The sequence below is a fragment of the Peromyscus maniculatus genome, chromosome 3, assembly GCF_049852395.1.
Source record: "Peromyscus maniculatus bairdii isolate BWxNUB_F1_BW_parent chromosome 3, HU_Pman_BW_mat_3.1, whole genome shotgun sequence".
Taxonomy (NCBI): domain Eukaryota; kingdom Metazoa; phylum Chordata; class Mammalia; order Rodentia; family Cricetidae; genus Peromyscus; species Peromyscus maniculatus.
Window position 1 is genome coordinate 123,595,097 of NC_134854.1, and position 269,907 is coordinate 123,865,003.

Below are 269,907 nucleotides of genomic sequence, written 5' to 3' on the forward strand. Positions count from 1 at the left end.
TGTTCACACTCTTACCCTGAGACACCCCTGGATTTTCCTACTAGCTCAGAAAGGCTTGTACCATGAGGCCCTTGGGAGCACAAGCTCACATAAGAAATGGTAGATTCATGTTTCCTGGCTTAGACTCACTCTGGGGCATCCATTAGTGAAATGCTTGCAGTTTTTTGGTTGAGAGCGCAGGACGAATGCATGGAAGTTGACTGTTCACATGCTTTACTACCTGTCCCCTGAGTCGGAGCTGCTAAGAGATGTGGGGCCAGGTGCTGAGTTCTGAATTCTCGCTTGGTTATGAATGAGCTACCTTGTATCTCTCAGCTTCCTATTTCCTTCTGATTGACACTGTCATGCCTTTTATATTTTAGCTGAGTTGTTACCTTAGATTAGAGAAACTTCAGACTGCAGTGCAGGTTAGGTCTGAGCACAATGCACAGTTGGAAACCTAGGATGGTAACTTTAAGGTGTTTTTCCTAAGTGTGCAGGCTAAATCCTACATGTGGAGGTACTCTATGAACCCCGATGAGAGGCGCCCCTATTTGCCTTCGACATGTTGTGATACCTTAGGTTCCATCCTAAGCACCCTCTTTGGTCATGTGCCATGCAGTCAGCTCATGCCTTGAATGAGAGAAAAGCTATTTTCTAAATAACAGTCACTTATATGCTCTTCTGTGCTTTATAGTGATTTGCAATTTATCAGACAGGTGTTTGTGTTCTGTGAAATATTTACTAGAAGATGGGAGGTCAGAGTGCTGGGGCCGCAAAGCAGCTTGGGAACTGCGGATGGCACACCATTGAAAACTAAACTTGGGGACTGTTGGGACTTTATGGCCTAACAGTGCACTTCGCAAAACTTGATTCACCTTACAGAGCTGATTAGAATGATGCAGCAGATGCAATTATCTTAGCAATGCCTGGTTCGAGAAGAGGTAGCAACCAGATATTTCACTGGTGAGAAATCATTATCTCTGTGTTTTTTTTTTTTTTTTTTTTTTTTTTTTTTTTTTTTTTTGGTTTTTCGAGACAGGGTTTCTCTGTGTAGCTTTGCGCCTTTCCTGGGACTCACTTGGTAGCCCAGGCTGGCCTCGAACTCACAGAGATCCGCCTGGCTCTGCCTCCCGAGTGCTGGGATTAAAGGCGTGCGCCACCACCGCCCGGCTTATCTCTGTGTTTTATTTTCATTAAATTATTTTATTACAAGTGTATTGTGGGATATTTGTACACTGTGTGAAGATGTATTGCTGTGATGGGTATAATAAAAAGCTGAATGGCCAATAGCTAGGCAGGAGGCCTAGGTGTGATTTCCAGGGAGAGAAAGGAAGAGGAAGAGGACTCCAGGTACACAGGAGACACCAATGAGATACAGAACAAGCTGGAGGTACAGAATGAAAGGAAGGTCAAAACCCATGTGGTAGAATGTAGATTAAAAAATTATTAGTTAATTTAAGATATAAGACCTAGTTAGGAACAAGCCTAAGCTATAGTCAAGCTTTCATAATTAATAATAAATCTCCATGTCATTATTTGGGAGCTGGCTGGTGGGACAGAGAAAGACTGGTTACACAAGTGTAACTCATAATTAGTCTTAAGATCCCAGCCCCAAAGGAGGGATTTGGGCTCAAAAGGAGTCTGTGTGAGGAAACTGTTGTCTGAGATGCCTAAAACACCTTGCCATTTCAATCAACATTTTAATTAAATCAGTGAGTAAACCAGATGGCTGGTGTGATGGCAAATAAAAATGATGCCCTTCCTAATCTTATCTTTATTTTCATTTTTCAGTGGGCATTATAGCTGAAATTGATATAAACACGGTAATTAGGGAACCCTGGCAACAAGTTACTCAAGACCTTGACAGTCACAGAAACCTAAAAGAAACCTGTTTCCAAGCCCAGCTACTTTAGTGACCTCTGCTAAAGCTGTGAAACTATTGCCTGGTAGACAGATACATCCCAGAGATGGAAAGCTGGACAAGATGTTTGCTATAATGGGCAGAGAGTAGTGTTTGTCCTTGTAAACACAATCCTGGCCAAGACGCTTGCCCACAAGCTTTCCTATTTGTAGGATACTGGGCACGGTGGAAGCGTCCTGGGAGGCAGGCTGTCAAAGCCCAGGAGTATATGGTATATTTGATTCCCTACAACTTGCCACCAGACCTTACTTATTCATCTGTCACTGGGCTCTAGGCTGGATGAAGGGATCAGGTAGTTTGAAGGACTTAAGAAGCAGCAGGTGATGCCCCAGGCAGGGGTCAGGAATTAACACTGCAAAATAAGCACCCATGTCAACACATATCAAATAGAAAATAATAATTTATTTTAACTTCATTTTACTTGATGTTTGTAACTAATCATGATTCTGTGAACTTGCTTGGTTAAGTCTGTCCCTTCCAATCTACAAAGCAAAGGTCTACAACGATGAGCACTTAAAACTCCACAAACCGGCTCCATCCACAACTTCCCTGTACATGCAAATTCTTCCAACAGGCGGCAATATTGGCAAACATGCTTTAAGCGTCCATACAGCTGCAGGAAATTTTGCTTTCTGTTAAAACCTTGACACTCTCCTTTGGGAACCTTAACCAGAAAAATGTTAAAGATGGATATCCTGACTGGAAACATTGTTAGTTTGGGTGTAGGTGTGTGTGAAATCACCGAGCAGACTTGGGCGGGTTTGCATTGAAACCACAACTGATATAAGATGTATGAGTGAATGGTGACTCGTATGAAACACCTTTCAGCGAAGTGACATTACAAAATAGGGTCCCATTAAAAATACATACTGGCAGTTGCACTTTGTGTCTTAGGCAGAAAAAAAGCGTGTTTAACCTTCTTTTATATGAATATAGTTTAAACAAATTATTCTGTGAAAGTATGCTTAATAAAAGATCTTTTGGAAATTTAAACACTTTATGAAAAAGGTTAACAAGTAAAAAATTACCATTGCTATTTGAAAAAAAGCTGCTTGTTAATATTGCCTTCTAAGAGAGTAAGGGTGTATTTTTCCCTTCACTGAAAACAGAGCCAGGACACCCAAAGTTGTAGGAGTGGCAAATTTAGACTATCAACATGATGGCCGGGCTTATATATACAAAAACTTGCCGCATTGAACGAGGCAAGGATGTCTACCCCAACGGTAGCGGTCTCTCGTCTGTACACAGTGAGAGTTACACAGTAGTCACCGACAGGAAGGAATTGTATACCCTAGTGCCGTCTGGCGATTTTGTGCCGTGGGTTAAGAGTTCTTGGATGGTCATCCAATTGTCAAAGATCTTTTTGTTCCTCTTCTTCATCATCTTTTTGTGGCTCAGTTCCAGGATGTTCATCTCCTTCCTGTCGTCGGCCGCCTGCTGTTCCTTCAGACAATCCAGCCTGCTCTGCATCATAAACTCGCGCCTCCGCCTCTGCTCCTTGGCCTTCACCAGATGCTGTTTGCGCTCCTCCTTGCTCCAGTAGCGCCCCATCTTCATCTCACTCATGGCGTCATCATCGGTGGTCAGGCCGCTGCGTTCCTCCCGGATCTTCAGCGCACGCTCCCGCAGCAGCCGGTCACGCACCGGCCTTTTGGTAATGTAGCGTGTCCCGTCGCTGCGGATCTTCACTTTCCACTCCATCCTGGGTTCGGCCGAGTTAGAGGAGTTCAAGTCCTTGCACATGCTCACCAGGCTCATCTGGCTTTGCGCATACTCCACGGCTGACTTCTGCTGGATCAGGTGCATGTAGCTCTGGTAGTGCTGCGCGTGCGCTGGGATGTGCGCGTGCTTGTACGGGGAGTGGTGGTATGAGGGCAGGTAGGCGCTGCCCAGCTTTGGGCTGGCGGTGGGGCTCCTGCTGCCATCGCTAACTCGGCGCTCTTTGCTCTCCAAGGCCTGGCTGGGGTCCAGCTCTTTGGCGCTAGGGCTGTAGTTTGGGGTGCTTACTTCAGGGTCCTCAGTGATGGCGAGCAGATTCTTGGGGGATGGCCTGTAAGCTTCGATGCTGGCCGCGGCCCCTTCGCTACTTCCCTCAGCCACCCTCCGCAAGGAGTTGTCTGGGGAGATCTCCAGGGTGAGTGGGGTACTCCGGCAGCTCTCCCCGGTGTTGTAGGCGCTCGAGCTATCCTTGTCTGACTTCTCGGGCAGCTCAGTGATGTCCGAGAGCTCATGGCGGCGCACGTCCACGCTGGTGTTGTAGTTGCGGAAGCCACTGTGGTGCAGCATCCAGGACTCGCGGTACTGCTCCTTCAGCTGCTGCATCTTGTGCGCACGCACGATGCTCAGGCACTCCAGCTCGATGCTGCGCAGCTCCTCGTTGAGGAGCTCCAGCTCCTTGTCCACACTCTCTGGGTCGCTCTTGGCAGCCGTGTCCACCGGGCTGCTGGGGTAGTACAGGCTGTAGGGGTTGCTGCTCTGCACCTGGCACTTGAGCTCCAGCAGCTCGCGAAAACGCTCACACTCATCTACTGGGATGCCCAGGTAGTCCACGTCGGTACAGTCCGCAGAGATGAAGGATTCATTGCTGAAAGGCAGGTCGCCACTGCCTAGGGTGTCCTGGCTACAGGTCAGCTTCCTCTGGCCCGCCAGCGGGTTGGAGGACGCCGTGGCGTCTTCACCGTTGTTCTCCTGTTCGGAGCTCTCGTCGTTGCGGGTGCTCTCATCCGTCCGACCCACGCCGCTGTCTTTCTCGTGCTGGTTGGATAAGATGGTGGCGGTGTCTGTGGTTCCACCATCTTCCTCATGCTTCTTCTACATCAGAGAAAAATGACAAGAACAACCGGTTCATGGTGACGGGACTCTGGGGAAGGGGGGCAGGTACCCAGTGTGACCTTTATGTGCGGGACAGGAGTTTTGGGTTGAGTTCTAATTTCCCAAGGCTGACCGGCAGCATTTGAATGACCCAGGGCCCAGGAAGTGGCCAGCCCTAACTCTGTGCATCTGGGCAGGTGCTTAATTCTCATTTTTTCAGTCTATATACCAGGGAAGATAGTATCAGTTATCCCGATAACTAACTGGTAAAGGAACCGGTACACAGGAAGAATTCATAAGCACTCGTAAGAGACTCAACAAGCGGGTAATTAGGACTCTGACAGTGAGTGGCATGGGAGGGAGCTGCAGGGCTCGGAACAGCTCAGGTTAATCACAGAATTGCTTTACTTTCAAAGGCATGACTTAATTTTCTCTGATCTCAGTAAACACTGATGCATATGCTTTCCTGGCGAACACCAGGCTAGTGGTATCAATGTCTCTGCTTTGGTTTTTTTTTCAACCATATGAATGCATCATAATCTAGATGAGGTGGTATGTGCCTATAATCCCAGCACTTGGGAACTTGACTGATAGGAGTTTGGAACTCACTATGTAAATAAAGGATGTGGTAATTTCCGGGGAAGAGCTTGGCGAGGGAACCCATCAGCTTGCACCCCTCCCATGCTCAAGCAGAAAAGCTCTTAGGCAGGGGTTTGTTGATGGCCTTTACCATCGTGGAGGGTGCGAGCGCTCCTCAGTGGCGGTGGTGTGGGACTACCCTGGCTTTTACCTGTTGGAGCACACTGGCTGTGAACTGCATGGCCTGGTGATGCTGCTCCTCAAGCATGTCCATGTGTAAGTCATCCAGAAAGTCATTCCTGTCGTCATCCATCCAGCCCTCGTCCAGCTAGGAGAAGAATGGCCAACACACACACCAGAGGCTTTAGTATCAGCTTGAACTTAGAATCACCATAGAGACACATCGATGGCATAGAGTGGGTATGTCCAGAGAGGGTTAGCTGGAGACGGAGGAGCCCCTCTGAACTTGGGCAGTGGTCATGGAACAGAAGAAATCAAGCTAAGCACCAGATTCATCTCTCTCCTTCATGACTGCACACCTTGCAGATAGCCGCTTCATACCCCGCTTTCCTCTCCCTGCCGTTCCGGACCATACCCTCAAACTGAGTCAAAATAAGCCCCTCTTTCCTGATGTTGCTTTGGGCGGGCATTTTGTCACAGCAAGGAGAAAAGTAGCTCATTTAACAGGCCATAGAAAAGCTTTCTTTCAAGGAGGGACATTACGTTCAGAAACAGGAACTGCAGGGCTCTCTCCGGAATAGTCACCAAAATGTAGGTACTCTAGAGCAGTGGTCCTCAGCCTTCCTAGTGCTGCGACCCTTTAGTATAGGTCCTCACATTGTGATGACCCCCCAACCATAAAATGATGTCATTGCTACTTCATAGCTGTAATTTTATTACTGTCATGAATCATAATGTAAATATCTGTTAAGTAACTCCCAAAGGGGTCATGACCCACAGGTTGAGAACCTCTGCTCTATAGGCTGGAAAAATTACCCCCCCTATGAGACCGAAGAGACCCCCAACCCTACTCCACACTGGAGAAGCTTCTAATACTTCCTCCCCTGCTTTGCTACTTTTTTTTTTTTTTCAAATCTAGACTCACTGGTTAATGCTGTTAGTTACTATTTGAAAGACTCAACTCCTTTCGTTTTGATCCCCAGCCCCCCCCCCCCCCTGCAATGTGCTAATCAGTGGGCCTTAGCTCCAGGCTGGAAGGGGCATCTGTAAATCCTGCTATGAGTCCTTCATTAGTCAGACTGATGGGGCCTGGCCAGGTGGTTAAACCTTTGAATGGATCCCACATCACAAAACAGGTTCAACTGCCTTCCAGGCAGCGAGCACCTTTAAGCTCAGATGCGACACTCTGACATTGTTCTGCAAGGTTGGAGAGTCTGGTTTTGACTACAGAAACCCTACCTATTTAATCCCCCGGACATTGACTTACCTGGAGTTCAGGCCTTGCAATCAGCAACGAAAAGTTCTTGTTTTCTTCACTGGTTAGAAGAGCCACTGCCTCTTCACGGTTCTGCACTTCTATCCCATTAATCTAAAAGCACAAGGACAGGTGGGGACAGGTAGACGGGGACATGACTGGATGGAGCGGCAGCCTCTTGTCTTGCTTCAGAACTGCAGTCGCCACCGCTCACAGTCATGACATGGAAATTCCATTCAGCTTTCAAAAAGTGCTGATTTTAGGAAAGAAAGCCTTGCTTAGCCGGCGGCAGCCATGATGTGGAGGACCCAGATGATCCAGAAAACCCCTGCTGCTCAGGACACATCTGAGCCCTGGAATCTCATATTTGGGCAGGAGGATAAGTAAGAAACATAAAACAGATGTTTCCTATATATAACAGGGGAGAAAGTAACAGGATGGCTGCTGGGATCATGAGGAGTGGAGCCAGGAAGGGCGTGTATACGTGGACTGCGCATGCCCAGTTTAACAGGCTGGCTAGAGAGTCAAGTGGGAATGACTCCCTCACCTTTACTGCGCATGCGTAGTTTAACAGGCTGGCTAGAGAGTCAAGTGGGAACGACTCTCTCACCTACACTGCGCATGCCCAGTTTAACAGGCTGGCTAGAGTCAAGTGGGAATGACTCCCTCACCTTTACTGCGCATGTGTAGTTTAACAGGCTGGCTAGAGAGTCAAGTGGGAACGACTCTCTCACCTTCACACTGACAACCCTCCGGCCGGCTGTCTGCCTGCGTGTCTCAGCAACTTTTGAGTTCTGCAAATTTTAGTTCCCGGGCTGATATTCCTCCAGGGATACCACGGCAGTCCCACTGACCTGGAAACTGAGCCCTTCATCTGACTTTGCCACTTTCTGTCAAAGAACCAAGAGGTGGCAAAGCGGAGACACTACTGGTTGTCATCCAATCTGTTTATACAGTGATGACAGGGATGTCTGCAACCCAGGCAAGGCTCTCTCTGGGGCACCCTTACTTCTTCCTGTTTTCAACTAGAGAAAACTGTAGCAACAAAAGTTAAGTATGCTAAGGATTAGGGCCCTTGGTGTGAAGGTCTGGGTCTCTTTCCTAGGGAAACTCAGCTACCAAGGCTCTGGATAGAGGCTGGAGAAATAGAATACAGAGTGGTTGTATGTACAACCAAAACTGCACATAGTGGCATATGAAATGAGAAAAGTAAACTGGTAGACTAGAAACATGAAGATAAAAATGAGAAGAGATAGAAAGGCAAGCCTGTGGGACACAAGAAAGCCAAGGCTCTCTGACCCTACACACAAGTACAGGGCCAGAGATGTATCTCAGAGGATAGAATGTTTGCTTGGCATGAATGAAGCCCTGTGCTCCATCCTCAGCACCACATTAAACCAGGTGTGCAAGAGGCAGAGGCAGGAGCATCAGAAGTTTGGGTCATCTTTATGTAGTAAGTTTGATACCAACAAGGTACACTAACACCCCCCCCCCCTTAAAAAAAGATTATAGCTGAAAGAAAGAAGTAAGCAGTCTTACTTTGCCTGCATGGAATAACAGGATTCAAGGTAGATGTTACCCTTAGAACTGAGTTCACAGGACAGGTAAACAGTGAATTCTGAAATTTTATACTTCTCAGAGGTATTTGTGCCCAAATATGGGACAGCTGGGTCTGTTCTCATTTCGCCCTTTGCACGTGATTGGCTAATTAGTCTTATTCACAAACCACACAGGGGTGGACTGCACAGCTGAATTTCTGATTCCTGACCTTAAATCTCTCCTGCATTGACAACCTCACTTACTCCTGGAACTCATTTGTTTGCTGAAGATATGCATCCTGGGTAAGGGAACCTACCTGGATGATGCGGTCTCCTTCACGGATGCGTCCATCCTTGGCTGCAATGCTGTTAGGGTCGATCTGAAACGCACAGCGGACACCTCAGCACAAACACAGGCACTTTCCAAAGGCCATCTTTAACATACCGCCACACCCACCCCTGCCTCTCTGTGCTGCACAGGTTTACACACAGGACTTAGCATCGTGCACAGGGAGAAACGGACTGATCTGTTCCATGCCCTTCCCGGGGCCTCTCAGAACCCTGCCTGGCAGTGCTGTGACCAAGGACTGGGTTCAGAGCTGCAGAGCTGAGCTGCTGAAGAGGCAGAGGGGCCTCTCACTGGACACAGAGTCATCAGAAGCAGGCCAGTGACATGGAGTAGGTGAAGGGCCCCCCGCAGGTGTCCTGTCTGGCAGACCGACTTTGGTGGGTTTACACCAGCCCTTGGTGGTTAAATTTTTGGAAGAGAGCTTTAAAAGTGAAATGTATAATTGGGGCGAGTGAGACTGAGGCTGGCAGGGGTGCCCTACACATGCTGATGTGACATGCGAAGCCTGGTAGGTGGTGCTTATCCAGTGAGTTAACTGTGAAGTCTATAGCAGATACAGCTCTTGGCTCAGCCCAGAGAGGCAGAGTTGATGTCTTCAGGAAATTGGGTTTCTGCAGTTATAAGGAAGGATGCACGCATAGGAAAGTATTCACATCGAAATCTATTCCTCTACTCTGTCTCTTCTAGAAAGATCATTGCATCCTTTATCTATGTACTTTGATAAGTCCACATTAAGTTATGTTGGATGTATATGAACTCAACTGTGTATACTATGACAGGGAGGCAGGAGAGAGACTTTAAAATATATAAGCCATTCTGTCTACCATTGCACTTGAGTTGGGAAATGTGAGGCTGCTCTTCCCTCGGGGGTGAGCACACAGACCATGTAAACGACTCCATTTTATGGTTGGTTTGCGGCTTCTCAAGGGTAATTTTGCCTTATGTACCGACATTAGAACTTAACCTCTGTGTAAGATGTGACTCCACGGAGCGCGATGAAAGGGGCATGTGTTCTGTATCTTCCCAAAGATATTCTTGAGGAGCTAGGTCTAGGGCGTATGAACAAATGCAAAGAAAAACAAAGGCCCAGCCCTTCTGGCTCCAAGAGGCTAATTTTCCAACCTTAGCTTTCATACCTCACTTATGTAAATCCCTATGTCATCTTCGTCATCTGTCCGGTAGCACACGGTGAGGCCCAGCTTGTCCTGGCTGTTCATCCTGTAGAGGCCCACTTCCTAGACAAAGAAAACCTCCTCTGTGAGACTCCAGCAGGCTAGGAGCATGTCAAATGCTTTGAAAATATTTGGTTTAAATGATGGACTGGATTTCTTTGCATTCAACTGTGTAGAGCCAGTTAACTTACTGAACAAAAAGTGATTATGGACATGGGATCAATGCCCTGGGCATTTCTGACCTCTCAGTCAATATAAAGTCATTTTGAAAATAGTTATTTTATTGATCCTCCCCAAGAAAAATTACCCATATTTCAGTCAGCGTCAAGACCTCAGGGGTAGGGCTTTTAAAAAGCATTCTTTCAATGTCTGCCACAAACAATAATATTTCCACACCCTGAACGCTCCAGCCACCTCGGTACAAATGTTTCCAGCATGTTGGGTTAGATTATCTCACGCTGCGCCCCTTAATATGCACAGGCGTAGAAGTTTCAAACAGATTACGCATAAATTGATCCAAGAAAGGAGAGTAAGGTGATAGTGTGCAATTAATGCCTTCTATAACAGCTGTGATATTTACAGTCGAAAATTAGTTTCAGCCACTGTTACTGCAAATTAAATAAGATAAAAAGCAAACTGAACCCAAGGCTGGGACACACGATGACAGGCGATGTTATTGTTTGTGCCAATTAGTCTGCACTTCGGAAAGAAGTCAGAGCTCTGAAGTCTTGGGAGCTCCGGGAGGACCCTTCAGGTTCTCTGCTGGTGTTTACAAGCCTACTCACCCTGCCGTTCCCTCTGCCAGTGACTCGTGGGCTTTGCGCAGCTGTAAGCTGCGGGTCAGTTTGAGGGACCACCTGCTAATAAGTTGTCCAGCTGACTCTTCGGTCTGATTTTTTTTTTTTTTTTTATGGTTTTTGCTGGATAACCAGGAGGGTGGGATGGGCTCTGAGATGAGGTCTTCAGGCTACTCTGTCAGAGCCACTTCCAAGTGGCATCTCTAGAGGCCTTTCCTGGGATGTCGGGAAGGGCACAGCAGTCTTTGTGGAGACAGCTTTTCCTCATGAAAGACAGGGTGCCCAACACCACTGATAACTTTCAAAGCAGAAGAACAGGAGGTGTAAAGGCTCTGGACCAGTGTGGTCAAAGCCTTGTAAATGGGAAAGAAAGAAGGAAGGTGGATGTGGACATGGGCCTAGGCCAGAACAGGTGGCACTCTATAGGCCAGGGCAAGGGAGCTTGGCTTTAGGTTTAGGTGGGCACTGCCCTGCTCCGATGGACTTTTCACTGGCTGACCTGTCCCATATAAAATGATTACAAAGGCAGGCATATATGCAAATCCCCAGTCTGACTTCATCTAGAAGCTTTACCACGGGCTTGTTGATTTGCCTGGGCCTTTGTTTGCTCACTAGCACATGCAGGGCAGGGAGGTGAGGCACACAGTGCTCCCAGCCCTGTGTGGCAGTTTAATAATCGTGTTTGGGTCACAACAAGGAACCAGTGGTTACAACAAGCTGTTTGTGCAGAGCGCCTCTCCTTAATAAGATGCTGTTAGTTTATTTTCTGATCACTGATATGTTAATTAATTCAGTGACTTCCTAATGATAGCTCTTACAATATGGTAAATTCTCATTAAATGAAACTCTTAATTTCTGATGCTTTAGTTGCATTAGATGGAAATTTCCTTCCTTGTTTGTGAGTGTGCTAGTCAGGCTGGATTTAAGGGGTGTATTTAATCACGAGGGTAATCTCCAGATCCTTTGGCATAACAAGTTTTCACCCCACAAATACAAGTGGCACGTTCTATATTTCAAACACCTCTCAGGCACCCCCATTGGGTTGTATTGTGACTAAGACTTTGCCACAGGGATCCTTTCTTGGGCCTTCCCGAGTGGGCACTCTGAATCAATGAAATTTCATGATTAGTGGCTCAGGTGTCCCCCCCCCCCCCCCGACAGGTCCCGATCCAATGCTACCACTGAGCCTTGGGCTCTTATTTGCAGGACCCATTTGGTCTTGGAAGAGGTTGACCAGAAAGCAAGACCATAGGGAAGACTGGAGACAGACAGAGAGACAGACAGACAGACACACATACACACATACACACACACACACACACACACACACACACACACACATACACACACAGAACCAGTGTGGAAATTCCACTTCCAGTAGGATTCAATGTGAGGGAATGGGTTGTCTGTGTGGGTTCCAAGAGGACAGTCTCTTAAACTAGTGGAGACGCTGCAGCCCCAGTGTGCCTTACACCCCTTGAACTATATGCTTCATGGTCACAATGAAGAATTCAAAGAAGTTAAGGGAAGTGTGTAGAAAGTTCTAGGACATTTCCTGATAACCAAAGGCACGGCAGTTTAACAAAAGTGGTGCATGTCAGCTGTCTGTAGGGCCAGTTAAATACTCCTGTACCGGTCAGTCACAGACCCACATCCAGGCTGTCACAGACCCACAGTGAGGCAGTCACAGACCTACATCCAGGCAGTCACAGACCCACAGCAGGCAGCCACAGACCCACATCCAGGCAGTCATAGATCCACATCCAGGCAGTCACAGACCCACATCCAGGCAGCCACAGACCCACATCTAGGCAGTCACAGATCCACATCCAGGCCGTCACAGATCCACATCTAGGCAGCCACAGACCCACAGCCAGGCAGTCACAGACACACAGCTAGACAGCCAAGCTTGTTCTTGGGGTCTTCTATCACAGTCAGGCATGACTCTGACACACGCTATGAGTGGCATTTGAGATCAGGAAGATGTTTGGAAGTCATATCATAGAAAGGAACTATGTAGTGGATTAGGGATTTCTGGGTAGAAAAAAAGGACTCATAAGAAAGGGGATAGCTGGTCCTCTACTACACTGAAAAGGATTAGCTTTATCTATCCTGGTACCCTAATGCAAGTCTTTAGCACATGATTTTGATAATACCTACCCTGAAAAGCACCTCTTTACTTTTAGGCCAATGCTTTAACTGACAAAATTAGAGAAACATTAAGCTAAAAGATTTTAGTTCATATTACTGTTGGTCTGATTTTGTTCTTTCTTGTCCTTATCAATTTTATTCTAAACCTTTTATAAGCAGGGGGAGATTTTTAGCACAAATTTTCAGGCTGGAATTGAAAATACTAAAGAGACAGCTCAGTGGGTAAAGCATTTGCTATGGAAGAATGAGGACCTGAGTTTAGATCCTTAGCAGCCATATAAAAGCTGAGTGTGTGGTTGGGTGTTTTTTTGACCATAGTACTGGGCTGACAGATATAGGAAGACCTGGAAGCTTGCTGGCCAGCTAGTCTAGCTGAAAGAGTGACCTGCTTTAAAAAAAAAGGTAATTATAGAGAAAAGAAAACACTGGAAGCTGACCTCTGACCTCTACCCATGAGTGCACATACACATACTCAGAAAATATCCTGAAGAAATTTACAGTATTTTCCAAATCAAGGATCACTCATGCATGTGCATGCAAAACTCTTGATGTGTTGCCATTAACTGGACTTTCAGTGAGCAAGTTGGGGTTGGCTATACCTTCCCTAAAATGCAGCAACATCTCCAAGTTCTTGAGTTGAACCCCGACATAATGTGGCCACATGGAAGACCTCACATCTGACCTTATGGGTTTGCTCATAATTAAAATAGAAGTGGGTTAAAAATATTGTCCTAAAATTACCTTTGGACTATATATATGTGGCATCTATGAAACATAAATGAACTTTATGTTTAGACCTGCTTCCTAGGTAAACCTCATTGTTTACATGCAAATATTTCAAAATCTGAACACTGCTTGTCCCAAGCATCTGGGATACAGGGTGCTCAACCTGAAAAAGATGCTACAATAGCTGCTGTTTCATAATTTGCATGGTAGAGAATAAGGTTCTCTTACTATAGTCGCTCCCAGTTAGGGCTATTTTTAGAACACATGGTCTCTCACAACAGCAGACTGAGGTAGAGATTAACACTGTGCTTAGCCTTTGAGCCTTGCTACCAATTCTCCCAGGACAGATTTTCATGGAGACAGTCCCATTCTCAGTTTGGCTGGATATCACTGAAATGCTGTGGAGGCCAGACTCCATTCTTTCAGATGGGTATGTGGTCCACCTGGCTCCAGCATGAGACACAGATCCTCAGCCAGGGGACGGCAGGGGAGGCACCTGCTCTAAATACTTGCCTTGATGTCAAAGTTCTCTCTTCCATACCCACTTGAGTTGCCTTTGAAACAAAACCTTACAACTTGATCATTAAGTACAAGAATGGCAGCAGCATTCCTGTTGATGGATGGTACTGTGGGAGCAATTTTACATCTTGCTCTAAAATAATTCGGGGTAGGAGGTAAGCCAGTGCTGGCAACATACATGGCAGGTAACAAGCAAGAGCATCTGGGATTTAGGAATATGCTTGGCCTTAGTGTTAACTATCATGGCTTGGGCTATATTAGGTCTTTGCTTTATCTGGACATTCTTAGAAACTCTAGCCACAAGTCTCTGATAAAATTACCTTCTAGAAGGCACAGGACACTGCTTAACCTCAATTACTGTTTCTCAAGGATGGATCTCCAGCCCAGAGAAGAGTCTGTGGCTAAGCCAGAGTGACCTTAACAGGTTTTTGATGATCTTGAGAGAAGGAAGGATAAGATTCCTGCTGTCTTTGTATCTGCATATGTTTTACCTTGACTTGATGATGACAGGGAGATGTTCATAGCTAACTAATGAATTATACAACATCAGCAGCATCCAGCCTCGCCATGGAGGCATGGTATGTTCTCAACAAAATTGAATGAGCTTGAGATTTTAAGGCAGAAGAAAGATCTAATGAAAACTTAAGCTTGGCTCGGCCACCAACCAATGTGCCAAGTTCTCTTGAACCAACTTCAGCCACTTTTCTTAAATGAGACTTGGTGAAAGCAAAATTTCCTCCAAGTTACTGGGCAATTGGTCAGTTTTCAACATTGATTTTTGCTTCTGAGGCAGCCTAGCTGAAGGCATAGAGGGTATCAATACATAGCTGTTGCGATGATGGAGATAGGATTTCAAAGACGACCACTAATCAAACAGGTATGAATAATGCATCAGCATTAGCTGGATTACACCAGTCCCATCTATGGTATCCTGTTGCTTACTGGTCTAGATGGACTATTTGATAAAAATGAGTGGCTGAGTCTGACATTTCAGATGAAACGTACATGGTATTCCAATTAGCGGTATTAAGAGGGCTGCACCACCCTCATGATTCAAGGTCTTTGTTTCAGCCTCAGTGAATTAAACTGGAAGATACCCTAAACCTAACTCAAATGGTTTATTCCTCTCTGAGAAGCTCAGTCACTCCTTCATAATTCCTCACTTTCCTGGACCAAGATGGCTGCCAGGTATCAAAACTGTTCCTATATGTATTCACGCTGTGTCATGGGACGCAGTGATGTCTCTAATAAGATTACAGTTTTACTTAAGACCTCATATCAAAATATTTATTTCTCCCTTCAATAAATATTTAGGTGCCAAAATATTACATAGACTCTTCCAGACACTGTCTGGGAGTGAGCACTGAAAGAGTCAGCTCTCGCATGGAGCTTATACTCTAGCGGGGTCATCAGACAAGAAGATGATGGTGCTGTTGGACCATAGTATAGTCCAGAAACCTTCTCTCAGAGGTGTGCTGCTAGGTAAGACTAAACTCTATCTGTCAAGGTCCTGGTTTTAGGTGGATATACATACAAAGAAAGAAACTTGAAGATCCTTATGATACTTGGAAAGTCAAGAGGAGGCCGACTCAACCAGAACAGGGCATGCCAGGTTCCTCAAATGAGCTCTCACCTTTCTGTCTGTCTGTCTTTCTTTCTCTTTTACTATTTTATTTTATTTTATTTTATTTTATTTTATTTTATTTTTGTTTTGAGACAGGGTTTCTCTGTGTAGTTTTGGTGCCTGTCCTGGATCTCACTCTGTAGACCAGGCTGGCCTCGAACTCACAGAGATCCTCCTGGCTCTGCCTTCTGAGTGCTGGGATTACAGGCGTGTGCCACTGCTGCCCAGTGAGGGATCACCTTTTGCTTCACAGCTTTAATGAGAAATTTCCAGATTGGTTACAGTCTCCCATGGTACCTCCAGGACCATCCCAATTCTCATCTGGTCTACTTCTGTTATTCTGAGAAATCAGAATCATTCAGACATATTTCCTTCCAATCCCCCACCCCCAATCCCGTCAAAACTGTAGCTGGCCTTTCCTTGCTGGTCTCCTAAGGATATCATCAAAACAAAACAGGTGACAGCAGCTTCCCAGGCTGGGTAGCACGCCACTGCAGAATCACGGGGGAAATTAAAACAATAGAGTACGGGGAAAAAAGCTTCATCAGACATCTATCTTCTTTTTTAATTGCCTGCAGGAAGACCTGGAGCAGGTGTTCAGTACCTGAAAATTCAGGGGTAATTATTCGGTTGCTCAGCTCTGGGGTATACTTGGGAATAAGCCCTTTAACGCTAAGCAATTTCACAATAACAGGGATTTGACACTTACCTAAATATGATCATTTTGTGTACTTTAAAAGGAAGAACATCTGTTTTCCCCTCTGCATTGGCTTTGATAACATCCCAACACACTCGTATATATTTTCCTCACACATAACAGGCATAGATCGGTTGTTCTTTTTTATCTCATTCAACTTGGGTGATCGGCATTACACTGAGAATGTGCTTTCTACTTGAAGACAAACCTGATCTCTCTGAAATCAGATCCAACATCTGGAACAAGACAGGTGGGGACCTAGCAGAGACACTGGCAGCGGGTCTAAGAAATCCTTTGAGGAGCAGAGATGGCATTTGTGTATCCTCTGAAAACGAGGTCTGCTGTAGTCAAGTCAGATCTTAGCAGGGGCTTGTGAAATGACCCCCTTAAATGGACAAGTAAACTTGTCTTGGTACCCCTCTACAGACGTACCCTGGCCACAGACTAGAGGTCTAGCCATTGATCTCAACTGGACATGCCCTACAGTGAACCTCAGTAAGACCCTGAATGCTTCCACCTCTCTCACGCGGCTGGCTGCTGTAAGAGAACACCGGGGGCTAGGGACTTGATTCAGAACAGAGGTCTTTTTCTTGTACCTTATGGTTTGGGAGGTACAAAAGCATGCTGCTGGCATCTGCTTGGCTCTATCACAGCATAGCAGAGGGCACCATGGCAGAATCGTGTTTGAAAGGGAGAGAACGTATGATAGAGTAGGAAGCGAGAGGCCGAGTCTAGGGGTGACTCTACTTTGTAACAATCCTCTCCCATCAAAACGGATGCATCTCATGAGGCTGTCTTTAATCCCTTTAAGGGCAAAGCCCCTCATGACCTAAATTACCACCCACTAGGCCCAGGCCCTTAAAGGTTTACCTAATTCTTCACACAGTCATTCTGGAGACCAAGCCTCCAGCACAGAGACTCCCTACCCAGGCCTGGCCCTGTGGCTTCCCCTTCGCTGCTGCTGTCATTATTTCATGAATTAAGTCAGCTGCTTTCTTAAAAGTGAGAGGTACACTATGAGACAGTGCTTAAGTGATGAAACTTACCATGAGCAAAAGACCACAGCCTTCTCACCCGCTGTGGGCCTGCAGGACTGAGTGGTCACCACCACTCAAAGGAACTACAGATGGGCATGTCTATTTGCTGGCTTTTCAGGAAATACTAAGCTAAAAGTTCAAGGGTCCTGATGGTCTACAGGCTCCTTCAGCCAAGCAGAATGATGACTTCTTGATGGTGTATTTCTAAGTGGCAAATGGTAGACTACATATAACAAGATGCTCAGTAAAACCCAAGAAGAGACTTCAAAATGAGCATGATGGAAAACTCTCCTAGCGTCAAAATACCAAGCTTGCTGGACTCTGAGAGCTAGCCAGGTTGCTTAGCTGATAAAGGTGCTTGCCATGCAAGCCTGTTAGCCTGAATTTGATTCTCCAACCACATAAAGACAGGAGAGAAATGATTCCATGGAGTTGTCCTCTGGCTTCTACATGTATGGTGTGGTACATGCACATCCACATATATTACACACACACACACACACACACACACACACACACACACACACACACACGTTAATAATAAGAATCAAAGAAAGCAAAGAGTGATAAATACATGCATGCTAGTACCCAAAAAATCTATAAAACCAAGAGGAAGCAGGGCTGCTAGTCTTTGGTTCATACTCTGAACAGTGAGTTTCTAGGGCACTCAAGAGGCTCTCAGGCTGTCAATATTGAGAAAGTTGTATATTTTAGTTAGAAAAAGTCAGTCTGGGGCAGGTTTACACTGTTGATATTTACCCAGTCTTCTGAGAAAAGACAAAGAGAGCCACAGTGAATGTGGGCTGCTAGTGCTTGGAAGGCACCCATGGTAAACACAAGGGTTTGATAACATTGTCTTTCTTATATTTATTTGGCACATTGAATTATATTAACTTTTATCTGTGACAGTTGATGTTGACTTTCTGCTTGAGGCAGTGGTATAGGAACTACCTTAGTTTAACTGAATTGAAGAGAAATTAAAAGAAAATTACAGTTCTGGTGATAACTATCAATGGGCACATATCGTAAGGTACAGTGGTTCAAACTGAGCAGGTACTGTGGTGTTTCAGTGAACTGTGACCATTAAACCAAGTGCAAGATCTTACAGGCAAGACTGTGTTTCTGGGAGAGCTTATTGCTTCTATCTGCTCCTTAGAGGGACAAAAGATGCCCACTTAACCAAACACCCCAAGCCACAACATCTACGCTACTTCATAAATCTAGCTTCTGAGAAGCTCGGCAGCCTGTAGAAGACTTCTCCTTGTTACTGTTATAATGCCCATCACACAGCAGTGTCATTCCATGGATAATGGACTCTTCTGAGAGGACACTGTTTCTTCTACAGTACCTAGAGAACTCCAGACTGAAGAGTAAATGCTAACAGGTCCACTGTTCACCAAAGAGGTCTGCAGGATCTGTGTGCCCTCTTCTCCCCTAGTATATTGTCCATGCTAATCCAACACTCAAGGTCTTAATATCCTTTATGAAATCTTTTTAGTTTTGTCCATCTTGGCATTCCCTTAGAGCATTTGATCACTGAGCCCTCTCTTGGAAGAAGATGTATTCAAGTGTCCTGAAAGAGCCATTGGCTGCTTCAAGTTGTAAAATGCCAACTCATGTCTTTAGGGACAAATACTAAGATGTGCTCATACCCAGCTGTCAGTGAGCAACCTTTTCGTTGGCTGATTCTATTCTTTTGTTGACCTTCACCCTGTTCTGCAGTGAGAATCAGGTAGCTCTCAAAGATGTAAGAAGGATGCAGATATTTTAGGCTATCAAGCTGCTTCTACTGTGAAAAGAGCCACCACTGCCAAACAGTACCTGTTGTTCAGCAAGGCGGCATGCATTACATAGCAGAGGGCCAGGAGAGTAGATAAAATGTCAAGGGATGGATTTCCTTGGGCTGACTTTCACATAGGGCCAAAATGCTTACCTGACAGTATCGAGTGCTATCTTGACCCTGCTTTACAAAATTAGTTTTCATATAAACTCTGAAGTTTTTTTTTTTTTTTTTAAACACATTGAAATTTGACACAATGCTTTCTCAAAAGTGTTAAGGACCACATGATAGAATTTAATGTTATTTTTATTTTTATTTTCCATTCTTCCTAAAGGGAAAGCAAGAAGTGGAACTCGGTTGGATACTTGGTGTCTGCTAAGTATTTTAAAACTCAACATAGGGCAATGTGACATTGTATGACATCTAGACTCTTTGGCCACTATAATACTTGGCGGAGAGCTGTGGATTTTTATGACATTGTCAAAAGGACTTTAGGAAATGTAAAGTAATTGCATATGGGAATAGCTCCTTTTTGTTAAAAAAAAAAAAAGGAGTGGGCTACATTCAGTCATCCTATTTATCACCCTATTGTTGAGTATTGTCTTTGAGGGAAAAGTGGTGATCCAACAACAATGGCCTGATCATCCAAAGGGCGCAGTAGTGGCAGGCATACCTTGGCTGTAACCAACACCTCTTTAATTGAACTGAACACTCATTCAACAACAGGAAAATTGTGCCTGGCACTGGAAACCTCGATAATTACTCAGTGCTAGTGGAGTTATAGATTTTGAGGAGAACCTACAATTGCCATGTTACTCAACCAGTATAATCCCTCACTATATTCTAAATGTTTGTTCTTATACCCACAGATAAGGAATAAGTGTAGTCCTTATTCCTAATCAAGGAAACTTCGCTTTGCAATAGACAGAGCCCACTACAGTAACCTGTAACTAATGAAAATGCAAAATTCTATAGCCTAGTCCCAATGGATGCATTTACAATACAATTCCTGCACCTAACACTAAAGGATTATTGTGGGAGAGGGGATGGAAAGAGTGTAAGAGCCAGAGGAACAGGGGGTTGGCGGTGAGACTGAGTTTCCTAGCAATTTCCGAGTTCACCCCATAGAGTCTCATCAATCTGACTGCCAGAAAAGGAACTGAACAAGGACAACAACAATAGATGTGCTAAGTGGATGGAGGGAGGAACACGAGGCTTCAGCCCTACATGAGAACTACAGGCAAGTAAGGAATGTAGAGAGTGGAGAAATAGCCTTCCCCAGCGAAGAGTGTACTGATTGGTTATCCAGTCCCAAGGGCCAGCTTTGAAAACACACCTACAAGTAACATTATGCAGCTCAAGCAGGCTGTCTTTATGTATTTAGGGATAATACAGATTCATACAAACATGGAACAACAATGACAAAAGGAGGCCATTTGAAAGAGAGTAAGGAGAAGTAGGAAAGGGAAGGGAAGATGATGTGATTATATTAAAATCTCAAAAAGTGAAAGAAATTTAAAAAGTGGTGATCATGTGAACAATGGTAAGGTAAGGAGGCTTATGATATTTCCAGCGTGTGCAGATTGCATGTATATTTGTGTGTGCACATGTGGGGCCATATATATCACATACCTTCTGTTGGTTTCCACTTTATATTTTGAGAAAGAGTTTCTTTGCTGAACCCTGAGCTCATTGATTCAGCTAAGCTGCCTGGAAGGTGAGCCTCCAGGATCTACATGTCCCTGCTCCTTCCAGTTTTGAGGCTGTAGCCACATGTCACCATACCTGGCCTTTATGTAAGTGCTGGGGATCCAAACTCAAGTACACGTACTTATACAGTAGCAAGCACTTTACCACTGAGCCACCTTTCTAGTCCCTAGGACCTCCTTTTGACAGTCTGATTTGGGGCCGTGACTGTTAGACCCTGTCTTGAATTAATGGAAGGAAGAAGAAGCTGAGCTGTGCCTTTCAAGGGGGGATTACTAAGAGGTTCGGATTTTGATAATTTCATTATCATCCATAAACCACATTTGCACTTGTAGAGAGCTCTAGCATTTTATGAGCTCAAAGGAGACTCCCTAAGAACAGGAAGCAGCTGTAGTTCCTACCTCTAGCTCCAGCTCTTCCCTGTCCATGTCCTGATGGATGTCCCCCATGTAGTCATTCGGATCATAGTATTCATGGGATGAGGGGTGCCTGCAGAGAGACAGAAGGTTGTCAAGACCCTGGTCCTTGGATAATTATCTGTTGTCTTGTCCCCAGCCATTATCAGTACACGATCCCTTCCAGATTCCTTTTCTCTTCAGATATGGCTCTTAACACCTCCATCCCAGTGTGGCTACCTCTGTGCTAATTTGAAACCGTATGTAAGCTCATACTGTTGCCTCCATCAGATCCTCAAAAGTACTGGAAACTCAAGACAAAAGAACCAAGGAACCCACTACTTTAGTGAAGCTTAACTTCCTCTGGAAAGTGCGAAGGTGCAGGTTAAGGATGGTGTAGACCTTGTTTCCAAAGTCTTTCCCCTAGCCTAGCATCTTGGATTCATCCTGAGTACTTGCAACTGGTCTCTAGACAGGAGACAGGTTCATGTTCATTGCTACTGTATCTCACTGTGTACTTTTAATCTTGATGGCAAAAGCTCAAATGTGAGCAACACCCAGATGTGTGCTGGTCTCTGAGACCAATTTCAAGTGCTCAGCCATTTGCTGGGATAGTGCATTTTCATTTTTTTTTTTTTTTTTTTGCATTGGTCCTCCAGTGAGAAATGTATTTGCCACCACAGCTGTCTGCACGTGTGTGTGTGTGTGTGTGTGTGTGTGTGTGTGTGTGTGTGTGTGTGTGAGATGTACCCCTCTTGCAGACGTTTGTACTCATGGGTACTTGAGTAAGTGTATGTATACATCTCTTCTATCTGAAAGCCAAGAACACACATGTTTTTAGGGCAACACATGTAAAACACAATATGAGCCTGGCATCTCCTGGAAATGGTGTTAATGGAACCTCCAGGAACAACAGCAATGGGAATTAAAACACATTTGGCCAGTGGCTCTGGAGGAGCTTTGAATTGCACACTGGCTGCAGATAAAAAGCTCCTGCCTCCAATTGCCCTTGGCTGCAGCCCCAAAGCTCCACATTCTTACAGGTCAGGTAGCAATCCAGGGGGCTCTGGCAGTCCCTCCCAGCCATTTAGTTCTGAAACAATGGATGAGACGTGGGTGGAAGGGCAGGCCTTGTCTCCAGACCAATCAGGCAAATATATACTGGCTGCACTTACAGGGCTTTTAGACCTGAGGATCCTTTGGAAGTCCTGGGCTTTTGGTCATCAACTCAATACCCCCTGCTCAAACCCAACATGCAGTCTTGCTGTTGCTTGACCTCTGGACTTGGTGACATTTCTCAAGTTCCCTCAAGGGGATAAGTCATGTCATGTTAGCTAGACTTAAGAGGAAATTAGGGGTTTGGCTTCTAAAAAGCCTGTCACTCTGACACTTCAACATCTGAGAGTCACACATGGCCTTAAAGGGCTTGCTCATCAATAACACAAGCAGGTCTGGTCTGTAGTGTTGAGTAACTGGTTTTAAGGCCATGCCCAGGGAAAGGGCCAGATGCTTCCCAGGAGCAGCTGGGGCACTGCAGTGTCATGGCTGTGAGGTGAGATCAGATAGCCCTGCCTTCCCACCAGTGCCATTGCCTTATGCTGAGAAAAACCCCGGTCTATTGCGCCCAGTCTCCATAGGGAGTGCTGAGCAGAACCCCAGTCTACAGGGCCCAATTTCTATAGGAAGTGCTGAGCAGAACCTCAGTCTACAGGGCCCAATCTCTATAGGGAGTGCTGAGCAGGACCTCAGTCTACAGCACCCAGTCTCCATAGGGAGTGCTAAGCAGGTCCTTAGTCTACAGCATTCAGTCTCCATAGGGAGTGCTGAGCTGGTCCACAGTCCACAGCATTCATTCTCTATAGGTGAACCAGGGAGTGCTGAGCTGGTCCACAGTCTACAGCATTCATTCTCTATAGGTGAACCAGGGAGTGCTGAGCAGGTCCTTAGACTACAGCACCCAGTCTCTCTAGCAGTGGTTCTCAACCTGTGAGTTGTGACCCCTTTGGGGGTTACATATCAGATATCCTGCAATCAGATATTTATATTATGAACCATAACAGTAGAAAAATTATAGTTATAAGTATCAGTGAGATAATTATATGGTGGTGGGGTTCACCACAACATAAGGAATTGTATTAACAGGGTCACAACATTAGGAAGGTTGAGAACCAATATTCTGTAGGTAAATAAGGGAGCACAGAGCAGGTCCTCAGTCTAGAGTGCCCATTCTTTACAGGCAAATAAGGGAGGTGACAGTTCTTTGCAAGCTTGCAGACTGTGTGAATGGTGAGTGTTACATGAAGGTCCTGTCTTCTCCCTTTTCATGCTGTCAGCTGCACCAGAATCCACTCTTGTCAACTGGGGAATTAGCCCCGGTTGCAGATGACAGCTAACCACTAAACCCATGAGATGAAAGGCAAGTCTTTGTCCGGGATTTGACAGAACCACAGGAGATGTGTGGGTATTCCAGCTACTGGATGACTAATAGAAATCCAACAGGTATGGCTCAGAGGCTTCTCTGCAAGAGCAGAAAATGCCTTTGAAATAATGCATCCCAGCAATTACCTGAACCCAGATGGAGCCGAGATGGGAAAAGACAGGGCTACCTTGTGTCAGCAAAAGAATCCGTGCCCTCAGATTGCACGGTTACATGGGAAAAAGCTAAATTTAGCTGGGCATCTTTAAGCCAGTGGTGTTGGTAGCTTTCTCATTCTTGACTTGTTCCCAAATTAACAGTCACTGCCACCACTTAATTGAAGGCTTACCAGATGACTGGCTACATATTATTTTCATTTACTCCTTCAACAGTCCTATGAGACAGGTATGACTTGCATCTGTATCTTAATACAGCATAGAGACAAAATAGGCTGAGGGTAATAAAGCAAAATGACCCTGGCTCCACAGTAGAAATTAGTTCGGGCATCATGTCTATGAGATATGAATTCTCTGAACTGCTTCATGCTTTCTGTAGAAGATAGAGTTATGAAGAAAGACATTACTGAGGTCTATTTGATCACAGCTACTATGCAATTGGTATATGGCAGTGATTATTTATATGGGGTAGGTCTGGGTTTAGTGCATGGATGCAGGTTTGAAATGAGACCCAAGGAAGCAGAGTGCATAACCTCTAGGGTACTTTCTACACTCAACAGCTTACTTTGTTGTCTATTTAAAACGACTATCAGCATTCCCTCCAGTGGTAACTAGAAAATCTTTAAATTACCCTTTGCAGTGATTAAATTTTATTCCGACACAACTTTTACAACAGTTGTAAGTAATTTTGTTCTTAGAATATAATTTGAATAACTCTGCTCCAGGGTTATAATAAAGTCATTAATATGTCAGAGCAGTTTTGAGCAGGACTCGATTTATTGCCTCTATAAACAATAAAGTTAAACACAGGCAACTTGGAGGAAAATTATAAGATGCATTCATTTCTTTCTCTTCATGGTAAGGAAGAAGCCAGTTTTCCCAGAGTCCTTTGTCATATGTAGCAAGTTAGCAAGTTATGGCCAAGATACTTACTCTTCAGGCAGCAGGTAAGGATCCAACACAGGTGGGCTGGGAGAAGACATCTTGGTCAGGGCCATGATGTGCTCGAAGGTGATGTCGGTTTGGGTGCCTGTGTCTACCAGCTGTGACTCTGAGGCAGGAGTGAACATTTTGGTTCGAGGTGTCCTCCTCAACACTTGTACCACGATGGGCTCCTTGGCTGTCTTGAAAGCCTCCACAGCCTGGTCATGAGTTGCTCGGGATAAGTCTTTGCCGTTGACCTATTAAGACACATTTAGAATGGGAAGATTATCAGAAAGCAAAAACTGGAGAGGTCTTTTAGTGTCTTGAGGGCTTCTAGGTGTAAACGGCCAAGTGGAAGGAGAATGCTGGGGGTGCCTGGAAACTTCTCCAAAGAGTAGCTAGTGGGGAAAGAGGCTAGAGCAGAGGTGTACAGATCTGGCATTGAATTATAACGCACACAGCAAGGATGCCTTGGCCTCTAACCAGAGCAACTTTAATGCAATTTCATCACTTGCTAATCTTCCCCATGGAAGAAAAGAGCAGCCTGGGGCTCCAAGCCTTCATCAGGGAAAGATAACTTAACTAGAAATTAATTATGTTGTGTTGTTTTCATGCGTGTAGTCTTTCCAGTTTGTGTCAAGGCTTCATTTCCCTTAAAAAGTCCACAGCAGATATCAAGCAGATAGCATGTGCAGGCTGGATATGCTATACACGAGGAAAGAGTTCCAGGGACCACGTGCTGGGCAGGTAACAGCTCGCTGACATTTCCGTTGCTCCACTTTTCAACTTGCACAACATGTTGCTGCTCCTGTAGCCCGTTTCTCTTTACCGAATGCCCGCTGTCAGCTCATTGTTCTAGGGAGCTGAAAGGGTAAAGCTGTGTTTATCCCCCCCCCCCCCCCAGCTGCAGCCGCCAGGATGCCACATGTGAAACCAAGGGCAATTCCCAGCTGAGTTAGGACACAGGGTCCAAGGCTTTCCCAGTGGTACTATCAATACTAACTCCACACAGCTAACACAAGATGAAACCTTGAGAGACCCTGCCTCAAGGGAATAAATGACAGAAAGTGACAGAACAATACAGCTGATGTCCTCCCCTGGCTGGAGCACACCCCTCCTGGGATATACCCAGCCATATGCTAATTTTGAATGGGACCTGCACAATAGATGATGTCTGTGCACTACACAGTTACATATGAACACCAGACCATTTACCAGAGGGAGTGAACACGGGGTTTTCTTAACACAGCAACACTACAGCTTATAAAAGAATGAAGGAATAGGAAGAGGGGGAACTTAGACGGCAGGAGTCTCCCAGTTGTATTTAGAAGGAATTCTTAACAGGAGTCAGTCTCTCTCTCTCTCTCTCTCTCTCTCTCTCTCTCTCTCTCTCCCCACCCTCCCTCACACATACTTAGATCTTAGGACTAATGCAGCAGGCAGACTGGCCATCCATTCACCCCTTATTCTGTGTTTTTCTGCTAAGGGGATTCACATTGGTCTCCCTTCCCATCTGATCAGGGGTCTTGCCATCACAGGGGGAGCCGGGCTGTGTGTCCTGACTGATTGGCCACAGCCCACCATAGTGGTTTTGTGCCTTCAGTCTAATGATGGAAAGGCCTGAGGCTGAGAGGAGGAATCTGGTAGGAAGCTTGAGGTTAGTTTATTTTTTTAAATAGATGTGAAATGGGGACAGCCATTCCTGGATTCTAGGAAAGCCATTCTGCATGTGGTGGCCTCCTAGGACCATATGGAGAACTAACTGGTGAAGCCAACTTAATATATGGACCATGGTGGAGAGGAAAAATGGCGGACAATTATCTTTTCTGTTCATGTATTCCCTAAATTTTAAGCTCTTTGATTTTCATCTTAAATTCCCATAGTCCAAAACGTAACAGGTGTAATATGCATGGAACTACTATAAAAGTAGACATCTGCATTTTCCCAATGCTTCCTTAGAATGCTCTTCTATCTGTGTAGAAAGCATTTGTGGACATGTGTCCTTGAGGGCTGCATCTTCATCAGCTTATTTCTATGGAACAATGGTGAGAAGGCTTTACTTACATAAATTCCATAAACCTGTGCTAGAACCACCACATGAACATTTACACGACACCCAAAAAGGGATGCGTGAAGGACCTGCACAGATCAGTCTGAACTAGGAGCTCTCCCACAGCTTGATGGACCCAATGACTAAAAGCCCATTGGGTGGGGGTAGGGGTCTTCTGAATTGAACTGTGGGGCACCCGTCACATCTCTTCTACTCAGCTGTGGGGAAAGAGAGTGGTCCAGAACTGTGTCTGAGAAATGTATGTCCTTCTGTGAGACATGAGAATGTCACTACCACTTAAGGCTGGCTTTCACCGAAGGGGACTTCTGACACCCGTGCCTAAGGGTGCAGTAGTCTAATGCCATGTGTTTTCCCACCAAACACAGTTCAAGTTCATGACTGCAAAAGCCCAGTGATTTCCTCTCTTACATCTAGGGACTGGGTGACCAGAGATAGAACTGTGGGGTCAGGCCAGAGGTGGCATCCTGGCTGAGAGTGTGGGGTCTATTTCCTCATTGAAGGAAGATTTAATTATAGTGTGACGCTTCTTTGGATTATTATGAAGTTTAAGATAATATATGTAATGGTGTAACATGCTGATGTAAACATGTGTTAAGACCCCAGTGCTGAAGGTCAGCCTACACCACAATAGTTCCTTTCCCAGGAGAAAACAATCCACAAACCACATTTAGCAAGCTCCAGCCTGGTGAGATTGCCTGGAGAGGGATTTGTTTACTGAAAGGCTTCCAGCTTCCTGCCCGTCTTGTGTTCCTAAACTAACAATATATGCATAAATCTTTTTAAGCTTCAGCTTGGGATTCTCGGGGTGAGGAGTGGGGGCTGCAACAGATAAATTTCAGAGGACTTGACCCCTGCCACACAAGCTTCTTGACAAGGTATTTTCAGGATCATTACATTGCTTTAAAAGACGATGAGACAAGGCGGGAGTTTACTATCCTAGACGATCCATTTTTGCAGCCAAATTTGTTTTGAATTACCTCGTGCACATAACACTTATTACACTGTCATCTTGCAATCACATCACTGAGAGACTTAGCGAAGTGATGACTCTGGAGCATGCTGGCAGCCAACCGAGAATGACAACCTTTATTCTTGGGATTAGCATGGCATCTACATTACACACAACGGTGCTGATGATGGCTGCGATTAGGGACGGGACGCACACCCAGTGACGTTTGGCCCAGTCAAATTAAATATCATTAACTCGCCCAATTGAGCAGATTGCCTTTAAAACACTTTATGCAGCTCTAAAACCAAGTAAATGGAATGTTTTGGAACAAGAAATGCTGATTGCAAAGTTTATCTTTATTATAAATTAAATGCCTAAGTTATTCACCTAAGGCTCTGGTTTGTCCCCCCCCCCCCCCCCAGGGAATGAGGTACAATTATGGAAAAAATCCAATCACTGAGTCTCGGGGCAAACAGCACCAGGGAAAATATGACGTGACACTAAGGAACCTTAAAGAGGTCCTTTAACATAAGGTCTTCTGTGACAAGAGATAGTTAATGCTGAGAGCATAGACGGATTCCTTCCTGGCTCCAAGGAAGGCTGGATAAAGCTACTGCTCTTATAAAGAGGTACTTGTGGCTGTCATTTCTATAGTTGCTCATGACGACAGTACAAAATTGGTGGATAGCCCATCTGGGGCTGAAGTCCACTGACAACCCATCTATCTTCAGTCATCTGCTCAATCAGCTAGTATTGGCTGGGACTGTTTGTCTCTTGGCTGGCTGAATGCCACCGCAAGTGTTTCTTAGGGAGCATAAAACAACAGTACACGGGAGCTACTTCAGAAATGGCCAGAAGAGTGCACGGCAGATGGCATTTCACTAAGACAATTCAGGAACGGTTTGATTTGGCTCTGGAGACCATATGTCCCAGAGACTTAGGACAATTGCTTCCCCAGCACACAGGACTGTCACAAGAAATACCACTGCCTGCTGCTGTCACACGGTGTTATCTCAAAATCCAGGAGTGCGCCAGAGTGATGGCTCAGCACCTAAAAGTGCTAAGTGTGCGAGTCACATGACCCAAGTTTGATCCCCGGTACCCATGTTAAAAAAAAAGAGAGAAACCCCAAAGCCACATGTGGTGCCATGCATCTGTCATCCAGGGACTCCCGTGGTCAGATGGGAGGTAGAGACAAGAGAATTGCTCGCCGGGAGAATACAGCACAGCATCAGCAGCAAGGAGACCCTGCTTCAACCAGGTGGAAGGTGACGACGACGACGACGACGACGACGACGACGACGACCCACCCTGAGCATTATCCTCGGACCCCCACACCGGCGCCACGGCAAGCATGGGCCTGCATCACCACCCAGACAAAGCGAATCAATAAAGTTAGAGACAAAACCCAGGCACCGACACAGCTTTCAACATTTTCCACAACTGAAATGTAACCCAAACAAGAGACACGTCTTACCCTCTGGAACTTAGAAACTACCTTTCCACGGGGAGCCACTGGGTTTCTTGGGATAAAGCCTATCACGATCACCTCCATTTCTATGACACATGGAAATGACCCCAGTGTAAAATGCTAATGTAGTTTTAAAGCCGAACTGCTATAAATTGTGCCCCTGGCTAAAACCCAACTTTTATAGGGATCATTTAATTAAATACAGGGGCACTGATTCTATTTTATAAAATATCATACCTCTGTTTTCAAACTAATTAAAACTTGGATTCCACTGAATTAAGAGGTGATGATAAACTCCACGGTGAGAAAGGGAAAGGTTTCAAGACCTGGCTTAGGCTGGATTAAAGTTTTTTTTTTTTAAATTCAGGAAACTTCTGTGTGTCTTAATTTATTTCAAATTTATGATCTGCTCCAGGGCTGAAGGAGGGGAAGGCGACATCTCTAAAATGTAGGCGTTATGGCAGTTAAGAAAAAATATGAGCCTTGATGAACAAATGGTGTTTAAAGATCATGCTGCTGTGAACAGCACTACCCGTCAAAGACACACACACACACACACACACACACACACACACACACACACACACACATACACACACACCTAGATTACAGTTACGTAGATCTGGGTTCCTATACAGTAACAACTTGAACTTGCATGGTTAGTTCAGACTGTAACAGGCACCTCAGAGAGTGTCCTTAGGAGTTTCTAAACTTGTCTTAGTAGTTTCCTCACCTGCAAAATCCACCCCTGCCACCCCGTTCTTTTCCAGTGTCCTCCACCAATGAATTTGTGGCCTGGCTAACCTTTTTCTTCTGTGATATTGGGGGATCAACCTCGGGGTAGTGTACTTGATCAGCTTAGTAAGTGCTCTGTCATTCAGCTCTTTTCCTAGTGGATATTTCCTTCTAAAGAGTCTTCCTGGTGCCTAACTTATCTACTGAGCATTTTAATCATTTACGTTTTTCCTAAATAAGAATATATATATCTGATGTCTAGCCACTGAATCATAAGTTGATGTATTTTAAAGTAATAGATACTAAAAGTCACACAGATACACACTCAAATATGTCTTACATATTTAAAAATGCTTCCTTCTCTAGTGACAGTCCTATTTTGATCTGCATCTCACTCCTCTCTTTAGCATCTAGCCGTGATATCATTACCACAAAATCTCATTTTAAATATGGCCTTTACATGTCCATTAAAGTCAGCATGTCTGAAGAGTGCTCAAAATGCACATGGTTTCATACTATTGATAGGTGATATTGAAAGCAGCTGAGCAACATCTGCTCGGACTTCTAGTGCTGGACACTTGGAACAAGGTGTGCCCACAGGCCCATCTCCCTCCAGTCTGTGTCGACACTCCAGTGACTGCTCTGGCATAAGGCACACGAATGCCCAGTGATCCCAATGGGATCGTGGCTTCATATGATCAAGACAGCTTCACAGTACTCTCTGCTTTGGGGCTAAGACGGTGCTGCAGAAAGGAACTGGCATATTGAAAAAGAATAAGGAGGCTCTGGCCAAGCTCGCCTCCTGTCCCTGGGTTCTGAACTGTCGGTGACAAGGCGGGGTCATTCAGGTGAAGAAAGCCAGCTCTCCACATACCCCCAATGGAAGTAAAGACACCAGATCCTCTGCTCTGCAGGACAACTGCCTCGGGGTGGAGGCTGAGCAGTCAGCGGTGTGCTTGGCAAGGAGGTGAGTCAGGTAATGGCCAGAGGCTGTCATCACCAGCAGGACAGCACAGAAGGGCTGGCAAGGGTCACACTTGGGGCCAAGTTCAAGACAGACACTGATGAGCTTCAAAAGCATTTCTGAGGCGCTAACAAAAAAATAAAACAACCAAAACAAAACAACCAAACCAAACAATCCAAGGCCCTATACGTGCTACTCAAGGGCCCTGCCACCTCTCTAGTTTTGGGGTTTTTGAGAAAGTCTTGCCACATTGCCTCAGATGGCCCTGAATTCTTGATCATCCAGACACAGTCTTCCAAGAGCTGAGATTAGCTGAGCTTTGCTATTTTGAAAGTCAGTATTATTGGCTTTCCATCTAACTGGGAAAGCACATGTGGGCACACTGAGGGAGGAGAGGCTGATGGGGTCATGCAAGCATCGTATCTGAAGCTCATAGCAACAATGTCATCCTGTCATTTTTTTTCATCTTTCTGGTGTAAACGTCTGCTGCTTTCAGAAATAGCTTACATAAACTTTTAGTTCATTAGGTGGTTTCCTCAGGAGCTGCCTAAAAGACAAAGTCTACCCCAAAGCCTCTAAAAATCAGTCCCCCCTCACACACACACAGGCACACAGACAGACACACACACTGATAGATTTCTCCATCCACAGAACTGTTGACGTGAGAAATTTTAAATAATGTTAAAAAGAGCAATGAGTAGTATTTTACATTTATGTCACCACAATGATTTAAGTGTCAGGGACGATCCTCATGGATCCTCAGGAAGATACATAAAAGCCAGAGTATCACTGGACTAAAGCCAATGTCAAGTTCACACTTTGGGCTGTGGCCTGAGTGCTTGGTTAGAAGTCAGTAGCACTTAAGTCATCTTGAGCAGGGTATTCAAATCACGGCGTCTTAGTTTACTTATCTGTGAAGTGGGTCAATGGCAGAGCCCAGCGAACTAGGGTGTTGATAGAATTAACTAGACTCTGCAGAGAAGCTGCTAAAGGTCCATGACCTGGATCATAGCAAGTGCTCTGTGAATGTTAATTATTGTCTTCAATGACTTGAAAAATTGACAGAGGGAACCCTCCATGTGCTGATGAAGCAGTGACAAAGGCCCAGCCACCCGGGAGTTATTAGTAGACAGGACTGGACATTCCACCTGGCAAATGTGAGGAAAAGTCAAATTCCCAACAAATCACCCAAGAAGTCCCAGGAAATCCATGTTTCTGGGTCCTGGGATCCACCTGAGGTCTGACATTCTGAACCCCATCTCCTTGATGCACACAGAACTAAATGCTTTACACATATGATCTGATCAGCTACTTTTCTCATTGCTGTCTTCAAAACACCCACAAAAAGTAACTGAAGAGAAAAAAGGCTTCTTGTGACTCAGCCTGAGGTACAGTCCCCAGGGCAGGGACCATATATCAGGAGCTGTGGTGGCAGGAGGCTTCTTACTCACATCTGGGAGGGTCAGGAAGCACTGACTGGGTAACATCATTGCTCAGACAGCTTTTCCCCTTTCCCCTTTTTATTTAGTTCAATACCCAAGTCCAGAGATAGTGCTACCCACATCCAAGGTGGACTTTCCTCCATCACTTCGTTTCCTCTGGACAAACTCTTATTCATATACCCAAGCATGTACTCCCCTAATACTCTAGGTGTTTCTTAAAGTAAGGAAGTTGACAGTCAAGATGACCATCACGGTCATGTCTTCACAGTAAGGCCCACCAAAAAGGAGGTAGTATTAACAACCTTTGCATCTTGGATGAGGAAGTAAAAGCCCGGGTAGCTAAGTAATTCCTATATGGTAGGGTGCTCATGGATGTTGATATTTGATGTGCACCAGACATGTTGTAACCCCTGAGCCACATGGCTGGTAGGCTGCCCTGAGAGGTTCAGGTGTTGAGCCAAAGGTATGAGGTGTAGGGAAAGGCACCCTCATCAGCAATGTGGAGAGGAGAGGTTTACTCTAGATAAAAAGCCAAACTACCAGCACCACCACCACCACCACCACCACCAACAAAGGGTGCTTGGGTAAAGAGCAAAGACTCTTGCAAAGGACAGTGCTTGTTTGTATGTGTCCTGGTGCAGATGCCTGGGCTGAGCCATGGGATCCAGTGGGCCCAGTTTAATGACCCTTCCCAGGAGTCATTTTCATAATGGCACCATGTTTAATCAGCAGCAGTTCTGGATATCCACTCCTACCCCAGCCCCTCCTGCTCAATGGCAGAGAAGCTGAAAGCAAAGGGAATTCTGACACTGCCTGTCAATGCATTTCTTACTGAGCTGTCACATCAGATCTCGATGTGCATGTGCCCTACAAACACCCTCCAGGTGTTTTATGAGCTCTTCGGATGGCACACCAATTAAAATGGTGCAGTTAGGACAAAAGTGATGTCAGTCATCTGTTAAAACAGGGGGAAAAAAGGACCAACATCACACGTTTAGAAGTCCTTCAATCCTACAGAGAGGCAGGGCCATAAAGCAAATGTTAAAAACTGTTTAAAAGGATAATGAAATTGCCTAACTCTCTTTACATAATGTAAAGGTCAGTGACATACTAGTGGACGCCAGGAAAAATGAAAGCTAACGAAGATCCACTGTAAACCGATTTCCTAGCTCTTGTGGATTTGTTTCTCAAAATTTTAGGGTAACCCAGACAACCAGTGATTTGGTATTTTTTTTATTCTTCCTTTGTTTTTCTTCCAAAGAAACAGAATTATGACATGTAGCACTTGGTTCAAAGCTAATTTTGGCTTTGCGTAGCCAAATGGCACATCTCATGAGGCAAAACATCCATTGGGAGGACTGTGGTAGATCCTCCCAGAAAGTGCTGTTATATTAAACACACTTTTGCAGTGCACACCCACTGACGCTGTACCCCAGATCAGCAGACAGCCTGATGCCAGCCTAGAGGTAGACTGCCGGGAGTGGAGGGGATAGGTTTTCTCCCTTCTCTTTTTAAGAGTTGTTATCTTGTCCTTCCAACAACATTCGAAATAGATTATAATACTTAGGAATTACGGTAAGAATTTTAAATGTTCTTTGGACCAAACAAAGGTACCTACTGACAGCCATCCACCTTTTGTTTCTCCGAGTTAATGATGGTGTTCAGCACTTCTGAGCATCTTCTATGCACCACCCACTATGCATAGTATTCTACACGCAGTGGCTCATTCATTTAGTTAATAACCCGTGATACTATGACCCCAAAGGCAAGCAAAACCAGAAGTGGGAGTTGCCCCTAGGGACTTCATAGTCTGGTGAAGAAGATAGACTCTAATGATTCCACTGTGGAGGGGCGAGAGGAGCAAGTGCCAGGCAGAGGGAGCTTCCATGAGCAAGAGATGCTGAGCACAAATAGGACAAGGAGGAGAGCTGTAAGGAGGAAGAGAATACTTCAGATCGGGGTACAGTCACCTTCAAAAGTCCTGTGGCAAGACACAGCACGCTTATGAGGAGAACCTTGGGCATAGAAGGATTGGGACGGTGAAGTGAGGGCTGTTATGTACTGAGATTGAAAACACATTAGGACCCTTAGAAAGAACACATGAAATGGCTTTTTAAAAACTAGTTTTTACAGTGTATATTGAAAGTATATAATGTTTATATAGATGCATATATATATATATAAAATGAAGCAATTACTATAATCATATCAACTTGTCTAGCACCTCATCTATTTACTACTCTTTTTTCCTATCTTTTAATTAACTATATTTAATATCATACCATATGTATATTATGTACTATATGTATAATATTATAATATATGTGAATTTGCCACGAAAGTGGAGTTTAGAAGTTTTGACTATGACTTCTCTTGCAGCATTCTCAATGGGCACTCACAGTTCAAAACAATGTCACATTATGATTTCCACAAAAAAATGTTATTTATTTTATTTTATTTTATTTTTTCCTCTCCCATCACCCTTTGCCAAGCAGAAAACTACAGGTCTGGAGTCTGCAGGTAGGAGGTCACCCCTGTTACACAGGCTTTCTTAGAACAGTGGCTCTTCAGTCACACCAGTGGGGTCACTGTGGAGAGCAGTGTTGTGTGTGGGGAAGGGACACCAAATTAAAGCATAAAACTTTGGTTTCTCCCAAACGCTGCTCAAATTCTGTATGTTTTAATTGCAATTTCTGTTCAGCTTGGTAGGAAAATTTAGGCTGGAGAGGGAAATATTTCCTTCTATTCCCTTGTGTGTAAATCATTTCTAATTTTTTGATCAGTTCTTTGAGAATTTTGTATAATGTGTTTTGATCAAATATACTCCCCTCCCCCAACTCCTCTAAGATCCGCTTACACTTCCATACCAACTTTGTGTCCTGTTTTGATTTTCTTTTTGTTTTTAAGATCTATTCAAACATGATAGCACATGCCTGTAATCCCAGTACATGGGAGGAAAGGCAGGAGAATGAGGAGCTGAAGGCTAGTTTCAACTATCTAGTGAGTCTGAGGCCAGCTCTGGCTCTGTGGAACCCTGTCTCATGAACCAAACAACAGCAATAACAAACAAAACAAAACACCAACTTATCCTGACTCCAGCAAACCAAACCCCAAACCTTTAATCTCGCAGCTCCAATATCATTTACATATAATCATTACCAATAATATCATTACAATATCATTACCAATAAATAATACATATAATACATTGCAGGGCTTGCATGAGCACTAACCTGATGTGTGCTTACTGAACCTCCAAAATATTCATCGTTCGTTGAGCCCTTCCCTTCAAACAGAGACAACTTTTATTACTAGAATGTATAAATCCTAAGTTGTCTCCACTGAAATATGCAGGTACTGAATGGCCACCATGAGAAATTAATGCAGAGTTCTGGGAAATATTGGCTGTGCATGAGGAACCAGTGAAAGTGAGTGGGGATGACTGACTTTGGAGATGGCTATGGGGGAAGATTTAGAACCACCATGAATCAAAAACAAAGTTAAGTTTGTACTTCTTTCTCGGAGATTTATAAATGCGCTTGACAAATGGAACAGAAAGAGTGATGGTGACAATTCTCGGGTATTTGTCACCTGTAAAGTAGGGAATAACTTGACCCGCCTTCTCAGCTCTGCAGTTGCTGAAGGGCTTTAAAGAACGGGCGCATTATAATAATTGATTCTTGCTTTTTTGTGATTAGATCCTGAAAACGAGAATGGTAAAATAATTCCATATTTTAGCAGCAGAGACCATCAGGGATGCAGGAGTGGTGACATGTTTGTTGACCGAGGCAGAAATTAGAAAAAGAAATGGCTCCTTGTGGAGAGTGGAAACTGGTTGAAAAGCACTCTGAGATCCATGAGGTGTGTGCCAGGTGCTTAAGTGCCAGGAACCTATCCTGACAGTTACCAACACAGCACACAGCCATAGAAAGAAACCTCAGAGCCTTCCTGGGCTCTGAAGAGTGCTTTTGTGTGTGTTTGTGCAGGTGTGTGTGTGTGAGCGAGAGAGAGGGGGGGCGGTCAGAGGTTGTCCTTTCCAACTTGTTTCCTGAGACGGGGTCTCTCACTGAATCTACAGTTCAGTAATTCAGCTAGGCTGGCTGGCCGGTGAGAGTACTAAGGATCCAAGTGCCTTGGCCTCCCCAGGGCTTGGATTATAGACACTGGTCCTCTGACTTACTCTTTTACATAGGTGCCTGTGATCTGAACTCTAGTACTCATACTTGGATAGAAAGCACTTTAACCACTGAGCCATCCCACCACCAGCCATTCTTTATTATGTCAGGAGCCTTGTTAGCCTGGTACCCAAGGCCTCTTGCATTGTTTCTGATTACCTCAACGGACTGCCTGAACATTAGCCATCTTCTTAGACACAATTCCACACCTCCTGCCCTAACCATCCTGCTATATCCTAGAAACGGGATATAGACCCCAAGTCCTTTCCCTCCCAAGGGATACTCAGTTAAACCCTCTTGTCCCCGTTTTGGTTATGTGGTGACATTGAATCTGGGTGGTGGGTCCTCTGTGAACCCCCTGACTACCAGGTCCAGCAGCAGTCATAGAGAGAAGCATCCTAACAGAGGTCACTAGAAGAGGGTCTCTATTAATTTTTATTGACACAGGGTCTTATTTAGCTCAGGGTGACCTCCAATTGATTATGCAGCTAAGGCTGGCCTTGAACTCTGATCCTCCTGGCTCTAGGTCCTAAGGGATTATAGGCATGTGCCACCACACCTGATTTATTTAGTGCTGAGGGTCAAACCCAGGGCTTTGTGCACACCAGGAAAGCACTATACTAACTGAGCTGTGCCTATAGCCTGAAAGTCTGCTGAGATGATGAAATAACCTTGGGAATGCTCTAGCAGAGTTCTCACTAGGGTAACCTTAGGGGTTAGCCTGGCTCAATCCAGCAACCTCTCATTTACTGTTGAATTGTTTTAATCATGAACCCCAAAGGACTGCTATTTTGAAAGGAGGCAGAATACAAGTGTTCATGGGGATGTAGGAATTAGCGTTGTGGACACAATCTCTCCAAGAGAGAAAAACCTGCAGCATTTCTAAGATGATTTATTAGACAATGGTAGAATTTGCTAGAAATCTACCAGGAGGAAATCATCTGGGAAGGAGTTAATGAACCAAACAAAACACTTGATAATGCAATTAGAATACTAGGAAACGGAGGGCTTTTCCAGAGAGAGGGGAGAGATGGGCGAGTCGGGTGAGAACTTGGAGGCTGAGGTTGGAAAAAGAAATGTAACTAACTGTTTACAGAGTATAGCCATCTGAGGGTAGGAGGAGGAGATGGGGCTGATGATCCAGTATAGTGAGCCAGGGTGCCCAGCTGGGTGGAGACAGACTCTCAGCTGCCCTTCAGCTGAGTGCTGTGTGGCTTTGAGCAAAGCAAGGAGATTGCTAGCGGCAAAAACCTGGATTCCCATCACAGGGAATGGTGGAGACAGCCATGGGAGGATGTACACATTGCTCTAGTTGCTTTAGGCAACAGCAAATTTCCGCCTGCTTTTGTTTGGGTCTGGGATTTTGTTTTTCTTTAACTCTCTTCTTAGAGGAGTCTGAAACCAACAGTATAAAGCTCTCTAAGCTTGGCTCTGACCTCATTTCCATCCAACCTCACAGATGACCTCACGGCCAAGCTTGGTATCATGGCTTAATGTGCAAAGGGGAAATTTCTGGCCATGTCCTTGTCCTGGGCACTGCAATGTAGACTGTATGATGTAGGCTATCTTTGATTTATGTGAATGTGTATCTCTAAATAAATATGCATGTTAGGTCTATGACTGCAAGCCCCATTTCCCCTATATTTGTTCTTTGGCACGATGGGGATGTGTTTAATATTTTTATTGCTTTTCCCAAACATTCCTTCATTTAAACATACATTGTGGTCACACAGTGCTGTCTATTTTCCTAAGGATTTGCATAGGCGCTCACTGGAGTGGAGCGGAATCCCTCTCCTTCTTCAGTGAGATTGTCCTAGGAAACAAGACCTTCCCTGGATTGGAGCCAGCATGTGAGATGTGCACACGAGAAAGCCTTATTGAGACACTTGCCCTTGAAGAGCACAAGTGTCTCCTGTCCTGGAGCCTTGGCCAGGCCGACAGCTCCATGTTTCCAGCCACAGTGCCTGGGTCTCAGGACCTTTGGTGCTCCTAGCCCTTGTCATGGGCCATCACTGTTCTGGGAGAACTTGATGGATGTCTCTCCTCCCCTGGGTGGAAAGCCCTGGGTGAAGATGGTGACCTTGAGAGTTTGACATTGTGCCCAGGGACTGTCTCTACCTGGTAGAATGGAAGCGTTCAACAAATAGCTTGAAGAAATGCCAAAATCGGAACATTTTTCTCCTAGTGAACTATGCATTTCAAAGAAGTCTTGCTCTTACATATCTCCCCTAAAGCCTGTTCTCCATTGTTCCTTTCAAAGAAATGACTTAGCACCAATGATACCCGATGATGTCCAAGGAAGTCGGCCTTTCCAGATGTACATCCATCATTATACCTGTCTCCATGGGTACCTGTAACCCCCAACTTTGGAAGCTTGGCTGTTCTCACTCTCTCTAGTGCTGCTTTCTCTTTTGGTCCCCAGAATGTCGACGACTTATCTGACATGTCTTAGAGTCCCCAGACAGCACAGACTTGAACGCTCCCTGCACCCTGTAGAAGAGCTTTCACTTAGACTTTGAAGGAAGACTAAGGTACACAGAGGCCCAGGCACCTTCCCACAACTACTCAATGACGGAGCCACAAGGAGACCCCAGATCTCCTAACAAAGTCGACACAGAGAGAAAGGGCACCTCCTGATGTAGCCCATGACACCGGGGCTCTCCGTGTCTCCCTCAGCTGTGTCTGGGCGAATGCAGTAGGCCTTCATCAAACAGTTTTTCGGGACAACCTGGTGATTCTAGACTTGGACCATGTGCAGTAGAATCCCTCTCCTTCTTCAGCAACATCCAGACTCCCACGGGAGTAAGGCAGCACCCCAGCAGCCCACTTCACCTGCAAAGCTGCAGATCACTTCCGTCCTATGGAAGGAAACGGCACTATTTCCTGTGCTCATGCTGCGGGGCAGCTGTAGAAGAACCACACACAGCCGAGGCATTTATACCGGCCTAACATCTCCTCGCTGACCTCATCGCTCTCTAGAATGCAGATCACCCGGGGACATGGACTGTCCTCCCCATCGTATGGTGTGATGCCAGGCAGGAGGGATTTATTTATGTGTACTGGAGGAACCCAGGTCCCTGTCACTGAGTCAGACAGTCCTGTGTCATGATCCTGCCTCTGTTACCCCCTGGCTGGGTGACCCCCAGCAAGTCAGCCATTCTGTAACCCCAGCTATTTCATCGTTAAAATGGAGATAACAAGAGTGCCTGTACATGGAGGGTACAGTAAGGGTGACATGAGAGGCCTGTCATAAAGTATGTACATGACCGCCATCTTCCACAGTAGTGCATCATGAAGATGATGACAACCAAAGATCTTGTGCTGGGTCCTCACTGGCCATTCAAGGATGAATCAATACAGCACCGAACCTCCCTCCGGTTTTCTCAACTATGGTTAGACAGGGAGTCAGGTTGGTTCTGAAATCTCCAGCTGGTTGGGAAGAGGCTCAACTTTTTGTGCTCATCTTTCATGGGTGATTTCCCCCCTCCTTTTTGTCCTGGTGAACAGGCCCTTCCTCTCAGGCCCCAGGTCCTTCAATGAGATGTTTTAGTTTATCTATATAGCTAGGGGGAAGCGAGGCAGACACCCAGGACAACACAGACTTTAAACACCTAGCCCAACACTATAAACGTTAGATGTACAAACTTTCCAGGGAGAGAAAGAAAAAAATGGGGCGGGGGGGCGGATACCAGGTCCAGGGAAAACAGAAGATATCCCTTGTCAGCAACACATGGCCTTGGCCTATATATGGAGAGCATGGTAGCTGGTGTCTAAGATGCAGAGACCATGCATGGCAAGTTATACCCGACAGTCATTTCATAACTAGCTAAGGAGGAATGCAATGCAGGTTACGACGGTACGGTGACGATGGATGGGGAGTGTTGATGTGCTTTCCTACCTCTTGTTGTTGAAAATATTGCTACAAAGGAGAGCAACTTCCCTCCACCTTTCTGTGATGCCTCAAATAGAAAACAGCTGTTTGATAAAGCAAATTGGCTTGTAATCTTCCGAGTTTCCTTTTATTAAGATGCATGCCACTTCTAATGTAATATGCCTTGGCACTGTGGGTGGGTGGGGGAATAAATGGTTGCCACGTATGGCAAAACAGGAGCGTGTCTGTCAGGGTAAACTGCTTAACACACTCGGAGAAGAACTGTGATTCCCCCAGATGTCTCTCAAATTAACTCTGCTCCCATTGGTAGGAGGTTGTGCATAGGAAATCTTGCCCGTGTTATTCAGGTCATGTGTTGCTGCTTTTCACAAAAGAGACATGTTTGGTCCTTCATATTTCTTTAGCTAGAAGCATGCAAAATTCAGGAAAAGTGTGTATAAAAAGACGAGTTTTAACTGGAGTCTGACAGATGCCTTCTTTCTTTTGCAACAAATGCTATAGCATGGGAGAGAAATTTTACTGCTGAACACTTCATGTTAAGAAAAATTAAAGCACCATTTTATACCTCTCTCTCTCTCCCTTTCTCTTTCTTTTGCAATTGTGGGGATTCGAACTTAGAGTCTTGTGCATGCACTTTACTATTGAGCTATATCATTAGCCGAACATCTATATACATGCATGTGTATATGGATGCATACATGTGCTTGTGCTTATGTGTGTAAGGCGCATTTGTATTTGCACGTGTGTGGAGACTAGAGGTTAACACCAGGTGTCTTCCTTGATCACAGTCCACTCTATATCTACTGGGGCTGAGTCTCTCCCTAAACTAGAGCTCGAGCTAGCCAGAGTGCTACAGGAATCCTTTGTTTCTACCCCACACCCCTGAGTACCGGGATTACAGATGGGCTGCCATCCAATGTTTTATTACTTTTCAAAAACAATTTTTACATTTTTTTAATTGTGTATGTGAATCCTATGTGTGGCAGTGGCAGGGAGGGGGCATGTATGTGCCACGTCACATGTGGGAAGGTCAGAGGACAACTTGTGGAGTCATTTCTCGCCTTCTGCCCTTCTGTGGGTTCTGGACCTTGATGAACTCAGGTCATCAGGTTTGTGTGGTAGGTGCTTTACCTGTTGAACCATCTTGGGAGGACATTTTATACTTTTTAAAAGATCTCATCTCCCTCTATTCCTATTTATGATTTAGATCCCTTCAGAATTTGGAGTAAGAAGAGATTTAAATATACATGTTCTTGGATCTCTGTATTATTATTATTATTATTATTATTTTATTAAGAGATTTTCTATTTATTTTACATACCAACCACGGATTCCCCTGTCCTCCCTCCTCCCACCCCCAGCCGTCCCCTCAACCCACCCCCCATTCCCACCTCCTCCAAGGCAAGGTCTCCCATGGGGAGTCAGCAGAACCTGGTACACGCAGGTGAGGCAGGTCCAAATCCCTCCTCCCTGCACCAAGGCTGCGCAGAGTGTCCCACCATAGGCACTAGGCTCCAAAACGCTGGCTCATGCACTAGGGATGGGTCCCATTCCCACTGCCTGGGGGCCCCCCTAAACATTGGATCTCTTCTTAATACTTGTATTGAGTAAATGCAAAGACTTCCAAGGTAATAGATACATAAAGAATGATACAAGGATACCCATTTGAACTCACTACCCCTTGAGAAAAACACTAACAACACACTGCCAGCTCGATTGACAAGGTGAGCATCACATGTTCACAGATGAGCAAAATTCCAGGCAAACAAAGTGGCCTTGGGGAAGGACTTGTTGTTCCAGCCATCAAGAGTTACTGTATAACTACAGTGCCACGCAATAGCCATTGAATTGCACTGGTCAAAAGAACAGAATAGTAAAGCCAGGAAGAGGTTCAAATACACGGAGAAATGGCATTTCCTCTTCATGGGTGAAGAGTTGGATTTTTATTGAAGGGCTACTAGAAAATTCATGTGTGAAAAAAATGAAGTTGGACTCCAACATTGTATCATACACAAAAAACCAGAGGAAGACAAGACTGATGTAAATCTGTACATAAACTCATAAAATATGCATGGAAGAGAATAAAGGAGGCTATCTTTATGGCTTTGAGGTAGAAAACGCACTTCTTAACAGACACAAAATGCAAACCACAATAAAAAAGATGTATTTGGTTCCCTGAAAGATGTCAGAAAGACACACAGACTTCTGCAAGTATGGAAGAGACTTTCCAATACTTCGATTTAATGAGTTGGTACACAGGCTATACCTTTAAAAATCCTGAAAGCTAAGAGAAAAAGATGGAAAACTCAACAGAGAAATAGAAACTTCAGCAGGCATTTCACACACAGAAAGGAAACTCAAAAACAGAACATATACATAGCACATCCAATCTGGAGCCTTATTAAAAATCATGCTGAAGTGACAAAATGGCCATATACCTCTCCATAGTCACTTGAAGAGTTAAGAAGTCCAGCGACACCAAGTGTTGGCAACAACGTCTCTCATGACCCAACTTCCCAATCCAGAGGAGACTTCTTTTGAGACCCCCTACTAGACACTTGAAACCACAAAACTAGACAGGCTGTATTTTTTCCCACATATGATCATATTTATGGCAATGCTGAATTTATAAGTCAGACCCAATAAAGAATTAACAACTAATGAAATCCCACATACTGTACTGAACTCATACATGTGTGGCCTACTGGAAACTCTTGCTGGACTATATTCACTTTTCCCTTGGTGATGATGTGAGTGACCTTCCCCATGGGGGACAGAGCTGTAGATGACAATATCATCCCTCAGAAGAAGTATCCCTGAGCTATGATAAGGACAGTTGTAGGTATATCTTCCCAAAGTGAATGTATGAATAAGGAAGGCCTGACATAGGTAATAAATACTCTCCCTTCAATGCTTTCCTCCTATACCTATACCGTCAATTTGCCAGATTTTGGATCACCATGGAAACACACCTCTGAGTGTGTGTATGAGGGTGTTCCCAGGAGGCTTAACTAAGCAGTAAAGCCCCTTCCTGGATATGTGGGTGGCACCACCCTACAGACTGGAGTCCCGGTCTGCATGGGAAGAAGAAAGAGAGCTGGATTCATATCTTTTTGATTCTTGGCTATAGATGTGTGTCAGCTGCCTCCTGGTCTAGCTGCCATGTTTTCCTACCATGATGGACTGTACCCCCAAACAGTGAGCCCTAACAAGCTCTTCTCCCCTAGATAGTTTTGCTGAGGTATATCACAGAAAGGGGAAAAGTAGTAAAATTGGTCGATGATTTTTTCTTCTTCTTTTTGTGGTATTGGGAATAGAACCTTGGGCTGCACACATGCTAGGGAAGTTTCTCTGCCCCAAGCTACAACCCAGCCCCAGCCAATGATGTTTGATTGGCAGATCCAGTGAGAATGTAACCTGAAATGCCTCCCCTAGAAGTGGAGTCAGCTACTGTGTATCGCCATTCTGGTCATAGCTGCAGGGCTTATAACCAGAAGGATGCCCCTACCCACACTTACTCCTCCCTAGACTCCTGAAAATGAAGATTCACAGGAGTAGCAGTGTCCGTCTTAAAAATAATTCTGTGCTGGCAGGAGAAGTCTGCCTATCACCATCCACATTGATGGGAATTAATTACATTACTGTCCTAATTACTGTTCGGAGGGGAGTGTCTGCACAGGCAGGAGGAAGTGTGGGTTTAGTGGGAGGGAGGATGCTGTTACAGAGGGGGATGCTGTGAAGAAGGCAAATGGCGGCATTGTGGCTGCACACAGGCTAAGTACCGTTAACTTTTACAAACAAAACTTTAGTGACCTTCTATTTTGCATGTGTGAACTGGACATTATTGGATAGTTTACTTAAAAAATGTTATTGACTCTACAGCTGTTGGTCTACAGTTTATGTGTTCCCACTACTTTGGTTTGGCTGTCTCTGTAGGTTTTCCCATCATGATCTTGATGCCCCTTGCTCATAGAATCCCTCTTCTCTCTCTTCAACTGGACTCCTAGAGCTTGGCCTGGTGCTTGGCTGTGGATCTCTGCATCTGCTTCTATCAGTTACTGGATGAAGACTCTATGATGCCAGTTAGGGTACTCACTGATCTGATTACTGTGGAGTCTCCATGGGACTGGACTAGGCCCTCTGCAAAAGCGAGACAGTTGTGTAACTTGATCTGCTTAAAGGGCCCCCTGGCAGTAGGATCAGGATCCATCCCTGGTGCATGAGCTGGCTTTTTGGAGCCCACTACCTATGGTGGGACACCTCACCTTGATGCAGGGGGAGGGACTTGGATCTGCCTCTACTGAATGTACCTTGCCTTTTTGGAGGAGGGAGTGGGGAGTGGGTTGTGGGGGGTGGGGAGAGAAGGCAGGAAGGGCGGGAGGAGGGAGGAGAGGGAGATCTGTGATTGGTATGTAAAATGAATAAAAGAATTCCTTAGTTAAAAAAATGTTATTGAGCAAGGCTTTGGGGATATGATGGCCCATGGATAAGTCAGTCAAGTGTTTGCCTGGTATGTGTGAGGCCTTGAGTGAAATTCTGAAAAACAACAGGTTCCTAAGCAAAATCACTTTTTAAAGCCAACAGATGGTTAAACTTTCCGTCTGCAGCTAAGTGTTTGCAATGTGACTTCTGTGCTGCCTACGCATCTAACAAGGACTTCCGCAAACCTGCCAGAAAGCGTTAGTCCAGTTTCTTCCAGCTTTAACTGAGAAGCGAGACCACTGTGAACATGCACCGTGGTTCCTGAGGGCTCATGGGACATGGATTGGTGGCCCCAGCCCCAGACATGCTGACTTGGTAGGTCTCAGGGGAGGGTCCTGCTGCTCCAGGACCACCTTTGACAACTAGTGATGAAAGGAGACACATAGAGAGACCCCACTGTCAGATAAACTGTCTTCCATTTTTACTCTTAACACAAGAGTCGTGTGCAAAGACAATTGCACATTTCTGCCAACAATTTCCCTTCATTCCTTCCCTATCTCAGCTTACTCTTTATTGTGAACGTATGTGTATAATCATAGACATTTGAAAAGTATTTCTCTGCTAGGCAGGTGACCAGAGAGGGCAAAGGGACCCTTTCTCTGGAGTTTACCAATGGACTCATAACTCACTGTGCCCTTGTGTGCCCTTGGTGGCTTGAGGAAAAGTGGGTCATTCTGAGTAGGACAAATTCACTCCCGACATTTGTCAGGCAGAACTTGACGGTCAACAGCTCAGCCCTACTACATTTCACCAACATCATGACACCTGTCACATAAATGACGGTGTGTCTGTTAGGAGTCAGCTTTCCAGCCTTAGAGACCCGAGCTGTTCTCCTGCTTGACCCCACAGTGGTCAAAGAACACGAAGCATGAACACAGGTGTGTGCCATGACTCGGAGCAGCTGTGGGCATTCTTTCCCGTATCCCTGGCCTCTGCCATTTAACTATGACCCCTCCTGCATTATTAATGAGCACAATAAGGTTCATTTATTAAACCTGCCTTTCTTTTCACATTATGTTTCTCCTTCTTACCCACCCTGGCAAGTGGGTTGGTGACAGGGACCCAGAGCAAAGGGCTGTTGTCTCCCCTATAACACCTGCCTCTTGGGAATATGCAGCTTTTTAGAGGCACATGGGCTCATCTGTCATTGCTAAAACCCATCTCAGACCAAAGTGGGACCCATTCAATACGTTTCTCATTCAGAATTTGGTAAAGAGGTCGTGGTGGTTATTGGGTTACATGGCAGGACTGGGCACCCCAGAGAATAATGCAAAGCATCTCAGGGGGTTGACATTTTTCTGGGGGGTGGGTAGGAGGCAGGGCTGGAGACAGGTGATAAGGAAGCTGTGGAAAGTACTAGAAGCAAGCTATACAGTGATTAATGGGACGGGGAGAGGACTTTTTTGGTCAGAGAAGGTCTGTGAAGGGAAAACCTACTCCACAGTGTTGAGAGGGAGGGAAGAAGGTAGGTATGGGCACTGAAAGGGGACCCCAGGACCAGGGCAGGTGAACATAGATGGAAGCTTATGGAGATATTAGAAGGGGCACAGGGACACACAGTTCTGAAGGCCACCATTAAGCAGTTCCCTTTATTGGAGAACTTTGATTTTTATGGAGTCAATGAGCACAGACTGAGAGGAAGATCCTTGGCACATGGTTGGTTGGTTGATTGAGCCCTAGGGCTGAGTGAACAAAAAAACAAATGCTGTGCAGCCCCCTCCATACTCCATTCTCGCTGCCTGGGTCCAATCACAGCCATTGTGTTGGGCATCTCGTTCTCTTTCTAGATGCCTATTTACTTACTATACCCATTTCTTTTCTTGTTCTTATTCCTCAAGAACACCAAAGACTCCACTGTGCTCAGGTGAAAATGTCTGCAGAATACTGAGACTTCCTAAACCCACAGTGTAGTGGGAAAGGCAACATTAATATGATAACATGGGAACGAAGCAGAGAGAGATGGGCGAGATGGCGGAGGGCAGGGCACGGCAGGCACACTCTGTAAGAATACATTAGTGTTACATGGCGTTGTAGGAAGGCTCAATATCAGGACACCAAAGTGCTTGGAAGCACAGCGGCATGCTTTGTGGGGACACCGTGGTAGTGTATGGCACGCTGGGAACTCTCAGTGTAGGGATATACTGGCATTGAAGAGTGGAAACCTTCTATGTAGAGATACAGTAGTAGGCAGGGCATGGTGGGAAAGATCCACACAGGGATTCAGCAGTGGGCAGGGCATGGGGGAAAGGTTTCCTGTGGAGATAGAGTAATAGACAGGGCATGGTAGAAAGGCTGTATGTAGGGATCCAACAGTGGGCGGAGCGTGGGGGAAAGGGTACAGTAGTAGGTGGGGCATGGTGGGAAGTCTCCATGTAAGAATGCAGCAATGGCTGGCATGTGGTGGGAATGCTCCATGCAGGGATGCAGCAGTGGGAAGGGCATGGTAGAAAGGCTCCATGCAGGGATGCAGCAGTGGGCAGGGCATGGTAGAAAGGCTCCATGCAGGGATGCAGCAGTGGGAAGGGCATGGTGGGAAGACTCCATGCAGGGATGCAGCAGTGGGCAGGGCATGGTGGAAAGGCTCCATGCAGGGATGCAGCAGTGGGCAGAGCATGATAGAAAGGCTCCATGCAGGGATGCAGCAGTGGGCAGGGCATGGTGGAAAGGCTCCATGCAGGGATGCAGCAGTGGGAAGGGCATGATGGGAAGACTCCATGTAGGCATACAGGCCCTGGTTCCACCTCAGGCCATTCTGTTTTCATTTCTTAACATTAAAGCAATTTGTGGTCCATTGTTTACCAATGAGAAAATAACATATAGTGACAGATACATACACACCTTTAAATAGTGACTCTCATGGCCATAAATAGTTCCATGCTCATGGGGGGGTCTCAATTTACTTACGTGGAAAGAGATAAGCTAATTAAAAAAAATTTGCATTTGCAGAAGGGGTCTCACCAGTTACACAGGCTAGCCTTGAACTCACTCTGGCGCCCAAGTAGTCCTAAACTTGTGATCCTCTTGCCTCTGCCTTCTCCAGCAGCTGGGATGGCAGGCCTGCTGCTAAGCCTGGGTAAGCTTTCTGTTTTCAGACCTGTTTCACCCAAATTGAATTCAGAGGGATAAACAGCATCAAAAACAGTGCTTTTAGCATTGACAGGCTGCTTAAGCAAACACACTCCTATTTGCAGGAAATCTTGGCCTGGTTCAGCACTGCTGTGTGGAGGTCAAGTTTATGTTCATCCAATTAACTGCCACTGACTCCGTCCATACTTAATCATACCACGGCCTGGCTGATTCACGGCAGACTCACAGTTGCTCTACAGCAGTAAACTCATCTAATTGAGTATTGCACGCAGCTAATTAAATATGAAAACAGGATTGTGTGCAGTCAGGTTTCCAGCCTGCCTCATAAACTTGCCGATTCTAATTTGTATTTACCAGAGAAATCTGGGCTTTTCTAGCCTACTAGTTAATAGGTTGATAGGGAGAGGGTCACAAACAAGGGCAGCTGTTGTATTTTGGGTGAAGTATGTGCTTTTAAAAAACCAGCAACTCTATAGGAGAAGGCACAACTTTAATCTTATTGCCGAGGGGCAAAAGGACCAGGGCTTTTTAAAGATGATCCATTCTGGGAAGTGTCTGGGAAGTTAGGGGGAACTTTGGCTACTTTTGAGGTCATTTCTCTTTCCCCACCACACACCCTCCTCATGGCTTCAGAGTGTCTTTCCATGAAGTGACAGGCTGCAGGGCGATCTGCTTTGATAGCACAGGCTCTTCACCCACACAAAGACAGCAATCTCAACATTCTCTCTCTCTGTTGTGTGTATGTGAATGTGTGTCCGTGTGAATGTGTGTCCCTGTGTAGATGCAGCCCGGAGGTCAACTTTTAGCACCATTCCTTAGGCGCTATCGACTTTGTTTTCTGACACAAGGTGAATCTCTGGGATCTGGGTTTGTGGGCTGGTCCTGTCTCTGCATGCTCGGCTCTGAGATTACAAGCCAGCATGACCAGGCCTGGCTGCCGTACGTGCTGGGGACCAAACTCAGGTCCTCACGCTGGCACTGAGGGGCTTTCCTAGGCCAGCTCCCTAGCCCAGGCGAACTCTCTGTCATGTTGCTCATGGATTCACTGGCGGTGCTGAAAAGGATTTGTACAAAGAAAAGTTCTCAGACCTGAGAATCGCGGTGCCGATGTGACACCCAACCCCACTTACAATCCCTTTGCATGTCAATTGCTTCATCTTTGATTGGGGATAATAATATCACCTCTCTTCAAGCTGGTGTGCGAATTTGATGGGAAAACAGATGATTGGCATTTAGCATATTGCCAATACATACTACGCACCCTACAGGTAATGTAGATGTTTGTAAGAGTGTTTTCCTTGTCATTTTAAACACTGGCATGCAGATCTTAGAGCGGTGGGAGAGTACAATTTCTAGGTGGACGCAGAATTTCCTATCAGAGTTATTTCCTTGTCTCATCAAACTAGCAAAGACCACTCCCACTGCTCAGACTCTGCAGGGACTTTAGAACTGACACTGCCTCTGAGCGCCTGTGTCCCCTTCCCCGGATGGCCACAGGAAGACCTGTAAAATACCCAGACTGCCATTCCACTCCTCCTTCTGTGCCTACCCTGCCCTGGAATCACAGGTGTCCAGCTAAAAGAGTCACAGACCTTGCCATGCCTAATTTCCTTCCTTCCCACCCAGCACTCGGCACCCATCCCCAGCCCCAGAACCAAGAGGCTAAACCTAAGACTCTCCGTGCTGTCCAATTTCCCAGAGCAGAAGACTGCACCCTTGAACACCTTCAAATACCTTTCTTTTCTGCTTCTCTCTCTTTCACTCCAATTAGGGTCAAAGTTATCCGATAGGCGCATGCTTTCTGCTGCTAACTTAAATGCCACATTTTCAGCAGACGCAGATTCTATGCTGAAGCCCCCACTAGAATACTGCAGATCCAAAAGCCCAAGGAACTGCCGCACTCAACTGATCTGACAAGCCCCAGGGCAGGAGGAGGCTTGCCTTGTCTCCTTAGAAGCATTCAAGTGTTCCCCAAGATCTCAGCACATCCTTGAATGCATGGTGCCAACCGCTGATGTGTCTGGATTCTTTGTGTTGCCCTTTAACAAGCAGGCAAGTTGGTGAGTTGTTGTTTTTCTAATGTGATTAAAGGTACAATAAGGTATGTGTGCAACTAGAGGCAAAGCCATTGTTCTGCACCATTAAGCTCACAGCAGCCCCCCAAAGAAACTGTAGGCAGCTTGCCAATGGCCCTAATGAAGAGCATCTCTTTGAATTATCTCTGGATGAGGGAAGGATCAAGCCAGAGCCCTAGAATATTTGATCCTCTTTGTGCTGCTGTTATGAAGGCTTACTGAAGCCAGACACACCGGACTTTCTGGAACTGTAATTTATGGAAACCTTAATTTCACTGTTCTAATAAGGTTTTGCATAATAAGGGCGAGGAAGCAATTATTAATTCCTGCAAGTGTTTTGTGAATTCCTCTATGCTATGGTTCAGGACGCCCAAAGAATAGGAGGAAGGAGGGATTTTACTTAGCTGGCACAAGGGTCGTCGGTCTGAAAAGTAGTTTGGGCTTCCCGAAAATAAATCTGCATGGCTCCCTAAACTGCTGACAACATGTATTTCAGATGGAAGTCATTTATCAGCAACTCACTGAACGAAGCTTCATACAGAAATAGTTCCACAAAAAATTCACCCAGTAAAAACCAAACAGAGTCCAGATTCCTTCTTTTGGGATTGTTGTTGAGTCTTAAGAGCACAAATAATATAGCCGAATAAAACAATAAGTTGACATAGATTTACTGTAGATATCATAGAGTTGAATTTTGGAAGGTGCCACTATTACAGATGTATCTGAAACTCACCTGAAAGAATGCTGTTGATAAAAACCAAACCAAGCATGGAGTTTTGCAAACTACCATTTAACTCACTCCTTTTGCAGCAGCCTTGCTTAGGTGATGGGGTCTCATACTCTGCTCAGCTCACTTCTAAATGTTTGGCTCAGAAAGAGAGCCTCCAGATCATCAGACAAACTGAGGATTAGGACGGAACACGTGATGACATGAGGGATGGGGGCCAGATCATCAGCAGTGGCAGCACCACTGCCCAAGACCTCCCACACATCCCTGGACTGCTGGGAAGAGGATGTGTGTCCCATTAAGTCCTGAGCATGGAGTTGGAAGCCAGGCATATTTCTAAGACTTAAGAGGCCTCTTTTTAGCAGGTGGGACAGTTCCAAACTTCAGAATGTTTTATATGTCTCACTGCAGAAAGTTGACAGACAGACAGACACACCTTTTCTTCCCCTGGGGTCATCATAGTATCATTAGGTTTTGTTCACAGAAGTAGCAAGCACATTCAGCTGTCTGGCTGGGACCACCCGCCCTCTGGTGGCTTATGTAAAAATGACACATACCTAACAATCAAATTCTTTTTAAAGTCAAGCCTGGCTCTTAAAAAAAATGTATTAATTTGCCATTTATTGTTATAAACCAAGAAGCACACACCCATTTTCTTGCTCACCATACTGTTATTTTACCATGCTGATTAAAAAAAAAAACTTACAAGACTGTGATTTTCTGTTTACTGATATTTTTTAAAAAAGAGTCAGAATGATTCAGGAGGAAAATCCTTAACTGCCAAGTTAGGTTACCAAGAACCATGTCAAAGCTCCTTGCTCAAGATGGGGCTGAATATTTAAAAAGAAAGCACTCAGCACAGATGAAGATAAGCTAGCTGGGTTGTACGGAAAATACCCCCTTACATCTCAACTGCAATTTCATGTTCTGACGTAGAAGCCATGACAAGTCACCTGCTGTGGGTGACGGTCTGTAAGACAAAGTCACTTGCTTCAGAAGTTGCCATCATTTGTATCGGACGGACGTGGCAAGGGCGAGGCATAGAGGTGAGCACCACATGTCCCGTTACAAGAAGCCACTGAAAGGAGGGCTCAACAGAGGACTTTGCCCCGCTAAAGCAGCAGCTTAAAACTGTTTGTAAACAGACACAAAACGCTGCAAGCATCCATCATTGCCCCCTGTCTTCCCCGACTTGTTCAAAGGCGGCGTGACCACTCTTTGACCCTTCCTGTCTGCCGCCGCCGCTCAGCAGAGCACTTAGTTGTCATGGAGCTCTGTGACACAACTGCTTCCAACACACTGCGAGACTATCAACAGCTATCCAGACTCTCAAAAGCAAGCACCGGAAAGCTGCTAGGAAGCACACTGCTTAAGGGAGTTAACAGAACATCACCGCCGCCGCCGCAGAAGTGGACAAGGCTGGCTGAGGCAGGACACACACACACACACACACACACACACACACACACACACACACACAGAAATCCCTGCCCTGGGAGGGATGCTGCCAGGTGGAGGACCGCAGAATAACCTGCCGTGCAGTTACCTGGCAAACTTCATAGAGTAATTTGTACTGCTCCTCTTGCTTCTGCGCGCTGCACAAGCTGCATCCCATGTTTGGAGGAATGTCAAAGAAAGCCGTCGGGACCGCCAGTGCCTGGGAAGCCGCTCCCTCAGCATGCAGGCATTGGAGGGCTCTCTGAGAGCCTCAGGTGAGTCAGGCAGCTGCAAAGCCTCATGCAGGCATGGCTCTCTGAGGCTGCAAAACAACTCTCTGCTTCCTCCACGCTTCCTTTCCTTCCCTCACAGCATGCACGCACACGCGCGCGGGCACACACACACACACACACACACACACACACACACACACACACAGAGGCAGACACACACATACACACACACACACCCTGCTCCCTCCTCCGAGTGACTCTGGCAGCTGGATTGTGGTCCAATGCACACGCTATATATACTGCTGCTCATGCATATTAATCAGCTCTCATTGACTATTCATAACAGACAATGATACAGAAGCTATAATTGCCAACTATGACAGTTGAAATTTCTCTAATTAACAAGCAAGTGCTCCAGTGGTAGGGAATAATAAAAAGACACTAACAATTTTGCAAGCCATTTTCTGGCAGTTACAAATAAACATGACTACATTTTTTTTTTTTTCCAGCAGGGGTCTCTTAGGATAATCCCTAATGCATTTCAGCTAAGTAGAAATTCATTTTTAAATATATCATAAAATTTCTGATGATATAAAATGTATTTAATGCTGCAGATAATGACGGCACATAAACAGATTTTATGGAAAGGACATGTTTTGAATAATATTCCAATAATGTTTAGCACTGTACAAAGTTGTAGGAAAGAAATGTTCCACCTATGAATAAAATATACAAATCTAAATTGCAAGCTAGATCCGTGAGTATGTAAAGTAGTAGGCGGGGTAAGGAGAGAGGCTGCCCTACAGGCGAGCAGGCAGATATTATTACCAACATACCTTGCCAATCCCAAAGGCAGAAACTTATTTGTCAAAGTGACCTGGAAGCGACAGAAGCAGCCCGCCTCGTGCCATCTTCTCAGCTCTGCAGAGGTCACAGATAATGGGGAGATGACACTTCAGAGACAAATGTCACCGGCTGCTACCTACCACCTATGCTCTGGTACCTCACGGCTGCCCAGGGGTAGGTAGCTGTGCCTTGTGTTGTGTGTCAAGGAAGCAGGAAGAGGCAATGGTAAAGACGGGAAGGTGAGCGTGGACAGCACCGGGGAGGTTCTGTCTTAAGACAACGTTTCTTGCTTCTTCATTCGGTTCCTGTCCCACTGAACAAGTGTCCTGGCTTTTAAAACTACTTAAAAAAACAAAAACAAAAACAAAACAAAACAATAAAAAAAAAAATCCCTGCTGGCCCTACTGCCCGAATGGGACACATTGGTGTTTTCTTCCTCACCTAAAATGGCAATGCTGAAAATTCCCATCACTGCTCCCAGAGCCATCACCACCCCCTTCCTTAGATAAAGGGTGAACTGTCTGAGAAAGACTCCCACACCCCCTGTCAAGAGGCGTCTTGGGAGCGCAAGAATAATGCCTCCTTTTTCTGGGAGCCGAGACACACCTGAGATGTGAGTAAACCTGTGCCAGTTAACTCCTACTTAGGCAGGTGGCCAACAGGTGGGTAGGGTCCCGTTTCTCAGACAGAAAATAAGGTCCTGCCTCTTGACTGGGCCAGCACACAGCTCTGATGGGTGGAGGAGGGGGATGGCCACTTCCATTTTGGGTCCTTATCTGTTGTGTCTGCCTCAGCTGGTATAGGCATATAGACTGAACTGGAGGGTGGGTCTGGGCAGGAGCCTTGGTTGTCCACTGTGGAGGATTCTGGGAAGGGTCTTATCTAGCTATCAGCTCCTGGAGCCTCAGTCTCCTCATTTGTCATCGTGGCCATGCTGTCTTACAGCACACTGTAGCCAAGAACTGGGAGAAGATAAGCTCCTCGAGACACAGAGCAGAGGTTGTGCTTAGCCACGCCCTTGTCCTTCCCCTACATCCATCAGTAAGTCTGGCCTGCTCAACCACCAACTGCACTGGCCTAAAAGCCTCCCAGTGGCTTCTAATCATATTGGGATGGAAGCACAAAGTTTACCTCAGGGACCCAGAAAGCCTGGCAAAATTGGGTCCTCGCCAATCACTTAGTCAGCATTCTCCTTCTTCCCCCTAGCTCTGGTTCTCAGCACACTCCAGACCAATCACACTCTTCCTCATGGACATCCAAAACTGCTCTACCCCTCCATTTCTTACCAACCTTTTACCCCAGTCTACAGGGTAACCTTCTTGAGGACAGCCTGTGCTAGGCTACCTGCAGGCGTCTCCTACAGGCATCTGCTTTCCAGTGTGCTCCTCACTGTGCCTCCTTACCACACTCCTCTCCTCAGGATGCCGATAACTACTGCTCCCCTGCTCTGTGGTGTGTGTGTGTGTGTGTGTGTGTGTGTGTGTGTGTGTGTGTGTACGCGCGTGTGCGTGCAAGTGCGTATGTGAGTGCATGCATGTGAATGCGCACGTGTGCACTTCTAGAGACCAGAGGTGGGTATCCAGCATCTTCCTCTACCACTTCCTATCTTAATATTTAAGATAGGGCCTCTTAGCCTGAACCCGGAGTTTGCTGTTTTGACTGAGATAGCTGCTAGCAAGCCTCAGTGATCCTCCTGTCTTTGGTACCTGCTGCTACTTCAAGCACCGAGGGTTACAGTAATACGCAGCCACATCATGTGGATGCTGGGAAATGCCACTGGGTGGTCTACCACTAACAGAATGCCAGTCCAAGAGAGAAAGCATACTTTGGCATTTTCGGGCAAATGCTTTTGGCCTTGCAGATGCTGAGAAGCAAGCATCCAGGGCCCGAGTGGGTGCCCAGGCCACACTCTGAAAACCCCTGTCTCAGCGGAATATTTCCATGAGCTGGATGTCGCACATCTCCTTGCCTGACAGTGGGGAGGGGACAGAGAGGACACCAGACCAGACTCTATTCTCAGTTGTGTTCCCATTCTTGGTATTAAACATCACATAGAATTATTATTGCAAAACCTTTCACGTACCCAGAGTGCCTCAAACAAAACTAACAAAGTGAACATTGGCCCTTCAACTCGGCCAATCGTCTAGCACAAGTACAATGCGAGTATCATTTTCAAAATCTTGTTTGCGCTGAGCCTGTCAGAATCATGGTCTCCCTGAGAAAGGTCCACCTATGTGATGGAACACACCAAAGCATTGGGCCACACTGACCCCAGCGGCAGTGTGAGGACACACACTGTGAGAGACTGCAAGGCAAAAATGAAAAGCGGCATGTTGCACAAAGACACACATTGTCCGGAGAAGGTATTCAACGTGTTTTCCCAAGTTTGTGACCATATTATCTGAAAAAACGCTAACAAGCTCGCCAGAGGACCAGGCACTTTTCTCAGCTACCCTGTACCATCCCACACCTGCCTCTTTCCACCTTCATGGAAACTGAAAAAATAAAGTGCAAAGAAGGGTCAGCAGAGTGCTCAATGAGACAGAGAAGCCCATCTGAAAGCCCTGAAGAGGCCCAGGGCATGTCTTTAGTAATTGGTCTCTGAACATCCATAGTTGGTTGGGGATTGTGCTGGTTGGTTCTTATGTCAGCTTCACACAAGCCAGAGTTACTTGGGAGGACTTCAATTGAGAAAATGCCCCTCACCCCACCCCGGCCACCAGACTGGCCTGTGGGTAAGCCAATGGAGCATTTGCTTGATAGGTGATTGATATGAGAGGACCTAGCCCACTGTGGGCGGTGACACTCCTAGGCGGGTAGTCCTGGGAGCCAGAAGAAAGCAGGCAGAGAAAGCCAATAAGCATCATTCCTCTTTGGCCGCTGATTCAGTTCCTTGCCTCAAAGTTCCTGCCTTGACTTCCCTGGATGATGGACTCCAAGCTATGGGATGAACTCCCCAGGTTGCTTTTGGTCATGGTGTTTCGTCATAGCAGTAAAAACTCTAACTAAGACAGGAGTGCTATGCAGGGTCAGCAGGGGTGGATGTGAACTTATCTGCACACAACTGCTGAGTAAGCTCTCTAAAGTGAGCGCATTGTTTTCCACACACAAACTGTGTTATCTGGTCTGATACCGGAAATAGGACCTTCATACATTCTCTGGTATATAAGAAATGCAGGTCTCATCAAACTACAGAAAAAAATTCCCTATGGACTTCCTAGAAGACTGTAAAAATAGACATGGGATGACAGGGGCCATGAGGCAGAAAAATGCCATGTAGAACAGTTGTATCGGTGATGATGGGACAGAGTTGTCTTACCCCAAATCTCCCAGCTACTCGGGCTGATCTTACTGCTTTGGCCCTTCCTCGGATTATTTTCAACTTCCTTTCAGCTCACACTTGTTAACTCATCTTCCTCATGGCCCCAATCATCCTTCAGTTCTTACTATTATACATCACAGTTAGAGTATTTATTATGCATGCACATGTGCACATGAACATCCTTCTGGGAGTTCACCATAGCACAAAGTGCGAACTCTCCAACAAAGGGCCAACCATTCTATTTGTCCTCCTTTTCTCCATCTGCTGGAGATATGCACAATGGCGTCTCATAGCATTTAACCCAGTTAGGTGCTGCACTCTCTGCCTGGAGCAGCCAACTTCATGTCCATCAGTATGTCCCTTGACCTCACCTCCCTTGTCTCAGCACCATCCTACAGGCAATGATGAACTTTCTATGTAACTCCCAGGAGGAGCTAGCCCATGTCTGCATCACTCTCCTCTTCCTCTAACCCATGTCTCCATCACTCTCCTCTTCCTCTAACCCATGTCTCCATCACTCTTCCCTTCCTCTATCCCGTGTCTCCATCACTCTCCTCTTCCTCTACCCCATGTCTCCATCACTCTCCTCTTCCTCTAACCCATGTCTCCATCACTCTTCCCTTCCTCTAGCCCGTGTCTCCATCACTCTCCTCTCCCTCTAGCCCATGTCTGCATCACTCTCCTCTTCCTCTAAACTGTGTCTCCATCACTCTCCTCTTCCTCTAGCCCATGTCTCCATCACTCTCCTCTTCCTCTAGCCTGTGTTTGTATCTAAGTCCCAAACTCTTGTCTTGGCCAGGGATTTAGAGTCATGCTCTAAGGAAATGGTTTAGTGACTTCTAGTTAACCCCCAACCAGGCAAGGTAAGGTTTTGACAGCTTTCCTGAACCACAGTTAGTGAGTTGCCCTGGGCTTGATGAGAAGCAGGAAGTTGTTTGAAAAGCAAGGATAGAAAGACAGCATGCCATTTTAGCTGAGGAGAACACATCTTCAAAGACAACAGCAAACACAAAGGAGATGACCTAAGACATGGAAGAGTAGCTGTGAGTGTGGTTTTATTTCTGAGAAGCTCTGTTGTTTAGAACATCAGCTCAGGCTCTCACATCTCATTCTGAACAATGAAAAGATATTTTTTCCTCTCCAAATTGATTGGGGGGCTGCTGTCTCAAGGGCATCTGCCTGGGGATCTAGGAGTCTCATAGAATACTCTGGCTGCTAGAGATTGATGGCTTCTTGTTTGCGCTTGAAGCTCTTAGAGATGCTGTGCCCTGCAAGGAGGTTGGGTAAGGGAAGAGGCAAGCAGACTGATGAGTATATCCTGCAGCTGCCTTCAAATGTCATGCAGACAGATGAGCATCTGTCTCTAAGACCTGCCTAGTGGACCACAAAGAGGCTGCTGGACAAGAATGCAATAAAGACCAGCAATGGGGAGAATGCATCTGCTATGTCCATGAAAGTGAAGGAAAAGATCCCTGTCTTCAGCTTCAACAGGAGGAACAAGTTTCCTGATGATCTTGAGCTATGAGGTCACTCCTATGAGATGTCTGGTCTTTGGATGGCCACAAAACATTGTGATTGTGCCTGGACCTCTCCCTGTCTCTATTTTCCCTAGCTGAATTGGAATTCCTGAGAATGGATTCCCCTAAATGTCTGAAGCGATTCTTTGCCCCAGAAGACCCCCATAAAGCATGTGGGAAGAACAAGTCTGAGTTCCTACAAGGGCATCATGTGGGCTGTGGTGTGGGCATCTGCATAGGGCAGGGAAGTATGCTGAGATGACTCAGCTCAGACTACAGAACAACTTGCAGAAGGGTAGGGTGAGCTCATTTGGGAACTGGGTTTATCTACCTTATGACAGGGTGACCACCTGCTCCAGAGTTGTAGGGGAGGACTTGTCAAAGAACAAAAGCCTGCCAGAGTTCTTAGAACATATTCTGCAAGTGGCCAATGAAGCAAGGGAAAAAAATGACAATGTGGAAGGATAGAAGAACCCTTCTAGCACACTCTAATTAGGGGTCAGCAACCTCTTCCCATAAGGGTAGACCAAAGAGAAAATAAATACCTTTTGTGGGACGAGAAGCAAAATTAAGATGATCACATTGTCTGGCATATTATAACAACCCCCCCCCCAAACAGAATGCATCCACTATTTGTAGACCCTACCAAGATGAGCTGTGTTCTGGATTTAGTTTCTGGACCATAACTGCCCAATAAGGGCATCTGAGTTTGAGCAAAAGTCCTTTGATATTAATGAGAGAATGAGCGAGTGACCCTCACCATTCCACCCAGCCAATCCTGTTTAATGGGAACTGTGGCTGAAGGAGTCAAAGCACTGTGCCCAAGAACACTCAGCATGCACCTGGCAGCAATGAGATCAGACTTTGGACTGCTTACCCCTCAGGCAGGTAAGACCTTGCCTGTCCATTAGGAATGCTGATGTATGCACCAGGCTTTACAGACTACCTTCTTGTTGGGAAAGGGCTGGGTCTGGTAAAGAAAACAGCTCAAGAAACACAATGTCCTCACAGAATGATCCCAGGCAACACATGTGTTGTGTGAGGATCTAGCTGGCCAACAGGACCAGGCATGAATGGCCAGCACTATGCGATGTCGAGTCTCATTCTGGACAATTCTCCTTCTTCACATGTACAGCCACCAAACAGCTGGGTCCACAGGAGTCTCTGTTAAGTATGGGAGCTAGGAAGTGTCTCAGATCTGCCTCTGGTCTCCGGGCTTAGGGAGCATGATGGATGTGTAACAGGTTTCATTAAGAGGCTCTGGGACCCTCTGCCCAGGCTCCTAGCCCATCTTGCCAGTGATCACAGACCTGAGAGAAACTTGTATATGTGCTCCAGGCCCTGGATATGAGGTTCCACTGGGCAGTAAAGTCCAGGTTAGGGAAGAAAGGAGACGTGAATCATGGGGACAGAGGAGTGATGGGAAGTAGAGGTCAATAGTGGTGGGGACTCAGACAAGATTCAACACCTTAGGGTCTAGAGGACTTAAGACCGGCTTAGTTATGAGTGTAGAGGGCTGGCCGGAGGACGGAGGAAGGCAAGTGTCAGGGTGATCAGAGCACAAGAGAGGGAAAGGGGAGACACTCTAGGGGCACATGAACATCACTGGTGTGTGGTGGAGATTCACAGAGTAACAAGCTTGTGAAGAATGCCCAGAAGACAACCAAAAGCTACAAAACCATGGGAGGCAGGAGAGCAGATGTGACCTCATCTCATTATTTTAAAAATTAAGTTAGGGGTTTCAAACTGGATGCTGCTTTCAAACAGTGGCAGCCTCTTCAATTTTTTTTTAATTAAATGGTAATTCAGAAAATCAGAAACAATTAAATATCAACAGCTGCAATCTAAAATATGGGTTAAAAAATCTTTTGTTAAGTTCCTCTGCTCTGGTACATGGGACCTTGTGTCCCCATGTGACAAAACTGAGTAGTAGCAGGGCAAAGCTGTTCCCTAGAAACAGGGTGTGTGGTCTTGACTTCTCGGCTCAGCTGCTCCTAGGTCCTGTGGCCTTATGGAAACTACAGAGAGCCAAGGTGCCAGGTTTATGCAAGGTTGGTTATATATTATGATATAAACATAAAACCTCTGTCTGAGGCCACAGGTGGCAGGTAGAGCCCACGAAAGGGAGGCTCCTGTGTCTCCTGGGAGTTCCTTCCGAGACAGTGTGAGAACTTCACTGTTCCCAGCCTCACTCCATCACAGCCTAGGGCTGCAGAGAGTAAGTACCGGTGCTGTCTGTTCATGGATAGACGTCAAAGCCTTCTCTCATCCTTCGTCCCTTCGCTCACGGTCGTTACTCATCACCCACTGCGAACCAGACACCACTGTTTACTGACTAACATGGCATGCACAATCCCCGTCCTCATGCTGCAGCCCACTGTATCTCACGTGTGGTTTCTGTGGGGCCCCAGCTGCTCTGCCTGAGACTGCGGATGCTCTCCCAGTTGTCACACTCCTTCCATTGGTCCTCAGCTTAGATGACACGTCCACAGTGTCCTGCCCCGTGAGGTCTTCCCATTTCTCCTGCTGTGACTTCCAACTTTGGGGAACTGCTAGGATCGTTCATCAAAGCCTCTGCTACCATTTATGTAATCATTCCCTTTAAATTTGCTCACTTGGTTTTACTTATGTGTGTTTGTGAAGTAAGATCTATTCTCTTCAATGTACAAAAATAATCACTTGCAATGTGTGAAAATGCTATAGAGCGACTGTATGGATTTAAAAATAAGAAGACTCATGCTATACCACCTAATACTGACAGCCTGCTGAGTTTCAGGGGTAGGAGGAGTTCCTACTTGGTACTCAATTCCAGCTTCACTGTGACTCTCCCCACACTGTCTCACCAGCTCGGTAGGTTTGGCTTCCAGAACTTCCTGTGTTCTGGTCTGTTTCCTGAAGGATGTCTGGACTCTTTCACTTTACCACCCATTTGTGGACTGGCTATCATCCCTTGCCTTTGCACACTGCAGTCCGAACTCCATCCTTCAGCTCCCACATGCATATTAAAGCCAACACCAGCTTCAGCATCAACATTGGTCTGAAGCTCCACAGCATCTGCCTCCATCTGCATTCTGCCACCTTCTTGAGGCATGGCCTTCTATAGTCCTGACCATTTACTTCAAAGAGACACAGGTTACGCTAAGGCTTTGGGATAGAATGGCATCCAGGACCAGTCAGGGACCAACAAGAGAAAGAACATTCTGATGGAGATGGTGCTGGAGCCTCCAGGCATGGGGTGTAGGTAAGGAAGTCCTCAAAGAACTGCGCACTTGAAGGATAAAGAATGAGACGGAAGTGATGCTTGAGAAAGAGCCTAGAGTTGTTTCTGCTAGAGTGAAGGTGCCTCAAGAAGGTTGAAGAAACTGAAAGGGTTGGGATGTGGAGATGGCTCAATCAACCAAAGCTCGGCTGTGTGAGTACGAGAACCTGACTTTGATCCCTAGAACATGTGTGGAAAAGCCCGGCATGGTGGCAAGTTATTGTGATCCCCGTGCCAGTGAGGTAAAGCCAGGAAGATTGCTGAGGCTCACTGGACAGTCAGCCTGGCCAAACTGGGAAGAGCCAAGCTAGTGAAAGGCTCAGTCTCAAAACATTGTCACCACCACAACATACGGCTAGTGTCTTGAGGAATGAAACCCAAGGTTGCTCTCTGGTATCACATCCATATGTACACACGTACAAACACACGAACATACACACACACACACACACACACACACACACACACACACACACAGGCATGTAAGTGCACACAGACACAGAGTGAGAAAGTGGCATGAAGCTAGAGGCAGAGAGAGCTTAAATCTTCATTTCAAACTGGGCATCCCACTGGCAAATAGCTTTGTATTTTCTTCAGAGGCTCTCAGATGGGACCAGAGCTCCAGTGGACAGTTTGTCAGCTTTCCTCTTTTCCTTTTGGCCAGATTCTGGAATTCAGGACATGTCCCCATAGTACTGTCCTTTCTAAGAGCTTGGAATTGAGTCACGGGCTGCTTGGCTGGGAGGTTTTGAAGAAGCTGGATGATGGGGAAGCGTGTGTTGGCGGGGTGACTTGGGCATTAGAAGCTGGCTCAGTAGTTTAAGACAGCTCTTCTCAGGAGATAAACAAGGGGCACGAAAGACACTTGGGGGAAGAAGATATTGCCAACTGAGGCTTCATAACTCACCCGTACCTATGAGGTTCAAGTGCCATCGAGTCTGAAATTACTTACGACGCTTCTACCCTGGATTTACTTTCTATATAAAACAGCACTTCGCAGAGTAAGTTAGTAAATGCCATCATGACCAATGGTTTGTTTTGAGAGGGAGATGCTGCCAACAAATGGCCATACTAATTTTTAAACCTTCTCTGGGAAAATATAACAATTTAGTATATTTGTGAGCCGGATAAGAACTAGTGACATTTGTACTTAATCTTAAAAACTGATATATGTGTGTCCAAACACTAATAAAAGTTTTCTATACTATAAATGGGGAGAAGCCGGACACTAGATCACAGGCAACACACATACTTAGGATTCTGGTCTTATGGCCAGAGCCTAGAGGCAGGGAAAATGGAAGTGATTTAGAACAGTCTCTGGTAAGATACGTTTGATATTAGTGGGCTTGCTGAAGCGAAACAGTAATACCAGAGAGATACAGAGGTGTGAGAGCCATTACAGTGCGTTCAGATGTTGGGAGGCCTTGATGCTGACATCCTTCAGGGAAGCTGCCTGTGCCCACAGACAGTGGTGCACCGGGCATTATCAACTAGAAAGCTGATGAGTGGGTTCTATGAAACCACAGTTTAGTTTTTGGAAGGAAGGGAAGAACATTAAGACCCCATTTTACCATCTTCCTTTCATGGTAGGGGAGACCTGTGAGGACAATGATTTCCGCCTGACTTTTTTCTGTGTCCCGCTATGACCTACCTTGGGGTGAGCCATGTTATTATAGGAAATGGGACAAATTGATAGGTAAGTGGGCACTGAGTACTTCTTGGGCAAGCCATACCACGGTCCCAACTCAAACCACCTCATCCACTAATTATTACTGATGCTTTGTGCTCTCTAGAGCAGTAAGACACCATCATTTGGATACCACGGACTAGCATAACTAAAGAGGAAATGTGCTGAGGATGAAGAATGTATCTACCAGCACAGTGTCTTATAAGCATCATAGAAGGCTTCACTTGGCAGTGCCTTTCTTGGAAGAAAAAAAACAAATCCCAAAAACTCAACCAACTCCAAAGACATACTCAACCTAAGTTAAGGTTTTTTAAAAGAGTATAAATAACTGCATATTAAATTCTCAGTACCTCTTCCTATCCACGGCAGGTGTAGAAAGCAACACGACCCAGTAGTGTTGAGCAGAGGGAGGAACAGAATGCTATTGGACATGGGAAATTCCCCGCCTGACGAAGGAGGGGTGGGGATGCTCATGAAGAAAGGAGCCTCTTCTGCCACATACTGAGGCGCGCTGTTCTCATGCCCATGCTTTAAGTGTCCCCCATCTTGCAGTGTCCCAGACCCACCCTCTCCCACATTTCTTCCCTACTTGCATCTGCTATGTGGTGAGAGCAAGCAGAGTGGCAGGAGTCTTGACTGATTCTGAGTGGCATGGGCTTCATCTCTTTCGTGCCAACCTCCTGAAATGCAGCAAGCTTTCTGCCATCCGTGTATTAGTATCTGTCCCTCAGCTCCTGCCCTGCCCTGTGTTGCCATTCTAGGTGGGGAACAACCTCTCAGGCTCTTCTTAATCCCACATTCTTGCACTGGGCTCCTTCCTCCATGCTGCTCACCCAGGATATTAGTTCTGTTTTCGATCGCTGTGGCCAAATACCTGATACAACCTAAGGGAGGGAGGGCCTCTGTAGTTCATAGTCTGAGGGGACCGCCCCTCATGGCTGCAGGAGCAAGAGATAGCTAGCTAGTCAGGAAGCAGAAGGAGATGAGTGATGGCGCTCAGCTTGTTTACTCTTTTTCATTCCGTTCAGGATCCCAGTCCATAGGAGGTGCTGCCCCAGTTCCACCTCAATGAGCACAATCTAGACAGTTCCTCGAAGACATGCCCGGGGGTTTCTTCTTTCACACGATTCTAGATGCCTTCAAGTTCTTAGTATTTGCCATTACACTCAGCCACACGGGAAGGCGGGCTCCCTTCTATGCCCATGACCTCAGGCTTTCCATATTAACAGACAGGCACTCCTGGGCCACCATCCATCCTGAGGAGACTGTTGACTATGTTTCTCGTTGTCTGTCTCTCTCCTCAAGCCCAAAGCTGTTCCCTAGATATCTTCCAGATTCACATCTGCAGTGGCTCACCTCTTCCCCCAGCCCTCCCCTCACACTTCTCTACAGCCTACGCATGCTTGCACTTTCACTCAAAGAATCACTGAGTTGCTGTCCGAGATGGTTAGGGTCCTGTAGGATGAGGTCACCTCACTACTTTGTGGCAGCATTGAGATGTGTCCTTAGCCGCCTCCATCTAAACACCACTACCAGCTCTGGTTCCCGTCAGCTGCAGATCTTCACTCTAGCCCCTCTAACGATATAGATTCCTGTTAGATCTCAGCAGATCACCATATGCCCTTCTGACCACATGCGCCGGCTCCCCTCTTCCGTCTAAATAATGGGGTACCTCTCAGAAATCAGCACCTTTCCTCTCCACAGCATAACACCTAGCACACATGTCATCTTGCCCCCTCTCTCATCTCTGTGCTCTGTCCTGGAGAGGATAGCAATTGGAACTGTCTGGTGCCATCTAAAGACACCTGTCATCACCCGACAAGCAAGGTCTAGCAAGGCCGGGCACCTGGGATCTGGAACCAGGGTGTTTCCTCGTAAATCCTACCCCAGAGTCTTCAGCACAGTCTGTCTCTCTCTCATTTACCATTTCATCTAGCCACACAGAACCGCGAAGAAGTGCTTGTATTCAATTATTTAGCAGAGTGCCTGGCTCCCAGCACCAGCGGCAGATTTCAGAGTTCCTTCTTTCTTTTCAAACTTGTCCATTTTTCCATGCCCACTAGGGGTGACACATGCAATATTTAGCTCTTTCGCTTGAGAATCTCAGGGTCTTAGCAAGCCCATAGACACACAAACGAACTGTCTGATCAAGCTTTCAGTGTGCCATGGCTGATGCATGGAGAACGGAATGGACAGACAAGACCTAGGAGTTAATTACACTTGGTTTATCAGAGAATATATCATTTGAAATACTAAATGCCAATCTACATCTTATTTTCCCTTGAGGAAACTTAGCTTCCATAGGAGCCATGTAAAGATTCCCAAGAGGGAAATATCATGGCCAGAAATAATTAGGAGTGATGTTTGTGGGTACAGTGATGGATAAGGAACATGGGACAATATAATTGGTGGCCATCCTGTGAAGGTATTCACAAGATTCTCACCTCAAGCCAGAGGAGCCATGGGGACACCTGACATGACATGTCTACACCTGTGGTACCTTCATAGTGAACAGCCATCACCATGGCTACCGCAACCCCGTTTCCAATGCTAGAAGAGACCTTCACATTCATCTTGTGAAGTGGTACAGCTGGATGAGCAGGGCTGATCTCTACGGGCCTTTGAACTTCTGATTCTCCTATGCTTCTTTGAGTTTCGTTTTCAGCCTCGTCTTTGCAGAAGTAGGGGAGGAGATCACAGATAATTAAAGCTGAAAATATTCTCATTTCGTGGTGGGGCTAACAAGTGAAACTGCGGGTAATGATGTAATCCAACTTGTCAAAAAGGAAAATGAGACGAGGAGACAGAATGCAGGACAGAGCCTGGGGACCTGGTGCGCCATGTCATCTTCTAATTAACTAACTGATCCTTTAAACTGTCAAACTCGGCGAGACACTCTATGGCCTGGTGTCTGATTAATATTCATACTTAGGCATAGGATGCTCTGATTTAGGTCCCACTGGTTGTAGTTAAACATCAGTCCTTAAAAAAAAGAGAGAAAGAAAAACCTGCCTGGCAAGCTTAAGTGCCCAGGTTTTACATTCATAGGGAAATGAGGGGAGGCCACCCTGAAGTCCCCAATCCACAGCGAGAACAAATCCCCACAGACGCATATTGATTTGTGAGTCATGATGAGGATTTGTATATTGAAAAAATAATTATTTAGCTTCTTTCTTCTGGCAGCCACCTTGTGCCTTATTGTTAAATAAGTGAACAGCACCTGTAAAATTACATAGCATGTGGTGATAAAATCAAGTTTGTGATTTCAAACAAAATAACTTAGTATGTAACTTAATCAAAGCAGGCTAGAATTGATCATTTAGTTGAATGTCACTAGCGGTAACTTCAACTTTTTGTTCCTGTAACATGAGCTACAAAGGGATACTAATACAGACTTTTACTGACATGCACAAGATGTTTGAATCCAGGGCATAAGGTGTGCCTATAGCTTCTAAAAGAGTGCCAAAACAGGAACTTCAGGAGGGATTTTCCTTTTCTGACTTTACTCTTTATTTATTAAAGACTTTACAAAGAAGAAAACAAGTCAATTGAGTGCTATTGCATTCACTTTTAGGAAACATTTCCTAAATTATTTTGAATTAAACAGATACGATAGAAGGCTCACAGTGTAAATCATTCCACAGTGCTCCAGGACTACCCTGGCCATCCACCAGCCCCATCAACTCTTCCATCCTGTTTCCTACAGAGCTTATTCAACAGTCTCAGCCTATTGTTCCATTGCTGTCAGACTATTTCAACATATAGTAAAAAATGGGTAACACTGCTAGTGAACACACAGACTGGGATTGCAAACCACTGACACACCAAATACAAATGGTATGGCCTTGCCAGATTCAGGGTGTTCACCGTAACCCACAGACACTGGACCCTGGTGTATAATAAGAAATATTAATAAGCTCCAGTTCATTTTCTTCCATGGAATATGGCACATACACATAAGGCAAAAATCTGTGTGTGAAAGAGCTATCCAGTTCTAACACACACACACACACACACACACACACACACACACACACACACACACAGCTATACAATGCAGAGAGGAGGGGGTTCCAGACCGAACAGACACGCATCACCAGGCTGCTTCAACTCCAAGTGCAAATTCCTCCAGGCCTTTCTGGATGTCTGCTAACTAGTACAGGAAGAGGAGGAAAATCATCCAACAACACCATGATGGCCGCTCTGGGTCACGCCCACCTGCAAAAGCCCAGCTGTGACAGGCTGTTCAGGAAAGATTGGCAAGTGTCTGAATTCATTCGACTCTCTTTAGGAGACCACCTTGAGGATCAGAAAGCATCTCCCTGGCCGTCAGTTATCTATGGGATTTCAAGGATTTCTTGCACTTTTATAAAAAAAGTAAAATTAAAAAGCTGACACATTCCAAATTTTACACATGCCCACCTCCACTCAGGGTGGAGCCCTCAGGGGACCTACCGTCGTCACTGCTGGTCCAGACCTGTGAATTCCCTATCATGAGGATTCCACCACCAAGGCAGGGACATCTCACTTCAGAAGGCAGTGTAAGCACCCTGCCTGCCAGATGACACCCTGGGCTGTGTTCCTCCGAGCTGCGAATACCTCTCGAGGTGGGGAGCAGGCTCCTGGGACACCGAAACTGGCTCAGCTCCACAGGCAATAAAGTAATTAATGGTGTCTTTCAGGGCAAGCGCAGTAAAAAATAATTGCTCTCCAATTTTTCACTGCTAATGAATGATTGGTACAGTCAATATTTGTGTTGTTGGGAGTGGATGTGTGGATAGATGTGTGAGTGGGATGGAGAGGGAAGTCTTAGGGATGCAAATGCTCAAACCAGTCTATCAGTCCCATGAGTGATTCTGAACTGTAGACCATAAACACCAGAAAACACATGACATGGATGAGAGCTGATTAATCCAACTGAGGCCAAGGCCTGCCACTTAGGACACAGTGCAAAGATACTTTGAAGAGGGTCACTAAAGAGAATAAATAAGTGGGATTAAAACACAACACAACACAACACCACAACAAACCCGCCAAAGCTACGTTGGTTTCAGAGAGCGGCTGGGTTACCAACTACCTGTCCAGCACCGCTGCCCACTTGTGTCAAAACACAGTTTCCTCCCATTTGTTAAAGGAACCGTGGCTTTGCCGACGCCAGGTGACTCCACCCATTGTAATCACTGCATGTTCTATATGAGGTCATCAGCTTTCTCTCTATTGAATCTCACAGACACTGAAACTTCCCAACACACAGAGCTCTATAAACAACGGACTGTAAGATAAACATGCGCGAGCTGCTTGTTGGGAAGTGGCTTTATTGAGAAGCAGGGATCCTGCACTGTGCTCAATACAGAAAGGATGCTGTGAGGACCAAACTGAATTAGATCTATACCAGGGCACATAGGAAGTGATCTGTTGGATTTGGGGCTGCCCTCTAGTGGGTTTGGTGCAGCCATGGACATATGTATCTCAGGCCAGAGTGATGTTCTTGACCCCTATGGAAGAGGAAAAATGGCTTGCTGCCTACAGAATAAAACAAAATCCCTGGTCTTCAACTATCACCCCAAATTTTGGTTAAATCTAGGTTAGTGGTGGCAAAATGATTCCATGGCTCTTGGTGTATACCAATCTGTGGATGCACAAGTTCCTTACATAAACTATCTAGCAATTGCCTATAATATCCTCTGCATATCCCCCTGAACACTCTGATTACTTACACACCAAACTGAAATGCTATGCAAATAGTTGTTACAAAGTGCTGTTCATGGAGTAACAAGCAAAAATCTGTAAATGTTTTATACAGATCCGTGTGTGTGTGTGTGTGTGTGTGTGTGTGTGTGTGTGTTTTACTGGAGGTCAAATCAAGGGCTTTGCATACTCTAAGTAAGCATTCTACCACTGAGCTAGACCTCTACCCAGGGAAACATCTGTGTGTGCAAATTCATGTGTGTGAGTATGGACCTGTGCATGCCATGACATGTGTTCATAGGTCAGAGGACAATCTTGGGTACCAATCTTCACCTTCTGCCTTGTCTGAGGCTGGATCTCCTTGGTTTACTGCTGTTTAATCCCTGCTAGCTGACTGGTAAACTTCTGGGGGTTTTCTTGTTTCCACTTCCCATCTTGGTGTAAGAACATTGGAATTAGAGATGTATGTGCAACTGTCCTGCATTTACTCTGGTTCAAGGATTGGAACTTAGGTTCCGGGTTTCTCTGTGTAGCTTTGTGCCTTTCCTGGAACTCACTTTGTAGACCAGGCTGGCCTCGAACTCACAAAAATCCACCTGCCTCTGCCTCCTGAGTGCTGGGATTAAAGGCGTGCGCCATCAGCACCTGAAAGAACTTAGGTTCTTATGCTTGTGTGGCAAATACTCTCTCTACTGAGTTGTTCTCTCAGCTCTGGATTTAGGTTTTTTTTTTTTTTATTGTTGTTGTTTTTTGTACTATCTGTGATTGGCTAACTGCATGAATAGCTACAGAAAGTCCATACACTGAGGCAGAATAAGAGCTATCCAATTGAAAACAAAGAAAGACACCATCAATATGCTAGGTTAGTAATGCTATTTACAGCCAAGGTGGGGTGAGGACAGGGTTTTGAACTTGAGAAAAACTGACTGCCACCAATGTGAAGATCATCTTGATGTTTCCTCCTGGGAACTGCATATTCGCTGCTATACAGAGTTCTCTAAAACTAGTGTGGCAGTGTATATTTTAACCGTGCAAATATATCTATTTCAATTTGCTTTTCCTGCAACTCCACTAAAGGTAAGAGATTATGATGGAAACTCTATGCTCACCAAATAACACTATGTATAGCCAAGTTGCATCTGTGGGAACAGGCTTCTAGAATCATTCAACTGGTGCTCTTAGTCATAAACTGATTTAATACTTAAATTTCCAACACATATACCTCCCTTTCTCTCTCTACAGGGCACTCCATTTTACTTGTTTCCAAATTTTAAGCAACCCTGGTGTGGTCCCCAAACAATACTCATCCATCACTAAGTGGATATGGATGAGTAATTTGTATTTTATAAGATATTCACGAGGGAAGGGCTTGCGCCAAGCTTTCAAAGGAAATTCTTTAACTGGCCACAGCTCTGTTGTTTTAAAAGTCATCTGCAGTTGTCCTTAAGTTGTTCTTCTGCATAATTTATTGGGCAGCTGTCAAATATGTGTGTCCCCCTGTCTCATAACTGACATTTGTACGGTGATAAATGACATAGGAAATGGGCTATGAACAAACTGACACTGGGCCATTGAATAAATGAAAGAAGAGGAGGACAAGGATGAGAGATGATGGCAGGGAGAAAGCAAGAGCTTTCTTTCTTTCTTTTTTCCCAGCAGGCATACTCACCAGTGAGCCACTGTGTATAGAAATGGACTTACTTCACAGAATGGCTTGCTTTGCCATATGGCACTATGGTCTTTCTTTCTAAACAACAATGATTGCATCCTGCTTTAAAGATGTATGACATTTACATATAATTTTTATACAACCCAAGATTTTATAACACCAAGCATATTGATATTGTAATGCAAAACACAGCTTGAAGACCCCTCTTAGATTTCCCTGAAGAGAATGCCTCATTCCTGTAAGTGGGGCCAAATAATGCAACTCTGAGGATCCCCTATGCAGACAATTGATCTCCATGTAAAGGCGTGCAGCATCGTTTCTAAACTAACATGCTCATTCTGTTTGATCTCATTCCATTTCCTGCATTGTACTCAGTGCCTCTTATCCCTGTCCAACATCAACAGGTCATTCAGAGAGGGGTCAGTGTCAGCCAATATAAATAACCATTATAAAACCTCTAGCATGCTTTAAATCAACAAGCAAAGTGGCCTATGCTGTTTAAAGTAGAAATTCCAAATATTTTCATGGCAGAGGGTAGGCAAGGCCTATGAAAAGCACAATAAAAAAAAATTAAAAATCAAAGTTGAATAACCCAGTCAGGGTGAACCATTCCAGCACATAATTCCCTATTTTAAAACCAGCTTGCAAACAAATGTTCATGTAGCCCTTCCTTCCCCTTCTGGAGAAGATAGCCAGCTTCGGTTTGAGGACCACAGGCGCCCATGTTTCACAAGAGTTTCACACACATGGCTGACATTACCACCATGTTCATAAACCCAGGGAGGCTCAGCCAAGACGAAAACAGAGAACTGGAAGAAACTCAGAGTATGAGGAGGAAGTGACAGGTCTCCTCCTGCCTCTTTCTTTCCCTCTCCAAAGCCTGTGGAAAGAGGGAGACAGTATACTGACAAGCATCTCCAAAGAATGGTCTGTTGGAGGAAATCATAGGAACAGCCCAAGACTTACTGATATCTATCGTGAGAAGAATACATGAAGCCCACCCTGATTCCACATTTCCCTCTTTCTCTTTTTTTCCCCCTGTCTTACCTTGGTTGTTACTAAATTCAATCTGAGTGAGCTGAGAAGACTGTGAGCCAGGTAGAGCAGTTTCTACAAACGCTAAGGGTGACACAACCTTGCAGGACAAGAATAATAGTGACCATAACCCAGACGAAGCACTACCTTTACCATTATAGAAAGATGGCCGAACAACCCGCCTGCTACCCAAAAGGAGTTGGCTGGGTGTGGTGGCACACATCTTCAATGCCAGAACTTGGGAGGGAGAGGCAAGTGGATCTCTATGAGTTCAAGGCCAGCTTTGTCTGCAGAGCAAGTTCCAGGACAGTCAGGGCTATATACTGAGAGCCTGTCAGGAACAAAAAGGAGGCTCTAGAACAAGCCTGGAAAGCAACCAGTTATCTTACAGATAAACAAAGACGATTGTTTTAATAATCATAAGTAAATGAATCCATAACATCCAGGTATGTCTAGCCTGAGGCCTGGATTGTTTAAAGCCAAGGTTAGCAATGAATGTAACCCAATGTAAGTTGGAAACTGACTTAAAACTCTCTCTCTCTCTCTCTCTCTCTCTCTCTCTCTCTCTCTCTCTCTCTCTCTCTCTGTTTGTGTGTTTATGTGTACTGATTTTATGACTTAATTGCACAATTCTCAAGCATGAACTCTATAGGGAACAATTTCACGTTGCAATGTCAAAGGGTTAGACATGCTTGAAAGAGGATATTTATTCAAATTTAATTTCTGAATATTGGGATCCTAGCCAAGTTTAAGTCTCTTTAAATGTTCTTACCTGTCACTATTTTGGTCTGACTGACTTATTCTTAGGACATGTGTCTTGATCATCTATCCTCTTCCTTCACTGCTTTCTCCTGCCATCTTCTCTAGCTCTGCCCACCCTCGTTTGAGCTATTTGCTCAGAAATGCACAAATATTTTCTGGCGAACTGAACATATATCTTTGGGAGCCTTGTCCAAGCTTGCATGGTAAGTTTAGTTTTTATTATTAGATTATTAGGGAAAGAGTTGCTTTTCACATGGTAAAAAAAAAAAAAAAATCACAAGTATTGGCCCATGACAGCTTTTCCATCCTGGTGATCTGTGCTGATTTTCTCCAAGCATGGTCCTCTGAGTTAACTTCCCTTACTCTTTTCAATGACTCCACAGGATAGGAACACTCTGGTCTGTGCTATTATTCCCATGTGTAGACAGAAAGATGAGGAAATGACTCACGATCACGTAGAGCTAGAACTAGAAGTAACTTCAGCTAACCCAACTGTGATTCTTAATGCTTACACGAGAGGCTGGCCTTTAAGAAACGGCCACTCCATAACGCCCACGATTGCGGAGGGCTACATCAGATGCAGGAAGTCACAGGGCTAACCCACCTGCCACCTACAGAAATCTATTTTTGCCTATTGAAGCTCTCAGGATCCAGGTATATAGATTTCTATTTTCTTCACTTATACAGTATATATTTTGCTTTAAATATGAGCCCCCCCCCACACGTACAATGTTATGCCACGGTAGTAGATCTATCAGTTTAAACAATGATAGACCATCTTTCTCTAGCATCAAGCAAATAAAACAAAACGAACAGTGAGCTTTCTTTGTTCTATTGCCTGCTTGTTTTGTCTCAGGCAGCCCAGGAGGGTTTTGAACTCACTGTGTAGCTGAGGCAACTCCTGATTCTCCTGCCTCCATCTCCCAAGTGTTAGTGTGTGCTGCCACACCCTGTTAAGTTTCTTGAACTTAGATTCAGACTAGGCAAAATGTACACTTTTTTTTCACTAGCCCAACTGTCCTCATCTGACCCCCTGCTAATTTTCCTGATGCTGTTTGACCAGAACATACTGATTTAGATAATTCCATGTCCACAAACAAAAAATAATCAATGACATCAGCATAGTTATGGGAATTAGACTTATTAATTAATTACAAAGCCAGTAGAGGGAGCACAAACCCTGCATAAATAATAACCACTTCTGAGTGTCTTTCAGAACAGCGGTTATGGAGATGAGAGAAATATACTTGAAGATTAAATGAGGAGCTTCAGAAGATGGTCCAAGCTTTCTGGGGACAGGGTGAGGCAAAAACCAAACACACTGTCCATCTAGTCTCAGGTGTAAACACTGGCTTCTTGTGCATCTATGACAATGAAATACGGTGTGAGCTTGTGTGCGTGCTCTGTTGTTTCTCGGTGGTACCCTCCCCCCGGTGCAGTTATTATGGTCAGATGGTGAGACCTGCAGAGTTGGCAGACACTTTCTTATTCACCCCACATCAGCATGGTTTTCAACTTGCTTGTTCCAGACAAAAACTCAAGTATTAGTGAGCCAGCTTTCTTTTAAGAGACAATCAAGATTTGGTTGTGGTTGAAAAGAGTGGGCAGAAGTAAAACTAGCTAGCAGCTGTTGGTACAAAGAAAGAAAAATGAAATCATTCTTTGAAAACAAAAAACAAGAACCTGTATCTAGTAGGGGGATGAGAAAGGCTAAGTGGATGAAGATGATTGAAATACATTATGTACATGTATGGAAATGTCAGAATGAAACCCCTTATTATGTGTAATTAAGAAAAACTAATCTGCCCTAAGTACTGTTAACGTTGAAATAAATGGTCATTATTTACTAATTTGAGCCAGATGCTATTCACAATCTTTATGGCTGATAAGATTTATGTAACCCATCAAAATAACACTGTATAAACAGAAGTTGAGATGAGGGACATTTGTGCATAGGTTGGGTAGGGCCTAAACACTCACAAGTAGGCCAACTGCTTACAATATAGTTATAGTCATATTAAACACACTAGTATCACCTCATATGACATAACATTTAGCCAAAGAAATAAATATTGTAAATAACTTGATTTCTGTGTTACACATTTGTTTTCTTGTCTTCCTATACCTCATTTGAATAAAGCAGAATGTAAATCAAGTTACATAATGTATATCTTCATTTAAAGCATGTGTATTTTGCTACTATTTTTCTATTCAAGATTAATGGTGGCTGGGGAGATGCCTTGTGTTGGGAAATAGTTGGGAAAGTTTGCTGTGGGATGTTCTGTATGGCAAATGTGTTGCTCTGATTGGTCAATAAATAAAATACTGATTGGCCAGTGGCTAGGCAGGAAGTATAGGCGGGACTAACAGAAAGGAGAAAAGAAAGAACAGGAAGGCAGAAGGAGCACATAAAGATGCCAGTAAGCCATGAGCCACATGGCAAGGTATAGATTTATGGAAATGGGTTAATTTAAGATATAAGAACAGTTAGTAAGAAGCCTGCCATGGCCATACAGTTTGTAAGCAATATAAGTCTCTATGTTTACTTGGTTGGGTCTGAGCGGCTGTGGGACTGGCGGGAGAGAGAGATTTGTCCTGACTGTGGGCCAGGCAAGAAAACTCTAGCTACAAAAGTTCTTGCTTTTCAAGTACAAGGACCCGAGCTCAAACCTCAGAATCCACATAACAAAAGCCAGGTGTGCTGTTGTGTGCTTGTAATCCCAGCGTTGGGCATGTGGGCACAAGAGGCTCCTTGGAGCTTACTGGCCAGCCAGCCTAGCTTACTTAAGTCTAGGTCAATGAGAGACTCTGTTTCAAAATAGAATATGAATAGGGACTGAGAAATATATTGGTGATTGTTCTCTGGCCTTAAGGTGCATGCATACCAGAGTACACCCACACACACCTGCAAGACACACACACCTGCAAGACAGACAGACAGACAGACAGACAGACAGACAGACACACACACACACACACACACACACATTAAGGAGGAATGTATTTCCACTCTGGCTCACATTTAAGGGAATTATCAGGGACTTGGAACAGAAAAATGGCACCAGTGAACAAAAGTCTTGGGGAAGAGTGGCCCCACCAGACATCTGTCAGGTTTTAGAGTGAACTAGTTTAAGAACAGAGAAAATGTTGGGTTTCACATGGTTACAGAGCCTGCTGTATAGGTGTGCCTGTGGACTCACTCTCACGTTATTATCCACACTGAGATCTTGGCCTGTGGTGCTAGTCCACTGTTTGACATTCTAGGGATATCACTATGGTCTGAATGTTTGGGTTCTCACAAACAAGTATATTTAAATATAATAATCAATGTGATGGAGTTAGGAGGTGGTACCTTTGGGATGGGGTCAGTCCCCTAGTAGAAGACTAGAGAGCTCTCTTCTGCCTTCCTCTAGACCAGGAGGCATCGAAAAGGCATCAGCTATGAAGCATGAGACAGGCCCACACCAGATCCCTTACCTGCACCTCCAGCCTGAGAGGTAAATTCCTGATTTTCACAAGTTAGCATGCTGTTCTATGACTGAATGCCCAGAAGATGGAGGGGCAGGGTCAGCCTGGGAACCAGAGAGGTGTATTCGATTCAGGACTTAGGGTCTGGTTATCAGTGGGGGAAGGTGGTCTGCTCTTAATTTTTACTCTTTATTCCCTTGAAAGACTCTGAATATGGTGGGTTCTCTAAATGTGGCCCTTAACAGTGGCCTTCAGCTCGCACTGGCTTTTCTTTCTTCCTCAATATGCTCAGCAAATTGCAAGTACCACAGGCATCCTCATGCCTAGAATCTGCTCTGATACCTAGCAGGCACCTGTGCTTCAAGCAACTAACCACTCCCAAAGCTAATGCTATCAGCTGTCTTTCAGAATGGTTTCTTCCACTGCTTGGAAATACAACAGAAACAACAAAAAACAAAACACCCAGAGTTTACTTGCTTTCTGAGAATAAGTGCTATTATACCCAAGGACCGATGCTTTTAAATCATTTAATCTATACTTAAAGAAAAATGTCCCCAAACTTTTATGGTGAACTAGTGTTTCTTGCACACCTACTATGTGCTAGGGATGATCACAGAAGCAACTACATGATAATAGATCCCAAGCCACATTATGAGTTTAGCATCCTTTAAAATTCTTTCTTGACAGAATGCAAATCTGGGACTCAAAGCAGTTAGGTAACTTGCCAAGGTTATTCAGCTGTCACATGTCTGTCCATGGGAGCCCACACATGCCTTTTTGCTAAAGCTCATTGCATATCCATTTTCAAATGACAAGTGCATGACAAATTTCATGGAAGAAGGTAGAATCCATTATCGTTAGAGGTCTCTCTCACATACACATTGTGTGGGTTGTTTTTGTTCTTATTTAAGTAAAGCTTGTTGATGGTGAGAATTAACAACAAGGAAAGAGTCCTGCCCTTATAAAACTTATCAGGAAGGGTGAGAGAATGATAGCTGGCCAAATGATTCGGAGTGCCTGCATGAGAATCCTGTCCTGACAGGTCCCTGCCAGGCTGGTCTGCGAGCCATCCAGCCCCCCTCATCCATCCGAGTTCAAGACCAGGATCGACTGTACAGCACTCTGCAGCTATGCATCCTGATTGATCTTGACCATTGGTTGGAAACCAGAGGCATCTCAGGATGTAAGAAAAATGTACATTCTTCCCAGAAAGCACAGTAGGTTTCCAGCAAGTGTAGCCCGCCTATTTTATTTAATAAGAAATTGATCAACAAATGAATGGTGCCTGTTTCCATCTGGTAAGGAACTTAACAGAGGCTCTTTGTGGATTAGGTAGGAATACAAGCGCTCATTTCTCTTCGACTATCATTCATTGTAACGAGTGACAGTTGGTTTCAGAATCAACAGACCAGTTAGTGGGCCTCATCTAACTGTGTCAGGAAATGGCTGGAAATCTAAATCCTGTCATTTACTTCAGTGAAAACAGCCATGCTTGAAAGAGCTAACCATTAGTCAGGCCTATGTTCCATATATATGTTTTTATTTTTAGCATATCACAGCCACGCACTGTCAATTTTGTAGATAATTCAGGAAGCTACTTAAACTTAAGGACAGGTAACGTGAGCTTAGAAACCGCTGAAATCCTAACAGGAATCACTTGGACACTTCTCCCATTTAATTAAATAGACACCAGGGAGATCTGTGCCAGTAGAGACATCTCATGAATATATTAGGTGCTGATCAGCACAAATGTGTTTATATTAAAAATGGCTCGTTGGCTTCAGTTGTCTGTTTAGAGATACCAGTTCCCTACCCGGATCTGCTGATCACAAAGTTCTCATGATAATCTGGACATAAACACACGTAACTTTTCATGTAGGCTATTTTCTCTCTTAAAGCAAGACCTAGAGAGGATATTAAAGCATTTGGATAGTTCTAAGGACAGCAGATGTACCATGCCACAGATGTGTCACACACACGAAGAAAGATGTACATGTTGCAGCTACTGCCAAGCCATTCACAGCTTGAAGAGCCCAAAGGACACAGGTTCAGCTATGGGTCGGCCAGAGAAAGGGTCATGATTCACTGTGGCAGGGCCAGTGCTTGGACACAGTCTTTAATTGCCTGGTTGTCATCTCCCAGATACTCCAGGGTGACATTGGGCCTAGAGTAATGAAGAAAATAAATACACAGAGTCTCATATGTTCTGCTATTTTCAAATACTCTACTTATTTGCTCAATATTCATTAAGGAGAGGGAAAATTAGAGTTCATCATTTATTTTTTTTTTTACATCAGTACCATACATCATTTTTGTCTGAGCATAAATTGGCATATTATGCTCTTCCAGTTACCCAAACAGCAAGATGTTGCATGGCCCAGGTTGAAATGAAACTGTTCTTTATGCTCACATTGATGATTGTTAAGGCTTGCAATTGAAAGGCATGGATAATCGGCTCAGAGTCATGTGAATGGAATGGCACACTAGAGATACAGAATTGTATTGTTACTAAAGAATTATGGAGTTTGCGAGTCTGAAAATGAGCTCTTGAAGCTATCTAAGGTCAAGATGTTTTCTTCACTTTTGTGTGAGGTCGCAAGAAGTAAGTCTGCACATTTCCAATTGGGCATAATGGCAGGTCAAGAAAAATGAAAGCCCTTGACTGGGTTTTTCATTCCTCTCTGTATGTTGTACAGGGTGTCCCTGGTCCCGCCCCTCCACAGTTCACAGCAGTTCAATGCTGCAGTCACTGATTAAGTGGTCACCAATAGTATCAAGTATGCATGCTGCTGAGCCCACTGCACGTGGTATCTCATCTACTCTTCCCAACAGCCTTCAGCTATAGTGGTACTGGCTAGACTTTCACAAATGACAAGAGGGGGACCCTTAGGCTCAGTCAAGATTCACTGTGGGTCAGCTCTGGTTCCAAGCTTGTGCTTGGGACAAAATAATAGGAATTACTTACAATATAGTTTCTCTACTCCTTTTCTGAGTAGTTAACGTGGGGATCATGACTGCTAGAAAGGAAGACAAAAGAGGAAGACAAGGAAGGTTGGCGTATGGGTTGCAAAAAGGGGTGGTTGTGTTATTGGTGAGGGGATGACAGAATTCCTGCCCTCAGGGACCTCACTACCTGGCTATCTCCTACAGGCTCAACCTTATTCTGTGAGACCTGGAGAGGAAAGGGCTGGGAAAGCACAAAGTGGAGAGCTCAGATGGGTAAGAGGAAGAGGCCGAGTATCTAGACACAGAGAGCGGGAGCCGCTTGCTTAGTCTTTCTCTTAAGTCGGTTGCTTCCAAGGTGACCCAAGACACCATTATCACCAGGGGCCACTTGCAGATGTGCCATGCACATGTATAGATGTTCCTCCTGATCACCCACAGTCCTCATTATTTGTGAACTTCATAGACACACACATCTGCTACACGGCATTTTCCTACCTCAGCAAAGCCTTTCTAAGCTTTATCTTCTTAAATCTGGATTTCTGATTCTATTTTGTCAAGTTCTGAACATGATTGATCGTATTTATTTGAGTATTGGCTGTTGAACTGTGTCTGGGCAAACTAACTGTTACATATGAGTCTAAAGTCCACAGGAAGCAGGTATGATCTGCCCCCTAAAAGGTGAAATAGGTTTAATATTTACCACTTGACCTCAAGAGACCAGCCTGATATGGTATGGCCATGGTATGGCCTCACTAGATGTCTGATGGAGAATAAAATGGATCTGCTCAGTGCCCTTTAGCGCTGTCTGCATTTTGAACCCCACCCTCCTCTTTCTGGGCTTCCCTTGGCTTAAGCATCTTTCTTAGCTAAACTGCCTTCCCGTGGCACAGTAGGAGAGGGTGTGGCGTGAGCACTGAGACTCACTTGTCTCTGTGTTGCAGGGTTTGCAGGGGGCTTTTGGAAAAATAAAACCCCAAATGAAAAAGCAAAATAAGCTGCCCCTTCTATATTTCATAAAGAAAACTTCGGATGGGCCAGGAATCGAAGAACAAGACCCTGAGGTCTGTGCAATCACAAAGCTAACCTGGTCTGAGCAGGACAATCTTCTGGGAGTCACAATTATTGTTGTACATTATTTGTGTTTAGTGCCAGAGAAACGATTTTCTTTTTGCAATAACTCTGCCTCAATAAAATTAAGAACTTGGGGGAGGCTCCAAATACCTCTCAAAGGACCTAGCTTAAAAAAATTTATTGGTTCTGCTGCCAGAGGGACTTATGGTTGCTTTCTTAATAGGTATGGTCAGATATACCATAAGTTTCTTTGGTCACTAGGTAGATTCATTTATCTGTCTTTTGAAATACTCACTGAAGGTTTTAAGCAAAATAAGGCCCTGAAATTGATTAAATCTTCCATAGAGAGACGAATCACCGAGTGGCTTCAGAATATATCTCCAAAACAAGAAGGCCTTGGAATAAAAACAGACACTGAAGACTGTATTTTCCTGATTGTCAGTCAAGCTAATTATGCTTTACTCAAAAGCTTTGTTTATCAGCGAGGAAAGAAAAGGCAATTGAGGGCTCTGTCCTCGAACAGCCTGATGCTTGGGAATATAGCACAGTTTATTCACAGCAGGAGACTGCCGTAATTGGCAGCTCCGCTTTCCCTGCTACAGGGTTAATTCTCTAGTGGAGGAAACACAATGTTAACAGGATTTTACAAATCTGACACATGGCATCGTGTGTGAAATGGCCGACGAAAGTTCCTCCTCCTTCCCCAGCAAACAGTTACCCCCGGGTAGGGCCAATGAGATCTGCAGAAAGACAGCGGCCCCTGGAGCTCTAGGGAGACCGTCAATCTGGGATCATAACAAGCATGCACTCACTAAGAGAAGGGGGCGTGACACCCCAGGTGGATGTGTCTCTGAGAGCCAGTGATGACGTGACAGCCGGGACCTCACCTAGATTACCAAGCGTCATCAGCGTTGGTTGATCATGCCTATGAGATGCCACTGAGGACGGAGGCACAGGAGAGAAGTCTGAGTGGGTCCATGGCATTTGGGGTGGGGTGGGGTGGGTCCCTAGAATGGGTGTGACTTGGAGTTACAGAAACACACGTGGCCCATCAAAAAGTTCTGGGCTTATCTCTTTCTCCTTCCTAAGCACACAGAAACTCTAGAATGCAATGTGAGGAAGAGTCGAATTGCTTTGGTGTGAATTCCAGAAGGGCTGCTTCATCGCAATTCTTCATTCAAAACTGTATATCCCAGCAAGGGTTCTGGATTCTGTTTTAACTCACAAAGGGACACAAGGAACACAAGCATATTCTGGTACATAAAATGCTAGGCAGGAATGCATGCACAGTTTTCAGGAAAACTGTCCCTCCTCTTGAGCATATTAAGTGATGCATCATTTCATTCTTCCTCAGAAGGCCATGTGGGTAGCTTCTAAAAGGGGGCAAAAATGGGTCCCCAGGAATGCATCCTGGATTCGCTGCTAAGATACCCAGAGTTTATTGCCTCCAGTCACCAGTCACGGGCTGTTAGCAGACTTGGCTGGTTGGTGTTCCGCCTGACCCTAGCAGCAGAGATGAGGCACGAAGCAGAGTCACATTAGAGCCTCAGATCTCAAGAGCATCACACGGAGGGATTAATGAGGAGCTTCCAAGCACCGGGTATGGGCAATAAAGGTGCGGAATCAGGTGAAGTCCTGATTTTCATGGGGAATTAAACCACTCCTTGATGCCACGTGGTGACGGTTAACTGGCAGCGCACTGGACTCTGCCTACGTGAAGAGAGGGGTAAGATTGTAGAGTGTGCTTCGGTCTTTTCTCTCTTTCTCCCCACACCTCACAGGCGTGCTCGCGCCTCCAAGAACAATTGGTGTTTCTTTACTTAATATTATTTTGTTGGTTTGCTATTCCCTGTGTTTTCTCTCCTGCCCCATGTTCTTTCTTCAGGAAATCTCCCCAAACCAGGCTGTTTTTAAGAAGGGAAGGGAGAAGCCTTTGCTTTCTCCAATGCCTTGCCACCCTCACATTAGAGAAGGGTCAGCTGGGCGCTTCAATAGCTCGTGCACCTTGCTAACATCCGTTACTCAAAGGGGGAGACAAACAGCAGCCCGTGCCACACAGAACCCAGCTAGCATTTACTGATCAGTTGTTTCCATTGTGGTTACTTCCAGGATTCTTCCCTCTAGTAACTGCTTTTCTACGTCACTGAAAATACCCATGCTAAGCGAAATAAGCCAACCACAAAATAAACACTGTCTAACTCCACTTCCGCTTACAGGAGATATCGGCAGTCAAGTTCATGGACACAGGAAGTGTCACCAGTGCTGGGTGAGGGGGTTCTCGGGAGCTGTTATTTATTGGGTGTGAAGTCAGTTCTATTTTCTTCGTGATGAAAACATCTTGGGGTTTGGTGGCACAATGATGGGAAGGTGTGTAAGATGGGTAATTTTGTGTGTGTCTTACTAAAATAAAGTGGGTTTGGCGGGGAGCAGATGAAAAAAAAACAAAATGAAGCTATGGCTAGGGACACAGGAAAGAGACACGTAAACTGCCAGCCCCGAGGATCGAGGAGGATGAGGCACGAAGTAAGGACAGCTCGCAGGATCCAGACAAAACAAGCAGGTGCTTTCCTAGAGAAAGAATGCAGCTCTGCCATCACACCTTTTGGCTAACACAGTACACCTTGACTTCAGGCTTCCAGAACTAGTGTTAAGGATTTATGCTGTTTAACGCACCTTCCACACTCTCCCGAATACAGTCACTCCATGCTCCCCGCCTTTAAGTCAATCACCACTAATTCGGGAATCGTCTATGAAGATACCATGGGGACAGCAAGGAGACACCCCAATATTTGACAAAATTCCCCACCCTGGATTAATAGGTAAAATCAAGACCTTGGACAGAGATTGCTAAGATGCACTTACACTGCTTCCCATCAACTCAACTGTAGGTAAATGCTCCTCAAGAACCATCCCCCCACAAATCTCCCACTGTGTTGACTGAGGCAGATGCATAGTCCATGCTAAGTTGAAAATTTGCAGTCAGCAACGCTGGCTCTACCACTTACCGGCTGAACAAAATTTGACTTGCCACCTAATCTCGTAGCCTTGGCTGCTGCATTTTTGAAACGGGATAGTTAGTATTTCCACCAAACGAGCTGGGAAGGTGGCTCAGTTGGTAAAGGGCTTGCTAAGCAAGCATGGGGGCCTGAGTTTGATGCCCAGCATGCAAGAAAAAAGCCAGGTGTCGGGATAAGTGCTTGGAATCCCAGTGCTGGGGAGATGGAGACAGACAGATGTCTGGAGTTTGCTGGCCAGCCAACCTAGTCCAATCAGAGAACCCCAGGTCCCAGTGAATGACCCTATCTCAAAAAACAAAAAACAAAAAAAAACAAAAACGAAGTGGTCAGCCAGATGTGGTGGCCCATGCCTTTAATCCCAGCTCTTGGGATACAGAGGCAAGTGGATATCTGAGTTTGAAAGCAACCTGGTCTATATAGGGAGTTCCACTATCCAGGGCTGCATATGAGACCTTGTCTGAAAACCAAAACAAAACCTCCAATTCACCACCCAAACCAACGTGGGAAGCTCCTGAGGAACAACACCTAAGTTTTACCTCAGGTCTCCAAAAGTATACATGTGAATGCACACCCTCGCATACATTGTATCTGCTATGAATACTTACACACACACACACACACACACATACACACACACACACACACACACACACACACACACACACACACGAGCTGTTACAACAAAAAGATGTGTATCAGCTCTTGACTCAGAATTGGCATTTGGCATGTATTCAAGCAATACTGGCTTCTAATGTGATTACAGTTATTTTTATTGTCAGTCTATGAAATATAAGTTTTCTTTCTCTTAAGAACAGGTTCAGAGGTTGGGACATGGTGGTACTTGCCAAAAATTCTAGCACTGGGGAGATGGAGTTAGGAGGATCAGTTCAAGGCTATCCTCAGCTACATATTGAGTTTAAAGTCAGCACAGGCTACTGGAGACCTTGTCTCAAAAATAGATTCAGTACACAATATGAATGAGCTCTGAGCACCCTTGGCCATCAGCCTTCTGATATTCTGAAGCATCATGGGAGTCATGATTGGTGATCTTCCATCAAGCCAGGTAGACACACTCTAGAACATGACTGTGTTTCTTAATCAGCCAAACGAAACCCACCACTTCTCTGTGTACTGTGCATGTAGGGCCAGCCCAAGAACTCTGCCACTTCATGCTGAAAGGCCAGCCCGAGTGCCAGGTCTCTCCCCAGCTGTCACTGCTGAGCAACACAATTCCCTGGAGGGATGTATTCATCAAATCCTTATTGACTGATGCTGCAGGGTTTTCTTTTCTTTCAAAATATTAAAAATATTACCTCTGTTTTAAATACTTTTCTTGACAGAATGGAAATAAATCACCCAATTACTTTTACACGGTGGTCATTTATGATTGGATGCAATGACAGAAGGAGGGCCCTTATGGAAATACCTTGCTACCATGCTGCGAGGAGCCTCGCCTTCCAGACTGTTAGCGTGCTGCCTCAGATACGCCTGTGTTGCTATACCATGTGTGGGAGCACATTTGAAAGTATCCCTGGGCTCTGTTCAGATGCCACTACTCTCCCACACCCATGTTGTGACAACCAAACACATCTTCAGATATTGTCACTCATCCCTGGAGGCAAAACTCCCTCCAGTTGATTACTACTGTATAGGGCATGGTATCAGCTCTGTGGCCGCTAACTATGGCTGTTGGCTAAAAAAATAATTAAAATATTGAACATAGGAAGATTCACAGTTATGACCAACAGTTGTGAATAATTTAAAAGAAGCATTTTTTAGATTTAAACCATGCCCCTCAATCAATACATAGAAATTAGATGTAATGATAAATGAAATTGCTTTGTAAACTGTCTAGTGTTAATGAGTATTAGACCAGTGTACTCAGGGAGTATATGCAGGACAGACTGTTGGAGGAACTAACTGTTTATTAAGCCTGTGTTATATGCTAAATGTTTTCTTCCTACAGGCTCATATGAACTGCAGACTCTGTTTTGACAGAGGAGCAACAGAAGGTCAGGAAAGCCAAGTGGGATGAGCAAGGTCACTTGGCTACTAAGAGGTGGTGGCAGGATCTGAATCTAAGACTCTAACTTATCAAGCCTCCCATCCACAGGCAGCCATATGCTACAGCTGCCATTAGTGGTCTGGCAGGAGACACACATAAGAGCTTTGACAAGCCCATCCCACATGTATCTCACATGTATCACAAGCCAGACAGGTCCAGTGTGTAAACCAGAGCATGGAGATGATGCTGTTTGAATGTCTAACTCAAGCCTAATTTCAGGACCTGAAGACCTGGAGCAGTGGTCCAAGCCAAGCAGCTATAAGCTAACATCTTTGGATCTCGTGTCAGTATTCGCTTTTCTTCCTTTTCCCCTTTAACATCAATGATGATTTTTGGAGAATCACACCGATCCACATAAAAAAAAAAAAAAAAAAGGAAAGAAAAACAAAAAGAAAAAAGAACTCAGATTCTACTTAGCAATTTTTAAACTGAGTGTCTATCACACATTAAAATGTGTTGCCCTTACTCCAAAGACATGTGTGAATCCAAACTACCACAATGTGACCTTATTTGGAAGTCAGGTCTTTTCAGAGATAATCAGGTAAAAATGAGGCTATCAGTATGTGTTCTAATCCAATGTGACTGGTGTCCTGACACTGAAAGAGAACATTTCCATATGGAGAAAGACACACAGGGAAGGTGAGGGAAGAGTGGCGGAAGACAGTGCGCAGAGCGGCCTGGAGTGAGGCACGCCAAATCTGCAAGAAAGCACCCAGAAACTGGGAGTGATCACGGGAAGATTCTCCTATAGGTTTCAGGGAGAACACGGCTCTGCCAATACCTTCATTTTGGATTTTTAGTCTTCAGAATTTCGATACACTAAAGTTCCGTCATCCTAGCTGTCCAGCTGATGGTAGCTTATTACCAGAGACAGAAAACTCTATATACCAAATGTATAGAGGTTTCCAAAGTGTGACAGTTGTTCTTCCAGCCAGGATTTGGCCTCCAAGTTAACCTCAATCAACCCCCATCTACAAATATTAAATGGAAAATCCTGAAAATAAGTAATTCATGTTTTAAGATACGTGGCATCCTGAGTAGCATGATCAGATCTTACATCATTCTACTCTCTTCCACTACAGATGTTAGCTGTCTTCTTTGTCCAGTGTATCCACCCTGTATACACTACCTGCTCTTCAGTCACTTATCTATCTAAATTATCACACTACTGGGAACAGATTACTGGAGTGTTGTTATTCAAGGAGCACTCTTTTACTTCATAATGACCTTGAAACACAAGAGCCATGAGGACAGCAATCTGTGGTGCTAAACAGAAGCTATAAGGTGATGTCTTTAAGAGCTGAGGTAAAACCATGGCAAGAAAAAAAAGGATGCTGAGGTGTCTGAGGTCTAAGGTCAGAATGACTTCTGTCTCCTGGGTATTCAAGGTCTATACACATCTGAAATTTCTTTGTGTGAAGGAAGATAAAGAAATTCGTGTTTTTTCTTCCTCTACTATCATACCTCAAAAGGAGAGTCATGGCCACAGTGTATATGACCAGTGCTTTCTTGGGATTGAAAAGGCAGGGTTGGGGCTGCAGCTCAATGGTAGAGAACTTTCTCTAGCATGTGTGAGAACTAGGTTCAATGGCCAGTGTTGTGAAATAATAAAAGATGGAAAGGCATTAAGATTGCTTAGGCATGATAATATAAGAAAATAATGTATATACACATATATTTGCACTTATAGGCATGCTTATCTATGAAGGGTTTGATAATAGCTGTAATTTCAGGCAGCCATCAGTGTTCTTTCTAGGAAGCAGTTCCTAGGATAAGAGCGATGATTGCACTTGTAGTTTTATGAGTATGAAGCACACTGAGTATTCTGAGGGGGCTTCTCAATGAGCTGTGCCTGCCATATGCAAGACTTGGCAAAGTGCCATGGCGCCCGGGTCCCTTGCCCATGCCAACTGGCAGCTGGGCCCCACTCAGTCTTCCCCACAGCTTGCCCTCTAGAAGAGCTTCTGTCTGCCCCCATCTTCTCCTGCCTCCATGACCTCTTCTGTCCACATCCCTCCTATCTTTACTAGCTCCCGGGCCAAAAGAACCCATGTGCCGCCATTCCTAGGGCTAGAACATTTGCTGATTATTCTGAGGGATGTGTGACAACCACAGGCTGCTTTAATAATTCAGACATGTGAGAGCCACATAAATAGATTCAGAAAAACAGAAGACTCTACTGAATGGGTTGCGTATGCAGTAACAATCCTGTTTACATTTGGTTGCAAAGTGGGTCAAGACAGGGAGCGATGATTTAGTGATATTGGGGGGAGGGGTGAAAAAGTTGTTTCGTTTTGTTTCAAAAAACTTTCAAACTGTATAATGGAATACTGATTTACTAGTCCTTAAAATATTACCATGAAGAGACATTTCCATGAGAAGTTAAAAAGTTTCCATCTGGAATAACTCGGGCAGTGCAGAACACCGCACATGGCTCCACTGCTGAGCGAGGTGGCTGCTGCTACTTAATTATTTCAATCCTGGCTTTGTTAGAGCTGCCAGCCTGGGATTTGTTTATAGGTGTCCTTTCCTTCCAATCTGCCCGCAGGGGCTCACCCATGTCATTTGTCAGGGGCTAAATAGCCCGAGGCCACGAGTAGACATTTACTTACAGAATCTTCAGACTCCTTTAAATAGGCCTTTGGGGTTTTGACACTGACCATTCTGCAGTGATCAGCTCCGGGGACACTTTGCTGGGTGTTGCTTTTAATTGACTAACCTCCATGTCGCTGTTCCAAACCCCCGTAACCCACATGTGCCCTCGGTCTAAAGCTTCTAATGACCTTTCCCTGGCCCTCAACACATATGGCTGAGACAATGCAAACATCATTTGCAAGATGAGTCAATTCAATAACCCAATTACAGCTGTACCAAAGCACCATTGATCAAACTCGGGCCACAGCACTTTGTCTCTCTTAGCGCTCTGTTTTTCCATGGCCGGGCATTTGGGGGAAAGTTGCTAATCAATTTAGGAATGATTAAATTGAAATTTGTAACACTTTCCATTATTAAACCTTCAATCTTCATTACTGCAACTTAATGATTACATCATGGCCGAGAAAAACAAATTATGGGGGTAGCTGGTATCATTCAGAATGCTGGAGTAGCGAGGATGTTGTCATAAATACCAGAAGTTTATATGTGTGGGCGTATAAATGATTATTTGACATGTACAGAGGAACACCAAATTGCCATTTTCCTGCCCAATAAACATGTGCATTAAAATTTGACATGTATGTTGACCTTGACTTCATTTTTGCCTTTTTTATACAGACAGTGTTGGAGAACTGAGAAGGGATGAGGGGACCTGGGGACCTCTCGGAATTGAGAGAAGACGTGGATATGTGCATGGGGATCTTATTTCTAAAAGATGTTTGGTCTAGAAATCCCATGAGACCCTGAACGAAGGCTGGGTGTTGCAGACAACAGAGTGTTTTACATCTTCCCTGTTAACTCTTTCCAGCTGTCATTGGATTCTTTTTCTCAAATTCCAATATTAACCCTCTGATTTGAAATCTAATTTCTTGACAGTTTTTGCTGTTGTTGTTTTTACTTTGTTGCTGCTTTATCGGCAAGCCCCTGACTTTATGCAATTCTCCATGCATCCTGTAGTTAACTGTGCCCTCAATATTCTGTGCCCTGGCAGTGATGGGCACAGCTCCCTACCTATCTTCAGGCAATCAATATTCTGGTAGGTCTAAGCATGCCAGCTGTAGGCGACAGTGCCATTCAAGGCAATGGGCAAATACATGGTAGCAGAGAAAAAAAAATAGGACATGAAACTTGTATGACCATTTGAATGCTTTGGGATTCACAGGTAGATGATGAGACAAGTGATAAAATTATAGCGGTCGACTATAATTCCTTTCATTACACTTTAGTCGGAGCCTTAGAAAGTTTTCTGTTTCTCTTGTTTTACAGGTAAAGAGACAGAGGCTGCTAGTTTGGGTGGCTAAAGTCTTGTGATGAACAGATATAGAGAGCTACACGACAGCCTCTTGTTAGCAGCCTTGGGAATGAATCTAAAGGCAGATCCCTCTGTCCTGGCCAAACTGCAGGTGATGGCTGCCTGAACCAGTGCCTTCAACATGGCCTCAATGGGGGCCATGCAACAGAATCACTCAGAGCTGTGCCAATCCCGATTCCTGACATTTAGCAACTGCAAGATGCAATAAATGGCAGTTGTTTGAAGCCACTAGGGGCTGCGACAGCTTATTATGCAGCAACAGATAAGTAATATAATGGTCACACATCTCCCAAAGGCTAAACCCGGAACTTAGCCCTAAATCTAGCTGATTACGGGGCCCACATTCATGTTCACAAAGCTACCCGGCTCGCCCGGTGTTGTTAAGCCACCCCTTTCTTCACCTCTGTGAGGGCAAGCCCAGTTTAATCCTGCTCCCACTACCACCCTACTAGGGACTTTCAGAACTAGCTATGGTCTTTACCAGCTTGTCAGTCACCGAAGTAAAGGTCAGGGGTAAGGCAGCTTATCATTCACAGATGGGAGGAATCCCAGCATGTAGCAGGTGTGCCGCCTTCTTGCCTTGATCACGTTAGGAGGGCTATATTACACAGGCTACCTCTCTACAGCAAACAGCTCCAATAAGCAAATATAATCACATCCCCTCATTAACTTATTTATTAAAAAAGGCAGAGCAGATTCAGCTCACCAAATACCATCTTCTACCAAGAGGTTCACACATTAGAGCAAATTCACTGAATGATAAGATCATCTCATGTATTCTGTCTTCATTTAAAACCTGTTAAAACACTGCCTAATGTCCCAATGTCCTCGAAATCCTAACTTCAGTTAGACCACAAGCCCAGAGCAAAAGGTGCTGCTGTTGTGGTGACAGTGTGAATTTTTAATCCCAGAGACTAGCTAGGCACTAAACAAAAGAGGATCAGCAGGAGCCCCCATCCATTTCAGACCGAGAAAGGTCCCTCTGGCCAAGTGAAGGGGGGAAAATGAGCCGTGAGGTATTAAGAAAGAAGCAAGCTGTGAAATGAACCACGGAGGGGATGGTGTGGTTCATGACCCTGCCGCCTCATCATGCAGCCCTTCAGCCACGGGGCTGCTAATGAAGGGTGATGCCTGGAAATTAACGGAGTGATGTGGGCTGTGAGGGCCAGGAGAGGAGCAGGACGCTTCCCCTACGTCCTCTGGGATCAGATTCGGGCAGATTAGGTACCCAAACTTTGGTAAGGTGATATTTTATCATTGCAAGCCATCAAGTACCCAAGCATCTTCTGTTTGAAAAACAAAGCAAGCGATATCCCAGAAGGAACAGAGATTCCCAAAGGAGAAAGAAAATAGAGAACGTTATCTGGGTCTTCTGTGAGCCTCACCCACGAGAAAAGAAGAAAGCGAGGTGCCACATGCCCATGCTGTCCTAGTCTCTGAGGCTGTGATGAAGTGAGGGTCTCAAAGTTCCTCTTTTCCAAGGGGACGAAGTGGAAGTCCCCCAGCCAGGGCTCTCACCCTCCCAATGGCCTTCCCAAAGCCTCACAAATAGATGTTCATGGCAAACGCAAAACACCAAGCGTGCTTACTGATGAAAGGGGGTTTGCTCTGTCTGAATTGAGACCTGAAACCTTTCTCCTTTCATGTTCGCTGTCATTTTTCTCCTACAAATGAAATGAGTAATTCCCCCTTGTGGCAGTCCATTTCAAATTCACAGGGTCCCCCTCCACCTCTGAACCTATTAGATTTTGTTGCATAAAACCCATCTCAAAATAAACCTCTCAAAGTTGTAAATTAAAAAATAAACATTCTTGAGAAAATGTCAAAGGCAGGCCTGAGAGAAAGGCCAAAAAATCCATTTAGGGGAATATCACAGTGAATCCATCCCCAGAAAATTGGGGGGAAATGCTCAGTCTGATGACTGAATATAAATTCACTGCCTTCAGCCAGTCTGTAATGAAATGAACCGTTAGCTAGGGGTTACTATATACTTTTAAAACTGACTATAAGATGAGCAGCATCCACAGTGGAAGGAGATCAAACAACATGGACCAGAATATTAAAATATAAGCCAGGGTGAGCAAGTAGCACAGGGGCAAATACATCCGTGTGCACATCTCTGGTGCAGATGACAAGTCGCAGAGAGCATCCGTCAGAACAGCAGGGCGGGGCTGCTTCAACTGTAAGATGGCGCACACACAGACCGCTGAGACGAACAGGCTTTCTGCAGGTATCTGACTCCAGGGAAGTTTTCCGAAGGTCTCATCAGTTCCCGACCTTCACGGGTTGGTATGTGATTCTTCGGAGTGTAGTGCACAAATGTGACTCCAGTAGTCAGCCTCCACGTAGGCTTCTGGTGACTCCTGACGCCTAGTGTTCACATCTGTGCACATTTGGTTGTCTCCCCCACTGTATCTCAAAGTTGCTCTGCATGAATGACGAAGGGTGGCAGGTGTGTTGGTCTTCAGCTTCTAATATTAGGTCAGAAAAGATATGGTGGCTCTATGTTCTGTCTCCCTTCCTCCATTCCTCTCCTTTATTCTTATCGTTTGATACGGAGGAGAGCAGAGGGCATCCCAGGCAGTCCCTGGGAGACATCCATGTGATGAAGAACTGAGGCCGTGACAACCCTGTGAGGAAGCCATCATTTATGGATACCGACCCTTTAGATGACTCAAGTCCCAGGTCTACAGCAAGGTTCCTTGAACTTAACAACCCACCTAAACTTCTCCTAGGTTCCTAACCCTCAGGAACTGTGGGGGATAGATGGCATTTGTTTCTTAAAGCATTACATTTGGGGGGTAATTTGTTACACAGCAATAGATGACTATCAGAACTACTGTTGACAGCACATATTGCATTGAGAGAATGAAATGGACAGCCTGTGAAATGCTGTTCATGAAGTTACTTAATAATGCATCAGAGTCGATCATGCAGGAGTCATTATTATTCCTAGACACACCTCACGAGGTCGTAAAGAGAACTGAGGGGCATGCTTGGCATTCAGAACACTATTTGGCACACAGTAAGAAGCACTTATTGATGTTAGTTATACCCAATGGACAGAGGAGGAAACCAACCTTCAGGTAGTTTCACTGGGTCTGCCTACACAGCTAGGAAGCAACAAATCCAGATGCCCCTTTTCCCTTAGGCCTCTAAACTTAAAGGAAAACACCATCTCTGATAATGGCACCTTAAGAAAGCAAGCATCCATCCAACAAGCAAAGACAAACAACCAGATGGACCACACCCTCCATTCATCACATTGAAGTCTTCAGCCAACAGTATTCCTGATCTCCATTAACAGTCCCTCACATTCAAAAAGAGGGGAAGCAAGGACTCACTAGCAAAACAAGTCCATAACCATGAAGCTTTTTATTTGGTAGAGAAATTTATTGAATTTATTGAATGTTTGGAGATGGAATCCTACATCAGAAGATGAAAGATCACTGCTCCGGCCAAATCTCAAACCTTCAGAGAAACTGTGATTGACAGCCTGTATTCCTGGGTTCAGGGGAGTGGCAGAATTTGAAGCAGTCAAAAGAAAGGTCCAGATCTCCATCCCCATTCTAGTTTTTCCTTAGAAACTCTACAAGATCAACAGGAATAAGACATATTAAGAGCACACTTGAGCAAGTCTTTAAGGTCAACACAGCTTTGACTCTCAGAGCAGAAATTTAGGTTCCATATAACCTGCTGCTGAAAGAGTATCTCCTCTCCACTGGGGCTTGCTGATCTGGAGCGTTTGTGGGGAAAAGTTCAGAGGTTGGACAAGGTTGGTAGAAGGAGGCCACTGCTGGCAGGTCCTTGGGGATACCTTAACCCTGCCCTTTTCTTCTACATTCCAGACATCTCTGTTCATTTCATGGACACAGCTCAGAGAAGGTTCTGGCTTTCTCTGATCTCATCTCATTGAGATGCTATCATTTTTATCAGAATAACCCAGCAACTTCAAATCAAACAGTTAAACCCCTTCTGCTCTGTTTCTAAGCATTTTTCAGTTGTAAAGGATCCATTGGACGGGTCACTCTCTTTGCCAGCATAATCTTTCCTGGGTGTTCCCTTTTACTGTCCCCCAATCACTCACCATATTCAATAACACCAAGAAAGCCTGGGGAAGGAGTAGCCCCCTTTCTACTGTGGGCAGGCACCTGCTGGAACTAGTCAAACCCATAACTGACATGTGCACTCTACCTGAAATGTGTGAGGCCACCTATGAGTACCTGGAGACTGTCACTGTGATGAGAACTGGGACTAATGGGGTCAAACCTCTCTTTGTTACTGTAGATTCCACTTCCACCCACTACTCAAAGAAACCCTGTGTCCTCTGTCCTGTCTTGCCTTGAGCAAAGCTCCTGGAAGGAATGTAGAGGCAGCTCAGCTCCATCTTCACAAACATGGGAGCCCTGTAGTGCATGCAATTTAAAAAAGAAAAACAGTGGCTGTCATCCTCATGAGGCTAGAGGTAGTAGGGGAAGAGGAAGGCCAAGATGGCAGGTGGGGTTGGGAAAGATAATTAGGTTAGGTGCAAGGAACAGCATAGTGCATTGGAATATAATTTTAATACAGACACAGGCACCAGGTGTTCCAATAAACCCCTTTGTTTGTAATGCAATTTTATTGGCAGCAATCCAATTATGGAGAAGTTCAAACCACCATCCTTGGGGTGAGACCCAAGGCTAGGGGCTAACTATTAATAACTGTATTAATACTCCTCCTCACCAGGTGACTGCCTGTTAAACAAAGCCATGGTCCCCAAACAACTGGGGCTTGAGGCAATCTTGGCTGATGCTCCCGCTATTAAAATTCTGACCCACGGACTATCACGTCTGCACCTGGGGTGGCCCCCTTGCGATCTGGTATGCGATCTCACCTGACCTTCTGACTCTGTTGAAATAGAGCTAGCCCCGTATCCAGAAAGTTGGCTCATGTCTTTGGCATTCTGAACATAAGCATTTATATGCTTTGGAGAGCTCCCTAGGTGCTGTCTAGTTGTCTTCAAGCCCATGCTGTCCACACATATCCCATCCTTCCTGGACATGCTGTCTAGTCAATATTTGTTATGGCCCTCATAGGCTCATGTGTTGGAGAATTGTGAAACTTCAGGAGATGGGACTGGGTTGGTGGAAGGAGGTCACGGTGGGTCGTTCCTTGAAGGTATCTTGTCCCTAGCCCCTTTCTGTCATGTTCTCTGCGTTCCGCTCACCACAGAGACCCTTCTCTGGCATGATGTCTCACTTTCACGATGCCTGCTGTAATGGCCAACCTCATTGAGAAGGAAGGCTGAGAGTTCTCCCACTCTCCCAACATGTGTTATAGCACCGGCCTGGCAGCCTAGTTTGACCCCTGGAATCCAGGTAAAAGTAGAAGGAGATAATCAAATCCATAAACTGTCTGCCTGCCCCCCAACACACACACACACACACATACACACACACACACACACACACACACACACACACACACACACACACACACACAGAGGGACTGGAGATTTTTCTTTAATTGCAGTCACATTCCAAGGTATGACATCAATTCACAGAAGTCTTTTCCTTTTACTGTAAAAAAACAAGGAATGGAGAAAACACAATTGATTAAACATAGCAAGGTGAGGCTACAGGGTTCTGTTTTCTTCAGGACAAACTGCTGGGTACACAGATGCACATTCAGTCATCAGTCTTCTACTTCTATTCCTTATCTTTGGAAAAAAATGGGAGAAGTATTCAAATATTATGAACAAGTTGCTCATAGAACTTAGAGGGTACGACTCAAAAAGCGTCTCGGTCAGGTTAGAGAGATGGCTTAGCAGGCAGAGGCTTGCTGCTAAACCTGATGAACCAAGTTCGATCCCGGGACCCATATGTTAGACTCCCTCAGGTTGTCCTCTGACTTCCACATAGGTGCCATAGTAAGTATGTGCCTATGCACACATACACATCAGCACACACAAAACAAATGAATTTTGTTTTTTAAGTCTCAGATAAGTGCTCTTCTCATTCTGCAAAGCTGATAAATAGTTTTCAACACCAAAGGCCCCTCTGACTGACTGCACTTGGTGCTTGGACTGACACACCGAGAGGAGAGGACTCCGCATGCACGGGTTAGTTGTGTCTGACGTGGGTACAGAAGGAGGAGATGGGAGCGCTGGCTGCTCCCTATCAAGCCCATGTTTTACATTAATGGGTCATGCCTATTTGACTGCATTAATTTCATAGTTTATCAGAAGAGCACTTTTATTAATATCATTACAAGGTTGCTACAGTTCAGTAAGGGAAAACAGATTTGATGTGTTCCACAGGACTCCAGAACTCTGCACTCATCCACAGAGTGAACTCTGGGAGGAGAAGCAACCACTAACAACAAACCCACTGGAGAGTCTGAACACGTCTTCATTCTGTTAAAAAGGTAAGAGACTTACCACACTTCACCATCACTCACTTAGGCTATTTCAGAATAGAAAAAACACTTTCATGCCTAATATCTTAAAACACAAATTTATAATTTTTTAAAACATCTGATAAGTTTTCAACTTCATTTTAAAAAAAACCCACGAAACATTATTTGCACCAAAGATAATTCAATACCTATGAGATGTACTAAGAGAAAGCTCTCTTCGATTTTTAGATTCTGCTGGGTCAGTGAAATTAAATATCTAAATCCATACACCTTGGGGTAGGACTGGTCTAGACCATGCTTCAACAGTAAGAGTGAAGGACTGAGTTTGCTGCAGACAGTATACACACTGAATAGCTCAGAGTCATGAACTCTAAGTTTCTGAGGTCACTCCATCTTTCAGCAGGACGGATTCGGGAGCCACTGCACCTGCCCTGGCTCAATCCAGAATGAGTACGGCTTTCCAGTTTTCATCATTACACACAAACAGCTTTCCTTTGGACACCTTAGGGCTTAGGGGACTGCTCTTGTTGGCACTTATTCTACAGTAAATTAAACTCTAGTGCATTAGAGAGCAGAAGAGAACAAACATGCATGCCCCACCATGCTTTAACCTCATACTCTATAGAGTAGAAGATGACACTTCTCCGTGCTTTAGAGGAGGTTGATTAAGGAAGGAAAGATGATTGTGATTCTCACAGAAATAGCTTGAACCCCAGTGACTTCTTGGGACACTCAGAGGAGAGAAAAGCACCAGGAAAAAAAAAACCCCACAAGGATGAAGGGAAGAGCTTTATTTTGAAGATATCTGTGAGATGTAACAGACATGGGCTTTCATGAACTGATCTGTCCCTGTGATGGCTAGTTTTATGTCAACTTGACACAAATTAGAGTCATCTGAAAGGCTGAAACCTCAACTGAGAAAATGCCTCCATAAGATCCACTTGTAGGGCATTTTCTTAATTAGTGATTGATGGGGGAGGGCCCAGCCGATTGTGGGTGGTGCCATCCCTGGGCTGGTGGTCCTGGGTTCTATAAGAAAGCAGGCTGAACAAATCATGAGGAACAAGCCAGTAAGCAGCCCCCCTCCATGACCTCTGCATCAGCTCCTTCCTCCAGATTTCTACTCTGTTTCAGTTCCTGTCCTAGCTTCTTTTAGTGAAGGAACTACAATGTGGAAGTGTAAACTAAATAAACCCTTTCCTCCCCAACTTGCTTTTGGTTATGGTGTTTCATCACAGCAGTAGTAACCCTAACTAGGACAGTCCCCATCTGGGGCAGTCCACATAATGAAGAGATGTTTTAAGGTGAAAACGGATTTCAGTCCGGTGTAAATTCAAGCAGAGGGATGTTACAATATAGTACTGTTGACCATCCCAGGAAAGAAGGGTGCCCCAAGCCCCCAAATTCTGCAGTGTTTACAAAGGGAACAGACTCATTTTGTGTTCCCCAGAGGCCACTGTGAAAGCTCTCTTAAGCGCCCCACCCCGCTCTCTTGTCTGGGGAAAGTGGCTGCCATGCAATCAAGTACCTACCTACTTATTAAAGGGAGTGGAGACACCCAACAGGCACATGTGCCACAAAGTAAAGCAAGTAATCTGGCTGATCACATGACTCATAGCACAGACCTCACAGAGGAATAGTCTGGGAGGATTTAGGAGACAGCAGAGTCATAATTCTGTCTACGGTCCCTTTGGGGACTGCACACACTTGAAAAGAGGGTTGATGGGTGAGACAGTGGTTAATCTCATTGTCAACGTGACCCAGGAGAAGGCCTCTGGATGTGTCAGTAAGGGTGGGTCTGGATGGTTTAACTGACCAGGAAAGACAAGACCCACCTTGAATGTGAGTGGCACTATTCCACAGGCTGGGTGCCAGACTGAACACTCACGTCCATCTCTCTCTACTTCCTGACCTGATGAGATATGACCAGATGCCTCACACCCTGCTTCCTTCAAACTGTGAGCGAAAACCAACCCTTCCTTCTGTAAGTTGCTTTTCTCATGTATTTTATCACAGCGATCAAAGTAGCTACTGTAGTGGGAAAGCGGCCGCTAACCGTATCAGTGACCTAGTCATGACCCACATAAGCCTCAGCGCTAGCAGCAAACTCTCTGCTTCCGTCTGATTTGTTTTCTAGGGAAAGACAGAAAGTCAATGAGCGCAGTCCCTTTTCTGGAAACAAAAAGTACAACCTGACTGGTGTAAGGAGAGGTCAGGAAGGGTGTCTCCAGTGGAGGAGAGCAAGACTCTGGACATACCCTGCTGCATTTGGGAGTCAGTGCGGATGCCTCATAAAGTTTGGGCTGCACAGAGTAGGCAAGGGTGGAAAATAGAGATGGGGGAGGCTCTGGAGGGACTCGGAAGTTGTGCCAAGTAACCAACTGTATTCTCCAGTGGGACTTAAGAACTTCTCAGAAGGAAGAGACAGAAAATTGGAGATTTAGGGAAATCATAATGCTTGAGATTATTTCAAAGAAAAGACTGGAGGTAGGAGAAAACGGAAGGAAGGACTGGAATCGGGAGGAAGGAAGGAAGGAAGGAAGGAAGGAAGGAAGGAAGGAAGGAAGGAAGGAAGAGAGGAAGGAAGGAAGGAAGGAAGAGAGGAAGGAAGGAAGAGAGGAAGGAAGGAAGAGAGGAAGGAAGGAAGGAAGAGAGGAAGGAAGGAAGAGAGGAAGGAAGGAAGGAAGGGAGGAAGAGAGGAAGGAAGGAAGGAAGGGAGGAAGAGAGGAAGGAAGGAAGGAGAGGAAGGAAGGAAGGAAGGAAGGAAGGAAGGAAGGAAGGAAGGAAGGAAGGAAGGAAGGAAGGAAGAGAGTCAGAAAGGAAGTATAATAGTCCTGGCAAAAGCTAAGGCAATAGGAAATAGGAAGCAAACAGGGTGAGAGAGAAACAGAATCTAGAACATCTCTAAGATGTACTGTGTTCTGTAAGACTAGGGAGGTAGAGGAACTGGAGAAAGGCAGCAGGGAGCAGCGGAGTCTGTATTTACCCCGCTTGGCTTTGAGGTGTGGCGACTTGGCTTCAGAGACGGGTCAGACACAGGCAGAACTTTGGATTTGGGCTCTGGAGCAGGCTATGGTGACCTGGCAGCTACAAATACCATGAGATGACCTGAACACGCAGGGGAGTAATGAGGTCAGGGCTTGCTGTCCAGGGAAGTGAGAAGCTGCTCAGATGCCCTAGAGGACACAGGGTGCTTGCTGGACATGACCGTAGAAGGTCCGACACACATGTCCTTAACCAAAAGAGCTTCCGAGATGCTGGGGGAGGAAGGTGGACTCTAGCACAGAAAGACAGGCAAGCAGGAGTCAGCGGCTTTATTCAGCTTTGCTCTACTGCAGGACAGCAGAGCAGTCCTACCTGGCAGGGAATAAAAGGCCCTGGGAAGATGCAAAGTACAGAGCCTCACTGCTCAGAGTACAGTCTAGTTTTGCATATGCCGCACACCTGAGCTTGTCACAAATTCAGAACCTCAAAGCCCTCCACAGAAATGAACCTAACTTGTCTCTTCACAGCGAGTCTGTCTCATGTGTTCAGGTCCAAGAACTGGGTGCTGCTGGCTTCTTTGTGAGTACAGAGAATGGTCCTGGAAATCGGGAGAGCCAATGATCTCCCAGAGGAAGGGACGTGAGATTAGAGTGAGCTGAACATGAGAATGACATGACATGAAGTCAGAAGAAGCACAGATTCCAGCTCTTCTTCCTCTTCCCCAAAGAAGCCCTGAAAACAGCCTGCCTGTTGGACTTAGTCCTCTATAAAACAGAGAATGAGGACACCTGCCTCAAGACTGCCCCAAGCATGGAATGAGACTTGATAGGCTTTTGGGAGCCTGAGAAAGGACATCCATGCATCCACACATACCCACTTGATAACGTTATCCTTTAATATTTCAATAGCATTCCTTTCACAATCAGGTAGTTCACTCCGACTCCCTTAACTTCTTTGCAGAATGGCATCCTTACAGAATCCAAGCCAATGACGGAAGAATATTTCAGTAGTTCAGACACCACTCCTCAACCCAGGGTGTTCCTGGTTGAAGGAGTTCTCCTACATTATCTGGCTACTAGAAACATCTAGTAGCACAGGTTGTGGTGGTACATTCTGGAAGAGTATGCTAAGAGGCAGAGAGGCAGGGGGAATTGGGATGGAACTGACCCGGAAGCCTCGCCCTGTGGACTAGCCCTCATACTATCAGAAGGTGCTATGCAAGCCACCAAGGAGGAAAACAACCACCATTCCTACCCAGCTATCAAGCCTAAGAATTACAATGAAGTTCAGCCTGGCAAGATATCCCCAAGAGTGCCACAATGCAACAGTGGCACTTATAACTTGGGGTCATCAAGAGTTGTCTAATTGGACTTAAGGGCTGATCAATAGGAAGGGATTCGTGTCTGCTACTATACACCTAGGTTGGAGGAGGAGCTACTGCTGCCACTTTCCTAAGCCAGAACACTTTCGAACTGCAGTCTAAACACTTACTCTTATACCCACAGACAAATGTAGCTCCCGAGTCTCATCAGAGAAGCTTCTTTTTACAGGGGATGTGGATTACCATGGAAACCCACACTGCTCAAAAGCAGAGAACAACTGACCATAAGGTGCCCAACCCCCCAGCTGACACATCTGTAACACAACCCCTACAGCTGACACATCTGTAACACAACCCCTATACCTAAGGCTCAGAGACCACCAAGGACGAAGGGGAAGAAAGATTCCAAGAGCTGGAGGACCAGGACACCTGCTTCCAGGCAGTGTCTTCTATATGGGACAGGGAAGCTGCTCCCATGAGCCTCAGCAACACGACTGCCTAAACAAGACCTGCATGATGACAATGCCAGTTGACATTCCAGTGTGTATGTGGGAAACATCCTAAGGTCTGACCCCCTAGATGAAGAGCTATAGGCCATCAATGGCTGCTGAGAGACATCAGTCTTCCCCAGAGATTTTCCCCGTGATAGGTTATCCAACCTTAAGTGGTCAGCCTTAAATGCATGTGCATGTGAACAACACAAAATGGATTAAGCAGATGTGTGCATGTGCACACCCATGCATTTATGTGTATAAATGCATGAATTAAGCTCTAACCTGAAGACAGTATTACTGCTTTAATCTCCTATCAAGATCCAAAATATGATCTTTGCCAACACCAATACCCTGGTAGTAGAAAATAATCATTTTAAACTGTAAGATGATGAAAATGTTTATTTTTATTTTTTTTTAAAGCTGGACAGAAATGTATGTAGGGTACAAAACATGACAAATTAAGTCAACTGGATTACAGTGGCCAATGTGAATCAGCTGTTTTATCTCCGTGTCAATGTCGAGCAAAGAATTAGGAAAAACACACAAGCAAGGCAAACATAATGGAAACACATAACAGCAACCAAGAGGCCGTCCGCAAAACATCTATGTCAAGTAATTAACCATGTGTCTGGCAATGAATGCACGTGACTTGCTGCTTTCAATTTCTTTAAGCGAATTTTCAACCTATTAGCTATGCCCCTGCCAGCACACAGCACGGGAGGTGGCCGAGAAGCGCTTGTGCAGAAAACCTTCATCTTCATCGGAGGAGGTTAAGTGGATGAAGCTGGCGGAAGGCTGGCCGAGAGCACCCTGCGAGGGCTGACGCAGTGGTGGAAGAAGTTACCAATAATAGGTGCATGACCACAGTGGGGCCTGGGAGACATGAGTGGCTGGCTTTTAGGTCAGCGGCTCAAACCGCACTCTGATGGGCAATAACGGCAAGCTCTATGGCCTGTACAAGCCCGTGATGGGAGGGCTGGGATTCCCATCCAGGCACAAGTGGACTGCTGGGACTTGACATGAGTGAGCGCCTGAGGCACACAGACCAGAGAGGCAGGAGAAAGAAAGAAGGGGAAAAAAGCACTCTACCGACCAAGACAGCTTTTAGAAAAATCTCAAAACAGCCCCATTAAACCAACCAACAGAAACAAAAATGCTGCTTAAAGGTTACTGAGTTTCTGTTTGGGGCAGTGTGAGAGAGTATGGAGAGAAAAGATTGTTGCCGCACAACACCGAGAAGTGATGAAGGCCACAGAAGTGTGCACAGAAAGATGGCCAAGGTGGTTGAGTCTTACCTATATTTTACCACTACTTTTTAACAATAAAAGCAACACCATGCATTTAACTCTTTGGGTAAGTAAAAGTTTCTAAAATGCAGCATTGGGTAAGCTGAGTGGCAGAGCTGGGATATATTTTGATCACAAAGCTTCCAGTAACAGATTGGAATGGGCAACTTAGCAACATGTAACATCACCATCAGACACGCTGAAATGTGCTGATTTAATTCATGTTGGGAAGACTACTTATGTTGAAGAGGTTGGAAAGATATGAAGGAATCCGACTAATAAATAGTCTTAAACCTATGGTCTAATATAAACCAAATCTCTATTTACTCCAAAGCTGTTGCCCAATGTGTATTTAATGAAAAAAATTTTCCCAACAAATGGGCTGGAACATATAAGCACTCAAAACTTCCCATCTACATGGAACTCAAATAGATTTTCGTAGTGAATGTAATGAAATCCAATTTTATTAATTGTTTTTTGGACAGGGTGTCCTACGTGTCAACTTGCTGATGTGTAAATGCACAGAGGTGTTTTCTAAACAATAGTATCATGTTCTTAAATTTAAGGCACCTTCTCTTGTAAAGAAATGGAATTGATTTTAAATAGTGTTGAATTCAGTCTGATTATGGGGTCATGGTCTTTAAGAGAAAACAAATGATTCTTTTGCTACGGGAGGAAAAAGCTATCCATAAAGTAAGAACCTAAAAATTACAATGGAGCTGGGGAAACTGCTCTGTAATGCTGCCCAGGCAGCACCACTCTCCACGTTCTGAGAGATGCCCTCATCAGTCCATTTCAGTACATAGGATGAAGATGTAACAATTACTGGATCCCAGTTAATTACTTTGGGGACTTCTCTGGCCATTTCAGAGTCCCATTCTCATGTGACACTCAACTTCCTTCTCTGTTTGAAATCGTTTTTGTTTGTTCTCTTGCAAATCCAGGACAGAGATATCCCATTAAACAGTCAAAGCACCCACAATTACGACTTTCTCCAAGCATCTTCAAATCAGCTTGTGTGCAGGCTGAGTAATTTCCACGCCTCTCTTTGGGGCAAGTGCAGGCCCTCAGCAGAGCCCACGTGATCTGCCCATTTTCTCACCCCGTGCCCAGACTGGGACCTTTCCCTTCTCATTACCCAAAGCATTCACCTTTCGAGCTGCTTCACACCAGAGCAAGGCTCCCAGCACTACGCCCTGGTGGGAACCCTAGAAACTGCTCTCTTATCTCACGGCAGCACTAGGCAAAGAGCTGTACCATGTACCTGCTGTGGGCTGACTTTCTCCAATTTCAGATAAGCACTTTCTTGTGAGGTTGCGATGGAGACGTGGGGTTTTTCTATTTCAAGAAGGTAAATGGAAGGCACAGAGCATGCTCAGATTTTCAGATTACCTCCTAACAGATGAGCCAGCACCGGTCCCCTATCTATCCAATGAAACCCCCTTTAGAAGGAAGAACTAAATGAACTCAACTCTAAATGTTTCTGCTAGAGATTTCCTTGGGATGGGAAGCTGTGCTTCTCAGGAGCAAATTAACTTGAAGTGGGAAGGGTAGACCGACAGCGGGACCACTTAGGGAAACTGATGATGAAAACTGCTCTTTTTGTGAGTGTAGTTCCAGTGGATTCGGCCACCGTGGCGGGGACAGTCTGGGTGAGAAGCACAGCTCACATTTAACAGAGCGCTAAAACCTACTCCTGACTCCCAGTTCTTCCCGGACCTCTCACTCTATCCCATTCTCTCCCAGATGCCTCTTCTCTATTATTGACCAGAAGCAACTCCTCCTTCTGGTCTCTCCACGAGCCAAGCTCTTACCCACATCACGGCTGTCACGGCTGCTGTTCCCGCTGGCTGCCTGGGACAACCTTCCCAATTCTTCCCCTGGCTAACACTCCTGAGCTTAGATCTTGCCTTAAATGACATATCCAGGAGGCTGCCTGCTTGCCCACCAGCTATAAAGGTCTCTCGGTTTTTTAAATCTTTTTTTTTTTTTTTGTCCAAACTTTCTTACTACTTATCTTAGCCCTAACTAGTAGAAATTGTATTCATTGGACTTGGAGTGGATAGCTCTGCTGGTACATTTTTTCCTCTCTAACCAACAGAGCTGGCTTCTTATACTTGAAGAGACCCTGTGTGCGGATTCAATGCTGTAAAGTAACTTCCTTGAAACTCTTCGAATTTTATCTGCACATGCATGGTTTGTAAGGGAAATTCATTGACTCTACGAAGCATGCAATAGACAGTGGCTACACGGTCTTGGGTAGGTCCCTCTGGGTTTTGCCTGGCCTCTTCTTCCTGCTTCTGTGGCTTATCTACAGCATTGGTGGGGCCTGAGCACGGAAATGGTTGGGGTCAGATGTTTGTACTTGTGGCACATTGGGGTGGGGCAAGCGGTGTCACTGTGAGCCTCCCACCCCTTGGCACATGGTCGGAGCAGTTGTGAGGATCAATCACACACTGTGGACCACAGCCAAGAGCCCATGGTTTGGGGAGATAACCCTGCTAGACTTGCCCAGTCTCTACCAAGGGGGCAGGCACCAACAGGACAGAGCAGCAGGTAGGCTGGTGCAGGGAGGGGCCCCTGACACATGCCCAGTTCATTCCTATCTCCCTGCCCAAGGAAGCAGGATACCAAATAGCAAAACCATGACAAGCAGATAGACCAGGGAAGCAAAGAGAAAGCTTTAGATTTTATTACCTTTCATAACTCCCACCCACCCTGCTTTTTGAAACAGTGGAGCATCTTGTTTTTACTTCATGCTGAGGCTTGCAAATAGTATGGCTGGTCCCTAGTGACTCCTGTATGGCGAGCAACGAGCAGTGTTGATACTCAAACTCTGTGAATAAGGGTCACTTACCCTACCCCACTGTCCTGTGAGAAACAGGTCAAAGCAGTTAGGGAGACTTAGGAGATACTCAACAGAAGACAAAATGAAAAGGAGGCTGCTCTTAGCATGGCCTAAAGCCAGGTCCCAACCTTCTCCATGTGCCCAGCACAAGAGCTGGCTCAGAATTGATCTCCAGCCCACACATGTGATTACAGAATGATAATCCAATTTCATGAACAGTTTGTGGAAACAGGTGTGTCCCTTATGATCACAACCCTGCAATGTAGATGTACAGACTCACTGAAGAAAAATAAAATCCTTTGATGAATTCGTTTTAATTGGTGCTGTCTGCCCTACTGAACTGTACTCTCTAGGTTTCCAAGACTGTGATTAAACAGCATGATCAATAGCAACTTGGGAGGAAAGAGTTTATTTGGCTCACACGTCCCGATCACAGTCCGTCACTGGGGGAAGGCAAAGCCGGAACTGGAGCAGAGGCCACGGAGGAGTGCTGCTCACAGGCACTCTCAACCAGCTTTCTAACACAACCCAGCACAACCTGCCCAGGGCTCTCACTGCCCCTGTGGGCTGGGTTCTCCCCTATCAATCATTAATCTAGAAAATGCCCCACAGTCTTGCTTACAGGCCAGTCTGGTGGAGGCAATTCCTCAATTCAGATTCTCTCTTCCCAGATATATGGGGGCTTGTGTCAAGTCAACAATGACAAACTAGTGAATGAACTCCACAGACATTTCTCTCTTAACTCACTGCCTCCTTATGCCAAGGCACAGCACCAGCCCCTCCCAGGCTGCCCCCCCTCTCCTGCAATTTCTCAGGGAATCGGCTTTCAAGGGCCCCAGGTACAATACTTTTCAAAGGCTGAAGTGATACCGTCCACTCTCTCTGTCCCAGAGGCTGACTCCCAGGCCGCACATGTGAACCTCACACTCCACCAGCCCACTGCTGTTCCACGGACGGCTCTTGTGTGTGTGTCAATCAACAGGTGGTGGGTGGGTTTAGAGCTGGGTGCTCCTGGGCTGGGGCAGGAAAGGGTTCTGCCCTCTCTTAGTCCCTCTGTTTGGGTAGGAACACTCCTGGTTTCTTTCTACATCAGCACCTACCCAGCAGCCAAAGTGGGCAAATCCTTCTCCTTGTCTGAGCATACAAAGGGTTTTTCTTCAACAATTCTCCAGTTGTACATTCTACTGTGAGCAAGTCAACAAGGAAGGCCTGAGGGTATGGGCTTTGCTTTACTGCTGAATTAGCCTGCCAGCCATCAGAGGGAGAAAGCCTAGTCTCTGAAGCTACAGTCACACTGAAGTGACCTTTCCAACAAAGACCTGGTTCTTGGCAGCTCAGTAACCCCAGACCCTCGTGCCTGCCTTCTGGAGTAAGGAATGCAGGCCAGGCTACTGCTCCCCAAACCCCAGAACTTCAAAGGAATCGGCCCAGTTTGATGCCAAAGAAAACAGCATTCAAGGGCTCCCTGGCTAGAAGTAAGCCCAGGCACCGCAGCCCTTCAGTGCACACAGCCTCTCTTTCCTGCCCCTCACATGCATGCTGAAATGACATCAGGAGCCAGTATGAACCTGCCAGGCAAACACTCCAGGGTCAGGGTCAGTTCAGCTCTCTCCAGGAAAGCTCAGGGATGTGGCTGTGATTCCCAGCTGCCCCATTTCCTCAGTTCACAAGTGTGGCCCTCCGGCCTCCTGGCACACAGCAGCAAGAACTCCTGCACCACTCAGCCTTCCGCTCATGTTACAAACTCATGTTTTACATCATGATTCTCTCTGGGGTACTTAGGAGGAATTCGTGCGGCCCATGCCATTTGCAACTGTGAGAACTGAACTCAGATTAGCCCATAAAGTACTCAGTGGTTCACGGGGGGGGGGGGGGGGGAATTTTCCCACTCTCCCTACAGCACATATGTCCAGGAGGGGAGTCTTGGTGTCTAGATGCTTTCTGCTGCACTACTAGGTTCTAGGTGGGTTCTACGGACAACAGGTTTGCTTTCTACGTCCCATTCAACAGGACATAAAATCACGCTGCCAGCCGGGGGGCCACACTCCAGCTCCGGGAGAGATTTTAAACTGTGAGTACAACATCATGGGAGGTAAGAACTGACTCAGGTCAAGAAGCCTCATGGTCACTGGGAAGAATACAGTACCCCCACGAAGCAGGTGCCTCATCAGACCAGAGACCCAGAATTCCAGGCACAATTGCTCAGGATGCTTTGTGCTCCAACAGCAAACCAGGAACTTCTCCATCTAATCTGTCCCTCTCCAGACCCCTTCTCCCAAAAGAGAACCATACAAAATAGTAAAAAGAGCCAGCATGCTGATTCTGAGAACTGGGGTGACTATTCCGTCTTTACCCCTAAAGTCAAGTCCTCTCCCAGCTTTTACCAGCCCCCCACCCTACCTACCGGTTCCAAGGGACTTGTAGAATTTCTAAATTTCTTGGTAACACAAAATAAGTAGGATACTAAAACAGAAACATTCAGATTTTGGTCTTCTTTTGCAAACACAGATGCACAATGGCTGTCTGCTCATCACTACAGCAGCTAGCTGTGAGTCCAGGCTTATGTACTTTCCCCACATTGTCACAATCTTCCCACCATGCTCATACTTGGGATTGGCCTCTGCGATTTTAAGAAGCATTTGAGCTTATGACTTTGGTTCCACACCTGTCCTGGAAAATATGGACTCGGCAGATTACCCAAAGCTATGTGAGGGATTTTCATCCAATGCCTGCATGCACAGAGCTGCCGTCAGTGACCTAGGGCTGCAGAGGCATTTAAGTTAAATCCTCCTCTTTGTAGAATCTTGGAGGGAGGCAGATGGAGGAGAGGCCTACTTAGGAGGAGAGGCAGTGGAGAATGCAGTGTGGTCCTGATGCTTTGATGCCCGAGCAGTCGAGCCTACTTGGCCTCCCAGAGTCCTGAAGGATGAGGATGTACAGGGTAAACTGTAAGGTTTTCAACTCTCTTTTCCTCTTAAACTGTGCAGACTTATTTCTCATGGGAAGCATGACACAGAATGAAATCTGACAGAGTGGGAGGAGAGTGGCCAGACTTCCATTTCTTTAGCCCTAGAGGGCTCCCAAGGGAACACTAGGCTCTCTGAAGTTCAGGCTGAGCATTCCGAGACCCAGGGAAGGCTGAGCTCTCTCCATACGCTACCTTGTTTCTGAAAGCTTCATGAAAGGGGGATGGCGTGCCATGGTTATAAAGAGAATTTCTTGGTGCCACACTGAAGAAAGTAACTGGGCAGAGAGTGATAACACTCATGGCCTTATTATACACGGGGCATGTGATCCCTAAACAGTAATGTGGGGTGAAGTAGTCGCTCTAAGTGTGGGTGAGCTAGCGCTCTAGCAGATGAGGAGGAACAGGGGGATGTGTCAGTTCACTCGTTCATGAACACACATACACTTGAGGAGGTGACATGCTGTGGAAGTCAGGTTGTTGACAAGTCCTTATGCTATGGCTGGAAAACCTCTCATTTCTGTCTGCCCCAGAGTCAGTCAAGCCGATAGCTCCTCACTTCATTTTCCCTGGGCACCTATCCTTTCGTCCTCTCTCCACACGGTTTAGCTGAACCTGAGTCCATTCATTGGTATTAACTTTAATGATAAGCTTCTAGCTCATCACCAGAGGCCTGGCCAGTCAGATTGTCACAGACCTTTGGTGTAGTGACTGGTTTGTAGGAATGGCACATGACCTAAACTGAAGCACTGGGTGTCCTCTGTAAGAGAGCTGTTTGAATTCACCAGTGAGGTTGCTGAGCCGACAGGATCGATCATGAAGGTGTCAGAGGTCACTTTTTGTGGTTTATGGGAAGAAGTGTCCCCATATCCTGAAGCCACCAGAGTTCACCACACTTAAGGCATGCAAAGAGACCAGTGTCTAGTGACAAGATCTTTGTAACACAAAATAAGTAGGATACTAAAACAGAAACATTCAGATTTTGGTCTTCTTTTGCAAACACAGATGCACAATGGCTGTCTAGACCTAGCTGAACCTAAAGATACCTTGGATCGTTACATGGCGAAAGTCAGTGACTAGGGTTGTGACATACATTTCAGACCAACCTATTCTTTTGTCACTGGCCACCTCTATATTCACACTATGTTTATTACTACAAACCACAAAGATTAAAATCAGAGAACTAAAAGGCCAAAGGCTGCTTCATTATCTCTGTGTTAGTTGCTGTAGATCTTTAACCTCATTCATTAGAAAAGTAATTTTGGCCAGATGTTCACATCTAGCCATTCCTTGAAATAACACTTTTTCCTTGGTTGTCTGAAGCTCAAAGCAGAACAGGCCTGGTGAATTTATACCCTGCTGCTCCCCGGAAGGTGTAAGATCTATGTCTGTCTCATGAAAGGTCATTTGCTGTCAGCCAAAACGCCATAAAGGAACTCAAATATCTCATACAGCATTTATGAAGGGAAATGTCTAAACCCTTACCAAAAAAAAAAAAAAATGGCTTCAGGATGCTTCACATGGATTGTTTCTATTGAAATATATTTAATGTATATTAATTACATTTTGTGTATGCTCTAAATTTATTATATTAAAGAGATGTTGATTAGGATCTAATGCTTTCTTTTGTTTCCTTAAGGGGCTTAATTTACTACACAGTTTATATCTACTCATGGTCTTCTCTTCGGCATTATTTTAGAAGATACTTAGATTGTCCCATTTACTTATTTAGTTCTGTGCTCACTCCCCTCGCAAAAGACAGCATCCAAAGAGCACATGAGCACATGCATGCACACACACTCACACAAGCATGCACACATACACACACACATACACACATATACACAAATATAGGCACACACATGTACACATAAAAATTCATACATATGAGTCAAGTACTTCTCATGGACTGGTTTTATATTAAAAATGTATTTATAGTTTGTGTGTGTGTGTGTATAACTGAGTATACATGTGAGCTACCATGCTCAAGTTTCACTTTTTATGTATATAAAACACAATAAATAAACATAAACAATTGCACAAGCAAGGTGACAATAAACTTCTGTGCTCTCCAGCCAACATAAGAATGTCCTCTGAACTACTGGTGCCTGCTGAAGGGTCCAGCCAAACTTTTCCACATGCCTTCACAGGGGGACTTGCTATTCTGACCTTACTTTCACCTTTTTAAAAAAAAAAACCCTAAATATTATTATAAAATTTTCTAGTACACATGAAGTTACAGAGAATGGTGCAATGTACTCTGCCTGTGCCCATCTCATTATTCTGTCATCCTGCCTTGTCTGCCCCTGACCTTGACCCCATTTCTTTTTATTTCTTGGAGTATTTTAAGGCAAGTACCAGAGGCCTTTGGTTTCGAGCAGAAATCCTTCCCACCATGTCTCTGGGTATGGGAGAATAAGATAAATAAATAACCACTAAGACATTGTTACACAACAGGATTCCTAACTCCTTAGTTTCACCCAATGCCTGCCCATGCTCAGACCTCCTCAAAGAATGCAAATGCTCCCCGTGGTCAGTCAAAAGGCGAGGTAAACAAGTCAGGATACAAACTAGTAAACAAACCCAACATGGTATTAGTCTAAAAAAGATTTTACTTAAAGCTTTCCCAAAGAGCCAATCTTCTCCTCAAATAACATGCAACAGTGAAGTTTTACTATGTAATCAATAGCTGGCCGAACGTTGCCAGCTCTACTACTCAAAGAAGTCCGCAGGGGACACAGCCCTCTGCACCGCACCTGCAGCCACCCTAGCGCACAGCCAAATCATTAAGGAACGGGGACGGCAATTGGTAGGATTTACAAATCCCCAAGAGTATGGACGCGGTCAACAGATGAACTAAATGACATGCCTGTAGTGTTACCGACGTGACTAATAGACACTCTGGGCCTTATTTTCCAAGCTTAAAAATAATTGGGTAAATACTCCACAGTAGCTGGGTTTGGGGCTTGTTTATTTTGCTTTCTTTGAGAAAGCATATGATTAATTTAAACACAGCCATTCAGGGACATTTGCTTCCTTGTTCCATTTGCTTTGTGGACCAAGGAAAGAAAATACCAGTGTTTGCGGAGCTCAGGCACATGTGCATTTGACAGGCAGATTGTTGGGTTAAAGCAGGGACAAAAGGCTTCTGTGGGGGCTGGCTCTCCTTTCCTGGGCAGATTTATCAAGAGTGAGGGAAAATAGGGAAATTCATCTTTGAGTCACATAATCAAAATCTTTTTTTTTTTTTTTTGTAACTTCTAGTACTTTGTTTAGAAAAGCAAGCTCCTCATTATGGTTGAAAGTATAGATGTGCCTTGACTTAAAAAAAAAAAAAAAAAGCAAACCCCAAAACAAAATATGAAAGGCCCCCAAATGAAAGGACGGGAACAGGGAAGATGGCTCAGTAGGGAAAGTGCTCGCTGGATCCCCAGCAGCCCCATGAAAGCTAGGCACAGGGGTGCGTGACTGAGACCCCACTGCTGTGGGCCCAAAGACAAACATCCCAGGCATGGCTGGCCAGCCAGTCCAGGTGAAATGGCGGACTCTGGGTTCCGTGGGAGACCCTCTCTCAAAAAACAGAGGGGAAGCAAGATAGTCAGTGACAACCTCCGGCCTCCATGTGCTCACTGGGCGAGTGCCTCTGCACACACATGTGCATACGTCACACCTACCCATCCCATGAACCGTGCGCACACAGTCTAATGATGATTATTGATATCATAAAAAATTATTTGGGTGGTTGGAAGTGTAGCTCAATGGTCAAGCCCACGCTGAGCATGTGAGGTATGCTGGGTTCAATCCCCAGCACTCACAAATAATAAACAAACAAACAAATAAATAATAAAATTATTATGGAAAATTTCAACATACAAAGTAGTGAATAAAACAACAAAATCCCATGTACCCATCACCTATCCCAAAATATTTTTTAATTCTTTGCTAATCTTTTTCAAGTATACCTTAATTTTATAGAGATGATACCATAGAGGAATCTGTTGGCCTCTGTGAATATCTTTACAAATGTAAGAAGGCCAGCAAACTCCTAGAGTGGACACTGCTGAATGTCTCACACATTGCTGAGTGCAGTGTGGAGCCACACCCTCAACATCCCTGCCCATCACGGTGGCTCACATCTGCCAGCACTTGGAAGTCTGAAGGAGGAAAATCAGGAGTTTTAGGCCAGCCTAAGCTGTATAACAAGGTTGAGTCCAGCCTGGGACATATGAACCTCTGGCTAAAACAAATAAACAACAACAACCCAAACACACACACACACACACACACACACACACAACCACAAACACGTATGCATGCATGCACATATGCACGCACGCACGTACACTATAAAGAACTTTTTTTCTTCATTCTTCCACAAGGAAAAAGGAATTTTGGTATGATGGCCTGAATATGGCGAGAAACCAACTTAGTTGACACCTGAGCCTGTGGAAGTCCTCATCCCTTCTTCTCATGATGATCTTCCATTTCTGAAGCTTGCCTCAGAGAAAGGAAGAGCACCCAGATCGAGGCAGTCTGCCTCTGTCACACACTGACACAGAAATCACGTTTCAGGCATGTTCCCACATGTGGTGAGTCACGGAGGCTCATCCCCAGTGGTCAAGGCCTGCTACATCCAACTCTCTTCCCTGGTCCTCTCATACCACTGTTTGTTTAAGGTCCTTCCAGGAGGGGCCCCATGCATATCCCAAGAACCCAGAAAAGAGCCTCCCTCCACACAAGGAGGGGTGTTTATCAGTCCCTCTCGTGAGAACAGGCGTTATGGTGGTACCCAAACTCCCACTGTCTCTCATCAGCCCCAAACAACTACAAACTGCCAATGCTGCTTTCACTCCAGAACGAACACATACAACTCGGCATCTCCAAAACAGAACAGCAAATGTAAGCTCGCCCAACTGGTTCATCTGAAACAGAGAATATATGCCATTAATTTTCACTATAATCTAACGCCATCTTTGGCACCAAGCAATCCACTGATGATCTTCCTTTTCAGCACCTACAGGTAGGGCTCAGCAGTAGTTGTATGAGTCACTGCTTCGCCTTGCTGCTGTTTTCTGAGGTAAGACTGGAGAGGAACATCTCAGTGTGAGCAGAAGCCACACTGTTAACTTTACGAGATGAAACTAGGGGATTCCCAGGGCCAGGGACACCACATGAAGGAGGTCAGTGACCACGAGCCCTGTTCTTAGGCTTAGTGGGACTGTAGTTGAGGGCCTGGGATCCCTTAGCAACTGGCCAACAGCATGGTTCCTCCTGGCCTTCATTCAACAAACACCAGCCACTGTTCTCAGTGTGGGTACAAAGATACATCATAGAACAAGACCAACTAATCTTGGCCTCACTGACTTTGGTTTTAGCTCTCCACAGAGTGATGAAGGATTACCCATGGCCTAGTCTCGGATCTTCAATACTCAGTCTGGTTCCCGATGATACTGGGAACTCACATGGCCACCAGCTACTGTTTTCACACACAGAGGATGAACCATGGCTACTCAGCTCTGATCTGCGGTAATTCATCTCTCTGTGAGTCCTAATACCAACTCATCATCAGAAACACTCCAGAACTCCTATCACCCTTAGCACAAACCTCCGAGGTGAGTTCTCTCAGTACAAAAACTGTACAAGTTGCTGATGTTCCAGGAAGATCCTTATTCTAAAATTATCCCACTCATTCCCTAGATGGTAAGAAACTGATGTGACACCCAAATAGATTCTTTTAAAATGTTCAAAGCCCGGAGTTGGGGTGAGGTCCTGCTACTCACTGGCTGTGTCTACCTGGAAAGTTACCACATCTCTCCCGTGAAAGCCATTTCCTGGGCTTTCAATGACATTCTCTGCCTTGTGTGGTTGTGATGGATGTTAATACACACACACTCTGTGCCTAGACCAGGGCGGGCTATCCAGGAAGCATAATGGCTGATGGCTGACCCTGCTGCCATGGCTGTCATCCAGAACAAGAGCTTTCTGTTATTACTTGGAAAACCCAATCATCAAAGGAAGGGGGGGGGGGTCACAAGGACATCAGGGGAAGCTCTTATCTTAAAAAACCATCACGGCTGTTATTAAGATTGAACTTGGCCTTCCCTGCTTCCTTCTGATTATCACTTCCTACCGCCTTTCCTCGTGAGATGTGCCACGCTCCACTCTGGGCTCTGAAGTTAATTGTTGAATTAACCATGAAAGCTTTGGGATATGCCAGTGCCCTGACCCAAGTAACCCCCTTAAAACACAGCCCCGCCACTGACACACACAGCCCTGGCCTTGAAGCGCAGCTCGGGCCTTAAAACACAGCCCCATCTTGCTGCAGCCAACGGAGTGGCTCCTTGTCGCAGACTGGATGAAGAGCAAAATCCTGGTTCTTTCACGGGACATCTTTCTAGCTTGGCCACCTTCCAATTGCAACCTCTACCCAGGTCAGCCCTCTTAAAACACCTACAAATACTACACAGGCAATTTCCACATTTGTCCAAGCCTTCTAAAGGAACCTCTTTCTCTGAACTCCCTCTTCTAAAGCGTTCATTTCTGCTTAAAGTCTCAGCCACCACTGCTGTCTGTGTGAACCGACTCAGTGATGATCCTGCCAATTCTGAACTGGAGCATATTTTTTTTCCTTGTTTATTCTAAGCAGATCTTGACTTATCAATGCAAATCTGGCTTCTTATGACATACCTTTTAGTTCTCAAAATCAAGCCGGGGACTATAGATTCTTCTGGTAAGCCACTTTCTCTTCTTCTTTTTCCTTACCAAAGTCCAGCTAGACAATCCAGACATATCTAAACTCTTCCAAACTCCAAGGACAAGTTATCGTTATAAGCTCCTGCTACGATTTGGCTATGTTTCCATGAACCTAATTAGAGCTGTAAAATATAAACATCCAACTACAGCTGCCTTGGTTTGCTGTGGGGCTATTAATAACACAACCAACTTCTGCACTGGATGTCCATTTCCAATGGAAACCATGCCAACTCTGCCTGAGCTGGTCGGCATTCACCCAAGTTTTTATCCTGTCAAGTGGGACACACATGAGCTTCAATGTGATGCCCTCCACTCAGGAGCCCATCTACTTTGTATAAACCCATTCTTGTTGCATGTTCAAAGGTCCTGGAGAAGCTTTTCCCTGACCTGGGCACATTATCTTGCCTCCAACTTTCCTAACATCTCTGTGGTGGCTGCTACATTACTCTCCTTGGTCACTGTAGCTAATTGGGATCTTTAGAAGTTCTAGGAACTCTGATGGACACAAAGTGCAGATGTTCAAGTCTTTATACAAAATTGTACAGTATTTGAATGTAACCTATGTGCATCTTACAGTGCACTTTAAAACAATTCCTGGATACTTTAAGTGCTTGATAAAAATATAAATATTATGTCAATAGTTGCAATGTTGAAGGAATAATGCCAAGACACATGTCAGTATATTAGCAATATAGACTCAGCTAGTGTGTATTGTGTATGCGTGTGAATTCTTTCAAACTGTAGGTTGGCTGAATCCACGAACGCAGAACCTGTAGACAGGAAGGGACAAATGTACTCCAATCCCTCCCTGAATTTTCAGCCTTTTCCTTTTTCTAATCTAAGACTGACTCAGTACACATATGTGCCTACAATGTAAAAAGCATGAACAATATCAGAAAGTGAGGTGGATATGATACTGTGCTCTCAAGGGGACTAGCTCAGCGGCGGAGTACTTGCCAAGCACGCACAAGAACATGGGTGAGATTCCCAGTGCTATCACAACGACGACAACAACAACAACAACAACAACGAATCAAAACAAAACTCTCTACCATGGATGGGAAAGAACGCTATAATAAGTTTGGCCCTCTGTCTCCCCCTGTGGTATGAATATGGCTGGTGATAACTGCCATCTAAATGTTACCACCTGCCCCCTGACGATGATGCCCCTTCAGCTGTCTCTGCCAGGCAGACGACCTGAGGCATTTTCCTGAGAGCCGTGTTATTTAGAAGAGACACACACTGTGGCAAGCAATAAGAGAAGGCGCAGCACTCAGGCACACACAAGAGTCCTGAGTCAGCCGGTGCACAGAGGACCAACGATGAAGATGCTTGTGACTTGAGACCTTTCTCTGGGGTAATCATTATGTTTCCAGCCAAAATTACAGTGTGGCTGCAGCCAGAATGACACGTTTTCATAGTAAAAGAAGGCTCCATAATGATGTCCTTTAGTGTCTAAATATATGGCTTCGCTTCGGGAGGGAGTTATCTCAGGGGCCTGTCCAGTGACACTTTGTTCTCTGTAAATTAAAGCTAGAAACAACTGAAATTCCCTTTGATATTCATTACCTCGACTTAAAACTCATCTTCCTGAAGTTTGACTGTGAAGCTCTCCCTCTTTGTCCCTCTCTATCTCTGTTTCTGTCTCTCTTCTCTGTGTGTGCGCGCGTGCGTGCGTGCGTGCGTGCGTGCGCGCGCGCGTGTGTGTGTGTGTGTGTGTGTGTGTGTGTGTGTGTATGCGCGTGTGCGCACGCTAGGCTAGAGGAGGCTGTGGGGTGCCATGCTTTAACACTCTGCCTTACTCTTTTGAGGCAGTGTTGCTGGTGCTGGCCTGGTTGCCAGCAAGTTCCAGCCATCATTCTGTCATAATTCTGGAGTTACAGGCAAGCATATTCACCCGCCGCCCCCAGGTTCTGGGGATTTGAATCATGTCCCCATGCTTGTATGACAAGCACTCTTACCTGCTGAGCTATCTCTCCGTAGCCAGCTCCAGAACTTTCTGAGAGATCAGGCAGAGTTCCTAAGTGATATGTTTTACGTCCTGGTCTTTGTGTCAGGAAATCAGGGAAGGGCCAGAAGTGACACACTTTAGCTACATGACCACAGAACAGGCAGCTTGGTCAAGGGCCATAATCAGCCTCTCAGGCCAGGAATCCTTCAAGATCCACACTGCCTTACAGCCCACTTTACGGGGAAAGGAATTGTGAAAACATATGGTATCGCAGCGCCACCTTCTGGTACAACTGTGCCAATATTTTTGATCTCAGAGGACGTGGATTTCAACTCGGGGAAAACAGGAGGAAGAAGGGATTCTTCACACAGACAAATGAGAAGTGAGGCTGCTTTTCTTCATTTCTAGGACTAGGTAGGTAACGATACCTCTTCAGTCAAAAAATGTTGCACGAACAGTTGGTAGTTTCATTGTTTTAAACAGAGCAATTTTATCTGCATGCTTTAGTGATTTTTAAAGTTTAACCATCAATGACTAACAATCACCATGAAGAACACTGCTCACCAAAGAATTCCAAAAGAAACCAACTGCTCTTAAACACTTAGGTGTCCTTTATAAGCAAAATCTAGACTTGATTTAATGGCACCTTTTAGATTTTTTTTTCCTATTTGGTGTCATCTTTACAAGCAAACACGTAAGTGGTCCTGTGTTTACCCGAAGCATCCCCCCAAAAAGCTCAGAAGTTTGGTGGGAGTGGCGTTTACAAGTGATGGGGAGAGAGTGCTAGCCACGTGAGAAAACATAACCAAAGTCTAGCATTACACACACATAATTCTTTATTTCTAAAACCTTAAGGAAGAATGATTTTATTCTTTAAACAACAGGTTTCCAAAGAATCAAGGTTTCTTCATTTTAAATCAATTTTTAGCTATAATGCTTTATTCAAAATATTCCTATTGATATCCATGCAGTCTCAGTTGGTGAACAATAAAAATCCCCCCACTTTTTTTTTTTGCTTAGTGTGGTAGTTTATTATTATTATTATAATAGAGAACATCACCTCAGGTTTTGTGCCCCCACTTTGCAAAGTGTTAAATGACAGAATACAAGCACATTTCCAAAAATACAACACAGAGTTTAGTGTGTCTGAAGTCAGCTGTCTTGGACCACTACTGACATGTCTTGAGAAACTTGGTAAAAGCTTTGAACTTCTTTGGGACAGAAAAGCATCTCAGATTGAAGTGAAACCCCTACAATTAGGGCTTTTATCTCAACTTTATCCAAAGACCGGGTTCTGCACTCCAACACATAGGCAGGAGGGAGCTGGGAGAGAACATGAACAGATGTGCTTTTGTATTGTGTACACAGCACCTGTCTCTGAGACATAACCCAGGGAGGTAGAAATCCCAACCATGTGACTTCTTTTCCAGAGCAGAGGTGAGGATGGAGAAGGCTGGTTTTAGGCATGTGTGAGATGGGCAGCTTTTCATGCCTTTACCTTTTTCATACATGGAAACGAGTATGTTTATGTGTGTCCATGTCTCATGGGTGCACCATTTTTCTCCGCACCATACTTTCATCTGACCCTCCATAACAATGTTCTCAACCTTCCTAATGCTATGGCCCTTTAATACATTTCTTCATGCTGTGGTGACTCCCTCACTCATAAAATTATTTCCATTGCTACTTCATAACTAATTTTGCTACTGTCACCAATTACAATGTAATGATCTGTATTTTCTGATGGTCTTAGATGACCCCTGTGAAAAGGTCATTCAACCCCTAAAGGGGTCATGACCCACAGGTTGAGAACTACTGCTCTATGAAAAAAATGCACTGATAGTACAGAACACAGGGTTTGTTAGCAACTGTGTGGTGCATGGGGCAAAGGCACTCACATGAAATTTACATGTGATTTCATTAGTTGATAATGGGTCGTTAATTGAACAGCTTAGGAAAGGAATCACATTTTCTTGGACACATAAAGGCTCCATTCAGGAAGAAGAGATTTGTTTTTGCTCGGCCCTTCTCAGCTAGCAGAACCACCTGTGCAAACACAGGGGCTTCAGCCTGATGACAAGTGGTGTTTTATGGTACCAGGAAGATTTCCATCTCCATGACAACCTTTCTGGTTCCAAACAGTGACTGTTATGTTTCTGGAGTCGACATCTCCAACAAGGCAGCAGCCGGGATTAGGGCCTGCCATGCACCTCGGCAGTCATTCCTGGACAACCATTATTATTAACAGGCGCTTATTTGCCAAGTGGCTGCTGGGCAGCAGCTACTGATCTGACATGTTCTGCCGCGACTCAGACTTCTGGGTGATGATGCATTTTCTAGAAGTGAAGTAAGGCTTTGTTTGATTCAACAACTTCCTGCACCACCCACTTTTCTCATCTCCAAAGTGTACCACATGGGCAGAGGGGTGGGAGGGGTGATTGCCGGGGATGGAGCCGTGGCTACGGCCTGGCATATACCAGGCAAGCCTCCACCAATGAGCAACACAGTCTCAGGCTTTTTTTTTTTTTTTTTTCTCAAGACAGGATTTCTCTGCGTAGCCTTGGCTGTCCTGGAACTTTCTCTGTAGACCAGGTTGGCCTGGAACTCAAAGATCTGCTTGCCTCTATCTCCAGAGTGCTGGGATTAAAGGCGTGCGCCGCTACCACCCGGCTGCCATCTTCTTTTTATGTCAAGCTCTGATGCCCATCTAAGTCACTAGATTTTACATGAAAATCACAACTTGTAGCCACTTCAGTTAAGTAGGTGCAGGTAATGTACTTTATAATATTAATTAATACAACTCATTGATATAGGGCTTGGCTCCACGAAAGGCCTCCTGGAAAACTCCCTCAAAATAAGTTTGAAGAATCACAGCAATCATATTCTTAAGTGAATAGGATTGTGATAGGGAAAATAGTTTTCACTGCAATGGCCCCTGGCTCTTTGCAAATGATATTTCATCAAGGTTTTGATTTATGGCCAAATCCCATCTGCCCTCTAAGACAGCGTGACACCTGAGGCTGCGGCTCAGAATTTAAGAGTATGAGATTGCTGAGCTGAAGGCAAAGATTTTGTTCTTTTAATTAAGAAATAAGTTATCGTTCTATACACGCATGCCACTTTATGTAGCTGGCTTCCATGAATGATATCAAAGGCGCCCCTCTGACAGAACACTTCAAACACACTCCAAGTCTTTTGGACTCACAGCCTTTGTTACAGGGTCCAGGGTGTAGGTAGGGCTGTGTTCACAACTCAAAGTCACAAGCCTCGATCACAATAATTTCCTTACCATATTAAGTTTCTTGCTATTTTTTAAGAACACTGGACCACAATAGGTAAGCTAGAAATAACAAAAAGTACCTCCTTCCTAATAAAAAATTATGGAACACCAGTGAATTAAACTACGGAAGAAAATCTGACAAACCAGGAGATCCATGAGGTCCTAAATCAGGACTGCCCAACTGCCCAACTGTACACCTTGTGAAAAATACTCTGATAAACTTATCAAATCATACCACTGAATAACTTTATTTTTTATTAAGAAAATTTTGTCATTCATTTTACACAAAGATCCCCTCTTCCCTCCTCCCACCCCCAGCCTCCCCTCACAACCCTCCCACTCCCCCCCCCCACCACCACAAGAAGGTAAGGCCTCCCATGGAGAGGCACATCCACCACCGGATAACTTAATAAAAGTTTTTGATGCATATTGGTATTGGAGGGCCTTAGTTTTTAAGTTATTAAAGGTTGTAAGTGATTTCTATCTCATTTTGCAAAGTTGAGCATATTAACAGTATGAGGTAAAATGAACTGCATTCCAACATTTGAGGCAACAGAAGAAGCTGCAGTGGATTAGGACACCACTGATTCGCAGCTGACTCTCCAACCCGATCTCTCCCTGATGAATGATCAGCTTTCAGCTTGGTTCCAGTCGCTTAACACCCTCTCAGCACCTTCAAACCATCTGACCTTCTAGCTGGTAAATACGCTCATTTATATGTGACCCACATTCACCCCAAGACCACCTCAACTGACATGGCCATAGACTATGGGCTTGTGGTGCCAGCAGGTAGGGAATAGAAGTGGAATGTGATGGCATCCCTTGTGGTTCCCATTCAGGAGAAGGTACCCATTGAGATAACACATTCAAGGTGCCTTTGGGACAATTATAAAGCCAAACAGCCACACAGGCAGAGCATAGCATTTATAAAGAGCACTGCATGTCCCCAGGCTCCAGACACCCACAACTCTAAGATCAAGGGGTGGGTGGGTACTAGCTGTGGTGAAGGTCTTCCCCGTGTCTGCACATGTTTGGATGGAAAGGGAGCCAGCCCTATGCTCTCCGAAGTTAGCTTGTTTCCTTCCCTACTCTTTTCCTTCCTTGTGTAGCCCAGGTTGGCCTTCAACTCTCTATATAGCTGATGATGACCTTGAACTTATGACCCTCCTGCGTCCATCTCTGGAGTGCTGAGGTTACAGGCATACTCTACCATGCTTTACACTGTGCTAGGGATTGGCGCTAGGGCTTTGCTAAACAAGCACTCTATCAACCGAGCTATAGCCACAGGCAGGAGAAGCTCTGTGGATGATGGAGAAGCCCTCACGGGCTAATTACTTCTTACAGGTCCCAAACTCTTAACACAACGACCTTGACAAGATTTGAATTTTAGAGGCAATGCACGAAAGCCAACTGCAAAGGCAGTGTGCAGGGTACCTCTAGGTTCCAGGCTAATAGAGCCAAACTTATCATGCATACCTCTGATGTACAGGCCAAGGGACAGGAAATGTCAACTGTTATCTGATCATGTAATTTATGATTTTCCTTCCTCCTACCTCAGAAAAAGTATACACTGAGAATAAATGTCTATAGCAAAAGTGAAAGGGGTGATATCCAACATGAAAACCAGCTTTTCTAAATACTTTTCAAAAACTAAACAAGAGGACGTCACCAGCCCACTCACAGGACTAACATGTTCCAGCAGAGAAGAAATGCAACTGGTTACTGCTAAATGGAACAACAGCTGAATTCACTAGGCTATCAACAACCAGTAATTAAATAGGGACACCTCTTCCCCTTAACAATACGGCAGAGGTTAAAAGTAAAAGTGCCCCTGAGCCCATGAAAAAGTCCAGCTCCAGATGTTATCAACAGGAGCATGGAGGGCATTACTCTTCTGGGGGTGATATCATATTAATGGCATAAGGACTCTGATTATTTCCTTAAAACACTTTGTTTAAGGAAGATGCCCAACACGGAAGAAAAGGCTTACCTGATCTTCAGGGCTGCTCTGTTTCTCACAGTCATGACTACAATAGCAACAGGTAAGGAATCTTCAGTGGGGGCACATGAATACTTTGTAGCCATTAAAAACTCACTAACCCAAACCCAACTGGGACAAAAGATACGGTTCCTAGTTTATGGTATGCTGCTAAGCAAACACAGGCTACAAGTAGGGCTGTTCTAGTCTGCAAGATGTATGTAAGCATCCATTTTCGTCCTCACCATTTAACACATGCACCCTGTAACACACAATAAGACAAACACTGAAGTAACTTTTCCTTCTGCCTCGTGAGATGTTTCTCACGGTGAGGTTTTGATGTTTTTTTAAAAAAATGAACTGCACTGTGTCAGTAACTTGGGGAAGTTGCAGAGTTTTACCATGACAGATCTAATTAGAATCAGCTGGAGGACACGTCACTGCTGGCAGCTGGACACTTGGCGAAGAAGAGATGGGCTGATATGAAGCCCAAGTCAATCTCTAAGCGCTCATGGCGAGGAAGGCTGCTTTGAGACATTCCAAGTCAGACTCTGCAACTGAGACATGGTCCCTGACCTGCCCCTCACCTTCTAATGTAAAATCTCCATCGGCACAGGCTGGACACCCCTGCTGAGCTGTAGTGCCAGCCCCATAACCCATTCACCACGTTGCTGTGAGTTAGAAACAAGGCACTGGCCCAAGTAATTTCCTGGGAAGGCATCCCTCACTCTGATCCCGGGCTGGGCACATTAAGCCAATCTTGCATCAGTCTTCAAAAATCTGGGGATGTGGCTTAGTTGTAGTCCATTTGCCTAGCATAGTCTAAATTCTATTCCCAGCACTACATCAATGAGCATGGTCATACATGCCTGTAATCCCAGCACTCAGAATGTGGAGAAGGGAGGTTATCTATCCTTGGCTGTAAAGTGAGTTCAAGACCAGTCTGGGCTATAGGAGACCCAAAACAACAACAACAACAAAAAATCTGGTGACAGGAATGAATGGGTTAAAAAAATAAAGGCAAGTGAAACTGCACAAAAAAGCTGGCTCACGCGTTTCCACACGTATGCTGTCACATGACAGCTAGTTCCACCCTGTCTTGAGCGAGGCAATAGGCTGATGTACTTCAGTTGGGATGAGCCAGGCCATTCGCTAGCATGGGCCAGAGCGGCCACTAGAGGGCGATCTAGGAATGGGCGGTTTTTCCATCCTGAGATGAGCCAAGAAACCACCAGTTCCCAAACTTGTCACTTAGAGGTATTAGTGCCCACACAGGCACTTCTTTAATTTGAATTATGATGAAAAAATACTTTTACCTTTTTAACGTCTCTGGAAATGCAATCAGAAAGGGCTTCCTGTTACACACTGGTAAACTGGGAAGACATGGCAGTTAAAACCGAGAAGTTGGAAAAGTATTTTTTCTATCCTGTCTTACTCCCCTAGTCAGAACCAAGGCCCCTTCTTCCAAAGCAGGGGTGGACCAGCAGGGGTGGGTCGGGGCGGGTGGGGAGGGGAAGAAAGGAAAATAAATGAGAATGAGAAGCTTGTGTCCCTTTGAGGTTTTTATTTACATATTATGTCTGTGGTTTTAAACGGACCTAAAAGAAGTCATCATCCCCCCTCCTTCCCCCCTCTAACTTCCCCCTTCCCGGCCCCCACTGCCCTGTCTCACTTGTTATCTGGAAGCTTTTTGTGGCTATTAGCCCCTGACTGCCCAGTGGGGGCCTCGCTATGGGGGCGTAGCTCTCAGAAGCTGCCTGTCCCAAAGCCTTTATGAAAGGAGGACAGCTATAAATAATAATTTTTAAAACGGCACAGGCTTACTCGGTTGTTTACATTTCTCTTGTGTTTGACTTTTCCTTTCTTCTTTTCCAAGCCCCATAGAGGAAGCGGCTTTCCTTCCTGATCACACCGGAAATCAAGCACCCTAGGCTTGGTGTGACCTCAGAACGGCACAATTCCTGAGCATCTTCTAGGTGACAGGCACCAGCAAGGTGCTAGGGGACATTCCACAGGCCACAGACTCACGTGATCACAGCCTTGGTGAGGTCAAGGAGTGGTCCTCTGCTTTCCTTAGGCTTTTGAATGCCTCCACTGTTTGTGAATGAAGCTCATTGCTGTGGATGATTGATTGATAAATAAAACACTGATTGGCCAGTAGCCAGGCAGGAAGTATAGGTGGGACCAGCAGAGAGGAGAATTGGGGGAACAGGAAGGCAGAGGGAAAGAGATGCCAGCCTGCTGTCCAGGGAGCATCATGTAAAGGCAGCAGGTAAATCCACGGAACACATGGCGACATATAGATTAACAGAAACGGGCTGAGTATAAGAGTAAGAGCTAGACAATGGTAGGCCTGACCTAATGGCCGAACAGTTTAAATAATACAAGTGTCTGTATGTTTATTTTATAAGGGGGCTACAGGACTGCCAGGGCTTGGCGGGGCCCGGAGAGAAAAACTCTTGATGTCATACTGCCCATCTCAATTTCCTCAACAGCTGGAGAGCTGGTGGAGGCTTTTGGGTCTTGTGGTGTCACGGCTCAGGACAGGCCTGACTGCAACACTTACTCACTGAAAAGCCTTGCTGGTAGTTGAAAGGACACAAGCATGTCCTCCAAGAGATGAGTCACACAGAGACTTCCTTTTACAATGGGGATGCTGGCATCGATGCCCTCAAATGGCAGAGTGCCCTTTAGGAGCAATTCTAAGCCGTCTCATTCGGCTCTGCTTGGACAATCAATTCTTGCCAAAAGACACCTGAATAAATACCAAGCAGCCACTTCCGGTTGGTTCTGCCTTCTGGCGTGGGGCTGTACTCGGTGGTATGAAAACCATGGCAAATGTTTCCACCTGGAGACACAAGGTCCAGGGCCCCCTCCCACCCTTTCCTTGAGAGCCACGGATGCAAATGTTTTGACAACAGCAGATTATCTTGAAAGGAGTGGCAACTACCAGAGCCATTTGCTTCTTCTGCGGTGACTGATTCATTTGTTGGGCCCCGGGGGTGGGGCCGGGGAAAAGCGGGCCTCCGACAAATGTTTCCTCTCAAAGGCAAGTATTTAGATAATGGGGAGAATTGCCCCCACGGGTTTGCAACCCGCTTGGTGAGCTTCTTGGCTTAAGGTTCCATTTGACCCGGATGTCTTCCACGTCTCCTGCTGCCCACTAGCCAGGAATCAAGTATGGCTGTAGTGAATGCAGTTCTCAAGAATGGAAGACAAATGTCCTACACGCTAGTGTTTACACTCTGGTTTTACCCAGGGCCCAAGCACATCTGTCACTGTCCACCTGAGAAGAAACACCTTAGTGCCATAAGAAAAAATGTGTGAGGCGGTCAGCACCGCTTGGCAAAGCCAGCAGGCGTGGAGGCAAACTCAATACCCAGCAACAAGCCAGTGGGTAGTGTTGGGTGACCACAAAGGTGCCCAAGCCAGGGAGGTAGCTGGGAGATCACGTGTGTGCACCCCACACAGACAGAAAGAACACATGTCAAATGCACAGTGGGGACTGACCTCTGTGGTGGGGAGGAGTCTGGAGTGCCGGGATGGTGGGTTGTGGAAAGATGTCTCAAGTTCTACACACGGCACAATTCTAACAACAACAACAAAAAATGTAAACACACTTTCACCGTTCATCTTTCAACGAATGGAGGGAAAGAAGCCAAACACCGAAGATGGGTCAGCAAAGGTTACCAGCCATGTTAACAATCCCAGTGACTTGATTTTTCCCATTTGCTTTTCTCAGTTAAAAACCACCCTTTTCTCCCAACAGAAAAAAAAAAAAAAATGAATAAGCCAGCGCTTAGCCTTGTGTGCCCTCCCAGACTCTGCATTGAGGAGAATGAAGTCTCTGAAGGAACCTCAGCCAACACAAAAAATAAAAATAAAAAAAGGGCCCACACAGGAAGCAGGGACAGCCCTGCCCCCTCAGTTCCATCTTGTCTGTGTTAGAATACCTATGACCAATGAAGTCCAGTATTCTCAGCCAGAGGACCGGAAGCAACCCCATGCTGGGCTGCAGGTGGGCAAATCCTGCTGCACTCTCACTTGCTCCCTGGCACTGGGGACACAAACATTTCCCATAGTCCTGATTCACAGCAGCACTCCCACCCCGCTGAAACCCCATCCCCGGGGCAGCTGGCTGCAGGGCAGCTCAGGGAATGGAAACAGAGCACAGCCCTATTTCTCACTGCCCTGAAGTTCCATCCACAGCACCAGCAGACAAAGCAGGGCATGTTGGAAAAAAAAAAAAAAACAGCTCGCTGGCCAATGGAAAAAGAATCCACGTATTTGGACCAAAGCTCGTTGGGCGCATCTAAAACAGATACTTCATTGTGCTCAGTTTAAATGGAGCCCTTCGGAAGAAGGGCCTTGTGGGGGCTGACAGTTAAATCACAACGGCCCATATTGACATGGATGGCTTCCAAACGTCTGGGTGAATACATAATATTTCCATTTCACAGGAACCAAGGACATAACAAGGCAGGAGCCAACGAGGCCAGAATGGAAACCCCTCGTTAACAGGACTGTGTTCAAGACCAGAGCTATAGCCTTGCAGAAGTTCACGCTCAGCTTCTGCTCATGGTTTTTCTTTCTTTCTTTTTTAATTAAGTACACATTTAACAGATTAGACTATAGCTGCCACGCATGGCTAAGGAAAGCTTTGTGTGTATGAGTGTGTGTGCGTCTGCATGCATGCAGGGTACAGAAACGGCATGCACATATGCACTTGTGGAGGCCAGAGGCCAACCAAGGAGGCTTTTTCCTCAGAAGCCATCCACCTTGTCTGTTGGTTTCCCCAGATATATGCCTCACTGTCCTGGAACTAGCCAATTCAGCTAGGCAGGCTGGCCAGGAAGTCCTAGGGATCCACTTATTTTTGCCTCCCCAGGTCTGGGATTAAAAGTATGCCCCCACCATATCTGGCTTTTGTTTGTTTGTTTGTTTTGTTTTTTGTTTTTTAAATGTATGTTCTAAGAGTCAAACTCATGATCTCATGCTCACACTGTAAGCACTCTGACTGAGCCATCTCCCCAGCTCTCAGGAAGCCTTCCTATGTGCTGAACCCCCAGTGCTGCTGGGAGTGGGGTCCACTGTGCAGGCATTCACAGGGAAGCAGTGGGACTCGGGGCTTCTTAGGAAAAGGCAGGGTCCCACCAACCCCTGGAAGCAGAGACTCATTCCAAGTTCAGACAGGAAACACCTGGGCCTCCACCCCCACTCGGAACACACTTTACATTTCAAAACAGATGATTCGGAATTGTTCATAAATATTTGTCTTGCTTCAATAAAACACTTTGCGGCCAGTTTCATAAACCCTTGCTCAGAAGGCTAAAGCATACACACTACGAGTGGGCCGCATTCTTTCAACATTGCATATATTTGTGTGGACAATATCCTGGGGATAGAAAGCCTACAGGCAGGCATTTAACAGTGTCATAAGGGAATTTCAGTGCAGCTTTTTTTTTTTTCAGGGGTACACAACTCTCTCTGCATCTATAAATAAAGCTCAAATCAAGCCCCACTTTGTTTTCATGCAGGGAAAAACAGAATGGAAAAATACATTCAACTCAAGTTGTCCTAACGCTCCTATTATAGTAAATAAGAGGCAGAAACACGATCTTGGAGGCTTAGCAAAGCTTTACTGTATTGATTACCAAAACCCAGCTACAGGCTAGAGCCATACTAAAGGCTACATGGCAGAGCCATACTGGCGGCCTCAGAGCCAACACGCCCTGTACTTCAACATGTTGAACCCTTTACAATGTTTTCAAAGCTGTTTTAAACTCTAAAAATGAAAATGTGCTCTGTCTCCATGCTGAAAATTCAATTTTGAAGAGCCATTTTTAACCTAGTAGTCTCCAAATTGTCTGCCAGGCTATGGATGTGGGGTGCATTGCTGTAGTTTAATGGATACAGTGATAACTGCATACATGGAAACATCTTACACATCCAGGGCATCTACAACAGATGCCTCGCTGTGCTCACTTTAAATAAAGAAAGGGGGAAAAGAGCATTTGTGGGTGGAGTGGTGGGAAAACGAAGGGTCTAGAAAGCTGTGTCTAAAAAGTACCCAGGACCAGTATCTCAGCTCTCAGAAGGTTCCTGGCAGAGCCTTCACCCAGCAGGCCTGCCTGTAGGGGGTCCTGTCTTTACCTTAACCACCTTTTGGAGGCAGGAAGAAAATGGAGTGGCCAGGAGTTTCCGAGAATTAAATATGAAAGAGTTCCATGAGCCAGTAAGCCTCTAAACACAACCCCAAAGTGGTCTCCAGTGAGCTGTCCCCTCTCTTCCTCCCTCCATCCCTTTCCCCGCCTCAACAGCTCTAATTAAAAATTCTTCAATTGACCATAAACTGCTTAACTCTGGTGCAACTGAGAATTATCAGTGCACTGCCCCATTAATGACGATTAGGCTTGGTGGTGATAAGACCCTGCTTAGGAGCTCTTCAGAACCATAAAAGGTGGTCGTTAGAGGTAATGATAAGCCAGTTCTGAGCAGGCAGCAGCCGCCCAGCCTAGGTTAAGGATTAACATGCTGGACTCTGGCCAGTTGAGAAGTTGTTTAACTATGGAAGCAAACCTGTGAACGTTCACATGCCTATAACTGCCTCTGCTGTTTCCTCGGTTAGGTTTCCAGCACCTGCATCCTGAACTAATGGGAAGCTTGTGTGGTTCTGGAGGAGTCGTCAATCTTTCCTGACACCGTTGACCCCATTAAACTAGTGTGGACCAGAGATGAGTGACGGTATTGATATGGATGGCCGTAAGACTGATAATGATAAGGAATGACGGGCTGTTTGGAAGAATCCCATTTGTTTCTATACACATACCCTCTATGACCTTCTAGTTAGTGCCTTCATTGATAGGCCTCGAGGATGTTTAATGGCCAGACTGTTACTGGCAAACACTAGAGAGAGCCATTTGGGGCATTTAATCTGGTTTTTGGGACAGTGCATTTGAAGAGGGTGATTAGTCCTGCAGATGTGCAGTCACCTTTGGGTGGATAAGCCAGACAAACAATGGCTGCTTAGAAGGACTTGTGTTGTCTTCGGGATTAGAGGATGCTGCTTTGATCATGGCAAAAGGGAGATTTTTTTTCTTTTTAAAGACTGAAAAGCTGGGTCTCCAGGGTAGAAGGTCTGGGGTCTGTTGTTCTGCTAAGTTTAAGTTGGGACTGACACTATAAAGGTCTGGGAGGGTGATCCTCAATTAGTCTCTTTCACTGGCTCAGGCTAGAGAAACTGGAACATGAGGTGTATAATCTGTTATGTGTGAGGTAATGAAGAATTTTTTTTTTTAAATCAAGATTTGGGGTTTTAGGAAGTTAATACCAAAAGGGTAGAATTGGAGGACAGGTTGGAGAAGAATGGTCTTTTCCAGGCAAATTCTGGGCTCTTGATTTGAACTACGAGGGCCAGGAATATAGATGAGGAAGCAAGGTGAACTATTACACAGGGTGTGACCAGTGGAAGCTATGTCTAAACCCAGTCAACCTGACTGCAAAGCAACAGGTCCCTAAACTATATTCCCTGAGAGGATTACCCTCAAATCTCACTAGAAGTCTACACCGGTAGCTTGAGAGTTTTCTCTCTGGGTCCTGCCAATCCACAGCAGTCCCTTAGCCCACTTATAAAATAAACATACAGAGGCTTATATTATTTAAACTGTTTGGCCATTAGCTCAGGCCTATCATTGTCTAGCTCTTTTTCTTATATTTAGCCCATTACTCTTAATCTATACTTTGCCACATGGCTCGTGGCTTACTGGTACCTTACATCTTTCTTGTCCTGGCGGTGGCTGCAGTCTATATCCCTGTCTTTCTTTTTCCTCAATTCTCCTCTCTGTTAGTCCCACCTATACTTCCTGCCTGGCTACTGGCCAATCAGTGTTTTATTTATTAACCAATCAGAGCAACACATTTGCCATACAGAACATCCCACAGCATACACCACAGGAATTCCAGGATGGGAAGCCCAGGTATCCCCTTCTGACAGGTTAGCCAAGAGAATTAATCCTGAGGAAACACCTAGAAAGAAATGTACTTCCCCTAGTACTCGGAAACTTGCAATAAAGGGGCTGGGGGTGGGGTGGGTTCAGTTGGTAAAGCGTGACAGGATGTAAATGCAATGCTGGGGAGGCAGATCCAGGCAGATCCATGGGCTTCACTGGCCTGCCCATCTAACTGAATCAGTGAGCTCCAGATCCCAGCGAGTGACAATGTCTCCAAACACAAGGCAGATGATTCCTAATGGACAGCATCCAAGGTTGTGCTCTGACTTCTGTATGTGCACACACGTATAAGCACACCAGCACACACACACAGATGCCAAAGACAAAATTGGTAAGAAGGAAATGACCTCACAGATCTCACTCCACCCTGGCTTCAAGTGGGACTCGACCCGAGACTTTTAACAGATGTATTTCCATTCAGAGGCAGAGCCCAGGAGTTGGTCACAGTTCACACTGGAGAGAGACTTGCAGCCACCAATGGGCAACTTCTTATTTTTCCAACTCAGAAGCACAGCTCGGCACAACTGCGTTGTCCAGAACAGATCAGGTTACATGTGGTTACCTTATATGACAGCACATTCACACAGATTTCAAATGCATTTGATTTTTTAACGACTATAACACACAAGGAAATAACTTAAATGACATAAGTCCAGGCCTATGCACAGCCCTAAAACAACACCCGCCTAACTAACACTGTGAATGGGGACTGTGCGCTTCTGGATGAAGGCAAGTGCTAGTACTCATGGCTGGATGAGACAACTTACAAACCCTTGCCACAAAGCCTGAAGTTCTGTCCAACTGAGCGCTGACAGATCTACCTCATTTTCTTTAGTGGACCTTCCCATTTCATGGATAGGTTGTCATTTTTTTCAGATTATTTTATTTTATGTGTATGTGTCTAGCCTAAATGTATGTAAGTGTACCATGTTCATATGGTGACCACAAAGGACATGAGAGGGTACCCAGATCTCCTGGAACCATAATTATGAATCACCACATAGGTGCTGGAAACTGAACTCTGGTCCTCTGCAAGAGCAACAAGTGCTCTTAACTGCTGATCCATTTTTCCTGCCCTAAGTTGTCATTCACTTAACATTTTGATTGTTTTTAAGCAGAGCTATATTGTCATAGTAGTGTTTTATTTCACAGCATAATGCTACAAGCAATGTGTGTGTGTGTGTGTGTGTGTGTGTGTGTGTGTGTGTGTGTGTATGTGTACACATCTTGGCATACCCTTTCATGATTATATGCATAATGTAGATTACACAATTTATGACCCAAACAGGATGTGCATTTTAGTATCTATGGGTATTGCCAAAGGCTGCTCCAGTTTAAACTCCAACCAATGATTTACAAGCGTGCATGTACTGATGCATTCATCAATGCTTCCTAGTATCAGACAAATGCATCTCTGTCAAACTCATTTGCTCTGCACTTTATTGATGAGGCCGAGCACTTTTCACAAGTTTATTGATCACATTTTTGGCTTATGTTCCTACTGGGCAGTTTGTCTTTTTATTTGACATGCAGAAACATGTTAAGGAAACAGAAAACCAACCCTCCCTCTGTCCTTGCCAGTTTGTTTTAATTTTTATTATATTTTTTGGCCATATGTTAGTTTTATGCTTTAGGTAGTCAAATGATCAATCTTTACCTTTATGGCTCTGGGTAGGCAGGATGAAAAATAGATAGAAGTTCAGGCCTATAAATAGGTACCCACAAGAAGTATGGAACTGACTCTGGCCAGAATTACACTCAGCTCTGACATCTAAAACAAACACTCCAGAAAAGGTCTACACTTGTTACAGGACAGAGTGTTCTGGATACCTGCCCAAACCTTCCAGAGCTGCCTGCTTCAGATCCATTTATGGTCTTGATCTGGTGCAGGCTGTGCTCATTTGTCTATGGATTTAAGCGCAGAGGTTTCCTACAGTCCACAGAAAAAGCTATGCACAATGGCAAAGCAAGTTCAGGCTGCTAGGCTGGGCTGTTCCCATAGCTGTGCTGGGGTTTCGGAGACGTCATTAATTCTGGCCCATCAGGTCCCATGGTCACAGAAGGATGGAGGTGGAGGCTCCAAACAACTGGGGACAGGGGTGTGTGGGCATACACATACATGGCAAGTGTGACATAGTGGGAAGACATCAGGGTCAATTCTGGTTCTTCCATTTCCTGCCTCTGTGACTGGCTAATTAAGCTCACATCTCTGATTCTCAATGCCTGTACCTGGCAAATGAAGAGGACAATTCTTTTATCTTTCAGGTTTATGAAAGTGATAACAAAGTAGTAACTATTGCCTTAGATTAGGTGCTTGGCCTATAGTCTATGTTTCCTAAGTGGCACTTGTCATTACTTCATTAGATAACTCATATGTGGGGCTAAATCTAGGGAAAGCTATGATATAATTCCAAACAGCTCAATGTCTCTCTTTAGTTTATAATCTGCCTTATGAATGATTTCTCAAACAGGTCTCCCTACAATCAAGTCACAACTCAGCCACAACATGCTAATTTACTAATACCCTCAACATGCTAATTTACTAATACCCTCAACATCTATAACTTATTTACAAAAGAATAGACATTAGATAATAACGGTCTTCAAATTTAAAGTCACAGACAGCTTTAAGCCTGCAAGGATGCTGAGAAGCTTTCAATAGGCTGGATGGTTGTGACGTATCTCAGGGATTCTCCTAAAGCAAGAAGGTACTTGTGGAGTCTTAAACCACGGCAGTTAAAACGTTCAGTGTATTATTTAATTGAGTCCATAGCTGTAATTTACACATCTGCTATGAAAACAGCTTCAGATTTCACAAGCACAATGATGTAGATGAGTTCCTGCAATACATTTCACTCAAAATAATTATGTAACAAAATGAGATAAGACAAAATCAGCTGACCTCACACATATAGCTAAGGTAAGGCTCTCTGATATAAAATGCCACATAAAGTGAACATGAGCAGAAGTCTTTCTGGGCAAAGCAAACAATAACAATAACAACAAGAAAGGCAAAAGATACAGCATTTCCTCAAAAACAAAAGTGAAATGACCACATGCTCCAGCAACTCTATTTCGAGAGATGTACCTCCTCCTAAACTGCAAGTAGGGTCTCGAAGAAATATTTGCACACCCACATTCTGAGCGTCATTATTCAAAATTGCCAAAAGATGGAAGCAATCCAAACATTCATCAGTTAATGAGCAGATGAAATATGATACATCACATGCAGAGTAGAACTGGGGCTTCAAGAGGAAGGAGATACTAACATGCATCATGAGACGGCTGAACACAGAGGGTGTTATGCTAAGTGCAGCAAAGCAGTCACAAAGGGACAAATACTTTGATTCTGATGAAGTTCAGATCACAGTCACAGTGAAAGAAAGAATGGCCATTTGGCATGGCAAGGTCATGAGATGAACAGGAACTGACACTTGATGGATATAGGCTCAGTTTGAGAAGATACATACTACAAAAATGCATGATGGCCATGGTGGCACAATGGTATCAGTGCCCCTAATGGCCCTAAGTTGGACACTGAAAATGGCTAATGGGGGCCTTGGGAGATGGCCCAGTGGTTAAGAGCTCTTTCTGTTCTTGCATAAGACCCGAGCTGGGTTCTCAACACCTACACAGGGTATCTTATAACCACTTGTAATTCTTGTTCTTGGGTCTGACACTCTTTTCTGGTCTCTGTAGGCACCTCATGTGCACATACACCACCCCCAATACACATAACTAAAAATAAAATAAATCTTTTGAAAATGGCATGGATGGTAAATTTTATGTTGTACATATTTAACATAGTTTAAAACAACCTGAAGAGGAAAAGCAGGAAAGGAAATAGGTATGCCTTTTGCAACAGTCCATTCAGGCTATTGTAACAACAACAAAAAGCACTTCTCATTATTCTGTAAGCTGACAAGTCCAAGATCAAGTCACCAGCAGATGCTGGGTCTTGTGAAGGACTGCTTCCAGGTGTATGAAGGTGCCCTCACATGAGGGAGCCACAGGGCAGTTTTCTGGACCTCTTTCATAGCACCCTTATAGCATCACCAACCCACAAAGGTTCCATTTGCTAATTAGCATGAGGACATTGTCAGCTTTTAGTATAGGAGATTGTATAAATGCACACAGACCACAGCCTCTGTGTGATCACTGCCCCCACAGTACACAGGTGGCATACTTATAACCAATCAGATTACCTTGCAAAGTAGGAGCAGGGGGATGACCACAGAGAACAGAATGAGAACTGTGCCAGCAGCTAAAAGCTGATCTAATGGAAAGCAAGCAGCCAACATGGTGTCTCGTGGTGTCCCAAGCATTCACACTAGGGAGGCTGAGGCAGGAGGATCCCAGTTACAGACCAGTGTAAGCTATTTGGTGAGATCCTATTTCAGAATAAAACAAAACCATGCATGATGATAATAACAAAAACAAAGGAGAGCTGGAGTGTCCTGCAGAATACACCTTGAATGGGACAATGAACTTCCCTCTCTACCTGCAGTAAGTCTGGGACCATTTTACCAGGGCAACACTGAGGACAAGTACCCCAACCTCACTTTCCTCTCACTCTCCTCTTCTGCAGGGTTCTCTCTGGTCATACCTGCCTGGAAGCCAGGGGACATTGAACTGGAGATGGGCACTATGGGCAGGAAGTAAGTGGGAAAGAAGGGCAAGCAGTCAGGAGTAGCATCAGCATTCAGGCAGATAGACAAGTGCCATCATGGCAAGGAAAATACTGAATGAAACACAGCAAGCTGTAGAATGGGGTTCCCGCACAAGGCCATGCTCGGCAAGAGAAGGGGAAGTCCATCATAAGGACACTTCCTCCTGGGAAATGCAGAATGGAATCTAAGAGGGATATATACCAAACTGGAAAGAGTGTTGACTTGTGGAGCCAAGAAGAGGGGAGATCAAAAGGGGATTGAGTGTGAGCTTTTTCTTCCTTAGAAGCATGCTCAATGTGTTCCAGGTATAGTCCCACATAGACCGTAAGAGAAGGACCATATGGAAGAATTACCACAAAGTGGTGATACCTTCAGGAGCCTGAGTCTAGGTTTGTCCCAGGGACAGCAGTTAGAGACTTCGGGAATCAAACTAGGGAGTCTTTGGCACGAGAGAGTCAAGAGCTTAACTCAAGGGAGATGTAGAAGGCTCCAGAGATCCACTGTCAACATATTTTCTCCCTCAGGAGACTCCAACTTGGCAGGTGTGGCCACAGCTCTAACATCCTGTTTTCAGCCCTGCTCAGCCATGGATGAGACTGTTTCCTTCTGAATAAGGCTGGAGCCAGAGCCAGCCCCTCCATCCCCATTAATTCTTATTTTTAAGAAGCTGAGATCAGCTGACAAAAGCTTTGCCAAGCTTCAGAGGATTAAAATGTGCGCTTGGGAGGGGTGGGCGGTCAGATGGCGCCAGATGAAAAAGACACTGGGTTCACTCGCTGCTCTGTGGTCTCTGAGTCGCCTCCAACACAGCGGAGTGGAACCAAGACCTCCATCCTATGACCTAAAAACAAGCCAGTTTCTACAAAAAACACTCAGCCCTGCGGAAGACACTAGTCGGGAGAGGCACATGTTCTGGTGAGACTAACGTCTTTCATGCTGTGAGGACACTGTCTAGTAGTCTACCCTGTCACTATTGTACTACCTCATTGGACACTCTCTAAGAACAAGGGTGACCTCACCCATCTATCAGTCCTACCACCCGAGCCGGGGCTGTCACTCAGGAGCAGCATCTCACAGGTTTGATAAATAAATTGCTTCCAAGTAAGGGCAGTTTGAAGCGCTGGTTAAACACACCTTTCTATATTCACTTAGATGTTTAAGACTTCCTCGCAGAGGGCAGGGATGACATGCTATACCAGCAAGTCAAATCTGGCCTGCGGGCTATTTTTATGGGGCTTGGGAGCTTTTAAATGACAGAAATAATCCTACTTTGTGATGTGTGAAATTCTATGAAATTCAAATTTCTGTTTTCCAGAAATAAAGTTTTGATTGGAACACAGCCACGCCTACTTGTTTTCCATTTTGTCAAGGGCTTGTTGTTTTCCTGCTCCACTGGGAAAGCCCAGAAGCTGTGATGGATGTGTAATAATCCACCCGACCCAAAATGTCCATTCTCTGACTATTTGAAGGCACTTACTGACCCCCAGTAGAGAGCAAGAGCAAATGAGAACTACGTAAGGTATGCATCCAACCATCCTCTCTTATGTAGAGTCATTTTGGATCTAACTTTACACTTTCCCCTCACTGATACATCACGGTGGTATAACAGTATGCTCTAAGGTTAAATGAGTACAGGGGCCATTCAGAAATGTTCAGATTTATTACCACTCTGTGACCATGCCCAGTGGGCTATCTGCTTCCTCGGCCTTAGTTTCTGCAGCAGCAACACAGGCACTGCGGAAGGACCTATTCTCAGACAGTTGTGAGAATTAGATGGTTCAGTGAAATCTGACCTCTTTTGGTTTTTGAGATCTATTTTTTTTTTTAAATTCAGGTTGTTTGCCTAGTTTTACATTTAGTCCTGCTGTTGGGTGAATGGATTTTCCCTTCTCAGGATAGCGTTACTTGGTGGTGGTTGGTAGCCCTTCCTTAGTTATAACCAGTGGAATAAAAAAAAAAAATGTGTGAATACATCATGTCTATCTCCTACTATATCTGCCCAGTCAGCACAGAGGTGTAACACGGTATCTCAAGCCAAATGGCTGATGTTAGACTCTGAAATTTTTCCTCTTAATGTGGTATCCGTTATCTAGCAAGCATTTGATAGAAATGTATTAACTGTCATCTCATAATGTTGTTGTGAAGGGTGACACCACCCTAAGGAAGACATGCTCTTTGGAAATTTACATCAGAAATCAATTACTTCTATAAGGCTATAGCTTTTATATTTAATGAAATAACTTAAAAAATACTCTAGGACTGAAGTGTTAACTGTGAATTTACTCACACCTCAATGACACCTGTCCAGATGAAAGTTAGATCTTGGGAAACCACAAGACATTCTAGCCAATGTGATATGACAAGAATAAATAGGTAGACATATTTGATGAGAAAGAACTTTTCTTATTTAGGTGACATGAGAGGCTACCCCTCAAAAACTGCTAAGAAAAAAAATACCAGAAAAGCTATTTTAAAAGTTATCAGTTACAATAGCTGTTCATATATGTTCATGTATGTATTCATACACACACACACACACACACACACACAGCATCAAATAGCAAATAAAATGTGTAGCAATTCTTTGCCAGGAGAAAAAGCCTACAGTCTTTCATGGAGGAACATGGGGAATGTGATGAAGGAAAATGGATAACACTTCAAATAACTAAAAACTAGGAGTGCAAAAACAGAGCAGTGGTGAAAGGTCCAGAACGCAATATGGTGACCTAGTAGGGATGGAAAGGCTTCAAACAGATCTCAGGCACAGCACAGCACAGCAGGCGACGAGAATCCTCCTCACTCGGGCACTGCTGGGGAATGCTTTCTGGAAGCTGTCTCCATTTAGGAGCAAACATATTCAGCTGGCAGAAAGGAAGCAGAAAGCTTTTGGGAAAGCAACAGGAAATGAAGGGGAGGGGGAATGATGCATTTGCTGAGACCTGGGAAAGGGTCCAGAGTGCGCTTGTAAAAGGAGTTGGGAGTCTGGGAGCCAATTTCCCAAATTTACAATTTGGCTATGGATGCTTTCAATACCGTGAACTAATTCTCGTTTGCCAACAGCAGAGGGTTTCCTTGCTCTTCCTGGGACTGTGCCTGTCACCAGACACTTGTTTTCTGGGTGTATGAGAAACATTTGGATTCAAAGATCTGACTTTTACTTTAATATATTTATTATCTTGCAAAAAGGAAGACGTGACATGATAGCATTATCTTCTTAATGCAGTTAAAGTTAAAAATGTACCAAAGAACAGTGGAGGCTGAAAGTCTACCTGGCAGAACTCAAAGAAAAAGATAGTCTATGTAGCAAATACACAACTCCGTTCCCCTAAAAGAGATTTAAAAAAAAAAAAGACATTTACGAAAACTGCAATAATAGAAATTATCTCCAGCATTCTGTAGGAAATCACAGGGAGATTTTGAGTTTCTTCTGATGAACAAATTAGCCCCGAAGAACAGATAGAGTTTAGAAAAAGCAATGACCATGGAGGGCAGCTCTGATCCCTATGGCCATCACTCTAGGATGGCCATGCCATGAGCCAGTAGCCAGGTGCACCTCTGAGGCTCAGAAAGCCTCTGTATTAAAATGAAAGAGGACTGGGTCTTCTCATGATGCTTTGATGTGAGATCAGCCATTTCGAATAAAGGGGATTTTTTCCCCCCTAGACAGGGTTACAAAGCAGAAATCTATATTTAGAAGGATATGTTTACACTGGCAAGCTCCCATTTAATTAATTTCCATTTATGAAGGAATAGCAGAGGTTGGTGACATTGTTAACCAGGCATGCAAATTAAAAGGGAACATAATCCTAGTGGACATTTTGGGAAAATGGCTAACGTGTCTCTGGAGGTGAAATGTACCACAGACAGGCAAGAGTTGTTTCTTTAACAATAGAATAGTATTAAATAGTATTAAATGGGTAGCATTATTTCTAAAAGTATAATTTCTAAAAAATTAAATATATTAAAAAATATTGCCTCAGGCTGGGAAGATACTTCAGTTGGTAAAGTATTTGCCATGTAGAACTTGCATCTGATCCCTAGAATCCATGCAAACACCAGAAACAAAACAAAACAAGCAACAAACATAATAACCAAACAGGCATGGTAGCCATATTTGTAATCCTAGGGCGGGAGAGGTGGAAACAGGCAGATCCCTAGGACTCTAGCTAGCTAGTGTAGCCAAATCAGGAAGCTCCAGGGCCCAGTGAGAGAATAAAAACAAAGAGTCTCATGAAGGACACCCATGGATGTCCTTTAGCCTATGTATACATGCATGTGTACCTATACAGTTAAGTTTTCATGTATACACACACACACACACACACACACACACACACACACACACACACACACACACACACACACAGCCTCCTACCCTAGAATCTAAAGTCATGGCTAAGAACAATCAGAAAGCTTTTTGGTGGTCTTGTTTTGCTACAAACAGCAAAATAAATTATCATTCATTAACCTTGCCCAGAACAGCACGGGTCAGCATCTGTAACATCGAGGTTCTTTTGAGGGCCTCTTTGCTCAGAATTATGAGCCCGTTCTGTCTTTTGATTTTAAGTTTATAAAGGCAGAGGAACACCATGTTTTATGGATGCACGTCAAGTTTGAAAGAAGCAAACCTCATAAAGGACGACTCGGGGAATATTTGGAGGCACAACTTCAAAAACCCGCTTCCTTCTGTTTTCCCACATTGGCGAGCAGGGAGAGGATTTGTGAAACGCGGCCTGTTATGGGCATTGAAAAGGCTGGCTCTCTTTCATGTTTATAAATTTGAACATATGTAATAAAATGGAGAACATACTAAGTCCGCCAGGCAGCTGTGGATTTCTTTTTAGACAGATTATGGATATTTTTAAGCTTAGAAGTTCCTTTATCCATACCCTTGTTCACTGGTGACGGGGAGCTATCCAGAGGCCCTGGGGTCGGGATTTGCTGGTTTCCTGGCTTACACATGCCGTCTCCTTATTGCAGAAGGGTGCACCCTACATGGCGCATGGCTGAATTTTCTAGATCTCATACCCTTGGAGAGCCTCTCTCTTCCGGATTCAGCAGCCTCCACGTCTCTGCGCATCTCTCTTGATGGGTCCCTTTTCTTCCTGGCACCGGCTTTACACTTGCGGCACTTATCTTTGCCCTCACTGGGCCTGGAGCTTCCCGATGGCAGAACACAGAGATCATGACACCATGGTGAAAACACAGGCATTAGAGATGGATGGCTAGCTTCCAGTCCTGACTTCCCTACACACTAGCTGTGCAACCTCAGCATGCTGCTGAACCTCTCTGGGCAGGGTTTTCTTATTTTTTTATTTTATTTTTTTTGCCATCTTCATTGGAAGCAAATAATACCTGCATTATGTTCTCTTCTCAAAATTAAGTGTGATGCTGTAAGCAAATCACCGAGTATGACCCCTAAACAATAAGCAGGCCATAAATAAGTTCAACTATTGCTCACCACTGTGACGTTCAACGAATACTTGTGAAGTCAACTTGAATATGATCACATCAGAGTATTTCATGGGCATGCCTATGGACACACAGAGATTACCAAAGCCTTCCTCAGTGTCTCACCGGCAACTGGAGACTTCCATGCCTACGTCTCAGCCCTACCAGCCTAAACTGGGAAGGTTGTTTCCCTTATGTGAGTGAGACTTTTGTCTTCATTAACCTGGCCAGGGGCAGAGGCAGTGGGAAACAGTGCACAGACTATGAAAAGCAAATCTGTGCTCACAAAATGATGTTTACACAATAAAGAGCTGAGGATGGCGTGCACACACACTTCCCAAACTCTAAGCCTCCTTCTTTCCCTTCCCTGAAACAAGGGCCCGGGCACAATGTGACTTGCTGCAAATCACTGTAATAAAAGAGGAGATGGAGGGGACCTCAGGGCTGGGTCTAAAAACTCAACTCACATATTCAGGGAAAGCAGGTCTCCCTACTCAGCCTTTGACTCCCTCGAAGACAAGCCAGTGTGTGGCTTTTTATACTACAGGCAACACTATCAGGGATCTCATCCAGTCTGTACAGACAGTTCAGAAAGGGCACCTTTGCTAGCAGAGCTCAGGGTAGCTTGAGCACAGAGGTCCCTGAACTTGCAATAGATAGTATGTTGGGTAATTCTTCCTAAGGGCTTTTGAAATCTCTTGTGGCAAAATAGAAGACTCAAAGATTTCATCGGTACTGGACCTGAATGCCAGGCTGGCTTTTCAATCTCTAAACTGAGGACATGCACACAGAAAAAATCCTACACACTGTGAGCTGGTCTTAGAAATCTCAAGTCCATGAATAAAGCTGCCCTGGGGAAAGTGGCTGTGTCTTTGGGCTCTTTGGAATGGTCTAAGTAATTATGAGAAGAATGTACCACTCTCATTAGCAGACAGACAGCCTTTTCCAGAACTGCAGTCACTGGAGCTCAGCATTGTTACAAAGACAAGAGGGACCCTAAATCACCACTTTACATGTCATGGCCCAGACCACCCAGAAAGACCTCTTGACCTAAAAACCAACCGAAGAAAATAAACTCCGATTTAATCAGAATGGGAAACAAACAAACAAAAATGAGGAAGAACTCTTCTGATGAACAGATGTGGAAGGTTCCATTCATGAGATCTCTTCCTGCCCTACAGCAAAATCCCATCGGTCCATGTGCACACACAACAAATCCAGACAAATCACTCCTGTCAAGATCAAGGGCCAAGTGCAGAGAGATCTGAGGTCAAGAACTGTTCAGCACAGACAAGGAGAGGAAAGGCATGCTCTCCTTCCTCCTGATGTGGCTGCCTTGGAAGCTTTTAGATCTGCCTCAGAAACCTGCACCATGAGCAACAGGTCCTAAAAGGCTGCTCTTCAATATTCTGAAAGTCCTGCCTGCTTCATGCAGCATCACAGGAAGCTAAACTCCCCAGTGTCCCTTCTAAAGGCTGAAGTTGACCACTATGGAAAGAAACCTTTCTGTGGGATAATGACCAACAGGACAGGTACTAAGCCAAACAAAGCTCTTTAGGGCTAAGGAAACTAGGAACTAAACAAATGTGCTCTAAACAAATTTTCAGCAGCCTAATGTTGCAAAACAACAACAAACAAACAAAAAACAACTGTGGCCCGTTTTCACTCAAGGAAGAATAGAGATTCCTCAGGAAACTGTCAAAATAAACAAATGACCCCACAGGGTGACACTTTCATGTAATTCCAGCATTTGGAATATGGCCATAGGAGGATCAGAAGACTTAGGCATTCCTCAGCTACACAGTAAGTTCAAGGATAGCCTGGGCTACAAAGGAAGACTAAACAAATGACTTAGGCATTGGAAGAGGCTTTACACATGACTCTGAGGTCATGAAGGTGATTTCAAATTCAGCACATGTAAAGAGTTGCAAGCATTGCTCGCTCTATGTGTGGCTGCACCCTTGGTCAGATTCACAGCATAACAGGGCCAGTTAGGGAAGATGAAAAAGCCAAGCCAGGTAATAGGATGGGCCTGCTTCACAGGCTGTACAAACAGCGCAGCCTGAAGGAGTGAGGGCCTGCTGGGGGAGGTTACATTCTTTGAACAGAATCTGGCATGGTGGGGATGTGACACTATGTTTAAGTGTCAATTGGGACTAGGAGGGAAGGGAATGACTTCAAGACAAGCAGGTACAGTTAACAGGGCCTTGCTTTAAAACGGGTAACCTCAGGACAGTTCAACATGCTGCTTAATTTACCTCATTTGTTTTTTTTTTTTAAATATTCCATGGCTTGGGTTGTGGAGAACGAATTCAGAACTGGGACCCACATGTGCAAATAAAAATGAAGTCCCTCTCTGGGTAGAATACTAGTCACTGACTTGATGTTCAAGTTAGATTTCATTCACTATGCTTCTGAGCATAGAACTAAGAAATCCTGAGGGCTGAGAGATCTATCTTCCATTCCTTAACTGCAAAACAGAAGCTATGTAGGTGTCCGAGCGCTCCACTCTGCCACCAGCACACCTCCCTGTGGGTTTAAGGCAGGGAGACACAGCTTGGAACTAGCCTGGAAAAGGCCTCCTTGTAAGCAGAGACGCAAACAAATGGCCTGAGGTTTGCTTGGCTCCTCCAATCTAGGTCCTCTGTCCCAGGGATACACTGACAATATTTGTTGGACCTCTAGGTCCTCCTGCCTCGCCCAACATGGCCCAGATAATTCTTTCCAAGGCAATCCAGGAAATATGCCTTTCCGCCTTCTCAGAGTCAAAGGACACCGAGGGATGGGGACAAGGGAAAGAAAGATGCAGAATTAGTGAGCACTTGTCCTTAAAGGTATGGTAAGGGGCAAGACAGAAAGTAAAAGAACTTTCTTCCAAATGCCTAGGTCCATCTACATCATCTTAACTGACTTACTGATTAGTTCTTTCTGAAAAAAAAAAGGGGGGGGGAGAGAGAGAGAGAGAGAGAGAGAGAGAGAGAGAGAGAGAGAGAGAGAGAGAGAGAGAGGAGAAGGGAGGAAGGAAGAAAGAAAACGTGGGTGGGAGAACAAAAAGAAAAAGAAAATCCGCATCCATGAGGCCAGCGTTCTCTTTTCTTGGGAAACACAAGCTCTTTTGGAGTGACACAAGCCAGATGACTTGCTCTTCTGTCCCAGAGCCGATATCCTCACGTACCCAGTTCTATGAATGTTCAGTCCCATATATGCAATGCGGTAGAGCTTGCACACCCTCCAGCACCCTTCAGTACATCAGCTCTTGATGACTTCCGTTACCTAACACAACGGGGAGGCTGCACTAATTGTTATTACACCTAACTGTGTAATACATGTGAGTAACAACAGAACATTTTGTGTTTGAGTATCTTCGATCAGCGGTCGGTTGAATCTGTGGAAATGGAACCATGGAAACACAAAGGGAAGAAGGAAGTTTGTGCTAAAACTACCAGAGTGGTCCATTAGCTGGGCAAAGACCACAAAAACAAACACCAACAATCAGAAACTAGAGACTTGCGAACGCCAAAGTGCAACTGACTGGAGAACTCCTTCGGCAGAGCAGGGCAGGCACTGTGCTTTCTGGAGAGCCACTGTGATGGACAGATATTTAAATTACACCCACTACATGTTCTTCGAGAGAACAGGGAAGTGTAAGGCAGCTTATGATGAGTTGAATAAAACTGTTAAAAGTTCAGTGCGTCATAAGGAGTTTCAATTACTCTCCCTTACCAATCAAGACTGGGATTACTAACCTCATTCAAGACCATCAGTGAGTCTGTTTGTATGTGACAGATTTTCTTTTCTCTTTTTTGCACCTGCCCTTGAGAGGAGACAGACATGGGAATGAAGAATGTCCATCAGACTGTGTTGAGAGTGAATTCTATCACTCTACCAATGTACCAAATTTGGTACAAATGTACCAGACTGAGTGAGTCACTTAATGTCTCTGGACCTTCAATGCCACTCAGCACCTCCCTCTTCGAATTGCTGAGAAAGTGAAGGTGCAAGCATTAATGCACAGCAGCCCTCAGCATGAAGCCTAGAACCTAGAAACAATATATAGGTTAGCTATCACATCACGGCCCTTGCTATGGCTAGTGCAACTTTTCCTCTTCTCAATTCTCCCCCTATGCCACAATTCCTTAAGCTGCCAATGACTTCACCAAAGCCCAAGGCAGAACCACAGGACACCAATTTTCTTTTCACTCCAAAAGGCTTGGCCTTATGTGTTCTGCTGAGCAGAAATTTCTCTCAGCCCCAAGTTAACACTGGCATGCTGGAACAATGACCACAAAGATGTCTAGAGGTCTGGCTCTTTTACTGAGCACAGTATAGACACTTTTTATAACTTAACACTCTGGCAATAAAAATTAAGTGGTTACATAAGACCACTATCAAATGACAAAACCATGATTATGTATTTGTTCACTACCAAAACCTTCAGAGGAACAGACATTGGCTGTGAACTAGCATTGAACACACATAGCCTCAACATCCATGACACATATTCAAGTTTTTATTAAAACCAAGCAAAACATGATGTCTTGAGAATTAAAAAAAACAAAAAAACAACAAAAAAAAAAAAACCAAAACCACAAAAAACTCAAAGTAACCATTAAAGAGACCTTGTAAAAAAAATCTTGAATCACCTGGTTAAACGAAATCTGGGTTAAATATAAGAACCAAACAGCCTATAAAATTGTAAATGTCACTCAGAGCTAAACATATCCTCTTAAATTGCAGTGCGAACAATACAGATCAAATGTTATTTTTTACCCCCTTCTTTAAGTGAATTTAAACCAGAAGACATGGAGACATGTCCTAGGGAGGAAAACTAAGGAACTCTTTGGCGTGCAGTCACTGAATATGTACCTTGAAAATGTATCCCAAGTCTTGAATTTGGGGAAGAAAGCCGCTGAAGCCGTGTGTCGGTGATAGGTCACTTTGTTGTGACAAGTATAACAGGTTTTGATAAAGATCAGACAGAGGTAAACAGAAAGCCTGCCTACGCAAAGGGAACACCACTTTAATCGCCCAGCTTTATTAAGGGCACCGATTCTGTTCCAAGAGGTGTTTGGTAACAAACTACCATGCTTGTTTGGTGCACTTGAATTCTGTCTTTCCTCCTGGCTACCCCACAGTCACTCATCTGCCTCACTGTGTTGATGGCACTGCTTTAATTTCCCCCGTTCACAATCACAGCCATTTACATGTTTGCCCATGCTAGCCATGGAGGTGACTAGTCTATGGTCGGACTGGGCAGCTGGTTACAGAGGCTCATCTTCTTCCTGACCGACCCACTGTCCCAACACCCTCCCCCCAAATGACTTCCAATTAGTTGCTGCCATGGCTGCTATCTCCCCTCAGGTAGGCGATTGCTCAGTACTCAGAGGTGTTCAGGGATCTTCCTTCCTAGGTTAGAGCCACATACATCTATCTCAAAGCTTGTTTGTAGACTTCCGGAGTACCAATCCCACACATGGAAAATCTGCTCCAAGTCCAGCCCAGTGTCTAGATGGAGTAGTGCCAATACTTCAGGCACTCAAAGGGTACAAGCAGGTACATCAGTAGGAAAAAGAGCCCAGTGTGTTCTTCTCTATGTAAGGGAAGCTGCCAGCTCCTGCTGACTGCTGGCCCTGTGGGAAAGGAGGGGGAGGCAGTGGGCTGCCAGACTCTCAATTTTCAAATAAAGCCAGAAACCCAGACTTTCCTGTAAAAATCTGATTCTTAAATTCTGGCAACAAATTCTGAACAGTTTTTGAAACACGGTGTTGGTTTGCCTAAACACTTCTACTGGCCACATGCAGCCTCCAGGCTGCCAGCTGTGGAGGTGGCACCCCCAGAGGTCAGGAAACACGAAGAGCAACCGGGCATGCAACAGACGTGCAAAGGAACAACCAATAACGCTGCCGGGCACCGTGTGTGCTCATTGCTTTGCACACATAATCTTGGCTTTGATCCTCATTACACACTCTGGCAGGGATATAGCTGCTCCCATCGAACCACTGAAGAGAGTACTCAGAGACAACCTTGCCTAAGTTTTCCAGGCAGACTTGGATTTGGGTCAGCCTAGCTTTCAACTCTATCTGCTTTCCATTAAGTCCCATGGCGTGCATCTTGTCACAACAACAACAACAAAAAGCTTAAGAAACCTCAAAGAAAGGGCCTATGGTTTGATTGTGAAATGTCCCCCATAGGCTCACATGTTTGAAACACCTGGTCCTTAGCTAGTGGCGTCATCTTGTAGGGATAGGGTACCCGGAGTGGAAGAAGTGTGTCACTGGAGGGGTGGGTCTTGAGATTTTTCCAGTCTGGCCTCACTTCCTGCCTGTCTCCTACTTGCTGACAGCAAGGACACTTTGACAAACACCTCAGCCTTCTGCAGCTACAGTTTCCTTTCTGGGATGGAGTATATGCTTTCTTAAACTATGAGCCAAAATGCACGGTATTTTAAAATTTGTTTTTCTCTGGTATTTTACCACAGAAAAGGCAAAACTACCTAACTGGACTAGCTGAAACAGTACCACGCACCTCCAGGTTATCTGGTGGGGTATGTACTATGCTACCCACTGTTATGGGGGGCAGTGGGCCCACGCAGGAGTCTAAGCATGTTCAACCACACTTTGAATGTATGACCTTCAGTGGGGTGACTGCTGGCTGGTAGGCCATTGGCTCAAGCAATCTCAACATCAGGCTGTTTAGTTCATTTGCGAGTAAAATTGCTTTTAAAAGTAAGAATTCAAGAAATCAAAACGGGCCACTCTTTTGAGAAGCTTTTAACTCCGTGATCTTTATGTCTATAGGTTTCCCATGTAACCGGCTGATTCTAATCTGATTATTTCAACATCAAAGAGAAAAAGAGGGGTCAACAGCAAATGGGTCAGAAACCAAGCACTTTACAAAAGAGGTCTCACAATTTCATCTAGCAGTTCTCCTTAATTAAATTAACTTAATCTAGTTTCCATATTCCTTGATTTTTTTTTTCAAAAATGAAAAAAAAAAGCAACTGGAATCCAGGAGTGTGCAGGCTGTAATTATAGCTTGCTTTCGTTTCACAGGACAATACAGCCACTGTGAAGGGTGCGACACCCCCCACCTCCCACCCCCCTCATCCAAACTCCCACCTCCAACCTCCTGCTCTGACCATTTCAAAAACAAGCTCTTATTATATACAGGACCTGCAGAATTTTCAAAGCTTCCAATCATCCACCAAACCATTCCTTATTTCCAGGTCCAAATGTAGCAAAAAATGATGATGAAACATCTATGTGTGACATATTATAATTTGAAGATTTACATGGGGCTGCATTCATGGCCATGTACTTTATGAAGCAAAAGTGCTTGTGAGAGACCCGCTCCCATATTTGTGTCCAGGGAACTCTTGAGGAGGGAGAAATGAGAACTATTTAGATAGAAAGAGATACCTAGACGATGGGAAGAAAGACAGAAACACGGGATAGTTGGGAGAACCTGGGTCAATACCTAATGGCCCAGAACTTTATTCAAAAGGGCATTTTATAACAGTGCCAAGGGGTGAGGCAAAAGCCCGCTCCCTTGCTAGATACAACCAAGTGTAGACCCTTCCAAACACCGGGTGGTACCCAGGCCTGTGGTCCAATCATCCTCCTACGCAGCCCTGCTGGTAAAGCAAGCTCAGATCTCACTAGGAAACTGCTGTGGGCTCCAAAGGTGTTCACTGGGATGACATAGACCACACACCAGGCAGGACATCTGACCAATGTCTATAGTTACCACTATTATTTTGGGGACCTCATCTGCTGTGTCTGTGCCAGGAAAAGCTTATAAATGTGTAACACATAAGAGAAACCAACCAGGAGAAAGGCAAAGATACAGCTATACGAGCTACCATCTGGTGTCTCAGTCTCTGCCTTCTGTTCCATTAACCTTGAATAGCCTTTGAAAAACATTTCCCTGCCTTCTCCTGTCTGACACAGGTAGGTCATCTTTCATCAAGGCTTCCCTGACCCCTGTCCCAAACAGCACACAGCTCCACACACCTTACCCCGCTCACCTTTGTTTTTATCAGACCGTTTAGCTAAGCCTCACTGACATCGCATGTTTTCTCATCTATGCCACAGTGAAATGGCATTCCTACCAGCATAATGCCTTTATATCTTGTGTTCATTTCTAAGGCACTGGTATGTAAAATTGAAACAAGATTTTTTTCTTCTGTTAGCTTTGCTGAGACAGGTCTTATTGGGTAGCTCTTGTTGGCTTAGAGCACACTATGTAGACCAGAACTTGTGATCTTCTTGCCTCTGCTCCCCGAGTGCTGAGACTATGAGTGTGGCGTATATCAGTCAGCTCACATTCATGGAATAAACTAATATGCGAGGGAGAGAATGGCAGATTGTCAATGATCTCCTCCGTGCACTACAGTATAGCTGCTTCCAAAGCAGGGCTGCTGTTCACTGCCTCCCCTGAAGCTCCCTTGTACTGACTGACAGGTAGTGATGTGACCAGATCAGTGGGCAAATGAAGGGCATTCTTTAGTTTATTCTAAGATTCTTTAACTGCACTGGCAAGAACACACTATTCATTCACGCTTAATCAAGTTTCCAGTGGAAAAACAACAGACCCAGTGGAATACTAGTCAGCTTTAAAAAGGTGGGCAGAAAGTATGTCATTTATGAATACTTGAATAAATGAAATAAACTGTATTTCACATAAACCTGGAATCTAATAAAGTAGAAATCATGGAAGTAGATCAATGAATACCAGGGGCTAGAGAGAGATGGGGGAGGAGTCAAAGTTCAGTCAGAGAGAAGAATAATTATAATAATAATTAAGAGAATGTGTTCAAATGTCTCACCATAAAAAACAGGTAAAGATAGTCACTAATATGTTAGCTGGATATAATCGTGCCACACTGTATACATATGCCAAAAAGTCTCCTACCATAGTCTGTAATGTATCAATTATTAACTGTCAATATCTGTATTTTTAAAGATTGTAATAGAAGTCACATCCTGGGTTTTGGTGGGTGTATGACACCCCCACTTTTTTTGGAGGCAAATTCTGGAGCTAATTAGATCTTTTAAATGTTGATTTTATTATTTTAACTCTGCAGAGATTAATGGAAGGAGCAGGCTCATCCCACCCTCCCAGAAGGAATGTTCGTGGGAAGAAATATGTCTATGGGAATAGGGAAGCACGGGAAATGACATGCTTCCTCCACTAGCTCCTGCTGAAGACCATGCCCCTGACCCCAAGGGTTCATGGTCACCTGTGTAGCAATGAGCATCATTCAACTATGCTCGTCGCTCTACCATTTGTGTACAATGGCTCGCCTCAGGCTCCAATGGCCAACACAAATGGTTTCTAGTTCACTAAGCCAAGCCCAGAGAAAATTGGTCCTGCCTAGCCACGTACTCAGAGAACATCCATTTCTCCTTCAAGAGGGCAGTACCTCCCTAGCCTGATGATGTCAGCCTGGAGAGGTACTCACTGATAAAATGCACCTGGGGGAAGCTGTGTTCCACTGAGAAGGCTAAGGACCAGCACCTCTACGCTCCCTTTCTTTCCCTTGAGACAGCACTGGCTCAGCTTCTTTGGCCTGGACCTGGAGGCTGATGACACAGGCCAGACCTGCTGCTGACTCCAGAAACAGAACATGAGCAGGAAATAGAGCACCCTTGCTCACTGCCACAGAAGAACTTCCGGTAAGCAGACTGATAAGCGGCTACTGCGGTGATCATTTCCCCATGTTCCAGTCTGTTATCAAGACATGCAAATCAGGCCTTGGCCAGGCCTTAAGAGGCATTTACTTGCTCTACACCTGGAGGGAGACTAGATGAACATCAACCATTGGAGTGCCCAGCCAAGCAAAGGCCAAAGCATTTCACCTAAGTCATGCACTACCCAGCCTCTCCACTCCCAAAGCTCAAACGTCTAAACCGAAAGCCAGGACCCAGGAAGAACAAACCCAGACACTCTCATCATCCACAGGGCTGGCTTTCCAGGAGAGAGCAGCTTGTGAAAGTTTCACTTGATAATTCACATGGAGGGAGCGCACAGTGAAAACAAGTTCCACTTAGCCCCATAATTAGCATAATTGCCTGCTTGTACCCAGACTCCCTGGACTGGTACTCCCTTGCACTCTGTCCTTTCACACAGTGCAGACCTGGCATGTCATGGACACCTGGAAGGTGATTCCAGAGGAGCAGTTACTGTGCACCCACATGTGGAAGACGGTGCTCACCTAAGCCCCGCTGACTCCAGCAATGCCCTGAAGACAGCCAGCCTGCCATTTAACTGCAGGCTGAGGGAGAGTTTACAAGGATATGAATCGAGAGTTACTCCTTAATTATATATTTGAAATTCTGATCTAAAAGAAATCTATGATATGATCTAGACAAATCCCCATAACTCACTCTCTCTCTCTCTCTCTCTCTCTCTCTCTCTCTCTCTCTCTCTCTCTCTCTCTCAAAGTGACTGAGATAAAATAACAACAGAGGTCCTAAAGAGTATAATTAATATCTTTTTTTGGAGGGGAGGCACAACTTTTGCTCCTGGCAATAATCACTAATGTCCATGCTAGCACACTCCAGAGTGAGCCATCTGTGGCAGAGCGTAGCATCTGGTGACTGCCAGGCAACAACTGTGCATCCCAGAGGCATTAAACCTTCATTAACTGAAACCAGTTAATAAAGTACCAAGAACACACACTCTGATGCCAGAGCTCATCCTGCGTGCCTCTAGTCCTTGCATCTTGCCTGCAAATGAGTAGGTAGGATGGAAATGTGGGAATGGGCACACACTGGACTCCCCAGTGGTGAACCCTGAGGAAATTCATGGTCTGACTAGACAGCCCAGCATCCTTTCTCCCAGGATCCACACCTGAAGATGTGGCTTTGCCGGCACAACAGGTGTGCAAGTCATTCCAGACTATCTGCTGTGCCTACTGCACACATACACAGAGGCTCATGGGAGAGCGCTGCCTGGCCCAGAGACTTCCAGCTGCTTCTAATCCTGAACATGGAGAACTTATTTTAAGAGACAAAGGCTTCTTTAAACCAATATCCATAATTTACAGACTGGAAGGAGGGCCCTGTGTCTAGAATGCCGCACATGTTCCTCAGCTGTCCCCATCCTTAAATCACCCATGGTGGCAGGTCCTTACATAAAGGGAATATGTTTTCTATACTCAAACCTACTGTCTCAGAGATGAGATAGGAAGCAATGGACTCCAAGACAAGTATGGCCGAATGACTCAACTTCTATGAGGAAGGTATGGGTGGTAGAGGTAGGGTGGATGCTCTTGAAGACTGTTTGCTAGAAGTCTCTCCTTACATGGCTAGAGTCATATTCAATGCATGCTATACAGGGCCAACCTCTTGTTGGTGCTCAAACTGATACTGTGACCCAAAGTCCCAGCTCATGTTACCCCCTGCCCAGTCTTCAGCAGAGCAGTGGAGGAGTGGACCATCACTGTTCACTGCTGTGGCTCTGAGCTCTACTGACCTTGTACTGCTTTGCAGGTACCTAGAGTGATACAGGTATACATGTATGTAGAAGTGATGTGCATTGCTTCCAAGCCAAGCCTGGAATTCACCCCTGTCCCACTCTAGCTATATCCTCACTTTCTATCTAAACAGAGAGATACAGAAGACTCAGGCAGGCTGGGGCCGCAAGATGGGAGAATTATGTTTCAGAATTGTTGCAAAGTTCAGAATCCCCATTTCCTACTGCACTGCAGTTGGCCCCCATCTTGAACAAATAATGAGCATCTGCAGTGTTAAGCTACTGAAGGTTTGGGCTGATTTTGTCACGGCTTCCACTGGTGATGCTTAGCTGGTATATTTGGAAATGTGTTGATACTTGGCAACAAGAAATTCCAGGCATTGACCCCAACTACCCTTGACCTAGAGAGTATTTTGGAATAGTAGACAGTACTAGCTGATGGAAAAATCACTGAGACCCAACCATTAGCTTCTGCAGAATTTGAGGGGTGAGAGTCACCATCAGTACCCAGTTTGCTGCTCTGAAGGGGGTTTGTGGATCAGAATGATTCCTGAGGTTCCATCCAGTCTCAAGTGGGCTTAGGCATGAATCCCTAGAGTGCATTTCCATAGCAAACACAGTCATGTCCACTTGCCCCAGGCCTAGACCACTTCTCCAGTGGTCTCAGACACCCAGAGATGTGTCCAGATTTAATTTTCCACCTTCATTTTGTACTTCAGACTTAGAGGAGTCTTGCATCTGTGTTCCAGCAGCCACAAAAAGGCCTTCTCTAATTGCTTCTCAATGCAAAGCAGAGACTTCTCATTTTCTCACACAACACACACGCTCTCCACATATTCAAGTACAACATGGTCGTCTTGTTTTCTATGAATACTGTCCTCCCCCAACCCAACCCCTGCATTGGCAAAGAGGAGCCTTTCAAATCAATCTAATACTCTGAAGAGGCAATGGAGTGGTTGCTTTTTTTTTTTTTTCTGGTTGGAAAAATGAGCTTAGCCAGAGCACCGGGGACTCCAATTACACGTATTTACCTACGTGCTTTTATAGTATACATAATTCACAAATTGCAGGCCGCCTTTTATGCTGCACACTATGCATTTTAAAAATGTATTTATGATGTCAAGCTATTTCATCTGTGGTTTCTTGAAGTGACTCCTCACTCGGAGCGTTTCCTGGCCTTTTCTTCTGTAAAGCAATGAGCTAACCTTCAAGTACTTCTGAGTTTTGCAGGCCTCATTTTGCATCCATTTTTTTTTCCTCTCCTGCATAGAACATTTGATTTTTCATCTGGTTTTCATTTCACACGATGATGTAGGTAAAGGCAGACTCTAGGCCTGGTAATTATGCCCTCATGGCAGCTCCACTGATGCACATGAGATGTCTGCTAATTACAATGAAAGGCTGGCTCCCTGCCTCAGAAAGTGGCTGGGTTTTCGAAGGTGTCTCTGGTGTCTTAATCTGGTTGCTTACAAAAGAGGAATAGTAACCAAAGCACTCTGTTGTATCGAAGTATATCCTTAAAGAAATGTTAACTTTATAAAACCTTCCTAGAGGCTTTGACAAAAGTATACAGCACTACTTCCCATGTGGGGAGGCAGCATAAAACCTGTCCCCACTCTTCAAGACGGACAACAGACGTGGGTCAGCCTCACCAACTTCCCCTTTATTTAAATGTCAGGCAACGTAATGATTCCTCACACTATAAGGGTTGGCTCACTGGCATCCTTAAAAACAGATTTCATGGCATAAGTCACTCTCGACTGTCTTGGTTTTGAACCACTAAACATGCTGGAGGAAGTCATGCCCACTTCGAAGGCATTTCTACTCAAGGGAAGTTTCAGATGCTTACAGAAACCACCAGACATAATCTGTGGAAACAAGGTCACAGTGGGATGAAAATGGCCACCCATGCTTTTGCTGGCCTCTCAGAAAGAGGAGTCTGCTTCCTCACTGAAGTCTGGCTTAGCCTCATAACTAACAGGACCATCAGAACCCTGGAGACGCATCGAGTAGCCTCTCTCTCACCTTTCAATGAGGCTTCAAGTGGCTTCTAGCCTTCCCTCTCGTTGCTCTGCAGCTGTCCCATCAAGACACTTGTGTGAGCCTCTTGGAGCAGAAAGGACCCCAGAGAAGGACTGGCCTGACACCTAGCACAGATGGCTGGACATGGGGCGAGGCCATCTGGGTCAAAGCATCTATACCAGCTGTAACGTGAATGGGCCCAAACAAGACAGCAGAAGCTAGCATAGCTAATTTCCATATTCACAAAATCCCTTATGCTGTTATTGCTGTGTGTGGCATATGTACTCACCTGTGTGGGTGCATATAAATATGTGAGCTAGACAGAGGCCAGAAGTTGACATCCAGAGGCTTCCTCTATCTTCTTCCTTTTTTTTTTCCCTTTTGAGACAGTCTCAAGTTGGATCTAGAGATTGCTGATTGGCTAGACAAGCTAGCCAATGAGCTCTGTGGAACCCACCTGCCTCTATATACCCAATATGGGGGCTACAAGTGCATGTTGCTTGTGTCTGGCTTTTACATGGGATCTGAACTCGGGGCTTTCTGCTGGCAGAGTAAGCACTTCCCCAGTCCTTGGTGTAAGTTTTAAGTAACAAATCTGTGGCTGGTTTGTTACATAGCAAACTGGACAGCTGAAATAAGATAGAAAAAAAAAAGACTGACACAGAACTATTTCTAATGTGAATTTCTACACCATCCCAAGTGTCAGGTGCCACTGAAAACAAGCCTTCAGAGGATTAATTTTCAAAGCAAACCGATGAGTCGTTATGAGGAGCACACATGCACTCACAGGATGAGCAGAAAAAGGACATTGGAATGCTATGTGAGTGAGGATTTATGGCTGTGGAGAAAATTCAGCAATACATTCCACTTCAGAAGTCCTGTGCTACTACTAAGCACTTAGGCAGAAGTGAGCCCAGCAGGCTTTGAAAACCTGTTGGCTGAAAAAAGGAAGCTGTCCTGAGATGATGAAGATGCTGGGGTTAAATATGCATGGGGAGTTTCCATAAAACTGGTCATGAAATACAGCTTTTAAAAGACAAGTGTTTCTACTTTAGTCTGTTCTGTATGGGATCTGTCTGAAATCGGTATCCACCACACGGGTTGGCTCCCTCTAAAACAAAACTAAGGCCCCCAAACTTGTTTCTGTATCTTCTCCTGTGAGGAATGATGTGATTATCCTACAGAATGGAACCTAGTATTCTAGAAAACAATAAAGCAATGTAGCATAATAAAGGATTGAGAACTGTAGTTGGCATGAAGTTACTCTTATAGAGATATAAGGACTTATATTTATTTTCCAGAAACCATTTCAGCTAGTTAAATTACTTCCTGAGCAATGTCTATTTATCCAGTTCTTAAAATACCTTATTGTTTGAAGTAATCAAGGGATCAAACAGTCTAACATATAGTAAAACTCTTTGAGAAGCAAAGATGTTTGGAGAATTTGCTGAGACTTTTTAATTCCATTTACAGAGATTAGCAAGTAATTTGGGTTGAATGTTGGCAAAAAAAAAATTTTGCTTCATTTGATGAAAATATGTTCTCGATGCCTTTCCAGTAATCCAAGTATGACTCAGTTGTAAAATGTGTGTGTGTGTGTGTGTGTGTGTGTGTGTGTGTGTACACATATTTCAAACCCCGACTTGAAAAACCTTGTTCTATCAAAATGACACATGTCTGTGGTGGTATTCTAATTGTACTGAAATGTGATTTTGACTGTATGTTAATAAATAAAGTTGCCCGGGGGTCAGAGCTATTAGAGCTATAGACAGAGTGTGGCGGTGGTGGCACACGCCTTTAATCCCATAGATCTCTGTGTGTTCAGGGATACAGCCAGCATTGGAGACATATACCTTTAAGACCTAGGGGGCTGTACATTCAGACAGTGATGAGGCAGTCATGTGTTTGGGTTTACAACCAATGAGAAGGCAGAACAACATACTATAAAAAAAACGAACAGACAGGATATAGCTCTCTTTCGGGAAGCTGGGACACCACAGGCGGAAGGGTGAGATTTTAGCTCTGAGCTCTGACCTCTCGGCTTTCTCTTTTACATTGTTTCTGTGTTTCTTATTTAATAAGACGGTTGGTTACATCAACACATGTCCATTACAGAAAGTATCAACATTTCAAGACTGAAGACAATCTAATCTCCCTTAATCTTACCTTTCAGATAAGTTCAACATAGCTCACATTCATTAAGCACACAATATAAGTCACTGGCCTAAATTCTTCATGTGTATTAATCCATTTCATCTACCTAAGCCCGTGAGTTATACACCATGGTTACCTCATTTACAAATGAGGAAACTTACTCATGGGTTACCATGGTTACATCACCTGTCAGCCACAAAGGGAAGAGGTGGAATTTCTGGCCTAGAACTAACAAGCACAAGGGCTGAGCCATTATATTTGAAACTGGTACTTACCTGCATCCTGATGCTTCTTTCCAGGCATTTGTCTGCTATATGTAGTTGTCCCCCCCCACACACACACACCAGGGGTGGTGGTGCTGGGACCTGAGCTTAGGCCCTCATACACGCCAGGTAAACACTGCACCACAGTGCATTATTTTTTTTTCTTTTGAGAACTCCATAAACTTACAGCAGTCTCGTCTTTGTCAAAGCCTTCTTACCTATCTTCTAATCCACACTATTTCTTCCATGTGGTGACAGCCATTCCAGGCACACTGTGACCTAACTCAGTGTGCCACACAGGTCACTGTGCCCTGAGTACACTGGAGTGTCATCGGATTTTCATCTGCCACTCCCTGATACCACTTTGGGTTTGGACAATGCTAGAAACACTCAGGTGCCTGGTAAGCTGAAAGACAGTATCCCAGCAATTATTTTTTTTTTTTAAATTCTGCAAAGCTAGGCGCTAAAAGAAGCTTCAGCCTTCCATGTGCTGGGGTTATAGGTGTGAGCCCCACACCCAGCGCTTTAAATCTTAACTGGCATTTCTAACAGATAAATGGATACTTCTAGGTTTTTAAATTCCTTTTAGGTTTTTGTATCTCCCACACTCCATTTTTAAGAAAAATCTTGCTATGCAGCTGGCACTGACAGGTGCCAGAGACATGCCTCATAAAACTAGACCAACTGCTTGACTCAAAAAACGAAACACAATGCAGAGAATGGGCTCAGAAAACTTAATCCTGGGGGCCACAACACAGGCTATCTGGTTCTCCGGCAGACAAGTGAAACTGACCAGAGACGAACAGGTATACTAAAAAGAGAGAAAGTGTTTACCTGCTTAACTCAGACTCTGCACCTTTTATCTGTTACTATCAAAAAAAGAACATGATCATTAAAAATTGGACACTGGGAAAATGCTAGAAGTCAAATACTTTGGTTTGGGGGAGGAGTTACAGTGCAGTGCACTACAGACCAGGCTGTGTGTGAAATCCTGTAGGAAAAAGGAGCCCCACACAGCCTGCAAGCCAAAATCACCACAGCTTTACCTCCACCCCCAAATGCAAGCACAGACACACATCAACAGAAACAACAACATCGCCAGCAGTAATCTGCAGCAGGAGACATTTTTCAGCTTCCACCTAGACCACCTTGCTCACTTCACAGCACCGAACAGAAATACCCAGCATCCCTGCTGCCCTTTCTTAAGCCTTACTGGGTCAAACACTGACTGTCTCCTGGCAGATCTGGAGGAGATGAGAAAAGTCTCATGAGAGTAAGGTAGCTAGCTGCCTATGCACCTGCTCTGTCTCCCAAGTCTTAAGGGATCCTTTTCTTAACACTTCAAGAGGTCATAGCAGTAGGAAAGGATCACTCCAGGGTAAGAGGGTTATAGAAACCCTTTGGGGAAGCGGGGACCACACTGTGAGAAATCCTACCAGCTGTTGCCTTAAAGGGCATGGAAAGCAAGTCCTAATAAAAAGTCTTATATCTTGTATCAGCTATGTAAGTAAAATGCCAAGTGGACAAAGGACAGATGATTCTGACATCTGTCAGATGAGCGTTTATTAAACACTTAATCACATACTGGATACAAAGAAGACAATACATCAGCCTGACCCTGGAGAACGGCTAACAGTGGCCATTCAGACCCACGAGAGAAAGGAGATTTCACAGGGGACACTCCTGCAGTTCTGGTCTTTGAGACAATGTCAAATCTAAACTGCCTGAAATGCACTGGTGAAAATCCCTACATCCTCAGACTGCCGGACTAGAGGAATATTCTAACAAGAATGCTTTCAGTGTGTGGCTTTTACATGGCTGAGCTTCTTTTATACAATAACAGAAGGACTGTTCAGTGGAAAATGAACAGGGCTGGAGTGGAAACTGTGAATCCTTCAAACTAGGCTGACTATGGTTTGAATGGATGCCTAGTCTCTGTGTGTGGAACCTTTAACAGGAGGGGCCAAGTGGGTAGAAGTTAAGGGGTGAAGAGTACTGAGAACCCAGTGTGTATATATTCTCTGTCTCTGTCTCTGTCTCTCTCAAGACAATAGACTAAGCAGCTATGGACTAAAGTCTTTCTTAGAAACTGTAAGTCAAAATAACACTCTTTTCAAAGTTGGTGATCTCAGGCATTTTGTTACAGTGTCACAAAGCTAACTGACAAGAAGTTGACAAGAGCCCAGTTCACCATCTATCTGAGTCAGCTCCTTTGCCTAGAACAAAGGCATGATCTGGAATCAATTTCAGGGGGGTGAGGGGCAGAGCAGAACTTAATTTTTTTGGCACTGTTCCTGCAGCACCCAAGTAAGGTCTAGCACCAACGAACCCTGACTATCTGTTGAATAAGTGAGCACACAATGGTTACAGCACTGGGAAAAATTCACCAGATGATAGTTAGTTCTGTTTCCCTGCCTGTGGGAGTCCCTTGGGAGACCCAGAGGAGGCTGGATGATGTGGCCAGCACTTCATTAGCTGTACAGTGGTGTTACTCTGCAGTAGTGGCCAAGTGCAGGCAACACCTAAGGACGAAATCTGACCACCACTATATGCAGTGATAATCACTTCCAATAGCGTGCAAGCTCCAGGAAAGAATGGTTTGTGGTTTGTTGTGTGTGTGTGTGTGTGTGTGTGTGTGTGTGAGAGAGAGAGAGAGAGAGAGAGAGAGAGAGAGAGAGAGAGAGAGAGAGAGAGAGAAGGGAGAGAGGGAGGAAGAGAGAGAACTGCATGTGTATATGCACATGAGTGTGCAGGTACTTACACCTGTGAGTGCATATGCAGAGGCTGAGAGTATGTGGGATATCTCCCTCTATTGGTCTCCTATCTCACAAAAACACTTGCTTCCCCATGTTGAGAAATAATCACAACCCAGTAAACATCACTTAGGTAGACATTTTTCTGTAATGTTTTCATCTGGCCATGGAATTTCAAGTTAAATTTCACAGTTCAAGGATTCCTGAGATGAAATTCAGACTGCTTCCTATCTCTTTTTAAAAATGTTTTGATTTATTATTTTAAAATTTCATACATGTATATATTGTATTCCAATTATGTCCATCCCTACTCCCTCTTCCAATTCTACCCCCCAAACCTCTACCTGAACATGCCTCCCACCCAACCACCCAATTTCATGCCCTCTTTCCTTTTTTAATTTTAATAATCCAGAGTCCAATTAGTACTGACTGTATATGCAAGGGTATGGGGCCATCTGTTGGGGCACAAGCAACCTACTGGTGACCACACCTCTCAAGAGAGATAAGTGACACTCTTCTCAGCAACCATCAACTGCCAACATCGCCTCAGCTAGGAGTGCGGCCTCAGGAGCCCCTCCATAATACATTTTAAATGGATTAATTTTGGGCAGGCAACCACTGCTGCTGTGAGCCCAAAACACTTTATAGTTAATATGAATCATTTCCAAAGTCTATGGAGAATGATTCTCTCGCTGACACAAACAGACAAAGCATATACATGTAATATCTGAGTATAATGTCTTCATTTGGGGGCTCTATCCAATTTTCTATTCTGGAACATGAATATATGTTGAGGGTTGTTTATATGTTTATGAGTGAGTGGGTCTATTTTTAATCTCATAATATGGATGAACATGAAATAAAGACTCTGGAAAGAGAGTGGGTTCAACAGTTGGAAGAAGGTTCTAGAACTGGCTTCTCTCCCCATGGATGCTTACATATTTCCACACGGCCATGTTTTGGCCCAAGGAAGTTTGTTAACATCCTGGATGAAGGAGCAAGCCAGTACATGCAAACATTGGGGAAGAATATCTTTCACTCTGCTTAAGACAAATAGCTAGGTGAGGAATACAAACCTCTCAGTGGATTTCCACAACTCATCATCCCAAAGTACAGAATACCCCACAGCTTCTCTTTGAGTTGGCTGGGAGCAGGCTGACTCATTTCATTTCAGTGGTTTTACAGAGTAAAAATGCTGGAGTCTTACTGGCAGCAGGTAGATTTTTCCTGAAAGCTCATAAGCCATTTTCTGCTGAAGAAACTAAATACTCAGAAATGTCTTTAAATCATATTAATGCCAAACGCAACACCCTGCAGTCTAGCTTGTAGTTGTTGGTACCTCTGACATTGTCCCATCAAACAGACAGAAGCCAGGATAGAGAGAGGACTTTTTCAGTCAAGTGCTTGCTGCACAAGCATAAAGATGCAAGTTCAATCCCCCGAACCTGCATAAAAAGACAGGTGTGGTCTCAGAGGGAAGGTGGGGACAAGAAGATCCCCAGAGCTTGCTGGCCAGTCAACCCAGTCAAACTGGTGAGTTCCTGGTTTAAAAAAAAAAAGAACCAATCTGTCTGAAAACAAATAAAGGAACAAACAAGCAAACCCACAGGGTAGATGGCTCCTGAAATACATCTGAAGTTGACCTCTGGCCTCCACAGATACATGCACACTTGATAGGCACATACAGCAAAGAAAGCTCCCAGGCAGAAGCTGTGCCCCGTAGTCTTGGAGACCTGGGACTGTGACAAGGCAGCACAGCTCTAAAATCCTCTTCACTAACCTTCTGGTCCGTGTATTGCCATCTGACTATGTGTGTGTGTGTGTGTGTGTGTGTGTGTGTGTGTGTGTGTGTGTGTGTGTGTTGGGGCCAGAGTCCTCATATGGTATCTTCTTCATGAAATTCACCATTTTATTTTCTGAAATAGGGTCTCTTACTGAACCAAGAACTTGAAGACTTAGCTAGACTGGCTGGCCAGGGAGCCCCTGGGGTCCTCCTGTGTCCACATCCACAGCTGAGATTACAAGTTCATGTCAAGGCAGCTGGCTTTTATACATTGCTTTGGGGAGGCGAATGTTGAACTCAGCTCCTTTTGCTTGCAGAGAGAGCACGTGATGGTCTGAGCCATCCCTCCACGCCACCCCACCCCACCCCCGGTGCGGATTTTAGGCTTTGTGTATACTTCCGGCACCATAGCATCTCCTCCACTTTTGCTAAAGCTGTGAGTCCGCCACGGAATCTCAGCAGAGGTGGGCTGCATCAGCGCCAGAGTCAATCGAGGCTTGATTCTATTTACTCTTGGCAACTCCCCACTTCCTGGTTCTGAGAGGAAAGGGGGAGGGTGGTTAACAGTCTCATAAAAAGGCTCCAAAGGCTTCTTGGACACCAAAGAACTCTTACAAAACTACATTTTGATGAGCTACATGTAAATGAATCAGAAACATATGGCTCTCATTTCCGTCGTAACACGCCAGGGTTTCGGAGGGAAGAGGTGGAAGAGGGCTCACGGTGAGGAAGCCACATTCTTGGGAAAAGGTTAAGAAAGGGGGTTCAAGACCTAAATGAAGGCGACGCGATGACACCGCCATCGTCTTCTGTGGTCCCTCGGCCCACGCCAGCCAACCCGAGGCACCAGGAAGATCACAAAAGCACGGCATTCCCGAGTTGACAGGGCACTTGAGGACCAGCTTTCTCTGGTGACCTGTGGGTACTTGAAACCTTTCTGTAGCTGTCCCTCAAATAGCAGATAACGTGCTGGCTGGTGGCCACCATGAAGCAGAACACCCAAAAGCTCCATGGTGTCAAGATCTCAGTAAATTGATAAAGGTGGCATCACTGAGAAAGGTACAGTGAGCAAGTGGGCCACAGTGAAGGAGCTTCTGAGCACCCATGGATCTGAGGCTCAAGGAGTGGTCTAGCCTGGAGCCATGATGTCCCACGGAAGTTCAGCATCACTCAGATGCCCGGGGTGTGAGCTGGGCAGCAAGTAGGACAGGTAGACACACCGGGACCTTTCCCTCTGCTTCCTCACACAAGCATTTTATTTTATTAAGCTAATGAAGTTTAGTGGAGGCAATAAAGAAACTCAGAGCAGGTGAGGTTTCTGGAGAGAGCCCACATGACAGGCTCAGTCATTCAACACCCGTTGTTTAAAAATAAAGTTAACCAGACCATTTTAATTTTACATGTCAGAAAGCCAGTGTGTCCACACCAAGAGATTCTTCCCTAAAGAAGAAAAAGATAAAAATGTATATTTAAAAAGGAAAACAAACAAACAAACAAACCAGTGAAACATATAGGAGTAAGGAAGAGATAAGGAAAAAATGGAAGGCAGCAAGTGAGTACTGCAGAGGCCAACAGTCCAGAGAATACATAAGAAACAACTCCAAAAGGGCTGGAGAGAGAGAAAACGGTGTGGGAAGTGGTACCCACCCCATGGGAAGTAGAGAGCTGGCTGTCACAGAACATCACACATCACAACAAACTTGTTCTTTCTGATAACCCAAATGCCTGGTGGCACGTCTCCACACGCCTTGGAATGCAGCCACAATCACTTTCTGTTGATAATGTTAGGCATAATTATACAGAAGTTGCACTCCAACACTGCCTTCCTTAGAGCTGAAGCCACAGTGTGATTTCTGCATGGCTGCAGAATAAGGCGAGCTCTGTTCACCAAGCCCAGGAATTGCTAACACAACAATGGAGAATGGAAAGGCAGCACAGACGTCAGTTTTCATGATTGCCACTAATTAGGGGTCTGTTGAACGCACAGAATAGGGTCCTTTTTCCCCTATTGATGAGCAAAGGGCACTTGACCGAGAGAAGAGCCACAGTAGGAAGGAAGGGAAGAGTGAGGGGGCCAAGCTGCACTGTCTGTGTGGGCTTGGGTTCAAAGGTCAGTCCTGCAAGGTCTCCGGATGCAGAACAGCACACAAACACATTCATGTGCCCATCAGTCAGGGGAGAAGAAAAACACAGTTGTGCAGCAGCTTTACACCTGGTACCTAGTAAAGACGGAGTCCTTAGAACTCTAGACACTGGGCTGTGGTCTGTTCACTTAAAGTTTGAGGGAAGTTTTTGAAAGGGAGATGGCAGTCACGGTCCAGGTAACGGACACAGGGAAATGTATGTAGGGGTGCTATTTAAATACAAGATGGATACATCTCCATACAGTCTGTATAGTCTGCAGATCAAACGCCCTCTTAGAGGGCTCAGGTACTATATCTGAGTTAGCTTGCACTTCTGACCATACTGCAAGCTGACTCGGGGTGTCCGGTCTTTGGACACTGTGGCATCTTGTCATATATGCAAAGTTTGTATTTGAGGACGGAGTTACAAAAAAAAACAAAAAACAAAAACAAAAACAAAAACAAAAAACAAAAACCTCGTAATGTTGTAATGCGCTGGCTGCATTTATGGTGACAGTGTGACCACATGCTGACCACTCCTGGGAGCTCTGGGTGTACTGTCATTCATTTCTACCCAGGCTGTGCCTCAGCAAAACCAGGCAGCCCCAAAAGAATTTCTCGGTCTTTGAAATAATTCTATTGACTCTTGAGGCATAGGCTGTTGAAGAATAACCTTTTGGGGGCTTTGGCTAAGACCGAGTACAAGCAATAGCTGAGCCCCATCTGCCTCTAGCCAGTTCTTTTCAGACTCAGGCCTCAGCCAGTTGATGATACTCATTTATGGAGAAAAAAAGGATCATCCAACTTATATATGAACACAGAAGCAAGAACTTTTAGTATTTGTACATAAGGCAGGCTTTTTTTTTAGGTTTGTTATTTATTTTTTTAATCTTGATGAACATTTTGTCTGCATGTCTTCTGTGTACCATGTGCCTACAGTGACCAGAAGAGGGCATAGGATTCACTTGGGAATGGAGTAACAGGTGGCTGTGAACCACCATAGGGGTGCTGGGAATCAAACCCGGGTCCTCTGGAAGACCAGCCAGTGTTCCAGCCACTACGCCACCTCTCCAGCCCCATTGGGCAGCTGTTTTTTGTTTGTCTTTTCCCAAAGAATCATGGGTATGTATGTGGGTTGGCACTGCCTCCTTTTCTTTTTCTTATTATAAAATCAGGCACAGAGCCGGGCGGTGGTGGTGCACACCTTTAATCCCAGCACTTGGGAGGCAGAGGCAGGCAGATCTTTGTGAGTTTGAGGCCAGCCTGGTCTACAGAATGAGATTCAGGAAAGGTGCAAAACTACACAGAGAAACCCTGTCTCGGAAAACAAAGACAACAACAACAAAAAATCAGGCACAGCTTCTGGAAAGTTCTTTACAGATCAGTGGGGACCTGATAGGAACACAGAGTCCCGGCTGTGCAGGCTACGCACACATGGAAGCAGGAATCTCAGGATGCAGCCCCATGACCTATGTTAGGGGATTGTGATGGAACTCAAGTTGGAGAGTGACATCACTAGGTCACCTCTCTCCAACCAGCCTGCCTGTGACAAACAGGCACCATGCTTTGAGACCACTGAGTTCTTCGTCCCATTGTAAGTCAATGAAGGGAGCAGCCTTTGCCTGTGGGAACCAGGCTTCTGTCTTTAAAGGTTTCTCAGCTCATTTTCCTGCCACAGCAGAACTGGAAGCTACAGTTGTGAGTAGGTAGGCTTGCTCTGCTCCCCGGCTGTAACTATCTCCAAGCAGGAGATCTCAAAGTAAATGAATTGCCTATGTCCTGTGGCTTCTGCCTAAGGATGACCTGGTTAGATTTGTGGACTATAAAGAAAAGCAAATGCCAGTAATAACCAGACACAGGGAGCAAGGGCTGAGGAAGATCAGGGAGAAGAGAAGGGGGAGGGGGGAAGTGGGGGAGAAGGGAAGAAGGGGGCAGAAGCAAAGAAGGGGGTAGAAGGGAAGGGGGAGGAGAGGGGGAGGGGAGGGAGAGGGGTGGAAGTGGGGGTCAGGAACATTCCCTTCCAGCTTTGGGTCAGCCTCCCAAATCTGTGAGCTTGCTGGGAAGAGGGTCAGTGGGTGACTGCTCTCAATGTCACTGCCTTACAGATGTTTATAATTAGCAGAAAGAAAGGAGTTTAAGTTGAACAGAAACGAGCTTTGGGTACTTTTAAGCAACTAAGAAAGTGCACAGAACTGTAACGTCCCACACCGAGATTCAACTGCAACCATACCACAGGATACAGGTAGCCCGTTAGACATCCTGGTACGTTTGGGGTTCCAGCTGGCTACTGCTTGGCTGGCTCGGGCGCCGGAGGCTGGACAGGTGATCATGCTACCTTCCTGCCCACCATTCATCCACACGGTAAGTGCCACGCCCAGCAATGTAAGTCAAAGTGTGTGAGCGGAACAGCCACACAGAGGAAGGCAGTGCCCTCTTCCACTCTGCAAACGGAACACCTGCCTCACTTCCGGTTCACTGCAGGTTTCCTAAGAGCTTCCTGTATGCATCACTGTACAAACGTTCTTTATTAGCTAAGTTTGTTGCTATGACCAAAAGACCTTCGTAAGAGAGGAGAGTTTCAATTCATGATTTCAGAAGGAGAGTGCAAGCGAAGGTGTGGTGATAAGTGAGTGGCTTCCATCTCTAGTGACAGGGGCAGGAGGCTACTGTCCTCACACTGTGACCAAGCAGGACTCAGAGAACTTGACTGGGACTGAACCCAGGCTGCAACCTACAACCCCTCCCAGTGCCCCCACAGTGGCCCCCACAACAATGCCAGCTGGAACTCAAGCATTCAAACACATAAGCTAGGGGTGAGGTTAATCAGATGCAAATCCTAGCAGGTTCTTTCCCTTATTTCTTAACATCACGCTTCATCATCGGGGCCATCAATTCCGTATCGATTATTCCAGTCCAACAAATACATTCTTTGCTTTGCTTGTCATAACCCTCAACCATTAAAATTTAAATTCCTTCAGGTCAAAGGCTGTGTTTGTTTTGAACTAAAATGTCCCTAACTTTAACATCAGCTCACCATAGCCCAAAAGCCCTTGCCAATGGGTCCTTTGCTCTCCAGTCCCCGAGTATCCATCTCTAAGCCGTTGCTGCTCCTAGCAAAGTTGCCCATTGTGAGGCTCACTCTGATCACATTAACTCCTTCTAATGCAATGAGTGTTTATCTTCATTTTAAATTTGTAGTTCACAAGGAAGAGAAGCAATACAACTCTTGACAGGGCCAGGCTCAAGTTGGATCTATGGAGTCTGGAGTCTTATTCTCGTCTGCTCCCTGGTTATCTTTGTACCCTTAAGAAGGCTGCTTTGACTCTTTAAAGCCTCAGTTTTTGCATCTGTCAAATGGAACAGTGATATGACCTACTTTGGGGTTATCCTAGGGGATGAAAGAATATTGTCTCCTGCACACATATGAAAATTTCCCTTGATTCCAGAAACCATTTAAAAAGCACCAACATAAAAAAGTCAATCCTCAACTCCAAAGCAGTCTACACGTCTGGATGAAGGGAGACAAAGGGATCAGATAAATCCAGAAAGGGCCAGCTGTCTTTATAGGATTTAGTGCCAAAAAACAAAACAAAACGACAACAAAAAAACCAACCAACCAACAAAACAAATAAACAAACAAACAAAAAACAAACAGCCCCATCAGCACTTCCTCGCTGTCTATGAGGACAGCGCTAGCTGGCCAGTGCTTTTCCAGCTCCATTGGAAACCTACATAATTCTTTTCCCACTTCTAACACCAGAAGCCCACTGGAAAAGCCTGAACTCTCCGTCCTCCTGCTGTGAGACTAATCTTGACCAGGTAGTGATCGTATCTAGGGAACGGATTCACAAGATTATTTCATTTATTCCTCACGATCCGATAAAACTGGGATATTTTCTTCCCTGGGAAAAATATGAAATATAAATAGCAGATCCTCATGTTACACATGAGATCTGTGCTAATAGGTATCCCTAACAGCTTTCAATGGCATGGCTCCATCAAACTAATTTGATTCTCAAGGAAGCAGGAGAAAGAACACGTACATCACGAATGATTAGACATCACTGTTTGTGTTAGTGAGCTCTAACTGAATCTGTCCAAATGCCTGTTTACAGATAATTTGCCCAAAGAAAATAGGTACCTTTGCATGGAAAAGCACGATAAATAAACTGTTTAGAATTTGAAGAGATTTGGGAAACAGCCCTTCATAGTGAAGGCCAGCGTTCCTTGCAGGATAAACAGCACAGTTGAGAGTTTCCAGGATGACTTGGGAATTCTGGTCCTATCAAGACCTACCACAATCACAGAGAGATAAACAAGCCTTACTATGGGTATGTCACTGTGGTCTGGTTCTGTCCTGCACAGAATAACATCAGTTGGCTATGGCTGTGGCCTGGTTTCCTCCTGATCTTGCTCCATTACTTGAGAAACTCTCACATGAAATAGACTAAGGACAGGCTAAGACAAACAAAACAGCAGTTCAGACATAATTGCCATCATTCACAGTTATCACCTTCATCCCCCCCATGACTCTTATTCCTATCCCATAGCTGAGGAAACTCAAGGTCAGTAAAATGAAACCACCCAGACCCTGATGACATGTCCTGTTCCTCAGCATTCACTTGGGTTATCCCAGAGCACATGAGAGAAACACCCACACTTGTTGAAGTAGATGCTTGGGGGAGGAGCAGAAAGGTCCTCTGGAGCTCTGACTTAGGACTCCTGGGGTGTGGAGAGGGGATGTCACATGATGGGCAATGCTTAAATATGGATGCATATACATGTCAAGAGTTCATTGTAACCAGAGCCACTCAAGGCAACAAGAGTGAGGAGGATTAGGGTGGGAGATAAGCAGTCTCCAGCGGCATACATACATCTCACTGGATACTGGAGAAGCCAATGGATCCTGGAAATGTGGTCACTGTAGGTACTGATCTTATGACTGAATGGTATAAGTAGCTTTAAGAGTCAACAACAGGTTGGAGAGTAGCCACCACTCAGGGCAGAAGAAGGAACCGGAAAAAAGTAACGAGGATTATTCCATTTATACTTATATAGTTCTATACAGAGTCAAATTCTAACTGTGCAACTCAATAGCTGTTATATTGCCTCACTCACAGAACCTCACTGTGGCTCATGTTACTTAAAGATAAAGCTGCATCTGAGAATTGCTGTGGACACGGACACACACACACACACACACACACACACACACACACACACACACCCCTATGTCGAGCAAGCAGTCATTGCTTTGAAAGTGTCTGTCTACTGTTGTCATCATCACTGTTCATGGTTTGTAGAATTGTATGAAGCAGTGAAAAAAATTACAGCAAACCACAGTCTACCCCCACCGGGGAAATGGCTAACATTTATAACATGGAAGATCATATAGCACTTTTAAAACTGGGGTAGTTTTAGTTATTTTGTCACGGCCTGGATGTGATGGGAGTGTACCTTTGAGAAGTTCATGTGTTGAAAACTCAGTCCCTAGGGTGGTTTGAGGTGGTGAAGCTCTGAGGACATTGGGCCTAATGGGAAGTAATTGGTTTGGGGGACTACACTAAAAAGAATGAAAAGGTTCTTGTAACACCCCTGAGTTTGTTCTGGTAAGACCAGGCTGTTACAAAATACAAACCCGGCTTTCACTGCACCCTGCCTTCCTATCTCTCCACGCAAGTACTTCTTGCATTTGTGTTCACTGGTATGCCTTGGTGTGAGGTAGCTATGCCGGCCCCTTGCCAGATGAGGGCCGTGCTGTTTAGATATTCTGTTTCCCAAACTGTGAGCCTCCTTTCTTTATAAAGTGCCCAGCGTCAGACATTTCATTATAGCAGCAGAAAACTGACAACTACATATCTCAACCCGGGGAAAAACAAAACAAAATGCTCTCAGACACAAAAAGAAACAAACCAATTTTCATCCACCCCCACTAACTATGAGAATGAAGTGACCATCACGATTTTCAGACTAATCATTCCGTGTTAAGAAATATCTCTGTAGAGTCTTTGTAGACCCTCCACGGCAGGGCTGGTAGTATACTAGATTGGTGTTTTGGCATACAGTAAAGCCCGAAACAAAGGCCTCTGTAGCGAGTGAAAGCCTAGATTCCAGAGAGCTTAACTGGCTGTTGCTTATGTTACTCACTAAAAGAGATGAGTTGCAGAGAAAATTTAAACATGTCTGTCTTTGTTTTTCAGAGGCAATTAGGAATTCATAGCTGGAGTTTTGTTATTTTTTTTTAAATCAGAGCCAGCGATCACTTATTTCTTTAGAGAAGATGATTATGTCATAATCACTGACATTTGTTAAGGAACATTTTTGGAAGTCCTACTTAATTCCCCCCAAACACACTAAAACCTAGCTGTGTCATCCAGGATAGCAAGGAAACATTGAGTTAAAGGCTCTGGGGGAGGCTCTCAGAAGGACACCTTTGTTCTCAGCGTGGAGCAACCAAACAAACAGCTGCAGTGCTTATCAACATTGTGGGCCCAACTCGGAATGCATGAATCCACAGGGGAACTCTCATTTGCTGAGAGACCTACGGTCCAGGATGTTTAGAAAGAGCTCAACTCTCTAAAGTAATTAGAACTTAGCCATGACATTTTCTTTAGAGGAATGTTCTCTGCACGCCCATCCCTTATGAAAAATACATGTTGGCTCTGGGATGAGACACCGGTGCCACACTGCTTAGGCTGAAGTCAAGAGCATTGCTAAGCTCTCTCATAGGAAATGCGTACATTGAGTTTACACGGCAAAAGGGCAGATCCACGTTCAGGCTCTCAACTCTGAAGGGATGAAAGACAGGGCCGGTGATAATGTTTGTAAAGTAGCTGTCGTTTAAGATGCTTGGGAAAAAAAAAAAAAAAAGTTGGGCTGTGAAGTGCTTGCTCTGTAAGCAGGAGGGTCTGAGTTCGATTCCACCAGAAACCACGAGAGAAAAACCAGGTGTGGTGGCATATGCTTGTATCCCAGTCTAGGGAGGTGGGGGCATCCATAGCTCCTCAGGAAAGACAGCCAAAGTTGTCCTATGGCCCTCAGAGACACATGGGCACATGCACTCACACATATGTATGTGCACCTTCCCACACAGGAACACACACATACACACGATGAATGCATAACAATAATCAAGAAAAGGCTTAAATGCAAGACTGTCTGTAGCTGGATTTACGTCTTCCTTTACCCGTAACTAACACATTCATAAATTCAGAGGCTTGTCCAGTATTTTATAGCTACAGGGCCGATATCCCTAAAGAGGGTGACTCGGGAAAAGCCATAATAAGAAAATATGCCAAAGGAACCCTAAGAGGAAATTCCTGGAAGTGTTCCCCACTACTCAACTTTCTTTGCAAATCTCCCTGACAGAACATGATGCCTCTGCTCTCATCATCTTCATCTTTACAATGAGTGCAACCAGAAACCCTTTCCTCTTTGATATTTTGAGTGGCTTAAACACCAATAAAAACCTTCAATATAATAACAGCAACAAAAAAAAAAATCTATGACATGTTTTCAGTTAAAGAAAACTTCTGAGGGACTGAGGGGGGGAGAGACAATGGAGGAAAAAAAAAGGTTTTAGGATCTAATGATTGAACCCTTACACAAAAATATTGTAACACCGAAAAAGATGCTTGAAACTGTGCTGTGTACTGTAAGTAACAAATTTCCTTAGCTAATTTCTCTTATATGTAAAGGCCTAATGGAAAAGCTTAATTACATTGAAACTAGGTATAGTAAGAGATCAATGGTAGGAATAAAACAGAATTATAATACATACTCTAACAAAAACCATGTGGATGTGGTTGGTCTCTTGTTCTCAGAATAACTCACTCTACTTAATTAACCTTTCTTTGTATGCTGATGACCTGAAATGCCATCATACTTTAAGGATGAGATGATGTGAGGAAAACAGCTTAATGATGTGATGTTAGGCTACTACTAAAGGGGGATTTGAATACAAGCACTGCAAATCACCACAGTGATTTACACAGGCAGCACCAGAGGCAGCATTACCATGACAACCAAGATGGGTCCTAAGTAACTAACTGATAGGCAGCATATACAGTGTGGATACGCCTGACAGAGATGTGATTCACATCTCATGTAGGCTAGAGCAGGGAAGTGCACAGTTTCATCACACAAATCCTAATGGAACATGGTTTCTAACATAAGAATTATTTATTTATTTTTTTTTATTATTTTTTGTTTTCTTTTAATGGTTTTATACTTTTGCTGACCACATGTAAGTAAGTGAAAAGTGAAATTTTAGATAACAGTGAGGTATGAACACTATGTTAAAAAGAGAACCAGAAATCTTGGTCAAATGACTATTAAGTGCTTAGAGATGACCTTGCCAAAAGTCAAAGGGAAAGAAATGGAATCCGAGCAGCCCTCAGAAGGATACCTAGTCCTGTAGTGTGTCCTGGGGCCAGGAACTCAAATGCATCCCAGTTCTATCCTTCCAGAAGGTTTGGGTCAATGATTCAGCTGCATCGTGGATTCTGCTTGGGTCCTCTTCCATCCGTCCCTCCTGGGATTGCCCGCTGCTGTATGACCCGCTTCCTGGGATTTGTGATGGTGAATCATGGAGGCACATCTGGAGTTCACTCAGGAAGAGAAAATGTGACTGTCACCGTTGCAGCCAGACTCTGTCTAGAAGCTGGCCAAGCTTGGTCCCTCTTCTTCTTCCCTTCAAGTTCATTACCAAGGTACTGAGACCCCAGCCTTGCCTTTCATAAACATAACACGGAGAGTGCTCCTGCATTCACAAACAGCTTACTGCTGGGAAGCCAGCTGCTTGCAAAAAGACACATGCATGCTTTATTTTCTAAGACCTCTTCCACTTCCGGGGGTAGACAAAGTGCCCCAGCAGGGACAACAGCTGCATTAGGTTAATAAAATCTGAATTATCTGTACTTGGAACCTGATCAGCAGTTTGAAGTTAGAGAGCTGGATTCTGTGACTACTCTGATGATCTGAATTCTTTCTTTTTGCACCAGCAATAAAAATTTCAGGGTTAGTCTTTACTCCCAATTCAGGTTAATAATAATAGAAGGGCTTCTGTCTCGCACTATGCAACTGAACTAATGGTTATAAATAAAATAAAAGTAATCACAAATCTGAAATGTATTTGCATGTTACCAGTTCAACTATCACTGGTTCTTCCTTCCACTTAATAGTTAAAAGTCATATGTTATGTCTTAGGGTTGACATTTTGTTTCTGAAGAATATTTAAATAACATGGGGAAATGCATTGTCAGAATGATTCAAAAATGCACTTTAATAAGTTTTCTTTTAAATCCTGTAATTAGATTCCATCAACAGTAAGTTGTGCAACTAAATACCATTTAGTTCGACTTGTGTCTTACAGACTGAGCAAGAGAAAGAAGCAACACAATAACATGTGGACTAAGATGACATGGTGTGATCTGATGATCTCATTTCTCTAAGCATAAAAATAAGAGACATCACTGAAATACAATGTGATTCTCGCTTTGTCTCACAGCCTTCCTTTGTTTTTGGAAAATGGGAATATATATTTATTTTATGATTGGGAAGAAGTGTTTGTCTTTAATAGCTGTTTTCCCTTTAGTGCTGAAGTGATCAAATATAGAAACCCCGTTTCCCAAAATAGCACTCTGTAGCGGAGCCAGTTATGTTTATCTAAGGAACATAAAACCTTGCTGGAGCTCCGTGTTATGGGAGGAAAACTGCTTGGGTATGTGAAAGAAAAATAATCTTCGGAAGCATATCTGCAAAGTCAGAAGGGATGTGTTGTGGGTTGGGTTTAAAATGTCCCCCACAGGCTTACGTACTTGAACACTTGGTCCTCGGCTGGTAGTGCCGTTGAGAGAAACTGTGCCAACTTCTGGACACTAGGCCTAGCTGGCAAACAAAGGCGTGGGGCTAGAGGGTTATAGAAAGGCTCCATCCCAGCCTGAAACCTTGCTTCAAGATCCACCAAGATGTAACAAGTCAGGCCACGAGCTCCTGCCACCACCTCCGAAGCCAGGCTGCTGTGTCCCCCCACCATGAAACTGTGAGCTAAAGCAAATCCTTCTTGCCTTAAGCTGCTATGGAGAGAGATTTTGTTCTGGCAACAAAAGTAACAACATTAAATATCAATTCAAAGGTCCTAATATTTTTAACAGCTTGAGACAGTTCCTGCTGCCGTGTAAATATCACTGGAGGGTTCAAAGCATGAATTTTGAAAAGGGTATTTTCTTAATATAGTATGCCACATACTTCTACATATAAATTGGGGCAAACACTGGAATACACACCCTTGCATAGCAGAAATAAGTCCAGAACTGGGCAAACTGATGGACTCATCCATCCTTGGCCTCGTGCAGACAGAAGCACAGCTGTCCAGACACAGAAGTGTGAACACACACTCTGTGTTCTTTTCCTGTCTAGACTCTGTGCACTGGTCAGGGGTGAGCACCAGTACACATAGAAGGTCGGATGTGAAGGAACTAGACAATTTTAGGGATTCCAAGGGCAGACACAGCTGGACCCCCAGACTTCTTACAATTGCAAATGGAAGGAAGTGGTAAGAAAAAAAAATCAAAGCTATAATTACTTAAATATGCTACATAAGCCTTACAATAAACTCTCAAAAGGGTGAACTCAAAAGCCTATGAGGTTTGTCATTGACAACCCCATCCCACAAAATCAGGACTTTCTGAGCTCTGCACTGTTATACAGTCTATGGATAGAAGAATAGAAATATATCTGATGATCAGGGCAGCTATCACATGTTCCAAGTCTTCCCAATTAGAATTGACAGACGTGACTTTGGATATCTCAAAGCTAATAACTCTGGAGAAATGTTATAGTAGTGTTAAACCAGGGGTCCTGTTCTCAGTGAGTCTAGGCACAAACACCATGTCTCCAGAACTCCTAGGTAGTCACAACCAAGCACCATAAGCCAGAAGCCATGGCTCTCCCTCCAATTCCCATCTCTCAGCAGCTTTGGGATGTACAGAGTTTACTAACAATGGCTTTCCCAACCTGAAGCTTTTGCTGAGAGGAGTCACTAATATATATATATATATATATGTTTTAAGAATGAATGAAGTGATAAAGCTTCATTTTATTTCCAGTGCTGTGTTATAGGGGTTTCAGAAGTGATGGAAACTTACCCCATTAGTAAAAGAAGATGTTCTGATAACAGATGAAATCTGATCTCCTAAATATGTTAATACAGGAAACCAGAGTCATCTTCTACAAGTTGTCTAAGGTGTTTCCATTGAAAGGTGCTCAATTTGATGAGCAAGCATCTTCCACCCTTTGGCATATGCTTGTTAATCTCCTTTTTACAAGGGTTTCAGGTAGGTAGAGCCTTCTGCTGATACCATTAATGGGAGAAATTATTTCTTTTAAAATGCTTTTGCATTTTTAAGTGGGCATTTAAATTAAGAGTATCAAGTTGTAAAATGGACATAAAAACTGATAGTGACATCTGATGGACTGGGGCTGATCAGTACTGGGAGACAAGTTTAACATGCATGCAACTAAAAGCCAGAGAGGGCTGGCTCAGTTGGTAAATTACATGCTATGACTGCATGAGGAACTGAGTCCAGATCCCTATCAGCTACATAAAGAGCTGGATATGGGAGTAAATGGCTGTGGTCCCAATGCTAGGGAGGTGGAGACACAAGGATGCCTAGAGTTCTCTAGCTAGCCAATCTAGGCAATTGGAGAGTTCCAGGTTCGGTGAGACCCTGTCTCAAAAATACAGTGGAATGATAATAAAATAGGCACATTTGACTAAGCTCTGGCCTGCTCGTGCACATGCATACGCTCATACAAACACTTGTCTACACAACTCATACATATACCTCATATGTACAGGTACATACACACACACACACTCACAAAAGCCTAAAGAACTAGAAAATACTTTATCATACTATTATCTTAGTTGTTTTGAGAAACAATATTTACATTCACAGTGGATGTGTAAACACATCGTCTGCTTACAAAGCACATGTTATATCTTCTGTCCTAGTAAAAGCAACCTTACGGTGCCTACTTGTCTGTACCATGGATAATGTTCAAAAGTGTGTCTCTATGGTCTCTGCAAGAGACATCTTACCAGGGGCTGTTCCAGTGATGTCAAGGGAAATAGCAATCTATTGATATTAAGAAGGCTAAACTCCTTCACCAGACTATCCTTTCAAATTACAAAAGAACACTTTGCACAGTTTCTTTTACATTTTGTGTGTGTGTGTGTGTGTGTGTGTGTGTGTGTGTGTGTGTGTGTGCCAAGGCATGCCTGTGCTCAGAGGACAGATTTCAGGGGTCAGTTCTCACTTTCCATCTTTACATGAACCCTGGGGATTGAACTCAGGTCTCTGGGCTTGTGTAGCACACACCTTCACTCAGTAAGCCATCTTGAGGACCCCTTTCTGTTTCTGTGCTAGCCTCGATCCTCCAAATTCAATTGCCACCAGAAGGCTATCGTTCAGTGTGGCTGATGTTGCCAGTTTAGCAATGAAGAAACAGAGAGGAAGAAAGATGAAGCAAATGGAATAGGAGCAAAAGTCAGCTGGGCTGCTGAGTCCTCCCTCCCCCTCCCCTCCCCCTTATCCCTATGAAGACATTAGGGGAAAAAGTCCATACACCCCAGCCCATGGTCTGTCTGATGCCTCTTGCTGGATAATCAGAAATGCTCACTCCACTCATTCAAAACATCATCAACATAACTTTGCCAAGCCTGTCAACGATCTGCTCCTGTTCTCAGCTCAGGGTGGACCTCTGGAAACATATTCCTGCCCATCAGGTGAATTTTGCAGATATGGAATCTTTAAGTCACAGATATTTCTATGTTTGTAGCAACAGGGCCACACCTCAGTTATGGTCTGAAGGCCACAGTCTTGGTTTAAATTCCTTAATTCAGAAATCCCCCAGGCTCCTGGGAACCATCAAAAAACTTCTTGGCTCATGTGCTCAAAGTAGGCGTGGTACATTTGCACATTCTATCTCCTTGCTGGGTCTAGGGAGTTTGCTAGAGAAACAGGGAGGCAGATCAGGGGGACAGAGAGGGAGGGACAAACACAGGGTGCAAGCAACTGAAAATCAGGTGGATTTTGCCTGTGAGCATGATGTAACCAGATATGGAAAAAAAAAAAACTATAAAATGACTTTCCTATTATCAACGGAGCACACTTCGCTCCTTGCTGATTAAGGAATGGATGAGCAAGTATGGATTTTGTGTAAGATTTGGCTGTGATGTAAACCTGAAGATTTTCAACAGATAATCACTTTGTCCTGGCATTTGCCATGCTGCTCTGGAAAAGCTGCTTTGAAATAAAGTGGGACACATACTGACAGCTTCCAGCCAGGCATCCTCTTCCAGCCACGTCCCTGCACTTCACATCTTGCCAGAGCTAGGATCAGAGCAAGGCACATGTTATCTCAAGGCTATGATGAATTGAGAATTGCAGCCCTGATTCCTCAACATCCCACGATGAGAAAAATCAGGGCTCAAGTTTGAGGTGCAGGGGCCACAAACTTCCACAGCAAGAGACATTGCTTCCATTTGCTAAAGGGGGGCATCTCAGGTGTGTCCTACGTCTGGTACCAGATCGTGGAAGCTTTGATTATTTCTCAGCCTCTGACCTTGATGGTCCATCTTCTTATAGAGATATTATATGAGAAATGCTGAGCTGAACTTCTTTTGAAAAAAAAAATGTTTCATTTACATTGTAAATGTAGTGGGAATGCACTCAGTTTTTCAAGGCAAATATCCTGAGCCACTCTGGGCTTGATTTCTAAGCTAGCTATTTGGGAAACTGTACCTGGAGCTCATGGAATCCCGTATCTCCATTCACAGACCTGCAGTTTCCAAATTCCCTTTGTTGATTTCTTACTCTGGGGTGGAATATCTCAGCCTCAGCAGTAGAATGTTCCCTAGCACAATAAGGCCTTGGAATCAATACCCACCACCATGGAGGGAAATAAAGAAGGAAACAAGGCATGACTAGGGAAGGAGGTAGGGAAGGGAAGACAGGTTGGGTAGCCCATGCCCATATTCCTAGCACCAGGATGGCCGAGGCAGTAAGCATGGCCAGATCAGCCCTGGCTACAATGTGAATTTAATATCAGCCTGTTTCAAAAAACAAAACAAAAAAATCAAAATGATCTATAAACAAAACTTCACTATATGGTAGGTGAACCACCTCAGATCAACCCACATCACTGTTTATGCTAGAAAAGCTCTTTGTTTCTTCTTCTTTTCCCATGAGGGATCCATTGAGCTTGCTGAATTTCAAGAGGACACATCTGCTTCCCAAACCCCACTGCCAGCACAGCCTGAGGGATTTATACACTTCGGCCAGAAAAACCTCCTTTTGACCTGCACTTATTTCTGATCTCTAAAGTCCCGATCCCCACGACATCCACCATCCTAGAAATGCATGATCAATCAGTATTCCAGCCTCTCTCCATTGCGTAGCATAGGAGTTACCTAGTAGACATTTAGTGCATTAATGTCAGATAGCAAAAAGTCACAAGGACCTTATTAGAATCACCAGATGTAGCATGACTCTTAAAAGTTCTTATTAATAAAGAACAAACTTGAAGCCAGGTATTGGGGTAAACACTGGAAGATCAGAGAGACAGAACAAGCCACAGCTAACCTCACCTGGCCAACTTCTCAGCTGATCCTGTTTCCTGAGACTAGAAGCCTCTGTGTCCTCATATCCGAATGGCTCTCAGCTGAACTGCTGCTAGAAGCCTGAAAGCTTAACCAGCCAAATGCTTCTAGTTCCTGGTCCTCACGCCTTATATACCTTTCTGCTTTCTACCATCACTCCCTGGGATTAAAGGCTCGCTTTCTGGGATTAAAGGCGTGAGTTACCATTCTTGGCTGTATCCTTGAACACATGGATTTCTGCCTCTGGAATGCTAGGGATTAAAGGTGTGTGCTACCACTGCCTGTCCTCTGTGTTTAATATTGTGGCTGTTCTGTCTCTGACCCCAGATAAGTTTATTAGGGTGCACAATATTTTGGGGAACACAATACCACCTCAACCAGGGTCAAGACCAGTAACAAGAATCCAGTAGGTGAGTGTGGCATACACTCTCGTAAACAAAGAACATCCCCTGGGAGACTGGCCATGAGTTGTGTTCCCTATAAAACCCTGATCCAGGACAACCCTTGGCTGGACAAGGTGTTTCCTTAGATTGAAAGCAAACATGGCTCCCACAGTCACTTTGAAGAACGTCACAGGCATGTCTGCCTTCCCTGTAAGCTCCACGCTTTCATTTCTCCTAGAAGAAACTGCTAAGGATTCTTCCCAGGCAACACAAACCATGCTTACAATAGTCAGCCTAGTCTAGAGAAAGGGGGCTGAGGACCGGGGAAGAAGAGCCATCTGCTTGAAATAGCATAGGAAAATGCAGAGTTAGGAGTCCAGGTAGCTGGGTCCAGTGACCTGGCTCAGAACCCAAAGCCACTCCGGTAGTCATTGGTCCTGCCATAATCATGCTCAACAATCTACACTGTCATGAACAGGCACATTCTTCCACTCCGGTGGTCATTGGTCCCTGCTATAATCATGATCAACAACCTACACTGTCATGAACTGGCACATTCTTCCACCACGGATTTTTGGTAGATACAAAAAAATTAAAAAGCATCAACAAGTCATGAAATCCTTCAAGGTCTAACTTCCCAATGTGAGAAGGGATGAAGTTCACTGAACCTATGGTAAATATTTTTATACATTGTCTCAAAGAGTTAAGGTCAATCTGCCAACAGGCCGATGACAACCCCCACCACACCTGGGCAGGAAGGATAAACCCTACCGGTTTCCAAGCCAACCCTATGGAAGCTACACTTTCAAGGAAACTCTCCCTGTTCTCAGAAAGGTCTTCATCCCTCAAATCATTTCCTGAGGCTAATCCTTTGAGATGGGGATTTCTGTGTGCAGGAAAAGGACAAAGAAAGCAGGTGCTTTTTCTCAACTTCAGAAAAGCCGAACATTGGAAACGATAAATAATTAGATATTAAGATGATGAGAAGAAAAAGGAAGGGGATATGAGCACAAGACGGCTGTCTCAGATAGGATGGGTGGTGGTTCGGTGATTTTGAGTTACAGGCAGATTTTAGCTGTCAGAGAGACTCAGATGGGTAGACTGGTTTTGCACCTTTGTAGCCGGACTTACGGAAACCAATTCATTTTTTTTCTGGTTTGTACACTTCTAGTAACAAGGATGCAGAGACCCTCAACTCATCCATAGACATGTACTCAGATTGTTGGATTAAAATGCAATTTTAAAGTTTTATCAAAATATTCTCATGACTTCTGAGTCGACATCCTTTCCATTATAGAGAAAATACAGATGCAGTGGCTTTGTTGTCCACAGAAGTCCTGGGAGCTGGGAATCTGGATTTATGGTGCGTAACACTCCATCCAAAGAACCGTCACTCTGCCACAGTCTTAGAAAACATGAATTATCTATGAGGAAAACGTCACATACGTGATGGGAGATTCCAGAAGGATAAATCCAGGAGCAATGACCACTTCTTCCTTGTTTATTTTTTTCTTATCTTTGATGTTACAAGACATATATAAACAAAATAAATAAGTACACAAATTTACTTTATTATTTATGTGTTAGATCATATAATATATACTATTTATGTCTTCTTATATATTAGTTATTTTATGTGTATGAATGATTTGCCTGCATAGATGTATATGCATGACATGTTTGTCTGGTGCTTGCGGAAGCAGAAGTGGGTGCTGGATCTCCGAGAACGGAGTCACAAGACAGCTGTGAGTTGCCATATGGGTGCTGGGTAAGAAACATCTGGAAGAGCATTACTGCTCTTAACTGCTGATCCATCTCTCCCTTCCAAACCATATTCTTTTCACCATCAGAATCAGAATAAATCCTGACTGCTCCAACCTAGTCACAGAAATTTATGGTCACAGTTATGACATGTTCTGGCCCACAAACCACCTAAGGCTTCTTTAAAAAGAAAACGTTTCCTTCCTATTTACGCAGTCAAGAAAATGTCATCTTGTTGGAGATAACAGAGGAGATCCTTTTGCTGTGTCTAGATGAAATGCCTTCCTGCACCTCTGGCAGACATATTTTGGCTATGAGATACTCTCACTGGCTGACGATGACGACAGAGAACATGGACCTGTGGCGAGGCCACTGACTCATTCAACTCATTGTCCTGGGAATCACTCAGTTCTTGTGCCCAAAACAGCATGAATGATCTGTCTGGATTTAAGTCTTCTATCACTTGTAGCTGAAAATAACTAATGCAATGGAATTGGACCGGTGGGAAAGCAAAGGAAACACTCTAGTTGCTCATTAGACATGCCTTGTACAAAGGTCATCTAGAATTGGATTTTTCTGGTTAACCCATATGGCAGTGTGGTAAAGGAACAAGATTAAGAGTGTGGTGCTTTGAAGAAGATGGCCATCTGTCACCCAGAAAGGGGCTTTGCATAGCTCACCTGGCTACTTCCCACAAGTGTCACACTGCCATCTCAAGGAATGGGATTTATAGACAGGACTCTCAAATCCCATATGGACACAATAAAGATTTAAAAATTAGCAACTAGAAAAATCTGTACACAAACGCCAGGTCTAGTTATTTGAAAGTTCAAATCCAAGGCCTGCCTTCCCAAAGTTGAAAAGTTTCTCAAGGTTTAAAGCAAAACTGATGATTAACAGATTTTATCGATTCAACTCAAGGAGGACAGGCGTTGGAACTGCTTCTAATTCAAAGTCCACCAGGGACAGAAACGTCCCCAGAGCCAGTCTACGGCATCTGCTAATCATTATTCGCTGAAGTCTGCACAGCGAGGTATAAATGTGGCTTGCAGTCTGCAGCGAGGTATAAACATGGCTTGAAGTCTGCACAGCGAGGTTATAAACGTGGCTTGCAGTTTGCACACAGTGAGGTGTACTTGGGTACAGAAATGCGCTTGAGTACAATCCTCTCAGCTCAAAGCCTTCCTTGTCTGCTTTCTGCCTTTGAACATAGGTATTCAGGGGCTAGCTTGGCCTTTAGGACTTCAGCTGCTCTCCTCGTCCCATAAGAATTAAGCCAGGCCCATCTGGCCTGTGGCCTGTGTCCAGGCAGAGAGCAGGCAAGGGAAGCACTCCTGGCTCCCAGAAACACACATGTTCATGCTCTGCTCTTGTCTGGGTATAGCCAGAGCATCGCCCAAAGTTTCCTGTGATGAAGTACATTCCCCATTGTGAACTCCTGAAGGGAAGAAGCCCATCTAGAGGGTGGGCCTTTGAGCGGTAATTAGATTCCAATAGCACCATCAACATGGAACCTGCCCTGATCTTTGGACGACTGACACCTTTTTAAGAGGAGAGAGGAAGAGACCATAAGATTTGCAAACAAGCACACACATGCACACCTTATCTCCTGTGATGTCCTGTGTCATCTCTGCCATTCTTCTAAGAAGGATATCAAGAAATGAGGCCCCCTCAACCTTCCACACGCATGACTGTGAGCTCATGCTGTAAGGAAATCTCTTAACTGTATTAACTTAACACCCTGGGGTGTTACCAGCAACAGAAAAGAAACAACAAATGTCCCTCGGGGCCACACTGACCAACAAATAAAATTAAATAGGATTCAACAGTTGAAAGCCCAAATGCATACATAAAAATAAACAAAGTGATCCATGTCAACAAGAGAAGAGTAAGGGGCTGAAGATTTAACTTGCAACATGGAACGAGGTGGAGCACCTGCTAGCTGACATTGAAGCTACAAGGTCTCAGGGATGAGGAACAGTCAACCCCGGAAGGAACCACAGGAAGCCAAGAAAGACTAGCCCTGGAACCAAAGATATCAGCCACCATGGTAACACCATCTGAGATAAGATGCAGGAACAGATCGGTAACCTGCCTACCTCCATGGATATGGTCATGATGATAGACAGGGAAAGCCTTTTTCCCTTCAATTTAAGGTTCAAAGCCCTCTGGGAAATAAGCACCTTAATCATTAGTTTTCTGTTAAGACTTAGTTGCTCCAAAAATAGACACTCACTGCTTCTTGTGTTTCATGCTGTATCTCTGAAGCAAAAACACTGAGGCTAGTTTCATGTGAAGATTGTCATCAAGATAGCCAGAGCTCCAGTGGGCTGTGCCTCCACACCTAAGCAGAATGGCATACCACCTCAGAACTGTTGAGAATGTACACTGTTATCACCAAGTTAAGCAGAATGACTCTCCACAATGACCTTGCAACCAGCCCCTCAAGGGAGGCCAACCAAGAGCAAGCTGAGGACACCAGGGCGACTCATATGATACCACAGCAGGAGGTAGCAAGACACTTTGGAATTTGCTGGCTGCCCACCAAACCCTGTTTGTGCAGTACTCTTTTTATAGCACGGGCTCCTAATGCATGATGCTTGTTATACAATTACATAAATAATCAGCCAAGAAGAAAAGTCCTCCATTCCCACAAACTAGGACAAACAGCAAGGCCCACCGAGCTACTTCAGGGATGCTGGACCACTGAGTCCTAGGGTGGTCCCTGTATCATTCTCATCAGTCTGGGGTCTTCAGGTAGAACTTGGACTCAGGTTTCTCCTCCTCTCTGGTGCTGAATTAGCAGAGTGCCTTAGAGCCCTGAGGCCCAGCAGATACTCGCTAGCCTTTGCTTGGCCCAGGGAGAGGGCTGGCTGAGTCGGAGCCACAGCAGCAAAGACACAAACCTTCCCAGGGTTTTTTTTTCAGCCATGCTCAGGGCACGGGCTCTTGGTGACTGGACACTCACCTGCTGAGTCACTTTGGCTATCTCATGAGCACTCTGCCTTGATTTCCACATCTATAAATGAGGATGACAGTCTTGCCCACCCCACCCCAACCCAGAACTGTTGGCAGGATAAAAGGCAAGAGACGGAGAAGGGCAGAGGTCAAAGATTCTTGACAGACTCTTGACGGTGGCTGAGACATGACGCCATTGTAGTCTTCCTTCCCTTTCAGGTCCCCTCCCCCACTTTCTTTCTAATGACTCACCCTGAGGGCACACACATGGTGTAGCTCAAGGTCTTCTCTCCTCTGCCTAATGTAAATGGCATGAAGGAGGTCAGACCCCTTGTCTTCTTCTCTGTGTTGGCATCCAGGATACGGTCTGGTACTCAGAATGCTTCTAGTGTCTCTTGAGTACAGAAATAAATCAACGAGGGGGAAAATGAATAATGTAAAAATGACTAAACAGATGAACAAAACTGGCCAACTCAAAAAGCTCAAGGTCAGGAAGAGACTTGGCAAATGTTAAGATAGAAGACCTGGGGGTGTTGCTTCATGGCAATATTCACAAGGGCAGTTCATGTTTCTCATGGGTCACAATGTACGGGTAGTGCTGTTCTTCAAAGACAGTTGGTTTCTGGCTTCACATTAGGTGACTGGGCAGTTGCTTTGGCGCCACACTCTACATGATTCAATAAACAACATGAACTCATGGGCATTTTCAGGAGAAACTAGGCTCCAACAGGGTCCCCTAGGAAGGAATAGATCTTCTGTAAGATATCCCCATTGCTCCAAGGGATCAGCTGCCTTGGTTGAGGTTTCCAAGCCCTTTCCTGACACCACGCAGAGCCTCCCTACCAAAGAAGCATGGGCAGTGACCCTGACAGCATCACCCTGTGGCCCTAGAGTCATGCTCCAACCCAACCAGCACGGAAAAGGGAGGAGGAAGGGGAACCAGGCTCCATAACTCCTCCCTGCACTCAGGCTTTCCACGAGCAACCTAAAACACCTCTGCTGACCCTAGTGTTGTCCTTGCCTTAACATCCTACAGGAGCACAAGCCTCACTTCCAAGTTCTTTCTTCCGGGCTGTGAGCAGAATTGAACAGTGGGCCCGCAAGGGACCAAGAAGCTAGCTCTGATTGCTACTGGTTTCCTGCGCAGCAGGCACAAACCCCTGACCTCATCAGCTTTGGAAGATGCTATCTATTTAAAGGTGGAAAAACCTTTCATGCTAATTCTCCTATGGTTTCCTCAAAACGATGCTACATTGATGCATTCCTCAATGGCGGGGTGGGGGTGGGGGTGGGGGAAAAGAGGCAAAGGGAGAGAGTGAGCTCACATAAGCTTTAGTCCAACTGCGAATGTACCATACGGATGCCCATACACTACATGCTCTGGAGGGGCTCTTTATTTTTCCTGTTTTTAAGTGGTCTCTGTGTCTCCTTTTCCTCAATCTCCAGGGGTGAGAAAAGTGATTTATCACCGGCTACCAGCCCTCTGCTCGGCACTCCCACCATAAATCTCGCCGTTGTGACAGAACTCCTATCTTCATAATCAGATAGCATCGGCCATTGCTGCTTTCTTATGTCAGAGTCCTTTTATTTAAGAGTGGCTTTGTTTTCATTATAAATCCCTGAACATATTAGCAGAGGACACTTTCGGAGCAAATGTCTCTAGTGAGGGGCGGTCCCCATAGTCACATTCTCACTTCTAAGTGAGAGCAAAATCCTTAAGTCAACACATTCTACAGAGCCTGTGCTAAAGGACATTTTTCAAAGGCCGATGCCATTTGGTTGAAGTCAGCTCTGGAGGGTCACATACCTTTTCCATCAAAGCTGCAGTTACTCATGGGAGAGGCCTGCAGGCAGGGGGGAAGGCCTCCTGAGGCTCCCCCCTCAGCCTTTATCTCCCCTTGCAGGAGGCACTCAGCTCCGTGCACCCTGCTCCAGCAGCGAAGCTTTAAGGTGGCTTCTCAGACCAAAGAGAAGAGCAGTGTGTTGGAAGGTAAGAGCCGTGTTGGCCCGACTCCCGTTCTGAGAAGACAGGAGGGTGTGTTCCCCTCATCCCTCCTTGGAGAGTTCCATCTGGGACAGGGCAGGGTGAGGGCTAGAAGATGGGAGTTAGGTTTAGCAATCATGCCCCCAGGCAATTTTGTACTTCACCCAGACAAAGGGCAGCATGATTGATAGCTTCCAGAAAGTTAATGAGATTTGAGGCTACACAACTTGTGACTCACAGGACGGTTCTTCGAAATCATTTAGCATCTGCCATTTCGCATCAGATAAGCAAGATGGAGTGAAGAGCAAGTATTTGGGCATTCAAAGCCATTTTCTTCTCAAACTCAATAGTTTAAAAAAAAAAATCAATCTATTTGCCCAGAGCTCCTTCTTCCAGTTCAATAAACCAATAAGTTGATTGTCTCTAATAAGCTCTCCAAAGTTCCCATGGTTAAACTGCTAGCTGGTAACTAGTTGTGTGGGAGCTCTGTTCCCTGCTTGAGTCTAGTCCACCCCAGGGGGCTCACGGGGAGGAAAGGAGAAGCTTTGGTTCAATTCATTGCATAATGAACTCCTATCAGTGGTTTCTGATAACACATTCTTCCTTCACAGGCCTCAGAAGCTCACATGGGTACCAGCAAAAAAAAGCTATCTCTGCTTTCTGCATGAACCACTCCCATACATCACAGTGTACATTCCGGCTGTCAAAGTGGATGTAACTCAGCCGCAGTCAGATGTGTCCTGTTCCCAAGCATATCTGAGTCACTTCAAGGAAAGGGACAGCAGTGCCCCCAAAGAACTGTCCCCAGATGACAACACATTGGACACCAACAGAAATGGTCACAGAGATCAAAGCAACCAATGGCAGATAGCTCTGTTGGTAAAGTGCTTTGCAAACATGTACAGCATCCCCAGCATCCTCTTAAATTGGATGTGGTGGAACATGACTGTAATCCTGATGCTCCAGAGAGGTGGCGCAGAAGGATCAGAAGGTAGGCAATCACACCAAGTGAGGCTGGGCAGCGAAGCAGCCTTCACTGGAAGAGTATCTCTCCTTTTAATAAAACAGGGCACCAACCCCATACTTGGGAATCTAGCCACCCACACTGCTTAGATTTTAATGTTTTGGTGGGATACCTGGGAAGACTAAGAGTTCTGAGAAGATGATTTGCATTTCCGGCTGGAGACCTGCAAGAAACTACCACACAAGCTGCCAGTCACAGAGGGCTTCCAGCTCTGCTTTGTGTACACAGTGTGGGGGTAGGGCACGGCTGGGGTGGGCTTATCACTGAGCTTGAGGCGGGATGTGTGATTACTGATAGTTGACTAGAAACCAGTGGTGGCTTACAGAAATATTGATCCATCTTAGCTGCCCAAAAGACTTCTTTGAGGTCTTAGAGTTTTCTTCTCTGTCAGGACAGGACCCCAGATCAAAATAGAAGCCAGGCAAGGGCTCTGAAGCCTCCAATTGTCAGGAAAGAACAGAACCTACATAAGTACTCCATGATCAAATGTGTTTATTAGAGAGTGCAGCAGATGATGGCATGGAATGCATGCATGCCAGAGGATGTGCAGGGAGCCTGAGAGCAAAACTGTCCTCTAAGTCAGAGCCTAGCCACCAAGCTGGAGCTACGCTCCTGGAGAACTTTTTGGTTGTCTCTAGGAAAATCGAGCCTACAGGCTACTTTAGGTTACTGCTATTTTCCTTTATAAATAAAGTTTTATTAGAACACAGCTGTGCTCATTTGCTTCAATATTGCATATTGTTGCTTCCCCAACAGCAGAGTCAGGTTGCCACAGCAGTGACATTGTCCTCAAAGCTAGAAATGCTGAGCTCCTTTATAGAAAAGGTTTTCCAATCCCTGCTCCATGCAAATACATCAGACATGTAAACTGGACTCCTCTCACATTTAGGAGTTACCACACTGGAAACGACATGTAGTACTTAAAAAAAAAGTCACGGCTAATAAAGGGGACTATATATACCCTACTCAAGATAAGCTGATGGCATCTGCCTTCCCACAAATGCAAATGCTGGGCTGTGAGAGGAGCATGGAGCTTTCCTCTTAGCAAATCCTCGGGACACAAGTAGTTTACAGGAGGCAAGAAGGCCCTAAACACAAAGGGACCCCAGAACTTGCAGTTGTCAGGATTAACAAATCCATTCAAGTCCTGTCAGATATTTGACACTCGGCTAGTAAGAAGAAAAAAAATATGTCAGCTATTAATTACCTTCTGGGGTTAAAGGCCACCCTGTTCTAAGTACACTCTAACCCCCTCTCTGGAAGCCTCTTGAAGGGCTCATCTCTTCCCCATCAGACTAACTGCTCTGAGAGAGAGAGAAGCATTCCTCTATACAGCGGAATGAAGTTTAGAACAGCACCCTGGGTATTTGGCTGAGCTAACTAACTAGGTAGAAGGAACTGATACAGCCAAGAGATGTTTCTTAGCCACCCCAAACATAGCTTACAACACTGAGACAAAGCCGAGGAGTGTGGCCAAACAAACACAGGTGTCACTGCAACTTGGCCTAATGGCACAGGCCAGCACCCACTCAACCAAGAAGACATGATGGCAATGCTTAGATTACACTTTTCTCTACCCAGCCTCCTTCTGTCTCTGCCCACGCAGCGCTGTGCAGAACAACCTCTTCATCCGCAGCCTTACTGAGGCTGAGCTATAAGCCCCTCAGGTCACTAAGGGGCTGGGGTAAGGTGTCCCAACTTTAAAGAGGGGTACAAAATGGTGAAGTAAACTTGTTTAAAGCCAGCAAACTGATACAACAGAAAACCTCTAAGCTCTGCAAGTTTGCACCCCTCAAAAACCAGCATGTCTGTTATCAGCATAATCACCCATGAAAGCAACAAGCACAAATGGCACCATTTAAACTTAAAAGCAAGAGCAGTGCTTTATAATTGCAGAGATAATTCTTGAAATTGCTCAGAGGACTCTGGAGCAAACAGTGTGTGCTTATGGTTAGCATATCACCAAGGGATCTAGAACCTGAAAATGCCACCACCATCCCTCATGTCCAACTCTTCTGTCATACTCCTGCCTCTATGACAGCAGGGAAAGCTTGTTTTCAGGGCCAGGGTTGAGACTCAGAAAGAGTCCCCACAGAAAGTGCTTTAACATGCTCCACTACAGCAGCCTTGAAATCTGTTACACCACCTTCCAGTGAAGGGCTTTTTCCAGCTTCCCTGTCTACCTAAGACTGGATCACCACAGGTGTCCTTAATCTTCTTTCTAAACTGACATTGACAAAGGAATATGAAGTCCACAGGACACAGGAAGAGACTGAAAATCAAGTATCATCCAGGCCACTGCCTGTTTTCCTGAGCTTATCCATTTCCCCCGGAATCATGCACTATTCCTGTAAAATTACTTATATCCCCCCATTTCCCTCATCTGAGAAGAGGGGAGTGAGTGAGGTCTTGGTCATCTTGTCCTCCTCTGTGTTTTCCTATTTTGTGTGGCATCCAAACCTAAGCATGTTCTCAAAATCATTAGGGTTTTTATTCTGTTCATCTGATGGTCTGAGTCAGTCAGTGCAGTAACTAACCCTTCAGGGGTGATGTCTGAACTTCCCCTTCTCAGGTCTTCTTTATAAATACCTACAACCATCTCCATGAAGTGCCACATGGGAAACAGCCGCTCCTAGAACTCAAATCTCTTCTTTCTCTTCCAGAAATGGAGTTTCAAGTAGTAACTAAAACACAGCAGTCAAAGAATAGAAAATTAAGGAATACACTTGAAAATGTTTGTAGCTAGGACAAGGAAGTTGTCAGATATGTTTCAAAGATAAAAGTGTGCAGCTAGGGAAATGACTTGTGAGTAAAGTGCTTGCCATGGAAACTTGACAACCAAAATTTTGATCCCAGAACCCACATAAATCCCATCTGTAATCCCAGTACCCATACTGCAATATGGAAGGCAGGAACAAGAGAAATCCCAGCTAGCTGGCCTGAAGCACACAGTGAAGCAGCAGAAACAGAGACCCTGACTCAACAAGGAGGTGATAACAGACTCCTAAAGTTGTCCTCTGAATTCTATATGTGCACTGCTTGTAGTCACATATACATTGTGTGCGTGCACACACACACACACACACACACACACACACACACACACTGGATTAAAGACCTTAATATAAATAGGGAAACACTTCAAGGGCATATGCTATGACTTCTTAGAAAGGACTCCAATGGCTTAGGAAATACTTCCAAGAAACGACAAATGGGAAGCATGTAATTGAAAAGCTGCACAGCAAAGTAAACAACCAGCAAGATCACCAGAGAATCTTTTCCATCTAGGCATCTGGCAGAAGATTAATCTCTAGAATATATAAGCAACTCAAAAATTCACACACACACACACACACACACACACACACACACACACACACACACACACCCTATAATCCAATAAAAACTGGCAAAGGACTCAAATCAGACATTTATCAAAACAAAAGTGGTACAGATGGCCAGTTAATATGTGAAAACATGGCCAATGTGCTTAGCTATTAGGGACATCCAAATCATAGCTACATGAACACTCCACCTCACCCCGGTGACAATGGCTATCTGTATAAGTCATAATGATTTCCATGGGTATGGTAAATAGCCACAGTTTGGATCAGTTTAGGGAATGAACTAGTCCTTACTAATAACACAGGAGAAAGAAGTCTCCATCATTTGTCTGCAATGAAGTATAACGTTAGCTGGGTTTCTTCGGGAATGTCCCAACATTTGTTCTTGATACTCCCAAAGATCAAAGGTTATTAGTATGGTACCCAGTCAATGTGTGTAGGCTCACTGCTTGCTTGGTAGCTCCATCCTGTTAGGTTACAGAGTATCTCTTTGTGCGGGCACATTTACATGTGATTTGCATCAAGCGTCTTCAAACATGAACAGAAAATGTAATAAACTCAAAGTCTACTGAAGAAGCAATGATTCTCAACAAACCTACCCCATAAAAGAGAGGCCCTTACCATTCCCCTAAGTCACTACCTGTCTTTTTCTGTTACAGAACACCTTACATTATCTTTATATTTCACAAAGTGTTCCTCCAGGGGTGTGCTGATTCAGTCAGCTGGAGAACTGAGAGGCCAGATTATGGTCCAGTAGATCTTGACTGAGGGAGAATGCCAGTTTCTGCGGTTAGTTTAGGACCCTTCAAAGAACTGAAGGATTCTTTGCAGAAACTTTATAGATGGTCTCCAAGGAATGAAGAAGTGCCCTTAAATAGTGTAGTGTGTGAACATGTGAAGTGAGGAGGGAGCGAAAAGACAAAACATTTGGAAGAAGATACAGAACTCTCACTAGGTTCTGATGGAGATCTAACTCCCAGTCCACAAAGAACTCCTCATGTGAGATACAGTCCACTTCTGGAGTTTTCTGTAAGGTTATGCTGGCTCAGGCAGCGAACAAACATGTCAGCATTCTTTTATATCTCCCCCTCCTCACAGGCCTGTAGGGTTTCCCCTCTTGCCCTGCCTTAAAAGCCCTTCTCACCAATGACTCCAGCGACCCTATGATGTCACCACACCATTCCTTACACAGGGGAACTGGACACAAAGAAGGCTGGGCTGAACTCCTTCCAAGTGGTCTAGGCACTCAAGCAATATCAGGGCCTTCTCTGTGGCTTGTGGCCATTTTCTCTATGAGGCAATTTCTTGACATGTAGCCTTGGACTCAAATGGGGCTTTTATTGAATCTTGACTTAAGCCTGTCTACAAAAACTGCAGATGGCCCTTCCTTCTACCTCTATGCACAACAGCATGGAGTCATTTCTCAGAAATGGCTAGGCTTTGTTATTGCTGTTATTTGTTCAGAGTGTAGCTTGAATTCTATCTTGCTTTATAACAATAAAACGTACCTCAAACTAACAGCCAAATACATTACAGCCACCTGCACAGTATCCAGTCAACAACTGTGACAGAACACACCAGAAGCTACCAAAAAACCCATTTTATTCCCATAAAACACTCTCTTTTGAGGGCCTGGGGTCTACTAAAGAATACATTTCTGAATTTCAAAGATACTCCTAAATACTTAAATGTAGACCCATATGGCTGTCTGGATTATTCATAGTTACGTATTTTCATAACGGTTGCTGATTGTGTGTATGCTTCAACCTCTTTTTGCTGTCATGGCATTGGGCTACAGTGAAATATGACATACAAAGGAGAACATAACACTAGATGTTGACTTGGATCCTGTCACCTTGATTGCCTTGGTGTGACCTAATGAGGTAGTTAAATGGTCTCACTTAAAAAATGAAGACAAGACTACTGGCTGCTGCAGGGTAACGGGGACCATGGCATGATGAGACACACTGGGGCAGTTATACTCACTGTCTGAGCTCCCTGCATCTATACACGTGACTTTCTGGAAGTGTTCAACAAAGAGAGAAAACTATCAACAATGACGTCCCCCATCATGATCTAATTTGGGTCTCGTCATGTGCTAAGACCATTAACTCACTGCCATCAGCACCTCTGATGTATAAAGTGGGGTCTCTCATTCACACTTCTCCAATGAGAAATGGAAGTCGCCAGAAGAAAGGCCGTTTGTCCAAGGCTCTGGCGCTAACTGCAAGAGAGCTGAAGGTCAAATGCATGTAGGCAGCTCACACAACAGGGTGGCACCACTGTTTCCCACTCAGGCTGCAGACAGAGTTCATGGGAGAAAGTTCTTCCCACATAAGCACTTCTGTGCACCATGTAACCACAGATTAATTAGTGTGGCCAAAGAAGCCTCAGGCTAGGAGTCAAGATTTAACACTGGTCCACATCTTTTCACTTGGTGGACACATGTGTGACCTTCACTTGGAGACCCAAACCAGTCCACCTGTTCTGCTCAGCATTTTCTCCTAGTGTTCCCTATATGCCCATCAAGTAACACTCTGTAAAGCTACTCAGTAGCCAGATTTTCTTTCTTGCATATGCGCCCCCAGTACTACTAAGCAAGAGGCAAGAAAACTCCCTAAGTTACATAGGATGGGCCTCCCTTCTAGGCTGCTTCCATCTGAGACCAGAAATCTTTATTCAGTCTTTAGGGAAATATATATCCTAGGTAGTAGCTTATGACAATGACTGTCCCATTTACTTATCTTGGAATGAATGGTTCCATGTTAGGTACCACCCACCCCTATGCCCCATCCATCCTGAGAATCCTACAATCACCTTATTAAATCTACAGGCTACCGTCACATCACAAATCAGCTTCTTATTTCCAGTCTCTAGGAACATTTGGTAATGTGTGCTGCCACTTTCAGGACTTCCTTAAATTGAATCAAAATGGCATTTCAGTTTCTTTAAAAGTATAAAATCCTTTAGTTCTTGCTCTGTCTCCAAGGTGGTCTGAAATGTTAAACCACCACCAATTAGCTTTCTGCTTTTGCTTCCAATGCCACCATGGCTCTTTTCTGTCTCTAACAGGGCCAGGGCATTCCCTCTGTCTGCCTCAGTAAAGGATGGGAGAAGAGAGAAGGAGCAACAAGACATCCATTTCAAATACAGAGGTTGCTTCCACTGCCCTTCAAGGGTGGACTCTTTGGAGCCTTGTTGCATACAGTAGGATTCACAGCTGCACCTGAACTTGACATGTCACAGAGGTGAAGCCAGGAAGAGAGGAAAAGCAGAGGACTGGAGAAAAATACCCAAGTCCACCCCAGGAAGAGGATAATGAAAGACAGACACAGAGACCCCTTTCACTCTGGAGTTGAACTTGAGTTCTGAAAACCACTTTGTGTCCAATTAGGAAAATGACTACATTTCCGGTACAAATAAGTCACTTGTACTTCCTAATTGGGTGCTCTTAACAGTGTTGATTGTGTGTGTGTATAGAAAATAAATAACTGAAGACTGATTTAGGGTAAAGAAGAAAAACAATTACTAATAAAGCCCCTTCATTTTTTTTTTTTTTTACAAGTGTTTATTACAGCTTTTACAAGAACAGTTCTTCTGGTGTAGATGCTCATGTTACTAGTAGCCTGTCCTGAATCAATAGCACTCTAAAGCAGGGCCTCTAGTGTAAATAGAGATGCTCCATTGCATTGTCATTAATATGTTCACTCAAGTAAGCACAGCAAAGCTGAGCAAAACGCTACACAGTCGGCATACTCAGCTTCAGCACAGACAGTGGCAAAGGGGGCTAGGTAGGCGCAGAGCTACCAACATCTTTTTAATTTCTTCACTGAGGCCTCACTATAAAAGAATTCATTTGGAAGACTCTTGCAATCCCAAGTCCCTAGAGACAAAAGTATGTAATACTTTTTACCCTTTCTAAAGATTTTAAAAACAAAAAGACAGCTTTATTCCCCCCCCCAAAATAAACTATTTTAAAGTGAGTCCGGGATTCCTCCACCTCCGAAACACAGCATTTCAGTTTTTGGTTGGTTGACACATAACATGCAAGCAGATGGGTGCTCTCTGATGAAACAATTTTAGTTTTCTTTCTTGGCTGAAGTGTAGAAAGAAAAATTAAAACATTGTTCTATATTAGGTTTATTATTCTGAAGCTTGGGGATTCAAGTTTTAAAGTTTCTACTAACAAACACTGCCAGCAAACAGGTCTGCAAGGGGATTTCTGCTTAATCTTTCTCTTTTTTTAATTTAAATTTTTTTTATTCATTTTACATACCAATCACAGTTCCCTCTCCTTCCCCTCCTCCTGCTCCCCCTACTTTCCTCCCACCCCAACCCCAATTCACTCCCCAGAAAGGGTAAGGCCTCCCATGGGGAGTCAGGGAAGCCTGGCACATCAGGTTGAGGTAGGATCAAGCCCCTCCCCTCTGTATGGAGGCTGAGCAAGGGATTGCTGCTTAATCTGTCAACATGCATCACATTCTAGTTAAGATGCTATGATGCTGTTGCTCTAGTTTCTGCTTCCCTTTGTCACACAGGACAGAAATCTCAAACACTGTGGTAGACAGAAGGAAAAAGGTAAACACAAATCTATTTATAACATCATTTGCTCATTAAATCCACCCCTCAGTTGGCGGTGGCAGTTAGAAGCCATGGAGACCTTTCTGAAACTCCTTGTTTAACGCTCTCCTTTGCATCCCCGGCCCCTAAGCTCACTTTCCACTATGGTTTATCACTTCACTGAGAACTCGGTTTCATGAAGTGACTCTAGAACGGCACTGTTTCCTGGAGCATGTCTGAACATTCTGCAGTGACAACGGTATCTGAACTTGCGTTGGAGAAAATGCCACGTGAAAAAGAGAAAGAGCCACAGTGTCTCCTGAATTCAGCAGCTCAGCGTTGGTGTCCTCAGTCTGACCTTCCTCAGCCTGGCTGGGAAAGTGAGGAAGAAGAAGGTGACAGTGCTTACCTGTCTCCAAGTACGGTAGCACCTTCCACAGCCTCATGACCGAAAGACCCAAACATGGAAGGAATCTCAGACTGCTTCACGGAAAGCAGCCTACCCAGAAGCAACGCCATTTCCTGCATTGGTGCTAAAAGAGGGCTAGGGATATGTTTACTTATACGGTACAAACAGGGTGGGCACAGCCGGGGGAAGTATCTAATGTGGAAGCACGAGGATCTAAATGTAGAGGGCCAGAACCCGTGTAAAAGCCAAGCACGGCAGTATACACCTGCACTCCCAGTGGTGGGGTGGGATGGAGTCTAGCGGGTGCTAGGGGCTTGTGAGCCAGGCGGTCTAGTCAAAATGGCAAGCTCCTGGGTTCAATGAGAGATCTTATCGCAGAAAATAAGATGAGGGATGATGGATGGAGATACCCGAGGTTGATATCCAGCTTCTACATGAGCATGTACAGGCCAGTGCACCACATTTATATATACGTGTGCATACACTACACACATTAATGATAATAATAATGGCAAAATGGGAATTCATGAATAGAGACTTCCTTATTTAAAGTTAAGTTCATAAAACCAAATGCTATATATTAGAAATTAAACTTTTGATTTTTCTCATGTTGCCACTGTATTTATTGTTCTATTTTAAACACAAAGTTAGGGCTTCCTCAGGATTTCTTTCTGGGAAGTCTATTATCTCCAATTCTCTCTTCCCATAAAGGAGCCCTGCTCCAGAATCCCTCCTGGCTCTGAGACAGAGATCTATTTTAAGTTGCTGCTATTCCTGTGTGGACAGCTGGCAGATTCCACCTGTCTGAGGGATGTGCTGTCAAAGGATCAAATGCCTCCCAGGCCTCATGACATACTGTCACCCACCATGAATGCCTCTAATGTGAGATGGTCCGCCAATATGCCCTCAGAAGTTGATCATCTGACTTAATCTAGTCCTGAGCCAGGCAGCAGATATTGACTGATCTGACACACTTCACCAGAAGTGGGGCTAGGTACTGGGAACAACAGATACAACAACCCAGTTAGTGTGACCCTCACTCCAGGAGCTCACATATCCAAGGGGCTCCTTGTCCTTCTCCAGCATTCTATGACCTCCCAGAAGTTACCTCACCATAGGGTAACAGATGGTGAAGTCAGAAGCAAGTATGGGTGAAACTTAGGACTTTCCAACTGCTTCTAGAAGTCAATCACAGTACCTGACGGCCTTTGAGAGGAGGCATCACCTTGCACATCAAAGCACCATCCTTAGAAACAATTCAGGTTTCTAAAGCTGGACTCAGCCTTTGTGGTAAGTCCATTATGGTACATGTGATCTCTGGCTACTGCCATCCATCTCTTGGCAGTGTGTTCAGGAAGAGGTTTTAAGGAGAAAGCCAACAGGCAGAGGAGCTTATTTTGAAAACACACTCATATATTCTAATGTCAAATCTGACTCTATTCTCCTGGCAACAGGCTAGGACTCACAGTTGCTAGCAGCAGATCTGGCAGACTAGGGGGTATAATATCAGCAAAAGAAATCTGGCCACCTAGGAAGTACAAGTCCATCTTCCAAAGCAAAATGTTTCCAACCTGTGGGCCACTGCCCTTCAGTGAGCCATAAAATCCACTTAGTGGGAGGCGGACAGCATTAAAAGTAAAAAGAACCACATAGAAATACCAGCCCACATTGCATGGAGTTTGGATAGATCTCTCTCATGAAACTTATTTCCATTTTATACATCTATAACGGATCCACTCGGCATTTGGGAGTACTGCACAGTGTCACACATAAAACATGTCTTGCTATAGGTAAGAATGAGAGAAGCCTGCACAAAAAAGATCTTTAGAAAAGTAGTCCAGACTGGGAGCAGTTTCGTTGTTCTCCTATCTGTACTTATATCAGCTGAAAATGCACATATGGTCAATAAATGTAACTGGGATGCATAAAGATAGCACAGTTGCTTTTTTTAATCTATAAAACGGCACTGCACTGGGGAAGACGACCCAGCAGTAAGAGCATTTGCTGAGTAAGCACGAGCACCCTAGTCCAAAGCCCCAGAACCCATGTGAAAAACCAGGCATAGTGACATGTGCCTTGAACCCCAGCACTGAGTGGGTAAACAAGAGGATTCTGGGACTTCCTAGCTACAGGTTCAGGGAATAAGATGGCAAGTGACAGAGCAGGACTCCCGACATGCATGCAGAGGTACATGACCCTGTAAACACACATAAACATGTATCACACATATTCACCCACACATCACATAAGTTTAAAAAAAATTAATGTAAATCTAATTTTAAAAACAATACAATCTTTTGATTTCTGGTTTATGACACCGATAGTTCCCTTCCTGCATCCTGCTTGTCTGTATGTGTGCAGTAGGTCTGTAGAGTCCAGGAGATGGTGTCAGATCCTCCTGGAACTGGAGTTATAGGCAGTTGTGAGCTACCTGATGTGGATGCTGGGAACAGAACCCAGAACCCAGGTCCTTTGCAAGAGCAGCAACTTCTCTTGGACATTGAACCACCTCTCCAGCCAGCCCCCTGCATCTAGAACTCTTCGGCAGCGGTGGGATTCTTCCTCTCTGTGTGGACCCTCATCTTGAAAGGTTTCATCCTTGACCAGAGAAATCAAAGTTGCTACACAAAGCTTTCAGCTCAGACTGCTACATGGTGGCAACCAACAAGGCAGAGCCAGGGACACAGCTCCACATTGCTTAGGTGCCTGAGATGCATGCTGTCAGGGCGTTTGATTGACACAAGGGTCAGGTCCTTATTCTGCCCATCTCCAACCAACCTGGCTGTACATCCAGTGGGCAAGCCAGATGTGAAGCTCCATCCATATTCACGGTGTCATTTTTAAGGATGAACTGCCACATTTCAGGCAGTGAGCAGACCACCAGTGCACACCTTGGTGCATCTGTGCAGTTTTGGCACCTCGAACTATCCCCCAGAAGATGCACGGAATGAAGTCCTCACACCAAAAGTTCCCCATCACCAGCCTCACTTCTTACCCCACAAAATTAATTTACTTTTCAACAGAAAAAAAAAAAATCAAGGCCTGAGGATCACAGTCCTCAGCAGGCAACGTATTTCAGAAATCTGTTTTTATGGTTTTATTTTTTACTATTGTCTTTTATTTATAGAATGTGAGAAAAGGCTTTCTGCTTAGATACTGACTCAATTTCCTTTTAAAACAAATTTAAGTAAAAAGAATGTTGCTTCAGGAAAAATGTTAAGTATTAGCAAAACAGGTGATGTATATAGCCGAAACTGAGCAGGTGGTCTATGACTGCCTGAAATGGGAAGAATGACTTGCCCCAGTTTGCTGATTTGTGGAAAGAGCCAGTGAAGGTAACGAATCGCCCCTCACTTAGTCACCTTCCCTGGACTAAGGTGCATTCCCATCCTCACCCCAATCTACAGGGAAGAGCGGGAAGAACCAGCTTTCTTTTCACAGTCTTCCCAGTGTAGTGGTCAGTGATGATGTAGTACTACTTTTATGCCCCTCCAGCATGTATTTCTCACACACCATGCTCACAGACTGAAAACAGCTGACTAGACATGAAATGAATGCTTGTCACTGACAAAGACTCGATCCCTCTTCCTCTTCCCCTTCTCTCTCCCTCCCCTCCACTGTCCAGAACTGCACTCTATAGTCCAGGCTGGCGCTCTTTTCCCTCTGCCTTCTGAATGAGCCACCATGCCTGGCCAGATTTCTCTCTTCTTAAATCTTAAGTTCTATAGTATCACTTATAACTAGGGTGCATTGTAACCAACACCACATTCATGTTTCTAAATGCCTTCAATATTTTAACTGTGGCAAAAAGAAAAAAAAAAACAGCAAACACAATATGGATTTAACTTTCAATCAAACAAAGGAAGAACAGGAAGATACTATTTCAATAAAAACAGCAACTTCCTTCTTTACTCTCCTCTCTCTGACTCAGTGTAATCCCTAATATATGCCACTAAATCTTGTAAATCTGAGGCCCTTTGTATTTCACTTCCGAGTTTTTAACATGTCAGGCAAATTAAGCTCAACTTCCCCATGATTAGTTCACAGGCAACAAAGTCTTCTTGTCAAGACAAAGACTTCCTTGCTACCACTTTACACAATACTGCATGACCCAAAGAGTCTCCTTCCATTTCTGACATAGTTTGAACAAAACTTATTAAGCATATACTACGTTCAGTATCTCAGGGTCACCCAGTTCCTCACAGGTCTCTAATAAGTAGAAGGAGCCTCACAAGCTGCTCGTGTGAAAGCCAAAACAAGGGACACACGCACAAGTATGAAAATTCCACCACAGATTCACTTGCATAGTCACAGAAATTCCCACCTACCCCACCCCAGTACTAGGGATTGAACCTTGGGCTTATGCATGGCAGGCAAGAACTCTACCACTGTACTACAGCCCCACCCTGACACGTCTACTTTTTTTTTTTTTTTTTTTTTAATAAACTTTCTAACTCCAAGCAATCAAGAAAAATCTTATTTGCTTAAACACAGCATATTTTATGATTGGCAAATAACTACTGAGGTAAGGTTTGGAATGTGATCAAAATGGAAATAGTAAGAGCCGGGTGAGATTTCTCTGTGATTCTAGCAGATTCTACATTTCTGTCTCTCTCCTTGGTGGATCTTGTTTCTCTGTTGTAGCTCATAGAGAACCGGGCATTCATCTGCTGATACCAGGGACACTAGAAGGGCAGTGGAATTGAGACACCATCACCCTCAGTGGCTTCAATAGCATTTGTACAGATTTAAAATGAATGGGGGAAGGAGCACTTTGTATGCACTTCTCAAAAGAATTGTTTTCATAGCAAGGAAACTGAGAGCACTCAGAGGCTTCAAGATTTCCATACAAATAGGATTTCCTTCCACTCAACTCTTTGTCTTCTTCACTTTACAGATGGCAGCCAATTTCACCCAAGGCCCCATCGCATGTCAGTATTACCTCATTAAACTTTCTTACATGTGCACTGAGTGGTCCAGGTATTTCCAAGAGTGACAGGAAGAATCAGGAACCTAATAGGCATGTTGCTGCAAAAATCTGACTTAATCCTATTGCCTCCCATTTCATTTCAGCTAGAGTTTCAAACAGGGCAAAGATGTGTTCCATGTGCAATTTCCATGCCCTGTCAGAGTCTTTCCATAGGCCACTATACCCATTTTGAAACAATCAACCCAAAAGCCTTTTTGTCAAAACAAGTTTTCGTGTCAGCAAGCATTGCTGTTTTCATTTTTCTTGTATTTTTCACATTTTCTACATTGGCAAACTGCATTATTGTCAAGAGGGTACGCATGTTCCCATATGTGCATGCACATGTCAAGAGGGTATGCATGTTCCCATATGTGCGTGTACAGGTGTGTGTAAATGAGTGGCGGCCTGAGGCTGACATCGGGAGTCTGTCTCAGTCACTCTCCAGATTCTTGACTCAAGCAGGGTCTCACTGATGAACCTAGAATTTGCCAATACAGGCGAGTCTCGTTGGCCCGTTTGCTCCAGGTATCCTCTCTCTACTTTCCCAGTGCTGGAATTACAGGCATGTCAACAAACCCACCTGGCATTTATACAGGTTCTGGAGACCTGAACTCTAGCCCTCAGACTCACAAGGCAAGTGCTCTAAGAGCTGACCATGTCCCCAGCTCTACTTCTCAGAATTAAAAACCAAAAACAAAACCAATATTCCTCATGAGCCATGTATAAAGGGAGAACCTGATCTGCTCTGGCACTTTAAAAATAGCTGATATTGAACACGCAACTGTTTTCCTTTATTTTTAGAACACTTAAGTTGGCACATATGTGATGAATTACTGTGTTGTTCACACTAAAAAGTAAATTAAGAATTACTTCTGATTGATCAATTATCGTCATTTATATGGCCTGAGGAAGTGACAGCTCTTATTCAATCCAGATTCAGAGGGTCACTGATTTCAAACAAGAAATGTAAAACAAATTAAAACAGTCTATTCACGACTGTAATTTCAGGTTTATGAAATGGTGCCACAAAAGCCACCATCAAAGTGCTGGCTTGCTGGAAGGCCCCTCCTGCTGGCCTCAAAGACCTACAGGAAAAAACCTGGCTAGCATTTATTCTGGGACCCAAATTACAGTCTTTAGACACATGTAGTATTTTCTTTCTTAAAGCAGCCATGGGAGCAAGTAAAGTTATCCGTATTTTATAGAAGAAGGCCAAGTTCAGAGATAGCCACAGAAGGTAGTACAGGCTGAAAGGCAACCAAGAGTAGAATTCTACTTCAAAAGCTTGTCTATTCCAGACTCTATGGTTCTTCATCAATACCCACTAAACAACCTTCCAGTGGATCTGAGGTCACCTGTCCTCCTCTGTGCATGTAAACTGAACTCCTCTCACAAGTAAACATCCCACAGTTGAGACCTTATACATCCAGGCCTACCTCCCACCGCATGGGACTCAGTGCTAACCCCAACCCTATACACCCAGGCCTACCTCCCATCACACAGAACTCAATGCTAACTCCAACCCTATACATTCAGGCCTACCTCCCATCACACAGAACTCAGTGCTAATCCTACAAAGGAACAAATGTTTTTCTGCTGTTATCCTTAACAACTCATAAGTTATGGAGATTTCACAAGTCCCAACCAGAGAAAGCAATAAATCATCTCTCTATATTTTTATAATATTTTGAGAGAATGCAGGTTAGATATATTGGGCTAATGAATTCAGAAACCAACATGTTTGCAGACATATACTTCCAAGCAAAAATTGTTCTAGGATAAGAACAAAATTCCTCTCTTTTGATTAGTGACATGTACATAAATCCTGTCTCACTCAAGTTCCTCCAACAGTAAATCATAAGACACACTTAGCAATTTTTAAGGATTTTTCTTTTAAAGGGAGAGAGGTTGCCTATGAAATCCAAGCCCCTCAAGCTCTTGCCTCTCAGAGATGATGAAAGATAGAAATGAAGAGAATTGAAGAAGCCAGAAAAGCAGCATGGTGTACAACCATCAGGAGAAAAGGGCGGACTGGCCTTCTCCAAGTTCAGTCACTATCAAAACAGACAAAGGAAGGATCAAAGTCAGAGGTCTTCGTTGAGCAGACTGGCACTCAGCATGGTGGACTAACTCTATACCAGCTGCCTATCCCTGTACCGCTCATGGGAATCATTAATCTTCATTAGAAGAATCGTGCTGTTAGCTACCACCCTGGGGCGGGGGCTCAGTGTGCCCAGGGAAAGTGGCATAACTTCAGCTCAGTGCTGGCAGCTGCTATTGTGCTCTAATTCTTCCTAATTGCAATCCCCACGGACAGCTCTGGTTGTCAGCATTACCTTCTCACTACCCACATCAGACAGTCCTGCCCTAGTTGCACCCTGCTTAGCTTGAGCTTTCAAAACCACGTCTAGCTAGTGCTTTGAAGGGGCTCCCCAGTCTGACCACCTAAACATGCCCTTCAGATCTAATACCAATGTCTGCAACTCTCTCCCCCAACTAGCAACACACACATACACACACACACACACACACACACAACCCAAAAACTTAATTCGGTGGGTAAAGGCACACACTACCAAGTCTGATGACCTGGTTTCAATGCCTGGGACCCACATGTCAGAAGGAGAGAAATGACCACTCAGAGTTGTCCTCTGACCTTCATATACGTGCTGTGACCTGCACATGCACACACAAATACACAAATAAATTTAAAAGGCAGCAACACTTTTAAAAGCTTAACTTTTTACTGAGCACATGCGGGTTACTGTTCTCAAAGCCTCCATACTTGAAGATGAATACATAGCTAGCATCTGCAAAGGAGGTGAGTAAATGTAAAAGGTGTTTTATCTGTATTGTCATCAAGGGTTTGTTGTACTTTCTTTCTTTCTTTTTTTAGTCCTTAGGAAATTATCTAAGATTTAATTCTTGGACCCAATATTCACTTGAGAAATTTAATTGGACACTAATCACTTCTGATTTATTCTTAGTTTTAAATATGCCTTGGGATCTAATTAAATCTTATTAAGATATGAATAAGAGGTACTGAGTCAGAACTCCCTGGGAAGCACAACTTGTATACAGGAAGCAAACTGATTAACGGGCACAGGATGGGAGAGAGAAGCTGCCAGCAAGGCACCCAGACGCAGAGCTTCAGCCTGAGTTGGACATCCATCCATCTCTACATTCAGTGTGTGTGTTATGAGCTTTGACAAGCAAAAATGCAACTTTTATTTTGGAAGGCCCTGTGCATGCTAGCTGCATTACTTTTCTAAGTGACCAAACTTCTGAGAAAAACAGCATATGGGAAGACGAACTTATTTGGGCCCCCAGTTTGACAGGGAAGTGTCCATCTCCCTGCCCTGTTCAGGCAGCATGACAGGTAGTAAGTACGTGTCCCATTCTCAATATGATAGAATCTGAGGATCAGCAGTAAAGACTGTAAAACTACACAGTAGAGAAGGCACAGTGGAATTCCTGGCAGTGGGAGCATGTGGCTGGAGCTCTTCACATCTTAGAGGACCAGGAAGACAGTTAGGAGGGATAGTGCTAGCACCCAGCCAGCTTTCTCCCCTTCCCCTTCTGTCTTGTCCTCCCTCATCCCTGTGGGCTAGTGTCACCTAGATTCAGGTTGGACCCTCCCTCCTCCGTTAAGCCTCTCTGGAAGCTCACAGAGACACACTGAGAAGTGTGTCTCCCAGGTGATTCCAAATCCAACCACATCGACAGTGCAGATGAACCATCACAGTAGCCAAGTGCTCCACCTTTGAAGCCGCCCCCCCCCCAGCTCCAATCTAAGTAGTTAAAAAATACATGAACAGGAACAAGTTAAAGTACCCACATCTATCTGTGATAAAATTAAAAAGAAACTTCCAATACTCCAATTCTTTACTTTTACTATTTTCTGTATGATATGAGCAGGAATACTTCAGAGAATTTGGCATCACAAATATGCTCTTGAATATTTTAAGCTTTCTATGATTCCCCCCCCCCCGACAAATCTCCCTATATCAATGAAAAGTTGTTTATTAACTCAGACAGCTTCTCCTTTGCAGAGGCTAGGTTTCATAAATGTCTTAAAAATGAATAACTGCTTCATACCACACATACCATTTTCACCTCTTATGCTTGTTAACATGGCTGGCATAAAATGCTGTATGCTCCAAAGACATTCATCTAGAAGCAAAATAGTAAGAAAATAATAACAACAGTAATAAATAGTTACTAAAGTATAGAGACATGAACAAAGAGTTCAGTGCGTACTCAGAAAGGGTACCACGCAATGCTGCTTGTCTAAAGGGAAAGTGCAGAATAAAGGGGGAGTGTTTATTTTAACTGGTCACATGTTGGTTCTAGAAAGGGTAACTCTCTAAAACAGTCCAGGGTTTTCTCCACAGTCCAATAGCAGCACCACATTGCTGATAAAAACACACAGAGGAAAATATACCAAGGCATGTTTTAAAAGTCCTGCATTTAACTTTGGTATAAATTCTTGTAACCCATACCAAAATATTGATCTGGACTACTAATTCTCATTTGTTTTGGATAGCAAGAATCTTTTGACCTGCACCATCTCCCTGCCCTGTTCAGGCAGCATGACAGATAGTAAGTACGTGTCCCATTCTCAATATGATAGAATCCGAGGATCAGCAGTAAAGACTAAAACTACAGAGAGACTAGTGGGCAGAGCCTTAAGCCGACACTCCGTGATTTAAGTCTTCCTGCCCCAATGTGTCATCCCTTCTGACACTAAAGCGATCAGTTACACTGTGGCAAAGTATTACACAAACTTGTTAGGGTGGTTTATTGCTGTAGTGTAGGTGTGAAGTGCTGATACGGACACTACAGGGTACAAGGGGTCACTTTATTTTACATCTGAAAACCAAACCCTGGTCTTTTTATTAGTAGTATTGAGTACAAAGATATGACCATGAAGGGAGAGTCATCACTTACAAATGGCTACACAGAGGTTCCGAAACCTCCTTTAAGCCAGTCTGCACAGAAACGGAAAACGCACTGCCAAAGCTCTACCCACCTCCTTCTTCACACCCATGGCTGACATTGCTGAATGGTCACCACACCCATACACACGCAGTCGTGCATGGATTCGGGATTCTTCTACTCATAATCCTATCCACAGATGTCACTGTCCACCAACAGAAGCTGGTGTATGAGACAAAGTTCCAAAGTTGACCGCTGGAAACAGTTGGAACATTAACAGCTGGTCCTTCGACCACACCTGCTTTGCAGCTGGCAGAGAATCTTCTGAACACAGGTTGGGTTATACCATATGTCTTCCATCAAAATAGAATATGCGGATAACATAGGAATAAAGGTTTCTAAGCTGCACGAGTCAGTTCTGCTTACTCTGTTTGCTTGCACATGGAATCTTGCTCTGTAGCCCAAGTTGTCCTTCAGCTCACAGTCTACCTGCTTTAGTCTCCTGAATTCTGGATTTCTGGCAGGTACCACCATACTCAGGTAGTTTTTGTGTGTAGGTTTGTGTTTATGGATATGCAGGTGTGTGTGTGTGTGTGTGTGTGTGTAGGTCAGAGGGTGGCCCAGGGTATTATTCTTCCCCAGGAGCTGTCTGGCTTGTATTTTGAAGCAGGGTCTCTCTTTTGCCAGCTATTTGCATGTTAGACTAGACTACCTGTCCAGTGAGCTCCAAGAACCCTTCTGCCTCCAACTCCTTAGTATTCTAATTGTATGTGCCCGCCACTTGTCCGGCTTTATTGGTGGGTTCTAGGGAGTGGACATGGGTCCCCATGCTAGCACAGCATGGTGAATGCTTTACAGACTGAGCTATCTCTCCTACCCCACTTTTTATTTTTTAAAATGACTAACTCATTGAATTTTTCATACTCTCTTGTTGAATGTGGTCAGTGGGGATCTGTCACTGTGGGGCAGAACAGTGTAGCTCCATGGCTTTATTTCTGACATTATCTAAAAATAGATCACCTATGTTTGCATCTGTTCAGCCAGGATGCTTGCTTGCTATATGTTCTTGCATAAGGAATACCCAGTTTTTCTCACTTCTCTAATGAATACTATAATCAAAAGTGTCATTCGGGTCACAGAATTTTTTTTTCTCTAAAATGAAACCAAACTCTAAATGGAAACATTTTAAGGATTTTTCATCAGTCAGTTTTCGTCACTGAAAGACAAGAGATTTAATTCAAAGGGAATAGTGCACAGCTCACCATTTCTAACAGTTCTCACCCCAGAACTGAAAAATCTATACAGAGGAAGAATAAAGTCAACCACATGGACTTGGGCTAAGATTAGACTTATTGACGTCAGCATGGTTTTCAAGCCATGCATATGGATGAGTGCAGCAGAAGCAGAAGGGAGTGAATAGCTGATGTGTCTGTGTGTTTACACATACACAGTGACCTTTTTCTTTTTTTTAAACTCTGTCAACTAAGGATGATTGGAAGCAATGAAAACTCCCATCAGCTGGACCTGGTAGCATATGCTTATAATCCTAGTTACCTGGGATGCCAAGGAAGGAGAAGTGCAAGTTCAAAACCAGTCTCAGCAACTTAATTGTACCCTATTATAAAATAATAAAAAAATAAAATAAAATAAAAAGAGGGCTCTGGGAAAAGCTTCATGGTAGATTGATGAGCCCACCAGGAACCAACAGATAGTTCCCAACCCGTGCATACAGACAACCCTGGCAGAGCTCAGTGGGTCACAAAACAAAACAAGAAGACATGAATGTGGGACATGGTCTGGGGGTTGTGTGCCAGGGGTGGGAGGGAGATGGAAGGTGGCAGATGTGGAAGTCCTCAGACTGCATTGCATACACGTATCAGACTGTCAAATCAACTGAAAAATAAGCCTCCAAGTAGAGCATTTCCTAAAGAGTCCCAAGACCCTAGGTTCATTTCCCATCATCACAAAATTAAAAAGTATTGAAGAGGAAATCATAGTGAGAGTCTAGCATAACGGGCACCTATATTTTAGTTTCTAATAATTCCCAAGTGAATGGGATTTTCAGATTGCAAAATTTCAGTGAATGCCAGATTGCAAAAATGGAGCAAGGAAAGTCTAAGGTGGAAAAATGATCACGCATGATAGGAACATGTCAAAGGAACAGAATCTGAAATTTCATTTATAAAAGCTACATCTGGCCCGAACCAGCCATGTGACCACCAAATTGTAAAGATGTATGAGACCCCACTGAAACAGACAGACAAATGGGTAGATTAAATAGAGAAAATAATGCACCTTCTTACAGTGGAAGACCAAGTAATAGATAAATTCAGAATGGGACTTGTAGACAACTACTATGTGTCAACCATCAATAACAACAGATTCAACCAAAACCCATCAATGAATGCAAAAACCAGTGGGTGACATCTTGGAAATGGGCAGAATATATACACAGCCTTCGAGGGTCTTTCTGCATGATACTTATTAAGTACAGAGACAAGTTACAGAATAGTATAGAGATAATTATTAATTACAAGGAAACATGTGACCTAAGGCTAGTGGTTTAAATTAACATGACCAATACAAAGACAAATGCATATGTCAGCCCTTATATAGTGGATCAAGAAAGATACACATTTCCTTCTGTGGGCTTCTTGACCCAGATGCATGACCTACGTGTGTTTATAAGAAACAGAGAAAGACAAAGTGAGGGATATCCTATGAAAGATCTCGTATATATTCTTTAAACATAATTTGGTCTGAGCCATGGAGAACACCAAGAAAACAAGATTTTCTAAAGATAGCAGGGACAATGCACGTATTGAACTCACAGAGGCTGTGGCAGCATGCTCAGGGCCTGCATGGGTTTGGGCCTGATGGGGTTCCAGTGCTGAGAACAGCAATGGACACAAACCCACATGCTTCACCTAGAGACTAGCTCTAATTGACAACCACACACAAATGAAAAAAGTACTTTTCTCTAGTGGAGTCTCTCTGAGTACAAAAACCACTCTTAAGGCCAGGTCCCATGCCCAGCAGTAGACAGCTAACACAAAACAAATTCAGTGATATTTTTAAGAGGTTTTTCCTTTTTATTCTTTTTTCTTACTACAGGTCTTTTGCTTATATTATGGTTTCTGATTTTGTGGTTTCAGGAGATTTCTGTGTGTGCCAATGTGTGTGTGTCTGTATGTGTTTCTTGTGCTTTTTCTTTATCTCTTTGTTTTTCTGTTAACTTTTTCTTTGTTTTTGTTCCATTTAAATTTGTTTGTTTTTATCTTATTTTATTACTTTTTTCTTTTTCTTCCTTCCTTTCTCCCTCCCTCCCTCCCTCCCTCCCTCCCTCCCTCCCTCCCTTCCTTCTTCTCCCCCTTCCTTCCTTTCTTTCTTAAATGCCTGTTTGGGTGGGGAGGACCTGGGAGGAGTTGAGGGAGGGGGACCATAATCAGAATATATTATATGAAAAAATGATCTTTTAATAATTAAAAATTAAAACCAAATAAAAAATTTTAAATTAAAAAAAACAAAATAAAACAAAACACAATTTGGTCTGTGAGAGTAGACTTTAAGCATTCTCACCCAAAGGAAAAATAAAGAAGATCATTATGCAAGAAAATATTTTGGTATGGAAGACAAAATTAAAGAATTATTCTAAGGTCAAGAAAACACAAGAAATACAAAAACTGAATGAAATTCACGGCAAGTGTGTTGGTTAATTCTGTCAGTTCAACACTCCCAGAGATAACCTGAGGCAGGAAGATCCGCCCTACATGTGGGAGGCGCCATTCTAGCCTACTGACTGGGGTTGTGCACCATTCTCTTGACTGGGGTCCTGTCCTGAATTAAAAGGAGAAAGTGAGTTGACAACAACAGTCATCTCTGTTTCCTGACTGTGGATGCCATGTCACTCGCGGCCTCAACCTCCTGCCGCCATGCCTTCCTCACTATGATGTCTGTGACCTTACACAGCAAGGCAAAGCAAGCGCTTCCTTAAGTTTCTTTTGTGTTATATTTTGTCAAAGCAATAAGAAAAGTAGCTAGTAGCACAGGGGATTTTCCTTCTCTGTAAGGAACATTGTAGAAAATAGTAACAAAATGTGAATCAGTTCTGGAGGTGACAGTACCATGCCATTGTTCACTTCCTGGGTGAGATTACCATTTTGTATTTATGTAAGAATTTATTTTAATTCTAAAAACCAAAAATACATGGTGGGAGTTGGGGGCAGGGGCTTGGGGAGAGCTTGCAAAATGGTTCAGTAGGGAAAGGTGCTTGCTACCGAGGAACCTAGCAATCTGTGTTCAATCCCTGAGAAACCCTGCATGGGGGAAGGAGAGAACCACCTCCCAAAAGTTGTTCTCTGACGTCCACACAGGCACGACGGCACACATGTGCATGCACGCATGAACACACTCACAGACGCACAAAGACATATAAAACATACTGAGGCATTTATGAGACTGATGCTCTGTCAATGGCATGAAGGAGGTACCATATACCTGCTTACGCGAAGACGAACAAACAGAACCAGCAAAGGATGAAGTTAACAGAGATGCTGCTATTGAGGTAAAGAATGCACAGACATTTGTGCCTGTGAGCCTGAAATTACAGTAAAAATACAAGGAAAACAAATTAAAAAAAAAAAAAAACCTGTCCTCCAGTCCTTAAAGAAAAGAGAAAAAGAACGCTCCATCATGTTGATTCATAGGCCATTCTGCCCCTTCCACTGGTCTCAGAACATCATCTTTCCTATAAAAATAAACAGTGGTGACTCTTGCTCTGTGAACTAAGCAGATTGGCTGGGGAGGGAAGACTCTACTTGGCTTTCAACCCCACCTGATTAGTAATGACAGACCGATACATGCAGAGCAGACAAAGGCAGAGGAGGAGGAGGGTTCTGCACCAAACCCTCTGGGGCTCCAGAGTTTCTGACTACTCTCAGGTTTCCAAGTCAGAACACTCTTGAGATGAACATGTGTTTATGAATTCTGGGAACGGAGAGGCTGAGAGTACTTTCTCTACACCTACAGAATCACATTTGATGGCTTGAACAGAAAGTGATTTCAACCACACAATTGCTACAGGGTTTTATCACCACCAGTTACAAGCCCTAAACAACAGTAGATTGAGCTCAGTCCTCCAATTCATAAAGCTTCAAGATACAACTCTATCTATCTATCTATCTATCTATCTATCTATCTATCTATCTATCTATCTATCTATCTATCACCTATCTAAAGATAGATATAAAAATATAAAAAATATTTATGTATTTGAGATATAGATACACACACACACACACACACACACACACACACACACACGAGAGAGAGAGAGAGAGAGAGAGAGAGAGAGAGAGAGAGAGAGAGAGAGAGAGAGAGAGAAGCATGAGCTTGCCGGGCTCTCCATTCTGCAGCTTTCTTATGCTTTCCTCTCAATGGTTAATTCAGCCACAGTGTGGTAGTAGCAACTGGGGTAACAGGGAGGTGGTCCAATGTTGGCTGGACTGCAGAAAAATGGCTTGTACCTTGTCTGGCACACCCCTGAGGCATTTCTGAGGCTAATATTGATCTTATGTGAGTTTTCAACTTTTGCCCTCTCTTACATAACTACATCAGACTTGGGCAGAATCTAATTAAGTCTAAACTCTAGATCACAGAGGAATGTGTTCCGGTTGTGAAGATCCTGCCTCCATCAGCTAACCCACACTTTGGGCACTATGGAGATTCTTCTAAAGATTTCCAACTGCTGGAAATAACAAGAGTACTGTTCCTCCGAGAACCTTGGGGATGTTAAGGTTTGGATCTTACATTATCTTTACCAGACAACTCAAAAAAACTAGCTCAGTGGCAGAAAACTGAAACCACTGGGGAAGTTAGGGTTTCATGAGAGGACTCTAAGATATATAGAGAATTGTACTGTAGCCTCCTAATGAGAGCAAGCTTATATGTAACTCAAGGAGGAGCCAAGAGTAGACAAAGGCCCAGGAGGTTCGGAGGTGGAGGAGTAGGGAAGACAAAACACACAGACAAACAACAACAACAACACAATCAGAAGCCACCACTACACAAGGCAGGAGCCTGCTGTGTCTCTGAGGCAGATGTGAGTGAGGATGGCAATGTATCATACACACCCTGGCCAGCACATGGTGCTAGCAGACAGCAAGTGCTCCTGCCACATGTGCTGGGAGGGCATTTAATGCAAGGAGCCCAACACACCCAGCTCCAGTTTCCTCACCGGGCCTCGGCAGCACAAGGACAAGGGTTCCATTGGGGACTGTCTGTCACTCGGGCAGTCTGAGAAGAGACAGGAGCTGACCGCTCTGTCCCTGAGCAGCTCGAATGTAACCCATTCAACACCATGAAAAATTGCATCGAGGATGGCTGTTCCCTTACAGTCATGGTAACCACTGCCCTGATACCCTGCAGCTGGCATGGCGTATCACGTCTACACAGAGGCACGGCTTCTGATAATATCACCACATCTTCTAAAGCCGCTGTGCCTGGGTGCTCACATAGCAACTCCTTAGTACGTATAATCTTCCATTCTCTTTTACACTATCATCCGTCATTTTACAAGTCTAAGTGGATGTGTGCACACATAGTTTGGTGGCTTTTTATTTCATGACAGCATTGATTTCATTTCAACTCAATGGTTGTAAAAGGTGATGCTGGGAGAAGAGGGCAAATCTGGCTGTGTGTGGCTGAGGATGCTGCTCTGGTTTCAGAAACAGACTCCAGGCAGAGAACAATGCAGACTCACCCTGCAGTATGGATGAGGTTGCCCCTCTCTCTGGATTTAATAGCAGCAGCCTCTTGAAAGAACTAACGTTTCAAGGCAGTGAGGTTCCGCTACTAGCTTACTCACTGCCTTGAAAATGGGAGATTTAGGGTAGGAAAGCAGGAAGCCTAACTCTTCCCGTGAACACACACACATAACCACCACCACCACCATCAGATTCCCCACCTCCACCCCGCTCCCCCGTAAGAAACTCGGATACAGATGAGGTGAACCAGAGAACATATCTGCAGTCATGAGAATCACTGTATCATGTCAGGAGGGATTAGAACTCAGTGGAGAAGGGCACACTGTGTCAGTTGTGATTATGTATGTGGCGGCTCTCTATCAGGATCTCCCTCCTTTATGTCTCAACACTGGAACATGATTAATATTTTACATACTGTCCAAAGTGGGAGTGTGACTTCCCAGAAACCATCCTGAACATTTCACACACAGATCACCCTCTGCCAAGAGAAAATCCTGCACAGCTGGAGATTTCTCATTCGCAAACTTAAGAGCAATGAAATTCCGGGACTTGGAGAAACTGGCTGTCCCACTGATGCCTTGGCAACACGAGCTGTACTTATCTTTTTGAACAATAGTCTCAGAAAATGTATTCGCTTTCAAAAGCTATGGTAATTCCTTTGAGCTCTGGTGCCCAAGCAAGCTGCTCTTAGGGAAAAATCCACTACTCTAGGCTGGAAAGTCCAAAGCACAAGGTTTAACTCCAAGTTTAGAACTCTTTTGAGGGTCAAATGCCATGTACCAATATTAATAGTATCCTTAAGACAAAATCAAGTATCCTCCAAATACATAAGTGACCACATGGCTCTTATTCTCAGCCTTAACTCAGGCACTCTGTTTACCCAGGAAGATTCAACTATTTTTTTTTTAATTGATTTTATTCCCCAGAGGACATAAAATTACCCAGAAGAAAACCACGCTACACAATGCTTAATTGGTTCACGTAAAACTGGAACATTGAGAATTCTGCTCTCCATCTTCTCTGTACTTTGCACCCCCAGGAGAAGCCTGTGGTCACATGCCCATAGGTGATGGACACTTCACCTATGGCATAACATAAAAATGCCCGGGAAATACAGATGCAGTGCAAAGATGTCTGGGACAGCAAACTCCTCAGGTATTTCTACTGGTTTACTGGCTTCCTTGTTCGGTGATTATGGCAATAGACATGGCCACGGATGGGCTTCCTGTGGCACCTAGCAGGTCACCTTGGAATCTCATATTAACTTTTTCTGTAGAAGGGGATTGAACAATTTAGTTCCCAGAAATGCTCATTAAATGAGAAATCTGAATGATCCAAAACAGCACCCAAAGGGAGTTGGGTCTTTCAAATTTGGCAAATTTCGAATTTGGCAACAAGAGCCCATGCAATGAGGTGAAAGGCAATCGGCTTCCTTTCTGCATCCTAGAACTCTACCGCGCGCTACTCTAACTCCAAAGCACCGTACGGTGCTACGGAGAGATCTACCAGGGACAATCTACAAGCCTGCTACAGAGCGACTGGAAATGAGCAGATGGGTGTGATGGGAGAGGATACCAACATCAACTTTGACCTGCATGTCTCCAGGCAATCAAGTCGCACAACAGACCTCAGGCGAACAGCCAAGAGGGGAGTGTGAAAGAGTGCAAACTGTGTAGAAGTTTGCACTGTGCTGTGAGCACGGAGGAAAAGAGAACTTAGGGGGCTGACAGACTCGACCCCATACTACGGAGTCCCAGTTCGTCCAACCAGGGGCTGCTCATCTGCTTCTAACTAGCATACAAACCCGCCGCCGCCGATGGTTGTCTTGCGCAGAGCTAGAACAGAGGCATAGCAAACACATACATGTAGGTCCCCCGTGGAAAGAGCCAAATTGTGAACATGCCCCCGCCAAACCCAAGCCTCTCCTTGCTGAACAAAACTTCACACCAAAGCAATCAACACCCTATCAGGTTACACGCCACCGGCAAAGCATACTGCTGCCCAGCCATCCCCACACGAGGCACCCCTAACCCCAGCCCCTAAACATCCCTCGGCGAGCCAGGCCAAGGTGGATGGCAGGCAGTCTCTCCAGACACCAGCCAGCGTTCACATACCTCAATAATCCTGTCGTGAATTTGCAGGCCTCCTTCCTTGGCTGCCGGCCCACTGTCGACTATTTTGGATACAAAGATTCCTTCACTGGAGGATCCATCTTGATTGTCCTTTGGGTTAAGAAAACACAGGCATGAATGCTAGGCATGGAAGCTGGCATGAAAAAAATAATAAATAAATAATAAAAAACGAACTCTGTGCTCTGCGACCCCAGCTTGTCAGCCGTGGCGTTAAGGGTAGAAGCTGTTTGTTTCCTTTCTGTTTGAAACTGAAACTGGCTCATAATGCATTGTAAAAATATTCCAAACTGGAGCCAAAGTCAGAGGATGGGAGGAGTGTGCTATCTTCGAGCATCCATCCTCTTTCTCAGCCATCCTCTTTCTCCGCGAGGCTTCTATTTCAGTGCGTTGCATTCTGTCCAAAACATTTCAACACATCACCTTCCTCAGCACGAGTCTGGGCCTCTTCCTGCACAAAAGCAGGATCACACACACCAAGCCCACTCTTTAGCCCCAGCTGGTTTTTCTTTTTTCTTTTCGTTCCCATTTATTTCCCTTTCTTCCCCACTTTCTATTCCACTCCCTCCTTTCTCCATCCTTCCTGTCTCCTCCATCCTCCAGTCCCTTCCTTTCTCCTCTCCCCACCTTCCCTCCTTCCTTCTTTTCTCTCTTCCCCTTCTTCCACGCCTCTTTCCTTCCCTGCTTTGGGAGCAACTAAGCCCCACTTCCCGGCACTGCCCTGTTCCCCCAGACTGAACAGGACACTAGCTTGGGAAGGATGGGCTGTGTTCGCAGCTCCTGCCATCAGACAAGGTGGTGTGGTAACTAACCCCTCTGATTTAGCATTCCGAAACATCTTCGCTCACAGGCACCTAAGGTAGAAGAAGCCTTAGCTATGTGAACCACTGGGTCAAATTTATACAAGGAACAAACACTGGTGACTGGCCCTCTAGAGAGGACACTTCCCCCAGTAGTTACCTACGCTAAGAATCGCTACGGGAGTCACTATGTCATCACAATCTAATTATGAAATGAGGTACTTACAAATAAAGACGAAGTGCTCAGCTCATTTCTCAAAGTCCCTCTTTTCCCTAACGAGAAAAGGATCCTATTGCTCGTTCTGGCCCCAGCTTGTTCATGAACTTCTTTCTACACAGCACTGCGACAAGTCCTTTCCAAGTGTTTAGAAAGTTCTAGTGATTAACAGATGGGTTTTTAAATGACATGGCACACGCATGTGCTGTTTCCAAACAAAGGCATCTGATAATATACTTGATCCTACCCAAAAGGCCAATAAAACAAGATGACTTGAAAAGCAAGCAGAGGACTCTAGAGAACTCAAAGCCAGTGCCATGCTCAATTCCTTCCCCCAATGCCAGAAGATCTATTTTAATAATGTTCTCTGTGTTAAGTATATAAAAATGCCATGGCCCAAAACAACTACGAGAATATAACATTTTCCTCTTCAAACAGGAGAGATGGGGAGAAGGGAGTAGAGGGGAAACAGAGTGGGAGGGGGGAGAGAAAGTCGAAGAGGAAGGGAGGAGAGAGGGAGACTATTCTAAAGAGCACTAACTAAGGCTGAAAGAATACACTCCACAGCTTCTTTTCCCCTCCCTATAACTCCCTCCCTCCCTCCCTCTCTCTTTGGCTTTTACTCTCCATCTCTGTTTCTTTTCTTTCTTTCTTTTTCTTTTTTTGGTTTTTTAAGACAGGGTCTCTCTGTGTAGCTTTGATGCCTGTCCTGGAACTTGCTCTGTAGACCAGGCTGGCCTCCAACTCACAGAGATCCACCTGCCTCTGCCTTCCAAGTACTGGGATTAAAGGCGTGTGCCACACCACACACACACACACACACACACACACACACACACACACACACACACACGCACGCACGCATGCACGCACGCACACATTCTTGCTCTGCCTGTTCTTGTCTCTCTCTCTCTCGTTATATATGCCAGAACAAAGCAAAAACACCAAGTTAACATGAGTATTAAGTGTTCATCCATCCTCTATCCCTGTATGTCACAGACCTGTCTCTAAGTGCCACCCGAGTTCCACCAATGCTTTCTTAGAAGATGGAACAGCATTGGCATGGGTGCTGCATGAGGTTAGTTCTCTTTACCAGGCATCACTGCCTACCATCTCAGCACTCAGCTCACACTAACCCTTCACCAGCTAAAAAGCTACAAGTATCCTTTCTCTCTCAGCAGCCTCAGTCATGCCTGCATCCCAATCCAGCTTCCTACATGAACATCACAAATGCCCGCACAACGATGCACGAAGGTTTCTATTTCCCAAAGACTTATGAGGCAGCAGGCACCTGCATCACTTAATCCTCACAATAACCAAAGCAGCAAGAACTACTGTCATCTATCCCACAAGAGGAAAGCCTGAATTCAGAAAGGCTAAATGCACACAGCTGAAAAGCAGCATTAGTTCACAGAGGCTAGAAGATCTTCAAAGGCAATCCTCTTTCCCAGTGAGAAAAACAGGGATGCAGAGGTCCAACATCTCATCCACATGACATTCTAATGAAGGTAGCTGAAGAATCTCAGTGGACAGCCAAAGGTTTATAAACAAGCTGGATTTCCTGCAGAGGAGATGTGCATACATCTCTTAAGAAAAGGGCATACCTTTGTTTACCCACTTTACATTTCATGACCAGAGAAGAGACAGGATGGGAACTGGGCTTTGGTTTGCTTTGAAAAATACTATGCTGTATCTAAATAATTATTATAAAGGGATGCAAGAAAGTTTAAGCAGAAAATCTGATAGGAACAAGCAAGACCCAACACCAGAATTAGTGTAGGACGGTGGTGAAGGGTGAGGCCAGGATGCAGAAAATACAAAGAGGCTGTGGTGATATTGCAGCTTGGAAAGGCACTTGCCTTACAAGCATGAGGACCTGATTAATACCCAGAAACCCCTGAAAACACACACACACACACACACACACACACACACACACACACACACACACACACACATACACACACACAAAGCACAAAAATGAAATGAAAGAAAACCAGTTGGAGCCTATTTCTGACAGCCAGATTTTCCCCTTGGGTATCTGTCTTCTCTCAGTCTGTCTGGCTCCTTCCCTAACATACTCCAAGTAGAATTTATTTATCAAGGTGAACTAATGTACCATGGGATTTGTATTATTGTCTTGAGTCAAAAAAAAAAAAAAAAAAAAAGGAAGGGTTGCTTTCATCCCAGGAGTATCCAGATATAAAATGCACTTGCCTAAGGCCTAGGTGACCGGACACATCTGACCAGTTAATACTTCTTAGGGAACATAGAATTGATAAATAAGTGATGTGATTTGGCTGACAGCACGGTATATAGCTTTGTACGATGTCAGTCCCGATGTCAGAGTCTCTGGGTGGGCTATTTCACAGCCCAAACAAGGAGCTCACAGGAATTCCTTAAGAAACACACTCACCGTTTACACTGCTTTCAACTTCAAGACCTGATCACGTATACACCTGGTTGCTCAGCTCTGGCTCACCTGAAGCTCACTCTGTAGAACAGGCTGGCCTCAAACTCAGAGATCCGCCTGACTCTGCCTCCCAAGTGCTGGGATTAAAGACACGGGCCACTGTGCCTGGAATTCAGCTCAGCTTTTCCTGTGTACCAGAGCACCAGAGATCTGCCAGACGCCCCCCCCCCCCCTCAGTGAAGTGCAGACTACATTTAGATTTTGATAAGTTTTTTTCTGCTCATCGGGAAACTTACAACCAACACTACGATAAATACATTCATGTGGAAGGAAACTTCCCTCTGGTTTCTGCTGTTTGGGATGTGTGGTTTATATTTGTGTGAACTTATACGTAAGAGTGCTCTGGCTCATGTGTGTGTGTGTGTGTGTGTGTATGCGCGTACAAGGCCAGAGGAGGGCATCGATTGTCTTCCTCTATTGCTTTCCACATTTTAAAAACATGGTTACATTTTTATTTTATGTGGATGTGAATGTGGAGGTCAGGGGACTGCTTGCGGGAGTCGGGTCTCTCCATCAGGTAGGTCCTAGGGACCAAACTCAGGTCACCAGGCTCAGCAGCAAACACCTGTACTCGTTGGGCTATCTCACCAGCAGCTCCAGATCTCATTTTCTTTTCTGTCTGGTTTTTTTTTTTTTTTTTGGCAGTCTCTCACTGAACCTGAGCTTGCCATTTGAGCCAAGCTGTTTGTCCTGGACAGACAGAACCTAGAATCCCTGTCTCTCCCCATCTTCCAGGATTATGGCTACAACCTCTGATTTTTTAGGTGGATGCTGGGGGCTGGACTCCAGGCTTCATGCTCACACAGCAAGTGCTTTAACTGATCAGCCATCTACTCAGGTCCCCATGCATCTCATTAGTTCAAGACCGAATCAACAGAGAACTCTTAGGAAGGCTACAAAATCAGGTTGGACTTGTTTTTAAAAGGAAAAGTGGAATCTCTCTCTGTCTCTGTCTCTCTAAATAGCAGAAACATCTTTCCAGGGAGGAGGCATGACCCCTCATCCTTCCTGGGGTGAGCCTGCCAAACAGCCTCCCGGACTCCGCGACCGGGTTTCTCAGCAATCACCACCATAGAAGCACCTCTCCACACCAGGATTTTGTAAACACTGGGCTTTGATGTGGTTCTACCTGGGGCAGAGAAAAGGTCTTCCTAGTTCAGGCTCTGTCTGCTGTCGAAGCTTCTGAAACATCTAGTAAGCTAAGTAGATCTTAGTTTACAGAAGTTGTTTTAAAACTGACAGCAGAAGGTGGGCAGAGGAGGGACCCTCATCAAAAATGCAATTAAAGGGAATCCCATCTATTCTCTATGCTCAGTAGCTTACAGGCTTTCTTACTGTTTTGTCTTTTCCTTTAGGGTGCTGTGCATGCTGGCCAAGGGCTCTAGCACTGACCAATACCCCAACTCCGCCCCCCCCACCTCCGCACCCTTACAAATGGGTCTTTTATAAGTTGCCACATTCTTGGACCCTCTTTGTTGTTAGCTGAGGTCAAACACTTACATACTGAGGCTCATCTGTTTCCCTCCCTACTTCCCAAAGCTGGGGCTTCAAGGGACTAGATCAGAACAACCTGAGGACACACAGCCTGGGGTCATGATCAGCTACAAGAGGGAAAACAGAAAAGCACCAGTCTCGGGCGCTCTGCTCTCCAGTTTGGTAAGATTTCCACAAAGATGATGGGAATCTGTGAACTCATTCCTCTGGTTGGGTAAAGTGGGAAGGGCTGCTGCCCCCACCCAACATTTAAAATGTTGTCTCAGACAGATGACGTTCATCATTTTATCTACTACATATCGTTTATGACAAAGCTGTCAGTTTTTAAAAACAAAACTTTGTTTTTGAAACTGTGGTTTTGGCTAAAAGCTACAGGAATTCCACCATAAATCTCATGTCACTCCCCTTGAGTGAAAACACAGTGCAGTAAGTCACTGCCCACATTATTTCAAACTCCAGACCCAGCACTGACTGCATCTCCTTTTGATCACTTCTCTGCATATCCCTCAACCCTAATCACTTGATTATGTCTACTTGCCCCAAATCCCACCCTGTCCCTCTGCTAGGTCTTGTAAGCGCTGCCAAATCCGCTGTTTTCTATTTTAGTGATCTTTAAATATTTTCAAAAATGTGTGTGTGTGTGTGTGTGTGTGCGTGTGTGTGCGCGCGTGCGTGTGCGTGTGCACACGCGCGCATGTGTGGAGGGTGAATGTGTGTGGAGATAAAACACAGATCGCAGACCAGGACACAGTGGTGCGTATGTAGAAAATCCACACTCAGGAGATCACATGATCTAGGCTAGAGTGGACTCACAGCAAGAACCCGCCTCTAAAGCTAAATGTTCTTTGATTGAGCAAAGTTCTATCCATCTTTCAGAACTCAGTTCAGTGGTCCTTCTCTAGAATTCTTTCCCCTTCAGGGCATCTCTAGTGGCAGTCCTCTCCTACCCCATCAGTCTCTCCATGGAGATGTGAGTACCAGGAGGGTTGGGGTGGGGGATTATTACCCATCTCTATAGGGCTGGCCCCTTCTTCTGCTTTGGGATTCAGCAGACCATCTTCTCTAGGTTTTCCTGACTACCATTAGGAGTGCCGACCTCTGCTTTTACCCTTCTGGTTCCTTTGCCATCACACTTTTCCCAGTCTACAGCTCACACGTGGACTTGTTCTGTGCCCGACAAAACTCCCACCCAGCAATCACACACTATGACTACAAAGCTCTAATCTCCTTGGCCTCTACTGGACTTACCCATCCCTAGCAAATAACTGTGTTTACTATGCATTTGTTGAATGAGCAAACCTTGTTTTCTTGGGCTATTTTTAGCTGGTAAACAAGGAAATGGTCAGTGCTAGAAGAGAAAAATCGACAGCAGACACTCAGCCAATTGTCCTTGAATGATAAGAGCCTGAAAAACATCCCTTGCTATTCCCCAGAACTCCTCCTGCAGACATTTTCTTCAAAGCTAAGTTGACAGAGGGGAATTTGGTCTCTTCTATCTAGAGGAGGGGCTGTTGAGGGATGGGGTGGCCAAAGAGCTGCCCTGGTGAGAAGATGGGATGGGATGGAACCTTGTCCATGGGTAATGCCAAGGTGGAATAACCGAGTTCAAGGTGTTATTTCCACACGGGGAGCCCACGATCCAGCTCAGTTGGGAGGTAACTGGTCACCCATGTCTAACTACATCCATAGCACACAACTTCATTCAGCCCTCCTGCTACACAATCAGCGAGGCAACCCAAAAGGTCAACAGTTAGAAAGAGAGGTACCACTCGGCCAATGCTGTCAAGCAAGAGTAAGAAACATCAGGCACATGACACTGATGAACAAGGACAGCCCTGAGTGTGAAACATCACACATATAACAAACCACAGACAGACAGCAGAATAAAACTAGTGAGTGTCCAGTCCTCACCCCCCAGCCCTCAACCTCTCCTCCAGCCTCCACAGAGAAAAGGAAAAGACAGTCTAGCAATTCACATACCACACAGGGCCGGCCGCCGATAATATTGAATCCCAGGGAGCCAGAGTCCCGATGCAGGACAAGAGTCAGGCTTTTGGTCTCTTCACCCTGCAAGACAACAAATTAGTTGAAATGTTGATTTACAAACAGGAAATTGAGGGTAGGTCTTTTTTTTTTTTTTTCCTTAAACAAGGAAACTTGGGACTACTGAGCTAACCACGTTATAATCCTTTATTTCTTGAGAAGTTCAGCCAAGGAAAATTCTAGAACCCAATCTGAAATTCAGCCCTGCTTTTAAGACCTTGCAGACATGCCTGGATACTGTCTCAGCCTGGGAGGACCACAGAAGGATGTCTGGAGGTGTCCGGACAGGCCCCTGAGCATTCATTATCAATGATTCCTTCAGCTACAGATGCAGTCTTCTTTTGAGTGGCCCGCTGGACGCTGGCTGTCTAGACGGCCACTCTCTTGTTTGTTTCTCTATGTCTCTCAAGGACGGCATTCATGTCATGTCACCAGAGGGTCAAATGGCAATCCTCTCAGAAATGTGAGCACACGCAATGGCCTGTCAATAGTCATCTCTGTTTGGGAAACTCTGGGAGAGCATGTGTGGAGGAAATTATCAGATACAAAATTAGGCGTAAAAAGAGAAAACCCCGAGTCGAGCTACAAAGGGGAGGGCTCATTTCCAGAGTCATTACTGTCTGATGTACATGAAATGTAGAACCATTTAGCACAAATCATGCTGGGGCAGAGCTGGACATCATGACACCTTTCAATCCAACAAGCTCAAGTCACCTAGGACAGGTCATACAAGCAGCCAAAAGGGACAGAGATGCTCAGCTAATGCTCTCACGTGATAGCAAAGTAAAAATAGATGCAATCTCACACACAAACTGTTACTCCTTGTTCTGTGACAAACACACTAAGCTCACTAACACAGCTTTGAAACGTTTTCTCTTCAGACAGTTTGCAGCTCTCTGTGTTGGACACTGGAAATTCACTAAATCCATTTCTTCCTGTGTTCTCTTAGCAGGGTGAAAAGTTAGAAATACATGGTACTTTGGACAAGTTATCGTACATGGCTGACATGCCTGGCTTTCATAACAATCAGCGATGGAAACTGTACAGTTACACACTAATCCAAGGCAGATGGTTGTGCTTTGACAACCTCAAATGGTGTACAAAGAAGAATGCATGATCAAATGAACACAAAGTTTATTTTCAAATCTACTATGTGAGAACCATGAAGAGAGATGGAGGGGAGGGACCAAGGGAGGGAGCAGAGAAGGGGAGGAGGGGGAGGAAAGGGGAAGGATGGACGAAGAGAGAGGGGAAGGAGAGGGGTAAAAAGCAAAGAATTTTATTATGCTGCATGTCCAATGATAACAGCTAATATTTTCATTTTTTGTTATGTGCCAGAAACTATACTCAAAGTGAAGTGCTTTATTTCATTTACTAATCCACACAGTTTTATAAACTTATTACCATCTTCCTAATACAGGTGGAAAACTGCCCCAAAGTTGTTACCTATCAATGAGCTAACACTAAGTTGAGCTTGTATTTAGACGAACACCCTTCAATCCTATCCATCTCTCACACTTCTTTGTTTCACTGTAGCATGTAGAAGATGATCCTATGCAAGTCTGCAAAATCTATACCCTGTCCCATATGCTTCAACTGCTAAAGTTCCAGGAAAAGAATTCATTGTAGGAAGGTTTGCCCAGGAGACAGAAACAGAACAAAATCCTGTCTGAATTGAACTATGTATCTCCAAAGGATGCTATCTGAGGTGTCCAGAGACATGGCCTTAGGTAAGTTTTGAGTGATTAAGAAAGACATGCCAGAAATACAATATTCCTGAGCCCAACAGCAGTTTGCAAAGAACCATTCCCAATAATCAAGTTGGCCTATACTTCCTTGCCAGAGGCAATCCAAGGGAAGAAAGAAGGATGCTTTATAATCACCTTGAACTAGTCCACTGCCTAGACTGGATTCAGATGGCAGTTCATCTCCTAGGGCTGAGTCACAGCAGTAATCTAATGTGCAGAAGATTCACCAGGGATGCTGAGCTGGCTAAGATGAACTTCAGTATGAACGGAATTCTTTCATTTCTCCACCCCATTACCAAAGGCCATTCTCTGTTCTTTTCCCAAGAGCTTCATTCTGCTTTTCCTTTGCTATTGCCTTCTCCAACAACCTTCACTCCCTCAGTCTGCAGATGAAATACGAATTGTGGTTTTCCTCACCAGATGCCACACAATACGTCAGATATACTAACATTCATCTCTGAGAAACTGTGTGATCTGCTCCTGGGATCAAAACACTTCAGAATAGAGTTGTGGAAATGGTTCCCATTCAATTATATTTCACCAAACTACAGAGAGATATGCATGGGAGAAGCGCAAGGGTTCTCACTCATGCTGCCCTCCTGATACTTCGTACTTTGTTACAGTGGCATCTTTCATTTCAAAGGAATAGTTGAGCAGCACTAGGTCATTTGGGAGTTCATCACAAGCCATGCTATGCAGTTTTCTTCAAAATTCAATGTGGGGGATCAGACGTGGGAAAGAGTCCTACTTATGTGAATAGCTGGTTGGATGACACAGCCACCTGTCAACACGGGCATCCCATTAGCACATGACACCTGGAGAAGCAGGCTCAGGGGCAATCGCACACAGGCTCAAGGTTAAATGAAGTAAAGTGGGAGCCTGAACACTAGAACCGAGGTCTGTGAAACTCCAGCACCCATGTTCTCTGCAGGATGAGGTTTGCACCCTAAATCCATCTGCACCAGGTATGTCAATCTGACACCCGAGGGCTGCATGCCTCCCAGGATAGCTACAATGTGGTCCCACACAGTTGCAGAGGAACATTGCCATATAGCAAGGTCAAAAGGTTGGACACCCCTGGGTTCTATGACATGGCACCTGTATAATTAAAGTTTAAGGAGTATAATGGATTTTATAATAGTAACTACAACGATTGAGAATGTTCTTCATAGCTTGGTAAATCCAGAGAGCCCAATGCCCCTGACACCAACAGCACCATAGATAAGATCTTCCACTTATGAGTCATGACTTGACATCATTTTCCTGATCCACAGCAAAGAGCTAACAGTTTCTTCTCATGCCCCAGGTACCATGACGATGGATGATGCAGGTAATAGCTCACAAGGATACATATATGCCAAAGTATACCGGTCAATATTAAGTTCTCAAGATACAACCAAGGCTGAATGTTGAGATGAACCTGGCTCAGCACTGAAGCTAGGATGTTCTTTAGCCTATCAGTCACTCTTCCACCAAATCTATTCAGTGGAGAATAGCTTAGTCAATACTGAGGTAAGCTTGGAGAACTGGCACCTAAAAATAAAAGGAATTTTAAAAATAAACAAAAGGAAGATACTACTTTTTGTTCTCTCTCTCTCTCTCTCTCTCTCTCTCTCTCTCTCTCTCTCTCTCTCTCTCTCTCTCCCTCAAGACTGGAAAAATAATTCTAGAATACTGATGGAAGAAATGCCACGCAGACACATTTAGCACTGGAGGGGGCAGGCAGCTCAGACTCTGAGCAGAGCATAGACTAATCTGGTAGACAACAAGGTTGCTGTGGATGATTGATTGATAAATAAAGTGCTGATTGGCCAGTAGCCAGGCAGGAAGTATAGGCGGGACATGGAGAGAGGAGGATTCTGGGGAGTGGAAGGCTGAGGCAGAAAGAGCCACTGTCAACTGCTGCCATGACTAGCAAGATGTAAGACACTGGTAAGTCACGAGAAGGGGCTGTGGCTCTCAAGACTCAAGGGCATGAAACACTCAAACAGCCCAGGCCAGCAGGTCATGAGAAATAGCAGCTCACTTCCCAGTAACGTAAAGGTGATTTTACTTAAAATACACACCGCTACCCTCTTCCAATATGGACCTGTTGGAACATCTGAAATTGCAGCTGCTCAGCTTTCCACTGCACAGGCAGCTATTTAAGCAGCTGGGGAGGGGAGGAATCTTCAAGGTGGAAGTTACTTTTTACATATATTGCTATGACCCTCTTAATGATGTTTTTCGCCCAGTGACTTTTCGCTTAAAGTCAGGGCACATATATGAGTGGTCCCATGTGATGTGATGTCCTAGCATCACCCGAGTATAAATAGACCTTATGATGTTCTCATGTGACAGAACTGCCCAACACCTTTCTCAGATCATCTCCTCGTTAAGTGATGTGTTGCTCTACTTTGATTGTCTGAGAGACACTCTCCTAAGGGCCACTCTTCAGCACTGAAGAGTGTGACCTGCCCTCTAGGGACGAAGTCCCTATGCATTTCAGTCTGATGCTGTCACTCTTCTCTGGCTTCAGAAGCTTGGACGCCAGCCATCACTAATCAGTACGGCTCTCTCCTATCCATCCCTGCCGCTGTCACCGTGAACTCTTTCTGAAACTCCTTTTTGCCAACTGATGGCTGTTTCTGGCTCGGTGCAGTTGTGGCCTCGTGGAATGGAGTTTGCTGAACTGGAAAGTTGCCCAGTGGGTATAGGGGAAATGGAACTGATTGACCACTAGGCTGTCTGGGGGTGACAGGACACCTCTCGGCTTCAGATTAGCCATGTTCCTTGAGGTTCACACAGCTGGGTAACAGACCCATCTGTTGACTAGTGACATGAAAGTGCTGTATATTTGGCGGTGGCCAAGCAAAGAATGTGCAGAGTTGGGGGTTGGAGGGACCAGGAGACAGAGCCGTCTGCCAGCAGTTCTGTGAGGAAGGGCTGGGCATGTCTTCACTCCCTGCACTTGGAGGCTTTGTCCTCTTTGTAGTTCAGACTTTGCCATTCTCAATGAAGCAGCGTAGACTACACCCTCCTTGTGATTCAAATTCCAATTGAAAGAAAGGGTTCTTGAAGAAAGAACAGAAGGGGACACTGTGTGAGCCTAAGGCAGTGGGGGAGGGGCCACGGACATGATACTTGAATGTAAGTTTCAGTTGGATGAGATGGCATGGGAGCAAGAGCAGGAGGCGTGGCTTACCAAGACAGGTGTAGGGAGAACAGAGATAGATGAAGGGCCCAGGAAGACTGGTATAAGGGGCCAAAGAACAGCTTTTGCAGAGGTTTAAGTTCTGCAGAATCTCTCTCTCTCTCTCTCTCTCTCTCTCTCTCTCTCTCTCTCTCTCTCTCACACACACACACACACACACACACACACACACATCTGCAAGCCAAACAGCATGTGTTTGCAAAATAAAGGAACAGAGACAGAGTTCTCACTTCTGCCCTACTCAAAAGTTTGCCACATTATTTAAACAAACTGCAAAATCCCTGAGCGTCTAATTCTGTATTTCCACAAGCTAAGTTTCAAATCCGTATCTCTAATTTTTGCCACTGACTCACTTGCTTTCCCAGCGACTATTCACAAGCAATGATTCATGGAAATAACCAAATGCAATGCAAACCACCACCACCACCATCATAACCTCAAGTGCGACATCCTTAATGTGTCCATCAAGAGTGAGTTATGCTGTGAATGTTTGTTTGCCCTCAATATTCAGACGTCAGGTGGTTGGGAGAGGGCTCAGTCAGTAAAGTGCTTGCCTTGCAAGCAGACTGACTGTCACGAGGGTTGGTGGTGCACGCTTGTAATCCCAGAGCTGGAGATGTGGAAAGTGGCAGCTCCCTGGGACCCTCTGGCCATCCAGTCTACCATATATACGAAGTTCCACACCACTCAAAGACCTTGCCTCAAAAACCAAAATGGACATACCCGAGGAATCACACTGACCATTGTTCTCTGCCTTATGCTCCCCCCTCTATACACGTAGATATATGTATACACACAGACACGTTTCACAATTGGTTTTGTTGAAATCCTAAGTCTCTCTATCAATGGAAGAGGGAAGGTATGTTGAAATGTGATTAGGAATCAGTGCCCTCATCAGAGGCCCCAGAAGGTCTTGCCTTTTCTATAAAGGCAGAGAAAGAAAGAAAAAAAGAAAAAAAGATTAAAAAAAAAAAAAAAGGATTGTCTGTGAACCAAGGCTGCTCCAGGCCCTCATCTGACATGGAATGTGCCGCAATCTTGGGCTTCTCAGACTCCAGAGCCTGAGAAAGCAATTTCTACGGTTTATAAACTACCCAAATCATGACATTCAGATGGACTAAGACATGGTGGTTAAGAGTTGGTGAGATTTTGTTTTTAAGTGGGCTTCATTACCTAGCACAGGACAAGCCTTGAAAGCGATCCTTCTGCCATAGCCTCCTGAGTACAATGGTAAAAGTTTTTTTTGTTTGTTTGTTTTTTAGTTTGTTTTTTTTTTTAATTTAAACATCTGAAGACCCATCTCAAAGTATTTCTTTGCCAAATTAGAGAGAGAAAAGTCTACTTCGCTCAGCAGCTATAAGACCATTATGTTCTTGTTTATAGGAACTGGGAGTTCCTCTCAGAGTTTCTGAACATCAGGGGAAAAGACACGTGTCATCCTTCAGATCACGGAGTCGAAGGTCTGATCGCCATCTCACACCAGCTCTGCTCTGTCTAGCTCTAGCTTTCATCCAACTTGGCCCCTCAACCTGATCCTCAGGCTGTCAGGCTGTCCCTCTCTTCATTGTTCCTGCAGAGGAGCTATGGCCACCTCTGCTAGCAAAAACCAACCAAACAAACAAAAGAACAGCTAGCTGCTAGCAAACAGGGTAAACTGTCTGCCAAGGACGCATCTTGGTACACCCATCCCCAGTTCCCAAGGCTGTGGTTGCTGCAGGCCACGCTCACACCAAGGTTACACACTGCCTTTGCCCTGTTACACACCGGTAATTATACATGTGGCATGGTGAGAAAGACGGCCACCCAAACCCATCTGTTAGTTATTTTCTTTACAAGAGTCATCATTATGTGACACCAATCCCACTCTTATTGGAACTAGCTTATTAGGGCACCTTTACTGGAGGCAGGGGGAGAGTGGTGGCCTGACAGATACAAAGCTTGGATAGGCAAAGAGTGAGAGTTAGGAGTGTTTTCAATTCATACATAGGTGTCTGACTGTTCCCTTGAGCTAATGATGCTCACTTTTGCCTTTGTACCAATCAACATCCACCACAGTACCTGGTACTCAGGATACAAGAATGTGAGAATCTGAACAATAGAATATATTGGGAAAGATTTCATGTACTTCCCACCATGAACCCATCTTAAAGTAACTTGGATAAAAATGAAAGAAATGAAGTACTATACCCATCCTGGACAGTATCATTATATTCCCTTTTATTTATTTTGCCTGAGTGTCTTTGATAGCCAAGCTCTGGTTTTGCTTTGTACATAAATATATAAATACAACCTGCTTAGGACTGTGTACATGTGATTTCAGGAGCAACTAATTGATATTGGACAAAGCATTCTTATTTTGAAAAAAAAAAGTGCATGAGATTGAAGTTAGGAAATACTAGGTTTAAAGCTGGCTTTGCCCTTAGAATCCCACTTCTAGTTTTAACCATGCTGATTTAGAATGTTTCTGTTTGGCAGAAGTATTTTTTGTTCATTTGGTTTTTGTTTTTGTTTTTCATTTTGTTTTGTATATGCACATGTGTGTACCTGTTCCTGTGTGTATGCACATATATGCAAGTATGTACTCATGTATGTGGAGGCCAGATGTCAATGTCCAGTGTCTTCCTTTCTCCACCACACACACACACACACACACACACACACACACACACACACACACACGGGCAGGGGTCTCTCACTTAATTCTGCCAGGCTGGCTGGTGATTGAGCAATAGGGATTCTCTCGTCTCTGCCTCCATCACGCTGGCATTATAGGTGTACACTGCAGTCGGTGGTCACCTTTTATGTGGGTGCTGGGGACTCAAGCTCAGGTCCTCATACTTACACAGCAAGCACTTGACCAGCCAAGCTACCTCCCCAGCTCCTCACTTAAAACGTTTTATGATCTCTCCATAAAAAAAGATCAGGACAGCAGGAGAATTCTACTTAAGGACACCAACATATGTCTGTGTGCATGGCACGCTAAGGTGTCAGCAACCAGTGAAAACTGCTGGATCCTTTTCTTCCCTTCAACTCAGCATTCTGGGTTCTAGTACAGTGAGAATTACCTGACACAAAGATTCTCATTTATCAAATACTTACCCAGAGAGGCAGGCATCACCTCTGAACACTGAAGGATCCACTCACACATAAATCTCAGGAGGATAGCCAACCCCAACTGTCCAGTTATACATACTGATTCCAGTATAGCTAATATATCTGCAAACCAAATCCGCACCTTCTTTATAAATCACTGAAACAGAATACGACTGTCAGCTCACATTTCTTTCAGCTGAAAGAAGCTGCTAAATACACTAAGGAATGGCTATTTGCTAACACTTGTCAGAAATAAAGGACACCCAACGGCAAACACTGTATAGATTCATTTCAAATCCTCCACACCCAACGGCAAACACTGTATAGATTCATTTCAAATCCTCCACACATCTGTAATACTTTCTGATACAATTATTTGTTAAATTAACTTATCTCCATTTCTAAATGGCCAAAGCAGTTTTGGGGATTTGGAGCTTTATACAACTTGATCTGGGTGGATCTCACAGAAGAAAAACGATGTCTCCCAGAAACCTGGAAACAATTTGAGGGGTGGATGACATAGGAAAACATATTGTTCGTAACACAAGTCCATTCTTCATGAGCAACCCGAAAGGTTTTTATGGCTGATAAGAGTCCCCATCGAGAACTTACGAGGCACACGGCAAGGAGGACTCTAACAGGGAGGAGACAGCCCTCAACCAGACAGACCCTTCTAATTATAGAGTTATAACTACATTCCACGAACAAGGGAGAGCTTTAGGACACCAGATGTCATCTAGAAGATCAGAGAAGCCTAGCTTCTGAATGTGGTGATGCTGGACCAAGATAGAGAGGAAAGGGAGTAAGTTCTTTACCAAGGAACAAACCTAAGTAGACAGAAAGGCCCAGGGCAAAAGGAGAGAGGTAGGAAACCAGCAGGTTCCCCAGTGAAGCAACTAGAAACACCACTTCAGGGAGAGAAAAAGCAAAGGCCCAGGGGTAGTTAGTTAGGGAGCTTGGAGGCTTACCCACAGAGTCCTCAGAAATCAGCGGAAGCGGACACAAGAGAAAGGAGGAAGCGGACACAAGAGAAAGGAGGAAGCGGACACAAGAGAAAGGAGGAAGCGGACACAAGAGAAAGGAGGAAGCGGACACAAGAGAAAGGGAGGACTCCTCTGACAGGTGGAAGCAGTTGGATGCAGTTTGCTGGACCATTTGCCTCCTCCCACCCCAGGCAGAGAGAGCACAATGGAGAGTGAGAGGAGATTTGCATTTGTAAGAAGTTATTGCCAGTGCTAGGTAAGGAATGGTGTGAAACAAAAGGGTATAATGAGGAACTTCCAGTCCTGGCAGATGACATGGGGATGGCAGGGGTTGAAAGAAAGGCCAGTCTTGATCCTCACTGCTGCAGGTAGATTTGACCGCCACAGCCTGGGGAACGCTGCTCTCCTGTGTGTGTTGATGCCGGGGTATGCCCGACCACTAGTAACATAGGCACAACATGAGTCAGCCAGTGCAAACATTAGCTGTGCTGAGGTTGAGAACCTCTGACTGAGATGGAAGAGACTGTCCGGATGACCTAGAGAAGAGTGTATAATAGTTAGGTGCAAGATGGGTTCTAAAGGTAAGAGCCACAGAATTCCATGACTGACCAGATACCAGGAGTCAAAGGGCCTCTGGAGGCACAGGGATGAGCCTCAAGTTTCTCAACAACTCTATAGTTTTACCAAGAGCTTCTCCTTTGCCAGAGAGCAAAACCCAGCTTTTGCTCTGACAGATAGGTAGGTAGATCAGGATGGGAAACTCAGGGTGGGAGCACATCTCTTTAACTGAAGTTTGGCACCCATGTCAGGCCTACTATCAAGAGATGTGGCCTCAGGCAAGTCAGAGGTATCTTCCTAGACCCCTGCTGTTGATGTCAGTTTTAAAATATTGTCCTGGTCTTAAAATGTTTAGACAATGGTCTGAAGGGGAGGAATTAATTCATCCGGCATTTATGAGGCTCTGGACTCCATTACCAACACTGCACAGAGGGAAAAAAAATTCATAAAATAGGACTGAGGATGTAGCTCGATGGTAGTAGATTTGCTTAGCCTGTATAAGACTCTGGGCTCCTGAGACCCTTCAGTGGGTGAGGCTGTGAGATATGGGTGGTACCACACTCTCCAAGGATTCCCAGAACACTGAGGGCTGAAAAAAAACAGTAATAACACTTTAACCAGAGCAAACCACATGGTACAGGTCTGGCCAAACCAGGGTGCTCAGGTGTTGTCAAAAACTGAATCTCAAGGCAATATGAAGAACGCCAGCTCATTGATGAAGCAAGTTTTATTGCATGCTTTGGTTTACAATGGAGAAACAAACACTGGGATTTAGAAAAATATGAAATAAAAGTTTTGTATCTGAGAGTTTCCAGGCAACCTAAATCCTTCTGCCTCTGGCAAAGAATAAACAGAACCTAGGAGGGACAGAAAGTTGGCCCAGTGAAATACACAAGTTCTTATACAGCTCCCGGTGGGAGGAGTTACAGCTGCCACAGGGATTGCTGACCCTCTCCACAAAGGCCATGGAGGGTTAACTTGGGGACAGGAGGAACAAGCTTCTCTAAGACCTCAGCTGAGGCTGGCTAAGGGTTCGAGCCAGAGAAGGCAGTTAGGGCAGTTTTTGGATCAGGACATCCTTGGCTGTCCCCAGGCCTGGTACAGAGTTCCATGTAAGTCCTGAGCAGGGCTCCAACTCCAGGATGGTGCTTTCTGTCTCTCAAAATCAACATCTTGTTCCTAAGCATAACACCCTTGATTCTCTGCCCCACTTACCCAACAGATCTTCAAAACACGTCCACAAGTTTGATTCAACTATCATATTTTTGATTCTAAGAGAGAATTTACCCAAACATCCCAGAAAGAAAATAGAAAGGCAAGAAGAAATAACAAACTACCTCAACAATGAATGATGTATGAACTCAGAAGGAGTGAATGGCTTATTTATAAATAAGCGTCACTCGTAAAACGACACAGGAAGCCCAGATGACAGCATAAACAAGAGACACTTGGGAAAGCCTTCACCCCAAGCCTGGCGCCCGCCCGACTGAAAAGCAAGCTCAACCCTCTGTTTGGGTGAGTTGTGAGCTCACACCAGTCTTTTGTGCGCCTGTGCGGTCCTCTGTGAGCCTCGGAGCTGTAAATATTTGCCCTTCGCCCAGAGCTGGCCAGCTGTGGAGACTGCAGCTGACAGACAGGCCAGAAGCCAGGAAGGGGGTGAAGGGTGGAAACTTGCAGGCCGGGTGTGCAGGCATGGAAGAAAGAGCAGGGGAGGGGGAGTGGGGAAAACGGAGCAGACACAGGTCCCCGGGGGCCTCCTCGGGCAAATATGCTCCCTCTCTGCCAGGCCATCTGGAGCAGGCAGGCAGTGTGGCAGCAGCAGGGTCCACACCCCTTACCAGGAAGCAGGAGCACCCAGCTGTTGGAAATGTGGGGCACTCTTGCTCGCAGGCAAACCAGCGGTTCCCAAGTTGGGGGATGTCGTCCCTTAGAGGACACCTGATAATATCTGGAGACATGTTTTGGGGGTGCTGGCGTTTGAGAGGAACGTCTACCGGCATCGGGGAGGTTGCAGCCAGGAATACTGCTCAGTGTTCTACAGGGTACCTGCCGACAGAGGTTCCCAGAACACCACCCCAACAACCAAGAGCGGCCAAGCCCCCAAATGTCAACACACGCCTAGACTGAACCAAAGTCTGGTAAAAACCTGTCAGGGGAGGCAGAACCCGAATCCACTCCCTTCTGGTGAGTATCACTACTGGGGTCTGGACAGATGATATAATCCCCCACCCGCAACCCCCGTCAGTTCCCTCATCTGTAAGGGTTAGATGAAGCGTAAAGTACCTCACCTCCCACTGTCCTTGGCCACTAACAGAGTAACTGGTACTGGCAGTTAGACTGAGCCGCATCCCAAAGGTGCTTAATAACAGGGACTAGAGCCGTGGTTCTCAGCCTTCCTAGACCCTTTGACCCTTTAATACACTCACGTTATGGTAACCACCAACCATAAAATTATCTCGTTGCGACTTCATAGCTGGGATTTTGCTACTGTTATAATTGTAATGTAAATACCTGAGAGGCAGGATATCTAATCTGCGACACCCCTCCCAGCGAGGTCGCGACCCTCAGGTTGAGAACCACATGTCGTCAAAACCCACTTCTGAACTGTAAAGCCCTGACCGGAGCATAAGATTGTCCCTCCAAGAAGCCTGAGTTTCTCCATCTACAAAAAGGCAAACATTGTACCTATGTTCCAGCAAGGGGGGAAAAAGAAGAAAGAAATGAGACGACTGGGAAGAGCTGAGGAGGGTAAACCCTCAGGAGCGGAGGCTGACATAATTACCCTGGTCAGCAGCGCAGAGAAATGGCACAGGAGTAGTTTAAGGTAATTGCGGGTACTCTCTGACGGGCACCGTGCCAGGCCATTTCCTTGATTCTCACCTCGATGGAAACAGCCTCCTTTTACATTAGAGGTAAACTGAGGCACCTGTGGAGGCTAAGCTGCAAGCGGGTTATCAAAAGGTGGAGATCTGAAATCAGTTTTAATTCCAGAGGACTGGCTCTTAATTATCACTTTCTAGTTATTGGAGCAAGGGAGTCCTTGGCTTCTTTCTGGATTGCCCAGATGAGTACTCCTAGGGTGCCTGTCTGCCTGTGTTTTCCTGCTTTAAACCTTTGGGAACCACAGTTTCCAACTCGAGAGGGGTTAAGCTGCTTGCTCAAGGTCAGCCAGTGAGTTGGCAGGAAAGCACACGCTTGAATCCAACCTTTACACTGGGGCCTCTCTCCTGGCATCCTTTTTAAGCTGCACCACAATGGCTCTGAGTTCCCGTCATTATTTTTGGAATCGCAGCAGATCCATGGATCCAGGTCACCATGCAATCTCACGTCCACAAGGACCATGCATGGCTCTGATCTTAAGACAGGCTGAGCAGCTTCCCCAGGATCACCAGGCCAGCCTGCACTCTGTGGCACTCTGGAGCCACACTTCCCCACACTGGGCTGTGGGTTCCTTTTGGTGTTTGCAGACACTTTCCAGAGGCTCCCTCAACCCCTCAAAACTGCTATAGCTCCACCTCGCCCTACATGTCCTGCCTGCTGGGATCATACTTTCTCAGGTCAGATAAGTAACTCCTCGCGGAGTGATGCAGCTGGCAGGCACAGCCAACAAGGAGGTGTCAGAGATGCACCCAGGAAGACCCCGGCACCCCTATGCTCAAAGGACCGGGTTCCGGGGTCAGCTAAGGCGCCCGATCAGGCGGGAGGCCACAGGGAGTGCTTGCCTACCTTGCCGCCGGGCGGCGCGGCCACGCAGCGGCTGAGCGAGTCGAGGCGCGCGCTGTACTCGGTGAACTTCTTCTGGTAGCGCAGCGCGGTCATCTGCAGTTCGAGCTGCGCGGCGGCCAGCTGCGCCACCAGCGACTTCTCGCGCTTGCCGGCCCGCAGCGCCTCCTTCTTGAGCGCCTTGTGCAGCGCGCCCAGGCGGGCCTGCAGCGCTCCGTTGTGAGCCCGCAGAGCCCCCGCGCAGCAGTGGCCGCCCGCGCGCTGCTCGCCGTGCGTCAGCGGCAGCCCGCAGCCCTCCTGGCAGCGGCCCACGGGCCGCGCGTCGCACGCGTCGCGCATGTGGGCCTCCACGTCGCGTCGCAGCAGCAGCTGGCCGCAGCCCGCGTGGCGGCAGCGCGCGGGCGCGAAGTCGCAGCGCTCCAGGTGCTCGGGCAGCTCCTGCAACTTGACCACCCGGCCGCAGCCCCGCGCCGCGTGCGCGCACTTGATGTCCAACTTGAGGATGAGGCGCTTAAGCGGCAGGACGTGGTTGAGCTCCTTGGCCGAGAGGCGACCGCGACAACGCGCGGGGCAGCTGCCCTCCTGTACGACCCAGGGCAGCACGCAGCCGGCGCAGAAGACGTGGCCGCACGGGGTGGTCAGCGGGTCCTCCAGGACCTTGTGACACAGCGCGCACTTCAGATCGGGGTCCACGTCTCCGTCGAAGCGGTCCAACTCGAAACCCATGGTGGCGGCCGGGGCCCGGTGTCGTCGCCGGGCGACCGGCCGCCTCCCCCTCCCTCCCTGCGAGGCGGCCCAGACACGCCGGCTACGCCGCCCGCTCTCCAGCTAGCTCTCCCAGGACTGAGCCTAATTGCTCCAGACTTCCTCGGAAAATGCCCGAGGAACAGGACTCCTCCGGCCGTATTGGCTCGAGCGCGAGCGCACTCACATCCTGCCTCAGCGGCCTTGCGACCCTCCTTCTGCCAAAGGGAGGGGGCCGCGAGGCCGAAGAGGCTGAGGAGATCACAAAGCAAGGAGACTTGCCAGGAACGCGAGATGGACCCCCTCTAAAGGGGGGGTCTCCTCTCCGCTCTCTTGGAGGCTTCGCTAAAATGACAAAATACGACAGCAGAGAGCATCTCTCTGGGTTTGGAGCTGCATCTGTGGCTTTCGCACCGAGAAGTTTCCTGCAACCCATCAGAACTTTTCACTCCTCACCTCCTCCTTTCTCTTGTGTCTGCTTTTAAGAGCGAAAAATATCCAAGACCCCGCTATCCCTGTATTTACGGTCTTTATTTATTTATTTCTCTAGGGGGAAAGTTACAGCCGCTGCAGGACGCTCCTGCTGAAACTTTGGTCGCTACCAGAGGATCTGCGAACTGCAGAGTTTATCAGCCGGAGGTTTCTAGGACCAGAGGGCGAAACTTCAGGAATTAGACCTCCCCTCCAGCTGTCTGGGTGGGACAGGCCAGAGTGGTTGGCTGGGTCCACTTCTCTTAACACCTCTGAAAAGAGGGCACTACAGTATGGCATGCGTTTTGCTGGGAGCTTCTAAATCAGTCCCTTTAAAAACCAGCGAGGCAGTGTTGTGAGAGCGCACATTAGCTCCACTTGAAAACTATTTGCCCCGATTACGAAAGCCTTGACTCTGGCGGTAGGAGAGCTGGGGGAGCTTAGAACTCCGAGTCCCTGTAACAACGCCCACCCAGCCATTTCGGCAACAACTACATCCCTCGGCTTGTTTTTGTTGTTTGGTTTTTCTTAAGTGCACTTCCCCCCCCCCCCGATTTTATCTCCATCTTCCCACTGGAGAAGTTCAAAGAAGTGCTGCAGAGGATGCTGCCGACAAGCTCTTTTGAGAATTGTGTGTAGTTTCCGATTGTGAGCCAGGGGTCCACATGGAGCCTGTGTCCACGTTGAAAGAACCTACCAGCCATGCAGAAGCTGCTGGTCTATAGACACCCTGAATTTCAACTTGATTGAAAAACCCTTGCCATCCCGGACTCGGGACGTTTCTCTTTTACTCCAGGGCAGCTTCTCAGAGTTTGCAAGCCTGACGTTGTAGTCTGCAGCAACCCTTGTGAGTGTCAAAACACCACTGCTCTCGGGATTCCACCCCAAGTGGGAAAGTTCAGAACATCGCCCATGCAGCCCATGCATTTCATAGTTTCTTTCTTTCTTTCTTTCTTTCTTTCTTTCTTTCTTTCTTTCTTTCTTTCTTTCTTTCTTTCTTTCTTTCTTTCTTTCTTTCTTTCTTTCTCTCTCTCTCTTTCTCTCTCTCTCTCTCTCTCTCTCTCTTTCTTCTCTCTCTCTCTCTCTCTCTCTCTCTCTCTCTCTCTCTCTCTCTCTCTCCTTCCTTCCTTCCTTCCTTCCTTCCTTCCTTCCTTCCTTTCTTCCTTTCTCCTTTTTTTTTCTTTTTCAACCTCCCAAGGCTGTAGACATTCCTAAGAAACACGCAGTCAGTCCTTGTGAGAGTGAAGTCAAGTTCTGGAATTCTCATTTGGAATCTGCTGCCAGATTCTCGAGAGAATCTGGAAACAGAGAGCTAAGAGTTTTGTGTTTGGTGTGGACCCAAGAATATGGGATTACAGTATTCCTTTTGTCTAATTATTTTTACTTCTGTCCTTTACAGAACTGCTAAAGACCCATGACCTTCACTATTGAACTGCTTCATTGGAGGGAAAGAATTGCCTTGATGTCTGTAAGGATTAGTGTTCTGAACAGACATCTGCAAAGCTGTTGCTAGCTATTGCTAGCCAGATTGCTCAGTGCACGGTTGAGGTCCCCCAATGGTGTTCCTTAATCCTTACTGATGGCATTTGGTGTCTACTTGTGATACTTTTTGTTTCATTGCTTTAATCAATTAATGTATTTCTTTTCTAGGATTCTGAGTGATGTGAAATATTCATGACCATTGCTCTGATAAGCTCCAGCAGGGGAAATTCTCCATTGGTACATTTATTAATGGGCTCTCACAAAAGGGTAAGAATCAGATTCTTTCGGCCAAGGTGTGTGGGCTTGTCAGTTTCATAGACAAGCTAGTGTCAACAGGGTGATAATCTTCAAACCAAACTGGTTTTGAGCAACAGGGAAAACTCCACAATACACCATAAACGGGAAATTAACACTTACCTGAGTTACTCTGAACTTCAGTTCAGAGCTGACCCTTGACCCATCTTTGGCTCTGGTGACAGACTTGGAGGGGAGGGGCTATAGAGGAAGAGACACAGATGAGGCTGCAGAGAATCTGTCCTCTGTTGTCATTCTGCCCCTTCAGGCTAAGGCAAAGTCTTCAGAAAGCCTCTCCTCATTAGTTAACTTTAGTATTAAAATTCTCGGAGGTCAGCAAAAAAACAAGCCAAATAAACCTCCTGGAATGTGAGAGCCGAGAGGAGGGGCATGCGTATTGTTCCATGGCTGGATTGAACAGACAGGAGGAACAAGAGACAAAACTATTGAGAAAAGGAAGAAACTGGGGTATCATTCAGGTTTCTTTTTGTTGTTGTTGTTGGTTGGTTTTCACTAGTGACACGTTCAGGCGAGACCATCCTTTGTTGTGGGGCTGTCCTCTAGCACTCTGGGGTAGTTAGCAAGGTTTCTGGTCTCTTGGTGATGCCCATAGAGGCAGTGGCAAAGCACCACTCTAACCCACCATGTATGACATCCAGTCCCTTGCCAATGTCCCCGGAGGAAAAACTGCCCCAGAATGAGAACCGCTGCAGTGTTTGAGGGCAACCTTGTCACCGTTCTAAAGCCAGGCCCTGCCAGAAACGGCACCCTCAGCCGGCTGGAGGATCACGTGGCAGCACAGTGAGAAACGAATGCTACACTGAGAAGCTGAGGCTTCATGGTAGCAAACACGCAGCAAACCTACAGGAAGATGAACATGAGGCATGCCAAGCCTCCTGAGAAAAGGCTCCGGTTTTTCTGACCTGGATTGCACACTCACTCAACTGTCTCAGAAGCATCCGAGTGTTGGAACATGGACAATTCTGGACAGATAGATTGGTTACTTTGCGAATCTTTATAGTCTTCGCCATCTCTACCATCACCTTTCTTTTTATAACCTGTGCTTTCTTCTCCCATCCAAGTCCTAACCAGGTTTGACTCTGCATGGCTTCCGAGATCAGGCAGGCATTCAGGGTGGTACATCCATAGTGTGGATCCTAGCTCGTCTCCTTTCGTCTGCCCATTTTCAAGCCAGACAATGAGAGAGTTTCACTTGGATCATAAGGAATGAAGGTAGAGGAGAGTGTTTCCCAAATAGGTGCTCTGGCAGAGCCTCCTGGGGGAGGGGATATCACTACCTGTAAAACGTGTGTGCGCCCATGTTTATGATTATGCCAATCACAATGGAATGCACCTCAAAAAACAAGTATTTGTTTCTCTAACCATTATTAGTTACTTGACCCTAAGCAATGATCTCTGTACAGGAAAAGGTTACAAGATAACACAGCTTAATGCTCTTCAAAATACATATAAAACTACATCATACATAATAGGCCCTCTTTCTTCAGTTAAACCACAGGATGGTACAGTTTCTTACGGCACATTCAAGCTTGTCCCATTTTAAAGTGTGAAAAAGTATTAATGGGTGAGTGTGCCATCCCCAGGGCTCAGCTGATACCCGGTTCATGGCTGAAACCAAGTAGACTTATTCATTGCAAATCACTCCACTCTTTGCTGTTCCGAGTACGTATTTTTCAGGTGTGTGTGTGTGTGTGTGTGTGTGTGTGTGTGTGCGCGCGCGCGCGTGTGCGTGTGTTTGGGGGGAAACAAGGTAAGGGACATCAAGAGTGAGATCAACAATTACAAGGGTTCCTCAATTAAAAAAAAATGCAGCACAGTTTGCATGTGAAGGTTCAGACCTAAAAACAAAACCCGGAATCCCAGGAGCTATTAATAAACAGGAAAATTTCTATTTGGAAAATGAATTTTTTCTAACCTTCTTTCTAGTATTATCCCCCAGTTATTTCTTTGCAAAAAACAAACAAACAAACAAACAAACAAACAAAAAACCCTCTTGAAAGCCCTGCAGCTGAAGCCTGTGATCTAGGAACTTATTAATTTTAATTTTTCTCTTGGCACTTTCTCCTCCACTCTCATCTACTCAGTCCATAAAATTATGATAATGTTAATCATTGCTTACCTAGCATACGGTAATAATTGCTAATTAACTAATTTTTATATGTAGAAACCTGTGAAGACATTACAGAGGTGCTAGGCATTATTATTGTCTGGTGGTGAGGAGGAACGCTGTTCCGTTTGAGGGAGGTTGCTTTCAGTGTCTGTCTACTCCCTCCATGGGAATGGAAGCTTATAAGCCCATCCCATGCATCATCTCCTCGACGATTAGTTTGACAAGCAAAATCCTGCAGTAAGGTGGCACTTGCCGAAGAGCCTGCCACAACCAGCCTTGTGGCCAGTGTTTTGACAACTACGAACTCTGCAGCAGAGTGTCCTTTGCTCTGGTGTGGGCATCTGCAGGGGTCAAAGCATCAATAATACAAAGTTGTAGCTCTCTGGAGAGCCGCCTGTTCTTTGAGTACAGTACACAATCATCTTATTAAAAGTTAAATGCTATTCAAAGCCTGGGAGAAGGCTCCCTTGGTAAGGTGTAAAGTGCTTGCCATGGGTGAGGCTCTGAGTTCAGCTCCCGAGTACCCAAGGGAAAGGCCTGGTGCAATTCCAGTGTTGGGGAGTTGAAGACAGGTGGACCCCTAAGGCTCTCTGGTCAGCAAGTCTAGCTGAATCAGTGAGCTCCATATTTGATGAGAGACCTTGTCTCAATAGATAAATAAATGAATGAATGAATGAATACATAAATAAATAAATAAAATGGCGTGTGGTTGTGGGAGACATCCAGTGTCGATCTCTTTACATGCACCCACATGCTCAGAGAAAGGCTTACTGTTAGCTTTATTTCTTAGAGATTTTTAAAGATCATTTTTTTAATAAGAATATTTCTATTCTTCTGGGATGGCTTTGGGCAAATGAGTTTTGAGACATCAGCCAACCAAGAAAACTGTGGCATCAGTGTTCTTTGAAATCTTGTCCTGAAGCTGTGGTCTCAGTCCCCAGATCAAATGGACACTTGGCGTTTAAAAAGTCAAAACAAAACACTCACCAGATTAGTTCTCACATGGCATGGCATTTCTAAGGGTAAGCTTTTGTTATGTTTCAGAAAACAAAAGCCACTTTAACCTTTCATTCTCTCTCCACTGTTGCACAAGTATAGACATGAAATGTTTCCCAGAGCTGGCTCAGAACTTTGGGAGACGGGGACAAAAAAGTAGTGGTGGAAAAACTTCACCCATGGTCATGTTTTTCTCTCCAGGTAAAATGGAAAATGTGTCCAGGTGCTGGCATACACTGCATGATGTTGGCAAAAGCATACTCCGTTTTGACAGAATAGAAAGAGGCTTAGAAGTGGAATCCAGAAAGATGAAAGGACTCGGAGGACAGTGACTCAGTCTGTCATTGGTGGGAATCTTTGTAGTAACTTATAATTTATCTGCAGGTTATGTAAGCTTCAAGATGAAGATAAAGCCAGGCCTGCAGAGCTCACACTGAACTCCAAGGTTTTGTGGACTTCTTTAAGCTGGGGAGGGCAAGGGAAAGTGAGTTTCTCACTTTTCAGTCTGCTTTTGGTTTTTAGTTTTAGTTTTTTCTCCTGGAGGAGCCATCACTGACTAGACATGGCAAGAACACTCAGGTATGTAAAAGAAACAGGGGACCAACACCACAGTTCCCAAGGCTAGCCGAATCCATGTACTTGCTGGGAAGGGTCAAAACAAGACATACATCTCAGAGTTCAGTTGGAAATGGTGCATTTCTTTCTGTGGATAGGCTCCTGACATTGGGTTGGTTTTTTTTTTTTTTTGGCATTTGATAAAAAGTATTGATTTTTTGCACATCTATAAAAATGTAGAAATGAGAAAAATATATAATATTTGTCTTTCTGTAATTGGCTTAGTTCACTCAGTGTGGTTATCTTCATTTGCACCTCTGATTTTCCACAAATGACATAACTTTGTTCATTAAATCATATATATTCGTGTGTGTGTGTGTGTGTGTGTGTGTGTGTGTGTGTGTGAGAGAGAGAGAGAGAGAGAGAGAGAGAGAGAGAGAGAGAGAGAGATAACTGTCTAAGATGAGAAAGAAGACCAATGGGAAAAGAGAGACATGAAAGAAGGAAAGATGGGGGATATAAAGGAGAAGAACACACACACACACACACACACACACACACACACACACACACACACATACACATCAAAACTTGGAAAACTCGAACAATGTATTGAACTAAATTAATATATATTCATTTTATAGCTAAGCTAATTACAATCATGAAGAGCACTCATCTACGCAGTAGAAACAACTTCAAGAAAGAAACAATACACATGATTGTGCTCTCAGCAGGGATTGGCAACAACTTTCTGTAAAGATGCAGCCAGTAAATACTTTTGATTTTGTGAGCCATGCAAGGTCTAACAGGAGTACTCAATGCCAAGGAGGCAGGAGCCAATATGTAAATGAATGGGTACAGGTATGTGCCAATAAAACTTTATTTTCTAAAAGCCTGGATTTGACCCATAGGTATTAGTTTGCCAAAAGTGGTTATAAATGAACATATTGGTTTTTTGGCAAGCAGAAAACCAACTGAATGTTTGACATTAAGGCTATCATCATGAAAAAGAGCTATAAAGATCTTATTGGAAAAAAAATATATATGGCTTAGTAGGTAAAGTACTTGCAGAGGAGTCTAGTAATCTGAGTTTGATCTCCTGAACCTAGGTAAAGGTATAAAGAAAGAACTGACCTCCATTTGTGCACACTCCTCCCCAAATCATGCACTCACAATCACAATAGCAATTCAAAGTATTATAGAAAGAAAAAAAAACCCTACTTGGTAGAGTCATAGAGTATATGTGTTTGTGAGTCATAAAAGCCTACATCAAATGTTTATTCTCTCAATTACCAATGACACAGTCTTGAAGGTCACTCATTTCATTCAGATTTCTTCACTGGTACCTGGAGACATTCTTTATGCCTTATTCTTATTCATACTGCTTCACAGAGTGAATGTAGGTTGGTTGAATGTTGTAACATTTAAATGAGGACACATGCACATAGTGTTTGGCACCCTACTAGAACTTTCTGAGATAAATAGTGTTAGGAATGAATGAATGGCTCTAAAGAGTGTGTGTGTGTGTGTGTGTGTGTGTGTGTGTGAGAGAGAGAGAGAGAGAGAGAGAGAGAGAGAGAGAGAGAGATCAGTGTTGCTGGTGCTTCTGAAAGAAGTGCCCACAAACCCAGCCCAAGCTCCCGAGGCCCAGAACTGAAGATGATCAGAAAGTACATAAAGATGATGGCTATGGAGAGGTTCCAGAAACAGTTTGTTGACAAACTTTAGCAGAAACAAATTAGAGTAAGAAGTGGCTCTATCTGTGCTCCACATGAGCCACCTCCCGCCTGGAGTTATTTATTATTTAGAGAACTAGCCAGTTTGTCACCATAGTGATTCTGACAACACATAAACAACTGAAGACAGACAACAAAGAACACATTGTCTTTTCTCTTTAGGAAAAAATGGTGCCAACAGTTTTCAGACAATTCCTTGAAAGTGCATGGCTGGACGGCACGTCTTTAAGGCTGAAAGTGTCCAGCACACTAAATGCAAAAGGAACTTTGCAGAAACCTTGTCACCGAGAAGATGCTCTCATTACTAGAAATTTGGCTTTAAACAAATCAAAGAAATACTTGTCCCGCCTTTGTTCACTGGCTCCAGTGACAACAACTAGAGAATCTTCCCTTGAGAAAGTTGAAAGCTCATGTCTTATTCTCCGCGTCCCTAAGACTAAACATAGACCCTGGCATCCAGAAGATGTTCAATAAATGGCCGTGGGCACTGTTGGCTGAAGGGAAGAGAAGATGCCGGCTGAGGCAGCTTTCTCAGGCTCCCAGGGACGCAGCCTCACAGCTCAAGAGCATTCTGTTATTCAAAGCCCTTTCACGGCACTGCGGGGCATATTGGAGACAGTTCCCGATTGCATCATATTGAGTACTCCACTCGGCATAATTACACCATGGGCTTTTGTCTCCCTTGGTGCCAGCCAGTCTCAAAATGCATGCCACTTCCTCAGTATGCTTCTCTTGAGCACTGGGGTTGCCCACTCATTACAACCGGAGCTTGCAAATGCTGCATCTACCTCGAGCCGCTTAAGCTCTGGGTCCCGCACTTCAGAGACGCAGATGGCTTTTCATTAAGAATGGTGATGATTCTCGGTGCCGAAGACCAGAAAGAGGAAGAGAAGGTAGTGTAGGCTAACCCAGGGCCACGATGGTGACACAAGTGTATTATTCTATTATTTTATTTATATTTTTATTACTACTAATAACTAATTCTGCTTTTTCTAAATTCCTTAAATAAGTTTAGTCTGTAGCATGCCTTCTCTGTCCATTCTCCCTTCTAAATTTCTCCTCTGTTCAGTGACTTCATTTCCCTCCCACCGTGTTTATTCAAGCTGTGCTCTCCTTCACCAACAATATGGCGGTGTTTTCCAAAGATGTTTCCCCACCCTGCCACATCCCAGCCTGGCCATTCCATTTTACTCTACATATTGATGCAATAGGAATCTCCTTAAAAATGAAGTATTGGTCCTGACACTAAAAACTACAGAGCAGTTTATGTCTGTAAGAGAAAAATTGTAACTACGCATGTCACTTCAAAGGCTGGATGTAATCCACTCTCCTGTGTTGCCAGCATCATTTGATGTTTCTCGAGCATCTCCTACCTCCACATTCTGGTGATTGAAGACACTGATATTTGTCCCTTAATAGCCATTCTTCTCTGTTTTGGAGGATAAAGATGAGATCAGGTGTGAGAGCACATGCCCATAATCCCTGCACTTGGGGAGACAGGGGCATGGGGATGCCTTGAATTTTGAGAGTACCCTGGACTACATAGCAAGTTGTAGGCCAGAGAAATCTGTATTGCAAGATCCTGTCTTGAAAAACCAAATCAAAAATGAACAGCATCTGAGTTTTCCCTAACTATGATACCTAGCTCCAAACCACATGTCCCGCTTTTCTGAGTTCTGGCCAGTAGGACACACACAGATGTGATGGATGCAAGCAACTCATGTGTTCTCTCTTAAAAGTAAGCAGGCTTCCTCTGCATTTCCACCATCTCCCATGTAGACCAAATCCTTTTGACCAGGCAGGGCCCCAACAGAAGCCCGTAGACCCAACTCAGCCCATTCTCTGTTTATGTGAGTGGGGCATTTACCCTCTTTACCCCAGTGCCACCATGACTACAGTTACAGAATGCTATTTAAACCTGAGAAGATACAACGGATTCCCTATGACCAGCAAAGCCATGTTGGAAAATTCTGTCACTTCCTGTCCTGGTTGTATGTTTTGTGGGGGTGGGGCAGGGCATACACACATCAAGATATAGGAGCAGAGGTTCAAATCCCTACAGAGATGGTCTTTTCAGCCAAATGAGCCCATTTGGGGGTCACATAGAGAAAATAAGCCTGTCTTGCTTAGATAGTTCTCTTTACTCAGATGTCTGTGCAGAATTTGTCAACTTTTGCTTTATTTGGATCTAGGGTCCAATAATTCTTGCTTGAAGGGGCTGGGGTGTGCCCTGCAGGCAAATAAGCACACCTCTCTTATGCCTAGTCACTTGGTGCCAATAGCATTCATCTCTTAGATGTGTCAACCAAAATGTCTCTAGACACTGTAAAATGTTCCCTGGTTCAAAACATCCCCACTTGAGAACTTCTATATTATAGCAATTTAACCAGCCATGCAAGATGTCTGTCTCCTCACACCTGCCAGAGCCATGATAAGGACTCACACTTGCTCACTGGTGTGTGTGTGTGTGTGTGTGTGTGTGTGTGTGTGTGTGTGTGTGTGTATGTGGAGGGGTGTGTGTGCACATGTATGCACATGTCTTCAGAGGTCAGAGGACAATCTCAGCTGTTGTTCTTCAAGCACTGTATATCTTATTTTTTAAGACAGGCTCCCTCATTGGCCTGGAGTTGCTGAGTAGCCTAAACTGTCTACCCAGGGAGCACCAGGGATCTCCCCAGCATTGAGATTATAAATACACACCACTAGACCAAGACTTCATTGCAAATGAATTCATCTGGCATCAAACTCAGCTCGCTCCTTATGCTTGTACAACGAATACTTTACTGACAGGGCCATCTCCCCAACTCTCACTCACGCATACTGTGGATTGTTCTGGGTCCTTCCTCACTTGGCTATCGTCTACTTGCGTAGATGACCAATGTCCAGGCATTCAGGCAGGGTTTGTTTGGTGACTGGCTGGCTGCAGTGACACTGAACATTTGAAGAGTAAGCAGAGATTTGTAATTACAGAGGAAACAAACTCAGGACTCACTGTGGTCCAGACAGTCAGAGAGGAACTCGTGGTGCTGATCAGAGAATGAAGAAGTAACCGGGGAGAGATGGGTTTTCTTCCCAGACTTCCCAGGAGCCGAGAGACTTGCCTTCATTCCATAGAGACCAAACATCTGCTCAAGTTAGTACATTTCCATATTCCAGAGAAACATATGGATTTATACTCTGCCTTTCATTTCAAAATCGTTTGCTTCTTAACCCTGTACTTTGCAGGCTAAATGGTATGTGAGGTGATTTATTGACCCTGTAATATTCTCCTCTAAGTGAAGTTAAAAATAATTTCTGTGACCACATTTTAAATTCGCATGCAGACAGATAGGTGCCCTTATGTCCTCCAGCCTCTCCTACCACCTGAGGTCAGAGGGCAGCCATTCAGGCAGGATTTCATGCTGCCTAAGCCCAAGCTCAGATGGACAGGCGTGTGCCGCCCACTTCTCTCATGTTAATTTCTGGTTAGTAAGTCAGAGTTTTCTCTGGTCTCCCTCCCTTTCTCCACATCTGTTTAAGAACAGTGGGGTCTTCCTTGCCTTCACTTAATAGGATCTACTCTAGGTGTGTTTGTGTGTGTGTGTGCAAAAGATACTTTACCAATAAACCAAGAACATGTATTCAGAAATCAGAACAAATTTTGAAGACTTATTTTCATCAATTTAAAATTTCTGGGACAGCTGTAAGAAGTCACATTTCTTCAAACATAAATTTCTTCGTATTTTCAATGGAACTGATGATCTTTGCCCTGAGGTGACAGGTACGTTGGATAACACTGCTCTTTGCACATTGTAGAATTTGATAAATGTTATCTGGATCTGTGATCCATTCACTCTGACTTCCCTAGGGCCCTGAGATAGGTCACAGGCATCTTTGACATTTGAGCAGGGGACAAATATGGCTATGCTCTTTTGATATCCAGTCCCCAGGAGGCTTTGCCACCTGGCTTCCACCTGTCCATTTGAGATAACACTGGCAGATAGGGTGGCTAATCTTCATTGCCAGCTTGATTGTATTTGCAGTCATCTAGAAGACACATTTTGACGTGTCTTTGAGGGCATTTTCAGTGAGGTTTACATGAAGTGGGAAGACATGCCCTAAACATGAACTGGGAACCCAGACTGAATAAAAAGGGAAAAAGAGTAGGATGGCCTGATGAGCAGCATCATTCATTTCTCTCTGCTTCCTGACTGAATGAAATGCCAACAGACATCTTTCCCTCCTGACATCCTGCCATCTCCACCATGATGGACTGTATCCCTTTCAACCAGGAGCCAAAGTAGCCCATGGTTTCCTCGAGTTAATTTTGTTAGTATCTTGTCACAGCAAGAGAGTTGACTCTCTGTCTCACCACTCAACCAAACACCATGCAAGCACATGGTGAGCACCTGATAATATAACCGAATAATGTGGACATGTGGAACTCCAAGACAATTTCTACAGACACAATAATAGCATGTGTGGCATGTACACAATCCCTTTGTCAAAATCTGCAGATGTTAGTGAAGGCATCAAAGCTTAAGTCGTTACCATGTTAATGAATTACATTGGCATTTGAGTTTTGCTATTTTTTTTTTTTTTTAAAAATATTGAGTTTATTTACATGCAGTCTTTCCAGCTTCACCAGCAAGTCTTGGTAATGTGCACAAGCCTATAGCCCTGGAACTACCACCCATCTGTTTTCTTTAATGGAAAACACTGCTCCTCATGAAGGATTTCCCACTGAGGTATTCTAACTTTGAGATTGTCAAAATAAAGATGAGTCCCCATGAAATGAAAATTACAGATTAGGTAAGAAAGTACAACAGATGATAGACCTGAGAGAGATGGCATATTATTTTAGCACTACTTCAGCTAGAATACAGTTTTTTTGGTTTTTTTTTTTTTTTTTTTTACTTGATTTTGAAGAGGGGTGATCAGAGTCTCCTGTAGTCCAGATCAGCCTTGAACTTATTGCTTAGCTAAGGAAGACCTTGAACTGATCCTCCTGCTTCAAACCTCCTTAGAGCTAGGATTACAGGCATGAGAGGGGAGTTGGGAAATGGGGAAGACAGCAACAGAGGCAAAAAAGAAAATGAAGTTCACATCAGAACACACACACACACACACACACACACACACACACACACACACGTAAAATATCCTAACTCCAATCTAGCAATAGGCGTAGACAATTCTGTATGATGAAATGAAAACACAGCAATGGTATAAAGATGGGTGCAGTTAAAAGATGGTGGATTCAGAAGACAAAGGAGAAACAGAATATGATAAATGAGGAAGCCAGGGAGAGAGACAGGAAGCGCACAAGTGTGCACATTTAGAGACAAGCAAGAAAGTGCTGAAATATACACATGGACCAGGAGACAAAAGGCCACACTGTCTTCTTAGATGAATAATATTTTACAATGAACCAAAAGTCTGTCTACATGTTCTGTGTTAGTACCCTCTGCTAACTGATTGTATGACCGGAGTATAGCAGTTACAGATATATTCAGAGAGGGGTTATCATTAATTTTTCTTTTATCTCTCAGTCTATCTAGCCCCCCTCTATCTGTCTAGTGTATTATGTATATACAAAGGCCATAGTGCAAGTATGGAGGTTAGAGACCCTCCATGACGGTTCTGGCTTGACAATAAGCACCTTTACCCATTCAGCCATCTCACTGGCCTCTATTTAAACATTTAAAAGACAAATGTAGGCATCCTGAGTGGAAAGATCCAGAAACAAGCTGGGAAGTGTTGTCTCTGGCTGGTTTCAGTTATAGGGCACAGAAACTGACCAAAGCAGCTCACAACCTCCTACTCGGAGAGTGAGACCCAGCGTCAGCCTCATCGGCCTCACCTGGGAGCTTGTTTAAACTGCAGGCCTCTGGCTACATGGAATCAGAATGTGCATTTGAATACGATCCCCTGGCAGTTCAGAAGGGCGTCACAGTTGGAGAAATGCTGGCTTACATGGTAGAGGACTTGCTTTTTGCAAGGACCTTGGCTACATATCAGAATCACATTAGTGGCTTCAAGCAATCACGTCTCAGAGGCTGTGTCCAACACAACTAAGCAAGGGACTTTAGAATTCACGATGACAAAATGTTGTACCCCACAGTGTTCCACTACAAGGCGACAGCTGAGAACTTCTGAACTAGAAGCAAGGGGGACCTTAGCGTGGGCTGACTTCCCAAGGCGGTGATAGCATATTGGACTCAGGATCTTTGCTCTTCGTGGCCCCTGTCGGAGCTGGCTTTTCATTCATAAGGGGTTTTCCTTCTTTACTCATACTTTCCACTCCTCTCTCCTCAGTTCTTCATTTCATTTTCCATTTTCCTATTCATTCTACATCCATGCCATTCCATTCAAGACCAAGAGGAATACTGCATGGAACTGTGTAATGGGTGTTAGATTGTTATTGCTGAGAATTTGGACTGATTTGGGGGTATAATGTAAATTTTGTATGTAACTATGTTGTTTTATATGCTTTGAGATTATTGCTGTTATTACTATTGTGTATGTGTATATGTGTGTATGTGTATCTGTGCACTTATTGCCTGTGAACATGTGTCTGTAAGCATGTAGAAGCCTGAGGTCAAGATCAGATGTCTTCATTCATCACTTTCCATTTTATTTATTTGTTTGTTTGTTGTTTTTGAGACAAGGTTTCTCTGTATAACATCTCTGGCTGTCCGGAACTTGCTCTGTAGACCAGGCTGGCCTTGCACTCACTGAGATCCGCCTGCCTCTGCCTCCTTCCTGAGTGCTAGGATTAAAGGTGTGCACCACCACCACCCAGCTTCCACTTTATCTTTTGAGACTGGGTCTCTCACTGATCCCAGTGCTCAACAACTGATTAGACTGGCTTGCCATCTCCCCAGTCCTAAATGGATTAATTTTTAAAATGCAGATTGGGACTCCCCATCCCTAAAAATACTGGTAACAGCTGGCTCATCCTATGAGTAAGGAAACCCATCCAACATTCTCATTTTATGAGTTAGGAAACCAAGGTCTCAGAGTATTCTATTAGAGCATTGAGTACAGGGAAACTTACAAGGCTGCAACAGTGTGTTATCCAGAGCACCAGTAACATCAACAAAAGGCAGCTTCATCTTCTGTGTCTTGAGACTTGGGAATGCTGGTACCAAATTCTGTGAATTTTTAGTCTGGTGGGGAAAAGGGGGAAGGAGGAAGACACCCAGAGCTGAACTCCTGCAGATGATCGAGGTGTCAGTGACACACAGCCCTTGAGAGACTGCCAGAAAGGAAGAAACTTTCGTATTGATGGAGTCTCCAGGTGGTCGGTTAACAAGAAGAAACCACATGACTGAAACCGCAAAGATGGAGCAGACATCTGTGTCCCACATCGCGCAGAGAGTTGAAGTGTGAGGTGGTGACCTTGCTGAGGAAGTGATATTGGAAAGGGAGACTTGAATGAGGCGAAGAAGGGGGATGGAAGGCTGAACTTCAACCATGTCATACAAAAGCCTCCATTTTTATTTATTGGCTTCCTTGTGTATCTTGACAGGGGTAATAAATGAAAACTTTTGTAACCACTGAAGAGGTAATAAATTGACTTTCTGTGTTCACACTCCACATAGCCAATTTTATATTCCCTTGGTTATTTTATTATGTTACAAATTATTGTGATTTTTTTTCCATTTATGGAGATAGGAACATGAAAACTCTGCCCCAAGAACTGATGTGACACTATAGTTTCATAACTGTAATATATTTTTGTTATCTAGAAGTAGGCTTCCCCAAATGGTAGCCAACAAACATATGTACTATTAAGCATTTGAAATACACTGAATGACTGAAATTGATGCATCAAATATATAGCATACTGTATTTTGGAGATTCAGGATAAGAAGGAAGATATCCCCTCCTCCAATTTCAATTGATTCCTTATCAAAAGTTCTATTTTAAAATATATTAGGCTGAAAAATTATTATAAAAATAAATTTGCCTACTTTTACTTGAGAAATACAACTTCTAGAAGCTTCCATGTTTCACACATGGCTTGCACTTGTGTTCCTCTTGGACAGCAATAGTCTGGGAACTACCTGTGCCTTAGTAAATAGGAATGAATGTTATCAACATGCAGTATTTCTTTTCTTTTGTCTTATGCACACACACACACACATCTATATATATATATAATAAAATGTTCTGCTGAAACATTGCAGTGGCAATCACTGTTTCAGCAGCAGCAATCTGGTGACTGGTTACCACAGTGCCACTCCCAGAAGCCTTTTAGGTCCCCTAGTTCCTGTGAGAATGACCTGAGCAGGTCTTTGATTCTATCTGAGCCTGTTTTCTTACCTGTGTCACAAGGGCTACACAGAAGGGACACAGAAGCATTTGATAAGCGATTCTGTACTATGCACACTAATAGATTTTAATTAGAACAAATATATATATATATATATATTTGAAGGTGGAACTTTAAAATACTAGAAGATCTGTGGTATTGGCTGATTCTCCAGAAACAAAACCTTTGAGGAGGACTTATGTGAAAACAATTCATAAGGAAATGCTCAAAAGAAAGAAAAAAAGTCAGTGGAGGAATGAAATGAGAGGAGATCAAACAAGTTTGCCGCCACATGACACATCCTCCTGCCAAATCCTGCACAACTTTAAGGAGTAGTGCTGAATACATTGTGCCAAATACCTCCAGTGGTCCCTGCAAGGGACCAGAGAGTAGAAGTGTTTATAGACTCATAGCTATTGGTCATCAACTGAGTCTTGCTCCCTAAAGAGAAATGCATAGATTCCCAGCTATTTCAGGTGTCTGACAGGTAGGCAGAGCTTTCACACCTAGCCCAGGGGCGGTCGTTAACAAGGAGAGGTGCTGAGTTTGGGGCACAAGAGGAGACTCTTCCTGTACAAACATGGCAAAGTGATCAAGAGGGAGAGGAAGCCTGGCACAGCACACACTGAGGACTTACTGTCTCAGTAACTTCCTGCACTTGGTAGTGGAGCACACTGTCATGACTTCCTATTGTATTTGAGCTACGTGTCCCCTTTGTATTTCTGCAGCATTCTGCCTTCTATATAGAAGTGCTTCTATATAGAGCTCATGCATAAGGAGAGCTGGGTATAGGCTGCTTAGGTCACGTGCAAGCCATAAAAAAGCAAATGTTCAAGGGCAAGAGGTTAAATGAAGGAAAGAGGTTCACTGGTTTTACAACCACAAGTAGTTTCTATTTTTCAATAAGCCAACCCCCTTAGAAGATATGGCTGAATGGGCAAAGAGCTCTCTTGGGGAAAGTCATGCCTTTACAGTTTGATTTGCTTTGGAGTCAAAGGGGAGAGCGCAGACTGTGGTTCAAAACTCTCCATTTCATCATGACTCTGAAAACCATTTTCAATACTTCTGTGATTTAGAGGGTGTTTTATACAACACAGACCAAAGATCTACTTACTTGTAGGTCTTATATCTTGTTTTCACGATCTTCTCTAGCTAGATAGAAATTTACAGTCTTCTTGGCTGGGTTGGTTTAGCCCATGGCATTTTCTTTCCATCCACCACAATGCTCCAACTCTTGTGACTATAAACAGCTGGTCCTAGAGAAGCTACAGGCCAGCAAGGGACTGTCATTGTGTAGCCTCTCACTTGTCCCTAGATGAAGGGGCATTTCTTCTTTTTCTTTCTCTGAAAATTTAATACAATGAAAAAAAAAAGCAAAATAAAGCAGAAAAGCCCTTGGCTTGTATTCATATTTGTATTCAGCCATGTGACCTGGGCCAAGAGTCCATAGGCTATGACCTGTGGGCAGTCTTGTCTGTCTCCTGTGTTTGTATGGCCTAAGCTAATAATAGACTTTTACATATTTAAATAATTAGAAGGAAGTCAAAAGAAGAGCTATAATCTGTCACATGTGAAAATTAAATGAAATTCATATTCCAGTGTCTACACATGAGGTTTGACTATAGCATAACAAGCCCATTCATTTGTGCTTTGTTCAAAGCTAATTTTGTGCTGTAGTAGCAGAGTTACATTGTAAGGACAGAAACTTAAGGTTCAATTGGCTAAAAAGTCTTTAATGTTTAGTGTTCTAGAGGAAATTTTGCTAATTCCTGACGCAGGACAATCTACTTTGCTTATCTACACAATGTGGTCATAGTTATACCTCCAATCCTTAAGGCACTTGGTTAACGAGGCAATATATGTGACATGGGCAAAAGCCCAGACTCTGAAGACAGACAACCACGACTCCTAGCCTGGCTCTGCCACTTCCTGTCCCTTATTCTGTGTTACTTCAGCTTGCAGCTACACCTCCTAGCTTCAGTTTCTGCTCTGGGAAATGAAAATGATGAGAGCCTTGGCCTCAGGGTTGAGACTGACTATAAATGCATTGCTTGTGGCAGTGACTGGCATGGCTTCCAACACTGAGGTCCTTACTAGATCCTGCCACTACCACTGGCTGTTAGTGAAGAGAAAGATTTGTATTTATTAAAAAGAAAAAGAATAAATTACAGCCTTTTCACCATAGCTGCTAACCTTACAGTAAAGGCCTTCTCCATGGCATAGAGAGATCAAGGGTTCTATAGGCAGTCCACCCATGTGGATGTCCTCGTTCCCTCCATCACTACTCATGACATTGGGCATGCTACACTCTTTGGGTCTAGGTTCTTGGTCTTGGTCGCTTCATCTGGTTGTTAGGAAGAGTAAGTGATGCTGAGTGTGCATAGACGGACTCAATGCCATTTCCTATTACATAGGTCTAGCTCTGAATGCCATAAAAATAAAGGCTTAGCTGGAGTTTACCCAACAGCGGCCTAAACATTGGTACCAATAGCACCCATGGTGCCAAATTGCAGCTAGGAGACAGTGCCCTGGGAGAACATGCTGTACTGACATGCCTGGAAGTGTAAAGAAAATAGACAACAGTGTGTTTTGACCCTTGAAATGTTCAGGATTAAAGCTAGGGAGGTGGATGGCTCAGCAGTCAAGAGTACTTTCTGCTCTTCCAGAGGACCTGAGTCAATTCTCAGCACCCATGTTGGGCCACTCTCAACTGCCTGTAACTCCAGATTCAAGGGACCTGATGCCCTCTTATGGCCTCTGTGGGCACACACATACACACACACACACACACACACACATCAGTATCTACTCTAAAATACCTGAGATTAGCACAAATAGTGTTCATAATCATTGAGTAGTTGTCTTTAGTCTTGGCCATACAGTATGTCCCAACCCCTGATCATGACTTTCACTAGTTATTTGTTTTAGCTACAAGACTGTTTGCTCTCATTTATCAAGTCTTGTGCTCCTGAACAGGCATAAACTAGCTCCAACCTCCTCTTTGTACAAGCTTATGTGGCTCAACCTTTGCCCCTTTTTCAGACACAATAGTAATCTAGGAAAAGGAACTGACATTTTGCTGGCAGAATACTAGATATTCTATTTTAGAAGATCCCAGAATAAGAGCAAAACAAGGACTGAAGTGTGAGACATATCTTTTCTTGTTCCCGGACACTGTAGCAGGGTCTCATGAGCTACAGCATCAGATAGAGATGACATGTCCCAGTATTAAGAGCCTAGATTCATGGAGGCAGGTGCCAGTGGCAACACCTCTTGTGGTAGCAGTGATGACCTGAGTGGACTTCTCTAAGTAATCATTCCCCTGGCTGAGCTTGGCTTTGCTCTGACTTCTGGTTCCTAACTGGGCTGTGTCTCTGCTCTCTATGATGCTTTGAATTATCAAATATCCTTCCAATAAATGTCTTCTCGGAATCAGCTAACCAGAAAGGATTTTTGTTGACTATAACCAAGAACCTACCTAGTGTGCCAGAGCTGGAGAACTGGACCATGCCTGGTGATGTTCCTTTTCGTTCAGTCCTGGCCCCGATGGTATCCAGTCACTGAACCACAACCAACACTGTAAGACCCTTGGGGAAACACAGACAATGACCTGCACGTTTGCTCTAGTGGTCTCTTTAAAAAAACCTTGTTAAGCCGGGCGGTGGTGGCGCACGCCTTTAATCCCAGCACTCGGGAGGCAGAGCCAGGTGGATCTCTGTGAGTTCGAGGCCAGCCTGGACTACCAAGTGAGTCCCAGGAAAGGCGCAAAGCTACACAGAGAAACCCTGTCTCGAAAAACCAAAAAAAAAAAAAAAAAAAAAAAAAAAACCTTGTTAATTAATAACTTTACTATTTCTTAAACTTTCCTTGCATTCCTCATTTCTTTTGGACCATATAATGTGGTCCAGATTCAATTCATCTGGTTTATAATATTGAGCATTTTGGAAGCTTGGGATTAAAGCCACAAGAGTGAGGGAAAATACTCTCATTAAAGATGTGAGTAAAACTTTCTTTAGAGGGAGCCAAGTCACAGTAGCAGGGGAAGAAGCTTGTCCCATTCTCTCTATTAAATTTTCATTGATTTGGTAGCACTATGTCATCTATTCCATGTGGAGTTTTAAATTGTTTATTTTCATTGTTGTCTTGGATGTTTTTAAAATTGAATATAGAAAATGTGACTTTGGGGTCTCTTGAGGGTGATATTTAGAACAGAAATGAAGATGCCAGATTGTCTCAGGAATTATGAAAGTGACATTAAGAACATGTAAAACATTCACAGATTAGCTTCTGCAAACAAGGTAAACCCTACATACCACATCTCTTCACGTGTTATATCTTTAGTGATTCCTCTTTCTGTACGTGGTTTTGCCCCTCACACGCCCCTTTCATTAGAGATACTCACTTCAGTATTTATTGTAGTCACACCTTCTTCTAGCACATAAAGCCATGAGGAAAGGGCTGGAGAGAGTGCTTAGTCAGTGCAGTGCCTGTCACACCAGGACCGGGATCTGAGCTGGAGCCCCAGAACCTCTGAAAAAGCTGGGCCTGGTGGTGTGCATTCAGTGCCAGTACTGGGAAGGCAGAGGCAGGTGGGTAGATCCCTCATGGCTATTAGTCAGCCATCTTACCCTTACTTGGTGAGTTCTAGGCCAGTAAGAGACCCTGACTCTATAAGCAAGATGATCACTTCCTCTAGAATTATACCTAAGGTTGACCTCTTGCCTTTCTATGAATGTGAACATATGCACACGTACATTCATGAACATATGAACCCATATACATACAGACATAAGAAATGAGAAGAACATTTATATTCTTTCAATTTTTTGAGATTGGAAGCTCATCAAAAATCAGTTTGGACTTTGGATCTTCTTCATCTTTATACAACCAGAGGCTATCTCTGTGCTTGGTATACAGTAGGCATTCAGTAAATGATTTTGAATGAATAACTTATCTTGCTCTCAGGGAATTCCTGGGATAGCGGCACAGTTAGACATGTGTAGGTATTAAGAGCTGCCTGAGGGGACAGGATTATGAATGGATGAAACAAAATGGTGACCCAAGAGGCAGAAAGTACCTGTCTATGTTTTGTTCTTTTCCTGCTGAATCTAATCTTATCTTTCATTCTATCATCTCTCACCTGGACAGGACCCTTTTCTGTCTTCTCTCAACGAATTTAGGGGGAAAATATGGGAAGATACTGATTTTTACAGAAGTTTTTGGTGATCCAGAATGTAGGTAGAGAGGACTCCAGATTCAATGTCTGATGTCCCTGCCCTTACCGACCACTCAACACCCTGGGAAACTGTCTGCCTGATCACAGTTGAACACCCCAGTACTCATCTGCTCCCAAATTCTACTTATTTTTTTTTTGTCTATCAAGTGAGCCCTCTCACCTCCCTACTTCATAGCTAGACTTTACTTTGCAGGTCTAAAATTCCTGCAGATACTCCACCAAGGACCATTGACACTGGGTGTGCATGTGTACTTAGCCTTATCTTCTGAAAAGCAACTAGGAGTATCACATGTCGACGTCACACACTCACACACTCAAACTGGAATCAGTTCTTCAGCCACCACATAAGGGAGGCTGTGGAGGAAGAGAAGTGGCTCTGTTGTTCTGCACCTCAGCGCAGTGTGAGTCATGACTAGAGGTTCAAAAGGACTGGACACAAGGTGAATGGAAGGCAAAGGAGTCAGGGAGAATGGGTGGTAAGTGATGTTCCCAAGGAGAGCCAAGGAGAGATGGATACAGGCTTGTGTGTTAGTCAGAAGCAAGAAGAGAGAACTGGGTACTGTAACAGTCAGAAATTACACTGAATCATGGCACATGCTTGTCCATTGATTTCTTCTGTACAGAGCCATGAAAGAGATGAGATGGAGTTGAGAGCACATGTTACTGTGAGGTTTCTCCTAAGGGGAAGGGTATACATGGATGTCTACAGAGGGAAATGTAAACTGGAAAAACTGACTGAATCCATGGGAAATAGAGTTTGGTTTCTCGACCCCATCCCTGGATAAATGGAATCATCTTTAAATGTGTCCTACAGAATCCTAGATACTATTTGTCAAGTTTATAAAAGGCATGTCTCTTAGAAAAAAAAATGAAGTCAGCAGGTCTGGTTCTTATTTCTTCCCTTTCATTAGTCTGGGATGTTCTATATAATCTTCAGTTCCAAGGATGGCTGACATAAGGAATGAAGCATAACCAGAACCTGGCTACTGCTTTTTATAGTCCACCACCTTTGCAGAAGCAGACTACACAGATGCATAAAATTTTCTAGCTTCATACTGAGGACACCAAAGGGAAAAAACAGCAAACCATACCCTGTGGTTTCTCCAGGATGCTCTGACTTGAAAAGGAATTGTCTTATGTCTAAGTAATAAACAGTGTGTTGTGAGACAGATGTACCAACCATTGTTCTCCAGCTGGCCCATAATTGAAACAGGAAAAACACTACTTAGCTGTATTTTTATTCCCGTCTACAGGGATGGGCTATAATAACAGATGATGAGTTACTTATCAGTTCTGTAAACTGCATCTTGAGTAGGATTTTCCCCATTAGAAGGGTTGTTTCAGATCACTCAATTCGATAGCTTGCTGACATCTCATTCTCTTTCTGAAGCTTCCATCAGCTTTCAGCTAGCTTCTGTGTGACAACTCCTGTGTGTGCAGCTCTTCATTTTGAGATACAATACATTTCCTCCATGCCAGGCATGGCTTCTGAGAAGACCACAGGATCCTAGTTCACCCAACATCAATCTAGGTTTACTCTATTGGACCGTTCAGTGACAGAAACCATCACCTCTCCAGTCGCTCAGATTAAAAATGTGAAACTCATTATGTTTTTTTCCTCTTCTCCAATCTGTTCACACATAGCACTGGATCTATATGCAAAATTTCTTCCGAATGTGATCATTCATATTGATTGCCAACTTGACAGGATCTAACTACCTAGGAGACAAGCCTCTGGCCACGTCTGTAAGGCATTATCTTGAGTAGCTTAATTGAAATGGGGAGATCTACCCTAAAAATAGCAGCACCATTTCTTGGATTTGAGTCTTGGACTACATAGAAAGAAGAAAACAAGTGGAGAATCAGCATTAATCACTCTCTGCTTCCTGATGACAGATGAAATGTGACCAGCTGCTTTATGTTCCTGCTGCCTTACTTCCCCACCATGATGGACTGCACCTAGAAACTGTGAGCCAGAAGAAACATTTTGTCTCTTAAGCTGCCCTTGCCTGGGCTATTTTTTAACACATGAACAAGACCGCTGGGCGGTGGTCATTCAGGCCTTTAATCCCAGCATTTGGGAGAGGTAAGTGGATCTCTGTGAGTTCCAGGTCAGCCTGGTCTACAGAGCAAGTTCCAGGACAGCCAAGGCTGCACAGAGAAACCCTGTCTTAAAAAACTAAACCAAACCAATGAACAACAACAAAACACCAACAAGACAAGAAACTAATACACCAAACTTCATAAATCCTCATCTATGTCTGGCACCTTAGTATGAGCCAGTCTCATTCTCATGCCTGGACTACAGCAATAATCTCCTAGTTGGGTTTCATGCGTTCATCTTTGCCTGCCTTCTCCTGCTGTCTATGAAATACACAAAAGAGGTGCTTCAAAAAGTATGGGATACACTTGAATAAAAATGTCTTTACAAAACCCATCACAATGACTGTATTCTAATAAAAACAATAAATAGATTCTATTATGCTATTACATCAGTTAAAATATGTCAATGCATCTTAGCCCACCCACTTTGGAGCCCTGCAATTGAATTGCCCTCCAACAGATTTCCTGACTCTCTCTCTTACTCACTGTTCTCTAATCAGGCCTGGATACCCTGAATAAAAGCCTCTGCAGTTCCCATTCCCTCTGTCTGTAATGATCTTTCTTTAGGTTATGTCATGGTGGGATCCTGTCTTTCCTACACATTACTTCACGTGTCTGATTATATTATGAGAGGTCTTTGTGACCACCTAGCTTACCTCCAGAGTGCTTATCATTTACAATTTCATTTATTTATTTCTACCAGGTATTTATTGCAGAATACAAGTTCTAAGAGTTTCAGTGTTTCCTTTTATTCATGTCTGCAATTTTACTGTCTGAAAAAGGATCTCAATAAAATCATGTTGCCAAAGCAACAAATAAACAAATGGAGACCCTCTTTATTCTTTTCCCCACAAGAATGTTCTGTTCCTAAAAGATATTTTTTTTATCTCTACATCAATCTCTTCCCAGAATAAACCATCCCTTTCTATCCTGGCTCTCCATAAAACACTTCCACCCCGCTCTCCCTTTTGTTCTCACGAGCAGAGCATCAAGAAAAGCACATAAAGTAGTGAGCTGGGAAGACCCCCCAACAATAGTGCTTTGAGGAGACACCCCAGTTGCTTTGATCTGTAAGCTCTTCTTGTTTCCAATTTTCTCGGAAGTTGGGTTATTTTCATCCTAATTCCCTAACCAGCTCATATACTTTTGTATATGAAGTACTTCCATGTACTGAAAATTTCAATTTAACTTTCCAGCTATCTGGTAACAGTGCAAATATTAAGAGAGAACGTTCTGAAGCTGATCTGTGAGGTTTGTCATCTTTGGTTCACATCACTCATTTGTAGTCCCTTTTTTTGAGTTTTTGAGTAGTAAGTAATAGCAATCTAACTAATTTAAATTATAATAATATAGATTCATCATTAGATAGTAGAAACTTTGAGACTAAACAAAGAACATGATGAAAAAAATGAGACCCCAGAAAGTTTAGCACAAAGAAGCTCTTGGGGAATGAGAGCAGTGTGACTATGTCCTTATATCAACACAGCGGCAGTATTAATGCTCATTATTTTATGTCCTTGTCGTACTTCACTGGTAATTCAAATTCCTGGAGGAGGTGATTCTGTAGGCTTGCTTTGCTGGAGCACGGAACACTTAGCAATAGTAACACCAGTGAAGAAAATGACTTCTCCTACTCCAGCTGTCAACAGCTTCTCATTGAAAAGTGGGGTCTCATGAGTCCCTTGCCATCCATGATGGGATCATGATGGGCCCCATCCTGTATCATTACTGTGCAGATAATCACAGGTGCTTGAAGTCCATGGAAGCAATGGTCATGTCATGTCCAGAAGACAGCATTTCACAGCTCTCCTCTAGCCAATTCATGAATCCTTGTCTCAGATAACACAGCTAATTGGCACTAATACTTACCTGATGGTACCCAGTCTTGTTTGATGGGACTCATTGGGGTTTATCAGAGCTTGATATGGATTTTATCTTACAAGTGTTGTATTACCAGCATACTTATAATTAAAGTATAAACTAAGACTACAAGAGAAACGAAGGCACTTCCTTTGGAACAGTGAAGTGCAAAAGCAAAGAAAGGTGCTGTGTTGGTATCTAAGTATTGATGGATGCCAACAGTGCAGGGTAGTGTCCATTTTCTTGTCTTATGGCAACCCTTTCTTCCTAGCTTCAGGTCACTAGGTGAGATAATGTTGCACTACTTCCCAAAGCAGGCAGATTTAAGGACTTTAGAGGAAGAGGGTTTCCCATTAGCATCAGTCTTTTTGATAGGTTCAAGGAACTGAGATGCTAAAGAGACATTTTTCCAGTGCGTGAGCTAATATGCATATGTTCCCCATCCTGTAAGTTTGACCTTGGTTAGCTTCAAAAGCAATAGCCAGTACTAATTCAGAGCAAATGTAATTTACATTATCTGATTGTCAACAATGCAATATCTCTACTTGACATAGTCATGGTCCCAGCAAGAGCTATGATAATAGATTTATATGAAGAGCTCTGGTTAAGGGTGTGGGGTGATGTTAGTTATATAATTCCAGCCTTTTATGAAGAAACCATGCAAAACAATGATACTCTGTGAAGAATATATGGGTGACATTTGCCTGCTGAGAGAAAGTCTTTTACCCTTTCACAGGTTTGCAAACCTGTTTCCTTAGCATGACAATTCTTCACATTCCAGTGTGATGCATTTCACTATATTAAAACAAAATAAATATGCTTTAACATACTAAAATATTATACAGGTGTATTTAAAGCCATGGGTACTGTACCCAGGACTACTGTCTGATACTGTAGGTATCGTTTAAATTTCTTTCCTTTTTTGCTTTGTTTTCTGAGACAGTTTTTCTATATAGCTGTGGCTGTCCTGTAACTCACTCTGTAGACAGTCAGTTTGGCCTCAAACTCAGAGATCTGTCTGCCTCCCTGAGTGCTGGGATTAAAGGTGTACACCACCATCGCCAGGCTCTAAATTTATGTTTTATGCCACAATAAATGTTCATGTCGTTCCCAGAAATCTTTCATACCAATGTTTATTGTATTTTTGCCTTCAAGGAGAGTGAGTGCCATTTTTGTTCTATTCAAAAAACGTTCTCTGAAGTTACCAAAGTCAACAGGCTATATTTGGTTTTCTAATCGCAAGCATCTTTGAATCAGGCAATGTGGCCTTTGGGAAACAATGAAAGATAATTGTGTCCCCAACATTCCCTTGCTCCTCAAAGGAAAATGATCACAGTCCTAACTGGTCTTTAATAGACTAAGAGAGAGGTTGAGTGTAGGAATAAGAGCTCTGAGCAAATGCCTTCCATAGTAGACATTTCCCCCCATCTCTGAAATTCCCCATTCCTGAGCTCTGGTCAAGTCAGATTTGTTCCATTCTTAAACATTTGCTGGGACCTCTGGTTTCTATCCTCCTTGAGATAAGTGTAAAGTGTGACAAGAGCGCTTTTAGGATAGAACATACAAATACTACAGCGCAGAAGTAGGGAGACCCACAATGTTGGCTGAGCCATGGAAAAGAATTCTGTGAAGTAAACCATGGCCTTTGAGAGAGTGAAGTTCCTTCTGCAAAGAGACTGGACAAGTCCACCCCAGTCTCTTCTTGGGCACAGAAATGACTCTAGATCTTCTCAGAGCTTTTTATGTTCTCAATTCTCATTAACAAATGTAAACCTGATAGTATGTCTCTCTTACGTATTTGTTATTTGTTCTTGGATAAACCCTGACCTCACAAGGTGTGCTTGTAATGTTGGATCAAGGCAGTGTTTTTATTTCCCCTCGATACTACTTTTTTGAATACCTCAGAGCCAGATTCCATTACTTCATCTCTCTCTTCTGACTTTACAAGGCAGATAGACATTCTGAAAAATGGTCCTCTTTCCTCATTCTCATTTAAGTTAAGAGGTAATCAAAACTTGCACGTAGTTCCCCTAGAAGACAAGATCCAAATGAATCCCGAGAATGAAATATAGGTGAAATGGGGTGACCAATTACAATAGAATGCACTTGTAGTGACATGCAGTATTTAGAAAGTTCATCAAGACTGGGATCTAATGACAAGGAGTGATGAGGTGAAGGAAAGCACAGGCTGCAGACTTCCACGGTGGCAGGAGGCAGTATTTCAAACTGCATTTAAGCTTGGCATGACTTATGAACTTGCGGCTGATCTCGAAATGCTGTGAACAGCCCGAAGGGCAGAAACCGCTCTTATCTCAGTGCCTGTTTTGTATCACCTTCTTGGATTCACTCTGCCATTCTGCCCATGGTCTTCAGAGCCCTGGGCTGTACTGTAGAATGTCACATGTGTTATAACAAATGACTGTCTGTGAATGGAGGCAGATGCAAAGAGCACATCATTGCCTTAAAGACCTTCTTTTGCATATTTTGCTTCATAGCATGTGTGGGAAAATGATCTCCTTTGGTTCTGTTTTAAAGGATTAGTGAACGTTGATCACTGTGCATCTGGTTGAATAGTACAGCCTACTACCATTGAATCCGTGCTAATTACTTACTGAACTGTCTGCTATCCTTAAGCTAAGGTTGAAGGAAGACAAATGCTACCATTTATATATATATGGTTCCCCACAAAGTCTATATATTTAAAGTTTGGTCCATAGCCTAGTGCTATTGGGAGATGGTAGAAACCTGAAAAAGAAGTGTCATGGCAGAGCTTCTGGTCATAGGTACCAAGAGCTTGAAGGGAATAGTGATCTTACCCTTTACTTTTGCTTTATTTTTTTCTTCCTGGGTGTGATAAGGTAAATTTCTTGCTCCACTACATAGCCCACTGAAGAGCTTTATCACAGGTTCCAAAAGTAGCCGTAGTTAGGAGCCCCTCCCAACAGAACCAATACAGACACATTGTCTTCCCAAGCAGATTACATCAGCTAGCTATTGGTAGAGTGAAAGAAAGTTCACTAACACAGAACTACCTCAAGAAAGGATCAGGTAAGAGGAAGATTCTTCAGGAAAGCAAATGGATGAAGAAGACACAGCCATTTTCAAACTATTTTATACAAGATTCACTCAGGAGGCCTGATGTCTTAGACTTTAGCGTTTTGGACCTTAGCATCCTAAACTGATACCCTGTATCCTGCATTTTTGATTCTGACATCCCAGACCTAACATCCTGGACTATGATATCTTAGACCTCAGTATCTTACTAACAGTACCCCAGAACCCAATACTATAGTCTCCAATTCCATGGACCCCTACCATGGTAGACTCCTAGATTTTGACTAGTACTCTAGAGCTCCATGTTCTCAGTATCTAAGACCCTGACACCCTAGACAACAATATCCTTGATACTTATATATTAGGCCTTGATACCTCAGACATCACAGTCTTAGATCTGGATATCCTAGACTCTGGCATCTTAAATCCCAGCTTCCTACACAAATGCCTTAGATCCTAACATGGTACAGCCCAGCAGCTGACACCCTAGCTCTGACATTCTAGACTCCAATACCTAGAACCTGACATCCTAGACCCCAAAATCTTAGATACTGACATCTTAGACCTTAGTATCTCAGACTCTAGCATTCTAGACCCTAGCATCCTACACACAGACACCTTAGATCCTGACACCTAAAATCTTCAGCATCCTAGATCTTGATACCTTAATCCTGACATCCTAGACCCTGGCATCTAAGACCCTAGCATCCTAGACCCTAGCACTCTGCATACAAAAACCTTAGACCATGGTACTCTAGACCCCATCATCCTACACACAGTTATCTTAGATCTGATTCTCTTGACCTCCAGCACCCTAGACCCAGCATCCTGCATCTTGACACCCTAGACCTCAAAATCTTAGACCTTGGCATCCTAGGCCCCTAAACCCTAGTTTCTGACATCCCAGACCTTGACTTTCTAGGCCCTGACACTTTGGATCCTAGCATGAAGAATATGATTCTCTAGAAGTCAGGAAGCTTCTCTGTTCTTTCATCAGGCTCTTAGGTGGTTTGGTAGCAAGTGCCATTCAGTGCCATCCTTCCAGAAGTGCAGACTTGGAAGGCACTCCCAAGCACAGAAAAGACCTGAGACCTGGGAACTCAGCTGGCAGGGATTTGGCTGCACCATTGACAAAAGGTTAAATTTCTTAATTTCCTTCATCCCTTTTCCCCTCCCCTGCAAAACGGTTATCATGGTATAACCTGAAATGTGGGCTGGTCTAAGTCAAACACTAGCATGCCAGTGGATGTGCTACAGCATGACACATCACAAGCACGAGTAACACCTTCCACTGCAATATTTTAAAAGCATCATAAAGAAATGCTACAATGACTTAATCCTTAAATAAATGCCTCAGAGGTGGGGAATGGGGTAGTAGGGCCAAGCCAATAAAAGACACTCAGGTACTGTAAGCAAAAAGACCAGTGAGAAAGGAGGTCAATCGTTGGATCATTTAAGTGAGAGATGATATCAGATTGGGATAGGTATTGAACCCTTTAGGCACGAGAATAGAACTGAGATATTCTTATGCATACAAAACCAGTAAGACCAAAGTTTACAACCATCACATCAAAGAGTTGGTTTGTCATCTGCAAGATGGCTTCCTGTCAAGTCAGAGGATAGCTCAAGGAACCATGCTGGTGAGAGCAATAACTTGTGTATCCAATTCTTGACCCTGACCCAAACAGATTTGGAGCCAGAAGCCTAATGACTAAGACCAAGGAAAACTCTGTTGAGCAGGTTTCAGGCTGACCAAGGCCATCCAGCAACAAACCTTGTATGTGGGGTCAGGCAAAGACCATAGCTTGCAGCTGTGGCTAAAGCCTCAATGACAGAAGTTATTGATGGACACCCTTTGTCCTGATTTGATAGAATGCAGGTGACAATGAATACATACAAAATAAAGAAGCTAATGCTGGAGTAGTTATGCGACTCCAGGCTTGTTCAAAGAAAAGAAAGAACTCACTCAAATATCAGTTAAATGGGTATTTTTAAGATTTCTACTCTTGTCTGGATGAGGCCTAGCAACCCTGAAATATTTATAGTAGCTTCTTGTTTATTACACTTTATTTTATTTGGCCCTTGGAAAATATTACAAAGATAAATTTCATGGTTGTAACTGATGAATATGCTCCATAATTAATTTAAAGCTTAACATGACCTGCTGCTATTTTTTAAAAATCTAACTAATGAGACTCTTTGTAATTTACAGGAATTTACATTACCCTATTAATTAATCAACATGTCTATGGGGAAGATGCCGGACCTCATGTTCTCACAGCTACAAAGTCAACAGTCTATTCAAACACTGAAACCTTACCCTCAAACTTATTCTATGCCTGCCTACCCTGGCTTTAATCATGTTTGTGGAGTGCATTGAGGTGTCATTCTTTTCTTTCGTTTCTTAAGATTATTTTGGTTATTACCCTGAAGGTGTCACATGGTGCTGAGATAATGAGCTGTTATTGTCCTGGCCCCATGATGGGCTTTTGTAATTGTTCCATTAAAGTGAAAAAAGCTAAGCTGGCCATTCTTCAGTGAAAAATGGCTCTCCGCATCTCTGCTGACACTGTGGGTTAACAAGTCTGCCATCCTGGATTGAAATGAAAATGGGACCCTAACGTGCTCACGGCCCACCCATCTACTTTTCCTTTAACAACAACTGAGATAGAAACTTTAAGGTTTTCAAACCACTCCTGTCTCAGTGTAATGTGGATAACAGTGTGTGAGGAAAATATAAAGGGAAGACAAGAGCATTTGTTACTGTGAAAACAAAAGTATAAAATACAACTATCTGTCTTTCATCAGAATCAAACCTTTTTTTTTTTTTTTGTCTGTTTTCACGAGGATATTAAAATGGAAGCCTCAGAAAGTTGTCGGCTAACAGGCGAATACATTTCTTTGTTTTCATCTGTTTGCTCCATTGGTCTCACAAGCCACTTTAAAGACACATAAATATTTTGCTTGGAGATGCAGCTACTTCCTGCATTTATGAAGGAAAAAAAAATAAATGAAAGTGCTGTTTGTTTTTGCAGGTCCAGATGCGGACTGAAGGCCATGTGGGATGGAGTGAATGATGACTGACAATGGCTTGTGGCTCCTCTCTAGCACCAGGGATGATTCGCATAAACTACTCCCCCGACCCTGGCCTCAATGTCTCTAAATAACAAGCAGCTCATCATCGGGGTGAAGATGTTTCTTCTAGCAGGACAAGTTATCATGGCAAGGAACTGCTGCTTTATCTTGTAATTTTCAGGTCTTTGATAACTGACACGCTAAAAATGTTAGAAGACAGCATAAGGAAAACACTTCAGAATACTGAGAAGTGCAAGAACCCCAATAGCATGGTAGAAGCTCCAAGAATTGACAAATGAGGCCATATGAAATGCAAAAGCGTCTGCATTGCAACCAGAACAAAACTTACAGCAGAATTAACAGACAGCCTACAGGGCAGGCTAGAACCTTGGCCAAGTAGATCAGAGATGAGGGACTCATTGTAGAAGACATAAAGAACCGCAAAAACTAACCACAAAAGAAACAAAACTGCCAACCAATCAATACAGGAGCCAATGAATTGAGCAGCTCTCAAAAGAAAATCTAGAAATGGCCAAAAAATATTTTCAAAAGTGTCTAACATTTTAGCCACTCAGAAAATGGGAATTAAAATGACTTTGCGTTTCTGTCTCACTCTACTTAGAATGGCTATCATCAAGGGAATAATACTGGTAAGAATTTGGGAGAAGAAGAATTCATGTTCTCTGTTGGTGGGAGTGTAAACTGATGTAGTTACTATGGAAATCACTGTGGAGGTTTTTTAAAATGCTAAAAATAGCCAGGCATGGTAGTACATGCTTTTAATCCCAGCACTTGGGAGGCAGAGGCAGATGGATCTCTATGAGTTCAAGGCCAGCCTGGTCTACATAGTGAGTTCCAAGACAGCCAGGGATTTGTAGAGAAACCCTGTCACAAAAGTAAATAAATAAATACAGAATTATTATATGACAGCTACATCATTCTTTTGCCCGTACCCCAAACTACAACAGAGATACTTGTATATTCATGTTTACTGCCATTAATCATTAATAAAGAAAATGCTTTACAAATTTGCCTATAGGCTATCTGATAGAGACGTTTTCTCAATTGGCGGTTCCTCTTGCCAGATAACTCTAACTTGTGTCAAATGTATGAAATGCTATGAGGAAACCTCTTACTCTGTATGTTAATTAAGAATAAGAGGAGACAAACCAACAGAAGTAATAGGAACATGTCATTGTATACTAGCTTGGAACTCAGTTCCATTCTTTCCCTATCACCTCACTTTCTTCAACTTTATGTTTTCTTTTACCTTTGAGTGAACTTTCAAAGCAAAACTAAATGTGTGCCCTGAGAAATTTAATTAGAGGTTTATTGATTTTTCCTCATATTGGTCCATTGTCTTTCTGTCTTTTAGTTGTTTATAAATCTACAGACTAGTATTTAAGTGTCTACAGGCAGAAACTATGTAAAACATTATTGTACAGTCCAGAAAAGACATAATCTCAAAATGAGTTGGTTGTTGACACATTTAAAGGTATGTAACTTTTCTCTTTAAGAAATCAAAGAGGGAGGACAAAGAAACATGACAGAGTATGGTCCACATCTAATGTTATCTATCCTTTCACCTGCCTATTTTTTTCTAACAAAAAAATACATTGATGTATGTGACTGTGTGGTAGCATCTGCTATCACAGAGAATTCAAAGCACTGTAACCCTTATGTGACCTCACAGCTGCATCTGCTGAGACTGAGGACACTTTGACTCATAGTCTGTACCATCCAACTTCATTTTGACTAAGTAATGTTTTTTTTCTATCAAGTCCAATACACAACCCAAGCCTTCAATAACAAGCATGAAGGGCTCAATGAGCTACATAGCTTAAAGAGATATTAGAGCTCAATTGTAATTCTAAGACCCTGTCGATCCACCTAACACCATTCCCTTGTATGACTGTAGAAATAGTAGCATTTTTTTTCTGACTTTAAACCCAAAGTCTCTGTAGTAAAAAAATGTACCACAGAAACTGGGTACAAACATTTACTCAGATACAGATTTTTATTCTTTGGAATCATGGATGCTCCATTGGAAATGGGATTGTAATCAAACTTTGAACTATATTGCTAGAAGATACAATTAAAACCTTCAAAGACACAAGATGACATACAGCGCATGAGGTACAGTGAGGAGCCATATAGAAACAGGAATTGGAATGGAAATTGCTAGGGGCTAGATGAGATAGACACAGAGAATTCATGATATATATGAGCTTGAGCCTTAGAAGATGAAAAAGTTGTGGGAAAAGTCGTATCTCCAGGGTTGCAATGTCTTGGAAATATAATAGGACTTATAGGTATAATTTTAAACTCCCTAGCAGCCATTTTCAAAGACACAAAGAGAAATAAGCAACATTCATTTTCCAAATATATTTAGCTTTCTTATATATAGTCACACTTTTACCAAATGGTTACATAATCAACACAAAATCTTACCAATTAGATTCTTTTCTTTCTAAAACAATACCAATATTGCTTTTTCACAACAAATCCTTGAATGTTGATATTTGCACTTAAAAGTACATTTCAATTTAAATACTATATTGTTATTTGAAATAAAAAAATGGCAGGATATGCTGGGCCAGTACTCTTCCACTGAGCTATATCCTCAGGCTGTGGAAATTCTTGACCTATATTTAAAGTAGATTGATTAAAATTCATATTTGAATAAGTAGATCCATATATTTACCTAATCCAACATACCTGGATGTTTTCCAAACACTGTACCTAATATAAGAATATATCCTCTAATACTTGCATGTTGGTTGCAGAATTGGTTGATACCTTTTAATATATATTTGATTTTGGATCAAAATTACTCCAGTCATCTCTGTGTCTGTCCAAATTTTAAAAATTCACCATTTGGGATCAATTTATGGCTTTTTGTAGTTTGAATGTAATTGGCCCCCATAATCTCACAGGGAGTAGTACTATTAGGAGGTGTGGCTTCGTTGGAATGGGTATGGCCTTGTTAGAGGAAGTGTGTCACTGTAGGGGCAGGCTTTGAGGTTTCCTATGCTCAGGATACCTCTCAGTGTCTCAGTCACTACCTATTGCCTGCAAGCCAAGGTGTAGCCAGCACCTGTCGGCCTGCATGTCACCATGCTCCCCACCATGATGATAATGGTTTGAACCTCTGAAACTGTAAGCGAGCCACCCCAATTAAATGTTTTCTTTATAAGAGTAGATGTGGTTATGGTGTCTCTTCACAGCAATAAAAACCTTAACTAAGACATGGCTGTTAACATCGCATTTTAAAGGACATACCATAAATGGAAAACAACTATAGACTTTGTCAATATCAATAAAACAGTCTTTAATTATTTTCTTAGTGTTTCCCTTGGCAATTTATCTGAGGCTAACAATTACTCTGACTAAGTTCTACACAGTGATTAGTGTCAAAAAATCTGGGACATCATCATTATTAGTTGTTTTATAAAGTTGTACCTCACCATTAATTCTCCTGCCTGCCTAGTTATTACTTAAATCTTATTGCTTTTTCAACTTCTAAACTAAACTCATTCATATAGAGTATGATATGAGTAAACTCTAGAAATAATCCTGTGACCTTTTTGATTTTGATTATTAAAATTTCTAAAACATTTATTTTGTTTCAAGAAAATCTTGAATTGGTGTGACGTCTTTGTGAAGCTCTCTGGGGACTTAACCAACGAAATGGTGAGGTACTGAAGACCCCTAGAAATTATTATTGTCTTCTCTTATCATCAGTAGTTTCATAAATGGACAGTGACACCTAGAACTTACACATATATTTACTATTTAGAACAATACTTGGATATCATGTACCAATGATACCTTCAAAGACTTGGCTTTAGTAAAATGACAACAGGGTTGGGAGATGGGGCAGTGGGTAAGGTGCTTGCTGTGCCAATGGGCACTGGAGATTGAATTCAGAGCCCACCTGGTAGGCCTGGTAGGCAGCTGTTATCTCAAAGCAGGAGGCAGAGGCAGGGAATCCTTACAGCAAACTAGCTAGCAAGACTGGCCAAAATGGCAAGTCTTGACTATAACAAGAGACTTTGTCTCACTATAAGGGAGGAGAGCAGTTTAAAGGAGACTTGGCCTCAACCTTGGGCCACTACATGTACACAATAACATATGAACCCCGCTGACATGTGCTCACATATATGCAAACATGTATGCTTGCAAGCAAACCATACACACGTACTTATTCTGAAAAAGAAAATGAAAACTGAATGCAAATATTCTCAATACAAATTTTACAGTGGAACAAATCAACACAGGTCTCAGCCATTTCTTGCTTCAAAATAACACCAACTGGGCTGGTGAGATGACTCAGTGGGTAAGAGCAACTGCCATCAAGCCAGCTGATTTGAGTTCAGTCTCTGAGTTCAGTCTTTTAATATCTACATACTCTCAATGGCATATAAACATACACACTGGTGTATGAATACACATACACACACGTGCACGTGCACCTACAATGTACTAAAAACATTTAAAATTGCATTAACCTTGGATATTGACATAATTATCTGGAATATCATCCATCATGGGAGAAACTATTTTTTCATATCTAGCTGAAAATCTTTCTTAGCAATAATAAAAGCTGAAAAATATCTGAGTTTAGAGGTTTTGTTTGATTTGATATTTATTTTTAAACTTGGAAGTCCATTAAGACACAGTATACACAGTCTTACACAAATTATTTAAAGCTAAAAGTTTTATAACTATTATCCAATTTATAACTCTTTTGAGTCATCTCATCTTTTTATTTTCGATATAGTAGCACTTATGTGAGTGACTGTTTACTGTTTGCTGAGGTGACATTCGCCTCAGAGAAAACACTCCTGTGGGGTTCTTCAGGGAACTTAGAACAGCGAAGCTGCTCTGTTGGAGTAATGACTGACCTGATGGCCCAGGGCCCTTGACCTAGCCTGGTTTTGCCATAGCTTCAGTGGACTGAGCCAGGGCAAGGTGGCCAGAGCTGGTCTTGGAGCTATTAGTGCCACACTGACTCTCAGGGGTAACCATGGTGATGGGGCTCTGAGTCGCCTCCCTGGCCTCATCCTCTGTCCTCCTCATCCTGCAGCCATGTCTGTCCTTTGCCTTTGTCCCTCAGTCAGGACCTCACCCAACGCAGCCACTCCAAATTTAAAGACACCAGATCTCCCTCTCCTAGGAGTTGAGATACGGTTTCAGAAGCAAGTCTTGAGTTCTACCTGGTGAATCCTGGGAATGGGTCATCTTCACCCCTCTGGGGAAGAGCCCTGCCAGGCCCACCTCTAGGGACAAGGGCCAGGGAGAAGGAATCTGCTCCCTATATTCGGAGATCTCAGACGTGGTCTGGGGCTCTTCTAATAGGGAACAGAAACCCAGTGCCTCTGGCCTCTGGGAAGAGGTCTGGCCCTCTCCTCACCTTGCCCTGCAGCTAGAACCATCTGGTTCTCCCCACTCTAAGTAGCTGGTCCCTCCTGAGCTGTGGGATCTTGGCCAAGTCCCTTAGTATCCCTTTCCCTGGGCCTCAGTTTCCCAATATGGGAAAGAACTCATAGGATGAGTCTTGGCCCCTTTCCCATCAGAGCCAAAACCTTTTCTGGCTTTTCTCCAAGGTTTTTGTCTTTTCTTCTTTTTCTTTTTCTTCTTTCTTTTTTTGAGAAAGGGTCTCACTCTGTGGACTCAGGGTCACTCCTGCCTCAGCCTCTGAGAGCTGGGGTTCCAGATGTGAGGCACCACATTCTCTATTATTGATGAACACTGCCCAGTCTGGAGGTCCGTATTAACTATGCCACTCCTATATCGCTGAGATGCCTCCTACAGCCACGCAGTGACTGGGGCAGCCCAGTCCTGGAGCTGTGGTGCTGAGCCAACCCCAGCAGCCAAGGGGAGGCAGCCAGGGGCCA

General features: G+C 44.5%; 1 protein-coding gene across 2 annotated transcripts; it reads right to left on the reverse strand.

Moving 5' to 3' along the window:
* Positions 1–2,285: 2,285 nt before the first annotated feature.
* Pdzrn3 (PDZ domain containing ring finger 3) lies at positions 2,286–232,789 on the reverse strand. Of its 2 annotated transcripts, XM_042273720.2 has the most exons (10): positions 231,975–232,789; positions 218,611–218,697; positions 211,632–211,739; positions 24,746–24,993; positions 21,227–21,314; positions 9,752–9,850; positions 8,584–8,646; positions 6,741–6,842; positions 5,505–5,621; positions 2,286–4,714 (listed from the first exon to the last, which is right to left on the reverse strand). In XM_042273720.2, exons 1-10 carry the CDS (start codon positions 232,695–232,697, stop codon positions 3,158–3,160), a joined length of 3,192 nt encoding a protein of 1,063 aa, XP_042129654.1. In that variant the 5' UTR covers positions 232,698–232,789; the 3' UTR covers positions 2,286–3,157. The 2 variants fall into 2 exon arrangements, with proteins under 2 accessions (XP_042129654.1, XP_042129655.1); XM_042273721.2 differs by lacking the exons at positions 211,632–211,739; positions 218,611–218,697; positions 231,975–232,789 and adding an exon at positions 52,353–52,558.
* Positions 232,790–269,907: the final 37,118 nt, after the last annotated feature.

What these genes read in the sequence shown, in the direction of transcription:
- Pdzrn3 (XM_042273720.2), bottom strand. Translation starts at nt 232,697, where the DNA reads ATGGGTTTCGAGTTGGACCGCTTCGACGGAGACGTGGACCCCGATCTG. An exon ending in CCGCGCCGCCCGGCGGCAAG is followed by an intron (nt 218,698 to 231,974) that starts GTAGGCAAGCAC and finishes GTTGTCTTGCAG; the next exon opens with GGTGAAGAGACCAAAAGCCT. An exon ending in TTCACGACAGGATTATTGAG is followed by an intron (nt 24,994 to 211,631) that starts GTATGTGAACGC and finishes GTGTCTTAATAG; the next exon opens with GTCAACGGCAAAGACTTATC.